General features: G+C 47.6%; 7 protein-coding genes and 1 pseudogene across 21 annotated transcripts in view; 5 read left to right on the top strand and 3 right to left on the bottom strand.

Moving 5' to 3' along the window:
• Positions 1-35,370: 35,370 nt before the first annotated feature.
• LOC142432586 (NACHT, LRR and PYD domains-containing protein 11-like) lies at positions 35,371-44,427 on the bottom strand. The gene is made up of 5 exons (XM_075537812.1): positions 44,369-44,427; positions 40,682-40,852; positions 39,550-39,720; positions 37,350-37,520; positions 35,371-35,395 (listed from the first exon to the last, which is right to left on the bottom strand). Exons 1-5 carry the CDS (start codon positions 44,425-44,427, stop codon positions 35,371-35,373), a joined length of 597 nt encoding a protein of 198 aa, XP_075393927.1.
• Positions 44,428-50,160: 5,733 nt separating this feature from the next.
• Positions 50,161-55,693, bottom strand: NLRP11 (NLR family pyrin domain containing 11). The gene is made up of 2 exons (XM_075537811.1): positions 55,411-55,693; positions 50,161-51,614 (listed from the first exon to the last, which is right to left on the bottom strand). The coding sequence occupies exons 1-2, from the start codon at positions 55,691-55,693 to the stop codon at positions 50,161-50,163; spliced, it is 1,737 nt and encodes a 578-aa protein (XP_075393926.1).
• Positions 55,694-76,658: 20,965 nt separating this feature from the next.
• LOC142432584 (NACHT, LRR and PYD domains-containing protein 4-like) lies at positions 76,659-97,509 on the top strand. Its single transcript, XM_075537809.1, has 9 exons — positions 76,659-76,938; positions 78,078-79,638; positions 81,592-81,753; positions 82,370-82,537; positions 87,990-88,157; positions 91,146-91,316; positions 93,258-93,430; positions 95,841-96,009; positions 97,416-97,509. Exons 1-9 carry the CDS (start codon positions 76,659-76,661, stop codon positions 97,507-97,509), a joined length of 2,946 nt encoding a protein of 981 aa, XP_075393924.1.
• Positions 97,510-113,134: 15,625 nt separating this feature from the next.
• On the bottom strand, positions 113,135-125,669 carry ZNF787 (zinc finger protein 787). Of its 3 annotated transcripts, none has more exons than XM_075537689.1 (3): positions 125,511-125,669; positions 116,952-117,040; positions 113,135-114,790 (listed from the first exon to the last, which is right to left on the bottom strand). In XM_075537689.1, exons 2-3 carry the CDS (start codon positions 117,028-117,030, stop codon positions 113,727-113,729), a joined length of 1,143 nt encoding a protein of 380 aa, XP_075393804.1. In that variant the 5' UTR covers positions 117,031-117,040; positions 125,511-125,669; the 3' UTR covers positions 113,135-113,726. The 3 variants fall into 3 exon arrangements, with proteins under 3 accessions (XP_075393804.1, XP_075393803.1, XP_075393805.1); XM_075537688.1 differs by lacking the exon at positions 125,511-125,669 and adding an exon at positions 125,246-125,367; XM_075537690.1 differs by lacking the exon at positions 125,511-125,669 and adding an exon at positions 125,240-125,339.
• Positions 125,242-194,736, top strand: ZNF444 (zinc finger protein 444). Of its 13 annotated transcripts, none has more exons than XM_075537669.1 (7): positions 125,288-126,279; positions 149,500-149,588; positions 151,975-152,341; positions 155,568-155,676; positions 187,264-187,769; positions 190,933-191,074; positions 191,867-194,736. In XM_075537669.1, exons 3-7 carry the CDS (start codon positions 152,003-152,005, stop codon positions 192,775-192,777), a joined length of 2,007 nt encoding a protein of 668 aa, XP_075393784.1. In that variant the 5' UTR covers positions 125,288-126,279; positions 149,500-149,588; positions 151,975-152,002; the 3' UTR covers positions 192,778-194,736. The 13 variants fall into 13 exon arrangements, with proteins under 13 accessions (XP_075393791.1, XP_075393786.1, XP_075393784.1 ...); XM_075537674.1 differs by lacking the exon at positions 125,288-126,279 and adding an exon at positions 147,560-147,674 and having other exon boundaries at positions 152,027-152,341; XM_075537666.1 differs by lacking the exon at positions 125,288-126,279 and adding an exon at positions 147,564-147,674.
• A 10,797-nt stretch (positions 194,737-205,533) lies between these two features.
• On the top strand, positions 205,534-217,529 carry LOC142432583 (sulfotransferase 2A1-like; annotated as a pseudogene).
• A 20,482-nt stretch (positions 217,530-238,011) lies between these two features.
• LOC142432581 (sulfotransferase 2A1-like) lies at positions 238,012-262,518 on the top strand. The gene is made up of 6 exons (XM_075537807.1): positions 238,012-238,147; positions 239,530-239,738; positions 251,590-251,716; positions 253,052-253,146; positions 259,591-259,771; positions 262,403-262,518. The coding sequence occupies exons 1-6, from the start codon at positions 238,012-238,014 to the stop codon at positions 262,516-262,518; spliced, it is 864 nt and encodes a 287-aa protein (XP_075393922.1).
• A 20,619-nt stretch (positions 262,519-283,137) lies between these two features.
• Positions 283,138-287,119, top strand: part of LOC142432580 (sulfotransferase 2A1-like) — a 21,773-nt gene continuing 17,791 nt past the window's right edge. The window contains exons 1-2 of the mRNA XM_075537806.1: positions 283,138-283,273; positions 284,663-284,871. Of these exons, the coding sequence (XP_075393921.1) occupies positions 283,138-283,273; positions 284,663-284,871 (345 nt within the window). The remainder of the gene's footprint in view (positions 283,274-284,662; positions 284,872-287,119) is intronic.

Here is a 287,119-nt window from a genome sequence, read left to right as displayed (position 1 = left end):
GCCAGTCCCACCACTGCCTCAGTCCCCACAGGGTAGCCCCCACCAGCAGGCCTGCCCATTAGAATCTTGAGCTGTGGGCAACCTAGCCTGTGCACACGTACAGCGGCCTGCTAGGGGGCGCATGTTCGTTTCCCAGCAGGAGCCCCTTGACCTCGAGCCCCCAAATTGGCGGTTGTAATCCACCTGCAGGACCTGGTAGGAGCTTTTGGGGCACAGTCCTGCTGCACCTGGGACACCCTGCTCCCGGAGTGAGAGCCTGTCAACAAGGGCCACACCTCTGGATGCACAAACCTCGCACTCAGGGGCACATGCCTCAGCCCGAGTGTTGGGCAGGAGTTGGACTTCGTGGGCAGGTCCCGGGGAGGAGGGGGATGACCGGACGGCCAGGTGAGTCTCACCTGCGCCCATTTCTGTTACCCAGGTGGGGCTGGGGAAGGCCCCTGGGCACTGCCAAGGGTTTGTTCTGAGCTACTCCCTGAAACATGGTTCCAACCCACCCTGTGCAGCGAAGAGAGGTGGTCTGATCAAACAAAGCCCTGCATCAGACCACGAAGGGCTGGGCTTGAGGGGCTTCCTGGAGGAAATGGGTGGCTATCAGGGTACTGGGGGATGTGGACCTCAGCACCCTACAGCTAGGTGTTTGGGGGGTGGCAGGGTGAAGGCATCTGGGGGAGAGGGAGGGGATGAAATCTGAAGCAGGGGAGATGGGGGCGTTGAAGACCGCTGAGGATATCTGGGGGTAACCGAGGGGGGACGCAGTTGACACCTGAGGATGGGTAGGGGCTGATAGTATCTGGGGGAGAAGGTAGAGGTGGGGCGGCTTGTGAGGAGTCACCCGGCCAAAATGAGAGCCGCAGACCCTCTTTCCGGCTTGGCCCCAGCTCTCCCTGTGCGGAAGGCAGAGCATGGGTCCGGGGAGCTGAGCAGCCTGCGGCTATGCGTGCGCTCAGACGACCCGGACCAGGCAGGGGGTCCCTCTTGCCGCTGTGCACCCACGGGGTGGCAATGAGGCGGAACCAACTCCACGACCCGGCCCCCAGCCCCCCACCGCCGGCAAGTGAGTTTGGAACAGAGTTCTCCAGCGGTGCCAACCGGCAGGGCGGGGTTGGGGCTCCTACCCTGGCTTCCACGCGTGGTCTTCGCAGGTGGTCTGGTGAGGTCTTGACCAAAGCACTTTTGTTCCAGGGGGACCTAAAGGTTGTGACTGCCCTTTCTGCGGACGTTCGGTGGGCCAGGCCTGGCCACAACTGGCCCCCCTCCCCCCTTGGCTGGGATGTGGGGTACATTCTCGGGAGGCAAAAGGGCCCCAAGACACAGGTTATCACAATGGAAAACATGTCGATTCTGAGTCAGAGGCCCTACAGGACGTGGCAGAACTGCTTTGGTGGGTTTCCAAGACTCTTATTTTTTAAGAAATCCTTTTGTTGGGGGCTCTTAGACCTCTTAAAACAATCCATGCATCCATTGTGTCAAGCACATATGTACCTATGTTGCCATCATCCTTTTCAAAACTTTCTTTCTCCTTGAGCCCTTGGTCTCAGCTCCTCATTTTTCCCCTCCCTCCATGAAACTACAAAGCCTTACCTTTCTCCTGTGGATCATGCTGCTTTTGAACTGTCAACTTCACAGTGACCCTGTAAGAGAGAGTAGAACCCAGCCCCGCCCCGTGGGCTTCTGAGACTCAATCGTCAAAGAAGCAGAAAGTCTCGTCCACTTCCCTCAACAGCTGGTGGGTTCGAACCACTGATCTTGTGGTCAGCAGCTCGTTGAGTAACCCAGCATACCACCAAGCACCTTTACCAGGATGGAAACCAAAAGCCAGCCAACCGACTAACCAAACTCCCCGTCGTCCAGTTAACTCTCTAGGCCAGGGTAGAACTGCCCCCGTGGGTTTCCGAGGTGACAGGAGTAGAAAGTTCTCCTGTCCGGACAGAAAGTGGTTAATTGTGGGCCATAAGTGTGTGTGTGTGTGTGTGTGTGTGTGTGTACGTACTCCAGCACCTTGTGGGAACACCTGTGTAGCCCAGTGCTGAGGGGGCTGGGGAGGGTCCCCTCCCCATCCTGCATCACGACTCTCTCGGTGGGCTACTTCACTCATTGTCACCTATCGGATCAAGGAATGAAGGCTGCAAGTCCATAATCCACACACCGGCTCCTTTCTTTGCAAGGAAGCCGCGGACGATGGGCAGTGCAAAGAAGATAATCCGATTTCCATAGTGCGATGGAGGAGTTTCCTCAGTTCTCAGGATGGAAGTGGCTGCCCAAGTCGGCCTCCTAAACAGAAGGGGTGGGGTCCCCAGTATGCTGGGGGCCTGGGAAGGGCCTAGACCTGCCTGCACCCTTCCTCACGGTGTCCAAGGGATCCATCTGTAGCGCTGCCAGACCATGTGGTTTCTGGCTTGCTCCTCTCTGGAGTATCCCAGCCAGCACCCCAGGGGTTGACATTTGAGGACTGCTGCCCTCTGTGGGAGCCGTGGCATGATGAGTTGCTTACAAGTGAAGGGGTGGAGTCTAGCTTGTCAATCAGGTCATAGCCAATGAGGCCTCTGTGTGGGCCTGGCCTTCTCCTGGGGATTCTGGGAAATCTGGTACTTCTTCAGACACCTCTCTCTGCCATCCCCGGGGAGTCACTGCAGCTGACAAGACACATGGAGCTACACTAGCACCCTGAGCTGGAGAAGCCACATGGACCTACCCTGATGCAACCACGCCTCTGAAGCCGGAGAAGCCACGTAGAGACCCCTGCCAGTGCTCAGATGCTCACAATGCCACTGGATCCAAAGATTTCTACCCACTGGCCTGGGATCGCCCTGCATTTGGCTTCACTGCATGTCTTCAGTGTCTGAAGAGGACTTTATAGATTGGTGTCAGACATATGGGCTAATATCAGACTTTGGACTGGACTGGGATGCTTTCTCAATGTCCAGTTCCTCTTGTATATGAACTTCTCCCTTACGTACATGTGGGTGTGTCCAGCAGTTTGAGACTCCTAGCTGCTCCATGGGAGAAAGACAGCAGGGCTATCTGTCCCCCTGAAGTCTCTCAGCCTTGGAAATCCTCTGGGGCGGTAGAAGGTCACACTGAGCCGGGATCCACTGGAAGGCTCCTTTGTACAGCACAGTGGTAAAGCACTTGCCTGATATCCTTAAAAGTTTGAACCCCGCAGGCAGCCCTCAAGAGGAAGAAGAGGCAGCTGGCTTCCATGATAGATTCACAGCACAGGGAACCCTACGGGGCAGTGTGACTGTCCAAGGAAGGGTCACGATGACTCTGGGTTAGCGGTCCCTCTGCAATGGGGGGAAACACTGCACCCCCCCAAACAAACAAACAAACAAACAAACAAGCAAAACCACACCAAACTAACTCACCACCACCGCCAGTTCTCTACAGGACCGCGTGGAACTGCTGCTGTGGGTTGCTGAGACTCGACTTGCCGCCCGTAGAAATTCTCATCTCTCTGCCACAGACGCCGCTGGCAGTTTCCAACTGCTGACCCTGTTCTTAAGCCCCCTTTTGGGTTTTAAAAATGCGAACACCTCCTGGTTTGTAGTGAACCCTCTGAAATTGGGAACACCCTTTCCCTCCACCAAAAAAAACACCTCACCAAGATCACTGCCACGGACTCAATGGTGACTCATGGAGACCCTATAGGACAGGGTAGAACTGCCCCTGAGGGGTTTTGAGGCTGTAACTCGACGGGACTAGAAAGTGCATCTGTCTAACCTGGGAGCTGCTGGTGTTTTCAAACTACTGACCTTTTGGTGAGCAGCCCAACGCATGACCTGTGCGCCCCCGGAGCGCCTGTGGGGAGCCCGCCGGTGGTGCAGACTGCTAACGGACCGGACGGCTGCCCACAAGCTTAGTGTTGGGTCCACACAGAGGCTGTCTGAAGGTCGATCCTCTCGGGGGAGGGAATTCTCACCTGGCCCACGCTAGGCTGAGCAGACGCAGCTGCAGATGGTTTGTGGGGAGGGTGGTTGGGTGGGACTCTCACCTGGGCCGGTGTGTGAAGGAGCGTGGGGTGGCTGGGCCGGGGAGGGGAAGAGCTGCTGGGTTTGGGGCCAGGGGTTGAAGTCTAAGGTGCGTCTGCGTCCAGCCCGGGGAGTTTCAGTCGCCTCATCTGCCTGGGAAGGCCGGAGAATTCACGCCTTGGAAACGGCTCTGGCCAAGAATAGCGAAGGGCCGCGCATCCCGAGAAACGACAGATTCCGTCCCGGAAAAGGCCCAGCCGGAGAGCTCCTTGGGAGGGAGGATGGAGAGACGGCATCTCATGTCCCGTTGATTTTTCTTCCCCAACAGTTTGGCACGCAACCCGCATGCTATCCGAGTCAGTGGTTCAGTCACATCAGGACGAGTTGGGCAGTCATCACCACAGCCAGTTTTTGCTTTTTCAATAGGTCAACTTGATAGGCCAGAGCATCCCAGACTGAGCCTACAGGAACGCCACGCGATGCGCCTTTTCTCATGTCTCACTCCGCGGCCTGCTGAACGCCTCCTTTTTATGAAACATACCATCCCCCATTTTAAAATCATTTTATTGGGGACTCATCCATCCATCCATCCATCCTTGTCAAGCACATTTGTACATAGGTCGCCATTATCCTTTCCAAAATTTTTTCTTTCTACTTGAGCCCTTGGTATCAGCCCCTTCTTTTTCCCCTCCCTCCCTCATGAGCTCCTTGATCATTGATAAATTATTTTTATTCTCACTTCTTACGCCGTCTGCTGTCTCCTTTCAGCCTCGTTTCTGTTGTTCGCCCTGAGTGGGGTGGGTGAGTTGTAGGTAATCATTTCAATTGGTTCCAGATACCTTGTTTTTAATGGCGGCGGCTTGCTGAATCAAAGCAGCTGAATTGGAACACGCTCCACGTCGTGTTGCTTCAAGAATCGACCCAGCCTGCTGGGCGGAAGAAGTGGGACAAGCCACAGCTGTCCTCGTGCAAACCCTCTGGGTGTATTTTTCACCCAGGAAGCTACAGATTTTAACCGGCGACCCATTCTTCTGAAGGACCATGTGGATGGGGAAGTGGGCACCCACAGACCTCATCTGGTACCGGCAGCCCAGTGTCAGGCCCTTGGGTCATGTTCTGCGCTTGCTTGGCTGCATAGTGCAGGCTGATGCCAGCTCCTGTTTGTTTCTCCACCACCCGTCCTCTTGGAGTGACTTCCACCCCTTCCCAAGGAGACCCGGTTCTCCATTGATGTGACTGAAGTCCCTCTGCAGTTCTAGGGGGCCCTTCAGGGAAACGTGCAGATTGCCTGGAAGGTTGACAGCCTGGTTGCTGAGAATGGTCTTCATTCTTGCAGTAGAGACGTGGCAAAAAGGCCACACTCTGCTTTAGAACATCACAATTCACTTCCACCATCCCTCGCCACACCCCCAAGGAATCATGAATCCAGCCACTGTCCCCATAGATTCACCTATCTTGGATTTCATGTACAGAAAGCATTGGCAAACACACACACAAAAGCTAACGAGAATAGAGAAGTAAAACTGATAAAACACCCCACTATCATGACCCCAGTTCTATCTTACAAATCTGGCTAGACCCGAGCATGTACACGGGTACAGAGAAGAGCTCTCGACACACAGAATCCAGGACAGGTAAACCCCTTAGGTAGTGTAATGGGAGTAGCAATACCATGAAGGTAGGATGGTGAGGGGAGAAAGGGGAAATTGAATGTAATGATCTATGTATAACTGCCCCCCACCCCCCACCCCAGGGTGACAAACCACAGAAAACATGGATGAAGGGAGACCGGACGGTGTAAGATACGAAAATAATTTATCAAGGGTTCATGAGGGTTGGAGGATGGCAGAGGTAGGGGAAAAAAGCTGATTCCAAAGGCTCAAGTAGAAAGCAAATGTTTTGAAATAGATGGTGGCAACCTATGTACCAAATGTGCTTGCCCCGATGGATGGATTGTTCTAAGAGGTGTGAGACTCCAAAAAAAATGATTAAAAGCAAAAAAAGAAGGTAGAAGGATGAAAATAGGAAAAGTATGAGACGTGCCAGGGAGTTAACGAATAAGAATATAACGGAGATGCATCGGGAGATCAATTACAATATTGTTCAAACAAAAGACAAGAAAGCAGAGACTATGAAACACCAGAGCACACTGGAATGTCATGTACTGTGGACGTTGCCTGGAGAGACCAGTTCCTGAGAAGTTATCATGCTCAGCAAAGGATCAGTCCAAAAAGAGGGGGAGCCTGGGCGCGAGGGTGGGCAGTGGGGACCATAGCACCTCAAGCAGGGTCATGAGGAGGAGGAGGAGAGGGCAGGATGGGACCAAATTCTGTTCTGTGGTACACCAGGCCACTAGGAGTGGGGCTCTGGGGAAAACAATGGGATACAGAGGAATCCTCGACACTCATGTATCAGCAGTTCTCAACCTGTGGGTCACAACCCTTTTGGGGCTTGAATGACCCTTGGGGTTCACCGCAACATGAGGAACTGTATTAAAGGGTCGCAGCATTAGGAAGGTTGAGAACCACTGTCCCATAGGAAGGAGCCGGGCAGGCAGGTTTCTGGGGTGGAGGGAGGCCTTCACCCTGGTGAGCTGGAGATGAGTCCCAATCACATCATTAATACTGTTCCCCAGTGTGGTAGTTACACAGTCTGGGGTCAATTTGGGACTTGAGAGGATTAAGAGTGAAGGGGTGGAGTCTAGTCTGTCAATCGGGTCATAGTCAATGAGGCCTCTGGGTGGGTATGGCCTTCTGAGGATTCTGGGAAATCTGACTTTTCCTCCTAGGAGGTAGAAGACACAATCTCTCTGCTCGCTCCCTGAGAGACACCCCACTGACAAGACACATGGAACTACGCTCAACCTCTGGAGCCGGAGGAGTCACATGGAGACCCTGCCAGCGGTGCTGAGATGCTTCCACTGCCACTGGATCCACAAGACTTCCCACCCACTGGCCTGTGATCTTCCTGCATTCGGCGTCAATGCATGTATTTCATGAGTCAGAAGAGGACTGTATAGATTGGTATTGGAACATATGGGCTAATATCGGACTTATGGACTTGCTCTGGACTGGGCTGGGATGTTTTCTCTATATTCAATTGCTCTTGTATATGAACCTCTTTCTTATACACATGTGAGTCTCCCTGGATTTGTTTATCTATCTACCCAGACTAGCACACCCACTATAGTCTCCCATAATAGAGCTGCCTTAAGGTTACCTCGGACAAGCACATGGCTGATTACTACCCATTTGGCAGCTTTAACTACAGGAGCAGACGTGTGCTATGGCTCTCTAGGCCCTGAAGACAGCCACTCACTCTTAGCTGCCTCTGGGACTGGTGTTAGGTTACTCAGGGACCTTTAGGGTTGGGGTACAGCCCACTTTGTTAAGTATGTGGCTACCTGTAATTAAGGGAGCTTGCATGTGACACCCATCCCTCCACCCCCCAGAGTACATAAGCCTTGGTTGGAAATGTATTTTCTCTCTCTGTTCAGACCTGGCTCCTGAAGTCATGGGGGCCCCGGAGGTGAAACTTTGCATGTCTGATGTCTCTTTAATTTCAACCCTCCGTGACACAATCGCACGTTGGCTGCCCCATCCGATTGTGGGCGCTGGTACCCTACAGAAGCCACCCACTGGCACCTAACAACCAGGGCCGGGGCTTGAGCCATGGGGGAGTTTAAGGATGGAGCCCTGGTGGGGGAGTGGGTTACACATTAGGCTGCTAACCCCATGGTCCTCAGTTCAAGCCCACCAGCCGCTCTGCAGGAGAACAAGGAGGTTTTGTACTCCTCACAGAGCTACAGTTTCAGAAGCCCACCTGGGCAGGTCTACCTTGTCCTATCGGGATTGGACTCAGGGCAGGGAGGGTTTTTTTTTTGGGTTTTGTTGTCTGTGGCCCTACCCACCAGCAGATGGCGCCAGACATCCAGGCCAGGCATCTTGTTTTGGAGCGCTCGTCCACCCACTGCTCCCCCAAAACCATTTTATTGGGAGCCTTAGCAGACTCCATACTATTCCATAGTTCGATCGCATCCAGCAGGATATTGAACAATTGCTATCACGACCAATTTCAAAACATTTTCGATTGCCGCACTGGCTGCAACCTTTGGATCAAACAAAGCAACAATTTTGAGGGTCACCCAGGACTAGCTGAGGTGTTATTCCGCTAACTATGGTGTCTCGATGGGCTGGAAAGGCTCAGCGGCACCTAATAACAATAGAGTAAATAATGGGAAAAAACAAAACATTTTCTTCCTTCTGTAACTCCTTGATATAAGTTCCCCTTTATCTGTCCCCTCTCCCTACCTGACTCCTCCCCCTACCTGACCCCACTCCCACCCTAGGAACCTTTACTTATTGTCTCTGTAGCTTCACCAGTCCTGGGTTTCGTATACCGAAAATCATAGAAAAATACCTTTAAAAGATTCAAGACAATGACAAAAATACATCAGAGATAAACCTCACTGTGGAAACACACACACACACACACACACACACACACACACACACACACACACACACACTTTTAAACCACATCAGGCCCAAAGTGTATCTGAGGCGGGGGATTCAAGTGACAACTTTTAACAGCTCAAGTTAGGTGTGTTAGTTTGGGTACATTAGAGAAGCAAACCCACAGAAACTCACGAATAAGAGAATTTTATATAAAAGGTAAGTGCACATCAAGAAAACATCCTAAACCCAGTGCTGCCCAAGCCCACAAGTCCAACATTAACCCATTAATCCATATGTCCAACACTAATCCACAAAGTCCTCCTCCATCTCACAAAACACACACTATGACACCGACTGTAGGAGGGAAGTCAAAACCGTGAATGTGTAAGCATTTCAGCACTGGTAGGGGTCTCCACACGGCTGCTCCAGCACCCAGGGCTGCATTGGGGCAGGTCCATGTGGCTTCCCCTCAGGGAAGTCTTGCAGGAAGTAAGCCTTGTCAGCTAAAGCAGGGAACTGGCTAAGGCAGCTGCACCCTAGTCCGACCATCAGAAAGCAAGAGACCCGAGAACTAGAAAGGCGAGGCTCACTAAGCCATTTCTCCCTCTGCCCTTCAATTAACCCCACATGCGTTTATCGGCCAGGTTGGCACAATAAACTAACTACCTCATTAGGTTTATCATTTTATCTCCTGTAGTGTTCTCTCCAGTCTGGGAGGCTCTTTCTGGTTAACTCACAAGCTCGGGGTTCCTCAGGAGCACCGAACTCTTATTTACACTTCTCATTTTATTTACACACAACATTCTCATCTTATTTACACTGAATTGTCGAATTATGTGACACGTGCTAGTAAAGCCATAGAAACACACAACGAAACAAAGCTTTAGTCATTCTGGAATAAAATGTATCCCGACCAACCTTGAATTTTCACCGATGTGGGTCAGGCATTAGCCAGATCTACACTGAGAAAAGGTTTCAGGAAGCCATTTATGAGGATATTCTTGGAAAGAAAGAAATTTCTACATATTGGCACTGGTAGAGGGGGAATCTAATTATTCCTTTTTTTTTTTTACAAACACGAAAAACAACAAAAAAATAGTTGCTGTGGAACTGATTCTGAATCAAAGGACTTCGTGTTGGTTGCATTAAACTTCATAGAGTTTTTTCTTTATAACAGCTGTATTGGTGCCTAATTCACATATCCTACACTTCAATAGTTCAGTCATACCAAGAGGAATTGCTCACCTTGTGTTTTGGATTCTTATGCGCTCACGACTGCATCCATAGACTGTTGGGCCCCACGATGATGTATCAGGATGAGGTTGACATTCTAAGGTCCCTGTGGAAATGTAAGTTAAAATTTGGTCTTCAATAAATGATTGCTGAATAGAGGAACCGTGGATATTACGGAAACTGCCTTCTGTGGATTTTCTCTTCAAGAGAGATTTTCAATTCCAGAACTCTAGGGTCTGACTGGCAGTAGTGGTAGTTACGTGATCTGTTGTCAGTTTGAGACGTAAGAGTGAAGGGGTGGAGTTTAGCCTGTCAATCAGGTCTCAGCTTGATGATCTCATTTGGAGGCGCTAAGGGGATAAATAGCTCGCTAGAGGCGGACACAGACACTCCCTGTGAGACATCCCTATTGACAAGACACATGGAGCTACGCTAGAGCCCTGGAGGCGAAGGAGCCAGGTGGGGATCCCTGTCAGTGCTGAGATGCTTCCACCGCCACTGGTTCCACAAGATTTTCCACCCACTGGCCTGTGATCTTTTTCCTGCATTCGGCATCATTGCATGTGCTGTGTGAGTCTGAAGAAGAATTTGTAGACAAATAACAGACATATGGGGTAATATCAGATTTATGGACTTACCTGGACTGGCTGGGATGCTTTCTTAATGTACAATTGCTCTGGTATATAAGATCGCTCTTAGACACATATGAGTGTCTATGAACTTGTTTCTCTGGTCCACCCAGACTAACACAGGGACTGAGAGTTGGAAAACCACAGACGAGTGTTAAAGAAAGTGTTCATGTAAAAACCAAATTCAGAATCGAGTGTGTAAAAGTTGACAAAAACCACCACCAGCATGAGGATCGGGCTCAGAGCAGCCCCACAGGGCAGAGTAGAGCTATAACTCCCATGGGAGTAGGAAGCCTCAAGTAGTGGCTGGTGGTTTCGAACTGCTGACCTTTTGGTTAGCTGCCCAACACATAACCGGTAGGAGTATAAAGAGACTTTTCCCCACCTTTGTCTCCCCCAAAGACATGCCAAACATTAGAGGTTATTTGCCAGCATATGGTGGAAGTTCAGATGCTCAGAGATATCCTCCCTGAAGGCAGTCTGTTGCCAGACTACTGTCTGGTCCCACCAAGGTAGGGCCTGCTCGTTGCTGTTAAGGACAATGGGCTACTTCTCCCTAAAGGCTTGCGGTCATGGTTAGGTTCCTGTAGATGGGGTTCGCACCCTACTGATAATAGTTTCTATAGTGAGCCAGAGAGCAGGTCAAACTGGCTCAGTGACATCCAAAACTAAGCCGCCTCCCTGAATCTAGAATCTGCCTATCTTGTCACATGTATATGCCCAACACCTCCCTTCCTATTGCGTGGATACCTCTAGATCACCCCCCTCCCATTATTGCATCACCTGTAGCACAACCCTGTCCTGTGACGTATGTCTTCACCTGTAATTAGGGGCTTACACATCCCCAGAGAATATATAAGCCTTGGTTAGCAATAAATCTCTTTCTGTCCATGTGGACCACCAAGTGAGGCTGAGGTGAGCATGCCACCATGAAATGTGTCTGGCTCCATTAATTCAATCTCTCTTCTATCTCTCATGCTCTCTATAACTTGACTATAATCTTTAGTTATTATCGCTGCACAATTGTGCCTACCGGACCAGTGGTGATGTGTTAGGGGCTGGTGTCCCACACACACGAAGAGGAGTAGAAATGCCCCGTAGGTTTCCTAGGCTGCCATCTCTACCAGAAGAGCCTACTGGGATTGTGATCTGCTGACCACAACGTCAGTCGTTCAAACCCACCAGCCACTCCTTGGGAGAAAGTTGAAGCTCTTTGCTCCTGTAAAGAATTACAACCTCTGAAACCCTAAGGGGGCAGCTCTCTGTGCCCTGTCGGGTCACTATAAGCCAGAATTGCCTCGATTGCAGTGAACTGAGTTTAATCTTTGCTGGAGCAGACCACCCAGTGTTTTATATTGTAGATGCTGGTAGGTTTGAACGGCAAACATTTCTGCTACATGTTGAACACTTCACTCTTTGGCATCGGGGTTGTTTAGTTTAAAAATACGAGCCAGTAATGCCAAGGTTACTTTCTAGGGCTTGTGTAGCCAGTAGCAGTTCCTTCCTGTGCTGAAAGGTAAATGGCAATTCAGAAAAAGGAAGGGAAGGGACTCTGGTGTCGAGAGCCTAGTGAACGTCTTTCTCTAGGCTCACGCTGGGTTACCGAGCCCCGACTGATGAGGTTCGCTCAGCGACTCACTCACGGGGAAGAAGCAACAGAACAGTTCATCTCCCCACTCCCCCACTTTGCTTTCCACCCTTCCCTTTATTCCCGACCCCTCCCTTTGACACTCTGCCCCTTCATCTTACTCACTTCATCCCAGTGGCCTGGGTAGAAGCAGTCAGGCAGCAACACACATTTTCCCTCTTAATTCCAGCTCCCAGTAGCACCATGTGCTTCAAAGGATGACTGCAGAGTCTTTTTGGCTGTAATGTTGATAGAAGATGGCTTCTCTTCCATGGCACCTCTGCATGTTTGGAATCATTTAAACACCCGAGGATCTTATGAAAGCAGGGAAGGGACAATGTGTATAAATTTCAGGATGTGGGAGTGTTAGATTCCTCCGGTGGGAAATACCTTGATTCTTGGCTTCGCACGAGAAAGGAATTCATTCCTGACCAAGGCTTTTATATTCTCTCTCCACGTGGACCACCAAGTGAGGCTGAGGTGAGCATGCTACCATGAAATGTGTCTGACTCCATTATTTCACTCTCTCTCCTGCTCTTTATGACTTTACCATCATCTTTGCTTATTATTGGGGTACAATTGCGCCTGCCGGGCCTGTGATGATGTGTTAGGCCCTGGTTCCCTCACAATAACCCACTGTGCCCCCAGGGTCGACTTGATGGCAGTGGGTTTTGCACGAGCGTGAGACTGATGTGTGCGCCTGGTCTCAGGGGGACTGCAACCCATAGTGACCCTACGCTCAACAGAACGCCATACCGCCCGTCCTGTGCCATCCTCACCATTGTTCCCAGGCTCGAGCCCATTGTTGCAGCCGCTGTGTCGATCCATGTCGCCGAGTGCCTTCCTCTTTTTCCTTGTCCCTGCCCTTTACCCAAAGTGAACAGGTTCCAGTGGAACTTTCAGACCATGAACAGACTTCCAAGAATGACTGCTCGACCCATTTTGGAGGAAGGAGCCACTGAAAACCTCCTTCACAGCCTCAGGACTTCGTCAAGGGCACATTGGTGGGAGGGCCGGGGGGGGGTCAGAATATACCACACTCTCTCCTGGTGCCTCCTCAGGAGAAGCACTGTGGACCAAGGAGTCCATGAACACGCTGCCCGAGGCTGACCACTCTAGGCATCTGAGGACCTGGGAGGCAGTGGACATGGTCTCATCTCTACAACGCGTGCCGACAGGGCTTGGAAAACTGACACTCGTGTTTAGAGAAGCGGTTCTCAACCTGTGGGTCGCGACCCCTTTGGGGATCGAATGACCCTTTCATAGAGGTCACCTAGGACCATCGGACAACACATATTTCCCATGGTCTTAGGAACCGAGACATGGCTCCCCTAATCCATCTCCAGGTGGGTCCGCCCACAGGCAGATACTCCCACCTACGAGTACCTGCCGTGGACTGTTACCCATTCAACACCATGCTTCAAGACACGATGTCATTGATTGTCATTAGAGATAAATATTTCACACTATATGACACATTGTGTTTGTGATGAATCACTGTGCTTTAATTATGTTTCAATTGTAACAATGAAAATGCATCCGATCAGATATTTACATGATGATTCATAATAGTAGCAAAATGACAGTGATGAAGTAGCAACGAAATAATTGTATGGTTGGGGGTCAGCACCACATGAGGAATGGTCTGAAAGGGCCACAGCATGAGGAAGGTTGAGAACCGCTGCTCTAGAGGAAGCCTACCACAGTCCCGGGAGAACAGACGGAGCCAAAGGCACGGATTCTCCAGGATGGTTCTTCACATCCACCCTCCATAAAGTGATAGGCTGCCTCCTACCCTCGCCTGGCCCTCACGTGCGCGGTTACAGGGTCCCTATCTCTGGAGCATTCACTGCCTGCTGTCTTGTATTCGTTCAGAGTGATTGACACCATTGGTCTCTCGCCGGCCAGACACTTCCGTTGAAGTCCCCCTAGAGGGCTCAGGCCATTCGAGATGAACACACTGCCCATTCCATTGTGTGCTAACAGGAGGTTTGCACGCCCCGTTACTGTAAAGCTTCATTGTTGAGTAAGTCAAGGCTGCTTGTCTCCCGATACTGGAGACAGTCCCCTGTGCCCTGTTCTGCTGGCTCCTTTCTGTAGTTTAATAATTGTGCCGCTGTCTCCTCAGGACCCTGTTTGCTCGTGGGGCTGGACCCCACGGACCACAGGATGACAAGGCCTGCCCTGGAATGTGAGTGGCGTTGTCTTGGGTGCATCATTGTGTGTGTCATGTGGGCCAGTGACCATCAAAGGAGCAGAGAGATATTTTCGGAGATGCTGAACAATCAGAAGGTGCAACAAGAAAGCCCAATGACCTCAGGGACCCTTCCTTGGCCTGTCGCCGACCCTGCTTCCGTACAGTAGTGTGATGGTTGTCTAGGTGCTCAAGGCACAGGCGGACCATCGGTTGGTTCTGTGAGATGCTCGGCAGATGTAAGAGACATGCTTATGTCCAATTGTGGGCAGGGGGATTGTGATAGGTTTATTGTACCAACCAGGCTCCCATAGGTACATGTGGGCAGAGTTTAATCAGGTCGCAGCTTGATTGAAGGACGACTGAGAGAAATGGCTCCCTGAGGCTGGCTCCTTCCTGTCTTCTCCATGGTGATGGGACCAGAGCACCGCTGCCCCTGTTAGTCCTTGGCCTCAAGCATGTGCTGCACTACCTGTGAGCTGAGCCAACCCAGGGATCATGTCACCTTGTTGCACATTGAATTGCTAGAGCTTGTGGCTCCACTGGGACCTGCTTCAATACACTCCCATGCTACTGGCCTCTGCTACACCTTGGCGTCTCTGATGTTGCTGACCAGCCCACACTGCCATGTCTGCTGCCTGCAGGCTGACTCTGCTCATCTTTCCTGAGGGCAGATTCCACTGTCTGCTTAGTTGACCTTGGACTAGCTGCAGGCGTGAGTTGAAGGACCTTTAGTATATGAACTGTCCCATGAAAGTGAGTTGAACTGACTTCTCTGTACTGCTGTGTGGACTAATTAGCTGTGGTATTCCTTCTCACTATATAAACTGGATATATATGTATATATATCACTGTTGTCCTCATTTTGTTTCTATAGAGAACTCTGCCTAACACAGGTGTGGTAGTTATATAATCTTTTGTCAATTTGAGACTTATTAAGAGTGAAGGGGTGGAGTTTAGCCTGTCAATCAGGTTGCAGCTTGATGACCTCATTTGGAGGCGCTAAGGAGATCAATAGCTCATTAGAGGCAAAACACACACTCACTCCCTGGGAGACATTTCCATTGACAAGGCACATGGAGCTATGTTAGTGCCCTGATGTGGAGGAGCCACATGGAGACTCCTGCCAGCACTGAGATGTTTCCACCGCCACTGGATCCACAAGATTTTCCACCAACTGTCCTGTGATCTTCTTGCATTCAGTGTCATTGCATGTGTTTCGTGAGTCTGAAGAGGAATTTATAGATTGGTATCAAACATATGGGCTAATATCGGACTTATGGACTTGATCTGGGGCATTTTCTCAATATTCAGTTGCTCTTGTACATAAAGCTCTTTCTTATACACATGTGAGTGTCTCTCTGGATTTGGTTCTCTAGTCCACCCGGACTAACACAGCAGGGATCTTAAGGCCCAAAGCTGCCCTTATGTGTGAAATCCCCGAGGGGAGAAGTACCGAGCAGTGGGGGATGACCATGTGGGTGAGAATCACTTGTGTGGGCTTGTGTCCAGTCAGGATTGGAGGAGCATGATGGAGGGAATGAAGTGCTTTGGCCAGAGCCAATCACGACCTGGGGAACAATGTGGTTTTCAGAGCCCCCCCAGCCAGTGGTCCTTAAGCCCGGCTCTAAAAAGACATCGGGAGAATGAACATCGTGCAGACATCAATGTGGAGTCAGGCTGGGTTGTTGGGAGCAAAGACTCTTGAGACCGGTGGTCATGACCTCATTGGGGGAGAGGCAGGTCACATAACGGAACGTGGGCTGGGGGGGGTCGCAAAAAAATTTGACAGGAGTAAAAGCTGTCTGGATGCACCACCACCAAAAATGACATCAAAATGAAATGTGTAATGACTCCAGGGTGTTCCTGGCAGTGCTCGCCTGTGCTACATCACGGGACTTCATTGCAACCGTGGGTGTGGACACGGACACACAACACGCACACCTTGCAGGGTGCATGTCCTGATGCCGCCCAACGCTGACCAAGGTTGCCAGAAACCCCTCGGTTCCGATTCGAGCCTCCTGCAGAGGACGAACTGCAGTGCTTCCATTGTGCACACGAACCACTCTGTTCGTCCAGAAACATAACCGCTCAGTCACAGGAAACACAGACTTTACGTACTCGACGATGGTCATTCCTCAACATGTCATGGCTTTGGCCCGTCTTGTGTGAGACTGTTTGATTCTAATAAACGGTCAAGTTACATGTGTACCAAAGGATTGTTTTGAAATGAATTTCCTTATGATGTATGGTCAGTAAACTTTGATTGATATCCGTGTTTCATGTATCTGTATACTTGGGGTTGTGCATACATTTCTCAGGTGAAAAGGGGTACAGAAAGGGAAGTGGAAGAATTCCTGGTCTAGGAGACGAAACCAGCCCTCCTCCAGCAGTCTGTGTGTGTGTCGTGAAACCAAAACCAGATTGTTTCCGTCACTCAGCGGTATAATCTGTTTTGAAGTTAAGAAGAAAGTGGGAGGCCATCTCCTTTCTTCGTCTTGGCTTCTCATGTTCTTTTTCGTGGGTTGGTATCGATGCAGCCACGGCAGGTGTTGATCCCAGAGTTGCAGACGAGCACACAGATGTGTGAGTGTATAACGGATCCACATACACAGGCTCTCCATCTTAGGATTAGTTGAGTCTTGAGGACCCATTGTTACAACTTCTTTCCCTGCCCCCCATCCTCTTGCTAGGCATACATACTTCATGCAATGCTGTAGCATTTAATTTGCTGATGTCGTTATTCTCAGATGTTTCCAACCACCAAAGACACCGAGATAGGATGTTATAAAGAGACTGCACTACCAAAAAGAGTCCGTAAGTAAAAATTGAGAAAGATACTTGCCTTCTGCCCAAACTGACTGGTGATGGAGTTGGCGGAAATGAACACTACTGTCCGTCAGGCGCTACCTGTAAACTAGATAAGGTGTCAGACTATATTACCAAAGAATATGTCGTGTTAGTGAATAAGATTTCCTTTGCATTTAATCGATGTCTCTCATTAAGGAAGAGAAAGGAACCCTAATAAGGACCATATCAGAATTTCATTAACCTACCAGAAATTAAGAAGAAAAAAAAGACAAGTTTTCCCTCTGTCTGCTGACGCAGACCAGAATCAACAGTAAAGTGATAGCAACAATCACAGCTCATACGAAATCTTGCAGCTCATACTAGATGCTGCTGTCTACACTGTTGGTAAGTAGAGTCAGCTCTATCTCATTACAACACAACACAACAGTGCCCAGTTGCTCAATTTACTCAAAAAGCAATCGGTCCTTTCTTTGTGAAACAGAGGATACCATGTCCGCACCTTCCAGGGCACAAGATGATCTTGGAACCACGTCTCCTTGTGTGGGAGTCACGACACAACAGACTCAGCGATGCACTCAAACATACCACTGGAGCTGAAGGAAGAGCAGGGCTGGAAGACGTTTCTTTCCGTCAGAGGTAAAGTCACTGTGAGTGGGAGGGATCTCGCTGGCAAGCAGAAGAGCACCTTCTTCAACAGCAGAAGCTCACATATTGATGACCACACAGCATGATGGCTCGAAAAAGCATCAATAGGAAGTACGTATCACGTCTTTGAACAGAAAAAATATGGACTATACCAGACTCTTTCTCCTCAAGAGTAAAAGCAGAAAGAGGGAGACCAAGACAAACAGAACAAAGGAACAATCACATCCCAGAGTACAACTTTTCAATGAGGAACAGTAACATTCTAAGGGACTGCTCCAGAGAGGACAGTTTGTACACGAACCTTAACATTTTTTCATCCACCTATCTAATTAACACTACACGGGGCCAGTCATTCTAAGATAATCTACAAACGTCTCAGGTAAAGGACTCCACCAGACACCACTGTTGGAAATGCACTCTTTTGGGAAAAATCAAAGGGAGTGAAATAATATCATACAATACTGTTTCAAAACATTTTTTCTTTTATACGACATTTTGAATGTCTAATTTATTCTTTAACAGCTGTCTTGGCACTTCATCCACATGTCACACAATTCAACAGTTCAGTCATAACAAGAAGAGTGGTACAATCATTGCATGAATCAATTTGAGAACAGCTTCGTTGTCCTTGTGCTCATTGTTATTCATGTAATTATTATTTTTTAATTGCGGCAAAGATAGACACAACACAACATGCTCCAATTCGACAACGTCAACACATGTAAGTTAGTGCCCTGGATTATACTCTTTGTGCTGGTCAACCATTACTCACCTCCTTTTCCAAAGGATTCCACCGCCATGAACATAAACTGACTCTCCCCTCAGCTAATACCCTTCCTCTAGCACCTCTGGTAAACATCAGTCAAGTTGGGGTGGTTTCTTTCTTTCTTGTATTAGTGTTCTTCATCTAATATTCACATATCATACACTGCTGCTCTTTAAAAAGAGTTGTGTATATATCCTCACAATTAGTTCTGGTGCTTCCTCCCCACACTTTTTCCTTCTTTCTGGTTTCTTTTCTTCACTTGTTTCATAATAAAATATTATCTGGTCCAATGTTATACTCTGTAACGCAGGTCAGCAAATAGTCATATCCACGCTGCGATAAACTTTAGAGAAACGCTTTCCATATTTTCATAGAAAGGACATTTCTTTCACACAGTAGCATGAATAGAGAGGGAAACCAGTTTTCCTCCACGATGTTCTAATTTCTGAGACCTCAAACTTCATAAACAACTTGCTAGATACCACAGTACAAGACCCTATCCAACTGACCTGTTAAGGTCTCTGTAGAATTGTAAGTTAAAAATTGATGCTGATATGTTGTAATTCCTACTCCAAGAGGCATATCTATTTACTTTGACCACCCCCAAGACATGCCCCCAGCTTCCCATTAAAATCATACCCATAAAGAATTAATGCTGAGATAAAAATCGATACTGAGCAAAATGATTGATGAGCTGAGTGACGAAGGACAGTAGGCATTTCATTATTTATTTATTTTCTCTCGAATACAGACTTTCAACAGATCCACAGGAGACCTTGGAAGACCTGACGATCATTAAGGAGGGACTGAAGATGGGAAAACATGAAGCCAATATATGAGCGATGTGCATCAACCAAAGATTAGGGTCGACAAAAAAGCTCGAGTAGCGTGTTGTGCAAAGTGTCTTTCCAACAAGTCGGGCCTGAGAGGCTGGCGGGGGTCGTCCTCAGGGCTGGAACCCTTACATGACAGGGCTGGGGAGCCTGGTTCGGGAAAGGAAGGGTGGAGTGGAAATGAGAGGACGGCGTGACTGGGAGGGAAGATGCCCACTGAGGAAGGGTTGTTGGGCTCTTATTGTTGGGTGTTGGCCAGTAGGTTCTCCCTTAGAATGAAACACCGTCCTGAGCCCTCCCTGGAATCGTTTGCAATGTTTCGATCCATTGTTGCGGCCACTGTCAAGCCATAGAGTTGAGGGTCCTCGTTATTTTTTCTGCTGATTCTCTCCCAGGCATGATGGTCCCTCATGATAAGACGAGACAAAGTTGTGCCACCCTGGCTTCTAAGGAGGATTCTGGTTGTACTCATTCCAAGACATTTAATATTTTTTGCCAACACCATAACTCAAAGGCATCAGTTCTTTGGTCTTCCTTAGTTTTTGTCTTACTTGAGGCAAAAGGTGTTTGGAGTTGAAGGAGAGATGGGATTCCCCGGTCTTAGAGTTTTCAAATAAAGGCGACAGAATGTTTCCTACATGGAAGAAAAAAAAAAAAGCTCGAGTAAAATATAAAGGCAGAACGCAGTGTACAGAAGATGACATACATTGCCATGGGCACCAGGATGGTGTGGGCGGCTCTGATCTCAGGGGGAGATCTATGGTAGAAATTGGAGGCATGGAGATGCTGCAGTTTCTTGTGATGTCTCCACAAGAGAAGCATCCTGGAGCCACTGGCCCACACCATGAGGCCCATATCGACCACATCGCTGGCTGACCACAAGATAACCAAGCCTGTAAGGGGAGGTGAGGGTGAACAGTACCATGTGTCTTGGGTGTGAGTATCATTGAAGGTATCCTGTGGACTACTAACAATCAAAGGAGTATAGATATTTATCAAGATGCGGAGCAACCAGCAGATGCAACAAGAAGGACCGGCAGCACTGGGAGCTTCCTCTTGGATCTTTGTCTACCCCGTCCCCCTGGGGCTGAGAGTGATGTCTTAGCAGATACTCAGGAGAGTGGTGGAGCAGAGGCTGGTGCTTCGAGGCACTCGGCGGGTGTAGTAGGTGAACTTACATCCAAGAGTAGACAAGAAGAACCAGGAGTAAAAACTTGAAGGATGTGGGGAATCCCCAAAGAGAACAGACCCGTGGAGTTGGTCACGTGTGTGAGAATCAAGGATGTGGATCTAATTTGTGTCCAGTTAAGACTGGAGTGATGTTTTGGAAACAGACTATTGGCCAGGGTCCCAGTCACCCGCTGGAAAAGTGAGACGGTGTCAGAACCACTTGCCCAGTGGTTCTCAGGGTGGTGCCAGAGTGGCCTAGAGAGAAAAACAAAGCTATCCCAGCGGGAACATTAGCAGTCTTCTTGGTTATTCAACCTTGGAAAAGGAGTCAAGAATCCTTCTCTTCCTGAAAATGAGATGCAGTCATACCCCCCAGGAGAACTCAACCTGGAGACCGTACTTCCAAGTTAACGCCAAAGGAACGATTATAATTTTGTGTTCATATTGATTTCCTTTGAACATTCTCTCTCCCTACCAGAATGTGAGGCGTCTGAGCCTCGCTAGTGTGATTCAATGGAGTGTACACACGATAGTTCAGAACAAACAAACATCAAGTCATTGAGTAAATGTTAGACTGAAATACAAGAAGGCAGCGTCCACCATACAGGCTCTGATCGTCCATCTGGTTATAATCTTACATTAGCCAAAGAAAATGAAACGGGAAATGCCTAAATATGTGCAAGTGGGAAAAACATGTAATTTACAACACATTGGAAGAGAATCAGTGTTGTTGAAACCCTACCAGGCTCAAAACACACGTTTACTTTGAGGACCCATCACCCCTCTGTAGGCACAGGGTAACCGTGTGATATCCTCTGATGTTCTACTTAGTACAGACAAGGTCTTCAGGGCTTAAACTGCTATCAGTCTACCACCATTTAAAGTAATTTCCCAGAACTCACCATTTCACGCTGAGAAGTTCGACCCTGGGCAGCTTTTCTTGAGTGGTCTGCTGCCTACACCATCAACTGAACTCCTTATTACTAGACCCAGGACACAATCCGATTGTATTCATGCTTCCTTGGGTTTTTAATACCTACATGTCATCTGACTCTTTGATTGGTTCTAGATTTGACAAATGAGCATCAAGCTAGGTGCAGGAGCTGTCATATGTCTTTAAGATAATATTTGACCAGGTTGATATGAGTGAGTATCATAGCGGGTAGAACAAAAGGTTGACTTCCTCTGATTAGAAGTGTGGAATTTTCTTAATAAATATTCGTGGCTCCAGATGGTTTGGTCAGCTGCAGAAGAGAGAAGTCAATTCATAAGCAGAGTGCAGTTACCAGAACACCGTGTTCTTTAGGAAAAGTGGGGCTACCTTAGGGGAGCCCTATGCAGCACCACTGTAACTGCAGCAGGTTTCCCCTCAGCAGATCTTGCCCCCAGCCCTGGCTGCCATGTCTTGTTGCTGAGACTGGTGAATGGGCGTCTTATCTCTCCTCCCCTCACTTGTCATCTCAGGATACTAGCAGGACTTGGGTGGGAGGCGTGAGAGCAGCATGTTCAGACTAAGCCATCGGAGGCTTCATGTGATCAGATCATCCCCCTTTTAAGTGACTGAATCCTAAAGAGTGTCATTAACCACTTTGTGCCTCTGTTTATCATAAGGAAGTAGAATTGGATAGACTGCAAGCCATGCTGGTTTCAGCACTAGGCTGCTCATTGTGAAGTTGGCAGTTTAAGCCCATCAGTGCCTCTGCTTAAGCTCGCCAGTTCCACTTCACTAACCTCAAAGTGGGAGCTTTAGGCTTACCCACTAGACTGTGTGCTCCGTAGGGATTGACGCTTTTGGGACTCTTTTTAGGATCCTGAGTCAGAATACCAGTAGACATATTTAAAGCCAACAAGCGATTTCGACACACGATGGGGTGGGTGTGGGAGAATAATGGAGTGTGAGACTGCAGGAGCAGAGCAGCCCTATGCCAGCAGTGACACTGTTATTGTCAGACGAGACAGGGAGAGTGAATCAGCGCCCATCTGACTTACTCTGCTTCAGGTTGAAGAAGGAGAGAGGAGCCCAGAACGAGGCACACGCGTGAGCAGCACACACTCAGAAAAGGCAGCCAACACTGAGGGCGACCCAGACATGGCTTGGAGGAGTGCTGAGAAAATCCTTGCACAGCAGTCAGACTGGTGGCGTTTGAGAACGGAGACCCAGGCGTACCCTGAGATGGTAGCCCTACTCTCTGTAACGGAAACCCAATGTGTGCCCTCAGATGGTAGCCCTACTCTCTGTGTAGCTCCGTTTGCACAGGGGTGAGTGTTTCAATGGTCTCATTCTCTATCGGGATGTTTGAGTCCTCCCCGAAGCAAAGCACGTCCAATTCTTCCCCTTATATTCACCCTCAGGTCTTGATCTATTTCTTCTGAGACGAATGCAGCACCTAGTGATGATGGCATGTTAGCCAGTCCACAGTGTCATTATAACCACCCCCCACCCCAGGTCTAGGGCAGAGGGAATTGTACAGGGCCCCCAAAGTAGGTCCCACCTTGACAGCCTTCCCAGGACACACACTCCTCTACCACGGACCATTCAGGACATGGATAGAGCTGTGCATGTTGAGACAGATCAACTTCTGTTCTGCTCAAGGATCTGTCCAAGCTCCACTCTGCAGCCCTCCCCTCTTGGACATTCCTCTGTCCTTCTCTCGTCTTGACTTAACATCAGGGAAACACTCACCTGGCTGCTCTTTGTTCCAGAGTTCCGTGCAGTGGGCTGTTACTCACTATAAGCCCAGTGTATTTGGGGCCGTCTTTTTAGGAACAAGATTCCTGCATATTATGACCCCACAGAGAGCTCATTATCATGTCACCTGTAGGGCCAAAGGCATCTCCAAGGAGGCATAAGTTTTATGTCTGGTCAAAGTAGCATGAGCCGACACTTCTGATGGACTTCAACTCTTGGCCATTAATGCGACTTAATGAGCAGCCCAACAGCTGGGACAGAAGGTTGTCTGTGTTCCCAGTGGAAGAATCCAAGTTGTCGTCGAGTAGAAGGGAATCTCAAAGATGACTCCAGTGCCCCTACTTTACTTCCAGTGACATGTTGTCCTTGAAGCTTTTCATCTTTCAGATACCACTGTGTCCCCGTGATTGATTGATACTGATGATCACCATTCTATCAGGAGCCTGACCTCTCCCATGACTGTAAGTCCACAATTCCCTGCTTGCATGATTCCATGATGGGAAGAAGTTCTGGAGTTGAAGTCTGTACACACCACTTCAGCCTCCTTCAATTACTTAATGTTTTCTTGGTCACAGTGGTACTCTGGTTCATTTGCCAAATATTCTGTACCCCTGCCTTTTCTTGCATCTTTGCATGCAGCCCCAGGCTCTCCCACCGTTATCTGCAGAATTTCTAGTGGGTAGCAGTATTCCTGGATATACGGACACAGATGAGAGAAGAGAAAATATATGACCGAGACAAACACTAGAATTGTCTGTAATAGAACAAGAAGACAACTCAATGTAGCAATGACGGAATCTTGAATAGGCATTTCTTCAAGGGGGACATAACAATGAAGAATAAATACCGCATATACTCGAGTATAAGCTGACCCGAATATCAGTTGAGGCACCTAATTTTACCACAAAAACTGCATAAGCAATGTGCTGAAAAACTCTGGCTTATACACAAGTATATAGCTAGATGAAATAAATCTCAACAGTTTTAGTTCCAGAAAACAGGAATTCAAATGACCATGAGACAGTTCACATTCATTGGAATGGCTTTGTTTAGAACGCTGAAAATAATAAATATTGTTAAGGATGTGGAGGAAATGGAACAAATTACGCGTCGCTGGTGGAAACTGCTGTAGAGAGAAGTTTGGCAAAGCCTGACAAGATAAAACGTAGAGTACCGGAGACTTCCACGCAAGATGGTGACAGTAACACACAGCAGAGGGACGGACTCCAGAGAAATCAGCGCAGGAGACCAACTCGGGGGGAAATTCCACGCTGCCGGGTCCCAGGTGGAGCACTCTAAGGATAAGAAGCACAGATGCAGGAGGTTTTGAGGAGCTGCGGGCTTTGGGCTTATCACTGTGGTGGTCAGCTAAGCCTTTACCTTAGCCCTGCCACAGTCTTGGCCAGAGCCGGGTTGCTTTGGCCGGCCCAAAGCATTTCCTTCAAAACAGCCAGTTTCATTTCTGTCCAGGACTCCGACTTTCGTCCTTGTTTTCCCTTCTGTACTTCTGAACCAAGTGTGCATCAAGAGAACCCTTTTAAAGTCTGAGTATAAATAACCTTTGAGAAGTGTTTTTGAGGTCACAGCCTAGAAAGTCAAACTCTGAAGACAGAACAGTCCCTTGCTGACTAAAACACCTAGATCCCCCCTTTTGCTTGTTTCCATGGCTACCTCTCAGTAATGGTGACCAGAGGCGCACTGAGGGAAGTCTAGGACATAGATGAATAATTGAATCTCTAAGTTGTATATGATTATGTTCAAAATACCCACATTTAAAAATAATGTCCATTCATAAATTCTGCAGATAGAAAATATCTCTACCACAGAATTCCCAACAGAGTTAAGTCGATATTTATTCCTCAAGGATTCAAAAGCCCAGGTTTTCGTCTTTGAGTGGCTAGACGTGTTGTCTGGAGAGATGAGTCCTTAGAAAAGGACACCATGTTTGTGAAAGGAGAGGGTCAGCGGAAAGGACGAAGAGCCCCCATGGGGTAGGTTGGCACAGTAGCTGCAACAATGGGTACAAACAGCAACACTTGGGAGGGTGGCCCAGGACCAGGCAGTGTTTCTGTCTATTGTCCATGGGGTCTCGGTGCGTCCAAATGGACTCCCTGGTATCCGGCAGCAACAGCATTGGAGACATTGGTCGATATTTTATGGAAATAGAACTGCCTTGGGTCTTCTCAGAGTCCATCCACCCACAGGGCGCTCTGTCCACCTTTTTGACTGTCTGATCTGGGATATCCAGTTTCCACTTTCCTGCCTGAGAGTCCCAGCTCAAAAGTCATTAAAATATGGAGAGATGAAAGGATATAGTATTTACCCATGCAGTTAACCTTTATGGACGGAAGCAGAACTTGCCACGTAGAAAGAGAACCCGAAGTGCCCCCTTAAACCAAGTCCAATGAGGCTTTAAGGGGAGAGGAGGAAATTGAGTAGAGAACTGACCATTCAATAATCTTACCCTGATGATGGAATTGCACCACCATATCTGAGATCTTCTCAAATCAGGTTCCTAGGTAGTTTTAAAATGACAAAGGTGCTACAAGTACTCGGGAAATTCTGAAGCTTTAGAACGATCTTTTAGAAGCAACAGACATAACCCAGAGTTAACTTTTTTTTGACGAGTTCCCGGTCAGATGAGTTCGTGGCTGGCAAGGGTGTTGTCACAAAGGGGGCTTGTAGGAGTTTACGACCATCTCAGCTCCACCGTGTTTCCTTTTTCTTCTCTTCTCTTGAGTGGCTTGCACAGATGTTAGGGATCCTTGTAAAATGTTGCATGCTTTCAGAAAAATCTGACCCTCTGAGTCTCAATCCCCATATTATTAATAGCCTCTATCTTCTAGGCATCATTGAAAATAATATATTATCATCGAATACAGGTATGCACCGTTCCATGTCCGTGACAAGCTCTGTGAAACAGGGCATTGTGTGATTTAGACACCCTGCAGACACCATGTCAAACCTTACGGGAACATGGTACTGGTCATCCCAGTTGTTGCCGCCACTCCCACTGCTGCTGCGGCTGGAGACAGAAGGACTAGGCTGCAGCTGAGAGGGCTGTGGTGAGAGTGGAGTGAAGTGAAGCGAGTTGGCACTGAGTGGAGATCACATCTCTGTCCGCTGCTCTATCCACTTGCTTGCCCATGACACTAAATCCCAGAGCCTGCACCTACAGCAATGCCCACTGCTACTCGATCACTGGCGTCCTCCTGGTCCACTGCTGCACCTGTCTGATTTTGGGGTCTTTAAACCGCCAGGAAGGTCCGCTGTCATCCTTTCCATTCTGACTTACTGCGGCACTCTGTAGGATTTCCGAGACTTGGAATCCCCTTTTTTCACAACAGGTTCGTGGGCCTACAATTCGCACATCGCACAATTCAAGAGGCCAGTCACATTAAGAAGAGATGTGCACTGTGTAAGGAAGTCGAGAGGCTCCAGAGACCAAATCAGTCAAGTTAGAGCAAACAGGCTTTATTAGGGAGAAAAAGAAACCCAGCCTGGGCAAAGTCCCACAGTCCACAATGTCCGGGCTGGGGGAGTCGCACTGCAGGCTACAGGGGTGATGTTTATATATGGACAGGTATGTCTGGGTTTCTGGAATGTCAGGTGTCTTCCTGGTTCCAGATGTGTTCGTGCCGGGTGCAGAGTGGAGGGTGAAGAGCAAAGCGGGCACTGAGCCAAACGGGCCGTGCACAAAACGGGCCTTGAGTAAAAGAAGGAACAAAACTTGCAAAGCCGCTGCTGACAGGTTACATAGCCAGCTCTGGTCAGCTCCGCAGGTGTGTGTCTGAGATTCAAGGCCCCTTGCTGCTAGAAGCCGGCCTGGCATTGATCCGGCCATATACACTCATCACCGTAACCAGTTTTACATCACTTTCTTCATCCTTGTTCTCACTGTTATCGGCTCCCCAGCTCCCCCCACTTCCCTGCCATGCCCTGAAGGAAGAATAAATTTATAGACATAACTTTGCAGCCTCAGAACCAGTGATTTGATTTTCCAGTCTATCTCATGGGAAATATGTTCAGTTCTCAAACTTTTTGATGTTCAGACATGAATGTGGAACAAACTGAGCTCAACCACTAAGGCATCGCTGTATATTTTCACAGCTTTCCCGATATAATTTAGAAAAGTACATAGTCTGTTGGATGAAGCCAATTAGTCTATAATCTCTATCTCAAATTAAAATGGTGTCTCAGCAAAGAAGAAAGGAAATACTTGGAAATTGAACGGAAAGTTGAGGAACTCTTTATGGAACAGAAACATAAGCGTAAAGACCAAAGAATGCAGAATGATTGTTACTTCTTCTAATTCATCTTTGCTATTTCTGTTCAAGGAACTTGCACATTGCATGTTTCCCCCCCGGTAGCTCTGTTCTAAGTATGTTCCAAGAGAAACCTCTTCAGGTTTGAGAATTGAATTTTTTTTTTTTTAGAAATGTTTGTTGTGTTCGGAGCTTGTTTGCCTGGTTCAGCATTCACTGCAGGGCTGGCATGGAAGCTTCCTAACTGCTGTGATGCCTCCTGTCCTCTCCGTGGCATCTTGGTGCAGCCACGAGGAATGGTAGGAAGGTGGGAATATGTGGGAGTAGTTGACTCTGTTAGGTGGTGCAGGAGTGGGGTCGTAGACAGTTTATTTAAGTATCTGGGGGAGAGTGTTAGATTAAATGTGAGATAAAAAGTGGAAAAGGAAGTGTTAGAGAAGGGAGAAAGGAACAGGGAAGCAAAGTAGGGAGGGAGCAAGTCGTACTCATTGGAAAGCTAAAAGAAAGCATGCCAACGGATGGGGAAGTAGTCATGGTTAAAGCTGAATTCTAAGAGAGGCGCACAGCTTTGTTTTAAAGAGTGGGAGGGTTTAGGAGGGTTAGAACACAGAGAAACAACAATACCAACAAAAGAATGTCTGGGGTCTGGACCTTGTGTGGTGGGGTGGGGGGGTGAGGTAATCAGGACTGTGGGTAGCAGGGGTCTTTTGAGGAGTTAGGGACAGCGTCTGGTAATCTGTTGTTTTACCACCATGTGGTCTTGTAGGATATCAGGGTAGGGTTGAGGTTGAGGTTAGGACAATGATTTTGCTGTCTGGTATGGTTGAGAGTACCGTGTCCTTATGATTTAGTATTATCTTAAAGGAACAGACCTCTGGTGGACCAGGTCAGAGGGGTTGGGGTTCACTCTTGTCCAGTGATGGAGGTGACCAAGTTGGAGTGAGGGAATGAGGTCTATACCTGTCATGCACCTCGGGTGTCTAGGAGGAGGGATGAAGCAATCGCCTACTCAGAGGGCAGGTTGCTTATCTGAGCAGATTGGGGTGAGGACCAGAGGCTGGAGTAATGGGAAAGCAAGCTGGTGAGTAGCTAGGTATGTTGCCTCTGGGCCCTAAGACCTTTTTAGTCCTTGTCTCAAGGCTAAACATCCTGCCTCTGCTTTGCAAATCCCACCCCAGCCCACCCCCTTTGCACTTTGTACTTGTATTATTATGCTAATTCCTGGTTAATGGACCAGATGTGTGTGTGTGTGTGTTATCCCTTAACCCCAAAAGTTCCACCCCCCAGATCCATTTTATTTGGAGCCTAGACATTTGTCTTGCCATACCATAGTTCTATCACATCAAGCAGTATTATCCACTTGCTACTACAGTCAGTTTCACAATACTTCTTTCCTTCGTCAGCGCCTTGATATCGACTGCACTTTACCCTGTCCTCTCACTGCCCTTCCCAGGAACCTTTTCTTCTTGTCTCTATAGGTTCATTCATCATGGGTTTCATATAAAAAAAAACAGACAAATATATAATAATTCAATAGGGCTATCCCCAATGACAAAATATATCAATGATAAACCCAAATATGAAAAAAAATAAAACACCAACAGGGGCCTGCCGAAGATCCACGCTTCATGTCTATCTGCTATGATGCCTCCAGCACCATTGGATCAGCTGGATCACAGGGTACAAGTAGCAGAGTGGCTTGCATGGTAGGCAGCCTGAACCCACTGCAGACTCTTCTCTTTTTCTGGGCTGCACTCAAAGCTGACAGGGTTTCAAATCACTGGATAAATAGCTCAGGGTTACACACCCAAATGAGGGACATGTTGCCTCCAAAATTGAAAGAGGAACACTAGGTATTGTGGTTAGTTTTGCCTGTGTGTAGGACGAGGGCAGATGCATTAGCTTACCCTTCACTTTAGTAGGAATATATTGACATGCCCCTAGAAATTTCACTGAGGTGGAATGTACCTGGACTTTTGTTGAGTTGATTTCTCACCGTCTTGCAAGCAGATGCTGTACCAATGAATCTAAAGCCCTGATACCTCTTCCTCAGTGGGTCCAATCAGCATAATGGCATCAATTTAATGGACCAGTGTGACAGTCTGTGGAAGAGACAGGTGATCTCTTCCAGACTAAATTATGGCACAGGGCGGAAGAATTGATGTATCCTTGGGGGAGAGTTGTGAAAGTGTACTGTTGCCCCTGCCTGGTGAAAGCAAACTACTTCTGGTGGTCCTTCAAAAATGAAATTGAGAAAAAGGCACTGGCATGATCAATAGGTGCATACCAGGTACCAAGAGATATATTACTTTGCTCAAGCAGTGAAACCACATCTTGAACGGCAGCTGCGATTGGAGTCACCACCTGGTTAAGTTTAAGATGATCCACTGTCATTCTTCAAGATCCATCTGATTTTTGCACAGGCGAAACAGGCGAGTGAAATGGAGGTGTGGTAGGAGTCATCTGCCTGCATTTTTCAAGCTCTCAATGGTAGCACCAGGCTCTGCAGTTCCTCCAGGAATACTATAGGAAGTTCTAGGCAACAGCACTTTTAATGGTGTCCACTTGGTCTTTCTTCTCATAATAGGCTTTATTCCGCATTTCATTGATCCAATTGGCAGTTTTGCCAGTCATTGAATATGTCTATTCCAATTATGCATTCTGGAACTGGGAAGATGACAACAGAATGGGCACAGAGACCCACTGTGAGATGTACCTGAGCTAAAACTCCATTAATAACTTGACCTTCAGATGCCTCAATTCTGACTTGTGGGCCTTCAAAACACTTTGTGTCTCCTGAAATTAGTGTTAATTCAGAGTCAGTGTCCAGTAATCCCCGAAGAGTCTTATTATGTCCTTTCTCCTAGTGAACAGTCACTCTTGTACAAGACGTCAGATCCATTTGGGGGAGCCTGGAAGAAAGGCTAACTGTATAAACCTTTGGCAATGTTGTGGGGTCCTTGCTCAAGGGTATTTAGACGCCCCTTCATTCAAGGGGCAGTGGACTGTAAACTGGCTCAACTCTGCGAATTGATTGACGGGGTTGTGACCCTCTATGCTGGTGAATTGAGTACGGCCGAGAGAAGAGACTCAATCCAGTCACAAGGTCAGGTGGGTTACAAAGAGCAAAGCTTATATCTTGCCTGGGTGCAGATGGGACGAGGCAGAACATCGCACAAGCCCAGACTGTGGCTGTACCATGCAGGGTCTCGTGCCCTCATATACTATATAGGAAGGAGGAGCGGGCTTGGCCCCCCTGGCATGGCAAATACAGGCGGAGGTCTTCTTGATCTATCTGCATCAGGAGAGCACCAGAGAGTCACTTTGGGTCATCATCACTCACGGTTTACTGATGCCTTTGTGGTCGTCACTGTGTTTGGTTTGCTGGTCTCTGACTAAGGCACATTCTTTCCTGTCTGTGCAGAACTTTTTATAGGCTCAGCCTTGGGGCAGAACTTTATAGGAGGGTGATCAGGGGAAAACATGGAGGAACTTTGGTTCTTAGTAGATTTTATTAGGTGTTACATTTTGAGTTGGATTGCTCTTCACCTGATCTAGAATTCTTCTGCTTGTATATTCAGTAGGTGCCCTATGTATTTCAGTCCCAGGGACACTGTGGCTAAGTTGCCAATGCTGTAAGACCATCAGAGACGGTTCACTCTGAGTACCACTTAGACCAGTGGTTCTCAACCTTTCTAATGCCGCAACCCTTGATTACAGTTCCTCATGTTGTGGTGATCCTCCAATCATAAAATTATTTTTGTGGCTACTTAATAACTGTAATTTTGCTACTGTTATGAATCAGGAGACCCCTTTGAAAGGGACGTTCAACCCCCTCAAAGAGGTTGTGACCCACAGGTTGAAAACAGCTGACATAGACCATGCTGTCCAGTATGATAACCGTGCCCACCTCGTCTGTGCTGATTAAGTGCTGGTACCTGCCCCCTACCACCATGGGGGCTCAATCAGCCCCATTCTCAACATGTGTTTTAATTTAATTAGGGCAATTCCTACTGTCAAACCTGTGTACATAAACCAGCAATCAGAGTCTTCAGAGATGCTGGGACTCCCTTCAAAAACTTGTTCCTCCGGTTCTGGTAAAACATCCTCAGAGCGCTGCTTTTGTGGGCCTCTGAGGTTATCTGATAAATCCATTCTAACACACCAATTTCTCCAAGTCCTTGGATACCTTCTTCTACAATGTACTCAGGGAGGTTTGGTACTTCAAGTGGGCTTAATGTAGGCCATCTGGCAGCCCATGCTTCAGTGAACCAACCAAATAAGCTATTAGATTGGGCACTTCAAGTTGGATTAATGAAATAACTTCCTTAACAAGCCCTTTCCTCGTGAATATTGTTTGATTTCTGTGCGGCAATTGCAGTGAATATTAGAACTCAGATATAGAGAGCATACACCAGGGCTCTTTGAAGAACGGGACAAGGGAGGGCAAAAATAAGCCTCACAGTCAAGGCTTGGTTGAGTTCGATGTGCATGCCAAGCATGTGAAAAACATTGGGCATGAGTTTGAGAACACAGACCAACAGCGATTGGTGAAGGAGGGATAGGACTGGTGTAAAGGTCCCTGGGGGTGTAATTGTTAAGTACATCGCTGTTAACCGAAAGGTTGGCAGTTTTAACCCACTCCCATAAAAATTACTGCCTAGGAATCCTATGAAGTGATTCTATCATATAGGTTCACCGTCAGTCATAAACGACTCAACAGCACATCAGGGCTGGCACACTACTGAGACCGATTAGCACCAGGTACTGTAATGCCATCTTGTTGACTGATGAATGACCTGCCTCCTTCCCCTTCCCATCTCGGAAAGTTCTACTAGTGATTGATTTTAGAGTGTATGCTCATGTTCTAGAGATCAGAACATTATAATTAATAATACTGCTCCTTTTGCTGTTGTAACCAGGATATTACTATTCTTATTTTATTAACCAGGATGCTATCATCAATGCTGTACCGTGTAAGGCTCACTAACTCTGAAGAACAATAACATTAATTTTGCTCTCTGCTTTTGTCATACCTGCTCGCTCTATAGGAAAGTCCATAATAAATGAGTTTTTGGCTTTATAAACTCACTGAAATGTCCAGTTGGGACTGCAATCAAAGAGTCGCTTTATGGCCAATCACACGGAGGTTGGTCAGAGGCCTTTGTTCAGGGAGAGAAGAAGGGGAAGTGGGGAAATTTAGAGAAGGCACTGCGGAGTCACAGACGCAGAACACACAAACAGGTAGAAAAGGCCCAAGGGTGTAGTCCAATTTGAAGGCACGGTGACTGCCAATCCCAGGGACAACAGTCCCGCTACTGGCAAAAAGCCTAGGACGTAAATACAGAGACAAAGGGCTGGGGGCCACATGGGATTGGGACCACACCAACAGGCACGAGGAACTGACCCTGTCGTAGCACCTTTTTCAGGGAAAGGCAGTTATTTCCAGCTCCTCTTACTACTAGGGTGGAAGTATAAACCCCTTCCACGGCACCCCTTTTGGGGACCCTGTGTTCCCAGGTGAGTTTGCTGGTCGTGCTTGAAGTGGATCTGATGCAGGCGAGACAAGACCCAACACAGACACAGGGCAGGTGACGGAGTACTAACCAGAGTACAGGTGTGTCAGGATTTGATGGCAGAGGTTCAGGGAGGAGAGGGGGATAGTGTTGCACCCGTCCAGGACAAAGTGCAAAGTGAAGGCATGTCAGGTCCCCCTACTCTCCTCTCGGGTTTTAGCACCAAATGTAAGGTAAACTGAGGCACGGAGTGAGACCAGAGTCAGATCGAAGGAAAGTAAATTCAAGGATAGCTTTATTGTAGCAAAAAGAGCTCCAGGCGAGATTCCCCAACCTAGTGAGGCAGGTCAGGGAAGTTGCGCTGGTGGTCAGGGGATTGGGTTTTTAAAAAGGTTCCAAGGGTGGGGAAACCGCCTGAGGCAGCAGGGGTTGCTAGCCATCCCGAGAACAGTTTGCCAGCTTCTTGCAGTGCTCTGTGTCCCAGAACTCGAGGTTTCACTCCCTGAGCCTGGTTGCTCCGTCTTGGCTCCATCTGGCCTGGCCAGTTTTCAGCTTTGAAGAGGGCCCTTCAATTTGCGTGCCTGACCCCGTCCAGACAAGAGTGTGCAGAGGTTTATAAAAAAACTGGTAGAGTTCACCAAAGTCACAAGCCAATGCAGAGATTAAAAACAACGAGGGAGAGAGAAAAATATGCCATAACGTTTGTTCCCGTCACCTTGAGTGGTAATTGTTTGTATTGAACGCATTTATGGTCAAGGTGATGTTTAGGAAGTTGCAGTCGATTCTCCCTTGGTCGTATACATTTTAGGCATCTGCAAAGACATGAGCTGCCACTTGACGTTACGTTTACGTTTCTCATTTGGGTGCGGATATCGTTGACCAATCTTCTCAGGGACTTTAGTGCTTTCCTTATTTTGAGTCCAAGACTTATCCACGAAGACCAGGTGAGCGTTCTTATTTTTCACGGTTCTTAGCAACTCTTGGGTCTTCTTACTCAATGTACTTGTTTGAAGCCTGCAGAGAGGGAAAAAAATCCTATTAATTGTAGATGTTACATCTCCACTGTATCGTACCGATGGCTCTGTTCGAATGCACTCTTGCTTCTTTGGCATTTCTAAGAGTCTCTTGGTCTTTCCCTCAAACACAAGGGATACGGGCTCTAGACGAATATCTTCATTCGAGAGACAGAGCTCCCCATAGCGTGGTTCATAAAGAACTCCCCTCAGAGCACGGTAGCTATAGAACTCCTCGTACAGCCTTATAGCTATCTAGGTCCCCAGAGAACCCTGCAGATACAGAGCTCAGCACCGAGCACTGTGGATATAGAATTCTCTATACCGCACTGGCACAGAAGCCAAAACTTCTGCTCACAGAACTGTTTGAACAGTGCATTCAATACTTGTTGTATATGCAATACTTTACACCCATGCATCATTAGATCCTTATCAACAGGTACAATGCATGTCGTGACTTTATAGAACACATCACTTGGCATCAGAGTTTAGCACAGATATGTTTATGTGGCTGAAGAACAGAAGACCACTCTAGGCAGAGCCTGTGTTCGTCTCATTTGCGCAGCTTTTGCAAAGCAGCTAGGGAAGTTCATAGTCACGTTGCTTTCTTATGCCTTCTCTGGATCTGAGGTAAACATTTAGATCAAAAATACCTTTAACATCAGAAATGAATTTACTTTTAAAAAGCTATATTTACTGAGCACTTTAGTACTAGTACAGAGCATGGGAAAGGAAAGGTGGGATGTTTTATAGTATGAAAGAAAGCAGTGTTAACTGGACATCCCTTACAGAAGGGTCGCAGGGAGGAAACGAGCCAGTCAGGGTGCAGTATAGCAATGATGAAACATTCAACTTTCCTCTAGTTCTTAAATGCTTTCTCTCCCTTCCCCCCAACTATCATGATCCCAATTCTACCTTACAAATCTGTCTAGATCAGAGGATGTACACTGGTACAGTTAGGAACTGGAAACACAGGGAATCCAGGATAGATGATCCCTTCAGGTCCAGTGGTGAGAGTGGAGATACCAAGTGTGGAGGGAGGGTGGGGTAGTAGGGGAGAACTGATCACACGGATCTCCATATAACCCCCTCCCTGGGGGACGGACAACAGAAAAGTGGGTGAAAGGAGATGTCAGACGGTGTGAGACATGACAAAATCATAATAATTTATAAATTACCAAGGGTTCATGAGGGGGGAAATGAGGAGCCGATGCCAAGGGCTCAAGTAGAAAGAAAATGTGTTGAGGTTGATGGCAAAAAGGTACAAATGTGCTTGACACAATGGATGATGGCTATATGGATTGTGATAAGAGTTGTACAAGCCCCCAATAAAATTATTTTTTTTAAAAAAAGAAAAGTGTCAACAAGGTGAAGAGACTCCAGCCCTCATCATGCATTGTTGTTGGATAGGGACTGGAACGGCCACTTGGGAGACGGCTCCTCAAAAAGGTGAACCTAGAACTATCATATGGACTAGCAATCCCACCTTAGGTAGGTGGGCCCAGAGTAAGTGAGGACGGGAAGGCAATCACAAAACCTGTCCACCAACGTTCACTGCAGCATCTGTTCCAGTCGTCTAAAAGGTGGCAATAGAAACGTCCACCAACAGATGAACAGGCCCACAAAATGTGGGCTTTACACACAACGGACTGCTCCTCAACCACAAAAAGGAAAGCAGGCGATAGGAAGAACACAATGCTACCTGAGAACCAGGAAGTGAGTGTATGAGGACAATTTCTACGTTCACAGTTAAGAAGCCTCAGAGCCCAGGATTCCCATGGAAGAAAGCCCTCACATCGTGGGTTGGAGAGGCATCCCACTCACATTCTCTGAAGTAACAGTTATTCCCCACGATGCCCTCCCCCCATCATAATGCCAGTTTTAACGTGCTGTTTGCAAATGCATGGTTGCTTACTATACCCTTGAAGGTCACCTGCTCGAAGGATACCCGCCTAAAGCTTATCTACCTAGTTATCTGCCATCAAAAGCAGTCAGACCATCTAACCCTAAGTATAGCCCAGGCCTGCTGATAAGGACCATAGATTGTTCCCCTGGGGAAGAGCTAGGGGACACGTAAGGTCAAGTCAGCTTGAAGAAGACCAAGGCCGACTGCCATCCTAGCTTTAGAACCTGCCCATCTTATTGCATATGTACCTTGCTGTATGCCTCTAGTCCCTCCCCTTCCTATTGTGTATACACCCCTAGCTCATCCCCCGCCGATTACATGTATGCCTTTAATATAGCGCTTCTCAACCTGTGGCTCACGACCCCTTTGGGGGGTCGAACCACCCTTTCACAGGGTTGACCCGATTCACAACAGTAGCAAAATTACAGTTATGAAGTAGCAATGAAAATAATATTATGGTTGGGGGGGGGTCCCTACAATATGAGGAACTATATTAAAGGGTCCCGGCATTAGGAAGGTTGCGAACCACTGCTCTAATACAAGTCCTTCCTGTTACATATGTGCTTACCGTGGCTTGCATGTCTGGATTACACAGGCTTGTGAGAGAATACACCACTCGCTCACTCTGGTTCTCGTCTCCGTTGGAGGAGGTGAGCCTTTGCATGCCTTGTCTGTTGCTCTTTAATTTACTCTTCAATTACACAACTGCCCCCTTGGACCCATTCAGTTGTGGGGAGGCTGGTCCCCCACGATTGATAATATATAATATATACAAAGTCCCCATTTACTCAGCATTGACTATGTATTCTGTTTTAAGCTCTCTATAGACATTTCCAGCAAGAGAGAGTGTTTTCATCTTCCAAAGGAGTTCAGCCAGCCATGGGGTGCATCATCATCTTGCACACCCTAGTTCCTACCCCAGAATTTCACTTTACCTGATGAAGTCAACACTTTACCTGACCAAGTCAATTCTGGCTCTGATGATCCTATGTGTTTCACAATAGAACTATGCTCCATGGGGTTCTCAGTGACCTTTCAGAGGTATATCTTTACCAGATTTCTCTTCCGAGGCAACTCTTAGTGTATTTAAGTGGTCAACCTTTCGGTTAGTACCCAAGCCCTTTGCTTTATGCACCGAAGGACTCATCATCATGCAAAATAGCACCCAACTTACCCAATTGTCTGAAGTAAACAATCGGGGTGTCCCAAGGCCTCAAGGATTCGCACAATTCCCTCCTCACCCAGTTCATTTCTGATCAGATTGAGCTTTATTAGGGTTCTGTTGCGTATGAGAGCAGAGGCAAGAATTGGACAACTGGTTTCAGTCAGCTTACACTCTTCTAGCCTGCAACAAGGATATGCAAACGTGAGGTAGGACCCTTTCCTTGGGGAAAATGGAAAGCAGACCAGATGGGCATAAACTAGATGGATTTCAGATGCCTGCCTCATCAGTAGTTCTGGATGAAGTAGTTTACGGCCCAAGGAAGAAGCCTTGGACAGGCAGACCATTGTGCCGAAGGCACAACCCACTTTCAGTGTGCACATGTCCCATTCCAAAGCCTTCCCAACCTCCAAAACAAAACAGAAGAAAACCTAGTCCTGCCTCCCCAAATCAAATACCTACCCAAGATTTTGCAACTTGCAATTTGGGTGTGTCAAGGCATCACACAGCAGTAACAGTCCTGCATCCCCTATATGGTTGCTTCCGAGTTCCAGGCTCCTCAGGTTTACACTGGTCATAATGACCTTGGAAAGTTGTGGACAGATGTAAGTGTTGAAAAAACAGCCACACAGCCTGTAAAAGATGGACGTGAGCAGCAATCAGGACCGCCTGGCTCAAATGGCTCAGATTGTGACGGGATGCAAGATCTTGGATCTCTCTTCCCATGATGCTCATGAGGAAGAAAGACAAAGGCAGGATTATTAGCATTATAGCTAACAGTATACCAGACACCATTCTAGGCTTTTGTTTGTTTTCAGGTGCTATTGATTACATCCATCATGCTATGCAACCAACACTCAGCATCATTGCCAAATCTCCCATCGCCATGAGTCCCACCACTTCCTAGTCAGTGACTCCCCACTTTTCCCTTCATCCTGTCCCTGATAACCGCTAATGAACGTCACACATCTGCCTATTCTTGCTTCATGTAAGTGAAATCATACAGAATTGCCATCTTATGATTGATTCACTCAGCATGATTTCTAGGTCTGTCCACGTCATGCTAAGAAGTGCCAAGGTTTCATTTCTCTTTGTGGGTGGGTACCAATTCATGTAGGTACCCTATTTTATTCATTGAGTATTCTGTACATGGGCATTTAGATCTCCCCTTTTTAAAGACACTGGGCAGTGCTGGAGTAAGCCTAAGTGTACACGTGTATTCTAGGCTCTTTGTGTGTATGGCCTCTCACACACAATGATCCCAAGGTTGGTTATTGTCCTCGTTTTACCTACTTCCATCTAGAATGTTGATCAAGGGCCATCCCATCCTGATTACACTAGTCAACAGAGGAGCATAGGACGAAGGCCCATACAGGTAGGGTGTCTTTGATAAGGCAACCTTCCTCTTGCCACAGTTAGAAAAAAATTACATAAATAACAATGATTACAAAGAAGAATAAAATGCTCTATAGCTGAATGTGGGGGATAAGTGTACAACTCTTCTTGATTATGACTGAATTATTGGACTGTGTGGCATGCGGATGAAATGCTAAGAAAACTGTTAAAAAAAAGAAGGCTACCCCCCTGAACTGTGCTAACTTTCCCAACAAGACCAGTTTCTGAGAAAGATGCCAATCTCTGGGGATGTCCCATCCTCAACACACATGCAATCCAGGTCAGTGTGGAATCTCTGGGGTCGCCTCTTCAGAACTTTTCTGTAGTCTGTCCAGTCTGGACAGGCGTAGGCATACTTCCCTGTGCTATAGTGAGGGTCTGAGGGACTTTGTAAACTTGCTGGTTTTCTGTTAGAACATCTACCCTCTCCCCCCCCCCCAAAAAAAAAAAGCTTAGCCTACTTTTATGCTGGGAGTCTCAGGCACAAACCATTAAGGGTTCAGTTGGATGATTCAAATTCACCTAAAGATGCCTCAGAAGACCTATAAATCTACTTCTGAAAATATGACCCCCCAAAAAAAGTGTGGTAGTTACATAATGTCAACTTGACAAGGTGTAGGGGTGGAGTCTAGCCTGTAAGTCAGGTCACAGCCTGATGGTACCTCCTTGTGGGCATGGTCTACTTATAAGGAAGGTCCTGGGAACCTCCCCTCTCTCTTTCTGCCTGCACCTTCCTTTGACAAGCCATGCTGAGACCTGCCATTGCTCTGTGATGCATCCACTGCCACTGGATCCACAAGACTTTGCCCCCACGGGCCTGGGATATTGCTGCATTCTGCATCATTGTATGTGGCTGTGTGAGTCTGAAGAGGGATTTCTGGACTAGTATCAGACTTATGGACTTGATCTAGACTGGGCTGGGATGTGTGCTTGATATATAATTTCTTCTTGATATAAAGCTCTCTCTTAAACATATATGAGTGTCTCTGGATTTTGGTTCTCTAGTCAATTTGGGCTAACACAAATCGAAGACCTTATGGAGCATAGTTCTACTCTACCTTACGTAGGGGGGGGTTTCCATGAGTTGGAATCAGTCTGACGGCAACTGGTTCTGGTGATGATGTTGTAGGCACCTGTGTTTACACCCTTGGCACACCACTTACGCGTATCTGGACATCCTGGAAGTATATTTTCATCTCTGTTGTCAACTCCACTATCCCGACCCCGTGAAGAGATGGTCACCCATGAATATAATGGCAAGACTCACTCCAGCTCCTGTAACTGACAAGTGTGTGTCAACAGGGAAATAATTAAGGTCAGCACTCCACTGTTTTGTAGGTAATTCACACTCAAATCCAGGTGTTTTAAGGTTCTGCTGAGCAAAAGAACTCTCCCGATGGCGTTGCAATAGGCTTTAGTGAGACCACAGTAGGGTAACCTGCACAGGATCACAAATACAGAAAGTCCCAAGTCAGTAACACAATTCACTCACTCACCTTCAATCTGCCATGTTTTCTAAGACTTCTGTCAATGTCCAGACCCTCTCCCTATGACGTCCTAGCTACATGCCAGGATTCTGACTCAAGGAGACCAATCCGTCCTTATTCTCCACAACATCCAGCATGGCTGCTAGTTTTTCAAATGATTGCTTGGGAAGTTCCTTGTTGCTAGTTGAAGAGCCCTGGTAGTGTAAGTTATGCACTGGGGTGTGAACCACAAGGCCAGTAGTTCAAAACCACTGGCTACTCTACAGGAGGAAGACAAGGCTTTCTACTCCTGTAAAGCGTTACAGTCTCAGGAGACCACAGGGGCAGTTCTACCCTGTCCTAGCGGGTCTCTGTGCACGAGAATCAACTTCACTGCAGTGAGTTTGCGGTTAGTGTCTAATTGGTGTCCTCCTGCGTCAGACTCATCGCCTGTGTCAGAGTAGAACTGGGCTCCATTGGGCCTTCAAGATTGTGGCCTTTTGGAAACAGATCTCTAAGCCCCCTTCTCCCTTTTTTGAATCACTTCTAGGTGGATTCCAACAACCTACCCTTCCGCAAATGGTCAAGTACTTAACCATTTGCACTCCCCAGGAACTCCATAGACCCTTCCAAATTCTGTCTTTCATTCTCTTCAAACCCACGATGCTGGTCTTGGGATGACCCCATTCTCTAGAGTGTGAACTAGAAGCTAAGAAAACCTAACTGTATTTTGTCAACACTATGCTGCTGGCTGTCACTCAATCTTAACTCAGACCAGGTTCGAAACACAGTGTCTTCACATGGTATGCTTTGTGGTCATCTCACCCCCACCCCACCCCTCACCTGCAAGCCTCATTTCTTTATGGCTGTATGACTAAGGTGTTCCAACTGTCCCCCAGTGTCTATAGGGTTGGTTTGCCCACTTCAACTTACACCAGTGACTCAAGAGCACAGTCCGATTGGAGCAAAGCGTCACATAGGATATCTACCACCTGGGTACTCAGTTGGTGGTTGGATAATGTCAGTTTTTTCAGGCTCTTGGTGCTGATGAGGAGGGAGGAGATTCCTCTCCACCCACTCAAGTTCATCTCACATTTTATCAAGCTATAAGACAAATAAATTCAGATGAAGTTGACTTGTACATTCTCCTTTATAAAAAAAACAAACCCTTGTGTGCTGGAATATACGCAGCAGAACATAGACCAACTCAGCAAATTTCTAGATGAACAATATTCAGTGTCATTTGTTACAATCTTCAGATTTGGCACACATGCTCACGCTTTCCCTAATCGTTCCTCCCCCGTTGACAAACTCATTGTTCTCCACGTTTCCCGTCTAGCTGTGATGGTCAACTTGATCCCAGAAAGACAGTTCTTCAAAGAGCCCAGTGTTCAAGGCAGATGTTCTTTGTTTAAAAAGCTAAACTATTGTTTGATCAAAGTAGACTTATGAATAAAATCGGCCCCAACCAAGTAAGTTCACGTAGCACTTCAGATGGAAAAGGATTTTTAAAAAATCTTGTCCTATACACCAAAACCAAACCAAGCCAGTAGCTGTCCAGTTGATTCACGCTCATGACAACTCCATGTGTGTGGAGTAAGAAAACCACAGGATTTTCAAGGCCGGGACCTTGTGAACCAAGTCGCCAGATTTACCTTCCAAAGCACTTCTGAATGGGCTTGAACCATCAATCTTTGAGCAAGTGGTTGAGCAAGTGACTCTTTGTGCCACCCAGAGACTTCTTGACAAGACATAGAGCCTCGCTGTCCAGCATGGAAGCCAATAACCACGAGTGTCCATTGAGTACTTGAAAAACAACTAGTGTGACTGAATTCAATTGTAGTTGATTTTCATTTACTCAAAGAATGGATTTGATTTGGTTGCTAGAAACCCCGAAGTACATGTTTAACATTTTGGTTTGACTTTCAATTGTAAAATTCACGAAACCAAGAGACTGGTAGAATTTCCGAAGTTAGCTTTGTGAAGGAGATGTGCTATAACTGAAAAATGCACGCTGCGTCTTCAGTACCGAAAGGGGTGGGGTGGGGCTATGAAATCTCAATGAAGAGCAAAGCCAATTGCCTGCAGATCAACTCAGGCTCATGGCAATCCTTTGTGACAGCCTAGAGCTGCCGTATGATTGGGTTTTGAATGGCCTGCTTTTCAGAAGAGGACTACCAGTCTTTCTCCGAGTTCCTCTGGCTGGGCTAGAATACCCACTGTTGTGGCAAGCAGAAAAGCACATGGGACATTTTTACAGCCTAAGAGAATTCTAAATGTCATTAGTAGTTAAACTTAAAATATAAACTACATATAGATGGGTTTTTGTTAAAGGGGCTAAGCAAGTGACTTAAGGGCTAAGCCAAGTTAAATATAATGATTGAATTAAGCTATACTAAGGTGAATTGCACCTGATTCCTTTGCTTTTTTTTTTAATGTGGCTACTGGACAGTTTTAAATGATAGTCTCCCCCACCATACAAAGGGACTTCAAAAAGTTTGTGGGAAAATCAAATGAAAACACAGTTGACCTTTCCCAACAAAAATAATCAACCTTACATTCTTTTTTTTTCAACCTTACATTCTTTTAACTCTGAAGACCCACTGCCATGCTCACTGCCAATTCAGACTCATAGTGACCCTGTCTATATAGCAGTGTTTCCCGGAGTGGGCAATACCTGCACTGAGGGGAGAGGGGCCACTGGAATGATGGTGGCAGTGGGCGGAGCTGCAAAAACAGATAGCTACACTTGATCCTGGATTGTGGGTCATAGCATCAAAGTTTGTTTGTTTGTTTTGATTCCCAGGGGGTGTCAAGTAAATGATTTTTTTTCCTGCAAAGGGGATGGTAGGTCAAATAGGTTTGGGAATCTATGCCATATAGGGTTTCCAATGCTGTACATTTCTGTGGGAGCAAATAAACTCATCTTACTCCCTTGGAGTGACTAGTGAGTTTGAACTACTGACCTTGTGGTTAGCAGCCCCACACGTACTCAACAACGCTACCAGGACTTCTTAAATGGCCAATACGATATGTAAATTTTAAGAGATTGTAAATGAAATGCATTAAAGTGGAACATGAAGGGTAACCTGTTATTCTAATAACAGGGAGCCGTGGTGGTGTAGTGGTTAAGTGTTTGGCTGCTATCTATATGGTATGTAGTTAAAAACCACCTGACTCAATGGCAGTGAGTTTTCTCATTTGTCTGTTTTTGTTTGGTTATTCTAATAGAATAAATTCTCTTTGCAATGATATATTGTGTCAGTCCGGTTGACTTGGAAAACAAATTCATAGACAGTCATATCTGTGTAAGGGAGAATTTTATATCAAAATAATTTTGTATTATGACAGCATCCCAACCCAGTCCAGATCAAGTCCGTAAGTCCAAGATAAGCCCATCTGTCCAATATCAATCTATAAAGTCTTCTTCAGACTCACGCAACACATGCAATGACGCCAAATGCAGGAAGATCACAGGCCAATGGGTAGAAAGTCTTGTGCATCCAGTGGTGGTGGAACCATCTCAGCACTGGCAGGGGTCTCCACGTGGCTCCTCCAGCTCCAGGGCCCTGGCTGCCATCAGTGTGTCTCCATGTGGCTTGTCAACAGGAATGACAAGCAGAGAGAGTGTGTCCCGCCTCCAGGGAAGGAGATAGGAGTACCCAGAATCCTCAGGGAGAAGGTCATGTCCACACAGACGCCTAATTGGCTGTGACCTGATTGACAGGCTAGACTCCACCCCTCTGCAAGTTGACAGATTATGTCACTACCATATATATGTGTGTATATATATGTGTATATATGTATATATGTGTGCGTATATGTATATATATATTCTCTTTAAAATTACATAAAACATCACACAAGGAGTCCCTGAGTGGTACAAATGGCTAAGTGCTGGACCACGAGTCAAAAAGTTGACCTTCAAAGTTACCCAGTGCCCTTCAAAGGAAGACCTGGCGATCTATTCCCAAAGATCACAAGCTTGCAAACCTCACGGAGCAATCAATATACATGGCATAGCCACAATACGGGGAGTGGTGGGCGGGGAATCATGGGATCTCCCCACGAAGCTCCCTCATCTTTTATTAGGCAGTGTTCTGCTACAGTTTGAGAAGGGGAGTCTGACGCCTGACGAGGAGCAGAGGGGCTAGATCATCCAGGGATTATAGTTCAAGGAAATAAGACACATTATAGGAAGGAGTTTCCCTATTAAAAAGAAAGGCAACCATAGAAAACAACAGGACTAATGCTGGAGAGAGAAATAAGTGATGTGCTCAACATCTGCCAAGAAATGAGGGGCACAGCTGGGGGAGTAACAGACATTGTTATCTACAAGGGCGTCTCTATATAGCAATTGGATCCCTGGGGGGATCAACAGTAATGCACTTGCCTAAGCCAAAAGTTGGAGGCGTAGTCCTCTGAGAAGTGCCTTGACAAGAGACCTGGCTTCCACTTTAAAGGAGCCAGTCACTGAGCATCCTATGGAGCAGGCTTCTGCCGTGAGGCACCGGGCCCCCACGCACTGGAATGGACTGCATGGTACCGAATCAGTGGTGTATCCACCAATACCCAGCCTTTCCCGCAGGCCCACTCCACACTCAGACAGCATTCACCTACCTCAGGTGTTGTATTGTGCTCGTTGGATGGGCCAGGACCTCCTGCAGAAGTGAAACCATCTTTGGGGAAATAAGCATGTAAGTCAGGATCAAGTGTTTTAGATTCTTGTTATGAGCGGTGGCCTTGAGCAAGTCTTCACATAAGACATTGGGAGCCAGATACGCCAGCCTGCAACACACAAAATCGGTTGCTAGTTGCTGGTCAGTCCATTCCGATTCAACAAGAGCCTTGTGGGCACAGTAGAACTGAGCACAGGCTCTAGTCAAGGCTGTGAGCTTTCAAAGGCTGATCACTGGCCCTGGTTTCTGGGGGAAGTTCTGGGGGTTTGAACCCTCAATCTTACTCACCCACTTGTGTTGCCCAGCGGTTCCAAACATAAAGTGGAGGCAAATTTAGACATGAAAATCACATGAGAGGGCAAACATCTTGTTTGCAATTTCACGTTCACCGCAGGCTAGGTTGGCAGAGTTTTGGTTTGATCTCATCCTCCCACCCTGGGGAAGAGTACCGTCACCATTTCTCTAGTTCTGCTGGCCTTCCCTGGTGAGTGATCTGTACACCGTGGTGTAAGCGGTCTTTCTCGCGTGTGCGTGCTTGCCTAATCTGTTCGTTTCTATCTCAAATGTGATGGGTTAGCGTGCACTGGGAGAAATGTAAGCCATATCACTGAAAACTTGGAGAAAAAGCAGTGAGCGGAAACCTACCAGCGATGGATGAACCTCCACCAGACTCAGTTTTGTTACATTTTCCCAAGTGCCTGGCTTCAGACACAGCCAACACTGGATCCAACCTGAATCTGCATCACAGAGAAAATGCTTGTTCCCAAAGGGGATTGCTCCACAGGTGTAGGGTTAGGATTTACAAGACTTTGTATCCGATTGAAGGCATGACAGTGGGTCGTTACCATATGTATATGCATTGGCCTCCCTTTAAAGAGCTCCTGTGAGGGACCTTGCTCTGGTCTCACCTGAGATCAGGCAGGAAGATTCTACAGACAGGACATGGAGACTTAGGTCACATCAGTAATGGATCAGAACAAGAGTAAAGTGGTTAAGGCTTGGGGCGTTTTCCAGAATCAGGAGTTACTCAGTCAATTGGCACAATCGAACTCCTAAAGTTCACATTCGACATCCTAGTGTCTGGGGCCCCAGAGGCTATGCAAACAGCCACCGCGAACACACAAACCATTGGCCTCTGGGCATATGGAACCAAAGAGTAAGGATGAAGTCAGATTCGCAAGAAAGTCATCTCCAGGGCTATTTGCAGGAACCACGGCCCTACTGCCTCACCTGCCCCAAGACCAGACGGATCCTTCTGGTTAGGACTATAGTGAATGAAGCCTTCTAGCATGGGAAGGCGGGAAACGTGGATCAGGACTGCAAATTCTTCAAAAGTCCACACTGGCTTGACTGGTTATGGCTGTAAGACGAAAACTGTTCTTCCAAGATACTCTTTAAACCTTGAACCGGAACGAGCCCCTGTGGTCACCTAAATAAAAGACGGGCTCACAAAATAACGAGTCGCCTGTGTGTACCGCGCCCCTTAAGATAAAAATGTCAAACATCTATAGGAGACCAAGCAATTCCGTTTCAAGTGACATGAGTCTGTAAGTGGGCAGGGAAGCTAGAGGAACGGTAGTAGAACCACCAGGATGGAAATGAGGAGGAGGAGGAGGAGGAGGTGCAAACACGGCGAAGAACACAGTCCACATCATTGAACAATTTGGGGAGAAATGGGAACCGAAACTGTGATGTAAACCTTCAATGAAAACTTTTTTTTTTTAATTAGGAGTTTCCAATAGTCTGCGTGTGGGGTGTAAAAAAAACGGGGATAAAAAATAATGCCCAGAGATTTTCATTATTCCCTGTGAAGTTCAAGGGAAGCATCAAAGCAATAGCTTTCGCCATGGCCTCCATTTGGGAAAGATAACTGGGAGTCCATGAAGGATGGCCGAGCAGAAGGTCAGGAGGGACCCAGGTCCCTGATAACCTAAGTATATGTGCACCAAGCTTCTCTATAAATGGAGAGGCCTGGGAGTGCATTACGTAAAGCACTCGACTGCTAATCAAAAGGTTGGCAGTTCAAACCCACTAGGCACTCCTTGGGAGAAATATGTGGCAGTCTGACTCTCCTCTAGACACGGGAGTGGAAAATTAAGCTGTAGGGGCTTAGACCACCCTTGGAACATGGGAGAGTATTCCGTTGTGCCCAGTTCTACTGTATCCTATAGAGTCACCATCCACTGGAAAGGACACGACAGTATTCAGTGACTAATTTCCCCAAAGAGACAGCAAGGTATTCCTTCATTTAACTTTTATAATACACATTAGCTTTATTTAATACAAGGAGGCTTCACCATTTTACGAAAAAATCCCTCATATTTAAATGTTGTTGGCCCATGTACGTTTGAAGCCCCTTGTATATTAAACGGGTAAAGCCCCTGGCCACTTCCAGCGTAGGATCTCCCTGTTCTAGAACAGTTTCTCATTCGATAAACCCATTGCCATAAGCCTGTTCCAACTCACGGTGACCCCTCTCAGACGGAGTCGTTTCCAAACCCACGGGGGCAACTCTGCTCTGTCCTAGGGGATCACTAGGAGTCACAATTGACTCGGTGACAGTTGAGCTTGAGGTTTTTATAGAGTTTCTAAGCCTGTAATCTTTCCAGAGCTGGTTGCTACATTTGCCCTCCTGAGGAACAGCTAGTGGGTTTGAACTACCAGGCTATCAAAAGCTTAATCATTGTACCCCTAGATTTTTTATAAACCCCATTAACACTGACCTTAGTAACCAAGAGGAGCCCTGGTGGTGTAGTGGATTGGGCTCCTAATGGCAAGATCAACGGAACCTCAGGACAACGAGGCTTTCTGCTCCACTAAAGAGTGACCGTCTCAGAAACCCACAGGGGCAGCTCTACTCTGTCCTGCAGGGTCACTATGAGTTGGCATCCACTCGTCTACTGCAATCCCTTCAATCCCATCGCTTATACTATTCTTCCCTCTGTTTCCCATTTCCATTTCTCCTTCTTGCCTAAACCTTTCTACTTCAGCCTTGGGTAGATACTATCCTTGTGGTCTCAAATGGCCGATCATTCTAACATGGAATGGGGGTTGTGAGTTCAAGTCCAGATGGATCTGCTTTCTTTTCTGGGAAACATTAACAAGGATATTAGTATTCTCTTTTCCCTCTACGTTTTAGATAGTCACCTATTTAATTCCTGTATATCGTATTCCTTTTATCCTGTGGGGACACTGTCTTGTATGCTGTCCCCAGCGGAGGAGATGGAGGGGAGTACCGCTGCACCCAGGGATCCCTTTGAGGAGGAGAGAGACACTGATACCTGCCTGAGTGTTTGAAGTTGACAGTTGGGATGCATCAGTGCTTTACTGAGAATCCTTTCAAAGACATCATCGAGACAGCTGTTAGAAATTTCCAGCTCCCGGAGGACTGTGGTGTGGAGCAGAGAGCAAAAGTCTTTCCAGTAGAGAAGGCTCCTTATCTGCCTACATGGAGGAAGCAAACGGTAATGAGCCAGTGGGCATTTACATTTGACTAGCCATGTTCATACTGAGAAGTATACTCTATCAAAGTCTTTTTTCAAGAGCAACTGTTATGGAATCAAACTTTATGCAAAACCAATCAAACAAACAAAACGTCGAATCCAGATCAATCGCCGTCAACCATGGCAGCCTCATGTGTGTTGGCACATGAGTGATCTTTTTAAAAGAAAACCACCAGGACTTTCTTATGAGGTACCGCTGGGTGGTTTGAAACCACCAACCTTTTGGTTAGTAATTGATCACTTAACTGTTTACCCCACCCAAGAGCTCGGGACTGGGCGGTGTTCATTCTGTTGTTGTACATGGGACGGCTAGGGGTTGGAACTGAGCTGATGGCTTCTACAACAACAAAAACAACCAGAGCTCCTAGACTTAGTACCAAGTAGGAAAAGATAAACTAGGGTCAGGTAGGGGGAGGAAGAGAGAGTGGAGCACATCCTGGCCCATCAGGCCTGGAGGACGATATCCCCGCTCTGAGCAGCCAAAGGACACAGTGGACGATGTGGCTGATCCCACTACGAGACACACAGTCCCTTGATGGCCCAGAGCCCTAAGGGGGACAACACTAGAGACTCGGTGTCGGGACTGGCCCAGACTGACGTTGTGACACCAAGGCAAACCACTAAAAGCATGCGGCAGAGCAATCGTGGGAGCAGAGCAGGGAGCCCCTGAGGGAGTACCAGGGACAGACTCTGGGGCCAGAGCGTGGCACCCCATCGGACCTGACTGAAGGACACACCTAGAGATCAAAAATCAGACCTTGATCTATTTACAGGTTTTTCTTTCTTTAAAAAAAAAAGTGTTTTTTCCTTTAATGAATTTATTCTTCTATGGGTAAAAAAAAAAAGAAAAAGAAAGAAAAAGAGAATCTTTCCTTGACATCTGCTTACCGAAGGGTCTGGGGAGGAGACGAGATAGTCAGGGTGCAGGGTAACAACAATGAAACATACAACTTTCCTCTAGTTCTTAAAGGCTTCCTCCCCACCACTATCATGATCCTAATTCTACCTTACAAATCTGGCTAGAACAGAGGATGTACACTGGTACAGATTGGAACTGGAAACACAGGGAATCCAGGGCGGATGTTCCCTTCAGGACCAATGGTAAGAGAGGTGATACTGGGAGGGTGGAGGAACGGTTGGGTAGAAATGGGGAACCGATTAAAAGGACCTACATATAACTTCCTCCCTGTGGAATGGACAACAGAAAAGTGGGTGAAGGGAGACGTTGGACAGTGTAAGATATGACAAAATAATATTAAGTTATAAATTATAAAGGGTTCATGAGGGAGGGAGGGAGGAGCAGGGAGAGGGGGAAATGAGGAGCTGATATTAAGGGCTCAAGTAGAAAGCAAATGTTTTGAGAATGATGACAACAAATACACAAATGTGCTTGACACATGACTGTATGTAAGGATTGTGATAAGAGTTGTACGAGGCCCCAATAAAATGATTTAAAAAATATGGTCAGGTATAAAGAGCAACACCCAAAGCCATGAAACTGGAGATGATTCTTTCATCAGGCAAGAAACCATCGATTATGTGAGAGACTCTTAGGATGAAGATTTGACACAAACATTACACGTTCTGTGTGACAACATCTTAATTTTTAAGAAACATATCAGTTCGCCTACACCACAAGTCTGAGGAGATTAGATTAGACCAGTGGTTCTCAACAGGGAGAACCTTTGGCCTCCCATAGACTGTTGAGTTTTCATGGTCAGAACCAAAGGCAGGTGAGGTGCTATTGGCTGCTAGCAGTGGAGGCTGGCAATGCCACCGCACATGCTAGGACACATAGTGCAATCCTCCCAACACCAAAGAACAATCTGACTCCCAATGTCGATAATGATTTGCTCGAACTCCTAAACTCCGGATCAAATGGAAACAGATCTTTTAAATCTCCGGTCCAGGTCAAGATTAGATGAAATAAAATTCAACTCATTTTCCCTTGCTGTCTTGTTATGGGGAGGTTTTAGGCACATGGGGAAAACAGAATTTAAGAAATAAAAACTCACTCATTCACTCACTCATTCACTCACTCACTCACTCACTCATTCACTACTCACTCACTCATTAACTCACTCATTCACTCACCCATTCACTCATTCATTCACTCACCCACTCACTCACTCACTCATTCACTCACTCATTCACTCATTCACTCACTCACTCACTCACTCACTACTCACTCATTCACTCACCACTAAAAAGAAAAAAACGAAATAAAACCTCACCGAGACTTTGACATCACCTTGATTTGTTCTGAAAAGAGATAACAAATACGAAACCTAAGTGTCTCTAGTGCACAGCAGTGCTTGAGACAATACGCTGAAGCCACCAGGTCTTTGTTTTTTTCAATCAACACGGCGGCTTCTACAAAAGGCTTCATGACGTGTTTCACAAAGTCTTCCTCCTGGTTTTCTAAGAGACAATGAAACAAAGGGAGATGGGAGTCCATTGCTGTTGGGTTAGTACCCAAGAATTTTATTTTCTCTACGAAGTACCTCCGGTGTTTTGCTGGACATATTTGACACCCAAAAGTTGTCTCAAGAATGTCTCTCGTCTTCTCATTAAGAAGACCAAAAATGTACCGCATGACTGGACTAAAATCATTGTATTCTGTCCTGTTGCCCAATTCTCTGTGAACCGAGGCAAGCGGAACAATCGTCAATGGCATCATGTAGGCCATGGCTGCGCAGAACTCCTGGACCTGCAGGTGTGTGAACATGCAACAGTCTGCCCGTTTACTGCTCTGCACCAAGATCTTCCCGGCCTTCAGCACAGAAATATCAGCTTTGGTAAATCCAACACTTTGGAGGTCTTCATTGCTAAAGTCAAATATGTTGTAAAGCAGTCCTTCTAAAGCCAGCAAACACACCCGCTCCAGTAGGATGCGGCAATGCTCAGTGGCAGCCACACCAGGGTACGAGGTCAATTCATTGCTGAGAAAATGGGCGTATATGTCCGTCGATGTTTGGAATGCAAATTTGACATCATTCTTCACGTCCATGTGCCGACTCAGAGTTGTGCAAGTGATACAGCACAAGACGGGAACCTTGCACAAATCCACAAACATTTCATTCTCCTGGACAAGTTTGAAGGCTGCCATAGCCCTCGCCTCATTTTTATAGAATAACTCAAAATACTTCTGCCTGTGGTCATCAGCAATATTCAGACTTAGATAGTATTCACGTATCCCCACTGTGGCCAGGTTGGCAAAAGGCCTGCTTCTGCTGGAGATGAGGAATGAGGATCCGGACACCACTGTCCTCTTCAGCAGACTGAGCACAAGTACCGCGACTGGCACCTTCTTCCTGATGTCACTACACAGAGTCACTTTAGCCATGTTCAAGGGAAACTTGATATTGTCCAAATCCTCGAGGACAAATAAGAGCTTCTTGGGATCAGATAGGACATCCACCACAGGTGCCTGGCCATCCGGCCAGGCCTTGGAGAGCAGCTCAACAAAACTGGTGTCGCCCATCTGGTTTATATCATGCGAACTGAGTAAAACAAGATGTGAAAACACTTGCGTCCACAGGTGCCCTTCGCTCCACATCAGCATCATCCTTTTGATAAGCAGGGTTTTCCCAGCTGCTTGATCTCCTATCAGGAATACATTTGAATTGCCATCGCCGTCAAAGATTTTTTCAAAAAGGCAGAAAAAGGATGGGTTAATTTCACCTAAGAATGCATGGTGAACCATTGAATAAAACTTGTCTTTCCATTGTGTCATGAATTGTATGTAGGTGATCATTTTGTGCGTCTCTGCGTTACCTATGCAGATGAGAACAGAAGAAGGGCAAAACACAGATAAATGTCCAAACGGTATAAACAATTTCCCTCCATTTCCACTTCCAACCAATCACCAGAAAGACAGAACCACAGTTGCTTCAAAAGTAGATTACATAAAGCTTAACGCACGGACTCACAATGTGTCGGAATCAACAGGATGACAACCGACAACAACCCCTAGATTATTCACTTAAATCCTAGCCAGGGATCAAGAAGTCACTCAGTAGTGGTACATCAAACAACAACTCAGGTCATCACCATTTGCCCGTCAGTTTGTCGTTCCGTGGTGGCTTGTGGGCTGATGTGGTGCTGGAAGTTATATCCCTGGTGTTTCAAACACAAGGAGGGTCACTCAAATGAACATGTTCCAGCTGAGATTCCACACTAAGAGCAACAAACAAGTGGCGAGAAGAACTCTGAGGAAAATCGCCATTGAAAACCTGATACATGCCATCTAAACATTGTCAGATACTGGAGTCCTAATGAATGGAAGTGGAACATTGTCCTAGGTGGTGCCAGAGGGCGGGCCCCTGAGGTCAGAAAGCACCCAGCATATGACTGAGGAGGAGCTGCTTTCTCAAAGTAGAGTCGACCTGGTGACTGGGATGGAGGGAAGCCTGTGAGAGTACAGCTTCCAGTACCTCCTTTTTCGGATGGGGCTCAACTCAAGGAAAGAAGAAACAGCTGGGAAAATCTAACCATCAGAACTTGGAATGTACATTGGAAGGTAGGGAGAATGAATCTAGGAAACTTGGAAGTCGTCAAATATGAAATGGAATGCTTAAAGATCAACATCTTTTGTATTTTTGAGCTGAAATCGATGGATATTGGCCATTTTCGATCAGAAAATCATATGATTTGTTATGCATGGAACGACACAATCAAGAATGATGCAGCATGTGTTGGCCAAAAAGACATTTCAAGATCTTGAAGCCCAATGATGTCTGTATTTGGATTTCCCTAGAAGTGCATAAATATAATCCTATGAAAACAACTATCATTCACATTTATGCACCAGCCTACAAAGCCGGTGATGAAATAATTGAAGAATTACACCAACATCTTCCACTGGAAATTGATCAAATGTGGACTCAAGATGCCTTGATTGATAATTGGAATGCAAAAGTTGAAAGCACAGATGAGCAGTAGTTGGAAAATATGGTCTTGGTGATAGAAACGAAGCTGAAGATCGCTCGATAGACTTTTGCCAGACCTACAACTTGTTCATAGCAAATACTTTTTCAATAAGCCAACGGCAACTATACACATGGACTTCCCCAGATGGAATACACAGAAATCAAAGGGACTACATCTGTGGGAAGAAAAGATGGAGAAGCTCAATTATTAGCAGCTAAAACCAGGCCAGGGGCTGACTGTGGAACAGACCATCAATTGCTCAGATGTAAGGTCAGGTTGAAGGTGAAGGAAATGAAAACAAGCTCAACAGAGCCAAAATAAGTCCTTGAGCCTATCCTACCTTGAGATGTTTGGGAACGTCTCAGGAACAGAGGTGACATATTAAACACTAATGACATGAACTGTGGGAGAACACCAAGAAGAACATTCAGAAAGAATGTGAAAGTTGTTAAAAAGACAGGTGAGAAAAAAAAAAGACAGGTAAGAAAGAAAAGATCAAAGTGGATGTCAGAAGAGACCCTGAAACTTGCTCTTAATAGTACAATAACTAAGGAAATGGAAGAACTGATGAAGTCAAATAACTGAATAGACAAAGGGCAGCTCAAGGAGACAAAGTCAAACATTATAATGAAATATTCAAAGACCTAGAGTTAGAAATCCAAAAAGGAAGAACAAACTCAGCTTACCTTAAAGTGAAAGAACGCAAGAAAAACTCAAGTGTTGGGTTGTAATATCGGAAGATTCTATGGACAAAATATTGAATGATGCAGGAAACATGAAAAGAAGATGGAAAAATATATACAGAATCATTGTACCAATAAGAACCAAGTGGACATCCCACCATTTCAGGAGGTAACATCTGAGCAAGAACCAATGGCGCTGAAGGAAGAAGTTCAAGCTTCACTGAAAGCATCACCCAAAACAGGGGCCCAGGACTTGAGAGAACACCCATTGAAATGGATTCAACAAGCTGATGAAGTACTGGGCACACTGACTTCTCTGTACTAGGAACTTTGAAAGACAACTAGTTGGCCAACTGACAGAAGACATCCCTATTTGCACCCATTTCAAAGAAAGGTGGCTCAAATTATAGAGCGATATCATTGATATCATATGCAAGTAAAAGTTTGCTGAAGATCATTCAACAACAGTTGCTGAAGTACATGGACAGGGAACTGCCAGAGGTTCCGTTTAGATTCAGAAGAGGACGTGGAACAAGGGATATCATTGATGATGTCACATGGATGTTGGCTGAAAGCAGAGATAACCAGAAAGATGTTAACTTGAGAAGGCAGCCGACTGTGTTGATCTTAACAAACTATGGATAAACTTGAGAGGCAAGGGAATTCCAGAACAATTCATTGTGCTCATGTGAAACTTGTACATGGATCAAGAGGGAGTTATGCAGACGGGACAGTGGAATGCTACATGGCTTCAGGTCAGGAAAGGTGTGCATCATCAGGGTTGTATCCTTTTGCCGTACTTATTCAATCTGTATCCTGAGCAAGCCAGAGAAGGTGGATTATGGAACGACTCATGTGGCATCAGGATTGGACGAAGGCTTATTAACAAGCTGTGGTATGCATAGGACACAACCTCGCTTGTTGAAAAGGAGAACTTGAAGTTCTTGCTGACGAAGATTGAGGGTTTCAGCTGTCAGTATCGACTCCAACTCATTGAAAAGAAAGCCCCAGATCTCACAACGGTAACGTCATGATAAACGGAGGAAAGAATGAAGTTGTCAAGGGCGTTGCCTTGCTTGGATCCACACAGCTTACAGAAGTAGCTGTCAAGAGATCACAGGACGAGTTTTATTGGCTCCATCTGCTGAGCAGAACCTCGTTGGAGTCTTGAGAAGCAGGGCGGTGACTTTGAGGACTATCGTGCCTGTCCCGAGGCATGGTTTCTCAGTTTCCTCACAAGCACAGGAAAGGTGGACATTGAAGAGGGAACGCCAAAGAAGAGTCGATGCATGTGAATTGTGGTGCGTGCTGGCACCCGATCTCGAAAGTGCCGTGGACTGCCAAAAGAACAACAACAACATACTCTGTCTGGAAGAAGTACGGCCAGAGTGCTCCTTGCAGGCAAGGATGGCAAACCTTCATCTTACATACTTTGGACATGTTATCAGGAGAGACCAGTTCCTGGAGAAAGACCTTGTAGTTGGTGAACACAGTGAAGGGGCAATGTTTCTCACTGACCTTCAGCAACATAGAGTGACACAGTGGCTGCAATGACAGGCGTAAGCCTAGGAACTATTGTGAGGCCAGTGCAGGACCGGGCAGTGTCTTATTCTGTTGTGCATCAGGTTGCTGTGGGTTGGAATGGTCTCAATGGCACCCAACAACAACAAATAACAAACAACAACAACAGCATGAATCAGCAAGTCACATGACAGGATACCCATCACATCCAAACCACCACCACTGGCGACATCCTGGATTGAATACTAGCCCTTTCCCGATGGAGGATTCCTTATCAAAGCAATTGCAATTCCTGCAAACCATCCGTTGGCCACACCCACCGACCTCTTAAAGAGCCCACTCACGTGTCCGCCTGTTTTCCATAATCTTGCAGAGATCCTGACGACTGATCTTCTGAAAGATGCAGAACATGATCTTCCAGGTGACCTGTGGCTCATAACTGGTTGTCAATATCGCATCGAGATCCTCTGGCGTGGCTTTCTTTAGCTGAAACCATGGGATCTCTGTCAGTCCAGCATCCAAAAGTTCCTTGTTAAGGCCATCCTTAACGGTCTGAAATTCGTCGGCTCGGAGTCTCTCCAGCTGCCACAGGAGGTTGGAGTTGGCCTTGGGACTCAAGGCTGCCATCTTGCTTCCGACTTCCAGAGGGAAAAGATCTCGGGAGCAAGCAATGAAGGATCTGGAATATAGACGGTAGATGTCTCACCCGCTACTTTGTGCAATGTTCCTGCCTCAAGCTATTAAGGCAGGCGTAAGAGTGATCACGGGTCCCTGGTTAAGAAGGAATACGGAATCAATCTAACAAGACGGAACCGGGGAACTGAACGAGGCGGCGGTGTCCCCTCATTCATAATTCACAGAATAGAAAACACACCGAATCTCACTGGAGTCCAGGTCACCTGTGGGGTTACGTTTGCTGGCCTGGAAAGATGCGTATGACCCACTGTCATGAAATGAAGGAAAGCAATGAGTGGGAATGATGCCTCCACTTACGGGAGCTGTTAGCTCAGTGTGTCAGTGTTTCAGGACATGTGTCATGGAATTAACATGGCAGGCCCGGCTTCTCTCGAGAGGTTGGCCGTGGTCTAGCATTGGGGGACCCGGACTAGGTAGGGGTGTGGGGGGATTTCACCATCCCTTAAGAGCCTAACGGAGGCTAAGTTGCTTGTGCAAACAAAGTGGATTGTGTCGAACACTTAACTTTCCTTATGGGAATAAGTTCGGTTTGTGTTAGGCAGAGGGTGTCTAGGTGACCCTTCCCCACCCCGGAAAGGACCCTCAGAACCCGCCTCGAGTTTCTACCAGCTTCCTCGGTAGACACCATTTCATCTTCATTCTCACAAGTTGAGACTAAAGGAATGAAGTATGTCCCGGGAGAGAGCTTTTACATTTCATTTTCTCTGGACTTAAGGGACTTTTCCCTTTCCCAGTTGCAATGTGCATCCCTCTAGGGCAGTGGTCCTCCACCTTCCTCACGCCACGGCCCTTTCATACAGTTCCTCATGTGGTGGTGCCCCCCCCCCAACCATAACATTATTTTCGTTGCTACTTCATCACTGTCATTTTGCTCCTGGTATGAATCGGGCGAGCCCTGCGACAGGGTCCCTCAACCCCTAGAGGGGTCACCAGCCACAGGCTGAGAACCACCGCTCTAGGGTAATACATCACTCTGTGAGTCTCCCCTGAAAACTGTCACAGGTAAAAGCTGGTGCTCTTCGAACCCCGCCACACAAGCCAGTCCCCAACCAGTTGACCACAACTCGCGGTGACCCCGTGTGCTCTGCGGGGCGTTTAATAGCTGTGGAGGCTTAATCGGTTTTTAATGGATTTTCAGGGCCAGATCACCAGTCTCTTTTCCGAGGTGACTTGGGGGTGGGGGGAGGGTGGGTTGGGTCAGACCTCCAAACTCTCCGTGAACAGGCAAGCACAGAAACCCTTGACATCACCCAAAGACTTCCCCTGGCATAGAGGGAAGGAAGCAAGAACGAACTCCATGGCCCGGCTTCTAACCCACACAGGCATCCGAGCTACCTTCTTGTTCTTCACAGCAGGTGGCATCACTGTGAAAACTCCCCAAGCCACAACGAACAAGAAGGAAGGGGATAATGTTCACACAGGTCAAAGAACGTCACCGAACCGGATGGAGACACGTGAATTGGTATTCTGTTCCGTTGTGTATATTCTCAGCCAGGCACAGGACAAAGTCATTGTTGAACCAAAGAAGCATGGCAGGATTGTGTGGCTAAGCACCCAAAGACATGTTAAAAGCAGGAGTTGAGAGCACGACCAGAATCCAAAAGTCGTTATTGCCTTAATTAAAAGTCACCTGCCTCTGTTAATGAAGAACATTTGTTGCCAACAAATAGCTCTCCACCCCTCGCCCCCAAAAGGCGGCAACTGACATTGCGCATGCGCCAGCTGAGACCCGTGACACAAATAGCATCACCCGTCCCAGCTGAACACAAAGGGATCGGGTGACTGGAAACTTCTCTAAAGTTGATACGTATTTCCAAATCCATTAAAACACTTAATGCATTTTTAAATAGGATGGAACATTACGGCAACATTAGGGCATTGATAGTCACATTTTAGAAATGATACTGAGCTGTTTGCCATAGCAAGAAGATAGAAACAAATGTCCATCAGTAATGTCCTAAATGTCCATCAGTAAAAGAATGGATAAAGAAACCCTGCTACATCCACACAACAGAATAGTAAGAACTGGTTTAAAAAAACAAAACAAAGAAACAATGGCAAGTCATGAAGAACCTCATGACATCCATGGACCTGGAGTGGATGATGCTGGGGAGAAATTAGTCAAGCACAAAAGGATACATATCGTGTGAGACCACGGATATAAGGGTGGGAGGACAAGATAAAGATTTTCAGACTAGAAGGAACAGAGGTAGGAGATTGCCGAAGGGAAGAGTCCGAGAGAGGAAAGAGACGCAATGGGGTAGAGTGTTGATGGGTAGTCACTTGGGTGAAACAGAAGATAGTCCACAAGAAAAGGTGACTCTAGAAGAGTAGTCAAGGGCTGGGGGAAGGGTAAACTACTGGGGGATTTGCTTAATACTTTAAACTATTGAATACAAATTTCATCATCTGAAATGTAAAGCCCCCCAACCCCACCTGAGGCACATGCGTTTTTGTTTTTAATGACACCGAGAAAAATGGACTAACAGCTAAGATGTGAGGGAAGCACAAGACCTCACTTCACTCCGCATACATACAAACTCCAGGGAGGGCGACAGTTGTATTTTTAAAGGAAATATGATTGGGACTTAGTAAAGACATAACATCATGCATATGATGTTTACATAAATCTGATGTTATGTCTATATATCGGCAGTCCTCAACGTGTGGGTCGCGACCCCTTTAGGGGTTGAATGACCCTTTCACAGGGGTCACCTGAGACTGTTACCCACACTACACCATGATTCAAGACAAAATTTCATTGATTTGTCATTAGAATTATTCCACAATATATAATTATATAGTATTTTTATGATTCATTACTATGCTTTAGTTATGTTCAATTTGTAACAGTGAACATATATCCTACCTACCAGATATTTACATGATGATTCATACCAGTAGCAAAGTGACAGTGATGAAGTAGGAACAAAATTAATTTGATGGTTGGGGGGGGTGGCCACCACAACATGAGGAGCTGTATATTAAAGGGTCGTGGCATTAGGAAGGCTGAAAAGCACTGATGTGTGTATATCACACACACACACATCAGTATACACAGTACACACACACCTCTGATCTTAGGGGGGAAAGTGGAGATAGAATAAACAGGAAAAATTGAATGAGAGCCTGATTAACAATCAGTCTTAAAGTGAGGAGTTTTGCTCAGCGGTCCTTGAATCTGTGTGAGGGGAGGCACACTTTGGAAGGGGAGGGTGAGAACAGCTGCCCAGCTTTGAGGATATAATGTCATGAATTGTACACGTAGAAATTGTTGAGATGGGGTATAGTTTGCTATATTTCCCCACAACAAGTCTCCATGATAAACTTCGTTAATAACTGAGCAAATGTGAACAACTCAATAGCCATCGAAGTTGAAAAGACGAGAAATGATAAATGACTAAAACATGCACGTACAACTAGGCAGACGCAAGGCGGGGTGCAAGAAGTTGGTGGGGGGAAATCCCATGTTCTTTTCATGTCACTTTCCCACCAACTTTTGGAAGCCCCACGTCCTACTCCACATAGTTCAGAAATTCCAAGTACTCACTGATAAAAACAACAACCAAGCATTGCAGGAAGGACATTTCCTTCTTAGGACTCCCTGAAGGGAAATCACTAGGGGTGAAGCTTTTGGAATACTCATACAATGTCATTTAAAGCATCCTATGTGGCAGTGCCATGGCTTAAGGACTCGGCTGCTAACAGAAAGTGCCGAGGTTCAAAACCTCCAGACACCAGCAGAATGATTTGGTGGCCAGTGTTCATCGATTGTTGTTGCTGGTGTTAGGTGCTGTCAAGTCAGTTCTGACTCACGGGACTCTGTACAACCGAACAACAGAATGCAACACTGCTGACCTCACAACTGTTCCCTAAAAGACGACCACCTTGGAGGTAATCTGGTGATCCCCCCCACCCATGCCATCTCGTTGGCACTCTGAGTCAGCAACGACCACCGTGTGTCCTCTGTAACAGTGTGGAGTCCTTGGGTGATGGATGTCAAGAGTTAAGGAGCTTGACTTTGAGACCAAAGTTTGGAAGTTCCAACCCACCCAGAGACGCCCTGGGAGAGAAGACCCGATGATCTACATCTGCATAATGAACTTTTGAAAACCCTCTGGGAGGAAGTTCTAGCTGGTCACACTCAAGGTTGCCATGAGTTGGAAGTGATTCAAGCACAACCCCATTAAAAACAAAAACGGGCAGAAACGGGTGCCGAAAACATATGTGTGTGTATAATTTTTTAAGAAATAAAAACAAACAAAAAAGCAAGGGGTGGGGTTCTACACCTGATCATGGAAAGATCCTTCTATTGCTAACATTTTGCACATCAAAGATAAAGCGCATGGCCCACTGTGAGGCCATAGTGAGAGTTTCCGCATTCAGGGGGAAAAATAAAGGAAAAAAAATAACACACAAAAGTCAGAGAGCTGAATAACGTAGATAAAAGGATCTTAGCAAATTGCTAAGAAAGGTAACTTACCCACCCAGCCTAGCTGCAGGCGTCCTGCCCCCGTTCCTAAAGCACACAGCCAGAAAATGATAAGAAATAGACCTTTCTCACGCAGTGATTGGCTGTAACGTCCTCGCTCTTCATCATTGGTGAAAGCAGGCTCTTGATGACCAAGACTGTGAAGGAAGGGAAACGGCTTCCCTTGAGTGTTTCTGCCTGAGCTGAGCCGGCCCAGCTACCCACAGCCCTTTCTGGGGTCTGCTGATTGGAAGATGGCTCAGCCCTACCTTCTGATGTTGGCGCTCTTGAGCCACCTGTCTTGGATCATCCTATCTCGCTGCTATCAGTTGCCTTCGAGGAGCTCCCGTCACAACCAATCGCTGCATCCGAGAAGGAAGCGTGGCTCACTCCGACACCGTCTTCTTGATCTTCGACGGGTGGACTCCATGGTTGTGGCTACTATGTTAAGCCATCTCATTTTCATAAACCCTCTACCTGACCAAACATGGTGTCCTATGCTAGTGATGGGCCTTTCCTGACGATGCCTTCAGAGTAAGCATGGGCCATTCTTGCTTCTCAGGGAGCAGTCTCGTTTTATTTCTTCTCGGACAGATTGGCGCCTTCGCCTGGAAGTTGACAGTGTGTTTAAAAGCCCTCTTCCCTCCCATCGCCGTCCAAACACTTCCATTCTTCTTCCATCTTCCTTCTTATTGGTCCAGCTTTCATATGCTCCTGGGGTGGTAAAACCTCTGAGAGACTCATCAAAACCACTAAGTTGGTCAGTGCCCGAGGAAGAGAGCTTGTTCACCCACACTGGACTGCAGACAACCATCTCTACCACAAATTCAGAAGGAAAATCCTACACAAATTGACATAAACCCCCAACACAGGGCCATCCTCCTCGGAAGGATGGGATAAAGATGGGCGAGACGAATGAAAGCATATCTGTGTGGAACAGGTAACAGAATGCCATACTTCCTTAACCCAGGTTGGTTTTGCCACACATTGGAATCACCTGGGGGAGTCGTTACCCGACGCTGATCCCCACCTGCCAGCTCTCTGCTGGAACTGGTTTGGAAGGCGATCTGGATAGGAAGCATCTTTGTAACACCTCACACATTTAACCGATTAGAAAAAAAAAAGATTGCCTCAATAGATGAAGAAAGAGAAATCTAGAAGGTCATGGTCTGTTCAAGTCCCCAAGTGTAACTTTGTTCACTAGGGAGGAAAGTCCCTTCCTCCACCCAATGTCGCCAAAGCGCCACACCTGTTGTCTTAAGGCAAAGCCTGGTGATGTGATTGAATGAGAAATAAACACTCTTAAGCGAAGGACCTATAGAAGCCAAACCAACCAAACACACTGCCATCAAATCGACTTTAATTCATCATGATCCTGTAGAGCAGAGTAGAATTGCCCCCTTTGGATTTCCAAGACTAAATCTGCTTAGGAGCAGAAAGCCTCCTCTTTCCCCTTCAGAGTACCTAGTGCAGGCGGCCTCAAACTATGGTCTTCGGGCCATATACGGCCCACCGAGGACATTTATCTGGCCCACCGGGGGGTTTTGCCTTCGCTGCCTGCCCTGCTTAGCAGTCGACTCATCCAGTATGCATAGGAATTTGTTCATAGATTTTTTAAAAAAAACTATAGTCCGGCCCTCCAACGGTCTGAGGGACAGTGAACTGGCCCCCTGTTTAAAAAGTTGGAGGGCCCCTGAAGTGGGTTCGAACTGCAGAACTTGCAGTTAGCAACCCAACGCTCAACAAACGAAACTGGCTGAAGCTCTACATGCGTCGTACACAAACGACAAAAGCAACGACAGCCGGGGTTCAGAAGCCACGAAGATCTCCAACACACGAAAGCAACACGCCTGACAAGAATGGGAGCAATGAGAGGACAGTTCACAAAAGAGGGAAAGGACCCCTTCGTACGCATATTAACAAAATTCGACATTATGGATAATCTTGTAAAAGGCTAATGAAAGCAATCATGAGATTACCACTTATCCAATATCTGGCGAGCATGTTTTATCGTGTTGGTAGTGGTCCTTGAGGTGCAGCAAGGGGCACATTCAGATGCCTGTAAGGGTCATATAATTTGGTAAAACCCCTCAGAAGTAGATACGTCATTACCTGATGCTCTTTGCTGTCACCGGGGTTCCAATGCCTAGTACAACAAAGGACCATCCTGCCCATGCCATCGTCTCAATCGCTTCTCTGCTGGGTCCCTTGATGGCGCCGCTGTGTTAATTCATCTCATTGAAGACGACCCTCTCTATCACGTGGAAGCCGACCCTCCGCTTCACCGAGCATAATGTCCTTCTCCAGAGACTTGTCTATCTTGATAACAGGTCCAAGGTGAGAGTGAGGCAACGTCTCCTCAACCTTCCTTCGAAGGAACATTCCGGCTGTACTTCTTCCCAGGTTTGTTCGTTCACCAACCCCATCATGAAAGGGCTTCCATTTGTTCTTCTTTATTCATTGTCCAGCTTCCACATTCATGCGAGGCAGCTGGGGAAAACACACACACACACACACACACACACACAACTAGGGCTTAGATCACCTGCACTTTAGTCCTCTCTGACCCAACAAGTCCATCCTTTTTACCCAGCATCTCGGGCATATAAACTAGGGGACCATGTATAAGGATGTTCTAAACAGCGGTTCCGATTAGTCCAAATGGAGAATGAGGCATCCATGCACCGGTGGTAAGAGGGATATACTCATACATGGAAACACTGTAGGGCAGTAAGAACGCATGGAATGCAGCTAAAGCCAACTGACATCGATAAAGCTCTAAAACATGACGGCGACTGAACGGAGCAAGCCACCGAAGCATAGATACGCTAAGCCACTCTCCAGAAACAATCCAAACTCCACACATCTCTTCCAGGAGGCAGTTGCCATGGAGGCAACTCTGACTCACGATGACCCAGTGGGTATCAGAGGAAACTGCCCAGGAGGTTGCCTGCTGACTGGGTTTTCAGCAGTAGAGCTCCAGGTCTTTTTTCCACGGTGCCTCTGGGTGAACTTCAACCGCCAGCCTTCGGGTAAGAACTTCAGCCAGGAACATCATGCTGTTCTGCTTGCTAGTTGCTGCTGAAGCACATACAACCCCTAGCGACTGTGCATATAACAGAGTGAAATATTGCCCGGTTTGGTTTCCTTCCGTTTGTTTTATTTTGCTTTTACCAGCTCCACGATCCTTGGTATGTTTGAGCTCATTGTGATGTATGCCCTACCAGCCAACCTCATTGAGGGTTACCTCACCGACCAGCCAACTCATTGCCAACGCTGACTCACGGTGACCCTGTAGGACAGGGTAGACCTGCCCCTGTGAATTCCCGAGACTGTAACTCTTTTTGTTCCCCCATAATTAATTTTTTTGTTGTTTTTGAAAACCTACCCAGCAAACCAAGGGCCAATTCGACAATTTCCACCTCCTATAATTCAATGGCGCAGATTACATGCTTCAAGTTGTTCACTCATTCTCAGCCTCCTTTTATTCTTAAATTCTTCTTTCCCTATTTACATCAACTTGCTGGCCCTTAAGACTATTAACTCTTTTTTAAAAAAATTAATAAATCACTTTATTGGGGGCTTTCACAGTTCTTGTAACAATCCATAGATCAATTGTATCAAACACATTTGTCTATACATTGTCATCATCGTTTTCAAAACAGATTTTTTTTCCTGCTTGAGCCCTTGGTATCAGCCCCTCTTTTTTCCCTCCTTCCTCCAACCTCCCACCCTCATGGACCCCTGATTAATGATAAATTATTATTATTTTCATATCTTACACCGTCTGTTGTCTCCCTTCGCCCACGTTTCTGTTGTTCATTGACCCCGGGGTGGTGGGGTGATGGTATACGTCGATCATTACAGTCAGTTCTCTGTTTCTCCCCCTTCGCCCCCTACCTTCCTCCGACCCTCATGGTATCATTTCTCCCATTACTAAGACTGTAACTCTCAATGGGAGTAGAAAACCCTGTCTTTCTCCCATGGAGCGGCTGCTGGCTTCAAACTGCTGACCTTTTGAATCACAGCTTAGTGCATAACCACTACCTTAGGGGAACATATATCGATGGGAGACATAAAAGGCAAGTGAAAAGAATTAAGGAACATAAAACTCACTCCAGCAACAACCACCGAGAGCACAACAAGCATGAGATGGTGCCGGGCTAGAGGGAGCCTGCCAAGGTGCTGGTTGTTGGGATTGTTCAGATGCGTTCTGATCAGAGCGGTTTCCGTTGAGACTATAGATAATCCTGAAATGTTTCATTCCACTGTCTACGCCCCTTCCAATGCATTGCCTATCTCACGAGGAGAAACGAAAATCATGTCACTTAATTAAAAGAAGATTCTTTAAAGAAGACACAAGATCGTGCTTCTGGAAGTCCGATTCTTGGTACATTTTTAGCTTTCAATGAACTTCAGGGATTACTTTAATAGCTATGAGGAAGCAGGGGCAGCGTGAAGGCCATGCTCAACAATGAAACATGGACCTCAAGCCTGAAAACCCAACACCTGTCTACCTACTCAGAAACACATCACTAGTATTCATTGGGCTCCTCTTAAATACCAGGTGGAATGCCACCTCTTCAGGAAAGACCAGTCACTACAAAAGGACATCATGTTTGGTAAAATATATTGTCAATAAAAACGAAGTAATCACTGGGACCACTTAATTCTAGCCCCAATCCAAGAACAGTTGGGTCTTATAACATGGCCTGCTTGGTCCTTGCCTTCATGAAGAGATCCCTGAAGATAAGGGTGCTACAGCAAAGCGGCGAAGAAAGCCGATAGTGCCCGGCTATCAACTGGAATCGAGTCTGGGGTCTATCTAAGTGAGGTGTCAACTAAGTCCATACGGAAGAAGCACACCAGCCTGTGCGGTCCAGAGACGAGAATAACAAAATCCAAATCTGATGAAGGAAAAGGTATCAGAGCTTAAATTGTGAACACTCAATTTGTACAAGACTATACAGGACAGAGGGAGCCCAAAGTCCACCTGCAGAGTATTTAAACAGATTGAGCCGCTGGCTGATCTCCTCTAGCCACAAGCAAGCAATGCAAACAGCTTCACTATCAGACAGAGACTATTGTAAACTTGTAAGCTTTTGTAAATTATGGTGGATGGAACTCCAATATAATATGATAGTCACTTGACCTCCTTCTTGACCCAACCAGAATTTGCTCTAGACTTAAATATTCCTTTTTTTCCACCACAGAAATTTCTTCTCAGAAGGAAGAACCCATCACAAAGTTGGATAAGTAGCCCACCCTCCCCAGGGGGACGGATAACAGAAAGGTGGATGAAAGGAGACAACGGAGAGTGTAAGACACTAAATAACAATAATAATATATAACATCAAGGATTCATGAGGATGACAGGGCCAGGGGCGGGAAGAGGAGCTGATACTAAGGGCTCACGTAGAAAGAAACGGTTTTGGAAATGTTGATGGTAACATATGTACAAGTGTGCTTAATACTATTGAATGATGGGTTGTTATAAGATGTGTAAGAGCCCGGAAAACATAAGGAAATAGAGGAAAGGAGTAGGAAGCAAAGGGCATACATAGAAGCCTAAATACAGACATGTACATATGCAAATATATTTATGAATATGGGGAAAAAAGACATATGCGCATATATTTATAGGTTTAGTAGTAGGGTAGCAGGTGGACATTGGGCCTCCTCGTGTACATTTCCTTGATACAAGAGCACCTTGCTCAGCTAAACGGTTATTTCATGATACCCACCTTCCTGACATGATCCCTGAAGACAAACGTGTGCATAAGCAAACGTGGTGAAGAAAGTTGATGGTGCCTGGCTATCAAAAGATATAGTGCCTGGGGTCTTAAAGACTTGAAGGCAAATAAGCGGCCATCTAGCTCAGAAGCAACAAAGTCCACAGAGAAGAAGCACACAAGCCTGTGTGATCACGAGGTGTTGAACGGATCAGGTAGCAGATACCAAAGAACAAAAACCATCATTGTGTGATCACCTTCCCACATAAACGCTGAAGACAATTGTGTGCATAAGTAAGTGTGGTGAAGAAGGCTGATGGTGCCTGGCTATTGAGAGATATAGCGTCTGGGGACTTAAAGGCTTGAAAGTAAACGAGCGGCCATCTAGCCCAGAGGCAACAAAGCCCACATGGAAGCAGCACACCAACATGTGTGATCATGAAGGGCCGAAGGGACCAGACTTCAAGCACCAAAGGTGGAGGGGGAAAAAAATCATATCATTGTGAATGAGGGGAGTGCATGATGGAGACCCAATGCCCATCTGTAGACAACTGGACATCCCTTGCAGAGGGGTAGTGGGGAGGTGAGGAGTCACTCAGGGCTCAGTGTAGCAATAATGAAACTCACAACCTTCCTCTAGTTCTTAAACGCCTCCTCCCCGCAACTATCATGATCCCAATTCTACCTTGCAAACCTGGTTAGAGCAGAGGATGCACAGTGGTACAAGATGGGATCTGGAAACACAGGGAATCCAGGACAGGTGAACCCCTCAGGACCAGTGGTGAGAGTGGCAATACCAGGAGGGAAGTGGGGGTAGCAAGGGGGAACCAATCACAAGGATCTACATATAACCTCTTCCCTGGGGAATGGGCAACAGAAAAGTAGGTGAAGGGAGACTCCGGGCAGTGTGAAAAAAGATAAAATAATAATTTATAAATTATCAAGGGTTCATGAGGGAGGGGAACGGGGAGGGAGGGGGAGAGAAAAAAGGAAAATGAGCTGATTCTAGGAACCCAAGGGGAAAGTGAGTTTTGAGAATGATGAAGGCAACGAATGTATAAGTGTGCTTTACACAATTGATGTATGTGTGGATTGTGACAAGAGTTGTATGAGCCCCAATAAAATGATTAAAATATATATATAAAATAAAAATTTGGGGGAGGGAGGAGGAGGGGGAATAAAAAGGAAACCGAGCTGATTCCAGGAACCCAAGTGGAAGGCGAATTTTGAGAATGACGAGTGCAACGAATGTATAAGGGTGCTTTGCTCAATTGATATATGTATGGATTGTGATAAGAGTTGTATGAACTCCAATAAAAAGATTTATTTAAAAATAATAAAATAAGAATTTTTTCTATGGCTTTTGAAATATTGCTGGTGGTCTTTTCTTACTCTTTATTTTTTACTTCTCTATTTTTTTCTTTCCGCTTCATTTCGGTTTTGTTATTTATTACTTCTGTTAGGTTTCCCAGTTTCCGAAGCACAGGAGTGCACACATGGAGACAATAACTGATCTAAGAGCTTATGGGAAACAGGAGGGGAGGGGAATTGGGGAGCAAACAGTGAATGTGGGAGGGGGTGGGGGCACTGGAGCGGATCGAGATGCAATATAGATACCTCTTTAACAGCAACTTAACTATGGAAGCGTATGACATGTGAATATTACATAAATGAAAGAATTAAAAGAATTTTTAGCGAGGGATCCTGTCGAGATAGATGGGAGCTACCAGAACAGAGCCACACAGACACCGATGGCTGCCACGACGGTGCAGGGCCGGGCCATATTCTGTTCTGCTCCACAGGGGTTTTCCTGAGTCTGATCCACTGTGATGGCACCTGGCACTACTATTGGGCGCGGTGACAGAAAGCTGCCGGTGACCATCTAATACTCCTCCAGGAGCTGAGAAGCTCAGAAAGGAACGGAGACTGTGGAGGATGAATCGACTCCCTAAATTTGTCACTGGGGGAAGACTGGAGGAGCCGTAAAGAACCTCTCAGGGTGCATGGGTAAGCGCTTGGCTGCTGACTGAAAGGTCAGTGGGTTGAGCCCACCCAGCCACTCTGAGGGAGAGAATACGTGACCATCCGATCTTGTAAGGATTCCTCATGGCCACTGAATCGTTTCGACTCACAGTGAACCTATAGGACAGGGTAGAGCTGCACCCTGGATCTCCAACACTGTAACCCTTTATGGGAGTAGAAAGCCTCCTCTTTCTCCCACAGAGTGGCTGGTGGTTTCAAACCGCTGGCCTTGGGCTTAGCACCCGAGTACACCATGGGGGCCTAGAAAACACTGTGGGCCAATTCTACTCTGTCCCACGGGGTCAGTATGAGTTGGAGTGGGCACTACAAGGTGGCAAGGGGGAAGAGGGGGAGGGGGAGGACGGGAAGGGGAAGAGGGAGGGGGAGGAGGAAGAGGAGAAGTAAAGCTTTGTTCTCCATGAGTTCTGGTCTGTTCATCAAAGACAAGGCCCAGGTGATCCAATGAGAAAAGAGGAATCGTTGACCAATCACAGGGCACTGTAGCCTTTTTCCTCCCAGTCCCAAGCACCATCCCTGAGAACCAACAAGGGGAACCTGGCGTGGTGAGTCAGTCAGTCTTCCACTGGCACCCTTCTCCTTCCTATCTACTCAAGGGCTGTTTGGGCTCTTTGGGTCCCCTCCTGTCTCTTTCCTCAACCTGCCAGAAAGGGTTCTGTGCGTCCTTGCTCTGAGGCCCTGAATTTTTATTCTTCAACATTGCCAACGCTAGTCAAGAGGTTAGACCGGGGGTCGGCCAACTTTTGAGACAAAAGGGCCAATCCCGTTCCTCCCAACAATCTGAAAATTATTCGCGAGCCTTACAGGTATGTTGCGGACAAATGAAACCGCCGTTATCTGAAGTACAGCCTTTCAAGTTTTCGATTTTACATTAGAGCCCACGTGTGTGTCCCAGGAGCGTTGCATGTGACTCTCGAGCTGTGGTTTGCCGACCCTTGAGTAGCGGGAGGGAATGGTAAAGTGGGGTGGGAGACAGTGTGTGTGTGTGGAAAAGACAGAAAATTTAAACATGTCACAAGGACCACTTTATTAAGCCTTAAACAAGACAAAAAAAACCCCATTTGGATGCGGTGGCCTGTCGTGGAGTCTGTCCGAAGGATTCACAGGCATGTGGCTAATTAGGCACGATCGAAGCCCAGGGAAATCCAGAATCATGATTGCTGGCGAGTCAACTCATTGCTGTCGAGAGCAGGCAGGAAGAAGACCAGAGTTCGGAGAGTATCCCAGTTGCACGCTAGATACGCTCCCAGGCTTGGTCCTGTGGGCCTGCAGCCGCCCAGTGGTTCATTATCGTGGCATGACTGGTGCCATGCGCCCCGGGACCCCCGCTTCCTGGTGACTTGCATCTGTAAATCATTAAGGACGCACTCAGGCAAACTTACTGCGGACAACGCTGCCCTTGCCCTGGCTGGCCCGCGAGTTGTAGTCTACTTTCAAACAGAGGGCACCCCGAGGCTAAGCTACCCACCCCCCCACCCCCCCAGTGCTGGTGAGTGGTCAGAATGAACTCAGGTGGAGCTGGAATTTGTGTCAAGACTCCACACGGAGGTAGGACTCTCACTGTGACCCACGGCTCTTTCCTGACCAATTACTTTGTAATGGGAGCTCTTCTATGACACAAGGGTGGTTTCTAACACCTGTGTCTGCTGTTGGCACGCGCTGTTAAATTCCCAGGTGGATGCCCTTAGCTGCTAAGTGAAAGGTTGGAGACTGGCATTCACCCAGCGGCATCTCAGTAAGAAAGCCTGGCGACCCACGTTGGAAGGAATCCGAGACTTCTAACCTCCACCGAGGATGGTTTACTCGGACACAGGCCGCCGTGAACCTGAGTAGGCTCGATGGCGGCTAGTTTTGGTTTCAATAACGAGGAGCCCTGGGGGTGGAGTGGTTCCGCGATGGGCTGCGACCTGCATGGTCTGTAGTTCGAAACCACCAGCAGCTCCTCTGGCAAACGACTGGGCTCTCTACTCCGGTCCCCAGTGCCAGTCCCAGAAACCCACAGGGCGTCACTGTGAGTCAGCGTTGACTCCATGGCAGAGAGTGAGAAGATCCTGAAATGGCAGATGCTCCCTGCCTCGCCCCTGCTTGTTCCGCAGCCAGGCTAATTCCACTCAGTTCACCTGGTCTGCCCTGCTTCACAGGTAGTGGAGCAGGTGAACCGTTGCTGCTCATCAGTTCCCTGTTCCCCGAGACTTGTGAAAAGTACAGAGTATGCTGGGGTATTATCACAGGGACCCTATAGAACAGGGGGGAAATGCCCCCCTGTGAGTTTCTCAGACTGTAACCCGTTGTTGCTGCTGGTCGGTGGCGTGGAGTCGGTCGGGACCCACATCGACACAATGCACAACAGAAAGAAATTGCTCAGTCCTGCGCTGTCCTCACAACTGACCCTGTCGCCGCCCCTGTGCCATCCATCTCATTGAAGGTCCTCTCTTTCAGGCCTAGCTCTTGGTGGGAGTGGGAAGCCTGGTCCTTCTCCGTGAGCGCTATACCGCCAGGGCTCCTCTGAATTTGGTTTGAGTTTTCTGGGGCCCCACGGAGTCCAAGGTAGGGCCCCCTACCTTCCCTTTGGGAAACCCAGGTTCGAATGCCCAGCCAGTGTTCTCCCTGCCCAGTCACCACCATTTGTCAATGTGTCGTGCCGTAGCAACCTGTTAGGAGCCCACGCCGTGCTGTGGGGTACGTGAACACTGGACCACAAGGGCAGTGGTTCAAAACCACTAGCTGCTCCGTGGAAGAAAGACGAGGCTGCCTGCTCCCGTAACTATGTACAGCCTCAGAGCCTGTGTAGGCTGGATTCCAGTGAGTGGAGGGTGTGGCACTTGAGTGCTAGAAGTCATGGCACCAGAATTTCAAATACCAGCCGGGCCACGCACGGGGTCATGGTTCAGTGGCCTAAGGACGTGTTTCCACCAATCAGCCGGCGTAAGCGCTAAGGCCCAAACAGAGCATCACTAAGCTCACTTGCGGTAGTCACCGTGTTGGGGGGTGGGTGCCAAGAGGGCCCACGTTGCCTGGTCACAGACACCCTGTGGCTTAGAAAGATTGCTTTGTTGTCACATGCATGGGAATGGAGAGCAAGAGGGGTCCTTTCTCCAAATGTCTGTCTCCCCGTCTGTTTGTCCTCACAGGATGAAGCAGTTTGTTTGTTTTTAAACAGACACAAGTGTTGGAAGGAGGGGCTCAAACTACAATGTTTGTCTTTAATAAAGATCTAGGTACAGTGTGTCCATCACGACACGAAACAAACCCCGCGTAAATCTTCCCGCCATCAAGTCGGTGCTGACGCAGAGGGCCCTGCAGGACAGGGTAGAACTGCCCCTGTGAGTTTCTGGAACTGTAGCACTGTTTCCCCTTCAAAGCCATTTTATTAGGAGCTAATCCAGACATACATTCCCGTAGTCTGATCCCATGAAGCAGAGTTGTATTGTTGCTTCCACCATCGATTCCAAAGCATTTTTCTTCCTCCTTGAGCTCGATATCAGACCCCCTTTATCCCCACACCTCCCCCGAGTGTGTCCCCCCAGGAACCCTGATTCTAATTGTTGTCTGGAGAAAAACAAGTCCTGCCTTTCTCTGATGCTGGAGGATTGTAACTCTTGAGTCAGGCCAGGTGTGCGGGTCCTGGTGTCCGTGAGAAGGGAGAGACGTCTGGGGAAGATTCCTGACACTCGGAGAAGAACTGAGCTCTTGACTTAGTGTCCTTGAGACCCAACCACGGGATCTCCGTGGGACCGGTTGGAGGGGTTCGGCGTAGGGTCGCAGCGATGGGGGATTTCTAGCCGTGTGTCAACAAATGGTCTGGGTCTCTTCACGAAGATTCCTCTACTCTGTTACGTCTCCATCATAAAATAATAGGGAAGTAGAGTCTTCCAGGCCCCGCAGCAAGCGCTTCGGGAGGGATCAAGCTCTAGGAGAGGACACCACTTTGGGGAAGTCGGGAGCGGGGCGGGCGGCTAGCAGGGGAGACCGGGCATGCTGGGTTGATGCAGCAGCCACAGCGATGAGGGTGGCAACTGTGAGGAGCATGGCACAAGACTGGGCAGCGTTTGTCCCTGGTTTGTGGGTTACCAGTGATCGGCATTCAACGCCCCGGCAACAAACAAGAGTAGGAAGGGGCTCCGGAGGGCGCATTTCAAGCAAGTTGCCAGGTGCTGCCAATCTTCTTCAGGCCCCTGTTGGAGAGCCTCCTGCCTCTTTAGGATCTGTTCTTCCCCCCCCCACCCCCTTCCCCAGTGGTTCTCGAGAAGATACAGGTGTTTGCCCCATGACTCAAGATTTCCCAAGCGGCCACTTGAAAACTATTGGTAAAAGCCCTCAGGCAGGAGCCACTAAGGATCTTGTTAGGTGCCATCCACTCAATTCGGGCCTGTAGCGACCCCACGCACAGCCAAACAAAATGCTGCCCGGCCCTGCGCCATCCTCCATTGTTCCCGTGTTTGAGCCCAAGAGGGTCGTTGAGTCATGTGTATGTCACTATATTCTTAGTCTGTTGGCTTGAGGCTGCTAGGAACTAGCTCATCAATGCCCCCACGCATTTCCCACTCAGTTCGACTCAATGTGGAGTTGGGGCTCTCGCTGTGACTCCCCCCACAACCCAGTGCTTTAAGAACGGAAGCTCTTCTAGGACACAAGGGTGGTCTCTCTCCCCTTGGCTCTGCTGTTAGGAACGCACTGTTCGCGAGGCTGTCAATCTTCACTGTCATCGACCAGCTTTCTCCTGTGGAGCCCCTGGTGGGTCCCAAGAGCCAACATTTCAGTCAGCTGAATGTTGGACCATCCCGTCCCCTTAGCATAGTGGTTCTCAACCTTCCTCATGCCGCAACCCTTTAACACAGTTCCTCACGTGGTGGTGACCCCCCAACCATAACATTATTTTGCTTGCTACTTCGTCACTGTCATTTTGCTACTGGGATGCATCGGGCGACCCCTGTGACAGGGTCATTCAACCCCCAAAGGGGTCGCGACCCACAGGTTGAGAACCACAGCGAAAGCGCTTTCCTACTGACTACAGCTGTCTGTCCGTTTCTCTATTTTCTAAGGTTTGTTTTTCCCTTTACTCCAACTCAGTCTGCGGGGAGTCTCACGGTAATTTCTCCGGAGAATCAAGTGTCTGATACTGGAAGCATGCTGAAGAAAATCTGTCTCACATGTCTGTCTTCTTTTCTTTTCTTTTTTTAACTCAATTGCTAAGAGTTCACAGAACTTCGGGAGAATCCCAGCGAATGACCAAGTGGATACACTGACACCAAGCAATGTGTTTGTATTGGGGGGGGATGGGGGATGGGACAAGCGTGTTCTCTCTCTCTCTCTCTCTCTCTCTTTCTTACACACACACACACACACACACACACACACACACACACACACATCCCTTGACTTGTGGAGGGCAGACGCCCCTCCTGGCACGGTAGTATTTGAAGAAAAAACAGCCTTCCTTTGGAAAGCTTGGCCCCATCTGTTGGGTTCCTTCTTCATGAGCCACTGCGCTCCTCCGTGTTTCCTTTGCTCCCCTTCTCCACTGTCCCCGCAGCCTCGAGACTTCTGCTGGCCAGGCGGCCTCCTCTTCCTCCTCTTCTTTTCTGTAAAATTTTAATAAATCATTTTATTGGGGACTCATACAGCTCTTACCACAATCCATGCATCCATGGTGTCAAGCACATTTGTACCCAGGTTGCCATCATCCTTTCCAAAACATTTTCTCCTTGAGCCCTTGGGATCAGCTCCTCTTTGTTCCCCTCCCATCCTTGTGAAGTCTTGATAATTTATAAATGGTTTTTGTCTTCGTATCTTACACCATCCTCTGTCTCCCTTCACCTGCGTTTCTGTTGTTTGTCCCCCTGGGAGGGGGTATGTTGATCATTGGGATGGGTTCCCCCTTTCTCCTTCTTCCTGATGGGTTTCCCCTTCTTCATTCCACACATTGGTATTTTCTTGCCAGGGATCTACCGTATATACTTGAGTATAAGTCGACTCGAATATCAGCGGAGGCACCTAATTTTACCACAAAAAACGGCATTAAAAATGTGCTGAAAAAAATTGGCTTATCCACGAGTATATATGGTACATCTCCTAATTCAGGAGGCTGGCGAGTGACAGTCCCCTCTTGTGCAGCTGCTAATCTGCTGGAGAAACCTGTACTGCCATCCTCGGGGCCAAAATCGAATGGTTCCCTCTTCTTAAGAAGGGGTTTTCTGGGCTTAAGTGTGGTGTCACGTCCTTCAATGTCAGGTTCCAGCTGTTCTGAAGCCTTTCCATTTTATATGACACGTTCCCAGTCCCTCCCTCCCTCCCTCCATCTGCACACCTGTGGGGCATCCTCCTCCCAGGAAGACCACTCTTCAACAGCTGTCTCTTGAGGAACTGGGCTTGGAAAAGTCATTTCATCACCATGTATGTCATTTCTGTCCTCCCCCCCGCTCTGCAGATTGATCTTTTTAGGAGTGAGAGCACTGTTGCTGGCAGATGGAAACGTTCCACAAAGGGAATTGTGTGATGGCCGTGGCAGGAATCAAAGCTTAACTTTCTCCCCTCCCGCCCGCCTGGTAAGAATGTCAAGATGTCCTAAACATCCAACTTTTCCAAGATGCTATGCTCCATTCTCCATACACACTCACACCCACACCCACACCCACACCCACACCCACACACAATCTCTCTCTCTCTCCCTCCCTCCCTCCCTCCCTCCCTCTCTCTCTCCCTCTCTCTCTCCCTCCCTCCCTCTCTCCCTCCCTCCCTCTTTCTCTCTCTCTCTCTCTCCCTCCCTCCCTCTTTCTCTCTCTCTCCCTCCCTCCCTCTCTCTCTCCCTCCCTCTCTCTCTCTCCCTCCCTCCCTCCTTCCCTCCCTCCCTTTCTCCCCCCTCCCTCCTTGAGTCTACTCCCCCCATGTCCTTGGGTTCTGTAATTTGTAGCAATGTGCTACACAAACTCACAAAACTTCAAGGAAATGTCTCACGTGGTGCTGGTGCTGTTCAGTCCAAAATCTGAGTGTTGGGCAGAGGTGACCCCAGGGCAGAAGGACCAGAGCCAGGGGCCAAAAAATACCCCAACAACCGCAGCAGGTCTTCTTGCTTCTACCAATGCTCAGTGAGGAGGCCTGCCTTTTCGGTGAGGCGATGGATGTGTGTATCCGCCAAATGGCAGCATCCTTGCACTCCCAAGGAACCCAAGAGTGCGGCCTGATCCCACTCTCTACTTAGGTCAAGTGTTAGATTCCATCCTATTCCTGTTTGTTGTTAGACAACACCTTCCAGAAAGTGACTATATCCAAGGGTGTATCAAAATCAGATATCACAGAAGGAACCGTGGCTAAGAGAGATCCGTTCATTGACTATAATTCACCTTTTCAGAATGCTTCCACTCAACATTCTGAGCTGTTGAGTTGATGCCAACCCAGAGCGAGTCTACGACAGAGTGGAATTTCCCCTTGGGGATTCCTACCTAGGTGATCGTCTTTGTGGTCAGTGGTTCAAACCTACCAACCATCCCAGGGGAGAAAGATGTGACTGTCTGCTTCCATAAAGATTACATCCTAGGAAATCCTCTAAGGCCATTCTCTATTTGGTCCTGTAGGATTGCTGAGGGTCAGAACTGAGTCAATGGCAATGAGAGTCTTTATGGAGGCAAATCACCAGGCCCTTCCTTTTGAGAAGCCACGGGTGTGTTTGAACTGCTGACTCTGAAAAGTTCTAGGGCAACTGAAAGTCTCGGTGTCAACTAAGCCCACGCAGAAGCACCCCAGCATCCATGCTCCAAAGACTAAATTATGTGATCCGAATCCAAAGAAGGGCATGGTATCAGAGCTTAAGTTGTGGGATTCTGGTGTGCGGAAGCTCTGGGGGAACAGAGGAAGTCCAAAATGCATTCGAAGGATCTACCCAGGGAAGCAGCCTCCTGTCATTTCCCTCTAACCATGACTGAGGGATGGGCATAGCCTGGCGATCAGACGAGGATTATTGGAGACACGCCTATAGTGGATTAAAATGATAAATCTGACTTGAAAGGTTAAAGTCTTGTCATGCGATCTCCCTTTGGACACACTTGGTGCTCGATCTGGTTTTCAATATTTTGTGGGTTTTTTCCCCTTCCATATTGGGGTTTATCTCTCTTGTGTTTTGTCATTGCTGGTAGCCTTCTTGACTCTGTTATGCAGTTTTACATGCTTTTCAGTCTATAAAACACAGGATGGGTGAATCTATAGCGACAAAAAACTACATTAAGGATTCCTGAGGGGGTACGGTGGGGGTGGGGGTGCAACGGGGAGCTGATAACAGGAGCACGAGAAGGAAGAAAATGTTTGAAACTGATTGTGGAAGCGAATGTACAACACTGCGTGATACGATTGAACTGTGGAATGGTATGATGTCTGGATTCAGTCCTAATGAAATGGCTTGAAAGAAATGAAAGTCTCAGACGATACATTGGAAAGTAAGGACAAATAAAGCCACATTATCCCTGGGGGGCAAGAGTTTTCCTCTCAATAGACTAGGTGATTTGGAGGAAAACTAACAAATAAGCCTTAACTGCTGGGCACTCCGCGAGGGTCCCTGGAGTGATTTGATATTCATGTAAATTGGATCACCTGTCCACAGGTTCCAGTCATTTCTTCTCCCTGCGTTCTCTCAGAACACTGACCCCCCCTGGTCTGGAACAGGATGGCATCCTCTTTCTTTTCTGATTTTGGCCTGATGTGGTACCTGGGGGAGCTTAAAAAGGAGGAGTTCAAAAGATTCAAGATGCTCCTGAGAAAAGAGGCTATAGATCTTGGACTTGAGCCAATCCCCTGGACGGAGGTAAGGAAGGCCACTCGGGAAGATCTGGCCAATCTGCTGATAAAGTGTTATAAGGAGGCGCACGCCTGGGACGTGACCTTCAGTATCTTCCACCGGATCGAGAGAAAGGATCTCTGTGAGAAGGCCAAGAGGGAGAGTGCTGGTGAGTGATCCTGGGGTGGCCAGGAGGCCTCTCTCTTTAAAAAAATCATTTTATTGGGGCACATACAACTCTCATCACAATCCATACATACATCAGTTGTGTCAAGCACATTTGTACATTCGTTGCCCTCTTCATTCTCAAAATACTTGCTCTTCACTTAAGTCCTTGGTATCAGTTCCTCATTTTCTCCCTCCCTCCCTGCTCCCCCTCCCTCAGGGACCCTTGGTAATTTATAAATTATTATTTTGTCATGTCTTAACACTGTCTGACGTGTCTCTTCACCCACGTTTCTGTTGTCTGTTTCCCAGGGAGGAGGTTATATGTAGATCTTTATAATCGGTTCCCCCTTTACCACCCCACTTCCCTCCACCCTCCTGATATCGCCTCTCTCACCACTGGTCCTGAAGGGATCATCTGTCCTGGATTCCCTGTGTTTCTGTTCCTATCTGTACCAGTGTACATCCTCTGGTCTAGCTGGGTTTGTAAGGTAGAATTGGGATCACGATAGTGGGGGGAAGAAGCATTTAGGAACTAGAGGAAAGTTGTATGTTTCATTGTTGCTACCCTGCACCCTAACTGGCTCGTCTCCTCCCCAAGACCGTTCTGTAAGGGGGTGCCCTGTTACCTACAGATGGGCTTTGGGTCTCCTCTATGCACTCCCCTGACCAACCCAGGGACAAGGGAACAACAAGTGATCCAAACTAGTGGCAAGGAGGGTGAGAGAGGCCTGGTAGGGATTCATCAGAAGGCCTCTTTTGATGAGGACTGTGTGTCCAGACCTGTGCTAACGTGCGTGTGTGTTGAGATGTGCTGTGCTTATGTATCTACAACCAGGAAGGGCAAACTTTCCCTGTGTCTGATCAGAGTGATAGTTTAGACTTGACAGACCACAGAGTCTCTGTCGCAGCTACTCAACGCTGCCTCTGTAATGGCCAAGCAATGGCAGCCACTAGGTAAATGAAGGGCATAGCTGCGTCCCAGGGAAGCTTGATTGACAACACCAGGCTGTGGACCGGCTTTGGCTCCTGGCCGGTGTGCTGACCTCTGAGAAGTACAATGTTAAGGCCGAAAAGCAGATGTGTGAGTGTTTGACTCTGGTGCGTTCTGTCATTTTCCTTCTCCCCTCCTCGCTGACGCAGGATATACGAAGTTGTATAAAAATCACGTAAAGAAAAACTTAATCAGCAGGTGGTCCCAAGAGCTCTACACCAAGATTTACGAGCACTTTGAGCCGAAGGAACGGGACTATTTGGAGCTCCTCTTTGCGCCTACGTCAACCGGGGAACAGCCACGGACTGTGGTCGTTATGGGCACCCCTAAATTTGGGAAGACGACCTTCCTGCTCAAGTTGATCATGGCCTGGGCAGTGGACGCCGTCTATCGCGACAAATTCCTGTACGTTTTCTACTTCTGCTGCCGGGAAGTGAAGGACATGGCAGCCACGAGCCTGGCGGACTTGATTTCCAGAGACTGGCCCAGCTCTTCGGTACCAATAGCAGAAATCGTATCCCAACCAGAGAGGCTCTTGTTCATCGTGGACAGTTTGGAGCAGATGACGTGTGCTCTGAGTGAACTCGAGTCAGACCTATGCAGTGACTGGACGTGCCAGCAGCCGGGAGAGGTGGTCCTGGGTAGTTTGCTGAAAAAGAAGATGCTCCCAGAGGCCTCGGTGCTCATTGCCACCACAGGCTCGAGGCAACAGGACGTCCAGGATCAACTGGAGCGCCCAGAAGTTATAAAGCTCATGGGATTCGATGAGAGCGACAGAAAGCTGTTCTTCGCCTGTTTCTTTCAAGACCGGAAGCGAACCGCGGAGGCCTTCCGGCTTATTAGAGAAAACAAGCAGCTCTTTAGCATGTGCAAAATCCCCATCCTCTGCTGGCTGGTGTGCTCTTGCCTGAAGCAGGAAATGGAGAGGGGCAGGGATCCAGCGCTCGCCTGTCACAGCGTCACCTCTGTGTACACGTCCTTCCTCTTGAACTCGTTTGCGCCCAAGGGAGCCCCCTGGCCACATCTGCCCAGCCAGGCCAGAATAAAGGGCCTGTGCTCGCTCGCTGCGGAAGGCATGTGGACCAACACGACCGAGTTCAGTGATGAGGATCTTGGGCGGAACGGATTGGGAGAAAGTGACATCTCCGCCTTGCTGGACTTGAAACTGCTTCAGAAGTGCCGGGGCGCTACGCGTTTGTACGCGTTCATCCACTATTGCTTGCAGGAGTTCTGCGCCGCCATGTTCTATATGATAACGGACCCCCGGGATCACCCCAACCCAGCTGTGGGGAGCATCGAGTCGCTGCTCCTGCTCTTCCTGACGAGAGACAGGGAGCACTGGGTGTTTCTGGGGTGCTTTCTGTTTGGCCTTTTACATCCAGAGGATAGAAAAAAACTGGAGGCCTTCTTCGGCCACCAGCTCTCCCAGAACGTACTGCAGCACATCTACCAGGGCCTGAAGAGTTTAGGCAAACATGAACTTCGGGAGGCCGAGGTGGACTTCCTGACGTTGTTTTACAGTCTGTTTGAGATGCAGGACGATGTCTTCGTGAGAAAGGCGATGGTCTGCTTCCCAGAAATTCAGATCTGCATCACGGACGACGCGGACCTGATGGTTTCTGCCTACTGCCTACAACTCACCACTGATGCAAAGAAACTCTTTCTCTCCATCCAGAATGTCTTCGACGAGACGAATGGAAACCAATTTACGTGAGTCCACCCGACAACTGTCTTCCTAGCTCCTCCCCAGCATCCGAGGTGTGGCTGACAGAGAGGCTCGTATGTAGTATCGTGGGGAGGGTCTCCCCTTTATGCCTTCACCTCTTGACTTAACTCTGCTTGGCGTGCGTGACCTTGTGCAGGAGACTCGCCCTTTCTTATGCCACAGTTGCCTCATTGTACGGGGCTAGTAGTAGGCTACCGTAAACCACATTGGAGGTGGACTTATCTGACCGCCCCGGGCTTCCCTATTGCCATGAGGAAAGGCTCAGGCGCGCCTCCATGGTCCATCCTTCTTTACCTATTCTGACACCAACCGTTCCTCCCACGCCACTCTACGTCTCTGCCGGGCCTGGTGATTCGTTGCCATGGTCACTCAGAAGTCACAATACTCACGGTGGCGGGGACTCAGTAGGGAAGCTCACAGGTCACCACAAGTCAGGATCAGCAAACAGGAAGGACACAGGCATCGGTCTCCGCAACAACAGCCAAGTCTCTCTCTGTTCTCAGCCTCTCAGCCGTGTGATAGCCACGTCTCTCCGTGGTGCTGATCTGTTGGGCTTTGCCGCCATGGGCTGGGAAGCCAGTCCACCTGGCGCTCTGTTCTACAGTTCTGCAGTCGCAGGCCAGATTAGAAGACACACCAGCGTTTCTGTGCCGCTGCCCGTCTCTGACCCTCTCCTTACTTCCGGCAGAGATCTTGGACATGCTCTTCCATGCTCTTCTGGGTTTCTCTTCTCTCTTCGAAGATGGCTCGGGCCTTATAGCCAGGGGGCTGGTAATGAAAACGAACCAGTCCCCCGGATTAGGGTGACACGCCCTGTGCACACAGTCCCAACCAATCATTTGATGGGAAGGTAAAAGTCACTCTCAGAAATTTCACTCCATCACATGTGGATCCCACATCCCGTGGTAATGCGAAGACTGGGCTGAGAACATGTGGGTGGGTTCTGAAATGCGGCTGTCTGGTGGTGGTGGTGGGGTCCCAGAGTTGATTCCAGCTTACTGCAACCCTACGTGACAGAACAGACCTGCCCACAGGGTGTTTCTAGGCTGTAATCTTTTATTTTTCCAGTCATTTTATTGGGGGCTCATACAACTCATCACCATCCATCCATCCATCCATCCATCATCCATCCATCATCCATTGTGTCAAGCACATTTGTACATTCGTTGGCTAGGCTGTAATCTTGACAAAAACAGATCACCAAATGTTTCTCAGAATTGCTCAGGAGGTCAGGAATGCCAGCCTTTCCCTCGTCACTTGGCCAACGTGCCCCAAGGCTACTTTCTTATTAGCTAATCGGTATTTACAATGAATGAATGCATCATCCAGAGAGATGAAGCTCTGGAACCTGGAATTTGATCAAGACGTCCTTTGACCTCATAACCCGAAATTATCATATATACTTGAATATAAGCCAAGATTTTTCAGCACTTAAAAAAAGTTTTTTTCCAGCACATTTTTTATACTGAAAAAGCCCCCCAGTTTTTTTGTGGCAAAATTAGGTGCCTCAACTTATACTCAAGTATATAAGGTATCTTTTAAAATTTATCCTCGGATGCTTATAAATTATAATTCATTCGGCATTCAGATGCCTGGTGTCCAGGAAGATGACTGATTCTGCTGAGATTGTTGAGAGTAAGTCCTTGGGGGGCACAGAGGGTTTGCGGAAGACGAAAGCCTGAAGATGGGAGAGTCGAGCCCACCCAGCAGCAGCACAGCAGAAAGAGCTGGCGTTCTGTGTCCGTTGCTATCTGAGTGAGGTGACACGGTGACGCCGTGGAGCACAACTCTCCTCTGATTTGGGCACACGAGGTTGCCAGGAACTGGAGCCTGCGAGAGCGCAGTGGGTCCGGTTTTTCCGGTTCGATGTCCCGCGAATGGCTTGGGCTGACTCTTGAGCCTTGAAGAGCCAAGCCTCTCCTCCTCCTTTCCCACAGGTCGAGTTGCAACCTTGTCCACTGGCTTTGCATCTGCTCTGTGCTCATCACCAACAAAAACCTCAGGACCCTTCAGATCACGGAGAGCACCTTCGATGAGTCGTCCTGTGTGGCTTTGTGTAAACAGCTGAGAGACCCCAAGTGTCGAATTCAAAATCTTGAGTAAGTTGGAGATCAATCCAGGCGTGAGGGTATCCTAGAAACAACAAGTTAGCCTGAGTGTTCAGGTGAGTCCAATGGGTATAAAAGAATTACAATGGAGAGCAGGCCTCCTCGGTCCCCAACTTACTTGAGCATTCTTGGGTGTGTGTGGGGGGGACCAGCTTGTGCACTGTAGGATGCTTACAAAGCAGCATCCCTGGCCTCTACACACCAGATGCCACTGGAAACCCCAACCCATTGTGACAACCCAAAGGCCTCCAGGCGTCAAATGTCCCCTTGAGGGCATCTCTTCCCCCATTCTAGAGCCATTGTCCTGGGGTGGCTCACAGAGTGAGGTGTGCACTCAGTGACGCCTTACCTCTTTACAAGGGCATTCCTAGGGGCGGATTGGGGGAGAAGCAGTATGAAACCGCATTCTTTCTCCGATATTCACACAACCTCCCTGGAGAGGCGGGCTCGCCCGGGTGGAGAAGCACTGAGCCCACTGGGCTGGTAGGTAAACCATGCCTTCATCACAGGACAGGAAAGAGACCGTGTGATGTGAGCATCTCGGTGACTGTCACAGGCTGCTTTGGATGACACTGACACTGACCCCGACCTGTCTTTGTTGTTGCAGAATGCATTCGGTCTCCTTCTCGGGCAAGAACTGGATTTTCTTTGAGGCTTTCCCCAACAGCCTGCAACTAACATACGCGGACATCCGCAATATACAGGCGAGCCATAGTGACATACGGTTGCTCAGTAACGCTTTGAGGGAACCGCTGTGCAATTTGGAGGATCTGCTGTAAGTCTCTGTTTTTTCCCTCTGATGGGTTGACTTCAGGAGAGAGCTGTGTGTGTGTTTTAAAAAATTTAAATTAAGATTCCTAAGTCGGTACAACCACTTTAGTAAACAACCGGCCTGTTCCCAGCTATCCTATTGTGTCATCCAGAGATTTCACTCTCCGGGGTGCACTCGTACTGTTGCTAGGGGCCCCCTAGTGGGTTCCAACTCGTAGTGACTCAAGCGCAGCCAACGAACTCCTACCCGAGCCTGTGCCGTCTCCACGGTGGCTCTCCTGTGTGAGCTTATTGCTGCAGCTGTCTTGGTAAAGGAATTCCTCTTTGTTTTTTCTTTTTCTTTTTCTTTCTGCCCCTCTACTTCACCAAGCACGATGCCCTTCTCCAGGGTCTGGTCTCCCTGGAAACGTGTCCAAAGTAGGTGAGACAAAGTCTCGCTGTCCTTGCCTCTAAGGAGCATGCGGCTATACTTCTTCCAAGACAGATGTGTTTGTTCTTTCGGCAGACTGTGGTACTTGCAGTAGAAAGTATGCTCAAGTTGCATATTGAAGTTTGCGGAAAACCCAAGTCACTGTGGAGATGACTCTGACTCACAATGGCCTCATGAGTGTTGGAGGAACCATGCTCCATGGGCTTTTTATTTCAATAGCTGATGTTGTGGAAGGAGATCTCCAGGCCTTTATTCCAAGGCACCTGTGGGTTAACTGGAGCCACCAGCCTTTCCGTTCGCAGCTGAGCCTTAGCCATTTACGCCACTTGGGAACTCCAGGTTTGCTGAGACCGGTATTAAAACATTCGTGGCAACTTTATTCATAACACCTGAAAAGTTGAAGCCTGGCGTTTGGCAGGTTGATCCGTGTTGTAGAATAAGTCCGTAAGGAATCCTGGTGGTGCAAAAGTTAAGCACTCAGCTACTGACCTAAAGGTTGGTGGTTCAAGCCCACTAGCAGCCCCACAGGAGAAGGAAAGAGCCCTCTACTTCCATGGAGATGCTTGCTGTTGGGTGCAATGAAGTCTGTTCAACCCACAGCGACTTTGCACAACAGGGTGAAACCCTGCCCGGTCCTGCACCAGCCTCACAAGGGTCCCTGTGCCTGAGCCCATTGCTGCAGCCCTGGCGTCCGTCCATCTCCTTGAGGGCCTGCCTCTTTTTCTGCTGGCTCTCGACTTTGCCCAACACGACGTCCTTCTTCAGGGTCTGCTCTCCTGACAACGTGTCCAAAGTCTGCAAAATGAAGTCTTGCCGTCCTTGCCTCTAAGGAGCTCTCTGGCTGTCCTCCTTCCACAACAGATCGGTTTGTCCTTTCAGCCGTCCAGGGCACTTTCAGTGTTCTCCAACACCATGATTCGAATGCGCTAGTGCTTCTTCAGTCTTTTTTCTTTCTTTTTTTTTTTTTTTAACAATTTATTGGGGCTGAGACAATTCTTTTCACAGTCCATACATATACATACATCAATTGTATAAAGCACATCTGTACAGTCTTTGCCCTAATCATTTTTTTCTCTTTTCTTCTTTTACATTTTATTAGGGACTCCAACAACTCTTACCACAATCCATACATATACATACATTAATTGTATAAAGCACACCCATACATTCCCTGTCCCAATCATTCTCAAGGCATTTGCTCTCCACTTAAGCCCCTTGCATCAGGTCCTCTTTTTTTTCCCCCCCTCCCTCCCTTTTCCCCCCTCCCTCATATGCCCTTGGTAATTTATACCTCGTTATTTTGTCATATCTTGCCCTATTCGGGGTCTCCCTTCCCCCCTTCTCTGCTGTCCCTCTCCCAGGGAAGAGGTCACATGTGGCTCCTTGTAATCAGTTCCCCCTTTCCAACCCACTCACCCTCCACTCTCCCAGCATCGTCCCTCGCGCTCTTGGTCCTGGAGGTATCATCCACCCTGGATTCCCTGTATCTCCAACCCTCATATGTACCAGTGTACAGCCTCTGTCATATCCAGCCCTGCAAGGTAGAATTCGGATCATGGTAGTTGGGGGGAGGAAGCATCCAGGATCTGGGGGAAAGCTGTGTTCTTCATCGATACTACCTCACACCCTAATTAACCCATCTCCTCTCCTAAGCCCCTCTATGAGGGGATCTCCATTGGCCGACACTTGGGCCTTGGGTCTCCACTCTGCACTTCCCCCTTCATTTAATATAATATATATATACACATACATATATACATATACACATAAATACACATATATACACACACATATCTTTTTTTTTTTTGCATGATGCCTTATATCTGGTCCCTTGGGCACCTCGTGATCGCACTGGCCGGTGTGCTTCTTCCATGTGGGCTTATTTGTTTCTGAGCGAGATGGCCGCTTGTTCACCAGTCTTTTTTCTTTAAATCATTTTATTGGGGCATCTTAACAGCTCTTATCACAATCCATCCATCCATGGTGTCAAGCACAATTGTACATTCGTTGCCATCATCAGTCTCAAAGCATTTTCTTCTTCAGTCTTCCTTATTCAATGTCCAACTCTCACATGCAGAGGAGGCCACTGGAAACAGCTTGTCTTGGGTCAGGCGCACCTGAGCCCTCAAAGTGACACTCTTACTTCTCAGTCCTCTACAGAGGTCTCGTCCCGCAGATTGACTTAAAGCAGTGCGCCTTTTGATCTCTTGATGGCTGCTTCCGTGAACATGATGGTGGACCCAAGCAAGACTACATCCTTGAGAAGGTCAACTTTTTCCTCTGTTTACCATCATGCTACCTAGTTGATTACCTGATTGATTACAGCCTTGGAAACCTTATGGGGCAGTTCCACTCTGTCCCATGGGATCAGTTGGAGTCAGAACAGACTCAGAAGTACTCAACAATAGCAGCAACAAGGAGACAACAGCTTCAGTCATTCCTTTTCATGGCTATGTAGTTTTCCCTCATATCGACCTACTGTATTTTGTTTATCCATTTATCATTTCCTGGACACTGGGTTATTTCTACACTTTGACTACAGAATTGCCTGTTTTCTCAGGTCTTGAAACTTGTTCAGTCTCTGACCAAGTCTTTCAGACTTTCTGTCCTCCATTAAGATTCCTACAAACCCATCTGGTCTGAACATTGGCCCGAGGGATTAGAAAAGGAGGAAAAGTGAAAGTGGGAAAAAAAGAAAAGATCCAACTTCACTGCTTCCGCCCAGTGAGTTTTCTTCCTCTTCGTTTCTGTCTCTACGGCGAACTCCAGCTTTCTCAGCCTTCACTGCCCTTTAGAAACGATTGCCTCATCTGACCTCATGGAGCCTGGCTCCCAGATGAACTGCCAAGAGCTTTCCAGCTTTGGGTCGTATAGGTAGGCCTGGGATGCATTTTCACTTGGTTTTGCCCAGTTCTGAAGCAAACGGAACCCAATGCTGACTCTTTGAAAATAGTATCCTAACATCAGAAACCTCATTAACGCCATGCATTGCCTCAGAGTCAGCCTGGAGAGAAGGCGTTTGGAGCCTTGAAATGGTGGTTTTCCAGTTACGCTTTTCTTTCTTGACAGTCAGTCGTGATATCTGCACTCCACTGTCTCCATGTATTGCTCATATTTTGCGTGGAAACTAAGCCGCGGGGAGAGTGATCGAGATCCTAGAAACCCACGGTTTCTGGCAGCCCGAACCAGCTCACCGCCAGCAAGTCTATACTGACTCACAGCGACCCTATAGGAGAGGGTAGACCATCCCTGTGGGTTTCCGAGACGAATTCTTCATGAGAGTAGAAAGCCCGTCTTTCTCCCACTGACCGGCTGGTGGTTTCGAAGTGCTAACTGCAGATTGCAGCTCATTGCATCGCCACTAGGCCGCCAGCACTCCCAAGCCCAGTCCAGCAAGCCCCCGATATAGAGCCTTTTGGTTCACAGTCCCAGACTTCATTTCTGGAACAGTCTCTAAGGAGGCTCCACATAAGCAGTGGCCCCTCTAACCAAATGCCGGGAAGAAGAGTCAACACATGCAAGGACCCTGAGTTTGGGGCTGGCATCAAGATGACTCCAGCTCATGATGACTTCAGGGGTTACAGAGCAGAAGGACTCCATGAGGTTTGTCCTGGCTGCAATCTTTACAGATGGGTCTTTGGTGGCATAGTGGTTAAACACTAAGCTGCTCCCTGAAAGGTCACCAGTTCTAATCCACCAACCACACCATAGGAGAAAAGACTGGTTGTTCCTGCAAAGATCAAAACCTAGGAAAACCCTACAGGGCAGTACCAGTCTGTCACACGGGTCGCTTTGAGTCAGAATTGCCTATGACATATAACTTCAACAACAAACCTTTATGGAGGCAGGTCAACAGGTCTTCTGTGGTATCATGTCACGGGTTCTAACCACCAGTCCTTCAGTTGGCAGCCAAGTACAAGCAGCTTGTGACTTGGGTCAGTAGGGAAAAAAAGGGGTGGGGGCAAGAAGGCATAGCTGTTGAGTTGATTCCGTCTCCTAGCAATGCTATAGGACAGAGTAGAACCGCCCAGGGGTTTCCAAGGCTGAAATCTTTACAGAAAAAGATCACCATATCTTTTCTCCCATGGAGTCGATTGGTTAGCAGATGAGTGTTTTACCACCGTGCTGCCAGGACCCAGTCACAAAGCCCCTGAGTCATGTAGAGGTGCTGAGGAGATGCATTTGGGGAGCCAGCAAGCAGGTGGGATAGTCAAGCAACAGGAGAGGACCAGAGTGTCTGGGAGACAGGAATGGAGGAACAGGCAAGTGGCTTCTAGAAAACTCAATGGGCTTGATGGTTCCACTTAATGATGATGGAAAGTTACTGGGGCATCGAAGTCAAGGATGGATGTGAGTGGAGTCCCAGGGTGGTGTGCCAAAAGATTGGTGGGTTGAGCTTGCCAAGAGATGCTTTGGAAGATAGACCTGAAGTCCACTTAGGTAAGGTCTCAGCCCTTGACACCTGGGGGCACAGGTCTAGTCCAGGACACACGGGGTCACCAGGAGTCGTAACTGACCCAACAGGAGCTGATTTTCTTGGGGTTTAGTGGATAGAAGTGGAGCTGCATCTCTGGGAGACCGGCTGGCATAGTGGGTGGACATTGGGCAGCCAATGGCAAGCAGTTCGAAATCACCAGCCACTCCTTGGGAGACAAGAGGCGGCTTTTCATCCCTGTAAAGAGTTAGTCTCAGAAATCCATGGGGACTGTGAAGTGTACGTCCTGCAAACACGTGTGCTTCCAGGCCTTTGTGTCACCAGCATTGTTGGGGTTGAGTGCCTTCAAGTCATTTCCAACCCACGGGGACCCCAGTGTGTCACGGGAGGACAGTACTCCATCGAGTTTCTGTGGCCGTGTTCTTTCAGAAATGGACTCCCACGGCTTCCCCCTACCAAGGAGAGGCTTCAGGAGCTCTGGCTGCCAACCTTTCCGTTAGCCGTTGAGCTCTTCTCGGGTCAGAAAGAAGAGAAAAGAAATTCGAGGGGGCTAGAAAGCAAATGAAACGTGATGTTTTCTTCCTCTTGCAGGCTGATAAATTGTAATCTCTCAATCATCGATGGTGAAATTTTTGCCTCAGTTCTAAAAACCAATAAGAAGCTGAAGTACCTGAACCTGTCCTACAACGACCTGGGCGAGAGTCTGCGCGTGCTGTTTAAGACCCTGTGCCTGCCGGACTGCAGGCTGGAGGCCCTGGCGTAAGTGAGCCCTGGAGGGGTCTGTTTGGGAAACTGTGGCAGCAGGCTGAACTTGGACAAGCTGACTCCCATCCATCCATTCATGGGGAGAACAGAACAATCAAGCCTCTAAGAATCAGCCACCCTCGAGTCTACTCCTAGACGTCTTAAGGAAACTGAGCGTATTCATAAAGGGCATGTACTAAATTCCCAAAGGGGTTACAGCAGCTGCTGCAGTAGCCGTTGCCTGCTGCTAAAATGACAAGTGAACTCTCAAAGCTAAGTAGTTACTAAGAACAGCAGAGCAAAATACCTATGGGCCAGACGACCAATTTAATACGAACTGCACTACTCTTAAGACACTCTGGTGGCGCAGTGGTTAAGGTGCTCAACTACGCACTCAAAGTTTGGTTGGTTAAACTCACCGGCTAATCCATGGGGTTGGAGCAAAGCAGTTGGGGGCCAGGGGAAATAGGAGAGGGAAAGAGGAGAGAGAGAAGTCCACTTCCATAAAGATTTAGAGCCTCGGAAACCCTGTGGGGCAGTTGTATTCTGTCCCATAAGGTGTCTATGAATCGGTATCAACTCACAGGCAAAGAGTTTGTCTTGAGTTTGTGCTGCTCTCGAAAAGGAGTTACAACAGTGTAGTGATTAAGCACTCGGCCACCAACAGAAAGGTTGGTGGTTCAAACCCAGCAACCACTCCACAGGGGAAAGAGGTGCCACCTGCTTCCCCGCCCCGCCCCCCCTCAAAAAAAAATCCACAGCCTTGGAAACCCTGGGCAGCAGTTCTAGTCTGTCCCACAGGATTCCCACGAGTTGGAGCGGAGTCTACAGCAGTGAGCTTGGCTGATGTTTTCATTTCCATCTTTATGGGAACAGGTCGCCAGGTCTTATTTGCCATGGAGTCATTTGTGGGTTCTGTCAACTAGACCTGACCACAGCAGTCCAACTTTTAGCCCTTGCTAAGAGCTCCATTGGGGCTCTTTGTGGTCTAGAAAACCCTGTGGGGTAGTAGTTCTGCATCACTCTTTGCTGGCGAGTTGATGCGCATTCATAGAGACCTTGAGGTCAAACCCGACTAGACAGTGCCTTCCAGCAACAGGGTCTTTTTAGCTACTCAAATATCCCCTGGAGGAGCTGTCAGGAAGATCATGAAGACTGCCTGTGGGTGAGAGGACTGGGAGGCAAGGAGATGGTGTGGAAGATCTTTTCCCTGTTTAGACTCCTGGGTTTTTCTAACTATTGGAATGAAAGGATATCCTGGGAATGAATGAATTAATGAGGGGATTTGTGCAACCAAGACTGCACAGCCCACAAAACCCAACTTATACCCGGACCTTTGCACATGCTGAGACCTCTGGTTCAAACAGTACGTCGTCGTCCTGCGGCTCAAAGTCGGCAGTTCAAAACCACCAGAGGCTCCACAGGAGAAAAACAGGCTTTCTCTTCGTGTCTAGAGTTAGTCTCTGAAACCCTGTCCTGCAGGGTGGCTATGAATCAGCATCAACTTGACAGTGAGTTTGCTTGAGTATGGCATGATGAGATGTCTAACACACAAAAGTAAAATGCCAAGTACAAAGGCCAAGAGAGAAGACACGGAAACATACAACCTTAAGGGTCTTCTATAAATGAAATGGCCTAATGCCGCTTGATGAGAGACGGTAGAGCGTTCAAGGTGTATGTCCATTATAAAGCATAAGCCCTCCGTTAAAATCGTGTAATAGATAACAGCTGACAGAAAGCGAAAACAACACCATAAAAAATTCCCAGCCCAAAAGGCAGCAGAAAAAGAAGTAAAACAGAACCAAGAAGCATTGGCTCCGATAGAAAGGTTGATTTCATCTTAGCTGTGTCAGGAATCGCATGAAATCGTCAGGGCAGGATAGCCGAGCATAGTCAGAGATGGTCCCATCAGATTCAGAAAAGCGAGACTCGATATGTGACGGCAGTGAGTGAGTGACTTCATATGCCCCTTCTCAGTGCTCTTTCAACCCCGCCAAGACGATGGGTGGCAGTGAGGTGGCATCAGGTCCCTTCAGACCAATGTCCAACAGAAGGGAGCGCTGCCTGGTCTGCACACAGTCATGTTGGGACCCCGTGTTGCGGCCACGGCAGTCAGTCCGTCCGTCGTTCTGAGAGTCTATTTCCCGTTGCCCTTCTGAGACTACGCAACTAAGATGCTGTCCACTAAGGGGATCGGACAGCTTGCTAATCATGCGAATAGGGTGGAATGGGGCCATGCAAATTAGTACATGAAGTCGAATGAAGGGGACCGGTCAGGTTTATCATTCCATTAGGCTAAAAACGAGCCACCTCAAAGGCAGAGAATAGGGCACCTGACTACTCTCGAGAAAGAATGGGCAGGAGTGGAGTGCATGATTTGGACCCCACATCCCGGTGCTGGGGGTCCAGACTTTAGGAGAAAGAACTGTAACACTAGAGAGGGGAAGTAGCAAACAAAACAGAGAAACAGTGGCAGCAGAACTGGCGGGGAGGGGTGCAGCAAGAGAGAGCTCAGTGGGCTTGGCCTCACAGGAAGTAAGAGAGCTGAGCAGCATCAGGCAGGGGGTGCCTCTGGGCATTTGGCAGAGCAAGGCTTGCCAACTCATGGAATGAAAGAACTGAGATGTTGGGGGCCAGGCTTACTAGGGTTGGGTGTCTGAGCACGTGTAGAACTAGAGAGATTTATAACAATTTCCTGAGCAGGGCAGGGACTCTGCTGATGGGCCAAGAGCCAGTGAGAGGCATGGCTAAGAAAATGCAGTCCTAACTGAAGAACTGTATCCTTAGCAGTTTTGAGCCTGATTTGGAACCTGTTGCCTCCCGAATGAGCCCTATCGTTTTGAGTCTCTCATTGCAATGAATGCGCAAACCCAGCAGAGACGTAGTGCGGAGGGAGGCGCGGTGGTGGTAGAATCGGTGATGAGTTTGACAAGAGGAGGTATGTCTCAAGCATCCTCTCTCTCCTTCCCTTGTGCTCATTTTCTCACGTGTTTGTCCTCCCAGGGTGGCTGGCTGCAACGTCCGTGAACCTTTCTGGGAGAACCTCTGCGAAGTATTCCTGTGCAGTAAAAAGCTGGTGCATATAGATGTCAGTGCAAACATCTTGAAAGACCATGATTTGAAGCAGCTCTGCGAGGCCATAAGACACCCAAACTGCATCCTGGAGTCACTGTGGTAGGTGGTTGGTTGGTCCGTTCATTTGTAGCCTGGGCCTCCTTGTAAGTGCTACGGACAGATAGAGGCCACCGAGAAGACACTTGACTTGGATGAAGTATCTGCACCTAAGAACGGAAAGGCGAGAATACGCTTCGTCTGGGTTTTTGGTGCTCTAGGTTCGGGTGAACAAATGTGTATGTTGGTTTTGACGTCACACGTTAAATGGATTGGAAAATGGAGCCCCGCTGGTACCAATAGTCAGTTGTCCAACGGCTACCTAGGAGGTTGGTGGTTCTCACGCTACGGAGCTGGTGATTTGCTCTGCCGTGAACATTGCAGCCTGGAATACCCTTGTGAGGCAGCTCTACCCTGTGACACCATATGATGTCACTATTAGTTGGAATTGACACGGTGGCCACCAGTAGCAACAGCGATTGACATCAGGGAAGACCAATCACTGGAAAGGAACATACGGATTGGTAAAACCCCCAAGCCCACTGCCATTGAGTAGATTTAGACTTAGAGAAATCCTTTAAGAACAGGATAGAACTGCTCCTGTGGATTTCCAGGAGTGTAACTCTTTACATCAGTAGAAAGTCCCATCTTTACCCAGCTGGTGGCTTTGAACTACTGACCCAATAACCATGATGCCACTGTGACTCTCTAACTGCCTGTTATTCCTTTCAGAAGTGCCATTGTTTTTCCACACTGATCCCCACTTTAGGTCCCTGTCCTCTTGGTTTACTCTTTCCTTTGGAATTTCAGCCCTCTTTTTCTACCTGGTGTAATTTATCCATGTCCTGGAATGTGTAAGACAGATCCTACTAGTCATAAAATCTCCCCTCAGCCCCAAGTAATACAACTCTCAATCTCTGTCCTCCTCTCTCCCCCCCTCTCTCCCCCCCTCTTTCCCCCCTCTCTTCCCCCCTCTCTCCCCCCCCCACTTTCCCCCCCCACTCTCCCCCCCCCACTCTCCCTCCCCCACTCTCCCCCCCCACTCTCCCTCCCCCACTCTCCCTCCCCCACTCTCCCTCCCCCACTCTCCCTCCCCCACTCTCCCTCCCCCACTCTCCCTCCCCCACTCTCCCTCCCCCACTCTCCCTCCCCCACTCTCCCTCCCCCACTCTCCCTCCCCCTATCTTCCCCCCTCTCTGACTCCTTTATTCATAGCCAACAAACTAGTAATTTTACTGTTAGTTGCCACTGAGTTGACTCAAGTATTAGTAGATTTATATACAGTGTTGTACAGTCCTGCACCATCTTCATGATCGCTGGTGTGTTTGAATACACCCTGGTAGTTTAGTGACCCGTTAACCACAAGGTCAGCAGTTCGAAACTACCGTCTGCTCTGAGGGAGAAAAATCAGGCTCTCTACTTCCATCAAGAGTTACCATCTTGTAAATCCACAGGGGGAAGTTCCACCCTGTTCTATAGGGTCCTTCTGAGTTGGCATCAACTCAATGGCTGTGAGGGTTGGTTGGTTGGCTGCAGCTATTGTGTCAACCCATCTCATGGAATGTTTTCCTTCCTTTTTGTTGATCCTGCATTTTCCCAATCCATGATGTCCTCTTCTCAGGATTGGTCTTCCCTGAGGATGTTCCCTGTTTGCTCTTGTGTGCTATCAGGTCGGTGCCGATGGATCTCGACACCGCCAGCAGTGCTCCTTTTTCTGTCCTGTAGGGTCCCTCTGAGTCGGAATCAACTCATTGGCAGTGACTGACACAGAGCAGTAGCGTGTTCTCAGGTTTTCTAGACTGAAATATGTACAGCAACAAATTATTGGCATTTCTTCCACAGAACAAGCAGGTGGGATCACATTGCCAAGGTTTAGACTCGTGTTGGAGTGTGCATAATGTGTCCACCCCCGCCCCCCGGGACCTCATCTTTTCCTATGACCACATCCAATGGTTGTACATGCTTGAGCATCACATCCGGGCTTCATTTTGCTTTGCTTTGCAGTCTGTCAAAATGTCTCCTCACCAGCGAGCACTGTCGGAGCATTGCTGCGGTCCTCGTCAGCAAACCAACCATGATCAGTCTGGATATTGGGGAAAACGACATACAAGATGAGGGTATGAAGGTGCTATGCGAAGCTCTGGCCAATCCCAACTGCCGCTTGGAGAATCTTGGGTGTGTATTCTCAGGGGCATGGTGGAGTCTTTGTGGATGGTAGGAGATGGGGCACAGATGGGCAGAGAGAGAGAATATAAGATACACTGGGCATCCAACTCCCCAAATAAGGGCAGCATGGTTGGGCGTAATCCAAAAAAACAAACAAAACCAATTGTCATGGAGTCTACTGTAACTCAGTGGGGATGCTAGATCTCTTGAGACAAAGCTGTGCTCCACACAGTTTTTCCATGGCTGTTGTCTTGGTTTGGTTTGTTTTCAGCAGGTCACCTGATTCATAGAAGAGCACCTTTGTTGATTTGCATCTTCCCAGGATTCCTTGTTGCATAATTCTCTCTCACACTGTCATCGAGTCCATGCTGACTCATAGCGACTCTGTGGCTTTCCTAGTCTGTCACTGTTTATGGGCCTAGAAAGCCCAGTCTTTCTCCCTTGGAGCTGCTATTGGCTTTGAACTGCTGACTGTGGAGATCGCAGCCCAATGCATAACCACTACACCACCAGGACTCCATGATTGCATAATTAGTTTACTCCAAAACATATGCCCCTGGGCATGCAGGCAATTCCAGCTCACAGCAACACCGTGGCAATGGAGACCTTCCCTGTGGGGTTTCGAAGGCTGTATGCTTTATGGTAGAAGATGGCCACGTTTTTCCTGCCCAGCAGCTGGTGGGCTTGATCCTGTGACCTTTGGTTAGCAGCTGAACCCTTGAGCACAATGCTACTAAGGCTCCTACTAAGGCATTCCACCAAAGCCAACCCACTACCAGGGATCCAACTCTGACTCCTAGTGACCCTAAAGCACAGCCTGGAGTCCCCATAGGCTTCCCAAGGCTTTGTGGTGCACACTGCTGCGTCTTCCTTCCGCAGAGAGACCGCTGGGTTTAAACCATCAACCCTGAGGTTAAGGGGGTGCTTTAAGCACCAGGACTCCTAAGTTAAAAAAGGGGAATGCTCTCTTAATGGAATGAACTGTGGAGTCACAGTAGGAAGTCTGTGGACTCAGAGAGGAAGGGATGGCTGTGACAGCTCTAAAGCCTCCCCAGCGTGATATTGACGTGTCACCAGCACCGGAGGACACGATGCCGAGGGGCCCGCGTGATGCGGCTGGTTCTCAGTCGGCTGCTAACCCTGAGGATTGGTCCAAACCCACCCAGTGGTCTGCTTCCGAGAGCAGAGAAGCAAGGGAAATGCCGTGAAACCGTTCTGCTCCGTCCTGCGGGGTCGCTAGGATGTGCTGGTGGCCCACTCAATGACAACTGATAACAAGACTAGGATTGGGTACTCGGCGGACATTAATATTAATATTATCAAATGGCTCACATTTTGCATTTTCAAGAACTATCCATATTGGGAAGAGCCCTGTTGCCGTCATGATTACACGGTGGGCTGCTAATCACAAGGTCAGCAGTTCAAAACTACCCGTCACTCTGTGGGAGAAAGGTCAGGCTTTCTACTCCCGTAAAAAGGGACAGTCTCAGAAGCCTTACAGGGGCAGTTTGACCCTGCCCTGTAGGGTAGCCACGAGTCAGAATTGACTCAATGGCAGTGAGTTGGGTTGGGGTTTGGTATCCATATGGGACCTAATGGACAAAAACAGCTCCAAAGGTTAGATGGAAAACTTGGGAAGTGGGGCAGGCAGTATGTTGGTTGATGCAAGAGGAAGAGTTTGGGAAAGGGAGGTGGGTATGGCTGCAAGACTTGAAGGCTACCGCCAATGTCACTGAACTGCACACGCAGAACTTGTTGACTGGGTCTGTTGTGTAGGCTAACAACCACCACAAACACAATTTACACAATTCTCTGTTTTTCTTCTTTCTATTCTCTTCCCCCCACCTCCTCAAACTCATCTATTTATGTATGTATCTTATCAATTTGTTGTCTGGCTCACATCCAATCTATCAATGTCTCTATCTCTATCTCTATACACCCGTATTGTTATCCACCCACCCACCTACTCATCCACCTATCCATCCATCCATCCACCCACCCATCTATACATCCATCCATCCATCCATCCACTTATCCACCTACTCATCCACCTATCCATCCATCCATCCATCCATCCATCCATCCATCCACCCACCCACATACTCATCCACCCATCCATCCATCCATCCATCCATCCATCCATCCATCCATCCATCCATCCATCCATCCATCCACCCATCCATCCATCCATCCATCCATCCATCCATCTACTTATCCACCCATTCATCCACCCATCCATCCATCCATCCATCCACCCATCCATCCATCCATCCATCCATCCATCCATCCATCCATCCATCCATCCATCCATCCATCCATCCATCCATCCTTTTTGTTGTCTGGCTCACAGCCCAGCCCTCTGCCTCCTCCTTCCCCCGGAGGGCAAAGTCATCTCCCACGGTGTGTCTTGTCATTGCAGAGTGGAACAGTGCAAGCTGACCAGCGCCTGTTGTGAGCACCTCGCCTCTGCTCTTGCCCACAATACAGCTCTGTGGAGGGTAAACATGGTTGGGAATGCCTTGGGCCACAATGGATTGGAGGTGCTGTTTGAGGCCTCGAGGCACGCTCAGTGTCCCCTGAAGGTGCTTGGGTACGCTTGTGCTTGTTCTTTTCCTTGCTGGGGAGGCTAAGAATAAAGAGGCTGATGGGGTCCTGGAATGCTTAGACATGCAGTCCAATCTCATTGTGTTTAAAACCTGGATAATGTTTTCTGTCTCAGCGTTGCTGCAGGAATAAGACGGTGAGATAAGATACTTGTCCAGCGAGTAACTAGTGGGTAGGTGGCTGATAAATGGTAGTGCTTACTATTATCGTTTAACATAGTTATGGTGAGGAGCCCTGTGGCACAACAGTTAAGCACTCAGCCACTGACGGGAAGGTTGGTGGTTCAACCCCAACCAGTGTCGCTGCAGAAGGATGTATGGTGGGCTGCTTCTGTAAAAAGTCTAGCCAAGAAAACGCTCCTATCACAAGAGTCTGCTCTGAGCTGAAGTGGACTCAACCACATGCATGACCCAACAACACGGCTGTTATAATACAAGTCTGATGCCAGTCATAGGCTGACATAATGATCGAGCTGGGAGTTTTTATTATTTGAAGCGAACGCATAAAACACATACTAGCAGCTTGGGGTTCTCTCCACAACGTCTTCCGCTGAGTTCCTTCCCCAGTCTTGATGTTTAGGTGAAATTTAGGTGCTTTCTGTCGGGACCTTTACTCTGTCAAGTTAATGTTGACCCCTAGGGTCGTTCCCCCCCCCTACTCCCCCCCTACCCCCCACCCCCCGTAGGGTTTGCAAAGCTGTAATCTTTTGTATGAGCAGCCTGGCGAATTCAAACTGCTGACCTTTCAGGGAATGGTCAGGGGCTTTCACCATTGGCCCCCAGGGCTACTTCTCCATAGGTAATGGCCTCTAATTGGCAGCTTGGCAATGGCTACCATGTTTGGATCATTTACACGACAGAAATGGAGAAATGCTACGTATTGGAGCCGTGGCTGGGTCGGTTAAGGGCTGGGCTCCTCGCTGAAGGATCCGTGGTCCAAATTGGCCAGCAACTGCAGGCAAACAATGAGGCAGCCGGGGCCCATCAAGACTTGCAGCCCCAGGACGCCTACAGGGCACTTCTACCTCGCCTTCTGTCCCTTCAGAACCGGCGGTTTCCACGCTTATCGGCACATGATGCACACGAAGGGAGGGCGTCCAGAGCATCACGGAATTGTTTAATTTCATTCCACTCTTTGCCTTGCCTTTGGAGTGCCCTCCTTGTTTCCCATAGAAGCAGCACTAGATTCTCCTAGATGTTGAGAGAGAGAGAATGTAGAAAGACATGAGAGGGATTAAAATAATCTTTTATTGGGCGCTCTTACAGATATAACCATCCATAATTCAATTAGACCAGCCATCATCGTGCAATTACTGCAAGCACCATTTTCAAAACATTTTCTATTTTTCTGTTTAAGTGGCGAATGACCCTCACCCCCCTTATATTTCGCCAGCCTGAAAAAATCTGACTTTGACGAGGAGACTTGGGTCTTTGTGGAAGCTGAAAAGGAGCGAAACCCTTCCCTGACCATCACAGAGTTCATCTGAGACCGAGGTGGAGCCACACGTGGACAGATCATGGCACAAACTGCCCGACTCCTCCCAACTGGAGCACGGACTGGCTTCGAGTGGGAGCCGAGGGCCTTCTGTGTACCTATTTTGCATTAAAAATCCCTGGCACTGATGTGGGCTGCAGTTCTTCCAATGTGTTTTTATTTTTGTTTTGTTTTTCTTTCCTTGAGATGTGTTTATGTCGCGTGTGATTGTGTGGTTCTTTGCTTTGTGGCCTCAGACCAGCCGTTGAAATGTCCTACCCGAGACCTTTCTCCTCTGTCTCACCACAATATTTTAAGCGCTGAATAAAGTAATAGATTTAAGCAACTCAGAAAACAGAGAAAGGGGGGTGGTGGATGGGAATGAGCCAGGCTTGTTCCCAGAAGGCATAGTGTAGGTTGAAGGAACGGTGAGCCTTTCTCCGTGTTGACGGAAAAAGATGCTGGAAACACTGGAAATGCGAGGACAACATGGTCGTTCATATACTCCCTCCTTTGCTTGTCTCCTAGTGTTGTAGTTCAGACTCGCTCTCTCTTGACTGATGAAATGTAGAGACAGGAAGAAGCCCACTGACCGTGAGTAGAGTGGCTCATAGTCATCACAGTGATGAAGTGGCAGCCATTTTTATGGCTGGGGGAGTCACCACCACATGAACTGTACTAAAGGGTCACGGCACGAGGAAGGGTGAGAACCACTGCTTTGGGGCATGGAGGAACAGCCCCAGAGAGTTCCCAAGGCTTCAGTCTTTATAAGAGTGCAGCCTCATCTCTCCCATAAAACAGCTAGTGGGATTTGAACCCCTGGCCTGAAGTTAGCAGCCCCATAGCCAACCTGTGTTACCAAGGTCCTCTGGTAAAAGTTTAGAAATATATTTTTTAATTCCAAAGTACAGAATACCCATTCCTTTTTCCTTACCTGACATTACAAATAAAGGTAAAGATCCTTTCCACCACCAACCTTGGCTCATTTCCTTTCCCAGAAACCCCAGGAGTGACCTGATCATGAGACTCCTATATAACCTTCCACTGGCATTCAAGTTAGAACAGGGACCAGGGTGTCCACCAGGCATGTGTCAATTCAGGCCCCGAGGTGGGGTGGGGGGAATGTACACCTAGGTGATAAAACTAGGTTGCTGATAATTTTATATATATAAAGATATATAACAAGAAATGAACAGTTAAATTATAAACAGATATATAATACAAGAAATGAACAGTTAAATTATAAAGCATTACAAATGACTCAGTGTGACTCACTCTTGTGAGACAGTTGTGAGACACTGGCAGTCCTTCAAGTCTTGAGGGCCACCAGGTAGTCCTCTGTAGAGAGAGCTAGGCTATCCCAGCACAGGCAGCAAACAGCAAGGCAGGTCACCAACTGTCAGTCCTCAGCTCCGGAGATGTAAATTTCATTCGTGTGGTCTTAAAGGGACCTAAACTTACAGCGACACAGTGCACAGGCTAGGCATCCCACAGGTAGTGTGCCCTTTAAATTGAGGAAAAGACCAAGCAAAGCAGTTGCACACTGGTCCGGTAATTAAAGAGCGAGAGACAAAAAAGGCGAGGCTCTTATCTCTCTGCCCTTCAATTAATCCCACTTGTGTTTATCGGCCAGGCTGACACAATAAACTATCTCAGGAAGACATTGTGGAGCACATCCTGGCCCACCAAGACATGAGGATGATATTCCTGCTCAGAGCAGCCAATCCACAGAGAAGGCCATATGGCTGGTCCCACTATGAGACACGACATCCCTCACTGACCCATCTCCCTACAGGGGACAACACTAGAGACACAGTGTGGGAATTGAGACCAAATTGATTCCACCACACTGAGGCAAAACACTAAGGGCGTGCAACAGAACAGCAAGGGGAACAGAGCAATGAAGTACCCAGGGAATACCAAAAATAGACCTTGGAACCAGGGCTTGGCGCCCCATCAGACTCGACTGGAAAACACTCCTAAAGGCCAACAAATAGTTCTTGAACTTACTACAAGCTTTACTTTTTTGTTGATGTTGTGTTTTTTTTTGTCATTGGCTTTTTGTTGTTTTGTTTTATTTGATTGCTTGATTTTGCTCTGTTTTGTTTTTGTGCATGCTATTATCTCCACAGGTCTGTCTAAATAAGATAGGCTGGATGAACACTCTGGAGGAGAAAACAATGGACCAACAGTTCCAGGGGGACGTGGGAGAGGGGAGGAGGTGGGGGGAAAGGTAGTGGTATTAACAAACCCAGGGACAAGGGAACAACAAGTGATCTAAAATCAATGGCAAGGAGGGCATGGGATGCCTGGTAGGGTGTGATCAAGGGTAATGTAACTGAGAGGAATTACTGAAACCCAAATGAAGGCTGGACATAATAGCTGGACAAGAGGAAAGTCAAAGGAAACAGAGGAAAGAACGAGGAGGCAAAGGGCATTTACGGAGGTCTAAATACAGGCATGTACATATGTAAATATATTCATATATGAGGATGGGGAAATAGATTTATGTGCATATATTTATAGGTTTAGTATTAAGGTAGCAGATGGACATTGGGCCTCCACTCAAGTATTCCCTCAATGGAAGAATATTTTCTTCTATTGGCATTCTATGATGCTCACCTTCAAGAACAAAAAAATCATATCATTGTATGCTAACCTCCCCAATACAATCACTTAAGACAAATGGGTGCATAATCAAATGTGGTGAAGAAAGCTGATGGTGCCCAGCTATCAAAATATATAGCGTCTGGGGTCTTAAAGACTTTGAAGGTAAACAAGCGGCCATCTAGCTCAGAAGCAACAAAGCCCACGTGGAAGAAACACACGAGCCTGTGTGATCATGAGGTGCCGAAGGGATGAGGTATCAGGAATTAAAGAACAAAAAATCATATCATAGTGAATGAGGGGGGGAGTGCAGAGAGGAAACCCAAAGGCCATCTGTAGGTAACTGGACATCCCTTTATGGAAAGGTCGTGGGGAGGAGAGGAGCCAGTCAGGGTGCAGTGTAGCAATGATGAAACATACAACTTTCCTCTAGTTCCTAAATGCTTCCCCACCCCACCCACTATCATGATCCCAATTCTATCTTACAAATCTGTCTAGACTAGAGGATGTACACTGGTACAGATAGGAACTGGAAACACAGGATGGATGATACCTTCAGGACCAGTGGTGAGAGTGGCAATATTTGGAGGGGGAACTGATTATAAGGATCTACATATAACCTGCTCCCTGGGGGGTGCACAACAGAAAAGGCAAAGGGAGAAGGGAGTGAAGGGAGACTTCAAGCAGAGTAAGATATGACAAAATAATAATTTATAAATTATCAATGGTACATGAGGGAGGGAGGAGCAGGGGAGGGAGGGGGTAAAAATGAGGAGCTGATGCCAGGGACTTACGTGGAGAGCAGATGTTTTGAGAATGATGAGTGTAACGAATGTACAAATGTGCTTTATACAGTTGATGTATGTATGGACTGTGATAAAAAGTTGTATGAGTCCCCAATAAAATGATTTTAAAAAAAGAGGAAGACAGACCTAAAACTATTTAAAGGCCTTCCCCTTCCCCCCTTGTCCATGTCTATCTATATAAGATATAGGGAGGATAAACAATCTCAAGGAGAAAATGGGACCAATGGTTCCAGGAGGACATGGGAGAGGGGTAGGTGGGGGAAAAGAAGAGGAGACTAGCAAACCCAGGGACAAGGGAACAACAAGTGATCTAAAATTGATTTCAAGGAGGGCATTGAATGCCTGGTGGGGTTTGATCAAGTACAATGTTTCCCAGAGGAAATACTGAGAGGTGAAAGAAGGTTGAACATGATACTGGGACAGGAGGAAAGAAAAAATAATAAAGGGAAGAACTAGGAGGCAAAAGACATTCATAGAGGTATAAATATAGGTATGCACATTTATAAATATATTAATATATAATGATAGGGATATAGGTTTTTCTACATATATTTAAATGCTAAGCATTAAGGTAGCAGATGGGCATTGGGTCTCTATTCAAGTCCTCCCTCAACGCAAGAACACTTTGTTCTAATAGCCTGGCATTCTGTGATGCTCACCTTCCCTACACGCTTGCTGAAGTCAAACGGTGTAGAAGGAAATGTGGTGAAGACAGTGGATGGTGCTTGGGAAGCAACAAAGCCCACATGTAAGAAGCACAGCAGCTTGTGTGGTCACAGGGTGTTGACAGGATCAGGTATCAGAAGACCCAAGACAAGCAATCATATCGATGCAAACGAGGCAGGCTGCAGTGGAGACCAAAGTCCATTTGTAGACAATAGGACATCCTATCACAGAAAGGTCATGAGGAAGGGACGAGTCAGCCAGGGTGCAGTATGGCACCAACAAAACACACAACATTCCTCTAGTTCTTTAATGCTTCCTCCTCACCTCTATCATGACCCCAGTTCTACCTTACAAATCCGGCTAGAGCAGAGCATGTACGCTGGTACAGAGAAGAGCTCTCAACACACAGAATCCAGGACAGATAACCCCCTAAGAAATAGTAATGGGAGTAGCGATACCATGAGGGTAGGGGGAACATGGGGGGGGGGGAGAAAGGAGAGAAAGGTGAAATCGATTGCAATGGTGGACATTTAACTCCACCCCACTCCCAGGGGGACAAACAACAGAAACCTTGGTGAAGGGAGACAGCAGAGGGTGTAAGATATGAAAATAGTAATCATTTATCATTTATCAAGAGCTCACAACGGTGTGAGGGTGGGGGAGGGAGGGATAAAAAGAGGAACTGATCCAAGGGCTCAAGTAGAAAGAAAATGTATTGAAAATGTTTGACCTAATGGAACTATGGGTTGTAATAATATAGGTAAGAGCGCTGAGTAAAATGTTAAACATAAAGTTAAAAAGAGAGAGCGCTGTAAGAGCCCTCGATAAAATGATTTATTTTATAAAGGGAAGGAGAACGGAGTGTTCGTTCTGCGTGGCCCGGTGTGTGTGGTCTGTGAAGGGCTGTCCGTTCAAACCCACCCCATGGCCTCTCTGGACAAAGGCCCGGAGATCTGCTTCTGTCCAGATTGCAGCCAGGAAAATCCTCTGGAACCCGTTCTACCCTCAATTACGTGACATCACCATGCTCCAGAATCGACCTCGTGACAACAGGATTGCTAGGTTTGCTGCTTAATCATAAGAGAATCTGATGCCCGGAAGAACTGTTGTGGGTTGGATTGTGTACCCAGATGATACATCAACGTTCTAATCCCTGGAAACGATGAATGTGACCTTATTTTGAAATAGAACCCTTGCCCACGTGATGTGCAAAGTTTAATGTGATGTCATACCGGAGTACAGCGATCCCCAATTCAATGTGACTGGAGTCCTGATGAGCAGAGGAAGAGAGGCGCAGACCGACATGGAGGGCAGACAGCCGGTGGACACAGCGGCAAAGACTGGAGGGATTGATGTTGCCACAAGCCGAGGAACCCCTGGGGCGTCCGGCAACTGGAAGAAGCAAGGAAAGCTCTTCCTCAAACTGTCTTCTGAGAGGGTGTGGTCCTGAGCCTTGAGTCTAGACTCTGCCTTCCAGAAATCCGGGAGAAGACATTTCTGTTACTTGAAGCCACGCAGCTGTGGCGCTTGGGGAGGAGAGCCCCAGGAAACAATACAAGGGCCCCCGCGTTCAACTCATTGGGAGAAACCATTGGTGTCCCAGAGTGTTGGCTCTTCTGTTGACCCAGAAGAGTTTGGTTCAAAGGCCAGGACGAATATCGCAGTAACCTGTTGGGAAGTTTAAAAAAAAAAAGGTTCTCATATGAAGCCAGTGGCTGAACAATTCACCACTAGGGGGTAGGTTGCCTGCTTGATCTGAACCCTCTAGAAAGACAGACCTGGCAACCCACTTCTAAAAGGGTCATGGCCTTCAAATTCCCATGGAGCACAGGGCTACTGTGCACACAGGAGTGGGACTCATCTCGACAGGAGATAGAAACAACCACAAAGAGCTGTTTTTATTTTTCAGTCAGTCAGAAAGAAGTGGTACTCCCTTGCAAGGATTCGATGAAGGCTGAGTAACAGCAGAAATGTGCTTTGTACGTGAGAAAATGCTAAAGCAGCCAGCTCTATTTACCCCAGGACTACTGTGAACAGCGGTTGCGGTGTCTGAGGAGGGAAAATGAACAAAGAACAAAAGACACACACACAGAGATGGCACAAAACACACACTCAGAGACGGTACAAGGCTGCAGCCTCGAAGGACCACGGCGTTTAAATACTGGCAGTGTTCCTAGATATGCTCCCTGTTCCTGCGCTTGACTTTCACATAACCTTGACCGAGTTCCCTATCTCAGCACGTACTGCTCTTGTTTACTGCTCCCAGGGAACACTGTGTGCAGCAGTTCCCCACATTCCTTACTGTCTGCAGTGGAAGGACATCTGCGCCCGTGTGCACGCTGCCAGGGAGAAAAGGAAGCCGTTTACAAGAACAAGCTAGGACAGACGTTTGAGAACTGTCCTAAACAGCTATGTGACAGGAGACACGGTCCTCCTTTCATGGCTCCTTCAACAGTTCTTCAAAATAAAGTCAAACTCATCGCCTCTAGCCAACTCGGATTTAAGACCATGTGGTAGGACAGACTAGAACTGCCCCACGGGGTTTCCAAGGCTGTGATCAAAAGCAGGCAGCCAGTCACCTCTTTTTTCCACTAGCAGCACCTAGTGGCTTTGACCTTCAGGCCACTGCATTGCCAGAGTTCCTAGAAACGTGTGTAGGGGAGGCAAAGGTGATAGGAGTTTCAAGTTTCCCGTCGAATGAGAAAGGAGGTACTTTTAACCTCTCTACTGTACAGATAGATGTGCTGGTTTCCCAAGGGCACAGTGGAACGCTCCCATTGAAGGTGGGAGCTGGGAATAAAGTCAGAGAGGGGGCAGACCGTGACGGATATGAGGGTGGTTGGGAGGAGTGCACTGGGGAGCTAACTTCAGTGGAAATAAGGGAATCTTAATAACCGTTCTGGATAAACACCGAGACAAAGGCAGCCTTTTATTCGCAGGTCATGCAAACGTCTCATTTGGTGTCCTGAGGAACGAGTTAGTGAGCCTGCTTAGTGTCCGTGAACCATCCATCACCCCGTTATTTGTACATCTTCGAAACCACTCCGAGAGAGAGCGAGACGGCGTCTCACCTCAGCTGGGGCCAGATCTTCAGGCAAAGGGAGGGGGAGAAGATCAATCGCTTCCTGCCATATCACATTGCTCTACAGTCATCCCCAATCAATAGACATTTCTGCAAGCGTGATTAACAAACTGTGTTAGTCTGGGTAATCCAAAGAAGCAAACCCAGAGACACTCATACATGTGTAAGAGAGAGCTTTATATCAAAGAGCAATTGTACATTGAGAAAACATCCCAGCCCAGTCCAGATCAAGTCTATACGTCCAATATTACCCCATATGCCTGATACTAGTGCATAAATTCCTCTTTAGACTCACGCAGCAATGATGCCGAATGCAGGAAGATCACAGACCAGTGGGTCTTGTGGATCCAGTGGTGGTGGAAGCATCTCAGCGCTGGTGTGGGTCTCCACGTGGCTCCTCCAGCTCCAGGGCTCTGGCTCCATCAGAGTAGCTCCATGTGGCTTGTCAACAGGAATGGCTCGCAGGGGAGTGTGTGCCCCGCCTCCAGGGAGGAATCCTCAGGAGAAGGCCATGCCCACAGCGAGGCCACACTGGCTGTGACCTGATCGGCAAGCTAGACTCCACCCCTTCACTCAAGTTGACAGGAGATGATGTAACTGCCACACAAACCCTGCTGAGAATTCAAGTCAAGAGATGGAAGCTGGGGAGGGGGGGGGAAGGGGAAGGGGAGGTGGCTCTTTGAAAGAAGGCAATGATAGGGGGGGGGAACTGGGCGGGGCAACAGGTATTGAAAAATACTCATCATTACTTACATAGACCCCAAGGGGAGAGTACGCCTGACACTTGGGTCCTAATCGGACACTTCTGACCTAGTTTCTGTGCAGCCCTTAGTGACCCAGTCCTCGTGCTGTAGACTGGTGGGACTTTAGACTCTGTCCTTTCGAGGCCCACAACATCCTCCACAGACCACATCAGAAGGGATCAAGGTGGAAACCCCACAGAGCAAACAGGGCTTCACCTCAGACTCACCTGTAGCAGGTTATGGAACAGACACACCCACCCCCAGGGACTCAAGGCTGAAGCGCCCTCGTGTGAGAAGAAGCAGGCGACTAGGGCCAGGAAGCTGGTTGTCCTTGAACTTCGGTTCAGACCTCTTGCTCTGAGAGTGCCCGGTGTATGGGGGCCCTGGGATACCACACGATGGCTGTTTGAATGCTCCCTTGACTTCCTGGTGACATGTGTTTGGTCTAGCGGGGATGGCGCTGCCTTTATGGATGAGTGCGATCGAAAGCTTCGCCTGATCCCCAACCCTCACTGTCTGCAAATAGTGTCTGCTCACAGATATTCACAGTTCACGTGCTGTGGGCTAGACATTTGGCCCATACACGTATCACAACAGTTCTCAACCTGTGGGTTACGACCCCCTTGGGAGGGGGTCCAGCGACCCTTTTACAGGGGTCGCCCGATTCATCACAGTAACAAAACGACAGTGATGAAGTAGCAATGAAAATAATTCTATGGTTGGGGAGGGGGGGGTCACCACCACGTGAGGAACTGTCTGAAAGGGTTTCAGCATGAGGAAGGTTCAGAACCACGGATGTATCATTTCTTTTCCTCAACGGTGTTTCAGATTCTATCCCATCGGCTAACGTGATGAAACTATCAACAGACTTGAGCCCCACGGGGACACTTTATAAAGGGTCTCCACTATAAAAGGATAATGGCGTCTCTAAAGTGAACCTGGGGTACGTATAATTCATAAGTCTGTGAATGGATTTGGGGCTCAGACTGTGTCCCAGAGCTGATCTAAGAGCAGCGAGTTCTTACGGCACGCCCCGACTCCATGTTCACCATCATGCAAACACCGAAGAGACGCCGTGTCAACGTGTGGTGAAGAAGTCTGACGGCACCCGATCATCGGAAAGAATAGCGTCTGGTGTCTTAGAGGCTTGTCATCAAACAAACAGCCATCGAAATGAGGCATCAATGAAGAAGCACACCAGCTGGTGTGATCCAAGGATTGTCAATAACAAAACCCGAATCCAAAGGAGGGACTGGTACCAGCGCTTAAATGGTGAACACCCGGGTTTGCAGAAGGCTGCGTGTGACAACGAGACCCCCCCCCCATCCATTTGCAGGGTCCTCAGGTGGATTAAGCCTCAGGTGAGTCGCTTTGAAGCTAGCCCAGAGATGTGACCCGCCTTGCTGTCAGAGCGTTGGAAAGTCAACCGTGGCAACTAGAGTTATATTAAAGTGGAAACACCTGGTCACTTGATTGCCCTTTGGCCCCCTTTTATTTATTTATTTTACCCATTTTTAATTTGTTCCAGGTTTGAATATTTTCTGCTTTATCTTTAAAATAGTTTTATTGGCCCGTATTCCGCATACCATACGATGTAACCGTTCGATCACATTAAGATTTATGAAAACATTACCACAATCCATCTCAAGAGACTGTCTTCTCCTATTCGTTGTGATCAGCTTCCCCCATCGTCCCCATGCCATGCCCTGGGAAATTATCAATCCAGTGTCTGTCTCGGTCGATCTGCCTGTCCTGGATATACAGAAAAGCATAAAACAGGAACAAGAAACAGTAGCTTTTTTATTTAGGTTTTCTGCCAGACAGGCCAGCAGAGCTGAGTTAGGCGTGACTTTCCTGACATCTAGTGGCAAAAACTTGTCATCACATCTCTTTTCTGCCTGCGGGATGATTTAGGGAACACACTGGCTGTTGCGAATTAAGACCCACGTGTTGCTTGCTAAACGGGAGGAATGCCCCATCTAACGAACACCTCCGGCATCCACCGAGTACCCCAACCGCTTACATCTGCGGAGCATCAGAACCCGCTCGCTGTCTCCTACAGATTTGGCAAGGCTGAAATGAGGACGTTCTCATCTGGACAAACTGGTCTTGTCTCACAGAAAATTAGATGCTAAGGGCTTGCGCGTAAAGCAGGCACATAGGATGCGTTTCATGTTTGGTCTTTTGAAGCTGAAAAAAAGCAAAACCCAAAATTCCGAAGCCCCAGGGGGACAAACAACAGAAACTGTGGGGGAAGGGAGACACCGGTCAGTGTAACATATGTAAATAATAATAATTTATCAAGTGCTCACGAGGGGGGGGGGAAGGGAGGGACAAAAGAGGAGCTGATACCCAGGGCTCAAGGGAAAGTAAATGCCTAGGAAAGGATGATGGCAACATAGGTGCAAATATGCTTATTACCATCGATGTAAGAATTGTTTTAAGAGCTGTAAGATCCCCCATAAAATAATCTTTTGATTAAAAAATTTTTAAAAACCCACAATAAAACAGGCCAGCCTTCAAATGAGCCATCAACGACCTCAGGTGTCTGTGGGTGGGGCAGATGACTCACCTCTCAGCTGCAAACCTGCAAGATTGGGATGAATCCGCCCCTTCGAAAGGTCCCTGGGTAAGAAAGACCCAGAGAACCACTGCACCAGCCATGGAAACCCCGCGGCGGCCCAGCTGGGTTGGGGCTGACTGACAGCGCTGCTGGAAGCTGTGTCCCTGGAATTTCCAATGCCAGCAGGGGAACAGGTTTCAGAGGTGCTTGCAGACCACAGAGAAGGACTAGGCCATCCCCGGGGGAGGACATGACCCCGAGGACCTCCTGGGCAGCCACGGGACACTGTCAGAAGAGCACTGGGAGGATGGTCAGTGACCAGGTGGCCTTTTGTTCTCTGGTGCCTAGAGAGTCAGTGTGGGTCAGAACCCAGCCCAGGGCCACCTCGCAACGACGAACACGTCCCTGCTCTTGCCGTGATGGTCTCATCATGCCCTGGAGAAGGGCGTCATGCTTGGTAAAGGGGGCATGAATGGGGCAAAGAGAGGAGGGCCCTCCAAGAGCTGGATGGACACAGCGGCCGCATCATGAGCTCAGTGGTGAGGAGGGACCAGGACCGGGAGTGTTTCCTTCCACTGTGCGTCAGGTTGCTATGACAACTGGTGTGTGTCATGCATGTCCCTGCGTGGAAGGACTCGAGGGAAGAGAAACAGCCATAGAAGTGCGTGTGGGAGGTCACTTCCCTGTGGGCTCGGGGACTAGACGTCCCCTCCCCTGCCTCGGCCAGCGGTTCCACATGGGCGTTCTGGATCCTTCCAGATGGCTCGAGGCTCCGGGTCGGCAAAGTGCGGCTCTCGAGCGGTGAGCAGCTCTCTGCTGTAAAGGCTAGTATTCAGGTACTGGCCGTCTCGTTTGTTTGCAAGAATACGTTGACGCCTCTCAAGTAAGTTTTGCTTTGTTGGGAGGGGGCGGGATCGGCAGTTCCTGTCTTAAAAGTTTAACTGGGCCCCAGCTTTGGGAAGAGCGGTTTGACCAGCTCCTTCAAGGCCCGCCCCTGCAGAGCCCTAGGGGGCTCCGCCCTGCTGAGCTCCCACTGGTGCCCCCAGCACGGATGGAGCCCATTTGAGAGCAACTGGGGTGGTTATTCTTTGACAGAGCCGGGCAGGGCTTGGCTGGGGTAGAGCAGGGAGCAGGCCGAGTGATGGAAGCAGATGACTGTTTGAACTATATAGTTATACAAGGACCTTCAGAACGAACGCTCCTGGAAGAGGTAACGAAAAGACAACGGGATGTTCCCAGGAATGTTTTGAAGACCCCTCCGAGTCCGTGGCAAACTTCTCAAGGGGATCGATGGAGTTAGACACGGTTATTCTGTGTCTCTTAAAGTGTGTAAGCCCATGGCCTTTTTATGTTTTAGTCATCATTTTATTGGGGCTCATACAACTCTTATCACAATCTGCACATACTTCAACTATATAAAGCACATTTGTACATTCGTTACCCTCATCATTCTCAAAACATTTGCACTCCACCTAAGCCCCTGGCCTCAGTTCCTCATTCCCCCGCTCCCTCATGGACTCATGCTAATTTATAAATTATTATTCTGTCATATCTTACACTGTCCGATGTCTCCCTTCACCCATTTTTTATGTTGTCCATTCCCCCAGGGAGGTTATATGTAGATCCTTGTAATCAATTCCCCCTTTCTATCCCACCCTCCGTCCACCCTCCCAGTATTGCCACTCTCAGCACTGGTCCTGAAGGGGTCATCCGCCCTGGATTCCCTGTGTTCCCAGTTCCTATCTGTCCCAGTGTACATCCTCTGTCTAGCTGGATTTGTAAGGCAGAATTGGGATCATGATAGTGGGGGAGCCATGTGCTTTTTATTTGGACTGTAATTTCGTTCTGGAAGGTTGTTCATCTCGGCAATCATCGGCAGACTATGTCTTCTATTACTGGAGCTCGGGAGAGACCAGACGGTAAGACAAGACTGCTACAGTCCCCGAAACCCGCCGGGGACGCCCACCCTGCCCTGTAGGTTTGCTCAGTCGGCATGGACTCGTGTGTGTGTGTGTGTGTGTGTGTGTGTGTGTGTGTGTGTTCTTTTGGCAGCAGGTGCCGATTGTTCCTTGTTGTAGGAGTCTGCTGTCTGCAGAAAGATCATTCCCACCTGAGGGGGTGTGTGTGTGTGGGGGGGTGGAGACAAAACAAAGTAGTGACTTCTCGTCTGTCACTGTCAGAGGAAACTGGCCTTCAACAACCAAAGGGCCAGGGGCAAAAGCGTATGGCGATAATATACAGAGGTAATAGTAAGGCCCAGAGGATAAGGCAGAGAGGAGAGAGTAGAATAAAGGAGTCAGACACATTGTATCACATTGTATGATGGCGTGCTCACCTCAGCCCCTCTTGATGGACCACGTGGAACTGGGAGAAGTGAGACAGAGCCTTTACTGTCTTGGGACATTTGCAGGTAGCCGAAGACATGCATCTTCAGTGGTTACATGCATCACAAGGTGGGTGGTGTCTACAGTAAGGTCCCTGAGCTCGCAGGTGAGGAAACCTAATACCTGCATTGGGGGAAGGTACGTGGGGGGCTGGGTGTCATGGAGGGAAGGATCATGTCTGCTTCTACAGGGAGATAGAATCAACCATGTGCTCACTTAAAGGCTGTTAGGGCAGAATCTGTGGGAATGATATTTAAAGCAGGATCATGTACTTGGACTTCACCTCTCACTTAGCAAAGTGGAGGCTTTCCCACCATGGACTACCAGCTCTCCAGATTCCCTCTGTTTTAAGTTAGGGAATAGAGTCATCGCCCTATTTCCCTCAGTGTTCCTTTCCCACAAGTCTGCTGCTTAGTCACGAAGCGACCTTGGCAGCCTGCGGAAAGGAAGGTGCGGTTGCAGGGGCCAGTGGACGGCAGGCAGGACCCCGTTTCCTCTGTTGGCTACCCGCCAGAAGGCCCCGAGGACAGATGGGGTGGGAGGTCTGAGTGACCCTTGCAGTCTCTGCTTCTCCATCTGGCCCGCAGAGGGTGTGGGCGCACAGAGAACAGGGAACTAGACAAGCGGAAGCCAACTCCGGTCTCCACGCACGGGTTAAGCTTTTTAGCGCTCGGTGTTTCCCAGCTCTGGACTCGGTGCCGGGGCGGGACGCCCCCAGACTAAGCTTTTGTGGCGGAGACCCTGGTATCGCAAGAGCTAAGCCTTCTTGCAACCCATCAAAACCGGGCGGGTTGAATCTTCTCCAAGCCAGAAAAGACCCGTCGGCTGCACCCGGAAAGGTTCCCCAAACAAACTCACTCCCTGCCGTCGAGTCGATGGCGACTTATAGGGCCCCCACAGGGAAGGGTAGACCTGTCTGTCCCCGTGGGTCTCCCAGACGTCTGTGACTCTGCAGGGAGCAGAGGGAGCGGCAGGTGGTTTCCCACTGACTGCTGGCCTCGTGATTGGCAGCTCGGTGTAAAACGCGCTTCTCAAAAACTCCGCATGGTGGCAGCACCGAGCCGCCAGGGACCAACCTTGTGCCAAACACGAAACCCACGCGGTTCTGCCGCCGCCCCGACCGGACTCCCGGGCTCCCCTGAGTCGGGGGAACTGGCTCCGCTGCGTTCTCAGCGGCCCGCCGGGTCTCCGTGACTGCCCGCCTCCCTGGCCTAGGTTGCCAGTTCTCCTTCCCAGGGGTCGCCGGGTGCACTCCCTGCTGCGGCCAGCCTTTCTGGTTCGCGGCTGAGGGTCTTAAGCCTTTGTACCACTACCACGAGCTGCCAGCAAGTTCCAGAGGAGCGGGGAGAGCATCGGATGCCTTGCTGGGCTGCTCTCCTTATGGAAATAGATCGCCAGGACTTTCTCCCGCAGCCCCCGCGTGGGTTCAGCCAGCCAGCGTCAGGCGTCCAGGGCTTAAGCACTGAGCCACCACCTGCACGGCTCCCGGGGTCTCTAGTTCACAGGGTGTGGGTTTATGACGAGCAAAATGCTCTAGACCCTGCCTCTGCGATGAGTGGGTGGCTGCAGACCAGTTTGCTCAGTAGTGCGTCGTGGTCCCTTAGGGGTTAGTGACCACCCCATACACAGAAGGAAACACTGCCAGGTGGGGTGGGGAGCGTGCCACCTCACAAATTTATTCCTATGCCTGAGGCTAGTTGTTGCAGCCACTGTCTGTCTATCTCTGTGAGGGCCCTCCTTTCTCACTGCCCCTGTGTTACTTAGTCTTGCTAGGGCGCCCTCAAAAAAATGACTCAATCGAACCGAGCAGCGGGGCCAGTTTAAAGTGGAGGGGTCAGCTCAGAAGGATGTGGTCACTTGGTGGATTTTATCAGACACAGGATGCTCACAAGGGCTTATGAAGTTTGACCAACGCTGAAAACAGCTTTGGTGAAAACAAGGTTGGGAGAGCTTCAATTCTGTGTGCACACATCATTTCCAAAGGGACACGCTAGCTGTGGTGGTGCTGCTCGGGCCAAGAGCTCAGCTGCTACCTGAAAGGTCAGCAGTTCCACCCCACCAGTGGCTCAGGGGAGAAATACTGGGGGTTGCTTCCTGGACTCGCAGTCAGTAGGCAGTTCGAGAGGTCAGCAGTTCAAAACCAACAAACACACCATAGGGGAAGAGACGTGGCTCTCTAATCGCAGAGTTCATCCCCGAACAGAGTTCTACCCTGCCCTATACGGTTGCCATGAGCCTGTGTGTGTGTGTGTGTGTGTGTGTGTGAGAGAGAGAGAAGAGACAGAGAGAGAGAGAGAGAGAGAGAGAGACAGAGACAGACAGACACTGACTGAGAGATTTACTAGCGAGGAAAGCCAGAAGGCAGGGGTCAGGAAGAAAGTCTTCCCTGGTGGAACTGAGATAAAGTGCTAGACTGAAAACCAGTCAGCAGTTCAAACCTACCAGCCACTGCTCTGTGGAAGAAACACGTGACTGCTTCTGGAGATTACGGCCTTGGAAACCTTACGGGGCAGCTGTCTCTGAGGGTGGCTGTGGGCTGGAACACACAGCTCTCAGGGCTCTGTCCTCGATGCTGAAGGAACATAAGCAGCTTTAGGTCAATGCTCCAGTCCCCAGGCTAACAAGAGGCTCCCCTGGACTAGGAGCCTGAGAGCCCGTGGTCAGGCTGGGACAAGGGGCCTGTGACCCAACTGCTGTTGCTGTTCCGGGCCAGGTTCCCCGGCAGTCTCTTGGGCAGGGGCTCCAGTTCACCTTTTACATCCTCCCAAACTCAAGAACCACACAGAATGGGGACAAGTAGATAGTGCCATTTATTGCCCGCAGCCCTTCTCCCGATCCACACGGCCCCCCTCTGCAGGGCTGGTTCTGTTGCTGTGTCTGTCCCTTGGCCACCCCAATCCAGGAGTGGGCGCGGGGAAGGGCATGAAGGACGGGGGACTTGGAGTTGGGGCAGAGAGGACTCACAGGGGAGAAAACATAGGGGGATGGAGTTAGGGGTGGGCATGATTAAAACAAAGTCTAAAAGAGCACAGGGGCCCTGCCAGGGGACGGCTCCACACAGAAAAGTCAGGCTCTCTCCAGGCCAGTGGCGCAGGGAGGGCTGTGCGCCCTGCTCGGGGTGTCCGTTGTCCCTTGGTCTCCAGGTCTCTCAGGCTGAGCACCCAGGGAGAGGGTGGGCCAGGCGGAGGGGCAGGGCTTGGAGAGGGTGGGCGCAGTCCAAGGGGAGCGCTAAGTGGGCCTCGGGCCCCTCCCCTCACAAGGGGCAGTGTGAGGGTGCCGGGAGGGTGCCAAGACCCTCTGCCCGTCTCCCCTAGGTCTCTGGATCCCTGCCCAGCCAAGGGAGCCCGAGGGGCCTGCCCATGCCCCCGGGCCACCGCCCCTACCGGGCCTCTCCTCGGCATTCGCTGCACCTGGCACCCTCCTCCTCCTCCTGGTCACCCTCCTCACCGCCCTCGCGGTAGAAGCTCTGTCCGCAGCTGCTGCAGACGGCGGGCGCCCCTACGGCATGGACCAGCTTGTGTCTCCGCAGCGCGGCGCCCTGCACGAAGCCCTCCCCGCACTCAACGCAGATGTGGGCAGGCTCCTCGCCCCCAACCGCCCCGGGCCCGTCCGCGTGCTGTGCACGCTGGTGCGCCAGGAGCGCCGCGCCGTGCCCAAAGCCCTGGCCGCACTCCAGGCACACATAGGGTTTTGGGGCTGGGGCACGCCGCGATCGGGGTCCTGGCGCCCGGGGCCCCGCCTCCAACTCCATGGCTGCAGCCGCCGCGCCCTCTCCCGCCGCTCCCACCACGATGATGCCCTCGCCATCGCCCACGGGAATGGCCAGCTCGCCGTCCGCTGCCGTGGCCTCGTCGGGAGTGTTGGCGATGCGCACGCTGGCCGCCAGCACCTTGGCCGCCACCCCAGGCCCGGCCAGCTCCGGGTGCAGGCGCAGGTGGCGCGCCAGACTCTTGGGCTGGCTGAAGCTGCGGCCGCAGCGCGGGCACACGAAAGGCTTGAGGCCGGTATGCGAGCGCCGGTGCTTGGCCAGGCTCTTGCTCTGCGTGAAGCTGCGGCCGCAGTCGGGGCAGGCGTAGGGCTTCTCGCCCGTGTGGATGCGCTGGTGCTGCATGAGGTTGGAGCTCCAGCTGAAGCGCTTGCCGCACTCGGAGCAGGCGTAGGGCTTCTCGCCTGTGTGGATGCGCCGGTGCTGCACCAGGTGCGAGCTCTGCGAGAAGGTCTTGCCGCAGTCAGCGCAGGCGTTGGGCCGCTCGCCCGTGTGCGTGCGCTGGTGCCGCGTCAGCTTGGACCAGTGGCTGAAGCTCTTGCCGCACTCATTGCAGATGTAGGGCGCTGGTGGGCGCGAGCGCGGTGGGGGGCCGGCAGGGGGTGCCGCTGGGGGTGAGGACAGCTTTGTCGGGGGCCAGCTGGGAACGTCGTCATCATCCATGATGAGAATATCCACTGCAGGGTAAGGTGAGAGGGGAGGCGACTCAGAAGTGGGGCTTGAGAAGGGCAGGCCTGGAGGCTCCATGCGCACCCAGAACACAGGATCGGCCTGTACCCCAAAACTCACAGGCCAGTGGGACCTCTGGGTTCGCAACCACCGCTGGGCACCTGAGGCCCCAAACCCTAATTGAACCAAAGGCTCCAGCATGGGTTTCCAGGGCCATAAGCCTTTCCTCTGGAGCAGCTGGTGAGTTTGAACCGCCAACCTTGTGGCTAGCAGCCAATGCCAGATAAACTGCGCTGTACCCCTGAGTCTGCTGGCTCTTGGGGCTGAGACACCTAACCTGACACCAGTGGTGGCTATGGCGGCTGGGCCCACAAAGGGTTTGGATGGCTTATATTCTCACTGTGGGAGGAGGGGGCAGGAAGTCCTGCCTGACACACGCCGGGATGGGACTTCTGTGGAGTAGTGGGGGCCTAGGTATCCCTTGGCGTCACCTAAGACGGGGGCAGAAGCAGACCACTCAGCAGGGTGGATAGAGGCGGAAAAGTGGGTAATGCAGGTTTTTTATTGGGGGGGGGGTTAAGCAGGATTTTTATCGCCCAATCTGCTGTATAAAAGGCACGTCACGGTGATGCCACAGCAGGGTGTGGAAAAGAAAAGGGCTGTCTGCAGGGCCAGGCGGGCCTCGGACCCCAGGAACGAGCCTTGAGGAGCCGGCCTGGGGTGTCTGCTCAGTCTTGTCCTAGCAGGTGGAGCTCAGGCACCGGGCTTAGCGAACGTGCCAAGCTCGTGCTGTGGCCTTTGGTGTGGGGTTTCAGTCACACACGCCTGTGAGAGTTCTGACGACCACGTGCAAGAACACAGAGGCTGGTTTGTTACAGCGGAAGCTGCAGGGACCCAGAGAGCCGGGCACGTGCCCTGGATAGATGGACAGGCGGAAGCGGGCAGACACAGCACAAGCTCACTCTCAGCATCGCCCTCCCCCCATCGGTAGGAGTGGCAGACTGAGCCCTCCAGGCCGCCAACACTGAGTTTTCTAAGAGGAGATGCACACTCCCCTCTGCCTGAGAAGGGCATGCCCTGGGTCTGGGGTGGCGGTGAGCAGCTCGGGCACAGCCCCTCACCCCCAGGGTGGCTACTGACCACTGGGAGCATGATGTCCAACGGGGGGTGGGGGTGGGGGGTGGGGGGGCAGGGGAAGAGTGCTCGTGCCCAAGGCCTGCGTGCATTTTGGGAACATCTTGGAACGGACAATGGCCTAGGAGAAAAGGGGCCAATGTCCACGTGGTTCTGCACTCAACGCGGAGGAGGAGCGACCAGACCTTCTGCTCTGACAGAACCCGCCGAGGCTCTTCGATTGTCCCGTCGGCGCTCTGCGTCAGCATGCACTGGCAGCGAGGGCGAGCTGCTGCTTGGGGAAACAGTGGGTAGTTCTACCCTGAACTACAGGGTCACTGGGCACGACTGGGGGGCAGTGAGCTAGGGTTGGAAGACCGTTACCAGGGACAGTGGGGCAAAGACTTGTCTGTTTTTGCAGCTCGGCTGGGTCTGCCTGGAAACCCCCAGCTGTGGCCCATGCCCAGGTGAAAGGGCATGTGGTCTGGGAGTGTCCTGGGCATTCCAGGAGGGACCTGGTGAAGACCAGGCAGCTGCATGCGGTTAGCACCTGACTGATAATCGAGTCAAATTTGGGGGTGGGAGCCAGAAGAAAGGCCAGGCCACCCGCCCCTGTGGCAGTAGCCCTGGAAGCCCTGACAGCTCTGTTCTGTGCACTGGGTGCTGGGGCCCCGACTTGCAGGTGGTCTAGTCCAGGGGTTCTGTCAGAAGGGCATATACACTGTGCAGGGCTGCATTGTTTCTGAGCACGGAGGCAGCTATCCACGAGTGGCATGTCAGCGTGGCCCTCTCGGTGGTTTCCCATGTACAAATGTTAGGTGTCCTTGCAGGCTTGTGCCTCCTGCAGACATCTCAGGATGGGTCCCCTGCCCTGAGGTTTCCTACTGGGGGGAAGGGGGGTGGCCACCCAGGATGGTGGGGTGGCTGTGCTGCCTCTGGGCTCCCAGAGGGAGCTGTATGGCTGACCAGGAGTAGCCCGAGGCCTGTCCTGAAGCAGGACACATGGTGGACACATGCAACCATAGTCCACAGGGGGGGGACGGAACAGTCACTCACCCGGGTTCTCGTGGCTGGCCATCTGCTGGTCTTCAGAGTCCAGCGGCCCCGGAGACCAGGCCTCCTCCCGCAGCTCCATGTCAGGGTCCCTGTCAGGAGAGTGGGGGCTGGGTGACGGCACTTGGAAGGCAAGGATGTTACCACCGAACCCATTTCTATACCCTGCAGCTGTGTCTGCTTCCCCCTCAGCCTCCCATCACCTGGGCTTGAGGCCTATACCCGGGCCACAGAGAGCTTTACATGTGTCACGTGTTATCAGACGGGTCTCCAGGGCACAAACCCTTCACCCAGGGCTAGGAGCCAAAAGGCTGGCTCACCCCCGCTGGGAAGTGCCTCGGCAGAAGAAAGGCGGGGCGACCTGGTCCCAGTACAACTGCAGCCAAGACAACCCACGGCTCAGTCCTGCTCTGCACCACACAGGTACCAACATCCGCCATGACCTTCATGCGTGCTACTGAGAACAACCCCTGCCACCAAGTCATTTTGACTCGTGCAGCCCTGCGGGACAGAGGCGGCCTGCCCCTGGGGGTGTCGGAGGCTGCTGTAGTGCTTCATGGGCCCAGGAAGCTTCCTTTTTTCCTGCGCGCACCCCGGCTGGTGGTTGCAAGCTGCCAGCCTCCCAGCGAGCAACCCACCGGGAAAGCATGCCGGCACCGGAGTGTCCACAGTGGTTGGTTGGTCACCTGGCACCACATACTCCTGCCCTGGAATGTGTTCAAGGCCGTACTAGCTTGCCCCCACCCCAACTGACATTTCAGAAATTCATTTCCAAGCCTTTCTGCTGAGGTACCACCTCTGGGTGCGCACAAGCCCCAGCCTGTAGGTTAGCAGGGGCACAGCGACCATGGGCATTGCTAGGAGCACTGAGGAAGGGTGCCACAGTGCTCTCGGGACCAGAAGCCAGCAGGCCCGCTCAGGACGGAGGTGGGGAAGCAGCAGGAGTAGAGACGGTGCTCAGCTAATTACAGGGCTGCACTGCCTGCCGCCCGCCCTCCAGCACCCTCACTCGCAGGCCCATCTTTATTGTAGCCTAATGAGCACACTGCCCGTTATTGCCCACGCCCGCTCCCTCCTGGACTGCACGGGCACCGAGACACCTGGCTGAACAAGTAAGTCCTTCCTGGAGGAGGCCCTGGCCAAACAAGAGTGGCACAGGGCCAGAAAGATAGGGGGGAGGGGCAGAACACAGGACCCTGGCCCTAGGGAAGGAAGCAGGTGGATGGCTGTGTGGATGGAGGGGCACAGGTCATGTGCGCAGTGTCCCTGCTGAGAGGCAGGAGGAGGATATGAACCACACTCTCTGGGGCTCTGCACCCACCTGTCGCTTGGCTCAGCAGGGGAAAGGTGCAGCAAAGGGGGGCCTGGGAAACCCAGTTTGAGGCGGTTCCACTCAGTGCCACAGGGTCACAGAGGCAGAGTCCCCAGACGGTTATGGGGTGTGTGTGTTGCGGGATGGGGGTGCAGCAATACAGCTGCAGAGTCACAGGCAAAGGCTCCTCCTCCAAAGGGCATCGGGGAGCTGCTGGAAAACACTGGGGGCCTGCTGAACCTTGCTCAGGGACTACGCTGCTGCCAGCAATGGGAGTGACTGCCCAGTCAGGGGTGGCCAGCAACCTGACTGTCCCATCTTCATTTCCTTGTGGTGACCCCCAGAGCCTCCTGTACAGTCACCCTCGTGGGGTTGACTGCCAGGTGTCCCCCCATGGGGGCACTGGGGTGGGGTCCGGTCACCCTCTTTCTTGGTAGCAGCTAGCTACACACTTCACTGGTCACACTCTACCATCACACCCAAGAGCCCAACTCACTGCCACCAAGTGGATTCCGACTCTCAGGACCCTACAGAGCACAACGGAACTGCCCTGTGGGTTTCTGAGACTGGCTCTTACTGAAGTTGAAGGCCCGTCTTTCTTCTGTGGAGTGGCCAGTGAGTTCAAACTGCTGGCCTAGCAGTGCGCAGTCCAGCGCATAGTCACAATGCCACCAGGATGCCTGAATCTGAAGGTTCTCGCGACAGTGGACAATGACTTTGGGGAAGCTGAAGTTGACAAGGGTGTCATGGCAGCTGGGTCAACTACGAGCCCCCAGGGCAGAAGCAGCCCAGCAGTCAGGCACGATTCTGCACGCGCAAACACCAACCAATCACAGCCCGTCCAGCCGAGGCCAACTCGGAGCGAGTGCACAGGACACGGTGGGCCTGCCTGTGAGCTCCTGTGCGTTTAACTCTCCACAGAAGTGGGATGCCTCATCTGTCTCCCAAGGAGCTGCCAGTCGTGTGGGTAGCAGCCCTTAGAGTAACCCCAGGCTATGAAGTAACCAGGGCTCCTTCAAGACTCCTTCCAGCTTGTCCCTGCACTGGGGACGCCCAGCGGATGCCACCATGCATGCAGCCTGCACAGGGGAGTCGTGGGCTCCCTGAAGCTATCCATTCAGAAGGGGGCTCACTCGCCACTGTTCTCTCAGAGCTACTGCTGAGTCTGAACTGCTGACCCTACAGTTAGCAACCAACACATAGGCCACACACCGCCTTCAGAGCCGGGCTGAACTAGAGCCACACGCGCCCAGCACACTCACCCACACATTCTCAAGGACAGAAATGACCCGCAAACTTGGGGGTGGGGGGTGGGGAGGGGCTGTGCTTGGGACACATCACCAGGAGCTGCCAATCACTGGCAAAGAGTGCTAGCGGCCTTAAGGGGCCTCCTGAGATTCGCAGATATGGGCTGCAGCAAAGGGCTCAAGCACAGGGCAGGCTGGGTGCCGCAGGGCCAGCAAGGCTTGTTGCATGGGAGCCACTTCAAGGCAGGGGAGGAGGAGGGTTCCTTGAACTTTCTCAAACCCGAGTGTGGGGAGCAGCAAGGTGAGGATGCCTGGCGAGGCCTGCGGAATGCGCGATAAGCCCTCCCAGGACCTGACCCTGCAACCCCACCCCCAGTACACAGGGCAGGGTATTCACAGCATCCCCTAGGGGACACGACCAGGACACAAAGTGTGCACCAGCCAGGAATGGGCCAGCTCCTGGTGGAGGACTGGCCCGTGGGATGGCCAGCCCAGGAAGGCCTGGGGAGCAGCGGGCTAAGCCCTGGGCTGCTGCTCCCACAAAGGGTCAGCACTGCCCAGGGTCTCTGTGGGTGAAGCCCAGGCCTGGGTGGTGGGAGCCCACAGGGACAACACACCCTGCAGTGCACAGGGGCGCGTGCGCTCAAAGGGGTGCTTCACGGGATGTACATTACAGCCCAGTTAAAGAAGAACTCAAAAGCAGTGTGGGCCATCTAATTACACTAGAGAAGCTGCATGGGGGTGTGCTGCGGGCTGGAGGAATGGCCGGGCCTGCGTCGAACTGGCACCCTGGACGGCACTGCAGCCTCCTCTGCTGTGAGCTGTGTGCCCAGTGACTAGTGTTTCACCCACACAATGCACCGAGGCTGAAGGGGAAAAGTGGGTGGGTGTGACGTCCTGCCCTGCTGCCAACTAACCTGAGTACTCGCTGCTGTCCCACTGGCCTGCCGTGAGCTCAGGACCATGTCCTGGAACCAAGGCTCTGAAGGAAACCAACATCAAAGGTAAGCCCACCGCGGTGCCGGCAGGCGGTGCAGCTCAGGCAGAGCTGGGAGTGTGCGGAACTGCAGCTCAGGGTCTGTGCTGTCAGCCTCGCTTTCTCCCTGGGAGCGGCTAGAGGGTCTGAAGTGTTGACCACTAGACCTCTTTGGTTGGGCCACACCTTACCTGAGTGGCAGCCCCGGTCCCCCACCTCCTGGAGAGCACACAGAGCCCTGGTCATAGGCACCAGGGGTTGGCACAGGCTCAACAGAATCCATGGGCAGCAGCCTCACAGGTCAGCGCCGTACAGTGGGGGCAGTGGTGCCGGGATTGGAGTCCTGCAGGCCTGCTCAGCACCAGAGTTTCTGGTTCCCCACCACCTGCTCAGGCCCCTGCTAGGGACTCCACTCCTGCAGGGACACCCGGTTCCCACTGGGGCTTCCAGGGGACCCTGAGCATCTTCTCCCAAGTGCTAGGTGTGAGGGGCCCTCAGGAAGCTCCAGCCAGGCCCAGGATGCCCCCCTCCATCCCCTTGCCTGGGCTTCCCTCTCTTCAGCAGGCTCAGATGCGGGCCTACAGGAGGGGATGCCCCGCCCCGCCCCGAGCAGCCCAATTAGCACACACACCTGACAGCGAGGTTCAGCTGGTTATTAAGCTGGAAACAAATTATTGTTATTGTTGTTATTAGGGCCCCACCCACCCCATGGAAGCCAGCCACCAATTACCCCCTTTCTTCTGTTGCCAGTTCGCCTGCCTCTTCTCTCAGAGGCTGGGCTCAGCAGGCCCCACCCATCCCTGCCCCACCATGTCCACCCAGAGTCCCTGCATGGCCCCACTCAGCCCTGTCACTCACAATCCTCTCTGCCAGCCAAGACTTCAGTTCTGGCCCCACCTCCTCCCTCACCTACCCCATCGATCACTCAGTCAGGAAGGTCTACAACAATCCCCGCAGCACACCCAGTGGTCACTTAACCCGCCATCTGCCACTTGCAATCAGCAAGCACACGTGAGAGGGGCTTTGAACAGGTCACGGGAAAACTCCATTATCTTTTCATTCCACTTTGAAGCCCCCTCATACACCTGTGCACACATGTGGCCCCGCCAGGCACCCCTGCCCCCCTCACTTCTGATGGGCATCCTCTGCCCAGTCCACTGACCTATGGCCACCCTGCTTCTCCCAATGAACACAACCATCTCTCTCAAGGTCTAGCCACGGCTGAGAGACACAGGCAAAGATGCCCCATGCCCTCACCTGCACCAGGGAGACGCACAACAAATGATGCACTCACTGCACCACAGCACCCTCGCCAAGGTCGGCTGTGCTAACTCCTCCACCCCCCCAAGAGAGAAAGAGCAGGCAGTTGGCGTCTGTCTGTCTGTATGCAGCACAGGAGGCCGGCCCTCCAGGACAGAGCCCGGGGCCTGTCCATCAGCCTGCACCTTCACCTCTGCCCGTTTTTCCGTGGGGAGCCCAGTCATGTTTCAGCAGTTTCCCAACCCACACACACCAGGAAGGCCTGGCGATCAACCCCAGGAACCACCCCATGAAAACCCTGGGCAAGTGTGTAACCCATCACGGGGTGGCCCAGGGTTGGGGTTTGCTCTGCCGGGTGAGGGAGGCAGATAGTGGCTAACTCCATCCAGTCACCACTGCTGCTCTGCAGAGCTTCCAGGCAGTAAATCCTGATGGGAGTGGCTGGGGGACGCACACCCAGATCTCCGAGAGATGAGCCCCTGCACCAGCAACACACCCAGAGAGCCTCAGGCTCCTGCAAACGGCTGCTAGTGGCCTTGAGGGTCCTCGGGATGAGGAGTGTGCTTTCGACTGCCGGTGGTGGGAGCCGCGGCTGAGTGCACACTGCACACTTCCAGCCGTGACTAAAACTCTCTGCCACTGAGTCCATGACGACTCCCAGCGAGCCCGCAGGCCAAGAACAGCTGCATCTGTGGGTCTCTGACACTGTGACTCCTCAAGGACGCAGAAAACCCTACTTTCTCCCTCGGAGCGGCTGGTGGCTTTGAACTGCTGACCTTGTGGTTAGCAGCCCAAAGTATAACCCACTACATTGCCAGAATCTCAATGAAGCTGCTACGAAAATAAGCTGGCTCAGGCCCCTTCACTTCCCTGAGACCCCAGTCTAGCCCCACCATGCCGGCTCCCTGCAGCTTATTTAAATCCAAGCCCAGCAGGCGGTACCCCTCTCCAGCTCACTTCCCTCAGTCCACCCCACCCCTAGCTCACTCTCACCTTTCAAGGACCTGCTCAAATGTCACCTGCCTGCTTGATGACCAGGAGTCACCCTCCCGTCCCCCTGCCTCAAGCCCACTCCTTGGGGCCCTGATGTCACTGAGAGACAGTGCTCAGCTGCGTGGGGGGAACCAGTGGTTTGTTCGGGTGGAGCCCACCAACCTGCTGTGGGAGAAAGATGAGTCAGCTGTCTCCCTCAGGCGCCCTAGGGGCCGCTGTCACATGGGGTCGCCTGAGTCAGACCCTACCAGCCAGCACACAACAGAGCCATGGCATGAGGATGCCAGTGTCCATGTGCAGCTCTGAACTCAGACATGGGATGGGGAAGCGGTCTGCGTGGGACATGGAGTGGGCACAGGGCTGCCTGGAGAGAGTCTCTGGATACTGGATGGCTGGGGGTGCGGCCTCTGGCCACAGCCGGATTGACTCTGGCTCCCAGACTACATACAGCTTGGCTTGCCACCCAGTCAGGCGAGCACCTGGACCAGCACCCGTCGTTAGTATACTGCCCACTGTCTGCAAGTCCACGCCCCCTCCCGACAGGCAGAAGAGCTGCCGCACAGGGTGTCCAAAGCCACAGGTCTCCACTGGGGAGGGAAAGGGTTGCCTCACCTCCTCGCAGTGGCTGATGGGCTCCTGCCGCCCCCCCCCACTCCTGGTTAGCGCTATAGCCAGTGCGCCACCAGGGCTTATCAGACAAGGAGTCAAACACTGCTTTCAAGACTCAGCTCTGACCGGTGGTTTGAACCCACTGTACATCTCTACAGAGCCAACCATCCTTCCTCCCACTGAGAGCCGGCCTGTTAATAGTCCTCCGCTGCAGCGGCTGCATGGAGGCTAGAGCTGACCACCTGCGGCCTCAGCGACAAATCCATAGCTAGGGCTTGACCCGGGTCTCTCTGGTCCCGAGTCCCTGCTCCACTAACCACTGCGGCCACCTCCCTGCCAGGCCACCAGCATCCCCTCATGAGTGTGGGGCAGTGGGAGGGGGTGTCTAGCAGAAAAAGGGACTGCCTTAAGAGTGGCTAGAACCAGGTCTGAAGGTCCACTTGCCGAGGGAGCAGGAGAGCTAAGGGGGCCCCAGCAGTGGGAGATGAGGACTCAGGTGTTTCAGCAAGAATAAGACTCCAACCAGAGAGAGAGAGAGAGAGAGAGAGAGAGAGATCTAACCACCAAAGGGGGTGGGGATCTAACAAGAGAGAGAGAGAGATCGAGATCTAATGAGAGAGGGGGTACTAACTAGAGCGAGATTAAGAGAACGAGATAGGTCTAACCAGAGAGGGTTGCCTAACCAGAGAGGAGTCTAACCAGAGAAACGGAGATGGATCTACCCAGAGAGAGAGAGAGAGTGGGGTCTAACCGGTGGGGGGGGGGGCGGGGAAGGGTCTAAGCAGAGTGGGTGGGAATCTAACCAGAGAGGAGCCTAACCAGTGAGAGTGTGAGTGGGAGGGGTGTCTAACTAAAGACAGTGAAGGGTCTAAGGCTTAGACTCTAAGCAGAGAGATAAGGGTTCTCAGCGCAGAGAGGGAAGAAACATTTAAAGGGGCTGGAGGGGGGCGGGGGGCGCTGTTTAAACAGAGGCTCACTGCGAGTTAAGCCCGCATCCCAGCCACCTAGGACCCGACTCTCCATTGGCTTCACAGTAGCGCCCAGACAGCGTGCAGTCAGTCACCCCGGAACCTAACCAGGACCGTCCTGGACACTGGCCTAGGTCTGCAGCCTCTTCGCCGCTGGCCACCGCAGGCAGTGACAGTGTGCGGGTGGACGCCTCGGTCCCAGCTGGAAGCCGACCTAGGATAAACCCTGTCCACTCCTGCTGCGGGGCTCCCGTGCCCTCTGCTCTCACCGCCCTGAGCCCCCAAACCAGGGCTGGGACATGGACACTAGACGGATGCATAGGGCTGACCTTGGCCCGGTCCCTTCGCTCCCGGGGCCGCCCAGCGGGCATGAATGCGACCCCGTCGGGTCAAAGGTCGCGCGGCTGGGAAGGCCACGCGCGGCGGGTCCATTTGAAAAGAAAGGGGAAGCCCGGGAGCCCAGGCTGTCTCCCGAGACCGCAGCATCCGGTCAGGTCCCACGAGGGCCGCCACTTCCCTCGGGGAGTCGCCTCCACTTCCGGCCACGGCCGGTGGACCGAGTGTGAGTAACGGAGGGGTGGCGCGCACGCGCACTGGGCATCCCGAGCGCGCCCCCACTCCCCCCCCCCCCGCCCCGTGCCGCGCACGCGCGGTCGCGCCGCACACTCGCCGCTCCGCGCACCGGCCCGTCCCCCGCCCACCCAGCACCACACGCCGCTCACTGGTGACCTCGAGCGTGTGCGCGCTGCGGCCGGGCCGCGCACCCCCCCATCCCCGCCCCCCCTCACCGGCGACGCGCACGCGCACTACTACACCCGCCCCGCCGCGCTTGCTCTCCCGCCGCCCCCCCCCTCCAGTCCGGAGCCCGAGGCCCGAGGCACGCGTCCCCCGCCGCCCGAAGGCGCACGTCCCCTCCCCCGCTCGACCTTCACCTCCGCAGGCCCGGAGCCGCCGCGCCGCGCTCCTCCTCCTCTCTCCTCCCTCGCGGATGGTGGCAGCGGAGCAGCGGCGACTCAGACCCTGGGGTCAGGGGGACGGGCGCCCAGGCCGGAAGTGACCTTCCCGGCCGCTTCCGCCCGCGCCGCTCCCCCCACCCCCACCCCGGCCTCCACCCCGGTCTCTCCGCTCTAGGAAGGCAAGCCCGGCGACCCCGGCCTGGCCGTCCCCTTTCCCGGCTCTATGGTCCCGAGTGGGCACCTTGAGGATCCACTTCCGGACGCATCTAGGACCCGGGTCCTCCGTCCGGGCTCTATGGCGCCTCGCGCCGAGGGGCGCCGGGCCCCTCCCCCTTCCAGGACAGCAGGCGCGAGCTCGGCCCGTTAGGCGGCGACTTCCGGGTGTTGAGGGAGTTGCCCCCCTCGTCCCGGTGCGCTGCGCGCCTGCGCCTGCGCGGGTGGCTCCGAGCCCCCGGTTGGAGGGGTGGGGGACGACAAGGGCCGCTCGTGCCACCCCGGATCCTCCGGTCGTCTCTATCATTGTAACCCCTTCCCTGCCGGGTCGCTTCCCTAGCTAGGTACCTAGAAGGCTTCTTCCCACGTCTACGGCGCCCTGCGTCTCCATCTGCCCCCACTTTCCCTTTCCCGGCCCCGTTCCCTCCTTGCTGAAGCCAGAATCCCCGTCGAACGCATCCTCTGCTTCGGGAAGGGTTATGTCTGAATGGCCCTGCAGGGCAGCGGATTGCTGAATCTAGCGCTTTTGTAGCAAAACTTTCGTGGGGGCTATGCGGGCGAGGTGTTTGTGGCCCACCAAAGGGGGGTGTGTAGTCTGCTTCTCATATAAATAAGGAGCTTCGCGCAGCCTTGGAGACATGAGACCATGCAAATGTGTCTGGGACCCGATGGAGGGACTTGATCTGCCGTCACTGAGGCAGAAAGGGGGACCTCGCCGCCACGGAGAAAGAAGAGCCATGGGGCGTTGACCACAAGCAGCGGCAGAGAAACTGAAGCAGGAGACCAGGACGGGGAAGGTGAGCCACTTTTGCTGGGTCCTAATCAATAACGGTAAGAATGGCTCTGTGGGGGGGGGGTCTGTGTGAGGTTTGGCCTCCTCTAAGTGACAAGGAGGTAAGAGAATCAAGATGGACAGCCCAAGGCTGATTGCTATGAGGCAGCGCTCGTAGACGCGCCTCCTCTCACCATCCATTTTACCAATCATCTCTCCCGCTGCACTGTCTCCTGGGTTCCAGGATTCATTGGCCACCCCGAACTCACAGACTATGGAGTTTACTTTATTAGGGAGCTAACAGCTTACAATTCAGGTTCACGAATGCTCAGGAGACAGTGCTTCATCTTGGACCATCCCTTGTTAGCCCAAAGACAGATCTCAGTGGTTCTCAGCCTTCCTACAATAGGAAGTTCCTCTGATACAGTCCCTTATGTTGCGGTGATCCCTCCAAACCTTAAAGTTGTTTTCGTTGCTACTTCATCACTGTCATTTTGCTACTGTTATGAACCGGACAATCCTTGTAGGAACGTTGTTAGGTCCCCCAAAGGGGTCGCGACCCACTGTTTGAGAACCACTGTTCTAAGTGGTCTTCGGAACCTTCAGCCTTTCAGCCTGACTTCTGCCCAGCAAGAGTCACAGAACTCTCTTGGCTCAGCTAATTAGGGTCTGGAGCACCCCCACTCCATTCATGAACCTGAGCCCAGAGGCACTCAGCTCTAGGTTGATGGGCTGGAAAGACCATCAAGACATCTGTCGGCCTCTTGGTTCAGTCTCTGCTTCTCACATCTGTGGGGCTACAGCTTTCTGTCTCCTGGATGGAGGACGTTCTCAGTACAAAGATCCCAGGTACCCTTCCCCCCTGTCCCCCTCTGTTCTTTCTCGGTGGTCATGAGAACCCTGTCCACTTCTTGGATGGCTCATTGTAAGCCTGGTTGCATGACCAAAAAAAACTGAACAATCCCCTTATTAGGGTTCCAAACGCCTATTGGCATAACCTCAAGCCGTGGTATATTCGATTGCCTCCTCTGCACGGGGAAGTTGGACATTGGATAAGGAGGACGGAAGAAGAATCGATGCCTTGGTGTCAGAACAAGCAGCCTCAGCCAGCCTCGCGGGGTCCGTAGGCATGATTGTACGGCGATAATGTGATAGTACAGGCACAGAGAATAGGAAAGGTAGGGGAGAAGATAAAATAAAGGAGTCAGACATTTCATTGTAGCATGCTACCTCAGCCCCTCTTGGTGGTCCACGTGGAGATGCGTGACAAGAGGAGAGAACAAATATATTTCTAACCAAGGCTTATGTATACTCGGGTGTGCAAGCCCCCCTGATTACAGGTAGCCACACACGTCACAGGAAGGGGTTGTGCCATAGGCGATACAGCAACGGGAGGGGAGATGATCTAGGAGTGTACACGCAATAGGAAGAGGAGGGGTTAGGGGCATATGTGTGACAAGATGGGCGATCCTAGATTCAGCATGGGCGTCCTTGAACTGGCTAGACCTATTCTGAGCTCTCCTTCGGGAAAACAATCTCAATCCTTATCAGCTGGGAGTGAGCCCCACCTGCGGTGGGACAGACAGTAGTCTGATTGCTCTGGGTGGCTGATGCCTTCAGGGGCTAACTTCTAGGCAATGTGCTTCCCAGTGTACTACAACCATTTACCACATGTTGTCAGCAGTTGTCCTAGGTCTGTCATCTATCGGGGGGGGACAAGCTGGGGGAGAACCTTTTTGTATCCCACACCTTTGAATTGGGGCACTGATGAACCTGAAAGTCCCGGGGGCTGCCCAAAGAATACAGAAATCTGCCTTGACAGACGTGCAGCCACAGTGCACCTCAGAAGCCAGGAGCGCAAGACTTGGTCTCACGGACTGGGGACATGTTATCAGGAGCACCCAGTCCCCGGAGAAGGGCATCCTGGTTGGAAAAGTAGTGAGTGAGGCAGCGAAAAAGAGGACAATCTTCATCTGTGGGGTACCATCCACCATCGAATGGGGCCAAGGGGGTGGTTGTGTCATTGAGGGGTACAATTAGACATCAGATAAGATAAAGCATGTGATTGCTCACCTCTAGGACCCCCATGACTTGAGGAACTGCTAGATCCTTGCAGAGAGAGAAAATGTATTTCCAACCAAGGCTTATATACACTCAGGGGGTGTGCAAGCCCACCTAGTTATGGGTAGCCACATACATAACAAAGTGGGCTGTACCCTAACCCTAGAGGTCCCTGAGTACATGGAGGAGTAGCCTAACACCAGTGCCCAGGCAGGTAAGTTGGGGTGGGGGGGCCAGGGGAGTGCTGCCTTCAGAGTCTAGAGAGCACTGATAACTAAAGCTGCCGGCTACATAGCAATCAGCCCTGTTCTTGTGCGAGGCAACTGTGAGGTAGCACTATGATGGGAGGCTATAGTGGGGAACAGTATTAATGATGGGAATGTGATTGGGACTCACCTCCAGCTCACAAGGGTGCAGGCTTCCCTCCACCCCCAGAAACCCAGCCTGCCAGGCTCCCTGATACCCAGGATTCCTCCGCACTCTTCCCGCGCTCTGCTCCCCACATCCAACAAGGGGAATGGACACCGTGGTCCCTCCCCACTTCAACCCCTCTGCGTTTCCCTCATCCAAATCTCCTCAGTTGTAGCTGATTGATCATCACTACTATTTATAGCAATTAGATTTGGTGCCAACGCGATGGTAGCTAGGTGGAGGTAGGGAGTTTGAAATAAACATACCAAAAAAAAAAACCCCAAACACCCCAAACTGAGAAAGTAATGTTTCGGAAAAATCAAACGCAGTGTCGAAGGGTCCTTCCTGCCTGCTACATCCAGGTTGGGCGAGTAGCCACTGCTGAATGAAGGGCTATATAAAAAGCCAGCAGCCACCTAAGGCGTAACCGTGGCCTCGCTCACCCGGAAGAAAGAATGACGGAACCGAAAGACATCGGGAACCAGCCCAGTGAGCTGCTGGACATGTCACTATCATGTGCAAACTCCAAGACCGGGACTGGGCGGTGCCGGCGCCCACTTCCCCATGTTCTGCACAGGACCCCGTGGAAAGCGCCTGGAGAGAGTAGGGGAAAGCCTCTCCTTGTGGAGTCCAGCCTGCCAAGTCACTGGCAGCCTCCTTGTGGGTGTGGCCTCAGGAATTCTCCCGGTGCTTGCTTGGATTCGCTGCTGGCTTCCCGGGGCGGCCCCTTGGGGGCCAGCAACCTGGGGCCTGGGGCCCTGCCCTGTCACTACTGACCTTGAGTCCATGTGACTCTGCGCCCAGTGGCCTGCGATCTCCCTCCACCTCCCCACTTTGCCTTTCTGCACCTGAAGCTACATGGATCTGGAAGAGGGCGCCGGCTACCGTGGATGGGACCAATGGACATGAGCTGTACCAGGCTGGGACGCCTTCTTGATATAAAATTAGTTCTTGATATGGATGAGTGTCCTGATTTTGTCTCTGGGCAACCCAGCCTAACACGATCATCTTATTATCGCTATCATTGAACCGTAACCCCCAAACCAAACCCACTGCCATCCAGTCACTTCTGACTCACAGTGACTCCAACAGGGCACGGTAGAATTGCCCCTGTGAGTTTCTGAGACTCACTCTTTACAGGAGTAGAGAGCCCTGTCTTTCCGCACCCTTGGGGCGGCCGGTGGTTTCCAACTGCTGACCTTGGGGTCAGCATGAGGAAGAAAAGTAACCAACGTTCTTGAACCGCATGGGTAAAACTCGCTGACTAGGCGCTGAACCTTCTAGGCAACCTGTAACTGAATGCTGAAACGAGAGGATGGAAGGCAGGCTGGATTTCTGAACCTCGCTCTCTCCTCCGGGAAATGGGAATGAATAAGATCCTATGTTCAGGAGCTGTCCCTGAAAACAGTAGATGTGGTTAAGACTCATGAGCCACGATGGTGTCTGTGCCAGGAGTGCACGTGCGCCCTCCAGTGGCATCATCAGTCATAACGTGTGTTACTGATCTTGTAACATCTTGAGGGGGTGGGTATATTTAGTGCGCATGCTGATAGTAACCCGTGCCCGTGTCCCACCTTCAGGAATATTGAAAAATCCGAGTAACCTACCTGTCTCCTATGGGCTCAAGGTATTGGCACCTTAGCATGGTGTTCCTAGAAGCAAAGGACCCAGGAAACCGACTTTTAAATAGTGACTTGATCAGTATAGGTGGAAGGAGCCCACGTGGTGTAGTGGTTATGCGTTGGGCTGCGATCTCCATGGTTCTCAGTTCGAAACCACCAGCAGCCCCACCCAAGAATGACTGGGCTTTCTACTTCTACTTTCTACTGTAAACAGTTACAGTCTCGGAAACCCAGAGGGGACATTGACTCCATGGCAACGGGTTTGGTTGGCAGGGTGTGAAAACATCTTAGAACAGAAAGAACGAATGTACCTGTTCCTCCTCCTGCATCAGCACCATAATCCCCCTACCGAAATTCTCCTAGTACTCGCTATACATCTACTCCTCACTTCACCCCTGTGGTAGTTACATGATCTTGTGTCAACTTGAGGGTATTAAGAGTGAAGAGGTTGAGTCTAGCCTGTAAATCAGGTCGCTGCTTGATGATGCCTCTTTGTGGGCGTGACCGTCTCATGAGGATTCTGGAAGCATCCTCTGCTTCACCTTCCTAGTGAAGAGCCACACTTAGGGAGTTGGAGGCCTGCCACTGGATCCACAAGACTTTTCACCCACCGGCCTGGGATCTTCCTGCATTTGACATCATTGCATGTGACTGCATGAGACTGAAGAGGGATCTCTGGACTAGTATTGGACTTACAGGCTAATAGCAGATTTCTGGACTTGATCTGGGCTGGGGTGTTTTCTTGATACATTCTTTGATATGAAGCTCTTTCTTTTTCGTAACTCTACAGTCTATTTTATTGGCAACTTAAAATGCGGAGCACTTTGTAAACCTAACATCTGAGAATGAGAGCCTGGGTTAAATAATAAGTTTGCTGCAGCTGAAGGCTTGCACTGCACAGAAAAACAAACACTTGCGACAACTCCCCGTGGGCGGGACACCGCAGCCCTGAGGGCCTGTGGTTAGACATGATCTGATCGATCCCGGAGGCTAACGTCTCTTTTCTTCCCCTCCCCTCAGTAACGGTGACAATTCTGGAGGAGATGGTTTTGCTGGTCTTAGGCAGCGGCTTCATGCCAAATGTCTCCTGGGAGGCAGAGACCTTGTACAGGAAGCCTTGTACACCTTGGAAATGGGCGTGGACACGCTCCCAGTGCTGTGGCCGCTGACCCAGCAGTAAGGCTTGGTTGGAGTTCGCTGCAGGTGCCTTTGTGTGATTTTGATGAGCTTGCTCGTGTGGACATGATTGGGGCCGAGGAACTTGCTTTTATCCAGTACAGGAAGCTGTATCTTTCTATTCTCACTGGGATTTTGGTAGGATACTGTTCTCAGACATCTTCCACTCTTTGTTCAAATGAGCGATGCTGCTTGAAGGTCTCAGAGGGACATGGGGGCAGTGGCATAGGCGGTCACTCAGACTAGGGTGAGAGGGATGTCCCTTGTCTAAAGCTCTGTCTTATACATAGATAAATGTCCCTGGATTTGTTTCTCTAGTCAACATGGCCTAACTCAACGACTATCTCATGTCCTGACAACTTGTATTTAAAATAATAAACAATCCAACCCGTTGGTACTTTGACAATGGACATCTGGCAGCCAGGAATGCCGAGGTGAACAAAGCACTCATTGTCCTGTGATTGGTTTTATGTGTCAACTTGGCTCAGGCATGATTCCCTGTGATGGAATGATGTCACTGGGCAGTATGAGAATGACATCACTGATGTAGTCATCGTCTATTTCATGATCCAATACACGTAATCATTCTCTTTTCACATCACGTCGTTTTCCTGGCCAGCATTCTGGTCTTTTGGAGAAAGACAAGCTCTCTACTCCCGTAGAGTTATAGTCTCAGACACCGACAGGGGCACTTCCACCCTGGCCTCTAGGGTCACTCTGAGTTGGCATCGACTCCATGACTGTGAGTTTGCTTTGTCAAACCCGCAAAGTCCAGAAGCCGTGGATGGCAGAGGAAGAAAACCCGGGTGTGTCCCAGTCGCCGACATCGACAGAGTAGTGGTGTCTAAGGTGGGACCCTGAGAGACAAGGCAGGCCCATGGAGTTCTAAATCCTTCAGGTTTTTACCTGTATTTCCACCAAACAAATGACCCCAAACCTTAAAGGTCGAACACAACAGGAACTTAGCATTCCACAGTCTTTGCTGGTAAGGGAATGTGGGATACGGGCCAGGTCTTTCGGAGGTCACTGTTAGGTGCCTTTGTGTTGTCTAAATGTTTGCCTGGGGCAAGGCAGGGGGACCTTGATGGCCAAGTGAGTGAGGTGTTGGGCTGCGGGCCAAAAGGTTAGTGGTTTGAGCTCACCAGCTAGCTGCTCCTTAGAAGATGAGGTTGTCTATTCCTGGAAGGGCTGATCGTCCTGGACACGCTGGGTGTAGTTCTGCGCTGTCCTATAGGGTCGCTAAGCATCCAAGTTACCTGTGGGGCTTAGGGAGCACCCTGGCCCCAAACCACTGCTGGCCTGAGGCCTCAGATGATTGTCATGCGCTGCTTGCCCAGTGGAGATGGCCACAGTCCAGGGGACAGAGATGGAAAGGGCCATACTCTCTGTGGCCCCACCTCAGAGGTCAGCCTCGGCAAGCCCAGGACATCCCACTTGGTCACACCACACAGTCTACTGTTGTGGATGGCCAGTTGAGTTTTTACCGTCCTAAGCCAACAGGAGGTACAGGTGGGGAGTGTGGGTGGTGGGTGGGGCTTTGGGGCTGGACTTAAGGGACACTTGAGGTTGGGTTTGGACACACTAGGTGGGTGATGGGTGGGGGTTGGACACAGTGGCTTGTAGGGGTTGGCCAGGGAGGTGTGGCTGGGGCTTGAAGATGTGAGGTGGGTGATGGGTGGGGTTTGGGTACAACAGTGGGGTGGTGGGTGGGGCTAATGGACGTGGCTGGCTTCCGTGTGGGTTCTGCGTAGAAAACTCAGTGCAGGGGCCATGGATCACGTAGGTCCTGGGCTGGCTGCACCCCTTCCTCAACCCTTTACCCGGCCCTCCCCTCCCTTGTTCCTAGTGCTAGCTCTTCAGCCCAGGGTCACCGAGCAGCTGCAGTGGGCAGGCAGACAGAGAAAGACCCATCACAGGTGTGCACGTGCAGGTGAGCCAGTCTCCTGGTCAACCGGAAATCAAACAAGTCCGGACCGTAGTTGTCCCGTGCGTCCCGGCTGGGGCGACCCCGTGTGCGTCCCTGCTCCACTGCGTTCGCTTCCCCGCGAGCCCCGGTGCGTCCACGCCGGGCAGTTCATCCACAGGTTGGTAGTTGGAAGGCGAGAGCTGCCGCTGGGTTGCTAAAGAGCGCTTCCATAAACATTTACAGTTGTCCCAGCCCTAGGGCCGCTCCCAGTCACGCTCCAGCCTCGGAGGCCGTGCTTTAGCCCTTGTTCCAGGAGCCGTGGCCGAGGGGCTTGGGCGCACACCAAGTCCACAAGGCGAGCGGCTCGAATGTTTCCCAGCCGCGACGCGGCCAGCCACGAAATGACAGCCCCACCCTGACCTGCCCCTTCTGGATTAGGATCAGCTCCGCCCCGACCCTCACCGCCAGGAGTGGATTCGGACTCACAGCGGCTGCAGGACGGGGTAGAGCCGCCCCTGTGCATTTCCGAGACGGTAACTCCCGATGGGGAGCAGACAGCCTCCTCTCTCCCTTGGAGGCGGTGGCTGGCTTTCGAACTGCTGACCTTGGCAGCCCAGTGCCAAAGGCGCCTCACCACCCCGATGGCAAGGAGCACTCTTTAGGGGGCAGCGTCTCGGGCCTTTCTCCCCAGGGCCTCACTGTGGGGCCCCCCAACCTACCTTCCTATTAACCGGCGAGGGATGAGCATGGGGCTCCTGGATGCACCGTGTGCCTCAAAGCCCACGGGGTCATCCCGGACGCTCAGCGAGACAGTGGGGTGTCCCAGACATTCGCTCTTCACAGGAGCGGACAGCCCCTTCTTGTGTCCTCGGAGGCGGGGGGGGGGGGGGGGGGGGGCGGATTTGGCTGGTAGACTTAACAGCAAACCCCATCTGGACTGGACAGGGCACTGCAGGCTCTCAGGGAGGAATACTGCGGGCCCTCAAGGTAGAGGAGGAGGAGGATGAGCCAGCCCCGAGACGGGACTAGGGCCGGTGACCCCCTTTGGAGCAGGCATCGGTGTCCAGGGAAAGCTGTCTCTGCCATCTCACGCCCTGCCTGCAGCAGCAGACAGCAAAGGGGAGACTGCAGTAATTGGAATTGGCTGCTGTAAATAAACAAACCGTAAAATCTGCGAAGTCCTGTTCACAGACCTGTAAAACAACGTTCAGTTCCGTACACACCTGGGGGTGATGGAGCTGGAGCAAACACCTCCACCCTCCTCGCCCTGCGGCTTCTCCAGGTTCCCCTGGCATCACTAACACAAACTGTGGTTAGGGGGCAGGTGTGGAGCTGCCCTAGGGGGATTAAAGATTTGTTGTTGGTGCCTATCTGTTGCCACCCTCTGCACCACAGAACGAAACCCTGCCCAGTCCTGCGCAGTCCTCACAATTGTTTCTTGCCTGAGCCCACTGCCGCAGCCACTGGGTCCACCCATCTCGTAGGAGGCCTGCCTCTTTTTGGCTGCCCCTCCGCTTTACCAAGCACGACACACCACCACCACCACCCCCTCTCCCCGCTTCTCTGCCACCTCAGAGTGGTGGTCTTCACATTGTCATCTTGTAAGACTTTCAGGATCAAGAGGTCCCTTGTCCAGGCACAGAAGCAGTGGATTCGAAGACATTAACGAAGAACCGAGCAGGGTCTGTAAAATTTTAAGACTTTTGCCACTGGTATTGGCAAATAATCGGGTTTCTTCCTTGTTTTTTTTTTTTTTTTAACGCTTCCTTGTCGAGAGTTTAACAATAAATAACCCAAGGCCCTTGGTTTGAAAACAAAACAACACGTCCTTCACCAGGGACTGGGCTCTCCTGACAGTGTGTCCAAAGTACATAAGAGCAAGCCTTGCCACCCGTACGTCTAAGGAGCACTCTGGCCTTACTTCGTCCAAGACAGATGTTTGTCCTTTTAGCAGTCCATGGGACTTCCAATATTCGTCTCTGGCACCACAATTGGAAGGAATCTGTCCTTCCTTGGTCTTTCTTATCCAGTGTGAAACTTCCACATGCACATGCGGCAATGGGGAATACCGTGGTTTGGCTCAGGCGCACCTCAGTCCTCAAACTAACATCTTTGCTCGTCAATGCTCTTTTAAAGAGGTCTTCTGCAGTGGATTTGCCTAATGCTGTATGTCTTTTGAGTTCTTGACTGCTGCTTCCCTGAGCGTTGATTGTGGATTCAAGCAAGACGAAATCTTTGACAAACTTGAATGTCGTCTCCATCTCTCACGATGCTGTCCATGGGTCAAGTTATGAGGGTTGGATCTTCCTTATGTTGAGGTGTAACACATAATGGAAGGCTACAATCCTCCATCTTCATCAGCAAGTGCTTCAAGTCCTCCCTTTCACGAAGCAAGGCTGTGTCATCTGTCTGCTGCGGGCTGCTCACAAGCTCTCCCCCAATTCTGATGCTGGACTCTTTTTCAGAGAACCCAGCTTCTCCGATGATGTGCTCGGTGTACAGACTGAATAAGTGCAGCAAGAGGATAGGACCCTGACACACACCTTTCCTGATCTTAAACTACGCAGTAGTCCTTTGTTCTGCTCGCACAACTGCCTCTTGGTCCAGATGTAAGTTCTGAATGAGGGCAATGAAGTGTCCCAGAATTCCCACTCTTCTCAGTGTTACCCACAGTTTATTATGGTCCACACAGTCCAACGCCTTTGCATTGTCAAGAAACACAAGGAAACATCTTCCTGGTATTCTCTGCTTTGAGCCAAGATCCATCTGACACCAACAATGATATCCCTTGTTCCACATCCTCGTCTGAGTCCGGCCTGAGCTGGCAGCTCCATGCCAATGTGCTGCTACATCCGCTGTTGGGTGACCTTACAGGAAACCTTACTTGCGTGTGATGTCAATGCGATGGTTCTATAGTTGGAGCATTCTTTGGGGCCACCTGTTTTTGAAATGGGCACCAATATGGATCTCTTCCAGTCAGTTAGCCAAGTAGCTGTCTTCCAAATGTCCTGGCCTAGAGGAGTGAGTGCTTCCAGTGCTCCTTCAGCTTTCTGAAACATCCAATGGGGATTCCACTAATGCCTGGTGGGTAAAAAAATCCAAGATCAGAGGAGGGAATTGCATTGGAACTTCACATCTGAATCCTTGGCTTGCAGAAAGGCGCCCTGGTGGCATAGTGGTTATGCTAGATCTCTCTCTCTCTCTCTCATGGGAGAGAGATACCTTGGACCTTGGCTTCATGTGAGAAAGAATTCACGCCAAAGCCTGGTTTGTGATCCAAGTGAGTTTTACGAAAGTTAGAAGCAGTTTCAGGTTTTACAGTAAATGGAACACGAGCCAGAGTTGGTGGCACGTTTGTGGGACCTCCGTCTGGTTGCTCCTGGGGTGACAGCTTGGCTGTGCTACATTGTTTAGCAGCTGCTGGGAGAGAACCCAGAGCAAAGCCTTTGGCTTTTTCAGGGACACCCCCCCACATACACACACACCATTGGGAAGCATGGTCGCAATACTGGTCGACCCTATAGGCTGAATCAAATTCACCTGGGCAAATGGGCCAATCCAGGTATAATGCCCACCCCTTCCTGGCCAGGGGCTCAAACCTCACATTTGCCCACCGAAGAGATGTGGACCCAAATCGTTGGGGTACTCGGCGACGAGATCTCTAGCTGCGTCCTGCTGGCGAAAGGGGCAGGAAGTGGGGCTTTGGGTCCACACCCTTCCTACTCTGTGTGAAGGGGTTGTCCGTCCGCTCAGGGCCCAGGTTGGATAAGGTTGAGGTGATCCAAGAGCTGGTGGTCCTGGAGGTGGCACACTTGGTTTCGAGACATTGGTACCCTGGGAACTTCTGGAAGAAACAATACAGGTGGACAGTTTAGGTGAGGCAGGGCTAAGGTTATGAGATGGCAGTGCCCTTGGAGGTGGGTTTAGTGTCACAATCAATCAATCAGGATGGACAGGCATGGGTGTTTGTTCACTATAGACCCAGGAACAGGGTACACGAATTCACTAGCTTAAAGACTGTGCTGGACCTGAGGTAGGCTTCCTGTGGAACCCTTCTCTGTCCTGGGGTGGCAGAGAAACACCCCCACCCCCAACAGCTCTCAGGGGTGCTTGTCTGTGCGCTCCGCTTCTGAGCAGTCTGGGTGCAACAGCTTCCACAGTTTCGCCTGTGACTGGTGCCCAGGGTCCAGGGAAGAGGTGAGGACAGGCCAGGCAGCCCAGTTTCTAGGAGGACCTCCGCTGATCTTGCCGACTGATTGCTCACCTGAGGTCCCAGACCTGCTACAGCTCTCCTGCTGCATTGCCGGCGGGCAGGGCCAGTCTTCAATGAGCAGATGCTCACCTGGCCTGTGGGTGTCCTCCCTTCTGCCTGCCACAGGACAAGGGGCACCCTGGTGGCGAGCTTGCTTGCCGGGGTGGCATGACCCTCAGAGGGGCCTGTTCCAGCTAGGGCAGTTCTATGCCCAGTGGCCTGGTTGCCAACACACATAGCACTTGGCACTTTGGTCACAGGTCTGGGAAACCTGGGAGGCAGTTGACAGGCAGCAAGTGCGGCCTGACGTCCTGCCTTCTCTCCTCCTGACTTGCACCTCCTGTTCCCTCTTCCCTGTGTCTCTGACTGCCGATCCCCATCTAGAAAACACAACAAAGAAAGTTACTGGGAGCTTGATGTCTCAAGGTCAGCGATGCAGTTTCAGCGCGCACCTCGATGGTGCCATGAAACTGGGGCCAGTTTGAGGGAGAGGTTGGGGACCCCAGACTTTGCTGGCAAACTGGGCCCGAGTGTTCTCTAGACAGCAAGCGTTGGCCTCCGGCTTGGGTGACCTTACAGGGCCGATGGAGGGCACGAGTAATTCACCAACCTCCGAAGGCGAGACCGCTGCTTGGAGTGGCCTCCCAATAGCCTCCAAAGGCACCTGCTGGCAGGAGGGGGCTCTCGGACCTATGACAGGGAATGATTGGTCAGTAGTTCAGGGAACATTTTCGGGAAATTGGAATCTTAGCTGGACCCAACAATGCTCATGTTGCAGCGGAGCTGTATTAAGAACTGGCCCAAAAGGTGCTGAAAGCAGTATTGCTAAATGGCCTTTGGAGACGAAAATTGGCAGTTACCCAGGGGCTGGCTCCTGAATGCCTTTGGCCTGGGCCTGGGCACCGGGAAACCAGCCGGTAAGAAAAGGACAAACCCCGCGCTGGCAGAACACTTAAGCAGCTTGTTTGTAAAACCAGAAGTAAGTTAAAGGGAATGGAGTGGGGTAAAGGGAAGTGTTTGGCTCCAGCACTAGGCGGGGCTCACTTCCCGGGTCCAAACAACCAGTGGGGCACCGTCTCACGCCCACGTGTTTGGAATGGTGGATGGCATCTTGCCATCATCACGTACTCAGGTTTCCTACAGCAAAATGGCACATGCAGCGGGCAGTGCCATCTTGTCGGGGAGAGGGGCAGGGAAAACGGTGGCCTCTACACGCAGTTTAGTTGACTGGCGGGGGCAAGCCTCTGAATCCAGAGTCCTGCAGAGACCAACTGGGTTCACAAGTACACTGGCGGCTGTCTAGCTGGCTGGGATGCCAAGCAGACCACTGAAAATCAAAGAGGCACAGAGTTCCTGTCCCATCCCAGGAATCCAGGCTGAGGAGTGCATGCAGGCCCTTGGAAACAGAGAAAGGCAGACCCGCCTCTCCTAAAAATAGGGAGCAGAGATAGAAATACAGACACAAGGGATGGGGCCTCCACAATACTTTATGAGCAGTGACTTACATGACAGGATAAATCAAGGCTGGCATCCTTTCCAAATTGTGCACAGTACAGGTTTTAAAGTCCAGCTGCCGTTTCCCCAACCTTATATATCTGAGTCATGGCACCATATGCTAGGTATCTCTCTTGTGGAAGAGACACACCTTGGCCCTTCACGCTCAAGCCTGGTTTGTGATCCAAGTGAGTTTGATGAAAGTTAGAAGCAGTTTCAGGTTTTACAGTAACTGGAACACCAGCCAGAGAGGGTCTGTGGCATAGTTGTGGGACCGCAGCCTGGCCTTGCTGCATTGTGTAGCAGCTGCTGGGGTTGAGAGCGCCAGAGCAAAACCTCTGGCTTTTCAGGCCTCTTCCCACCATCACCCCCACCCCCCCGTTGCCTGGAGGCATGGTGGACAGTACTGGTCAACCCCATTGGCTGATCAAATTCACCTGGCCTAGATGGGCCAGTCCAGGTGTAATGCCCACCTAGCTGTACCACCCCTTCCTGGCTGGGAGCTTGAACCTGACAGGTACATGTTGGGGTGCTATCCTCAAGGTCATTAGTTCGAAACTACCAGCCACTCCTTGGGAGGAAGTTGAGGCTTTCTCCTCCCGTGAACAGTGACAGTCTTGGAAACACACGGGGGCAGGTCTACCCAGCCCTGTCGGGTCGCTCCGAGTCAGCATGGATTCCATGGTGGTTTGTTTTGCAGGACATGAGAGAAGACAGTGAAAGCCCAGTCCGTTTGCCGAGTGCCGACGGGGATTAGCCTCCACTGCATTCCTCGGACCACTGACCGGGATGTGAACAGTCTTACCCTCAGACAGTGAATTAATGCAGAGTTCACGTTAAGTTTTAATAACTTATCATTTCTTTTCCCTTTTGATGTTTTCCATTAGTTCTCATTAATAATACTTTCGGCTTTCTTTTGGATTGAGGCTTTTTTCTGTTTTTTGGCTTTTTTGTGTATTTCGTTCTATATATTAAATCCAAACCAAAGAAAAAAAAAAACAACACAAAACAAACTCACTGCCATCAAGTCAATGATTCCTCTTCTTGGGAGCAGACCCCGCCTCCGTTCTCCGTGTGGGAACCACTAACCTCGCCTGACCCACAGCACCACCACGCACCCTTAAGGGGCCACTGAACTATGCCACACAGGAAGTACGGGGGGGGGGGGCGTAGGGTAGGGAATCATCAGTGGTAGTGAGTGTGGTTTGGGGGCCAGATCTGAAATGTGGGCTTCAAAGTGGGGGCACAGGCAGCCACGCCCCTCACCCTTCAGCAGCCTGACCCCCTCCGTGCCCCCTGGGAGGGTCAGGTATGCAGTGGGTGGTGGTCCTTGTCTTGTCTCTCCAGCTGGATAGAGGAAGAACCTGCCCTGGAGGCCCTGTGCTTTCAAGCAGCACACAGAGAGAACCATTAATTAGGGTTTTGAGTGATAATTATGGTGGAGGCAGCATGCTTGGGTGGGAGGGAGGGAGGCTGCTGCCAGAGGAATTACCCCTCTAGGGCCTGGGGGGGCGTACGGGGGAGGAGCCACTTTCCTGGCACTCTGCTGACCCTAGCACCCAGGCAGTGCCCCCCACCCGAGGTCAGAGCTGGGGGTCCCCAGGGATGGCTGGTGGGGTGGAGGCCGGGGCAGGTGGGGCCATCCAGGAAAGAGAGTGGCAGTCTGAGGGAGGTGGAGGTGGTCCACCCATGGCTTTCTTGGTTGGGGTGACCCCGGAAGGCTTCCTGGAGGAGGTGACATGGACCCCGAGAGGTAGCTGTCATTACCGAGGCCAGGAGGGCCTTTGCCCAGAGTTTAGAGTTACTGGGAGGCTCCTTTCACAGAGCCTCGAGACTCTGAAGATGGAGCAGGACCTGACGGGGCTTCCCTCTGTTGCAGGAGGGGCACTGAGCCCCGCGGTCTCCAGGGCGCCTGGCAGTGACAACAGGCTGAAGCTGAGGGAGCCCTGCAGGTTATGTGCTGCGCTGCCAGTCGAGGGGCCGGGTGCACACCCACCAGCCGCTCATGGAGAGGGAAAACAGGAATACATACTCGAGTCAGACCCCTAGCCACCCCCCAGGACGGGGTAGAGCAGTCCCTATGGGTTTCCTAGGCTGTGACTAATTTTAAAATTATATAATAGTTTTGACTCAGTCTTGCACCATCCAATAGATCTTCTCACAGTCAATTCTGCTATTCAATCCCATCCAGTGAGGTGATAGCATCATCCATGCTGTCAGCTCCCTCTTCTCTTCCCTCCTGCCTTCCCACACCCTCAGGGAACCATTACTCCTGGCACGATCTCTGAGGCTTGCCTTTCCTGTACTGAATGCTCTTAAATATACAAAGGAACACATGCAAATCTAACCACTCATGAGGCAGAACAAGTGCAAGCCTCAATAGTAAGAGGGGGAATAGTTTTGCACTACAGCAGCAGGTCTCAACCTGTGGGTTGCGACCTCTTTTGGGGTCGAACGACCCTTTCACAGGGGCCGCTTGATTCGTAGCAGTAGCAAAATGACTGATGAAGTAGCAACGAAAATCATTTTATGGTTGGGGGAGTCACCACCACATGGGGAACTGTATGAAAGGGTCACGGCGTGAGGAAGGTCGAGAACCACTGAACTAGAGGGTCCACACACGACTATACCCTGAGTTTATCATCCATTCCTGTGGCCCCTCTGAGAGGGACGACCCAACTATCTTGTGTGTGGGTTTGGGGTCTCTACTACAGCCACGCCCCCTCATCAATTTGGTTGTGTTTTCCGACTTCTGATACCTCTTCCTGCAGATTTTAACTCTTTAGCTCCCTGGAAAAACAAAAATAAACAAACACAATTCACGGCTGTGGAGTCAATTCTGAACTTGTGGCTAGCAACAGCCTAACTCGAAATCCCCAGAACTGCCTCGCTGCCACCACGTGGCTCCCGACTCACCGTCATAGTGACAGTGACCATGCGGGACGGGGTTGACCTGCCCCTGTGGGTTTGGTAGACTGAAAATCTCTATGGGAGTAGAAATCCCCAACTCTCCCTCAGAGTGGCTGGTGGTTTCAAATCTCCGACCTCGTGGTCTGGGGTACAGCGAGACAACCATTGTGCCACCAAGACTCCTTCGAAGAAAGCCACCCTCACTGCCATCGATTCCAGGCCAAGTCATAGCGACCCTATAGGACAGGGTAGACCTGCCCCTGGAGGTTCTGTCAGATTCCTCGGGTGGGAAGTACCTCGACATTCACGTTGAAGCCTGGTTTATGAGCCAAGTGAGTTTTTCTAAACGATAGAAGTTTCAGGTTTTACGGTGAATTGAACACAGGACTACACCTCCACACATGGTGACCGGATGCCTGAAAGAGAGGCCGTGGCACAGCTGAGTGGAAGGCCGAGGAGCATGGGCAACAAGAGGGCCGGGGTCTCCAGCTTCCAGTTTTCAGGGCCTTCCGCTGGGAGGCGTGGTCGATGGTACTGGTCAACCCCACTGACTGAATTAAACCCACCTGGCCTAGTTTGGGGCCCACCCAGGTGTACTGGCTCAGGGGCCTGAATTGGGGCATGCCCTTTAGCCTGCGTTGGCTTCCAACTCTGCAAGGAGGCCCCTAGGCATGGTGAGGAACAATCCCCTCTCTTGCTGCCTAACAGTTTCAGCGACTGTGTGTCTTGGCAGGAGTAGAAAGCCTCACCTTTGGTTTCAAACTGCTCATCTTGTGGTGAGCAACGCAGTAAGTAACCTAGGTTTGTGTTCCATTACTAACTTGAAGGCTGAGGGTTCAAACCCACCCAGCTGCCGCATGTGGAAGGCCCTACCAACCACCATGGAGTGGATCCTGATTCTCAGGGGTCTCCTAGGACCAGTGGTTCTCAACCTTCCTAATGCCACGGCCCTTTCATACAGTTCCTCATGTGGTGGTGACCCCCCCAACCATAAAATTATTTTCATTGCTACATCATAACTTTAATTTTGCTATTGGCACAGGTCGAGAACCGCTGCCCTTGAGCCTCTCAGCTCACTGACTTGGTGGCATGGGGGGTGTTTCAAGCTTGTGTTAGTCCGGGTTGACTAGGGAAACAAATCCAGAGACACTCATATATGCATAAGAGCTTTATATCAAAGAGTAATTGTATACGAAGAAAACACCCCAGCCTGGTCCAGATCAAGTCCATTAATCTGATATTAGCCTATAAGTCCAACACTAGTCCATCAATCTCTCTCCAGACTCACACAGTCACATGCAATGATGCAGACTGCAGGAAGATCACAGGCCCGCGGTAGGTGCAAAGTCTTGTGGATCCAATGGCATCTCAGTGCTGGTGCAGTCTCCGTGTGTCTCCTCCAGTTCTCTCAGTGTCTCTGCCAGGCGGGCGGCGGCAGTGGTGGTGGTGGGGAGTTCCCAGATCCTCATTAGAAAGCCACGCTCACAGGGAGGCATCAGGAGGAGGCTGTGACCTGATTGACAGGCTAGACTCCACCCTTTCACTTATTTATCAAGTGGACACGAAATGATGTACCTACCGTAGAACCCGAGTACTCAACCGCATCAGTACTGGACACAGTAATTGGAATTTGAAACTTTTTTTGCATCAGAGCTCGAACAAAACATCGGAATCCGACAGGATGCTCATTAGGGTCCCTCGGTGTTAGTTGGTGTTGTTAGTACGCATTGTTTAAACCTTTTGCAGCTGTGTTCCAAGTGTTTTTGCTATAATTTTCTTAGTTTTTCTGGCTTTTTGTAGTTTTTGGATAAAAATGATGGGTCCTACGAACGTTTTTAAAAAAGAATCATCGTGATAAGGAACTGGTTAACCGTGTTATCGAAATTGTTGATGATAAATTAGTAAACCCTTTTAGAAATCACTTAAGGAAATGCCAACAGCAGACCACGTTAGACAGATTTTTTTTTTTTTAAGAGAAAGCAAGCCAGGTCCTAGTGGAAAAAAAAAAAGGCAAAGAAGGGGGAAAACTCCTGAAACGCAGCTTCCACTTGATTTTATGGAAGGGAATTCCCCTTCCAAACACTGACTCTCCACACCTCTCCACATCCGGGTCCACAGATCCAGATCCTCATCAGTCTCAAGGTATGGGCCATACTGTAGTTGTTAAAAACAATTTTGATGTTGTGTTTCTTATTTATTTTTAAAAAAATTTGCGTGTGTTTCTTAGTTAAATTATAGTATTTAACTCTGAACTTATTTACTTTGAAATTTCTGCGTAATGTTTTGTATACAAAGGCAGGGTTAGGGTAGCAACTTGGTGGTCGAGAACGGATTAGTCCGGTTTCAGTTATTTCTTATGGGAAAAATTGATTCGGAATCCGACGGCATTGCATCTCCATGATCCTTCTAGAATGGATCAACGTTTGGATCTGGGGTTCCACTGTACCACAAAGCTGTTGACCTTGGGGGTGGGGGGTGGGGTAGCTGCAGCCTGAGGTGAGATCCATGACTTGAAGAAAGGCTGGTGCCCTGCCTCCTTACAGCCCCTGTGACCCTGGTGCCACCAGAGTGGGCGTCGCATCAATGACCGGGGGTCCCCTTAGACCTTCGTATGGACCCCATATAACCCACGAGTCCCGAAGGCAACCAGGAAGGAACCTGTGCTCAGCTCATGGGTGACCCACACGCCACCATCAGGTTGTCCCACAGTCCACCTGGTACTCTGCCCCAGGAGCCCAAAAGCGGTGGGCACAGTCCCTGCGGAACACGCTTGCTTGTATGGCTCCCACCTAAACGGCTGAAGGCCCGAGTCCAACCAGGGGTGTGCCGGAAGAAAGGTCTGACAACCTGTTTCTGGGGTGGTTGGGTGCAGGAAGTCACTGTGAACCCCACGGAGCACATTCTACTCTGACACTCATGGGGGTGCCCGAGAGCCTAGAATGAATTTAAGGGGCTCAGGGATTATTTTGGCTGCAGATGATGCTAAGGAGCTACACTGCTGGAGTAGAGAGTTATTAAAGGCAGAGCTGGTCCCTGCAAGGTCAGTGGTTTGAATCCACCAGCCAGTCATTCCACCGGAGAAAAATGGCTTTCTGCTCCCCAAACGATTGACAAATCTCAGAAAACCCCCAGGGACAGTGCTACTCTGTCCTAGAGGGTCATTAGGAATCAGAACCAACTCGGTGGCAGCGAGTCTACAAGCCCTGGTGGCAGACTAGTTTATGTATCGAGTTTCTAACCACAAGGTCAGTGGTTTGAATCCACCAGTCACTCCAAGGGAGGAAGAAGAGGCACTTGTGAAGGTGTACAGTCTCAGAAACCCACAGGGGCAGTGCTCCTCTGTCCTGTCCAGTTGTTATGGGTCAGAATCGACTCTGTGGCAGAGGGCTTGATTTGGGTTTGGTTATGGGGTGGGCCCTGTCTGGGAGTTCTTGGGTGGGGCAGCCAGTTGGGCATGTTGCCATTGGCTGGAAGGCTGGTGGTTCCAGCCCATGCAGAGGCACTTCAAAAGGAGGGCAAGCAGACCCTACAGGACAGGGTAGAACTGCCGTTGCGGGTCGCCCCGACTGTACCTCTTCACAGGAGTGCAAAGCCTCATGTTCTTGCCTTTTGTTTTTTTTGAAAAGGTAACATTTGTCTAATTTTGTCTTGTTGAGAGCACACAGAGGAAAACATAGTTTCTGTATGTGTAACCGAGTGATATTGATGACGTGTGTGCAACCATTTGCCCCCTCCTGAACAAACTGCTTATCCCATAAAAATCACCAACTAATCTTAAAAGTATGTACGGTAAATCTGATCCCACTTCCCTCGGTGTTAAATTAGCATCATGCTCAGGCAGGCAGGCTAACTTTAAGGGTTATTTTTGAGTGAAGAAACATATTTACTATCATTCCAGGTAATTGAGTATTCATCCTGATGCAACACCCAAACTTGACAAATGGTTTCAGCAATACTTAACACACACACACACACACACACACACACACGACATTAAGATAGATCGGACGCTTCCATTTATACTGGATTTTTAGTAACAACACATGGAAGATGTTGGTTCTCCAAGGAATGTATTACTCATGACTTCCAAAGGTTGGCATATGACATTCTTCAAAAAGTTCATGTGTGAATGTCACCGTTTATCTCAACTGAAGAGAAGCTGGTGGCTGAAAGGTATCTTCCATAATCCTAATTTCTACACGCTAAATTATATTTTGTCATGGCGATGGACACTGCCTGTTTATTTGAAGGAACCAGGCGCTTGTTTCAGAAAACATCTGCCAAAGGACTACGTTTAAATGGCTATCACCGGTCTGCTACTCTTTTTTCCCCAACGAAAATGAGACTCATTTTTGTCTGACGGAGCAGGTGGCGTTTTCAAACTGCTGACCTTGGGAATGGCAGCCTGATGCATAACCCACCACACTACCAGGACTCCTTAGGTGACCTTGTAGGACGGAAGAATCCCTGCTTGATCGGGTTTCAACGACTATATATTTATGGGAACAGCCTGCCTCATCTTTCTCCTGGTGGATTTGAACTGCTGACCTTGTGGTTGGCTGCCCAACGCCTTAATCACAGGACCACCACGGTTCCATGAGGCAGAAAGTCCTCGCTTCTGTTCACAGAAGGGGAAGTTGAGGCCAGAGGGCGGTGCTCCGTGCAAGTCCACACGGACTGAGGGAATCAGGGTGTCTACTGCCTTTGCATCCCCAGATTTAGCCCTTTCCCCCAAGGGCGAGGCAGAGAAAAGCGACCCGTTATCAAAATGGCTGAGAATTCTGGTTCGATCCCCCTTCCTTTAGCAAGGCCGCTCCAGGGTCCAGAGCTTCCATTTTCTGGGTGCCAGGCACAGTCCAGCCTCCTCCTGTTTCCATGGCAACCCCGCCACAGTTCTCCTCTCGGCCACTCATTCACACGCCTGCGTAAGTGCGGGATCAATGCGCGGGCCAATGAGGAATCGTCCTTGTCGCGACGCTTCCTGGGAAACGTAGTCCGTACGCTGGCGATGGATATAAGCCCGGGCGGCGCGAAACCGTTTGGGTCAGCCAGGGCCAATGGGAATCCGCTCTTGCCGAAATGCTTCCTGGGAGATATAGTAAACCAAAGTAAGGTAGCGGGCAGTGCAGCCGGACGCCGCTGAGGAAGGTTCTGACCTTTGCTCAGGCTAGGAACAATAGGCCTCGGTCCGCGTTTTCCGCCTTGGTAAGAGTCTGCGGCGGAGCCATTTGGGGGACAAGCGCACCTAGACGGCGACAGCGATGGCCAATGGGAAACCGTTTCTGCCGCGGTGTTTCTTGGGAAATGTAGTCCCTGGCGACAGACAGGGCGGTGCTGCGAGAGGACTCGCCATTTGTGCCGGGGAAGGCCAATGGGAAGTCGTTTGGAGTGCGATGCTTTCTGGGAAATATAGTTCTAAACCAGGCGAGAGGAGGACTGGTGGGCGGAGCTCCGCCTCTCTCTGCGTGTTAGGGGGCGTGGCCTGGAGGAGTTTGGCGCTAGGCCTGCCGGGGCATGGAGTCCCGGTGAGCTTTGTGCGCATGTGCGAGGAGCCTAGGGGGCTCGGGGGCCTCGCCTGGGAGCGTGAGGTGAGCGAGGGAGGAAAGGAGGGAGGGGTTGGAGGGAGTTGGGTGAGGGAGGGGCGAGAGAGGGGGGTTGGGGAGATGGGGCTGGGGGGCCAGGAGGAAGGAGGGTTGGCGGAATTGGGAGGAGAGGGTAGAGAGAGGCTGGGGTGCAGGGGGGATGGGGCCTGGAGAGAAGGGGGAGGGGGAGGGGCACGGGAGGGGGAGGGTCAGGAAGTGGGGGGAGGGCTGAGGATCCTGAGGGTAGAGAATGCAAGAGCCAAGTGGGGGAGGGGGAGGAGGGCGTAGGAAGTGGGAGAGGAGGGGAGAAGGGGACGTTGGGGGAGGGGGACTTCAGCAGGGGGTGGGGCAGGGGATTAAAGCCCGATGTGGTGAGAAACTGGATGGTCCTTGGGATCTGGGGGAGCCCGGCTACGACCCCTTCCGAGAATCTTGCACGAAGGGGCTTGGGACCGCCAGAGGTAAGGGGTCCTGGTCGCGCAGTGGGTCAGGACGCTCGGCTTCTCACAGGAAGGTTGGCGGTTCGAACCCACCAGCCGCCCTGCACGGGAAAGAGCGCGTCTGCTCCGGAAAAGACTTTGTAACAGCTTCGAACCCGCATCGAGGCTCTTGTACTTTGTCCCGTGGGCCCGATGTGAGGGGGGCAGACTTGATGGTCCTGGGTGGGCGTCTAGCGGAAAGGCCGGCAGTTGGGAAGAGACCCGGTGAAGAGATGCTTCAGTAAAGATTTCGGCCTCGAAACCCCACCGGGGCAGCCGTGCTGTGGGGTCGCTATGAGTCGGCGCGGACTCGGGACGGCGGTGGGCTTTATTGTGTGGGGCGCGCAGCCTGCCCCTGACCTACGCGGCCGCACTTTCTAGACTTCTTTGTTGCTGGCGTGCACAGTAATGCTTCAGGCATGAAGCGCGGTGGTGAAGGATTTGGTCGCTAAGCGGAAGGTCAGGAAGCCCTGGTGGCAATAATGGTTACAAATTGGGCAGCGATTCGCATGCTCGGCAGTTCGAAACCACCAGCAGCTCCACCCGAGAAAGACTGGGCTTTCCACTCCTGTAAACAGTTACAGTCGTGGAAACCCCACAGGAGCTCGCTGTGAGTCAGAACGGCCTCCATGGCACGGGTTTGAGGGTAATGGTAAGGTCAGCAGTTTGAGCCCCGCGGCCTCCCTGCAGGGAGAAGGATGAGGCGCTGGCTTAAAGATTTCTGGCCTTGGCAACAACCCCAAGGGACAGGGGCAGCCGACTCGTAAACACTCGCGTTGCTTCGACATCCAACTCTGCACCTGAGACCCAGAACAATGCTGGGAAAGCCTGTGGCTGGATGAGCACTTCCTGGTTGGGGGGAACCGCCCTCTGCGTGCTTGGTTGGGTTTCTGCCTTTTGATTACTGTAATTGTTGGTGGCCGGGGCATCAGTACACACTAGGGCAACCAGAGCAGAAGTGTGCTGCCTGGTTCCCAGAGGAGCACACTGCCTAGCCGCGTCGTGGCTACTGATTGGATTGCTGAACCGCAAGGCCCACAGTTTGAACCCACTCGCAGTTCCTTGGGAGGAAGAGGAGGCTGGCTGCTCTCTAAGGACCCACAGTCTCACAAACCCACGGGGGCAGCTCCACCACTTCCTGTTGGGTTGCTGTGAGTTGGAATCCAGAATCGATTTGTTGGCAGGGGGTTTGGCTTGGTTTGGTTTGGGGTGGGTTCCGGCCCCCACTCTTCCCGCAGGTGGTTCAGCGCTTAGCTGAGCCGTGTCCTCAAGGTTCTCAAGTGGAGGAAACCGAGAGAACCTGGTGCTGGCCAGCAGATTGCGACTCCCAGGTGTGCTTGTCCCTTTTCCAGGGAGGCCTCCTCACCGGGAAGTGCTGAGTTGAGCTGAGCTTTGCTCCGGAGCCTTGGTGCGCTGGATAAATATTTGCCAAAGGAGAAAGGTGAATTAACCCCCCATCCCCAACCCCCCACTCCCAGCAGGCCACGTGGCCACGAGTGGGTGAAGGCCAGGGCGGCTGTAAGAGTCCTGACCTAGCGCGCGATGGCCCGCTCCACCTCCGTGTGCGCCCAGGCTGTGAGTGTGCAGGAGCAGACACTCCGGTCTCCTTCCCACTCTTCCCTGGGCCCCAAGCCCAAACCCCAAACCAAACTCAAACGCAGTGCAATCGAGTCAACGCCGACTCTCAGTGACCCTGTAGGACAAGGTAGAATTGCCCCTGCCTGTGTCTGAGACTAAATCTTCAGGGGTGTAGAAAGCCCATCTTGCTCCAATGGAGTGGTCGGTGGTTTCAAACTGTCAACCTTGTGCTTAGTAGCCCAACGTATAACCACTGTGCCACCGCCTGGCCTTGTCTAATTCCCCTTCACAGCTGTGGGATGGGGTGGGGCAAACCCCAACAGACCGCCAGCCCAGGTGAGCAGGCCAGTTGGGCTCAGTGATCCTTAAAGGGCAGAGTGGAACTGCCCCAAAACATTTCCAGGGCTGACAGTCTTCCTGGAAGCCTGTAAGCCTGTCTCTCTCCCCCACAGTGGGTTTGAACTGCTGCCCTTGGTGCTAGCAGCCCCCTGTTCAGCCCGGGCCCCTTCCCTGCAGTCGGGAACTGGCAGGATCCCTGTAGAGCCCTGGTGCCCTCGAGGTTAAAGCCCTTTGGCTTCTGAGACATTGCTTCGGGGTTCGAATGCCCCAGCCTCTCCTTGAGGGAAAGACGTGGCAGCTTGTTTGTGCGGAGACTTTACAAGCTGAGGCCAGCAGGCCAGTTCCCACACCCGGGCCCCAAGGGCAGAGGGTGGGTCTCCAAGGCTGTGACCCAAGTGGGAGCAGACAGCCTCACCTTCCTCCGGCTGCACAGTCTCCGAAACCACCCACTTCTGGTCAGCAGGCATGTGCTTCACCGTTGAGGCCATGCTGTAGAGATGACAGCCTGGGAAAACCCTGTGGGTCAGGTGGGCTGGTTCCCGAGGGCGACAGGACATGTTTTTACCCGGTGTGTACAAAACACAGCGACCCTCCAGCCGACTTCAACTCCCGGCGCCCCCGACAGGCAGCAGAATGGAACTGCGCTTCCAGGCGGCTTCAGCTGTTGGAGCCCCGGTGGCGGCGTGGTTTTGTGCCTTGGGCTGGAACCCCAAGTTCAGCAGCTCGAAACCTCTATCTGCTGCTCAGAAGAAAGACGGGGCTTTCTACCCCATTAAGAATGACAGTCGCTCGGAAACCCACAGGGCAGTTGGACCCTGTCGTGTAGGGTCGCTGTGAATGGGAATCGATCTGATGGCAGTGAGACATGTTTCTCTAACAGTGCCTTTTTTTTTCTTAAACGATTTTATTGGCACATAGTTTACATAGCATACACTTCAAGGGTTCAGTCATTTCAAGGAGAATTGTACAATCATTACCATATCCGTTTTAGGACATGCCCCGCTGCCCCATGGCTAATTTGCCATTAAAATGGGTTGTGCACTCAGTTCTAGTGTTCCCTCCCCTCTCCCGTCTTCTTTTTCCCACTCCCCAAGTCCCCCTGCCCCCCCCTATTTCCCACTTCCCACCCCTCCACCCTCTGTCAGCCCCTGTATCGGTTATCACTATGCACCCACCCCTCCTGCGCTTCACAAACTGGGAAACCCAACGGCAAAACACAATCGAAATAAGGTGGTAAGGATAAAATAGTGATATAAAGACGGAAATACAGCTGATGAGTCAGGGAGACAAGGCCCTCATGAACATTCTGAAAGCCAGGGAACACATGTCTGCCCTGGGACAAGCGAGAGATACTCGCACCCAGAACCGACTCGGGTCGGGTCTCGAGGGAGGCCATCCGGCCAAGTGTCGAGTTTGATTCTTCGTGTTCAAGATTCCTGGCTGTAAATCGTTATGGGGCAGGTTGACTTGCCTGTCCCCCGCAGGGCCGCTTAGAGTCTGATTTTTCAGTGACATCACAAGCTCCCTGCCATCGAGTCGACGCCACAGGACAGGGTGGGACTGCCCCCTGTGCGTTTCCCAGACTGTCCCGCCTTGTGGGAGCGGGAAGCCTCGTCTTTCTCCTGCAGAGCGGCTGGTGGTTTTGAACTGCTGACCTTAACAGCAGCTAATGTGCCGGCCTCGTCTTTCTCCCTAGGAGGCGCTGCTTTCTGGCTGGCGGTTTCCAGCTGCTGAGCTTGCGGTTAGCACCCCAGACCGGCTGATTGCCTGGATTGCCTCTGGCTCTTGGCGGTGTGCAGACAGTTAAGGGGTTCCCAGTGTAGCCCCCGATCCCATCCTGTCTAGTCCACTGCGGGCCGCAGCGGGGATGTACTAGAGACCTAGGTAACTTCTTTCCCACGCGCTCACAGGTGCCGCCGTATCCCCACACCAGCCCCCATGGAGGCCGCTTCCCCCCAGCAGATCCTGGCGTCCCTGCCCGTGAAGCAGGAGGAACCGGCCACCACCTCAGCGGAGGGCCTGGCCCTGGACCCCCCCTGGCGCCGCTTCCGCCACTTCCACCTGGGCGACGCGCCGGGCCCCCGCGAGGCGCTGGGCCTGCTGCGCGTCCTGTGCCGGCAGTGGCTGCGGCCCGAGGTGCACACCAAGGAGCAGATGCTGGAGCTGCTGGTGCTGGAGCAGTTCCTGGGCGCCCTGCCCGCCGACGTGCAGGCCTGGGTGCGCAGCCGGCGGCCCCGCAGCGGGGAGGAGGCCGTGGCCCTGCTGGAGGAGCTATGGGTGAGCCTGGGGTGTGTGCACGCATGCGCGCACTGGTGGTGAGGGGAGGGCATGTCTCCTCCTCCCGACAGCGTCCCGGGTGAATGCAGTCCACAACCACAGCTCTGCTCATGGTGGCCCTACAGAACAGGGTGGAGCTGCTGCAGTGAGTGGGTTCCGGGGACTATTCAGGGGAGGAGATGGCCTCCTCTTTCCCCCTCGGAGCGGAGAGTGGGTTTGAACTGCCGACCTGGTGGATCACAGCCCAGCATTGAGCTCGCCCGCACGTAGTCCCTGCTTTCTCAGCATCTACTTGTCCTTTAGGAACTAAGAACAGATGAGGATTTTGCTTTTCACATGCATGTCTGGCACACACTCATGGCAGGAATCGCATGGACGGCCAGGAGAACAAACATGTGTCTTGGAAGCAGTACGGCCAGAGCGCTCCCTAGAGGCCAGGATGGGGAGACCTCTCTCGCCTCCTTTGGACTCGTTGTCAGGAGAGACCAGTCGCTGGAGAAGGACATCAGGCTTGTAGAGTAGAGGGGCAGCGAAGGAGAAGCCGACCTAGACAGGATGGACAGGCACAGCGGCTGCATGGATGGGCTCAGGCGTAAGAACAGTTGTGCACAGGGTCGCTATGAGTTGGAACTAGCTCACAGACCCCTAACGGCCACAGATAAAATGAAACCCCTTCCAACGGGGGGAGGGGAGGCTGGTAGTAGGGGCCAGGCAGGTGGGGCTCTAGAGGCTGGTTTCCTGGATGGCCAAGCTGACTCATTGCCATGGAGTCAGTTCTGACCGTAGGTCAGAGTAGAACTGCCCCTGTGGGCTTCTCACATGGTAACTGGTTACGGGAATAGAAAGCCTCTTCCTTCTCCCGTTGGGTGGCTGCTGGTTTGGAACTGCTGACCTTGCGGTGAGCGGCCCCATGTGTAATCACGAGGCCATCCCAGCCCAGGAAGCAGGTGAGCACTGGGCGTGTGAGTGAAAGGTTGGAGGCTGAAAGAACTCAACTGCCACCAGCTTGTTGTCTTCCATTGGCTCAGCAGGGGCCCTGATGGCCTGGTGGGTTCCACAGGGGCAAGGAACAGGAGTAACCTACCCTCTGGGCTGAAGGAGAAGGATGAACAGCGAACGCGTGAACAGCCTGGGACACCCAGTGGGTGTCCCCCATGAGATGGACTTACCTGAGGGCAGCAGCTCAGGTCTACCTGCATGCTAAGTGCTTAGTCGGTCATTGCCACCAGCAGGCTAGCTGCCCGGGCCTGCTCTCCCCTTAACCTGGGAGTGCAGGGGGCCGGCCCAAGCTATAGTCTATAGTCTGGATTCTGGTCTGCTGGCAGGTGAGGGAAGGAGGAGAGAGAGAGGACCGCTGAGAGGGGTTACCTGAGAGAGAGCTATGGGGGCGGGCGGGGGGGGGGGACTGGGAGGGGGAGAGAGAGAGAGAGAGAGAGAGAGAGAGAGAGAGAGAGAGAGAGAGAATGAGAATAGCTGAGAGCTAGCTATTGGGTGAATAGGGGTGATGGAGATAGCTATTGGGTGACTGGGAGAGAGAGATGATAGCTGGGAGGGGGAGAGAGGGATGGAGATGATAGCTGAGAGATAGCTATCCATGACTGGGACAGATCATTGTGACTGGATACAGAGAGATATTAGCTGAGAGAGAGCTCTGGGGGGTGGGGGAGAGAGAGAGATGGAGATGATAGCTGAGAGATGATAGCTATCATCTTGACTGGGTCAGATTAGATGAGAGATAGCTATGGGGTAATTGGGAGAGAGAGATGGAGATGATAGCTGAGAGATAGCTATCATTGGGACTGGGACAGATCATCCTGACTGGACAGAGAGAGAGATTATCTGAGAGATAGCTATGGGGTGACTGGGGGTGGGGGGGAGAGAGATGGAGATGATAGCTGAGAGATGATAGCTATCATCATGACTGGACAGAGAGAGATTAGCTGAGAGATAGATCTGGGGGGTGGGGGGAGAGAGAGATGGAGATGATATCTGAGAGATAGCTATCATCATGACTGGACAGAGAGAGATTAGCTGAGAGATAAATCTGGGGTGTGTGTGGGGGGTAGAGAGATGGAGATGAAAGCCTAGAGATGATAGCCTAGAGATGATAGCAGAGAGATAGCTATGGGGTGACTGGGGGATGGGTGGGGAGAGAGATGGAGATGATAGCTGAGAGACAGCTATCATGACTGGACAGAGAGATTAGCTGAGAGATAGATCTGGGGGGTGGGGGGCAGAGAGAGATGGAGATGACAACTGAGAGATAGCTATCATGACTGGACAGAGATTAGCTGAGAGATAGCTCTGGGGGGATGGGGGGAGAGATGGAGATGATAGCTGAGATAGCTATTGGGTGAGAGAGATAGAGAGATGATAGAGATAGCTATCGGGTGACTGGGTTGTGGGGGGTGGGAAGAGATGGAGATAACAGCTGACAGATAGCTATCAGGTGACAGAGTGAGTGAGAGAGATAGAGATGGCTGAGAGAGCTATTGGGTGACCGAGAGAGAAAGAGAGATGATAGCTATTGGGTAATTGGGTGGTGTGTGTGTGTGTGTGTGTGTGTGTGTGTGTGTGTGTGAGAGAGAGAGAGAGAGAGAGAGAGAGAGAGAGAGAGAGAGAGAGAATGAATAACGGAGAGACAGCTATTGCGTGACTGGGCGGGGTGTGTGTGTGTGTGTGTGTGTGTGTATAACGGAGAGACAGCTATTGCATGACTGGGCTGTGTGTGTGTGTGTGTGTGTGTGTGTGTGTGTGTACACACACAGCTGTTGTGTGACTGGACTGCTCAGCCTCTAGGCCCGGGGCGGACCTGAAGGGACAGTGGAGTCAGGACAGGTTCCAGTCCTGGGAAGCCGGAGGGAGGGACTGGGTTGGGAGGGTGCTGGGGAGGCAGGGGTGAGGCGGGCCGGGCTGTGGGGACAGGCCGGTGGCCCTGGGGGTGTGAGGGGTGAGGGGCAGCAGGACCCCTGCAGTAGGATACGGTGACGACATGGGATAAGCATTGGGCGCTAACCACAAGGTTAAGCCCACCATCCCTCCTCGGGAGGAAGACAAGGCCGGCTGTGACCCCTAGAGAAGGAAGCCCCGAGAATGAACAGGGTGGGCTGGGCTTGACGGCAAGCGTTTGGGTTTTCGTTGTGAAGTCTGGAGGGTGGGGGGCAGGAGGGGGTGCGGAGATGGGAAAGGCTCTGGTTGATCAATCCACAATGCGGCCTCTTCTCAGGGACCCACAAGCTCCCCAGATCGGACGTCAGAGACAGGCGCAGCCCAGGATGCAGCGGAACGCCCAGGGCTCTGCGTGGGGAAAGAAGACAGTGAGATGCTTTCTCTGGGTGAGCAGCGGGCACCTTGCCCCACCCCACCCTGTCCTCCCGCCCCACACCACCCTGGGGTTGCCCTCTGCCCCTCTGGAGGGGTGGCCTTGCTGTCTGTGTGTTACACTTGTGGAAAGTGAGCCTCGGAGATCAAGTGTGAGCAGAGTTGGCTCCAAACTGGGCCCTCTGCCCCCTAGGCCTCTGCTCTGCCCCTCAGTGCCCCACCCCACCCGCCACCCTCGCTCATTGGCTTCAGTGGGTCACATGCCCGTCCCGAGCCCCTGGCTGTGGGCCCAGGGTGTGGCCTTGCGGTTGGCTTCCTCCAAACCAGAGGAGCGCGGGTGAGGGAGGACAGCCCGACGGCCATCTGGGAGACTAAACCCCAAGCCCAGCCCCCACTGCTTCTGGCCTCTCAGCACCCTGTGGGGTCGGGCAGAGTAGAAGCACCCTGAGGGCCGAGGTGTTGATGCCGGTCTTCACAGAGTGGCCTTGGCGCCCGGGAAGGGAAGTGCACAGCCCACTAGAGGCTTCACGGTGATTTGCATGGGAGGGTCCACCCAGTGGGCAATTGAGCTGACGCAGGATGATAAGGGTCGAAGTGTCATGCTTGATGTGACCGCGTGGTCATCGCACCCGGACTCAGAATGGACTCACTGCTGCTCTGTAGGAGGGGCCAGACATGCATGGGGTTTTGTCTTTCTCCTACGGAGCAACTGGTGGTTATGAACTGCTGACCTTGTGGTTAGCAGCCCAGCATGTAATCCACGACATCACCAGGGCTTTTTTAAAATTAATTTTTTTAAAAAGACCCAACCCAGCTTCCCTACCATCATTCCATGCTGATTCACAGCGACCCCACAGGACTGGGTAGAGCTGCCCCTGTGGGTTTCCGAGATTGTCACTCTTGATGGGATTAGAAAGCCCCCTCTTTCTCCTGCATAGCACCCCGAGGTTCTCCAAATTAAAGATGAGATGAAAATCAGGCCTCCCTAGTACACCCAAGACTTCCTCTTGGTTCAAAGGGAGACCATTGATTGGTGGGGTCAGTGGGCAGGCCTTGACTCCAAACCAGCAAGAAGCTGCCCGTGGGAACCCCCTCAGTGGCAGCCCCCCAGAAGAAAGGCCCTACAGCGGTTCACTGTGCACCGGGGGCTGCCCCGAGTCGGATTCGGTACCGACTCAGACGTGTATTTACAGGACAGATGGGTGCAGACAGCGAAGAGCACATCCGCCGCTAAGGCCAGAGGCAGAGGTGGTTCTGGTGGCTGGTGTGGAACCCCAAGGCTGGGAGACTAGGGCCCCAGGAAGGGGTGGGGGCAGCTGTTCCAGCACCCAGCAGGACAGCGGCAGAGGTCCTCAGCTGTTGTGTCGTCACGGCCTTTTAAACGTAGCTAAGCTTGTGTTGCCGCGATGACCGGCGGCCAGACGCTTGCACTGGCTCAGCAGTTTCTCCACGGGCCCTCAGCACTCACTCACTGCCCACTCACAGGGATCCCCTCCGAGGACGGGGCAGAACCGCCCCCGGGGGTCTCCGAGACAACTCTTTACCCCTCTTTCTTATTTAGTTTTATTAAAAGATCATTTTATTGGGTTCTTACAACTCTTACTGTAATCCATACATCAGTTGTATCAGGCATATTTCTACATAGGGTGCCATCATTTCCTAGACATTTACTTTCTATTGAGCCCTTGGTATCAGCTCTTTTTCCCCTGGTCCCCCCCCCCCCCCCCCGTGGTCCTTTGATAGATTATAAATTACTGTTATTTTAACATCGCACACTGACTGCTGTCTCCCTTCCCCCATGGGTCTGTTGTCCTTCCCACTGGAGGGGTGTGTGTGTGTGGTTGTGTGTCGATCATTGCAACCTGTTTCCCCTTCCTCCCCTCCTTCTCTTTTCCCCTTCCCCCTGCCCTTCTGGGATCGCTGTTCCCATTGCTGTTCCTGGATTCTGCGTGTCGTGAGCTTTTATCTCTTACCTGTTCCTGTGCACATGCTCCAGTCTCGTGCCTTTAGAGAGGCAGCACTGGGGTCATGGTAGTGGGGGATGGGGAGGCCTCAGGAAACCAGAGGGATATTGTGTGGTCCGTCAGTGCTCTACTGCACCCTTACCTGCGACCCCTCTGGGGGGGATGGGATGTTCCTTTGTCTCTGCCCCAACCCCCTTCACCCCTCTTTCTTTGGAGCGCCTGGTGGTTTCAAACTGCTGACCTTGTGGATTGTAGCCCAGTGCATAACCCCTGCGCCACCAGGGCTCCTTTGCTGTGTACATGGGTGCCACTTAAGACGTTCCTGCTTAAAGTGGACGGGCAATTTGGACCCACTGGTGAGCCCAGGGGAGACCAGACGGGACACTCTGCCCTGGGAGGATAGATGGCCATCTCGGGACCCGGGGCAGGCCAGTGTCCGCCACACGGGGCTGTTGGGAGTCAAAACTGCTCAGGTGGCAACATGTAGGCCAGAGCTGAGGGCCCCACCGAGCCACGGCCAGGCTTGGACGGGAGTGGAGGGACTGGGAGCCCAGCCCCTGCTACGATTTTACCATTGAGAAATGCCACACCAGGGAGTTTCTCCCCGCTGGGAAAGGGCTGGCTTTCAAGTGCGGTACATACTGGAGTAGAAGCCGAGCTTGTCAGCACACTTTCAATGCAGATTTTATGTAAAGTGAGGTGCCTCGGCTGATACTGGGCTCAGCTCATCCTCGAGTCTAAACGGTGTCTTCGGTTTGGCAAACACCCTTAGGGTAGGCCAGCGATGGTGTCTTATGTGTTTTGGCCTCCAGAGGGCACACATTCCCAGCTTCGAGGATGGAAAAGGGGCCCTGAGGATTCAGGCAGCTTGCCTAGGGGGTGGTCACCCAGGGGGTGGGGGTGTGGTGTGTGTGTGTGTGTGTTGGGGGGGTGCAGTTCAAACTCCGGTAGTACTGGGGACCTCCTTGTTAAATTACACCATCAATGGAAGCTCTTGATGTAAAGCAGGTGCTTTTTAAACAGGTTGCTTAGGTCCCTAGACTTGCAGGGGGCAGCTTGGAAACCAGCGGAGACAGGAAATACGTGGTTCATCTGTCTGTCACACGTGCCCACCCACTGGGTGTGTCTGCCCACATCTCCACTCGGACCCTTGCTTGGTCATTCTGACACTGTCCTACCCGTCCATCGCTCTAACCTCCTGCTGTCCACTCATAGCTATCTGTCTACCACGTGTCTTCACAGACGTGAGCCCATCCTTCCTTCCATTCATCCACCTGCCACCCATCCAACCAACCATGCACCTACCATTTACCCATCCTTCACCTTTCTGACCATCTTGATCTGCCCACATACCCCTCACCCATCTACATATCAGTCTACCCACACATCCATCCGTCCACTCATTCACCCATCCCTCCAAGCCCTGCCGTCTGATCTGCCCACTCACCCTTCCTCCACTCACCCACGCCCCTGCCATTCCTACTACACTGCAAGCCTTGGCCTGGCAGCTCTATGTCAGCAGTCCGAAAGCAGCGGCCGCCCCATGGAAGAAACAGGCTTTCTACTCACACTAAGAGTCTGGGAAAGTCAACAGGGGCAGCTCCGCCCTGCCCTATACCAGGGGTGTCACACTGGCTCGCAAGGGCTGCATGTGGCCCCGAGGTCATTTTTTGTGGCCCACCATGCTCTGAAATACAATGTAACTAGAGAATTGTGTGTACGGTGTTGCCTCGATCTCCCCTAAGCGCTATTTTCTCCATAACAGGTTTTTCTGTTTTCATTTTATTTCAGAGCATCATGGGCCACAAAAAATTACCTCGGGGGCTGCATGCGGCCCGCGGGCCGCCAGTTTGACACCCCTGCCCTATACGGTCACCCCGAGTCGGCATCGACTCAATGGCAGTGAGTCCATCGACCCCCACCCCCGGCCCGGCACTTCCCCGTGTGCCCCAGGCTCTGGGTTGACGAGGACGCCCGTGTGCCGGGCTCCCCTCCGTGGCGCGCCCGACCTCCTGTGGGTCTCCTCCCCTGCCCCACCTGACTCTCTGCCTTTGCTCAGCAGGAGACTCGGCGCCGGGTCCTGAGGGGCCAGGGACCGGGGACACGCAGGCCACCCGGGCCTACAAGCAGGAGCCCGGCAGCCCCCCGCTGGTGCCCCTGGTGCCCGGGCTGCCCGGCTTCCCGCCGGCGCCGGGCGCCGTGTCCTGCCCCGAGTGTGGCAAGACGGCGGCCAAGCCGGCGCACCTGCTGCGCCACCGGCAGAGCCACGCGGCCGAGAAGCCGCACGCGTGCCCGGAGTGCGGCAAGGCCTTCCGGCGCAAGGAGCACCTGCGGCGCCACCGCGGCACGCACCCCGGCGGGCTGGGCCCCGCGCTGCGCCAGCTGCCCGCGCGCGAGCGCCCGCACGCCTGCTGCGAGTGCGGCAAGACCTTCTACTGGCGCGAGCACCTGGTGCGCCACCGCAAGACGCACTCGGGCGCGCGGCCCTTCGCCTGCTGGCAGTGCGGCAAGGGCTTCGGGCGCCGCGAGCACGTGCTGCGCCACCAGCGCATCCACGGGCGCGCCGCCGCCTCCGCCGCCACGGGCGCCCCCGGCCCGGGCCCCGACGCCGCGGGCGCGTTCCCTGCCTGGCCCCTGGGCCCCCTGGGCTAGCGGCCGCACTGACTGCCCCGGCTGCGCCCTAACTTCCTCCAGTCTCCCCCGCTGGGCTCCCCCTTCCCTGACGCCGCCCCACCCTCTCTGTGAAGGCACCTCCTGCGCACCCCTGGTCCCTGCGGCTGGGCTCCCCTGTCCCTTTCCACCCGCACCATGCAAGGGGGTGGCTGGGGGCTGAGCCGCGTCCTGCAGACTCGATGGGCATTCCAGACCCCACACCCCTCTTGACCACGAGGGGGCTGAAGACAAAGGGCTGGATTGTCCCGTGGGCCCCCGCCCCCTCCTCCCGGGGGAGAAGTCAGGGGCGGATAATCTGACCAGATGCACACGAGGTCTGGTGGGGGTGGGAAGGGTACCCTGAGGGAGGGGGGGACTGACAGAAGTGCTCGCTCTCGGACACCATCCTCGCCAGCATCGGCAGAGGAGCGAGGCCACTGGCCTGGTCAGGCCTGCGGAGCCCGGGTTGTGCCCGCCGACTCCACTGCTGGGCAGCCCCGCTCAGCAAGGCGGGTTTCCTGCTCGCCACCTGGGACCAGCCCGGTGTGAGGGAAGTCCTCGTATCTTTTTTTTTTTTTTGAGGTGTGTATGTGTGTGTGTTTGTGTGCGCGTGCGTATACTTGACAAATTGAATTAACTAAATATTTTCCAGCTACTTTTAAGAAATGCGCTCTACAAAGTCAGAAAATGTTTTAAACTGAACATACGCTCTTGGATCTTTGGCCTCTTGGTCCTTCCTTGTTTAATCAGTACACCCACAGGGATTTTTTTGTTTTTGTTTTTAAATTTCAATAAAGTACTCTAAAGTCAGGTGATCCTTTGTCCCTTCCCACCAGCACTGGTCAGATTAAATGCTGGCCTGCGGCCTCCTGGATCACACGCTGCGGCCTTAAATCACGTTCCGTCTCCGCTTGTTCTGCGTGTGAGTGCGAGCGTGAGCTCCTGGTGCAATGTCAGAGCAAATTTTTCCCTTTAAAAGAAAAAAAGTGGCAGACATATTCACAAACCCTGTGCCACTTTATTTTCTGCACGGGTGATTTGATACTCATGTACGCAGCCATTTGGGTTTACAGGAAAAAACAGGGTGTGTGTCTAAGATGACTCATGGCAGGGTGGGGGTGGGAGTGTGTGTGTTGTGTCTGTGCGTCTCTCCCCTGTCGATGTCCACTTAAGACCTCGTGGGTTTTACTAGGATTAACCCCCGGGTTATTGGCTGTGGCCCTTCTGAGATTCCTCTGGTTAAGATTCAAACCACCCACTCAGAGCAACCTGTGCATTGTGCCGCCCAGGGCCCCGAGAATTCGGGGAAACCCTCTCCCAGCCGTGTCTTTAGCACAAACCATGTCCTGGGGTCCCAGATGCTAGCTCTGCACCTCCAAAGAGCTCCAGCTCCCAGAACAAGGCGGCTGGAGGACAGTTGTCCAGCTCTGGAGGGCAGGCAAGGACAACTCTGACACCTCCCTCAGGTGGACTTCCCACCAGCCCTCTCGGGCTTCCAGCCTTTGCCATCTGAGCCTGCAAGGCATTCTTCCACCCATACCCCCCTCCCCTGCTGCATCCTAGGGCTCGGCTGTGAAGAACCACTTTGGGCGGCCCTCAGGAAAGTCAAAGACCTGATGACTCAACCCCACTGCCTGTCGTCTGGGTTCTGACCACTAGCAGCCCTAACGGACAGAGTAGAAGGCCCTACGGATTTAGAAACCCACCTGCTTTACAGACACAAGGCTTCATGTTTGTTGCCCTCAGTACCGCTGGGGGGCTCACTCGGGGGCTTTTCTCTCACCCTGGAATTCAATTAGTTCGGAAACAGCCACAGGGCAGTTCTCTGCGGGGTCTTCCCAGCCCAGCATTTGAACACTCCGCCAATCTGTCCTCGTTGGGATGCTAAGGAAACACTAGCTGCCATCAAGGGTACACGACAGTTCACACCACTTAAGGATTTTTAACAACAACGTCCAGGTGAACTGGGAATAAATGTTAAGAGACGGCGCTTGTTAGTTGCTATCAAATCGAAAGCCAATCCAGGTGCTCCCATCTATGTGCTGGTAGAGTAGAACTGCTTTGCAGGGTGGGCAGGGAGGGGTGATGCGCACAGGGGATGGGAGCAAAGAGACAGGTGTTAGAGAGCAGAATGAGATAATTAGATGGTCCTGTTCCCCGCAATTCACCAGCTTAGAAGAAATACACGGCGTGGGTCGGTAATTAAAGCGAGAGCACAAACAGGCGTGTAAGTCATTTTTCTTTCTGTCATAAAGATGGGTGTTCAGAGCCTCCATTCCTCTTAGAAAGCTGGGAAAGAGTACCCACCCACGTGGTGCACACTTGTGCCTGCCCATCATTCCTGGGCTCCCCTTGGCCATGAAGCCAAAGCAAAGATCTAAGATCCGGTGGGGGTGGGGGGTGGCGGGGAACCGATGGATTCCCATGCAGAGGTGGGCCTGGCATTGGTCCCGCTTAGACCGACGTCAACACAGCCACCAACGTTCTAAAGAGTTCAAGTGCCCTGCGGGAAACCGGCACGAGGCCCCGATGTTATGTATCACAGTACATAAGGCCGGGCCCAGCCTGATGGAACTTGGCGTTCCCCAATTTACTAGGGAACAGCACCTGGTTCTGGGGACGCAACAACCTTGAGGAACCTTAATTAATGGCGCAGATTCGAGGACGGGGTAGAACCAGCCCCGTGGGTTTCTAAGGCTGCAAATATTTATAGGAGCCGAGATCCTCATTTTTCTACCACCAGGTGGCTGGTGGGTTTGAACTGCTGCCCAACAAACTCAGAGCTCCAAATTTTCCCACCAAGAAAAGACCACAACGTCCGGCTGTCATGACAAATGACGGCCACTAGATGTCAGTAAGGTCTAGCTTAACTCCGTTTTGCCAGGAGCGGCTGCCTTGGAAAAGTAAGAACAAAAAAAGACTTTACATCTTTAAAAGATCATCAAGTGCTGCAGTGGGAGCGGCTGGGGAAACCTAGAAATGCCTGAGAGACACGGTGGTGGATGTTTATGCACCAAGTTCATTAACACCAATGTGTTGGCGTCCTGCCAACTACTCCGCAGAAACGCCCTGCAGCGGGCGCTCGTACAATCGCTGAAGACTAAATGATGGGATGAAAGTCCAGGGATGCTATTTGATTCCTTTAAACTTTGTTCTAGTTTCTACTACTTGCTTTCTTTTCGATTGAGGCTTTTCTCTTTTACTTTGGTGCGTTTTACTGTATAAAAAATCAGGGAGCGAGAAATCTATAGAGACAGTAATTGGATTGATGGTTTCCGGCAGGGGAGGTTGGGGAGAAATGGGGATATAATGACAGTGATCCCAAGAAAGAACATGTTTTATATTGCGAGGATTGTACCATTCTTAATATGATGGAACTATTGATTTGTGTGGTATGTGGATTCTATGCCAATAAAACTGTTAGAAAGTTCAGAGGTAGTTTGACCAGGAGAATGTCTACATTTTCAAGTGAAAATGCCCACTCTGGATGTAATAAAGAACCAAGCTTTCTTACACAGTTGCAGGAGGATAATTGGCTGAAAGACAAAGAATTAAACCATGACACGTGCGGACAGGGACTTAGTGGATGTGATCGTTGGGTTTATTGTGCCAACTAGGCCTATAGGAACAAGCGGGCAGAGTTTGGTCGGTGGCAGCAGAATTGGAGGGCGACGGAAATAAAGACAGCTGGCATCCCATCTCCCTGGTGATTGGACCATAGTGCTGTTGCCTTAGCTAGTTCGCTGCCTCAACCTCTTGAGCTACACCACCTGTGGACCTAGCCCACCTGTGGATCATCACTAGAGCTTGAGGCTCCTTCCAGACCTGCTCTCCATGCTGCTGGTGTCTACATGGCTTGAGCCTGAGGCTAGTAGATCCCATCTCCCTGTACTTGAGTTGGAATTTCCATCAGGGCTTGCTTTGCTAAGCTCCCAAGCTACTAAATATTGCTGACCCACCCTGGTACTTGTGGGCACACTCTGCCTGCCTTGCCTGAAGGAGGATTCTGCTGTCTTTCCTTGACCTTGGACCTGGCAGCCCAAGTGAGTTGAAGGACTCCCAGTATATTAGCTGTTGCATTAAAGTGAGTTGAACTGAGCCCTCTGTTCTGCTGTGTGGACTAATTAGCTGTTATATTCCTTCTTGCTGTATAAATCTATCTAAAATCATGTGTCCTGATTTTGTTTCCCTAGAGAAATCTGCTTACCACAGTGGATTTAAAAACTTACAGTCTTGTCGACATATAACTCACATATCATACACTTCCATAATTCAGTCATATTAAAACATTGTATAATTATTACCATCAGTTCTAGAATATTTTTTCCTTCTTGAACTTATTATTAGCTGTCTTTCCCTTCAACCTCCCCTCTCATATCCCTCAAAAACCTAATTGCTACTGTCTATAGAGTTACAAATCTTGGATTTCATATACTGAAAAACACCCCCCCAATTTTTAAAAATTTAAATTAAAAAAGAACAACAATAATAATGAAATAAACCAGAGAAGTAACCTCACTTGAGGCAAAAGCAAGGGATATTGAAAACTAGAACACATTTAAAGTGGGTTGAAATGGAAATAAAATGATCAGGCATTGATTACATTTTAACCTAATTATATCTGCCACAATTGAGGTTACAGTGCTAATACCAACCCTACTAACATCTTTTGACTATGGTCAGAGGGTTTGCATTGAAGGTTTATTCTATGTGGGGACCCTGCCAATGGGTTGGGGCTCCCACCGTCATCTATAGCTCTCTACCAACCAGGTGTTCACAATTTCAGCACTGGCACTATGCTCTTCTTCGGATTAGAGTTTTCTTATTGACGATCCTTGGATCATACAGGTGGTATGTTTCTTCTACACTTGATTGTGGTGGTGATTACACAACTCGTTTTAATATGGTTGAACGATTGCATCTTACAGTCTGTGAATTACATGCCAATAAAACTGTTAAAAACTAAAGTGGTGGGCACCAAAGTGGAAACCTCCAAATCCAACAAGACCCAATCCCAGCCAGGCTCACCACGATGGTTCAGAAGTTGAGGCCTGCTGGATGCCACACCCTGCCGCCTGTTCTCAATCTTCCATCCGTTTCTGCTCCAAGTTTTGCTCAGGTCTTAGAGTCTCCAGCTCACTAGTCGCAGAAACGGTCCCTGGAAAAAGTTTCTACCCTGCAAATGGAGATCTCAATGTGTGGATCACTTTGTGGAGTCTAGATCTCAGTGAGGAAAGCCCTTTCCCCATCTCCCCGTGTCTGGATCTGACACTCTGTCTTATCTCATCAGAGTTTTGGATATCCATCCTATGGGCCACCTGTAAATCCCAAAGAAGTATCCATACTGAATTTCTGAGTTTGCCATTAAGCTCCATCCCTCTCACACCTTCAGGTTCCGATCTTACAGCTCTTCTTCTGTATAGTTGAATGAAGGAATCCTGGTGGCACCGTAAAGAGCTCTGGTTTTGTAGTGAGTTACGCGTTGGATCAACATCTGGAACCCACTAGTGACTCTGATGGAGAAACAGGAGTCTTTCTGCTCCTGTGAAGGTGTACAGCCTCAAATACCCAAAGAGGCAGTTCTGCTTTGTTCTTGAGGTCGCTGTGAGCGGAACTCAACTCAATGGCAGGGATTTTGTTTGGGTGGAGCAGCGGGTTAAGCATGGGCTGGTCAGGCAAAGGGCAGTGGTTCACCCCTCTCTACGCCACAACGTGGGAGAAAGCTGAGGTCGTCTGCTTCTGTACTGCCAGTGAGGAAGTTCTACCCTATCCTCTAGGGATACAATATATTGTTCAGAATCAAGGGACTGGCAGTGGGTTTGGTTCTTACTCAAGATCCCTGGTGTCACCATTGCCAAAGGCTGGCAGTTCAAACCCACCTGCCCCTTCGAAGGAAGAAAAGAATGAGCAACCCGCTCCTGTAAGTATTGCAGTGAAGGGCACCCTATGGGGCTGTTCTACTCTCGTCCTATAGGGTTGCCGTGCATTTGAATCTACTCAAAGGCACCTAAGAACACCTGGAGATACAAACCAGGGATGGTGGTGGGAGTCACGGGGAAAGCTCATGCAGCTGCATTTAGCCCATTGGCTCAGAAAGCTCTAGAAACATAGTATATCCTTGGAAATCTCTCAGAAAAATGGGTCTAACTCTGTCCCATGCGAAATCTGCCGATATTCTGGTAGCTTCACCCACCACTGGCTCTTCTCCCTCATCCCACTTTTCCCCAGTGATAAGTCAGTTCCCTCTGACCTGATGCCCCCTTGATGCTTCATCAAGTCGTGGGGCATTCTGGTACTCTTGACTGCCCTTCCGTTTCTTCACCGGTTGTGTCTCCCTCATACAGGAGGAGGGAGCCCTGGATAAGACACGCCCACCATCCATGCCTCCTGACTCACATAGTCAAGTTCAGATTCCCTAAGAGCCTGCATGCATTGGATCAAAGAGTCTATAGAAGGACCTATGGAATCTATGTCGAAAGAAGGGAAATGCCCAAAGCAATTTCAAATCAAGATGTGCTAGAGGATGGGTGGCTTGATGAACCTCCAAATTATCTCCCTGGCATAATCTTGAAATCCCCCCCCCCCCAATGCCTTTGATTTCTAAGCACTTTAAGAAAATATCCTCTCTCTATACACAAGTACCCTGAACAAAGCACATTAAGTCCTACTTTACCAACTTCCAAACCGAGCATACTTTACAACTCTAATTTCTTTGTGTTAACAAGCATGAAAATTACCAATTTAAAATACTGTGCTAGACTGGGTTGACTAGAGAAACAAATCCAGGGACATTCATATATGTGTAAGAGAGACCTTTATATAACAAATCAAATTGTATATTGAGAAAACACCCCAGCCCAGTCCAGAACAAGTCCATAAATCCGATACTAGCCCATATGTCCGATACTTCTGCTTCATACAATCCAGCTTCTCTGATGATTTGCTCAGCATACAGATTGAGTAAGTATGGGGAGATGATTCAACTTTGATACACATCTTTCCTGAAAGAATCTTTCAATATCGCAACTCAAGGTGTGAAATTTTTCTCCTGTTCTTGCAACGTGATAGATACTGAGTGTCGTCTTCACGTCTGGTTTTGTAACTCCAGGTGTTTGTCTGTTCACTAGCATACTTCACTTTCTCTTGTTTAGCGGCCCTCTGAAACTTTCTGTTCAGCACTTTTACTTGACCATTTCTTCCATTTCCTTTAGCTAAAGGAAGAGCTAGTTCCTACATTCAAGAGCAGTTTCACTCTCTTCTGACACCCGCTGTGATCTTTTTCTATCTTTCCTGCTATTTACAGACCTTACCTTCCTTTCTCTATGCATGCTGTTCTTCTTGTCATCCCAGAGCGCACCATATCTTCTATTATCAGCGTTAATTTAGTTAAACCTATTCTTGAGATATTATGGAAATCCAGACGGGGCACTCTCAAGGCCGTCTTATGGACTTATTTTATTTTTTAATTAAGTACTTTTATTGGGGACTCTTACAGCTCTTATCACAATCCATACATCCATCCATTGTGTCAAGCATATTTGTACATTTGTTGCCATCATCATTCTCAAAATATTGGCTTTTTACTTGAGCCTGTGGTATCAGCTCCTCATTTTCCCCCTCCCTCCCTGCTCCCTCATGAACACTTGATCATTTATAAATTATTATTTTGTCATATCTTACACTGTCCGACGTCTCTCTTCATCCACTTTTCTGTTGTCCATCCCCCAGTGGAGGAGGTTATGTATAGATCCTTGTACATATCGGCTCCCCCTTTCTATCCCACCTTCCCCATTCCCTCCTGGTATCGCCATTCTCACCACTGGCCCTGAAGGGATCATCTGCCCTAGATTCCCTGTGTTTCCAGTTCCTATCTGTACCAGTGTACATCCTCTGGTCTAGCCAGATTTGTAAGGTAGAATTGGGATCATGATAGTGACGGGGGCATGGGGGCAGGGAGGAAACATTTAAGAACTAAAGGAAAGTTGTATTTTTCATTGTTGCTACACTTCACCCTGACTGGCTTGTTTTCTTCCCGTGACCCTTCTGTAAGGGGATGTCCAGCTGCCTACAGATGGACTTTGGGCCCCCAATCTGCACTCCCTCTCATTCACAATGATATGATTTTTTTTGTTCTTTGATACCTGATACCTGATCCCTTCAACACCTCTTGGTCACACAGGTTGGTGTGCTTCTTCCATGTGGGCTTTGTTGCTTCTGAGCTAGATGGCTGCTTATTTACCTTCAAGCCTTTAAGACCCCAGGTGCTATATCTTTTGATAGCTGGGAACCATCACCTTTCTTTACCACATTTGCTTATGCACATTCTTTGTCTTCAGCGATCATATCGGGGAGGTGAGCATCATGGAGTGTCAGTTTAATAGAACAAAGTGTTCTTGCATTGGAGTGTATTGGTGGATCTCACCCCATTTTTATGTTGTTTTGAGCACAGTTTTCCTTGTCTTGGCTTCCAGGTGGTGGTGTCATGTATGGGTGCTCTCTGGCTTGTCTTCGGTTATTGATTAATTTTCCCATTAGTTTTTTTTGGGGGTAATACTGGTCTTGTTTTTATAATTTTCTTAGTCTGGAAATACCTTTATTTCTTCCTAGTATTTGAGGGATAATTTGATGGATATAGAACTCTATATTGGCAGTTTTTTCTTACAGGATTTTATATACAGCTCTCCTTTGTCTTCTTGACTGCATTTTCCCCCTGGAAATCTTCACTTATTCTTAGGAGTTTTCCCAAGATGAAACGCAAAGGGGTTTCAAAAACATAATTGAAAAAATAAAGATAATGGAACTTTTCTATAAAATGTTGATGTCAATATAGACTCTATTCATCTATCTGTCTGTCTGTCTGTCTATCTACAGTTTGTCACACACCACTGCTCTGTCAGTTCATTAGGGTCATCAGGCAACATTGTAGGTCCACGAACCAGGTGTAGGGTCTGGGCGAGTGAGAATGGGAGAAGTCTTCCCACGGTGTCTGCTTAAACAGGGGTAGGCCCCACCTCTGAGGGAAATTCCTTCCAAATGTATCATGGCTGGGACCTGATTAAGGGGGTAGGACTACCCTCCAATATTCTCACAACTCCTTGGCTGCTCAAAGAAGACCTCATTATGGAGTTGACCCTGACTGTGTTAGGTCACATCATGGGGGAGGTTTCAGCTGCCAAGCCATTGAGAATGTTGACTCAGCCAAGTTGACACAAACTCTAACTATGGCAGTCCAGGACCAGATGATGTGCTTTTCTTGTTGTTCATGGGGTCAATGTGAGATGGAATGGACTCAATAGCACCTAACAATATCTAGCTATCAACAATAGCAATATCTATCTATCTATCTAGTAGCTCTCTTGCTATGTTTATCTCTGTATCTCTCCAGTTATTCTTCATTTACAACAGACAGTAAAGTTGAAACAAAAATAACAAATACTGAAGAGGATGTGCAGAAATTGGAACTCTCATACACTTCTGGGCTTATACTACTGTGCAACCACGGAGCAAAACAGTATGATGTTTACTTATGCAAAAGGCAATGAGAATAGCATGTGATGTAGCAATCCCTCCACTCCATATACACCCTAATGAAACACAGAGGAAAATACAAGTTTATCACAGCGATATCACCAGTAGCAAGAAGCGTGCATTGGTGTGAGAATGGATAATTGATTTTGGTACATACATACAATGGGATATTGTGCATCATTAAAGAACAATGATGAAACCGTCAACCACCTCATGATGTGGCGAGTTTGGAAGACATCATGCTGAGTGATGTCAGTCAATCCCATAAAAACAAATACTGTGTGTGATCATTATTATGAAAGGAAAACAATGCACATTTATTTTCCATAGTAACAATTTCCCATAATATCAAAAATGTGAAATCAACAAAAAAACACCTTGTTATATAGGGATGGATAAACAAACTCTGATATATTCATTCAATGGACTATTATACCTCAATAAAAAACAATGATAGCTCAAACACTGCACAACATGGACAGAGAAAGACAACGTTAGCCTTAGCAAACGTATTCAATCTTACAAAGATAAATATTTATTTACTTATTTACAGTTCTTTTTCCTTTCTCTTTTTTCCCTAATTCTAACCCTAGTTATTTCCAGTTTTATTGGAACTTCTTCCACATATCATTCAATCCAATAGTTCAATCCTATCAAGGAGAGATGTACAGTCATTATAATAGTCAATTTTAGCACATTTTCTTCTTCCTTGTACTCATCGCTAGTGTAAGTACTATTTTTTAACCTATGGAAAAATATACACAACAAAACATTCTCCAATTGAACACCTTCTACATGTACATTTCAGTGCCATTGACTATATTCGGTTAATCAACCATTATTGATATCCTTTTCCCAGAATTTCCACCATCATTAATATACATTCAATGCCTCGTAAGCAAAAACTCCTGCTCCTTTGCCTATGGGAGCCACTGGTCAACGTTACTTTCTTGCCTTTTCAGATGTTTCTTGATATAAAATTTACATAACACACACTGCCATTGCTAAACCACTTAAAAATAGCTCTTTGTCCACCATCACAATCAGTTCGAGTGTTCCCTCCTCCCCTCTTACATTCATTGTTTCCTCCTCCATCCCCTCCCCTCCCCACCCTGTCTCCAGTAAACCCTGGCATCCATTATTTTCTCTATGAACCCATTCCTTCCATCTTTCCTAAACTGGGAAGCACAACAGAAATATTCAGACACAGAAACAAAATGAAGAAGAAGAAAGTACCCTAATAAAATGTAAAAAAAGAAAAGAGGAGAAAAAAATGATTAGGGCAGGGACTGTACAGATGTGCTTTATACAATTGATGTATGTATATGTATGGACTGTGATAAGAATTGTATCAGCCCCTAATAAATTGTTAAAATTTTAAAAAATAAATAAATAAAAAATAAAAAAGTTAAAAAAAAGTAATAAAAGTGAAGAGCAAAAGAGAAAAGACCACCAAAATATTCAAAGAACAAGAGAAGAAATTTGTATCATGAAACAAGTGAAAAATATTTAAGTCTAGATCAAATTTACGTTGGGTCAGAGTATCATGTTATACCATTGTTAATGCTACCATAATCAAGTTTACATTAATCTCAGTCTGACAGCAAAGTTATTACAGTCCCTTGCCTGTGACTGGGGGGAATCTGTCAGAGACTTAATCTGACAAAATGATCTGCAGATTATTGGGTTTCCACTGACCTCCATAGTCTTCTACAAATTGTGTGTTCACAATTTAAGCTCTGATACATTTCCCTTTGTCATATTTGGATTTTGTTATTGCCATTTTTGGATCACGCAGGCAGGTGTGCTACTTCAATGTGGCCTTAGTTGATGCCTCACTGAGATGGCTGCTTGTTTGAACACAAGTCTTTAAGATCCCAGACACTATTCTAGTTGATTGCTGGGCGCCATCTGCTTTCTTCCCCACACTTTGCTGTAGCACCGTGTGTTAGTCTGGGTAGACTACAGAGAACTTTATATCAAAGAACAATTGTGCATTAGGAAAACATCCCAGCCCAGTCCAGGTCAAGTCCATAAATCTGATATGAGCCCACGTGTCCATTACCAGTCTATAAATTCTTCTTCAGATTCACGCAAGTCATGCAATGACGCCAAGTGCAGAAAGTTCACAGGCCAGCAGGTGGAAAGTATTGTGGATCAAGTGGTGGTGGAAGCGTCTCAGCACTGGCGTGGGTCTCCAGGTGACTTCTCCAGCTCCAGGGCTGTAGCATAGCTCCATGTGTCTGGTCAGCAGGAAGGAGGAAGCAGAGAGAGTCTGTGTGTATCTGACCTCCAATGAGCTTTTTATCTCCATGGCGCCTCCAAATGAGGTCATCAAGCCCATGCTTGTTTGATAGGCTAGACTCCACCCCTCTGCAAGTTGACACCAGATTATGTAACTACCACATACCCCTGTGGCAGTCATCTCTTCTTGAAGGCAGGTCTCAAGCAGGACTGTGTTATCGGAACTAATTGTTCTTGGAATGAAGAACCGTTAATTCTGATAACATGGCCCTACTTGATCCCCACCTTCATGAAAAGATCAGGGAAGATAAATGAGGGAGCTACAGCAAAATGTGACGAGGAAAGCAGATGGTGATCGGCTATCCATAGGAGTAGTGTCTGGGGTCATAAAGGCTTGTGTTTAAAAAAGCAACCAGCTAAGTGTGGAGTCAAATAAGCCCACGTGGAAGAAGCACACCAGCTTGTGTGATGCAAAGACAACAATAGCACAATTCAGTGGAAGCCCAGCACCCATCTGCAGAGTATCTAGCCCGATTAAGCTGCTGGCAGATTCCCAGGAGCTTCTTCTAAGTGTATTTCTTTCACGTCCCATGACAAAAATTTTTTCCCTGGCCTCTTCAATACACACTGCGGTCTTTCCCTTCTTACCCACTGTCTGTATTTCTATCTCTGCATTAGTATTTCTTTCTCCTTGTCATTTTATTTTCCTCTGTTCTTACAGTTTCTGTGGGGTGTGGCAGCAGGAGAAGCACAGAAGGCATAGAGGCACAGAGATAAGAGCTGAGGCAAGGGCTCCTAGGGGAGTGGGACTGATGCATGTCAAACAACTCAATTTAAAAGGATTTAACCATGGGGTGGGGTAAAGAAAATGTTCTAAAATGGATTGTGGTAATGATTGTACAACTCTTCTCGTCATGATCGAGCTATTGAAATGCATGAAATGTGGATTAAATGTGTGTAAAACAGGTTGAACAGGATATAGTTGTTGATTTCATTTCTCGAGATGGGCTGTGTCGATAAATATATGCAGTATACTTATTTGAAAAATAAAAACCCAATCCTTCCAGAGTCCTTATCCCTCAATCCTAAATATTGGTCTTGGGGTGGGAGTGCGGGGTCGCTAAAAAAAAAAAAAGGAGGAAAAGTAAAACGGAACTGGAATCAGAATCTTTAGTGACAAATAAATTCGCTTCAAACAAACAAGCAAAAAAATAAAATTTAAGGGAAACCAGTGTTTTTCACATCAAAAGGAGCAGACTTTATCTCAAGATACTCTTTGATCCTTAAATGAAGACCAGAGACTAAGGGAATACTGTGTTGGACAGGGTTCTCTAGCGAGACAAACCAGATTGCTAGTAATTATATATAAATATATTTATAAAGATAGATATATAATTCAAGAGGTAATACAAGAAATTAACAGTTAAATTATAAAGCAGTGAGACACTAGCAGTCCTTCAAGGCTTGAGAGCTGCCAGTTGCCAGTCCCCTTCTGTAGAGAGAGCTGGGCTAGATATACCCAGGCAGCAAACAGCAAGGCAGGTCCCCAACTGTCATCTACTGTCAGTCCCCAGCTCCAGAGATGAACATTCCAATCGTGTGGGCTTAAAGGGACCTCACCTTACAGTGACACAGTCCACAGGCTAGGCATCCCACAGGTAGTGTACCCCTTTAAACTGAGGCACAAACAACCAAGGTGAGGCTCACCGAGCCATTTATCCCTCTGCCCTTCAGTTAATCCTACTTGTGTTTATCGGCCAGGCTGGCACAATAAACTAGAGCAAATACGCTGAGGTGACTTTTAAGCTAAATAACAGACTTTTAAGCTCATAACTTAGGAAATCTCACCTGTAGGTACCCTGTGCTTATAAAAACAAATCACCCATGTGACATGAAACCACCTGTGTTAGTCTGGGTTGACTCGAGAAACAAATCTAGAGACATTAATTTGCATACAAGAAAGATCTTTATATAAAGAGTAATTGTATATTGAGAAAACAGCTCTGATTTTCCAGATCAAGTCCATAAGTCTGATTTTAGCCCACATGTCCAATATCAGTCTATAAATTCCTGTTCAAACTCACACAACACATCCAATGATGTCAAATGCAGGAAGATCACAGGTCAGTGGGTGGAAAGTCTTGTGGATCCAGCTCCAGGGCTCTGGCTCCATCAGCGTAGCTCCATGTTGGCTTGTCAGCTGGAATGTCAAGCAGAGTGTGTCCTGCCTCCAGGGAGGAAGATAGGAGTTCCCAGGATCCTCAGGGGAAGGCCATGCCCACAAGGAGGCATTATTGGCTGTGACCTGATTGACAGGCTCGACTCCACCCCTTCTCCCAAGTTGACAGATTATGTAACTGCCACACTGTGAAAATAAAGAGGAGCCCATAAAGGGTAAGAGAACGAGATGAATGGAAACAGAACCATTGGAAGAAAAACAATGAGAAGATTCATACATTGTGTAGAATGTAACCAATGCCATTGAACACTGTATAGAAATCTTTGACTGTTAACCTTCACCAGAACACGGAGTAAAATAAACTTAAAAGCCCACAGCTATGCTGCGGTGCACCGTGTTGTGTTGGCACCCGTGGTTTGTCATAAGCTGCCATCTACGTGATGCCAACCGGTTTTAAGAAACCAAGAACCCTTCTGTCTTGTCTGGACGTAAGCCAATGATACACTCAGGGCCAAGGGTTAGATTTAAAATGTATGTATTGCTCCAAGTGTTGTTTTGTGGTATTCAGAACACCAGTCAGGTCGCCCTGATAGAGAATTGTCAACTCAGTTCTTGACGGGACAGCTAAGTAGATGGCCCTTTCCATAGTTTAGGAACCCTGGTGGCAGAGTCGTTACACGCCGGGCTGCAGTCTGCGTGATCGGCAGTTCGAAACTATTGGTTAGACCAGAGAAGCATGAAGATTCCTTGATGTATCATCTTTTGGTTTCCTCTCCTAGGTTTCAGTAATTTGTCTTTAGTAACAGTTCAATGAGTATACAAAAGGCGGGACATATCCACATGCTACTTAGCCAGAAAGAGACATTAACTGGGATTTTATAAAAGAGAAATTAAAATCCAATACAGAAATCATCAGAAGATCGTTGGAAATATTATATGCTGTATGAAATAAGTCCTCCACAAGGGACAAATATTGTGTGATTTCTCTGATGTGGCATAAACAGAATCCCAAAGACTATTGATAGCTATCATGACCCGGAAGGAGGGGATTAAGGGAGAGCTTTTCTAGTGCATGTTGTGCTTATGCTAATGGTGGCGGATTGATTTGGAAATATGTGGAGAAGGCTTGCACTACTTGAAGAACGTAATGAGGAAAATGTGCACTGAGAAGTTGTTGGCAAAAGATTTTGTGGCAGTAAAATTAACAACCACTAAAAATAGCCCGTGTTTATTATCGTAACATTCAGCAACAGAAAACAACGTCAGAGGACTGTGGTAGCCATGTGATGTGGTTGAATCAAGTAAACGCGGCCTCCCCTGTAGTTAAAGCAAATACAGGTACGCCCCATGCAATCATCCCATCTTAGAGAGTTCACTGTGTGGGACTCAGAACCTCCCCTTTGTTGGGTGTTTCTCGTTAGGCCTCCTGCTCACGCATTGATCTGACATTGCTTTCTCTATTAATTTACAAGTACGGTTCGTTTCTTTGTCCGATTCATTTTTTTACAATGTCTATATTAAATGGTGTTGAGTTTTTTTTTTGGGGGGGGAGCGGAATGCGGCATTGCGTTTTGCGAGTGAATATAATGCATTCTTATGTCATTTATGAGCATCACTTTTTTTCCCCCTCTTGTATCTTTTAAGTATCCTTAGGTATTTTATCTGATTCCCTTGCTTGGTCTGTACCTTAAATGATGGCCCAACTCATAAATGGAAGATAAGAACTGATTTGGGGAAGGAAACCTTCTTCGAAGCAGAGGGTCCAGAGAGACTCATGTCCCCCACAGGTCAGAATTCAGCATTCCTGCTTCCTCCATGGTGAACTGTGTTAGGACGGGATGGCTGGAGATACAAATCCAGTGACACTCATGTTTGTGTAAGAAAGAGCTTTCTATTAAGAAGTAATTCTATATCACGAAAACATCCGAGTCCAGTCCAATGGAGGCCCATAAGTCCCTCTTCAGACTCACACAATCACATGCAATGATGCAGAATGCAGGAAGATTGCAGGTCAGCGACTGGAAAGTCCTGTGGACCCAAGGTCGGAGGAAACGTGACAGCTGTCTGCTTGTAGCAAGTAGGAGAGTGAAGGCAGAGAGAGTGAGGCTCCTGCGCCCTGCTTTTGAGAAGGCCACGCCTGTCCACATGGAGGCACTCTCGGGCTGTGCCCTGTGTGTTACTCCCACCGTACCCTGTTTCCATCCAGCATCCTAGACAAGAAAGAGCCTCGCCCAAAGTCTTCCATGGTCTCGCTCTGGAGATTTGAACTAGACTTGTCATTGGTTTTGGTAATTAGCAACTGAGATAACCTTTCCCAGAGAGGTTCTCATCTCCTCCAGCCTGCATGGTCTGAGGCACAGCAGGCGAAATGGTAATTGCTGCTCCTTGGGGAAGAGAGGACTCAGAGGCAAATGCCTGCGCCTCAGCATCTGGGAACCTCCCCTAGACTCCTGCCCTGGACGCCATGACCGGCACTGGAGTGCACTGTCTTGGCAGCAGGAAGGACTCAGGTGGGTGTTTTCTGTTTCACACTGAGAGATGGGGTCTCTGAGGAAAGGAGACATATCTGGGCCTGTGTAAAGAATCGTATTGGAATGAGGAGATCTGGGTTCCAGCCAATAAAACTCTTGTTTCTTTGAAAAGGGAATACAATAAGATGTTGTTCCCATGAGGGGAAAATAAGAACTAACTGTTCATGGACTGGGGCTAGAATTAAGTCTGAGCCCAGAACCCACCTGCTGGGCCACGGGTTAGGAATAACTGGTTTACTCCGGCAGTCACGTTATGACAAAGCCCCAAACCAACAAGAACAAACAAAGAAAGACAAATGAAAAGGAAAACAAACAAACAATCAGAAAAAAACGTTGTCAATAATCCCCCTGGGGTTTAAGGCAATCTGATTGCATTGATAACATCAATAATTTAGCAAGGAGTTAAATTGGCTAAATTAGCCCATTTAGCCATCCAGTTTAAGCTACTGTGGATGAGGAGTTTATGTGAGTCTCTTCCTCCTGTAAATTGCGAGCTCTATCTCTGTACAGACTAATTTCTTAACCCCTTCAGCTCTGTTTACATTGAGCACAAGGGTTGGTGCTAGGGGAAAATGTACTGTCTCATTTCTTACAAGTCGAGGCCCTTGCCTCAAATGCGACTTTTGACTAACACCACGACTATAAGGAAACACAGAGAAGAATAAACGTGGTTTATATACGAAAAGACAATACCTAGATGACTATGAACAGGGAGAGGTGAGGGATAGGCTATTGAGGAGGGACAGAGGAAGGATGGTGGGAGGGGGGAGAAAAAGAAAGGATTGAACAGGATATAGTTATTGGTTTCATTTTTTGAGATGGGCTGTACACAGTATACTTATTTTAAAAAATTTAAAAAAACTCCCTCCAGAGTCCTCATCCTTCAAACCTAAATATTGGTCTGGGTGACTAAAAATAGAAAAAGGAAAAGTAAAATCGAAATGGAACCATTGGGATCTTTAGTGACAAGTAAATTCATTTCAAACAAGCAATAAAATTAAAAGGAAAGCAATGGATTTCACATCAAAAGGAGCAGACTATATCTCAAGATACTCTTTGATTCTTACATGAAGACCAGACAAGACCAAGTGAATACGCTGAGGTGACTTTTAAGTTAAATAACAGATTGCTCATAACTTAGGATATATCACCTGTAGGTACCGTGCGCTTATAAACACAATGTCCCATGTGACATACAACCATAAAAAATCCCGTGAAAGAGGAGAGTAGAAAGGGCAAGGAAACCAGATGAATGAAAACAAAACCAACAGAAGAAAACTAATGACAAGATTCATACATGTTGCAGAATGTAACCAATGTCACTGAGCTATTTGTAAGGAAATCTTTGACTAGCAACCGTCACCAAAACCTGGAGGAAAAGAATTTTTTAAAACCCACAACCGTGCTAGTTTTATGCTGGCTCCCATGGTTGGTCACAAGCTGGATTCAACTTGATGCCAACTGGTTTTAAGAAATCCAGAGCTCTTCTGTCTTGTCTAGACTTAAGCCACTGATACACCCAGAGTAAAGGGTTAGGCTTAGAATGTGCATATGGAGTCAAGTGTTATTTTGATGTACACGTTGTGGTGTGCAGCACATCAGTCAAGTCCCCCTGCTAGAAAATTGTCAATTCTGTTCCTGATTGGACTAATAAATGGACGGCCCTTGAGATAGTTAGAAACCCTGGTGGTGTAGTGGCTACACTTTGGACTGCAATCGGCATGGTGGGCAGTTCGGAACCACCAGCTGCTCTGAGAGAGTGAAGCTGTTTTCTACTACTTGGTGTTAGACCGGGTTGACTAGAGAATCAATCCAGGGACCCTCATATGCGTATATGTGTAAGAGTAATTTTACACATATATCCAAGAGTAATTGTCTATCAAGAAAACATCCCAGCCCAGTCCAAATCAAGTCCGTAAGTCTGATATTAGCGCATAAGTCCGATACTAGTCCATAAATCTCTCTTCAGACTCACGCAGCCACATGCAATGATGCAGAATGCAGGAAGCTCAAAGGCTGGTGGTGAGAAGTCTTATGGATCCAATTGTGGGGTGCCAGAAGCATCTCAGCACTGGCATAAATCTCCACGTGGCTCCTCCAGCTTTCCAAGTACCTCAACAGCAAGAAAGTGAAACAGAGATAGAGAGAAAGTTCCCAGAATCCTCATGAGAAGGCCATACTCACAAGAAGGCATCATCAGGCTGTGACCTGATTGACAGGCTAGACTTCACCCCTACACTTGTTTTATGAGGTTGACATGAAATTTTGTTAACTGCCACCTACCATAAGAGAGTTACAGTGGCGGAAGCACACAGGGGCATTCCTACCTTGCCCTACAGGGTCAGATATGAATTGGCCTTGATTAGGTGGCAGTGAGTTTTTTTTAAGTTTTGGTTTATGGAATACACAAATAGACGTCACTGGTATTGTTTTTCTAGAGAACCCAGCCTGACACAGCCCTACATGGAAAATGTGGTTTATAGCTGAGAATAAATTCAAACACAGTTTGAACATCTGCCTGTTGAAGCTTCCAGTGTTAATACCACTGGGGTTGCCTGTGTCCCCTTGTGTTAGGACATGGAACAGTCATCCCCTAAACCTGACTACTTATTTATTGACTGCTTCACTCCTGAATAGTCAAGTCTCTCGAAGGCAGAAGACTGATAAAAGTTGCTGCTAAGGTGACTTATGGCAACCCCATATGCAGTAGAGTAGAACTTTGACTTCCTAGCTTTTCAGTTTTAGAAAACAAGTCGAAAGGCTTTACCAATGGATTTTGATGGGGTAACCCACCAATCTTTTGTTTAGTAGTTTGAGGATACAAAAGAGACCCCCCCCCCCCAATCTCAAACTTAAATCACTTAGTTGTGATGGGACAAAGAAGACAAAGACGTCATTCAGAGGAGAGAAGGTTCAGACCAGGTTGTAGTGTCCTAGGAGAACTCACCATCAGGTGACTCCTGCAATAAGATGTGTAAACAAAGGACACTTCCCACAAAGCCACGATTAGGGGCAGATCAATACATCACAGTTACAGAGGACTTCAGAAGCTTGTAGGCTGGAGACGGGGCCCAGCTCCCTCTTGGCACTTTCTCAGGGCGCTCTTTTAGGACGTCCCCCCTCTGGGTCCTTGCGATTTCCTATATCGTGAATTCTTTCAGTGTTGGGAAGCAAGAACCAAGGCACCCCAATCCAGACACCAAACTGCTTCAGAGGAGTGCGAACAACCACAGGCAAAAGGAGGCCACAGAACCAAAAAGGAGTGCCCGAACCAAAAGAGGAAGCAGAGAGAGCAACTGCCCTCAGTCTGCTTGTCATCCCCTCCTACCTCCACTTGGGGTGTGGTGGAGGTATTGGCCTGCTTTAGTGGCTGGTTTGGGGGCGCATGCCCAGGTTGGCCTTCATCATGCTGCCTAGGCGACCTTGGTGTGCACACGCTCAGCTTTGGATCTTGCCCTGTAGGTTTGTAACGGGTGCCTGATTTCTTTCAAACCTCTGTCTTGTGGCATGGCCAGCTCCTTTTCATTTAACGTAGGCATTTGGTGGATACAGCTCCATTTTATCTCTAGTCTTCTTACCTATCAGTTTCAAGCTGCTGACCTTTCACATGGAAGGCCAATGCTTAACCACTCCATCACCAGGGCTCCTTAGAAGAATTTGTAAGAGTGAACCAGGAGCTTCTGGCCCAGGAAGTCAGGGCATGACTGACTGGACATGACTAAAGGCTGAGAGAGTCCAACATGGAGATCTCCGCCAAGGACACATGGAGCCCTGGTGATGTGGTGGTTAAGCCTTGGGTGGCTACGGGTTGCTACAGACATGGTCGGCAGTTCCAAACCACCAGCAGCTCGGGGGGAGAAAGGCTTGACTTTCTACTCTAGTAAAAAGTTAACAGGCTCTGACACCCACAGCAATGACTAGGAGTCCGCACTGGATGACAGTGAGGTTTTTTTTTTGTTTTTCAGTATGGAACCCACACCCAGGGAAGTCCCCGAGGGAGACTTCCCCTCCTGGCCTGGCCTGGCTGAGGGTGAATGGAAGCCATCCAATTTCCCAGACACTTAGCCCGAGGGCAAAACGATTTTGGTCCACAGACAGAAGGCATTCAAAGGAGGCTTAATCCACTTGAGGACTTTGCGAATCTTTTTTTGGCTTTCACCATCACCCACACCAGAAAAGCAAGAAGCAAAACTCACAGCCATTGGGTTGGTGCTGGTTCCTATTGACCCCACAGGACAGGGTAGAACTGCCCTGCCAGTTTTCTAGACTGGAACGGGAGTAGAAAGCCCTGTGTTTCTCCTGCGGAGCAGCTGCCGGTGGTTTTACCAACGGCTGACCTTCTGCATCGCAGCCGGACGCATAAGCACTAGGCCACCAGGGCCCCTGTAACCCGACCGAACGCAATGTAATTGTGGTAGTTAGCGCTTTCTCCTTTTTCAGTGTCCTGCCATCGGACCTGCCAAGCCAAGATTCGTCCGTCTCTGTAGTCTCTCCATCCGAGTAGCCCCTGCAGCCTCACAAGCTGGGGAAGACAGCTGTCCTAAGGTCTGACCAACAGACTTCGAACTGCTCGCCCTGGGTCTTCCCCACTTCTACAAGTGCGTGAGCCCCAGCTGTCAGGGAGCCAGTATGGGAGGAAGGGGAGTTGTCTCTCCAGGGCTGCCATGGGTCACCACAAAGGGCTTGGAAAGGAATCAGGTCCACGGGGAGACACCTGTGGAAAGATCCACACTGATCATGCAAGGACTAGTCCCAGCCACATGGCTTCACCCAGGTGGGCTTCCACTCAGCCAGTGAGGCCGGCCAATACCCTCAACCATGCCTCCCGGCCAGAGGAGATGAAAGCCCGTCCCGGGAAGGCCAGGCCTCTTTTTGGTCTATTTGGTTCCCGTGTGCTCTGTAGGCAGCGGGTGGGAGTCCGGAGTCCCTCCCATGGGCGGGTGCGCATGTGCCTGCCCCCCACCCCCCACCCCTCCAGGGGCTGCTGGGGCCAGCCCGCTCTCTTGGCCCCTGGCATTTCCTGGTTCCACAAGCATTGTTTTGGGTCTTTTTTCCATGTGGGTTTTCCGCATTCAGCCAGGAGCTCCCAAGAGACTCCCATGCGGCCTTGGGTGCTTTCCAGAAACAATGTGTGCTTGATTGAGATTGCCACACCTGACACATCCCTTTTCCTCCTCAAAATCACCTGGATTACAAAGGGGCTTCTGCTGCGTGAATTCTTTCAGCGTTGCCAAGTGAGAATCCAATCTAAGCCTAACTAACGCCATCTCACGGCTTTATGGAAGCCTGACTAATGCTATTCCATTTCTGTAAACGGTCACATGCGTTAGGCAGCCTGTCAATTACCAGATGAGAGGCAAGTCTTGCTACCAAAGAGAGCCCTTCAGCAGCAGGACACCTGACACCCTGCACAGCTCCCCACCTCCTGAGATGACTGCAGGGGGGCGCTGAAGAAGGTGGAGACGTGAACTCCATGGAGACTGGTGCTGGAGTTGCTTAATTAAGCCTGCTTAAAAATTGTAGAGTGATTAATTGCCTTTGTGTGGAATTGTGAAGGTATAAGGACCCAACTATGGGGGTTGGGGGGTGGACAGGGGCTGCCCTCTCAAGCGCCTGCGTTGGGCTGAGGCAGACTCTGGACAGAAAAATAAAAGGACTCTTAATTTGAACTCCAAGCTCACATTTAGTATCAATTAAGATCCCCAAAGAGGGTCTTACAGAAGCAAGACCAGAGACCTAACACAGCCATTTCACAGATGCCAGCTTTTGTCTGTGGATGTACATGTGCGTATACAGGGCTTTGGTTTCTCTTGAGATCCTAGCCTGACACAATGTTGCTATAATTCACAATCGACCTGTGGAAGGCAGGGAGTTTTTGTTGATAGGACACAGAGTTGGCGAGTCAAGCCCACTAACTGCTGTGCTGGAGACAGATAGGACAGAGAACTTCCATAAAGACCGAAAGCCTTGGAAACCGTAGGAAACAGGCTCACCCTGTCCCGTAGGGCCACGGTGGGCAGAGTAGACAGCTTGATGGACTTGGCTGAGGGGGTTTATTTGATAGGGCAGAACTGCCCCAACGAATTTCCAGGGTGAATTTTCTTTTTTATGGAAACCCACTGATTAATTTTACTCTTGTGGAGTTCCGGATGAGCTCAACCCAAATGCCCCTAGATTATCAGCTAAGCATTGAACCAGGGCAGGACCAGGGATCTTTGCAGTAAAGAATATTGCCCTTACTCTGTCCTGTGGGGTCTTCCAATAACCAGAATCCACACTATAGCAAGGAATGAATTCAAGCACGTCAGGCCTGCGATACAAAATCCAGTCCAACATCCAATCGACTGTGGTTTGTTTCTCGAATGAGGCTGTTTCCCCTTGGTCACATTTTAAAAGGACATGCATTGACCACGACTCTTGAAGCCAACCTGTGCGGCTGATGAAGTTTCTCTAAAGCAGAGAGGGCTGGTGGTGGCATGGTTACACGTTGGGCAAGTCAGCCAGTTCCAAAGCAAAAGTCACTCTCCAGGAGAAAGATGGGGGTTTCCACTCCTGCAGCACCGCAGAAACTCAGGGCAGTTCTACCCTGTCCTACAGGCTCACTGTGAATCAGCACCAACTCAATGGCAGGGGGTTTGGTCTCTTGCTTTTTTGGTGCGGATTGTAGTGAAAGCAAAAATCTGCTGACAAAGCCCTCAAGAGGACGGAACCTCTACTGAATTCCTTTGAATTCCTTCTATTGACTAGAATTGTTTTGCACTTAGGCTTGGCATCTGTCTGGAAAGTGGATTTCTTCCATCCATTTTTGGCAGGGCCACGATGGGGAAAGTCTTAGGGGCTTACCTGGGTGTGTCCTTGATACTGTCAATGCTGACTCCTAGTGACTTCTGTGGATTTCTGAGAAGGCAAGCTCTTCGAAACCACCCGCTGCCCCCTTGGCAGAAAACTGGGGCTTTCTCTTCCTGTAAAGAGTTGAGTCTCTGACACCCACAGAGGCAGTTCTACCCTGTGCTTTCCGGTGGCTCTGAGCCTGCATCAGCTAGATGACAGTGAGTGCTTTTGGTTCAGTCAGTAGAGGACCTTGTGACTCAAATCACACCCCTTGTTTCCTTGAGTGCATCTGTAGACTCCAGGTCAAGAGAGGCAGTGGTCCTAGCCCTGTCCTTTTGCCTTGGGGGCATCTCCAGGTAAGTAGAGGGTGTGTCTTCAGACCCCACCCTTTGATTACTTTGGAGAGGCTATATAAACTGGTCTCACCATGCAGTTCTAACACACCTCACCTGGAAAGCCAGACCTCTCTTTCCTGCCTGAGCTGGGTAGAAGAAGCAAGACCAGCTGTAACTTTTGGACTTTGTGTCTGGCTCGGGATCCTGCCTGCATTTGCCTCCCCTCTGCCCGACTGTTGGATTTCAGACTGAACAGTGCCTACCACCAGGTGAGACGTTTCTTCAGAATTTTGTGTTTCCGTGGGGCATGGCAGCAAGCCGCTGACTCAGGGACGTGAGTGAGCATACCCAAGGGAGGAGTGTGGGGGAAGGGGAATGGATGCGAATTGCATCTTGGAAGAGTCGGATATTTGGGCCATCTTTCATTTCCAACCCCTTGGGATTCGTCTGGTAAGGTTTTTTTCCTGAAAGAAACGATGATCACATGGTTTTGAACCACTTGTCTGGCTTTTAATAGTCCAGCGATTACCCAACAGCCCCACCAGGGCTTCTTCCTAAATATAGATCTACATCTCACTGGTGTTGCTTCCCTTAGGATCTGGCTTAAGCACCTTTCATCTTTGACTTAGAGTAATTCTTCACCGTTGTGTTTCATCTGGACTCTTTTCCAAGGTTTATTGACATGTGGTTCACATACTGTACAATTCAGTGGTTTACATATATTAACTTACAGGGGCCAGTTTTACCCTGTTCTGAAGGGTCACTAGGAGCTGCGTGATAACAGAAGAGCATGCATTTCTCCCAGGACAGGAAGGAAACAAAACAGAAAGGAAGTGGGCCTCTACCGGCATTTGGAAACTAGTATGGAGAGTTTTTTAGGAGTATTAAAGTTGTGTGTCTACTTGACAAGACCATGCTGCTCAGTGTTATTAAGGTGACCAGATTTTAACATTGGTAAAGCGGGACACCAGCGGGACACCATTGATAAAACTCATATCCTGGCGAAATAGCCACATGGCAGCCGAAAACCGTATACCCTAGCTTGTCGTGCATTCTTTCCAAGAATCAGGACTTTTAAAAACTGCCGCGGGATGCGGGACAAATTGTTAAAAATCAGGACTGTCCCGCCAAAAGCGGGACATCTGGTCACTTTATTTTAGAGTCAAGATGGCAGCTTAATCTTGGTCTGTCTCTGAGCTGGTTTGACCTTAGGTGTCTTTGAACTCTTCCAGGGAATAATCTACGATCCTTATCAGAAGGGTGTGGGTCCTCCTTAGGGTGGGGCAGGCATTAGTGTCTGATGCCTCTCAAGGACAGACAACCTTCAGGCAAGTAGCCTTCAAGCACCATAGTAGGAACCATGTGCTTGCAAGTAGCCCCTTAAGATTGGCATTACTACAGGGGGGGGCATCGTGGGAAATAACTTTTACTTAGAAGAATGTGAGTGGGATGCACCTCCAACCCACAAAGGTGGAGGTTCCCTCTTTCTACTTGTCTCTTGTTGGGGTGTGTTCTTGCAGGTTGGAGCCTGGGGGCGCACATGTGCGGGGTGGGGAGCGGGGGCATGCTTTGGGCCCAGTTCCCTCTCAGGCCTTTCTCAGGGCACTGTTTTGGGACTTCTGCTCTGGGCCCCTGGGCTTTCCTGTGAATACCTGAATCCTTCATTTTCCTAATGAAAGTCACTTGGATTACAAACGCACTTCTGCCTCGTGAATGCTCTCAGTCCTGGCCCCCCCCAGACTCCTTAACGCAGGGGTGCTCACACTTGGTCCGCATGTGAGCTACTTATAAGGTGATCAAGTCAAAATGATCTACCAACTACAAACATGCAAAACATATATTGATTTATTTATTACATTTATTCATAAATGCATTGAGAATTCTTTATATGTACAATGTATGTTTATGTGCCTTACATAACTACGAGTCCATATTGCACAACACAACACAACACAATTAACTAGGTACATTTTTTGTCATGACCTGAGTTTACGCTGCTGACTTGCACTGAATGGAATGAGCCAGGGATGCATCGTCCGGACTGCAGCTGCTGACCGCCAGCCTCAAGCACACTTCCAAATGCTCATCACTCATGGTGGAAGGGTACTTGCACTTAAAGATCTTTATGTGGGAAAAGGCTGACTCATAAATAAGTAGAGCTGAATAATGCAGTTAAGGAAGTAGCACATTTTCTCATGTTTGACTACTTTCCCTCTGTGAGTAAGTGCCAGAACTGTTCATGCGCATGGACTTCAGCTGAAGGTCGCCTTGTAGTGTCAACATCTCTCATTCCGTATGAAAGTGATAGGTTTTTGTCTTCTTACTTGGTCCAGCTCCCCCTCATTTTAATACCCTTTCTTACGTTTAAGAGAAAAAAACCAAGGTCTAAAAATTGGTGATAACTTAGCTTGTCAGTTTTGCCGCACTTAGCACGGTTGTTTGCGCATGCGTTTGACGCCTAAGATTGCATCTGATTGGCTGCGCTGTGTATAAGTTAAATGACGGGATTGGTGATAGGCTTACGTCTGTTTTTTTAATGCCATGGGATCTACCCACACTCCATTTGCGAGCGATTAGTAGATGGCGATCGACGTAAGCACCCCTGCCTTAACGCATGAATGGTGAGAGCTTGTCCGCCGCATACACTCTCTTCCTGGTTCTGTTTCCCACAGCACATTAAATCCCAAAGGATTTACTCCCACAGGCTTTACTCCATTCATGCATTGTAATGGACTATTTTGAGAGGGCAGCTCCTCCTCAGCCATATTTTGAGTGCTTCCTGACCCGAGGGTCATCTTCTGCTCCATCACTGGCAAGGTTCTTCTTCCGTGCATTCTTAGGCCTTCAGTGTCTGATGATGCTTTGATGCTACGCATAAAGACCAGTAGCTACCTCCTCCGAATTGGACAGCCGGCTCCTTTGTAGTCTGTTCGTTAGTCTGGAAGCTCTGCTGACATCTGTTCACTCTGGGCGATCCTACCGGAATTTGAAATAGCAGCGACATAGCTTCCGGCATCACGGCGACACACAAATCACCACAGGACAACACCAGATGTCAGAGAATTGCCCCACAGCATTGTCAAGGCTATCATCTACACGGAACCCCAAATCAGGTCTACTTCCCAGGAAGCCCTGGGATAAATTTCATAGGCCAACTATTAGCTCATCAACCAAGTGCTTCAGCATTGCACTACGAGGGCTACTTGTAAGGAATAAGATGCTAGATTAATTCCTACTGTAGGCAATACACTGCACTGAGGAAATTTCCTCTTATTGGAATGAGGAATTGAGAGGAAAGCGAACTAAACTGATTCGTTCTTCTTTTTTTAATCTCCAGATTTCTGCACTCAAACAGTGATTTCTTTTTGGCTGAAGAAAACCAATGTAGACTCCATCGAATCGCTCTCAGTTACTGACTTCCAGGAGAGCTCACCCATATTAATTTCCTTGTTAGAAAATATGGCTGTTGACCTGACCCCTTACTGGAGCCATGGGAATCCTGGTGGAAAACCTGGATCAGAGCTTCCACAGTTTGGGGGCTCCCTAGAAACGGATGCTGGCGGGCAAGACTGGGATTCGGGTACATGGTATGTGATCTTCAGATCCTTTACAAGCTCCGAGGAGGCTGACCCCATTACCGAGCTGAAGCAGCTTCATAAGCTCTGCCATCTGTGGCTGAGGCCAGACCTTCACACCAAAGAGCAGATTCTGGACAAGCTGGTGCTGGAGCAGTTCTTGATCTCCATGCCTACCCACCTCCAGTTCCTCGTCCTGAAAAATGGAGTGGATAATTGCAAAGCCCTGGAGATGTTGCTGAGAAATAACGGGAGACCCAAGGTGTCGGTAAGTAGAACCTTGATGATTTGTGTGGGAATTGGGAAACTGAGGTGAAGCCACCAGGAAGAGTTGCATTAGGAAGGACCAAACAACCCCCCATCTCCCCAAATCCATTTATTCCAGGACCGTGGTTTTCAACCAGAGATTAAAAAAAAATCCTAGAGGTATTGTGTTAGTGCAGGTAGTCCAGAGAAACCAACTCATAGACACTCATATGTCTATAAGAAAGAGCTTTATATACAAGAGCAGTTGAATATTGAGAAAACATCTCAGCCCAGTACAGATCAAGTCAATAAGTCTGATATTAGCCCATATTTCCAATGCCAGTCTATAAAGTTCTCTTCAGAAACATGTGATGGTGCTGACAGAGTAGAACTGCCTCATAGGATTTCTGAGACAGTACAGAAATAGATGACTTCATCTTTCTCCAACGGAGCGGCCAGTGGTTTGCACCACTTATTGGCTAGCAGCCAAATACTTAATCCATTGTACCACCCATCTAAAAGTCACTGCCATTGAGTTGATTTTAATTCATAGCAATCCTACAGGATGGTGTAGAATCTGTGGGGTTTTGTTCTGGAAGTTTTCACGGGATCTGAAACCCTGCTTCTCATCAGAGTGGCTGGGGGGTTGCAATTGCTGCCTTGCAGCTCACTGTCCAGTGAGTAACCTGGACTCCTGCCGGCTTCACCAAGAGCCTTAAACCCCCAAACAGCTTTATTAGCACTTAAGCCACATGTCACACAATTCAATAATTCAGTCATAGCAAGAAGAGTTGTACAATCTCCACCACATTCAATTCTGGAACATAGTCCTCTTCCTTGTAGTCATTGTTCTTCATGTAATTTCCCCCCTCATTGTGGCAAGGTACACAACAAAGCAATTTCCAATTTCTACATGGATAATTCAGTGCCATTGATTGTACTCTTTCTGTTGTACAACCATCATTGATATCCTTTCCCAAATTATCCCACTAACGTAAACTCAATGCACACCAAGCAACAACTCTTTCCCTTCACCCATGGTAACCATTGGTCAAGTTTGGCTTCTTTTTTCAGTCGTTTTCTTGATATAATATTCATATATCAGACACTTCCATGGTTAAATGGCTTTTTAAAAAAGTATCTTCGAGGGATATCCCCTTTTAATATTAATATTAAAAAAATTAAATGTAATATTAAAAAAATTAATATTAAATTTTAATATTTTTAATTTTAATATTAAAAAATTAAATGTAAAATATTCAGATTTTTTCAAAGCTATGTATTTAATTAAAAAAAATTATAAACAACCCTATTGCCCTAAAAGCACTCTCCGTTACACTTAATACATTTGTCAACTCTGTGAACCCATTCTTGGAAGCATTTTTTAAACTCATCTGTTTGGGTGGCTGACAGCATCTTCCTTGTTTTTTTCTTCACCTCTTTCAGTGTCACCAAACCCCAGTTCTTTCATGTCCCCTTTTCATTCTCTGAAACAAAAAGAAGTTGCACAGAGCAAGGTCAGGGGAGTAAGGTGCCTGGGACAAGAGAGACGTGCTGGTTTTTGCCAGAAACTGGTGCACTGCGATGGCTGCCTGAGCAGGTGCATTGTCGTAGTGGCAAAACCACTCCCCCTACCTGCCACAAGTCAGGCCTTCTTTGTCGCACACTGTCACACAATCTTTTCAGAACCTCTAAACAGAAAGCTTGATTAACAGTCTGACCTGGTGGAATGAACACCAAATGCACTAACCCCCTTAGATAAAAAAATGAATGAGCATCGTTTTTTGGGGGGTACCCCCCTCATACAGCATCACAATCAGTTCTGGTGCTCCCTGCCCCCTCCTGCATTTATTGTTTGCTCTCCATGCCCCTTCACACTCCCCACCCTGCAAGCCCCCTCGACATAAAAACCAAAACAAAATGGCAAGTAGAAAATAATAATGCAAAGATAAAAAGTACAAATAAAGCATGATAAAGAAAAGACCACTACCAACATTTAAAAAGTCAAAGAAGGAATTCCTTTCCTGAAACAGGTGAGAATTACTTCACCCTAAAACAATTTGAGGTTGGGTCAAGAGGGAGGGCAACTGATTAAATATATCATACCGTGGTTTGATCTACTATAATCAAGTTTATAATAATCTCTGTCAGATAGTACAACTGTGACAGTCCCTTGCCTGTGGCTAGAGGGGATCAGTCAGAGGCTTAATCTGGCAAGATACTTTGCAGATGGATTTGGGGTTCCCACCATCCTCCACAGTCGCTACAAAGTGGGTGCTCACAATTTAAGCTCTGATGCTTTTCCCTTCATATTTGGATTTTGATGTAGCCATTTTTGGATCACCAATATCCTCTCCAGCATTTTTTTTTTGGTATGGTTGAGCTAGGATTGTGGGTGTAAAGTGGTATCTTATTGTGGTTTCAATTTGCATCGTCCTCATGGCTATTGATGATGAACATTTTTTTCATGTGTTTGTTAGCCATTTGTATTTCATTTTTGGTGAACTGTGTGTTGATGTCTTTTTTCCTTTTTTTTGTGGCTATTGGTCATTTCTATTCTTTTTAAAATAATCATTTTATTGGGGGCTCATACAACTCTTATCACAATCCATACACACATCAATTGTGAAAAGCACATTTGTACATTCGTTGCCCTCATTCTCAAAACATTTGCTCTCCACTTAAGCTCTTGGTATCAGCTCCTCATTTCCCCCCCTACCTCCCCCCTCCCCACTCCCGCATGAACCCTTGATAATTTATAAATTATTACTTTGTCATATCTTACACTGTCTGACGTCTTTCCTTTCTTCCATTTCTTAATGGGTGGTTTGTTAATTTCTTATTGAGGTGTTGTAGATTTCTGTATATTATGGTCATTACATCTTTGTCTGATGTGGCATGGTTCACAAAACGCTTCTCTATTCACTGTATGGAATAAAAATCATAAGGTTGAAACTCATACCTATGAGAGGTATAGATTAATGACAAACTCAGAAATGAGGTATTGATATTTCTTGGGTAATGAGATAGCTCATAGAACATAACCCCAAACTCTTATTAGGGAAGATGTGTCCTCTCAAGGTGTGTGTAGACTGGGTTGGGGATGAGGGAAGGGAGGGAACTTCCTTTCCTAAAATCTAGATACTAAATAATCATCACACTGGGCTTTCCATTTTCCGGGACAGAAACTTTCTCCAGGGACCTTTTCTGTGACTGATAAGCTGGAGATTCTGAGACCTGAGCAAACGTTGGAGGAGAAACCGATGGGAGACAGAGAGCAGTCAATAGTATGTGACATCCAGACGCCTCAGCTTCTGAGCCATCCCGGTGAGTGTGGAGCCTGGTTAAAAACAGTTGAGGAGTCCTTTTCTTTACTCAGAATGGAATTGGGTCTTGTCGAATTTGTAGTTACATCTTGTCCTCTAGCGCTGAAAAATTTGCATTTCCTGTGATGTGCTTGGTATGCTGCTGCTGCTAAAGATGCGTTTGAACCACCAACCATGGGTTCAGAGGACATTTCAAAATATATGAAAAAAATGTGTGGTCTTTCTCTCTCTCTCTTTCTGACTTTTATTTCTTCTAAAAACTCCCAAGTTATCTCTGTACAAAACAAAACTGAGACTATTCTGCAAATATTTTTTTAAAAACTTAACACTAAACTCCCAGAGAGTCAATGCCAACTCATAGCAACCCCAGAAGACAGGGTATGACTGCTCTGTGTGTTTCTGAGACTGTAACCTTTTAGTGGAGTAGGAAGCCTCATCTTTGTCCTGTAGAACTGGGAGGCGGTTTTGAACTGCTGGCCTTGTGGTTAGCAGCTAAAAGCGTAACCACTACTTCACCAGAGCTCCTATAATCTTTAAAAACTCTATAAAATTTACTTTTCCAAAGTTTTTTTTCTGTTAACAGTATCTGAAATTGCAATATCATAGGTCAAGTTTGCTTTCAAATATACCCAGTCTTCTTCGTCATGGTCTGAGTACACAGTGACCACTTAGGCATGTGAGCCTGATGGGAGAATCCCCCTCAAGCAACATCAAGATTTGGCTAAATGAGTTCAGATCCCTTGGAAATGTGCTCTTTACTGAATTTCATGAGTTGAATCCCGTCTCTCAGCAGATTCCATGAGGGCCAACGATGGACAGAATACTTACACCCCAACTGCGATGGTTTTGAAGAGAGCAATTTCTACTCCAGATGGAAACAGGAAAGAGCCTGAGGACAATCCGAGTCATTCTAAAAGCAGGCTACCAGACAGCAACTCCATTTCCCCAGGAGGAACTCGTGAGAGAGCTGCCCATTTAGACGAAAGAGAATTCATGACACGAATTGGCCTGTGCCAAGTTGATTCGCCAACGATCAAGATAGCAACTGACCGTGATTCACCGAGGACTGTGGGGCCACCTGAACACGATTCACCAAGTAGCAGTGGGCCAATTGATCCTACTGTTGCTCAAGTTCAAGAGTCCACAGGCTGCTCCTCCTCTCAGAGTGGGTTTTGTGACAAAAGACCCTGCTCTAACTCCCATTGTGTCGTTCATTCAAGGACAGACACAAGAGAGAGGCCCTTTAGAGGTAACATCTGTGGCAGAGGGTTCAAGAAGCGCTCAAGTGTCTACTCCCAGCAGCAAGAACATAACGGGGAGAAGCCTTTCAAGTGTGAGTTCTGCCACAGAGGGTTCGGATACAAGAACAACCTGAAAGACCACAGGAGGATACACACAAATGAGAGACCATTCCACTGCACACAGTGTGGGAAATGCTTCCTCCAGAAGAGGCACCTCACCAATCACCTGCGCATACACACTGGAGAGAAGCCATTCCAGTGTGAGGTTTGCCACAGAGAGTTCACCCAGGAGTCCACCCTGGAGTCCCACAGACGAGTACACACAGATGACAGGCCATACCACTGTGCAGAATGTGGGAATCGCTTCAAGTACAAGAAGAATCTCTACTGTCATCTGCGAACACATACAAAGGAAACCCATTTCTCTGCACACAGCATCGTGAACACTGAAACCAGAAGATGAACGTCAACACGTATCAACAAGGACACACCAGAGAATCCATTCTAATGTGACTTCTCCACAGGGAGTTCATGGCGGAATACGTGCTGAAAGGACACACAAGAGCACACACAGTGTAAGACATGACAACATAATAATTTGTAAATTATCAAGGGTTCATGGGGTGGGCAGGGAGGAAGGGGAAAAATGAGGAGCTGATACCAGGGGCTCGAGTAGAAAGCAAATGTTTTGAGAATGATGAGGGCAACAAATGCACAAATGTGCTTGACACAATGGATGTATGTATGGATTGTGAAAAGAGTTGAATGAGCCCCCAATAAAATGATTTAAAAAAAGAGAGCACACACAAAGGAGAGTCCATTCTAGCATCCAGAGGGTGTGGGTGCTTCAAGAAAAGGAAGGATCACTACAATCACGCTAGAAAACACTGCAATGAAACTTTGTATCTGTCCAGAGCGTGGGCACACATTTAGTCAGCAAGAAACTTTCAGATGCCACCAACACGTGGAAAAATGACAACCCAATGATTCTGTATCAGATTCCAGGTTCCTTGCCTTCTAATTGAGATTTGCCACTTCAAAGCCACCCAGTGGTTCTGAGAGGGGGAATACCCAATAGCCTGCTCCAATATAAATAATAATTTAGAAAAACCCACAGGGCTTCTCTGATCTGTACCATGAGATTTCTATGAGTCTGTATTGACTGGACAGCATCCAACAACGATGGTTTTGCAATAATGCCTAAATCTTCTGGGCCAAGAGTGAAGTCCATGATTCGTCATCTACATTCTAAAGGAGAGATATGATTAGAAACACAGGGGACCCTGACACACAATAGGAGCTTCAGAAATAATTGTTACCCGAATCCTTGGTTAGTTCTCCTTTGTTGTCTGTTTCGCTGGTTTTGGTTATTTGCCTTCTCACAGGACACCTGTCGGAGCTATTGGGTAAGCATCGGCCCGCTAATCAGAATGCTGCGTGTCGTAATTCGATTACACATCCTTTCTTCTTAAAATAGGGCGATTTAGTGAGGTGGCTAGATTGCAACATAGAGTAGTAAATAAAAATACAGGACACCCAGTGAAATTTCCCCACCCATCTGTTACTACGTCATAGTGTGGTTTGTGCGTTACTGTGATGATGTAAGCTATACTCCCCGCATTTCAAAGACCCACCAGGTCACCCCGGGTGAACAAGTTCCAGGACTTCAGACAAAAAGCACATCAGGAGGAGGCAACATGCATCCCACTTCTGTGGGATTAGCCACTGAAGACACGATGACTAGCACCTGAATGTTGTCTGCTGTGGTGCTGGAAGATGGGCTCCCTCAGTTGGAAGACCCTTCAAATATGACTGGAGAAGAGCTACCTTCTCAAACTAGTGTGGTCCGTAATGACAGGACTGGGTCAAAGCTTTTGGGACCTTAATTTCATGATGTGGCACGATTCAAATATGCAGAAACATAATCTGAACATTTCTTGTTCACAGCCTTGACATAGGAACTATTGAAACGATCAAAATGAAATGTAATGCAAAACGACCAGCACTAGGTATTCTTGAGCTGAAATAGACTGGTGCTGACATTTTGGTGTGGTTGACCATGTCAGGCATAACAGATTCAAGAGGAATGGGGTCCCATACTTTATCTTCGCTACCCCAAAGTTTGAGATCGATTAGGAAGACTGGTTAAGAAGGCTCGCATTTCAATTTAACGATCAAATGGATGCTGTGTCCTGTATCCCATATCCATTATCCTATCAGGATTTTAAAGTTCTATTATAATAGGAAATGAGGGCGTATATGAGGTCAGATGCTGCCTGAGTAGACATTATGCGGCACATGGTTCCTAAATAGAATGGATGTGCATGCCCACAGCGGCTCTTTTGTAATCTCGTAATTGCATGTTTGCTTGTATTCGGTGTGATGAATGAACAAACCATGAAACCATCTGCAAAGGCATACAACTGGGTAATTCTGATAAGACGGGGGGTGGGGTGGGGGAGGGGGAGGTGTTGTGTCTTCGTTATCCAGATGAAAGCAGAGTCTGGGGACACTAGAGTCATGGCCCATGAGTACCAAAGGGCTGGGTGACATGAAGAAGTTAGTATCAAGTTCATTACCCAACTGGGTTGATAAAAATCAGCGATTAAAACTTGAAAGATACTGGAGAGAGTCTAGAAAGAAGCAAAGATGCTCACCTGGACAAGGGTGTTGAGGTGAATCTGGTGTTAGGGGAAGGTCTGGAGGAGACAAATTCCTCTGAATGTGTCACATCTTCTGCGTGTGTCTGTGCAGTGGCAGCTGGCCCAGATCATGAGCCCCAAACACACAACATCATGGAGTGGTAACAAAACCACAGTGCATCACGCTGTTAGAAGGCAAGACTCAAGGAAGAAAATAATCCACAGCAATGGGAGTCTACAGCAGAGCTTCCCACAGTGGAGATACCGCCCCCTGGAGGCACATCGGTGTTTCCCACAGTTGATGATACTACCCCCTGGGGGGTCTGGGCCAATTCAAGGGAGTGCAAGAGCAGAAACCTACACTTTATCCTGTATGAGGGGCTATAGCACAAACGGTTTTAATTGACGTGTGGGGCAATGAGAATCTTTTTTTTCTGAAAAGGGGCAATAGGGAACATAAGTTTGGGAACCTGTTCACATAAACCATACCAACATCTACCTTGACACTGGAAGACCTAAATGGTGCCGTTACCACACCCAACCATTCTGATCAGGGCCACAGTAGATAAACCTTGATAGGATGGGAGAAAAATGTGGAACAGAAATTAAAATGTCTAAAGAAAAACAAACAGGCTGAGTGCCAGTTTAGAGCAGAGGATGCCTAAACTAATACCCTGAGATACTCTTGAAGCCCTGAACCCATACTAGCCCTTTGGGTGACCTTCTGCCTAATGGACAGAAGGCTCATAAAGTCCAGATTATCTCCTGTGGATGTGGTCTCTTTAAAAATCACCCATATGAGATCAAGTAGTGACTAATTACGTGAAAACAAAGGATAAGCAGGCGGGCCGGAAAACTAAGTTAATGGAAGCAGAACCAGAAAAGACGGAAAGACAGTGTCCGTATGCTGTGAAAAGTGCTGCCAATATCATTGAACCATGTGTGGACATGTTTTTGAACGATGCCTTAAGGTGCAATGTACACTGCCGCCCCCAAACCCCAACAATCCACCAACAAACCCAAACCAGCCCACTATAGTATCATTTTAAAAATATCACAAGCCTATGGAGCACATCTTTTATATTGACATGGACCAGAAACCCTGATTTCGAATCAATCTGAGGACAAGTGGTAGGAAGAAACTCTCACCTCTCCATGGAAGAAGAAACCATTCTAGAAATGATGGTGGTTATGATTGTGCAAAGTACTTCTTTTAAAAATTTTATTAAAAAAATTTTTTTGCAAAGTACTTCTTGATGTGATTGAAATATTGAGTCGTCTGACAGGTGTAGTAGGTGCCAATAAAACTGTTAAATGAGACTGGCACCTCTCTCGTTTGGTCCAGACGTCAACCAGCTGCATGTAACCAGGCTCCTGGGTGAGAGTAGGAAAGCCTCCATTGAACCACATGCTATTTTAATGATTTTGGCTCAGTACCCTTTTCCCAGAGTGGAGGTCATGGTTACTGTGAAGTTCATTGCCCTGGGGAAAGTAGCAAGCTCTAAATCTGTGTGGTCTTTTCGATTCCAGAGAAAAGCCAAGCGCCCTCTCTCTCTCTCTCTCTCTCTCTCTCTCTCTCTCTCTCTCTCTCTCTCACACACACACACACACACCAGCAAAGAGTAAGCTACAGTTTTATTAAAGCATAGAGTCACCTCAAAAGAAATGGAATGGATCACTCTCATGAGTTGAGATGAAGACCTTAAGCCTAGATAACTAGATAGCCAGATCTCTCTAGGGGTGAAGTGGGTTGTCCTCATGAAGTGAGGTGAGGATGCTGTTTAGGGGAACTCTTCTAGTTCTTACCTGGCACTTTCAAAGGGGAGGGGGTTGCCAAGCTGTAGATGGTCAAGCAACTCTCTAGTTACCCAGTCAGTCCTTGGGTCCCATGCATCATTTCAATTTATCTGGGATACTGCTCTAGTTCAGTGTTAGACCGGGTTGACTAGAGAAACAAATCTAGAAACACTCATATGTGTGCAAGGGAGAGCGTTATATTAAAGAGCAATTGTACATTGAGGAAACATCCAAGCTCAGTCCATATCAAGCCCATAAGTCTGACATTAACCCATATGTCTGATACTAGTCTATAAATTCCTCATCAGACTCATGCAGCACATGCAATGATGTCAAATACAGGAAGATCATGGGCCGGTGGGTGAAAAGTCTTGTGGATCCAGTGGTGGTGGAAGCATCTCAGGACTGGGGATGGTCTCTAGGTGGCTCTTCAACAGGAAGGTGAAGCAGAGAGAGTGTGTGGCCCACCTCCAAGGAGAAAAAGAGGAAGTTCCAGAAACCTTATGCTCCCCACAAGGAGGTGTCATCAAGCTAGACTCCACCCCTAGACTTATCAAGTTGACATGAAATTATGACCTGCCACAGTCAGTATGACTCTGAGTGCCACAGGACTGTCTCTGAGTAGAGTCCTGTGTCAGGATTTTCACTGGGGTCTGGCTTCAAGGTTAAGGTGTCTGCCAAGCCATCTCTCACAGAGTCCTTTGCTGATTACTTGTTTCACAGGGTCCTTTGTTCATTCCATTAGCACAGTGGTTCTCAACCTTGCTAATGCCGCATCCTTTTAATACAGCTCCTCAGGTGTGGTGACTCCCAACCATAAAATTATTTTCGTTGCTGCTTCATAACTGTCACTTTGCTACTGTTATGAATGATAATGTAAATATCTGATCTGCAGGATGTATTTTCCTTATTGTAAATTGAACATAATTAAAGCATAATGATTAATCACAAAACCATATGCAATTATATATTGTGAAATATTTATTTCTAATGACAAATAAATGAAATTTTGTCTTGAAGCATGGTGTGGGATGGGTAACAGTCTTCATGCCGGCTACTTGTATGTGGGCGGACCCACCTGAATAGAGGAGGGGTGTCTTGGAAACATATTTCCGATGGTCTTAGGTAACCCTGTAAAAGGGTCATTCTACCCCCAAAGGGGGCGTGACTCACAGGTTGAAAACCACTGCTTTAGCAGAGAAGCAAAACCCATGATGCTTGTATGTGCTTGTGTACAGAAAGAGATTTATTTCAAGAAATAGCCTACACACATGTAAATCCAGTCTACTTCTGAAGAAAGCTGATGGTGCCCAGCTATCAAAAGATATAGCATCTGGGGTTTTAAAGACTTGAAGATAAACAAGTGGCCATCTAGCTCAGAAGCAACAAAGCCCACATGGAAGAAACATACCAGCCTGTGTGACCACGAGCTGTCGAAGGGATCAGGTATCAAGCATCAAGGGACAAAAAATCATATCATTGAAAATGTGGGTGAGTGCAGAGTGGAGACTCAAAGCCCATCAGCAGCCAACTGGACACCCCTTACTGAAGGGTTGTGGGGAGGAGATGAACCAGTCAGGGTGCAGAGTAGCAATGATGAAACATATAACTTTCCTCTAGTTCTTAAATGCTTCTCCCCCGCCCCACATCATGATCCCAATTCTATCTTACAAATATGGATAGACTAGAGGATGTACACTGGTACAGATAGCAACTGGAAACACAGGGAAACCAGGACAGATGACTCCTCCAGGACCAGTGGTGAGAGTGGGATGCCTGGAGGGTGGAGAGAATGTGGGGTAGAAAGGGGGAAACTGATTACAGGAATCTACATATAGCCTCCTCCCTGGGGGAGGGACAGCAGAGAAGGTGGGGGGAGACGTCAGACAGTGTCATATATGACAAAATAATAATTTATGAATGATGAAGGGTTCATGAGGTAGAAGGAAGTGGGGAGGGAGGGGGAAAATGAGCCGCAGATATTAAGGGCTCAAGCATAAGGCAAATGTTTTGAGAATGATGATGGCAACAAATGTACATATGTTCCTGGCACAATGGATGTATTTATGGATTGTGATAAGAATTGTACGAGCCCCCAATAAAATGATTTTAAAAACAGAATAAAGAAAAGAAAAAAAAAATCCAGTCCACTTCAAGTCAGCTACTCCTGACTCATGGGAGCTGCTGTCCAGGAAGCAGGGTTATGAAGTAGAGGTGGTAGATACAGTGTTAATAAATCTGAAATCAGCTGAATGACTTCATCTTCTGTAGTCCACTAATGACTCCTGCCATCAGCAGCGGACACACAGAATATGGAGGAACCAGACACAAGATCCACCTCTAGCAGAAAGCACAGGGCCAAAGGGGAATCAACTCTGTTTTGGTCTCACTCACACAACCTTGTTTGCTGAAAATGAGCAGGGCTTGAGGCTCTTGCTGATGAACATGCGATTGCAGCCTTCTGTATGGATTACAATCCAATGTGAACAAATATAACATCCTCACAACTGGAGTGCATCAGTCCAAATGGAGAAAAGATGGTGTCGTTTAGGACTTCATTTTGTTTGGGTCCACAATCCAATCAACACGCATGCAAGCAGGAGCCAGTCAAGAGGTCAAGCCAGAGATTTTCCAATCCCTTCATATGCACGTTTTGTCCGGGCAATGAATTATTACACCCCAAAGGAAATAATGCGTTGGTGGAGAATATTAAAAGTACCGTGGACTGTCAGAATTAGCTTTAGAAGCGAGGATGGCATTACTTAGTCTTACATACTTTGGACATGCTATCAGGAAAGACCAGCCCCAGGAAAAAGACCCCACCACTAGTCAAGCAGAAGGTCAGTAAAAACCAGGAAGACCTCCAGTTAGATGGATTGACGCAGTGGTTGCAAAAGGGGGTTCAAACCCATCCCTGGCGATGGTAACACGTGGCTGGACAGTGTTTCACTCTTTGTACGGAGGGTTGTTCTGAGGGGGAACCAAGGGAAGACACCTCCCAACAAGAGCATCCAGCCGAGGTAAGAATGGAGACTACAGTTTATTAATGGTAACTGAGGATGAGTGGGAGCTGTGAGAAAAAGGAGACACAATGCTTAGGGGACACCACGCTTCTGAAATCGCAGTGGGAAGATTTGGGGATGGGTTGTGGTGACGAACAACAACCACAGTCACATATTATGTCACTGAACTATGCATCTGAAGATGGTTGAATGGCCGGTGTCATATTGACGAAACTGATAAAAACAAACAAAAGGAGTTCATACCAAATAAATTCATTCTATAGAACGCACAAGAATTGAAATTGACCTAAGCTGTGAGATACGACCAACTTGGTACCTTTCAGATTAGTGCTTGAGGTGCGGTACAAGAAGGCAAATTTAATGGATCTTTACTATTTTGTTAATATATCTTTATATTCAATATACAGATTTTAATGTAAATACTTTTTATGTTGAGGAAGTAAATAGGTTGATATTATGTCCACATATTGTCCTTATATGCTCAAGGTGGACATTATAGACATCCAATATACTGACACTGTGATCAGTTTTTGAAATATACTTTAAAATATCTAGGTTAAAATCAAAGAAAAATTTAACATTCAATGTCCAGAGAAAATATAGTTACTCAGAAAATATCCAAATGAAAACATAAAATTCAGCACATACTGTGAAGTGCATTAAAACAAGGGTTCATAAATCCAGTCCCAATTATACCCATCATACACAAAAACACAACTCGCCTCTCAACAGCTTCTACTGAGACTTGTGCGTTTCTGTGATGCTCAAATCTCCGTCACTGGGATTTCAAGTACCCGTGGGGCCACCCAACGTGAACAGATTTCAGCAGAGCGTCCGGACTAAGAACAGACCATGAAGAAGGCATAGGCTGTCCACTGTGGAGAAATTAGCCCCGAAAACGATACGCTTAGCAGCAGGGCATTGTCACCTACCGAAAACCTCACGAAGAGCAGCAGAGCATCGTCAGAGACAACGTAAGAGGCTGCATCAGCCCTTGAAGTCAGACGGCAGTCAAAATACGACTGGGGAAGAGCTGCCTTCTCAAATGTACCATTTACAATAATGACGAAGATGGAGTAGAGTCGTTGGGACCCTCATTTGCTGATGGGGCATGACGATAAATGGGAAGGAATAGCTAGGACGAAGTACGAATCCAGGAAAATTGGAAGTTATCACAAATAAAATGGAACGCATGAAGATTGATCTCCCAGGTTTTCATGATCTGAAATGAACTGGTAGCGCCCATTTTGAATCAGAAAATCAGCTGATATATGCCAGGAACGTCAGATTCAAGAGAAATGGTGTCATAGTGAAGAATGTCATTCATCATGGAGTCAGTTCTGACCCATAGCAACCCTATGCACAACAGAACAAAACACTGCCCAGACCAGCCCATCCTCGCAATTCTTCCTACGCCGGAGGCCATTGTGGCAGTCACAGTGGCACAGGGTAAGACTCAAGCCTAGTTGTCCCCCAGTACTGTGGTCTCCATCAAGGACACACCCAGCCAGTCCACTGAGGGAGACTGTCTTGTCCCCCTCCCCAGGCTGAGTGTGTGTGTGGAGGTAATCAATTTCCCAATGTTCCACCAGAAGTCTTTATAAAGGAGAATATACTAGATCAATTTCTCTTGTAATAAACATGCCAGTTAAGAATTTTATCTCTCTACCTTCAGGACCAGGGGTGTGAGGGGCGATGCTGGGCGGGTAGAGGGTGAGTGGGTTGGAAAAAGGGAACCGATTACAAGGATCTACATGTGACCTCCTCCCTGGGGGACGGACAACAGAAAAGGGGGTGAAGGGAGACGTTGGACAGGGCAAGATATGACAAAATAATAATTTATAAATTATCAAGGGCTCATGAGGGAGGGGGGAGTGGGAGGGAGGGAAAAAAAGAGGACCTGATGCAAAGGGCTTTAAAAATGATGAGGGTAAAGAATGTACAGATGTGCTTTACACAATTGATGTATGTATGGATTGTGATAAGAGTTGTATGAATCCCTAATCAAATGTTTTTTTTTTAAAAAAAGAATTTTATCTCTTACTGAGTTGAGGAATTTAGAGGAGAGCAGTGATCAAGAGTTGGGCTGCTAACCAGAAAGTCAGCAGTTTGAAACCACCAGCCTCTTCTCGGGAGAAAGATCAGACTTCCTTGTCCTGTAAAGAATTACAATCTTGGAAATCAGCAAAGGTAGTTCTACCCTGTCTTCGGGGGACATTCCGAGTCAGCATGGACTCAATGGCAGGGAGGTTTTGTTTGTGTGTGGGTTTTTTTTTTTTTTTTGAGAAATAGAGAAGTAATTTAAATGAATCTGTCTCTTCCTTTTCTAAATCTCCAGACTTCTGATGGCAAACTGAGTTTATTGCTGAAGGAAACCCAAGTCAATTCCTTCTGGTGGCTGTGGGTTAATTACTGGCTTACAGGAGAGCTCAAAGCAAACCAAACTCACTGCCGTGCAGTCCGTGCCAACTCCTACCACGCCTGAAGGACAGGGTAGAACTGTCCCTGTGGGTTTCCAAGACTCTCCCGCTGGACGGGAGTGTCAAGCCCCATCATTCTGCCCCGGTACAGCTGGTGCTTTCCAACAGCTGACCGTGAGGTTAGCAGCCAATGCAACCACTACTTTGACACCAGGGCTGTGCAGGAGAGCTCACCGGAACAGAAAGAACGAGAGTGTGCATGCACTGTGGAGAATGTAAACAACATCATCGAATCGTTTGCGTTGAAATCTGGAGGGACCTAAGCCGCACTCTCATACTTGCCCCAAACAGTGTAAAATGCCTTTGGAAAGTCCACAGCCTCATGGAGCACAGCGCTATGCTGGCACCCTTGGGTCATCATGAGTGGGAACCAACTAGAGCAGCGGTTCTCAACCTTCCGGATGCCAGGACCCTTTAATATAGTTCCCTCATGTCGAGGTGACCCCCCCCCAACCATAAATTATTTTTATTGCTACTTCATCACTGTCCTTTTGCTACTGTTATGAATCAGGGGACCCCTGTGAAAGGGTCATTTGACCCCCAAAGGGGCCGCGACCCACAGGTGGAGAACCGCTGAACTAGATGCTAAGAAACTCAGAGTTCTTCTGCTTGTCTACACTTACACCCTTGGCGCACAATCAAGGCCAAGGCTTAGATTAGGAAGGTAGCTGCTGGGCGCATGTGATTCTGATGTATTAATTAAGGCGTAGGACTGCACCTCAATCTGTGAGCAGCCAAGTAATTGTGGGAAGTTTTGATGAACACGTTGTGGTATTTAGCACATCAACCAAGGTCACGGGGCTCTCTGATGGGAAAGTCCTTGATCAGAACACTGCAATGATGGCCCTTGTGAGACAGATGTTATGTCCACTGTTGGGCCCCTAACTTGTAAGGTCAACAGTCTGAAACCACAGACAGCTGTTTGGAATGAAGAATGACATTTCTCTTCCCATAAAGCCTTTTAGTTTTGTAAACCAGTGGTTTCAACCCTCCTAATGCTGCAACCCTTTCATACAGTTCCTCATGCTATAGTGACCCCCCCAAACCATAAAATTATTTTTGTTGCTACTCCATAACTGTAATTTTGCTACTGTTATGAATTGGGCAGCCCCTGTGAAAGGGTTGTTCAACCCCCAAAGGGGTCACGACCCACAGGTTGAGAACCACTGTTGTAAACTCACAGGGGCAGCTCTACGCTGTCCTTTAGATAGCAGTGAGTTTTGTTTTTTAGGGTGTGTGTGTGTGTGTAGTCCAGGATTCTCCCATGATCTAACAGTGTGACCAATTCTGTGATGGGATCTTCTGTGGCAAGCACCTGTGGGCATTGAAGGTGGAATGCATCTAGTAACTTAATGGTTACTCCTGGGTCTGTTAATTGCAAAGTCCGTAGTTGAAAATCTCCTTATTAAAAAACTGAAAAACCAAATGCACAGGATTCCTGCTCTTAACAACCCCACGAGGGTCAAAGTCTGTAACTCTCACGCTTCTTGAAGAGACTTTCAGTGGCACATGGTCCACATATGTCACAATCCAGTAAATTAAATTTGCAACAGGAAGACTGTACCATCACCATAACAAGTCGTTTTAGAACCTTTTCTTTATGAACTAATTTCTCTTAGCTCCCCATTTCCCCCAACCATCCTTGCCAGAACCCCAAGTAACTAATAATTCAGTTACTGTCTCTATAGATTTACCTTTCCTGGATTTTACGTACAGGAAAACGTGCAAACAAAACTAAACTACACAATCAAAAATTACAAAGCAGATGAAAACTTCAATTGAAATAAAGCCAGAAACGTAACAAAAAATTAAACAGATGGAGCTCATAATTATAAAGTTTATTTAGGAAGAGGTTGCAATTGTTCGGGATAGAATTATTTGGACAGGAGGGTATCTTCTGCCAGCAGAAAGATCTCTCTGGTTTTCGGCTTCTCTGTCACAGGGCTCACTGGCTTCTGTCCTGCGTGTGCATGCAATGTTACAAAGCTCTTTTGAGAGCTGCTAATAATTGTCCAGAGGCTAATCCACCTTTCCATTTGCCTCATTTCTAAAGGACCCAATAGAGAGATTGCAGTTTCCAGCCAGTTTTAAGCCCCTGCTATTTGTTTACAAACAAATCCGCTGCTCTCTGTCTCATTTGCGCCACGGAGAGGCAAAAGGACTTATTGGAAGCCTGCAGATGTGAGTGTCTGCCCAGGGGCGCCTAAGGCTCTAATCAGAAAAATGCATAGAAACCCTCCTAAGAGAGTTACAGACATTCCGAGGTCTTAAAGACCTGAAATCCCTCTTTGTTCTTGCTTAGCTCTCTAATTAGTCTTACTGCTCTTGCTACACTCTTCTTCTCTCTATTACCGCACCCGGAGATTCTTAGTTCGCCCCCCTGCTGCTCTGGCCTCTCTTGCCTCTCACACCTGCTGGCTAACTAAAAGCGGCCCTCTCTCCCGCTGGGACTCTTTCTGTGGGGTCTGCAGTGGACAAGAGAGCCCTTTAACCCTTTCCTCGCCCGACTCTGTTGTAGCTTGTTACTGGGTCTGTATTAAAACCCGTTTCTCTCTTTTTCTGTGCAACTGAGGTTCTTGTGGCTTCGATACCTTACAGGCGAGGTAACCTCCCTCATCTACTCATATCCCTTTGATTTCCGGAACCCCCAGTATCCCTAAACAAAACGTGTTAACTCATACTCGTTTTGTCTTCCATCTCTCGTCCCTTGCCTCTAAATTTAGAGTCTAAAACCTTACACCCTCAAAGGTGCTCAGCTCGGGCCCTACATGCCCTAGGAGACAAGTCAGTCAGCTTCCCAGCAGAAAGCACTCAGCTGGACTTCCTTCGTGAGGAAGTGGATGGCAAGGTCACGACTTTGTCTCAGGCGCTGATTCTTGGTGCTGATGCTGCCTCTCCTCTGCCACTTGTGCTTGTCCTGCGGCATCCAAACTGTCTCCTGGATCAAGGCTGTCCAGTGTACAGAAATCTCAGGGCACCCTGCGGCATCAAAACTGTCTCCTGGATCAAGGCTGTCCAGTGTACAGAAATCTCAGGGCACAAAGGACATGCCCCCCACCCCCTTTTCTCTCGTTTGGAATGTCTCAGCATCCCCACCTCGCTTAAGTAGCCTCAAGGACGCAAATAATGTGTGCTCTTATGCCAAGACTCGCATTAATTAGAGCACCCCTTGTGGACTGGTGCCTTTCACAAACCAAGTCCTTTAGAATTGGAATGCTCATAGAATTGTTCTGATGTTTAATTGATTTTCTCAGTCAGCCCTCCTCTGCAATTACGTATGCGTAACAGTTCCCTGCTAGTTAATGCTTACACAACTAAATCCACCCTCCCGTATCCCCTGTGCTCTCCTGGTTCAGTAAGCTGGACACGGTTCTATTGCAGTATCTCTAATCGATGTACCCCAGTCCTGCTTTATTACAACAGTTCCTTTCTCAATACCATCCAGCAGAGTCCATACCTTGAAGGTCTTGGATATTGGAGCGTTCAGGCCAGGCTTGAAAGAAAACTTTTGGGGTGGCTTCTGATTATTTGAGTGTTGAAGGCATTCCTTTCCTCAAACTTGGATATGGACTTGAAGATCTGAAATCCATCAAAAATGAATTTGTAGTGAGAGATGGAGATGTCATTACTCTTTCTTTCCCAAAGTCGGGTAAGGAGACAGGATGTGAAAATGGCAAGACTGTGGGAATGAGGTTATAAATGGAGTAATTTTGTGTGCCTCACAATTCTCTGTTTTGGGGATTAAAATGGTGTCCTATTGGATTTGGCTGGCTGAAGTGGGGTGTTTTTGTGGACCAGTGAGTATATCCTTAATTGCTTTCTGTGCCTGGCTTTTGCCAACCCATCCATTTCCCTAATGAGTCTTCTTCCCTTGTAAGTATTGTCTTTGAACTGTGTGCGGTCATTGCAGAGGATTATCCAGCCCAGCAGAGAGCCAAAGTGCTGTGGAATGCTGGACCAGATTAAGAGAAGAAAGGAAGGGGGAGAGGCATGTCTGACCACCACCTGTGGCAACCAGTAGCACTGGAGGATTCCATCCACGATCTCAAACTACAAAACTGAGCAATATCGACCAGGCAAGAACTTGTAGGAAGCAAGCTAAATGAGGTCTCGTAAGACAAAGATTCATAATAGAAAGCAACCAAATGAATGGTCTGTTAGTCCAAGTTCGTTTCTTACCCTGCCTCTGGGTGTGAATTCCGTGTGTCAGGAAACACAGACATGGATGGTGGTAGCACTCCTTAGAATCATGGTGTTTGAATTTTTGTGGGAATTTTCTGCCTTCGTTATTCTCGCTTCACATTGCATCATGGAATGCAAGAGAGCCATGGTGTATTTATGGGCTATGATAAATATTTAGGGGATCAATATAGAATAGTAGATGGAGAGAGAAAAGCTTGAGCAGCAGAAACAGGTCTGCAGGAAATCAAAATAAATTTCTATTCACAGAAATAAAAAGCCCACTGTGCTTTGAGAATAAAGAATGGCTTGAATGGAGAAATGGTGTCAGATCAGCATGGAAATGTAATGGGGTTCCAGTCATGGATATAGTGGGTGAATTAGTAAGTGTTGTAAGATAGGGTTGTGTTGACAAAAGTCAGGTGAAGGAGGTTACCCTCTTTTTTCCTCCCTTGTTTCAGGAACCAATTGGTTGAAAGAGATCATCAATCTTATCTACTCCAAGGGAGATCCCAACTGGGTTCAAACTGTTCCCCTGTGGGATCATTCACCATGCTTAGAAACCATAAAAGTTCAAGCATCTCTACAAAAATGGGTCGACCCACGCATATACAGCAGCCACCTGCCCATTCAATTATTTCCTAAAGCTTTGGTACATTCCAAGATCAATGTAAGTTAATAACGACAACATAACAGTGGCACATTTCTGTTTGAATGCCTGTTTCTTAGGGACAGAGCTCAAACGTGATTCATGGAAGCAAGCATAACAGGAAATCTTGATCCACAGGGCGTTTTCCTGTACTCATTCATCTCCTTGGTGTTACTTGAGAGAATAATCAGACTACATTAGTTAAGTACATTCTCGCCTCAACTCAATCGGAAGCACTGTGTAAATTTCTCAATTATAAATCAATGTTTACAATTCCAAGGAATTTTGACTTTTGAGCTCATGTCAGAAACCCAAGTGGGTTTTTCTAATCAGTATATGCCCTCGGGATGGGCTGTCTTGGCCAATGACTCCAGTTTGTATCTGATGAATACTTTCAATCTCTACATGGAAGGTCACCAGGGTAACAATGTGAACTTGTACTCTTCTTAGATGATACTTTTAAATCCGAGGACACCAAACACATCATCCCAATTGTATCAGATCCCTCAATGCATCATATCTGGCGGTAGAAGCATGATCAGAATGTCCTAGGATTGTTGTTTGCTATTAAGTGCTGTTGAGGCATTTCCAGTTCATGCCGACCCTATGTACAACCGATTGAAACACTGCCTGAGAGAATGACTCATTTGTTTTCTGAGAATCAACACAAATATGGCATTAAGGATGCCATACCGCTGTACCACTCCCTCATCTCTGACATCAACTACTACTCGTCGCCTCAGCATTCTCTCATCCCACACTATGTTCCATAATGCATTGCCATGTCTGACAGAACACACCGATTTTCAAGGAAATGGCTCACGTGGCAGTGAAAGATGGCAAGTCCCCAATCTGCTAGTCAGACACCAGGCTGGGGGATTCTTCTAACTCACACGGTTACAGGGACTGACAAACCCAAATAGGCAGGTCTGCCCACGTGCTCCTGGTTCCATATCCAAGAATGGCGGGGTGAGATGATCATCAGTTACTATGGGATCCAGAGCAGGAGAGAGTACCGTGCCCAAATATCAATATACTACACAAGTACAATGACATGGGCCAACATTCTGAAACCCTCTTATGGAAGTCCAGATCCTCAAGACAATGTCCCTTACTTGAACCAGGCAATGCAAGGGTTAGAGGTGTGACGACTGGGGTAAGGGCGATGACCTAAGGCAGACTTTCTAGTCAGGTCGGTGACTCCAGCTACCACACATCCTGATTCTACCTCCTTAACACCAAGGAAAACACATTCCAAAGGGGACCATCACCACAGGTGGGGTGCTGTTGGTGATATGTGTCAGGTGGGTTTGGCCTCACAGCAGGCCTATGGCCAACAGAGCAGCATACAACAGTCCTGTGCCATCCTCACGATGGTTGTCATGTTTGCGTTTATTGACGCAGCCTCTGCACCAACTCATTTCATGGAGGGGCTTTGGCTTTCCCTCCAAACTTCTGCTTTGGGACGTCCTTTCCCAGGGACTGGCCTCTCCTGTTAACACGACCAAAGCGCTTGAGCTGAAGTCTTGCCAGTCTCACTCCCAAGGAGTGTGCTGGCTGTACTTCTTCAAAGACAGATCTGCTTGCTCTTCTGGAAGTTAATGGGACTTTCAGTACAATTCACCAAACACAATGATTCAAATGTGTTCATTTTCCTTCGATCTTCCTCGTTCATGGTCCAACTTTCAGAAATAGTTTCTTTTATTTAAAATTTAATAAATCATTTTATTGGGGCTCATACAACTCTTATCACAATCCATACATACATCAATCGAGTAAAGCACCCTTATACATTTGTTGCCCTTGTCATTCTCAAAATTCGCCTTCCACTTGGATTCCTGGAATCAGCTCATTTTCCTTTTTTTCCCTCCCCTTCCTTCCGCCCTCCCCCATGAACCCTTAATAGTTTATAAATTATTGTTTTATCTTATTTTACACTGTCGCTGTCCAACTTTCAAAAGCCTTTGAGGTGATTGTAAGCACTACGCCACTAAGGTCAAGTCTACTCGGAGCCATTCTCAAAGTTCATGGAGTCCATGGTGACCCATCGTGACGCCTTGTGACTTTCTGACACGGTCACGGTTTGTGGGAGTAGAAAGCCCGGTCTTTCTCCTGCAGGGCGGCTGGTGGCTTCCAGCCGCCTGCTGCGTGGATCACAGCCCAGGGAGTAAGTCCTACACTAGCAGGGCTCCATTCTTTGAGGGGCATAGAAGATACGATCTACAACACATCGCAATGAGATCAGAGCACCACAGGGAGGACGACATGATGAACTTGACTGGTAGAGAATGGCTGCAACAGTGGGCTCACACAGAACAATTGTGAGGAGGGTCCCAGGACGGCTGGTGCTTTGCTCGGTGTACATAAGGCCGCTGTGGGAAGGAGCCGACTTGACAGCACATCCAGCAGCAACTTGACGATGCTGTAACGGAGTCCCTCGTATGGATTTTATGAAGAAACTTCATGCTAGCATGAAATCTGTCTGGTAAGTGCTAAGAATGTGTTGCTCTAGTAGGGGTGCTGAGGTAAAGAAACTGAGACTTGGAGTGTGGGTGCCTGGCATGTCAGTGAGGCACCCCCTCTTAAAATACAGACCCCCTGATACACCTATTTTTAAAATTGGTGTTAAAAACTTTTTATTGCGATTTAGATGAAGGTTTACAGAGCAGATCCTGAGCTTTACATTAAAATAATGTTCACATATTTCAGCCCAACTCACCTATTTCTTCTCAAGGTGGCACAGCAGCGCATCCCACTTCCTCCCAGTGTTTCCTATTTCCATTCCTCCTTCTTTCCCAACCCCCTGTCCTTGGGTAAACGGCGCTCTTTTGACATCAAATGGCTCATTATTCCAAAACGATGGAGCACAGAGTGTGCAAAATCATGAAACAAAGATTTATGCCCAACCAAGCACCTTGAGGTGTGAGCCCTTGCTCCCGGGGAAGCATCACCACAGCTATGGGGACATCAAGGACAATTGGCATAACGTCGTTCACAAAGACCACGTGCTATGTCCTACTTTGATGAGTAGCAACCGGTGGGTCTTAAAAGCTCGTGAGCTGACTCGGTGGTGCGAGTGTTAGTGTCTCCCCATTGAGAGCAAAGGAGAGTAATGACAGCAAGAAGACACGTGGAAACAATTAGTCCAACATACGAACGACAGTGAACAAGGCAAACCACAGGCCGGAGATTAGAAGAAGTAGATGGCGCCGGTCTATCCCCACCAGCTGCTCTGAAAAGGACCACTTTCCATGGTCCTGGAGAGAGTAGGCAAAAAACGTGGAACCTAAGTATTTTTTTTTAATCTAAATTTTGTGATTGGAGTGAATGTTACAGAGCTAGTTTATTTTTCCATTTGATGAGTTTGACACATTTTTGTCTCCTGATATAAATGGCAGGTCCTAACACGTAACAGCACCCCTCACACATTCTATTTTCATCCTTCCATGCTCTCATTCATTCCTGCCTTCCGAGCTTTATATCTAGACGCATGATCTCATGTGATCGATTGTTCTAAGGCCTGTGCACTTTCTGGTGTTACTGCTCACCGTCGTGTTAGGCTGAGTTTTCTAGAGAAACAAAAGCAGTGACACTCAATATATATAAGCAAAACCCTTCATATCAATCAATCAATTTATATCAAAGCAATGGGCCATGACATTACGCTTAGCGAAGTAGAGGGGAAGTGGAAATGAGCAAAGTCTTCGACAAGCTGGATTGACATAGGGGTTGTAACAATGGACTCAAACATAAGAACGATTGTAATAAAGAAACAGGACCAGACAGTGTGCCATTCTGGGGTGTATAGGGTGGCTATGAATTGGTAACCAACTAGACCACATGCAACAATAACAAGACAATGTGAAAAGTAATGAGGTAAACTTCCCTGACAAATCCTTAGAGAACGTCCCTTTGCCATGTGTCCTGAGATCCACGGACACAGAAGTGATCTTTGTCTTCACCACTTTGTCAGTGTCTAAGACAATGTCTGCCATTTTGGGTTTTTGCAATGAATTAATGGAATAAAACCAAAAGGCAGCTAAACATTGTAATGGAAAGTGACTTTTCCTCCATATGCAAAAATCCAGAAGCAAGGGAAAATAATGAAATTTTTTCTCATTTTTTCCCTGTTCAATTTCAGGTTATCTACCTACTCAGAAATCCCAGAGATGTTATTACGTCTGGTTTTTATTTTTAGAGAGTGCTAAAGTTTGCGAAATACCCACAGACATTTGACCAATATTTTGAATGGTTTCTTCAGGGAAATGGCAAGTCTGAGTTAATTTTGGAATCTGGATGGAGCAGTGGAATTCCAGTTCTTCCCCTCCAGGAGGAACAATCCCGTGGTTTAAACAACGCTGTTGTCACCCAAACCTTTTTTCGCTGTTGTAATACATTTCCACATACATAGTGGAAATAAGATACAAATTTGATAAATCTGGAGGTCTCAAATCCAAATAGTTCTCTTTATATTTATTTTCAAGACCGTTTTCTTGGCATCGAATTCAAGTACAGTTTAAGTCAGCGGTTGTATGAGATTAAAAAGAGTTGTGCAGCCACTACCAAAATGAATTGTAGGACGTTTTCTTCACCAAATGGTTCTTATTGGCCCAAACCAAGGTGTTGGCCGGGTTTCGTTTCTTTCTGGAGGTTTTGGAGAATCTTCTGTTTCTTTTTGGTTTCCTTTGACCAACGCTGGATTACGTGAATAGAAAGAATACAGCATCACACTGGGAAGAATACTCAGTAACAATCTCACTTGTACACATAACACAACCTAACTTGCTGAGGTGAAGATAACTTGAAGCACTTACTTAGGAAGTGCAAAAGCTATGCACCATCTTCAGGATGGAGTATACAGTTTTGTAATGTAACAAACTTAAATGTGTATTTACAATTGGGTGCATCAATTTTCTATATATTTACAATTCACTGGCAATGATAAAGGTATATATAGGGAGATCGTTGATAAATTGAGAGATAGATAGATGTAGGTAATAGATGTAAAAGACTATTCAATTCAGCCTAATTTATAATAACAAAATGATAAACGAAGACTCAAATAGTACACAAGCAATATTATGTAAAAGTTCAAGAACACTGCTGTACGATCAAGAGTGACCTTCACCATTTGTTTCAGAGGCAAACAGAAAGATGTGGAGAAAAGTGTATAGACTATCATACCCATGAACTGAGATGGGTAACAGCCCCAGGAAGAACTCGAACAGTAACGATCAGACAACCAGAACCGGAAGTGGAGAAGTGTCCGTGGTGGTAGGGTGGGGTGGCTCTCTGGAAAAAATTGCAAAATACATTGAGTTCAAGCTTATCTGATCCATTTGATAATTCTATTGCCCTCCAACCCCCAAATATCATTTCTCATCCACATACATGTGAAACTGTTCTTAAATACCTTATCTTATATCATACCAAATTATTTGGCACTGAAGTGGTGATTGCATAAACCTATTTTGTCATGATCTGGGTGAAGTGGTGATTGCATAAACCTATTTGTCATGATCTGGGTGAAAGAAACAAGACTCTCCATGACTTTATTCTTCAAGTGTTTATGACATGCACACGTGGGCAAGAAATAGCCGTGCAACTTAGCATACACACATGACCCTTTTCTGCCAACTTCTCGTTCAGTTCTTTATGGATCATGGTTTGACCATTGTCAAGGCTGGCTGCAAATGACAGGGAAAGAGACTTTCTTGATAATAACATACAAGGAGCTGCATCGGGTATGTAAAATAATTCCCTTTCCCTCAACCAATTTCACCACAACATAATTTCCTTCTTTATTTATTCCTCCAAGGTTTTTATTATTGACCTGAAAATATACACAATAAAACGGTGACCAGTTCGATAATGTTCACATCCGACTTCATTGTTCTTGATTACATTTTTCAAATTGTGCAACCTTTCTCACTGTCCAAACTCAATGCCTGTAAAGAAAACCTCCCCCTCCCCCCCTCTGTTCCACTCCTTGTAAGGAGCCCTGGTGTCGCTGTGGGTTGCACACTGGGATCCGAACCGAGAGCTGGTTCAGACCCACCACCTGCTCCACAGGAGGAGTGTCTGTTTCCATAAGATGTAGAGTTCACCTTTTGTAAGCATGAATACTCTTTGGTTTCTTTTTGTTTTTTTCCCATATATTTGTTTATTTAACATAGTTGATGATGTTATATTATTGCTGTGAACAGGGAAACCATTGTAAACCTGACCCAGTTAATTTATAAAACAAAGCACACACATTAAACTTTATCACAACAACCCTATCTTTGGGTTTTTAAACGATACATTTTGAAGGGAACACAATGTCTCATATTTCTTCTGTGGATTGGTTGGCGCTTAACTCCCGACTTTGTGGGGAGCAGCCAGTGTTAACTACATGGCAGGAGGTGTGAGGGTGGTTTTAATTCTTACGTGCTTGACTTTCATGTTACAGCTCACTACGGAGCATCCTCTCCGCAGATGTCGATGGAGTACACTAAATTCCTAAAATCCACGGGCAGTGTCCCCCAAGAGTCAACATCCATTTCATCCGTTCCATTGACTTGAGTGGTTTTTCCATCTGGCAGAGTGCATTGAACAGTGGATTACTTCCTCTTAATTGCAGCCCCTCGATAACCAAGATCATTCGTGAAATGGAAGCCCCTGACCTTCTTGTAAATCTTTCATCAGATATACATGTGGTCTAACATGGATCCATTTCTGATTCTGTAGTCCCACCTGTCACGGTAAGGTACGTCTCTGCCTTCCATCGTGGATTGGTGACAAGTTTCCTTTGTTCCCTGCCATATTTAGGTAGCAGCTAGTCTGTAAATCCTCACGTGCCATTACGAGCTCATCCACATGATGAGTCGGTCTGTCTTTTCTTTCCTTTCAAGAGGGCGTAACTGTACTCCTGGAATCATGTTTGAGATATGGGGTCTCTTTTGTACCACCGAAAACTAGTGAAAATTTTTACCTTAAACACACCAGATGTGCACTGGAGGTAGTAGTCTTGCAACCTGATTAAAAGAAATTCAGTTACTGAAAACTTTTGCAGTCATGGTTCTACTCTAATGAATACGGGGTCTCCATAAGTCACCGTAGCAACAACTTTCGGCTCTTCTGTCTTAGACTGTTGAATATTCAGGAATGAAAACTAGAAAACTCACTGAGTCAATTCTGCCTCATAGTGACCCTACAAGGCAGGGTAGAACTGTTCCTGTGGGAATGTTAATTGTAAGGTGGTAACGGCAAGCACATGGCTGCTACTATATATGCTTGAAGGTCAACTGTTTGAAAGCTATCTGCCTGAAGTTGTCTGCCATCAAAAGCAATCAGACCCTATTGTCTGTCCAACCAGAAGTAGGGTCCACACCCTTCCAGAAAGGACCATAGATTGTTGCCTTAGAGAAGAGCTCAAAGACAACCAAGGTCAAGCCAACTCTGAAGCGACCAAGGTTAGGCTGCTATGTTGACTCCAAAGACCGCCCATCTTGGTACTTATAGATGTACAACCCTAGTTCCTCCCCCTCCTGTCATGTGTATGCCTCTCGTACAACCCCTTCCTGTTACACATGTGCTTACCATGGCCTGCGTGCCTGAGATTATATCAACTGGAGACATTACGTTACAGCTTCTCTGATCCGACCTGCTTCCTGAGGCAATCGTAGAGGTGAGTCCTTGCATGCTTTATCACAGAGCTATTTACCTTCATCCTCTTAGTGACCTATGTGGAAACCCTACTCATGACCCCTGACTCTGCATGCAGTGGAGGTATGCTCTTCCATTGAAGCAGCCAAGCTGACAATGGACCCGCACTCTGACATTGGTAAGTCAGACACCATTCAGATTCAGATAAGCTCCCACCTCCACCCATTTTGTATTGGACACACAAAGGTGCACACTTCCTTGCCAGGGTGAGTCACTAGGGGAATGCAAATGCTGACAGATGACCTCAAAGGGCACCTCCTCCTCTTACTCTCCAGAAGGCCCACCATCAAAATCTACATAAAAACGGAGCTACCCTGTTGTGCCGTACAAATGCAGCTAGACGGGAGTATGCACACTGGTACAGATATGATCTCTCAACACAGGGATTCCTAACAGATAAGTGCCCTTCACCATGAGGATAGGGGCAAGGTAGGGGCGTGGGGGGAGAGAGGGATAAAGGGGCAATCAATCAGAAGGACCGACTGTATAACACCGCCTCCCCCCCCCCCCACTGAAGGGGATGAACACAACAGAAACGTGTTTGAATGGAGACAGCGGATTATCAAGGGTTCTTGAGGGTGGGAGTAATGGGGAGGAAGGGAGGAAAAAAGAGCAGCTGATACCAAAGGTTCAAATAGAAAGAAAATGTTTTGGAAATGAGGATGGCAACATATGTACAAATGTGCTTGATACAATTGATGTCCAGATTGTTATAAGAGGTGTAAGACCCGGTGAACAAGCGGCCATCTAGCTGAGAAGCAAAAAAGCCCACATGGAAGAAGCACGCCGGCCAGTGTGATCACGAGGTGCCAAAGGGACCAGGTATAAGGCATCATGCAAAAAAAAAAAAGATATATGTGTGTATGTATGTATATGTATGTGTATATGTGTGTGTGTGTGTGTGTATGCCATATTGAATGAAGGGGGAAGTGCAGAGTGGAGACCCAAGGCCCAAGTGTCGGCCAATGGAGATCCCCTCATAGAGGGGTTTAGGAGAGGAGATGGGTTAATTAGGGTGCGAGGTAGTACTGATGAAGAACACAGCTTTCCCCCAGATCCTGGATGCCTCCTCCCCCCAACTACCATGATCTGAATTCTACCTTGCAGGGCTGGATAGGGCAGAGGTTGTACACTGGTACATATGGGGGCTGGAGGCACAGGGAATCCAGGGTGGATGATACCTTCAGGACCAAGGGTGTGAGGGACGATGCTGGGAGAGTGTAGGGTGAGTGGGTTGGAAAGGGGGAACTGATTACAGGGATCCACATGTGACCTCCTCCGTGGGAGAGGGACGGCAGAGAAGGGGGGGGAAGGGAGACTCCGGATAGAGCAAGATATGACAAAATTACGATGTATAAATTACAAAGGGCACATGAGGGAGGGGGGAGCGGGGAGGAAAGGGAAAAAAAAGAGGACCTGATGCAAAGGGCTTAAGTGGAGAGCAAATGCTTTGAGAATGATTGGGGCAGGGCATGTATGGATGTGCTTTATACAATCGATGTATGTATATGTATGGATTGTGATAAGAGTTGTATGAGTCCCTAATAAAATGTAAAAAAAGGAAAGAGGAGAAAAAAAAAGAAAATGATTAGGGCAAAGAATGTACAGATGTGCTTTATACAATTGATGTATGTATATGTATGGACTGTGATAAGAGTTGTATGAGCCCCTAATAAATTGTTAAAAAAGAGGTGTAAGAGCCCTAATAAAATGATTTATAAAAATGAAAAGACACCCCAAAAACAGTGCAGCCAACCTAAGGCATAGTTAATATCTGACCTGGGCTCAAGCCAGACAGACTCTCAGGGAATGCATTCATTGTCAACAAACATCATTTTGGGATCAGTCCAATGCACTCTGGTAGATGGACGTCACTCGCATAGCCTCACTAGGATGCTTTCAAGCTGTGCCTGTTATTATGGAAACTTTCTCAGGATTTTTGTGGGCATCGGCCATGACTGGAAAGCCACAAAGCACCTCCTTAGCCATGTGCCGTTCTGTTTCACTGCAATAGGAACTCCAAATCCACATGAAAACAGACACTGGCCCCACAAGTAGTTTTGCAAAATTGTCAAACATTGTCAGAGACATAGAAAGAGGATGAGCCGGCCCTTTCAAGTTAGAAGGCCCTCAAAATGCCATGGTGGAAGAGCTGCTTTCTGTAATGAGAGTTGACAATAATGACGAGGAGGATAGTCTTTCTTGGGGCACGACAATACATGTGAAGGAACAGCTACAAAGTTCTCTTACGAATTAGAACTTGGAATGGATGCAGTATGAATTCAGGAAAATTGTAAATTGTCATATAAATGAAATGGAAAGCATCAAGTTTGCTATCCTAGGTGTTCCTGATCTGGAATGGACTGATATTCCCATTTGCGATATCAGAAAATCATACGGGTTCCTCTGCCAGGACTGATGGATTCAGGAGAAATGGTGCCCCATTCCACAGTGTCACAGTCCTCATTGCGTCTCAGCACCCCATGCACAGCAGAAGACAAGCCTGGCCAGTCCTACGCACCCTCACAATGCCTCCTAAGCCTCAGCCGATTGTTGGAGCCCCAGTGACACCAACTATGACTCATGGCTAGCCAGCCCCCAGTACTGTGGTCCCCATCAAGGACACACTCATCACGGCCCCTGACCGAGACTGTCCTGTCCCCCAGCCCACGTCCCTGGGTTGGCTGAATGTGAGTGAGGTCAGCATCTTCCCTATGTACCACCAGAAGTCCTTGTAGAGAACAATATTGTAGAGTAACTTCCTTTGTAATAAATAGAGTATCAGTTAAGACTTTTAACTCGTATTGGACTGAGGAATTTAGAAGGTATCAGTGGTTAGGAGTTGGGCTGCTAACCACAGAGTCAGAAGTTCGAAACCACCAGTCTTTTCTCGGGAGGAAGTTCAGAGGTTCTTCTCCCGTAAAGCATTACAGCCTCGGAAACCAGGAGAGACAGTTCTACTCTGTCCTAAGGGGTCGTTCTCAGCCAGAAAGGACTCAATGGCAATGAGGGTTTTTTTGGTTTTTCTTTATGATATACAGAGAACTAATTGAAACCAATCTTAATCCTCCTTTTCTAAATCTCCAGACATCTGAGGAAAACCTGTGAGTCTGTGGCTGAAGACAATCACAGTAGATTCCTTCAGATAGCTCTGAGTTAGTTACTGGCTTTGCGGAGAGCTCAAACCAAACCAAGCTCACTGCCATCCACTCCATGCTGACTCATAGCAACCCCACAGGAAAGGGTAGAACTGTCCTGTGAGTTTCTGAGATGTGGACTCTTTACCTGAGGATAAAGTCTGGTCATTTTCCCTCTGAGCAGTTGATGATTTCAAACTGCTGACCTTGAGGTTCTGAGCTAATGTGTACCCACCACAATGATTTGGAACGTACCTGCTGATCCCAGTGTGTATTGTGCCGTGAGCAGCCACGCAGTTGTGGAACATTTTGCTGTGCTCATTGTGGTATTTAGCATATCAGCCTGGGCCACAGGGCTCTCTGATGTAAATGTCTGTGATCCGAAGACTAACGTGAAGGCCTTTGTGAGAGTTAGATTTTATGTCCCCTGTTGGGCTGATAGCCTGTAAAGTCAGCAGTTTGAAACCACAGTCAGCTGGTTGGGAGAAAGGTTGGGTGGTCTACTCCTGTAAAGAGTTCATCTTGGAAACTCACACAAGCAACCCTACCTGTCTTTTAGCATCCCATGAGTTTGAATTGACTTTATAGGTGTGCGTTTAACCTTTTAGGGAGTGGGTGGGTGGGGAGTGCAGGTGTCTCCCATGATCTAGCAGTGTGACCAACTCCATGACGGGATCTTATTGAAGCAGCCAAGTTCTTGTGGAAAGAATAGGGTGAAATGCTTCTGGTTGCTTGGTGCTTAATTCTTGGTCTGTTAATTGCAAGATCAGTAGTTCAAAACCACCATTCACCCTCCAAGGAGAAAGATGGGACTTTCTACACCCTAAAAATTTAGTACCTCTGAGGTACTGACAGTGAGTTTCTTAGCTTGCGTTGAATGTCCTTATTTAAAAACCTGAAAAACTGAAGGCACAGCCATTGAGTTGAATCCTACTTCAAAACTACCATCTAGGGTAGGGGAGAAATGACCCTATGAATGTCAACGGCTGTAACACACTCTCTTCCTTTAAAAAATGTTTTTTTTGGCATATAATCCACATATCGTACATCAGTAATTAAATCACAGAAAGAAGAGTTGTACGATCACCACCACAATTATTTTCAAAACATTGTTTCATTTGTGTACTAATCTCTCTTTATTCCTCATTTTCTCCCCTCACCCGACCTCCCCGCTTGCCTGCCATAGCGCCAAGGAACCATTGATACTGTCACTGTCTCTAGATTTACCTATTCTAGATTTCAGATACAGGAATATGGGGGAAACAGAACAAAATAAACAAGTTAAAGTAGATTAAAACCTCAATTGAAAACACAACAGAAAATGTGAACAAATTATAAACCAACAGTACTCACATTTACAAAGTTTATTGAGGAAGTGACCAGGTTATAATTGCAGTGCTGGTGGGAGGAGAGGCTTTCTGTCCACCTAGCGTTCAGTATCATGCACATATCATGTGTTTGTGGTGATGGTTTTAAAAGACGTTGACCATATTTTATGTCAGTAACTGTATATTTGAAGATGGTTGAATGGTCAACGTTTCATTGGCCAAACTTTTACCACATTTTAAAAATGTTATATATATGTATATATTTACAAACATATACTCTAGAAATACATGGCATTAATAACTAGAAAGAAAAAAGGCTCCATAACAAATTATTTCAATCTCGAAAGACAAGTGAATTAAAATTGACTTACACCACTAGTTCTCAACCTTCCAAATGCTGTGACCCTTTAATACAGTTCCTCACGTTGTGGTGATCACCCCCAACCATAAAATTGTTTTCATTTCTACATCATCACTGTAATTTTGCTACTGTTACGAATCAGTCAACCCCTGTGAAAGGATCATTCGACCCCCAAAGACGTCTAGATCCACAGGGTGAGAATTGCTGACCTACACTGTTAGACAGGGCAATATTGGTTCTTTTCAGAAGAGTGAGGGGCAAGTAGGCAAATTTAATGGATCTTTACTATTTTGTTAATATGTCTTTAAATTTTAACATATATGTTAATCAATTAAAATAACAGATTTTTTAGGGTGGATGGTCAATAAATTGCTATTTTAATATTTTCATTATATAGTCAAGGTGGATCTTAAAGACATCCAATCCTTTGATGCTCTGATCAGTTCTGGGGAATGAATTTTAATTTCTAGGTTAAATCCAAAGAGAAAATTAATACTCAAACTTCACAGAATGAGAAAATATAGAATTATTTAGAAAATGTTCAGACGGAAAAATAAATTTAGCACCTACTATAATGAGCACTAAGACAAGTGTCCATCAATCCGTCCCCAATTATATCCATTATACATTAAACTGCAACTTGTCTGTCAATTCGTTGTGCTATGACCTGTGTGTTTCTCCAAACTATGTCACCGTGATTTCGGATACCAGCAGGGAACTCAAAGTGAACAGATTTCAGTAGCTCTTCCAGACTAAGAGCAGAATCCAAAGAGGCAGTCAGTTGTCCATCTAGGCTCTGGTGGCACAGTTACTAAGGACAACAGACATTTCTTCTGTTTACAAGGCTTACTCTGCCCATCCATCCCCATCTGCCCAAATGAAGTGATGTCAGCCAGTCCAAGCTGGCACCTGGCACATTGGAGTCATCCACTTCAACCAGAAAGATGCCCAGACATCCTCCTGTCTAAAAGAGGTGTAGACATTCCAAAGACTTAAAGTACCTGAATTGATCCTTTGTTCTCTCTCTGCTGTCAGAAGAGTCAGCCCCCCCGCCCCCGACCACCTCTCAGACACTTTTCCACTGGTTCCCACAGTGGTATAGTTGAAAATCTAAAGCAGATGAAACTCTAAAAATTTATCTAGAAATCCATTGGGTGATAGAGATCAACAGTTTCATAGCCTCCAGTGGAGACTGGCTGAGCCCAATTTATTTTCCTCTGGGATTGTTCACCTTAAATAGAACTTTGTTTAGGTGTGAACTTGTAAGAAAACTTCAGGATTAATAGGTAAAAGTTACATAATATAAATGTGATTACTGAAGTTTTATAGACATGGTTTGTACATTACCTAACATAGCATCTGATCCTAGTGTATAGTTAACATGCAATTCCTAGTATAAGGAATATTATAAATTCACTAAGAGAATGAGACAAAATTTCAGGGAAAGCCAGGACCGGGGTTTACTTTTGAAGACATGGAGAACCTGTTGATTCTACCACAGATGAGTATGGAAAAAAATGTAGAGTTTCACACGAGTTCCTAAGGACGAGAAATCCCACTTCATGGTGTCCTGGAGAGAGACTTCTGATCAAATGTATGAAGAGAAGAGGATGAGGCTTCCTGTAGGAATTGTCCTGTGGGAATCATGACCTAATATCTCTGCATCTGAGATGAATGCTGACTCCCTTCATGTTCTGATGTGTGAACCTCGTAAGATACATCAGAATCGTTGTCATGTTTTCTTTAGTCCGACAGTGCAGTTACCACTTGATCCTCAAAACCTTGCAGGTTATAATTGTCACCTTACAGTAATAGACTGACAGTCTAATTCCCACTTGTTCCTTGAGAACTTCCTGGTACATCATTAAAATCAGCTTCAAAATGTGACAGAATATTTTGCATATACAGAAAATACATTTTGAAACTCATGTAAAAATTTCCCAGGTTAAATAAAAGCTAACACTTTGCCATCCTTGTGACTGATTTATTCAGGCATGGAATGTGACTATATATAAGTACCACTTCTGTGCCCATATCCAATCATATTTCTGTTTACATTTTCCATAATGGCTATTCTGAATTCAAGAAGTATATTTCCATCGTGGATGTGCTAGGCCAACATCATCAAACTAGCGTACCTAACATGCCTTGGTGCAATGGTTGAGCGAATGAACATAACTAAAAGATTGATGGTTCAAGCCCACCTAAAGTGCCTTGTTAGACAAGCCTAGTCGTCTTCCAGAAAGTTAATGACCCTGAAAACCCTATGGACCACAGTCCCGTTCTTCACACATGGGATTGCCCAAGTTGGCACTGACTTGACAGCAGCTAAACATGATGCACCTCAGCGGATGCATGAGGGTGACAAATAGCCACAATGGCCTCTTTTACAGACTATTAGCTGAGCACAGCAGGAGCATTTGTCTAGAATGGTCATGCCTTCTCCCAGGCATCCGGAGGCCAATGAATGACTTACATTGAGATGTAAAAGACTACCGTCTCCCATTTGTCAGTTTGCCATTTGTAGTGACTTGTGCTGCTGTGGTGCAAGAATTGTGCGACTTGTATTCATTTCCCAACCAGCAGTGTCGTCAACGGTGGGCAGATATTAGGGAAACATCCAGACCAGGAGATACTAAAAGGAAGACCCTGACCCTGACGATCTTCTATAGAACATTAGCCAATAAAGATTTTAAGAATCACAAAGGAATATTGCCAGATTTTGTCCTACAAGATGAAGCCCTCATGTTGGAAAGCACTCAAAATATGCATGCTGCCTCACAGTGATCTTGTAATGACACCATCGTGAAACAGCTCTTGGGATCTGTGACTGCTGATGAGGCCTGACTCTGAAGGAGAAGGAACAGCAGCAAGCACTCGTTAGGAATCAGAAGATGGAGAGCACAGCCTGACCGGGGACATTGTGCTGTGTCCCGATGCATATTAGGTGCCTTGAGGCAGAGCCGACTGGATGGCCGCTAACAACACAAAGTTCAGGAGAGTGGGTCTGAATCTGGTCCATTGTTAAGTAGTCGTTGTGACTCAGGACAGTCTGCGGGAAGGATGAAAACTGGATCTGGTCACAGTGACCATTGTGGATACATGAACCACGTCTAGGGAGGACTATTGTGATTTGAGATCTGCACAGTGTTTGAGCTTGACACCAGACTATAGAAAGGGAATTCAGAAGCAGAATCATTACAGATGAGGCAGGATCTGCTAGTGAGACTCTTTTTGCAATTTCATTGGCCCAGATAGAGATCAAAATCCACTCTTTAAGAAGGATGAGAATCTCAGCACCACAGCCACTGCCAGAAACCCTCAGACCCCGCTGTAATGATTGGACTGAATTTTGTCCCTAGTGGTTAAGTACCTGACTTCTAACAAAACTGGGTGCTTCAAACCGCCCAGTGACTCCACCGGAGGCAAACCTTGGGATCTGCTTCTGTGAAGATTATAACCCAAGAAGCCCTATGGTGCAGTTCTACTCCGTCATTTGAGGTTGTTGTCAGTTGGAATTGAGCCAATGCCACGTAACAAAATGACCATTGACAAACGTTGTGTTGGAGTCCTGACCTGTTGATGTGCTGCTGTTTTTGTTTTTGCTCTTTGCTCGCTATACCAGTGAGGCCTTATCAGTGTAAGGTGTGTCCCCAACTTAATCACTTCTGAGTGATACAAAGTTCAATATGGCCACATAGCAGTCTACAGCTGGTGCAGACAGAGTGCATGCAACCTTTGTGCTTTAAATCCAACCTCAGAAGATAGATCTGAGAGCCTGCTTCCTTTAGGATCACAGCCCGGGAAACCCTATGGAGAAGTTGTACTCTGTCACATGGGTTACCAAGAGATGATACGAATCTGCAGGAACTAACAATCATAAAAATTGATGCAGAGACACAGAAGAATGAAAGGGGGAAAATAGATGGCCTATGAAGCTGAGACAAAGATCTTCCTCCAGAGCCAACAGAGAAAGAGAGCCTTCCTGGAGGCCATATGCCCTGGATTCAGACTTCTGGCATCTTGAATCAGGGAAAATAAATTTCCATTCTTTAAAGACACGCATTTGTGGTATTTCGGTTACAGCAGCACGAGGTGACTAACACACCCTGACGACTCTGTTGTGCTCCCTAGTCCCGAGAGAGAAGACACACGGAGTCTTCACAACAGACAATATGGCATCACTTGACTGACTGACGGAGTCCCCACAATAAGCTTTGCTGGAGACTAAATTGGAGTCCAGAGTCCAGATCTTCACCAGTACTAGTTCTGCAGCTTAAACTGGCTCAAAACAAAAACCCTGGGATAACCTGTTTTGTAACTAAAAACAACAAAAACAACAACTCAGTGTCATTGAGTCAATTCCAACTCATGGCAACCCACGTGTTACAGAGCAAGACTGTGCTTTCTAGGGCTTCCTTGGCTGTACTGTGTGCCACAAATGGTTAAGTAATTGACTAATTGCCAGAATATCAGTCGCTCAAACTCACATGTAAACGTCTGGAAATAAAAGTCCTGGCAACTTGCTTCCGAAATGTGACAGCCTTAAGCACCTTAGACACCCTACAGAGTGATTTCACTCTGCATCTCTGTGGTTGCCATGAGACACAGTGTCTCAACAGCAAGTATCAACAAACAAATGCAACTCTATTGTAGTCATAACACAGTCTTCTATATGTACACATAGTAGCAAACTAAAATGTTGATTTCTCAGTTCTAAATCAACTTTTCACCATGTGTGTTTTGAAAAAAATTGTTTTGTTTTTCTTTTTTCATTGGATGTGTTAGGCCAGGTTGACTAGAAAAACAAATCCAGGGACTAATATATGTATGAGAGAGCTTTATATCAAGAAGCTTTTATATCAGGAAAACATCCTAATCAAGTCCAACTCAAGTCCTTAAGTCTGCATAAGTCCCTCTTTGAACTCACACAGCCACATACAATGATGCAAAATGCAGGATGGTCACAGGCTGGTGGATCCAAAGTCCTGTGGATCCAATCATGGTGGATGCAATTTCCTGCATTCTGGCTGGTCCCAGCGTGGCTCACCAGCAGGAAGGTGCAAGCAGAGAGAGTGGGGATTCAGCGGAGGAGGTGGTTTCCCAGGACTCTGTTTATGAGAATGTGGAGCCCACAAGGAGGCACCACCAGGCTGTGACCTGATTGGTCGGCTAGATTCTACCCCTACCCTTTTATGTCTTCAAGTTGACATGAAATTATGTAATTACCACAGACCACCTCTTGTCAACTTGACACATTTACACAACTCTTTCACCATACATAGTTTTAAAAACAAAGACAATAGAATCATATTTGTACTTAACAGGATAAAACTAAAATGCACACAACTCAAAATGTGCCAGCATTATTTAAACATAATATTCAATAAGTGAACAAAAATATTCTATTCCTAAGAATTAGAGTGTTGTGAATACCTGCACCATAATTCTATGAAGTTACGTGAATACCTACACCTAATACCTACACCATGATGGTTTGTAAACCAGCCACTTCATGCCTTTATGACCCCAATTTTGAGTATCCAATTTCTACACTCCCCATTTATATCAGCCCAGTGCTTTGAGGAGACAAGCATGTTCTTTAATGAGGAGAATCTTCATTCCAGTTGGAACCTTGTGAGTTCACATCAATAAGCAAAGTCAAATCAGCCCAGGCCATCCATAAATTCGGCAGCAATATGCACTAATTCACAGGCTCAAAAATCCTATCTTCATCAGGGGTTCTTGCCAACTTAATGTGGGTTCCCTCACTTAGGCTAACCAGGGTACCCACTGGCCACCTCGCCTTTTTACCATGGGCCCCTTCACAGATTCTCAACAACCCTAACCCCCTTGGGCTAGGTCATGCCATAGGCTCAGGTTCCTCACAGCCCTTTACACTTCAGACCAGCCACTTCCTTTGTCTCCTCCTGCAGTCCCTGTGAACCAGATCCCCAGGTTCCAGTTGTCAGACTGGACTGTCTCGCTATTGCTGCTTTTCTCCCACTTCCACTGAACAAATGGATCAAGGTGGTCACCTAGCAAGCCACAGGCTGCCTGCTGGCATCTTTGAACTTTCAGTGCAAGGGAGAAGAGTTTCTTCAGGGCTCCAAATTTTTTCCAGTTTCAGGTGAGGCAGACTAGCAAAAGAATCTCCATTTTCTAGCTGCTTAATGACCTGCCTACTTACCCCTCCTTTCTCTGAAATTCCCACTAGTGATTGACTTTAGAATGTTCTCTCACATACCCAGGTTCTAGACAATACAATTATTTTAGACTCTTCTCCAATATATAATTTGTTTTAATATTGTTCCTTTTGATGTTGTAATCTGAATCATGTAGTGAATCTTGCTATGGTAACCAGGATGTTATAGTCAATTTTGGTATTGCGTCTTTCATGATAAGGAATGTACCTTGAAATGCATGCTTATTCTTCTTGATGTTACCAGAAGGTTATAATCAATGATGTCCTCCCAACGCTCCCCAACCCTAAAGCATAATAATCTTAATTTTGCTTTCTGCTTCTGTCCTTGCTTGCATAAGTCTTAGACAAAGGATAAATGAGTTTTTCACGTTTAAAGATGAACTGAAATGTATACTTGAGACTGCAATCAAAGAATCACTTTTAGATTCTACCTGTCTGCGTATCACTGAATACAGACTCTTCTAAATTATTAAGACAATCTAGTGGCTGTCATTTATTCAAACTTGCAACACATGCATAAACTAATAGTTCCAAATTCAAAAAGATAAAATTCCCTTTTTATGTCTTCAGTCTGCCAACAGCTCTCTTAGCAAATCTTTTAGAATGCAAATGTTCTGATCACTTAAGACACTGGGTTGGGTTGATATTTTCAGAGCTTTCTTTGCAGGCATATCCTATACCCATTTTAAGATCCAATTTAATGGCTGAAGGCAGTTGATTCACAAACAATTTTCATATTTTCCTACAATCATTTTAAACACACATTATATCAATAACAATAAGTAGAAGAAATCAGTATAAAGCTAGTACAACCTGATCCTAAACTCAAATCTTCAAACACTAACCTTCAATCCTCTCTTAGCTAACCGACCTCATTCATATGCAATATGGTCATGGCCTCTGGGTGCATCAAGTCAGGGAGGGGCTTTTTGTCAACCATTTTGACTTTCTAGCAGCCATTTTAACCAACAGCATGGTCTCAGAGGAGAAGTTCAAGGGCCATTTTGCTCAAAATTTACATTAATCACATTCATTTTCACCATTTCCAACAGGAATAACCAAAAACTACAAAGTAAGAGAAGAACCCAAACTCAAATGTCCCACATGCTTCCTGTTACAATTGAGTAACAGTGTGGTCCTATCTGACCTCTAGCTAGCCAAAGAAGAAGGGAAATGACCCTAAGGCAGAGGTCAGGTACGCATCCACTCTCCATTTTCAAGATCTGTTTCTCTAGTACCTCACTCCCAAGTTACCATAATATGTTAGGCCAGGTTGCATAGAGAAACAAATTCAGAGACACTCGTGTGATAAGACAGAGCTTTATATCAAGCAGCCTTACATATCAGGAAAACATTCCACTCCAATCCAATTCATGTCCATAAGTCTGATATTCGTCCATAAGCCCCCCTTCAGACTCACACAGCCACATATAAGGGTTCAGGATGCAGGGAGGTCACAGGCTGGTGGGTGCAAAGTCCTGTGGATCCAATAGTGGTGGATGCATCTCCAGGGCTCTGGCAGGTCCCAGCTTGGCTCACCATCAAGAAGGTGAAGGCAGAGACACCTGGGGAGGTTCTCAAGGCCCTCATTATAAGAAGGTTGAAACTGCAAGGAGGCACAACCAGTCAGTCTATGACCTGGTTTACAGGCTAGACTCCACCCCTTCACTCTCACATCTTCAAGTAGATATGGAATTATGTAACTACCACAAAGGATGATGGTGTGCTTTTCATTTCATCAAATGGAAATTTCTGATGGCTGCTTAATTTACCAAAAGAACCACAGGTATAGCATTTATTTAGAGAATTCCTGATATGTTTGAAAGTGATCGGCACAAATCAGGTAAATATACAAAACCTAGCACTTTTGTCGACTCCTACTCCTCAGTTCCTACCCACTACCAATCCATTCCATTCATCCCATAGCTCTTATAATTAGAATATTTGTGAATACATATTCTGTAGGGCTATGTACCACAGGTCACCACAAGGTCAATAGTTCCAACCCAGGAGACTCTATGAGAGAAAAATGAGATTGTCTACTCTCTTAATGATTTACAGGGTAGCAGGGGCAGGTGTTATTTTTCATTATAATTGAAAATATGCACAGCAGACCAAGCACCTAGTCAACTGTTTCCACATGTGAAATTGAGTGAGGTTGACTACAGTCATCTCACCCTCCTTTTCTGAGTCATCCCCCATCCCCACCCCACCATTAACCTAAACTCACTGCCTATTAACATCGCTGTCTGTAATAAGACTGTATGACATGAGGGTGTCGTCATTCAATCTCTAACTTCATAAGGTGAAAGGAAAGTCAAACTCAATAATGGGGGACTCCAGGAAGATGGCCGCCAGACAGGTAGCTCACGCCCAGAGCTCCGAGGAGATCAGTGAGTGGGGAGAGTTGGGGGTGGAGTAGGGGTATAAAATCTGTCTGTTCGATTCCCAAGACCACTCTGAGCATCTCTTGGCCACAGAGGTGGACCCCCACCTGATCGCAGGGCTTTGTGCAGACACCCAGGGTCTCTGGTGTGGCGCTTGGGGCACCCGCTTTGCCGGTACCGGCACCAAAGGGCAGCCAGGTGCACCGCAGAGGCTGCACCTGCCTCGGTGCTCCGTGCAAAACCGCCATTCAGTAACCCCACCCCGTCTCAGCGTGTCCGGGGTCTGTTTGTGTGCTCCAGCTGGCATACCCCCACCCCATGCAGATTCGAACCCCAACCGGACACCCCTCACGGTCCAGCGGGCCAGACCCTCTCCCCTTCTACTGGAGACGCAAGCCCGGTGCCACAGCCAGGTGGAAGGTAGAGGCCTCGGTCCTGCCTTAGTGCTCCATGCAAACCGCCAATCAGACCTGCCCCACGCTCAGAGGTCTCAGCTCAGAGGTGCCCGCCCCATCACTGCGCTCCTTGCAGATCGGCCAGCCAGCCCCCTCCTTGGTCCTTCCCGCAACCTGACCCCCTATACATGCGCATGCTCATGCCCGAGCGGGAAAACACACACACACACACACACACACACACACACACACACACACACACACACACACACACATACACGCGCAGAGATTCTCCTCCTGCCACACCGCGTTAGGCCTGCCAGGCAGAGGACCCAAGTCTGGTAGAATTTTCTGCAGTTGAAGCATTGGGGCTTGATCACTGCATTTGCCCTTCTCCCTGCTCACTCTCTCTCACCCTTTGGGCTCCAAACGTTGCATCTGCACACCAGCATGGGTCCCCTCCCACCTGCCTACCTGAGGGAAGTGCCCCTAGCCAGAAACAGATCACCCACTCCACAACCCATCCCCTAAATACGCTCCCCTGCACTGGGGCCAATACTTTCTGTCAGATCGCAGCATGCACAGCTGCAAACAGCCCCTAAGGGGACCTAAAGGTGACTGCAGCACAAACCATAGGCCAAGGCGAGAGGGAATCCTCAGCAGGACAAAGGTGAAACTCAACCCCACGAGACAGTGGGCTAAAGGCAACCAGCTGAAACACCAAAACGAACCTTCCAAAGAGAGAGCCCAGGGCTCTGAGACACCAGGGAAAATGACACCAATTTTCAACAAATCGACCAAAAAAAAACCAGCGAGCGCTTCCACAGTTTCAACAAGAAAAGAGAAACAAAATCCAATGCCAGAGGAACACTTGGACCTAACAGCAGTCATAGAAAAGGCAGGGGTTGATCTCCCACAGAAAGAAATCTTCAGAATGCTGCTTGGAACCATACAGGACATGAGGGAAGCATTACAGGAAAAGGATGAAATGGTAGAGGAAACAAAGACCCTGCACCAAAGGGAAATAGTGGAGTTAAAGGGCGAGATAACAAAAACTAATAGCAAACGCATGAACTTTGCCCAGAGAATGGAGGAGGCAGAGAACCGCACCAGTGACCTAGAGGACTCGCAAGCAGAAATTAATAAATGTGAGAAAAAGTACAACAAGTCCATCAGAGAATCTGAAGAAAACCTCAGAGATATGTCTGATGTTATGAGAAGGAACAACATCAGAATTATCGGCCTGCCGGAGGAATGCACATCAAGGAGACCAGCATCCAAAATAGTGATGGAATGCTTGGAGGAAAACTTCCCTAACTTAATGAATGAAAACCAGGAGGCCAAAAGAACACCAGTTAGATTGAATCTGCATAAGAAGTCATCAAGGCATATAGTTGTTAAACTATCCAACTTTGAGGAAAAGGAGAAAATTATGAGAGCAGTTAGGGATAAATGGGTAACTACATATAAAGGCAAGCAGATAAGGATATGCTCAGACCTGTCAGCAGACACTATGAAGAAGAGGAGACAGTGGAGCTGCATATTCTGAAAATTGCAGGAAAATAACGCAAACCCAAGAATACTCTATCTGGCCAAATTATCTATCAAAATTGATGGACAAGTGAGAGTCTTCCCGGACAAAGAAAGCTTCAAGGAATATGTTAAAAGGAACCCAGCCCTACAAACGATTCTCACTGACCCAGTATGGGCAGAAGAACAACACTCACCAAGCACATACAAGAGACCACTACACAGAACAACTCCACCCCGAGACCATCAAAGGGAAAACAGCCCCCAAGATAGAACTGGCTCAACGATGGAAAGAAGGCAAGAATGAACCACAAACACACAAATGCACAACCCACAGAAAAGAAAGGGAGGTAGGAAAACACCCAACACAAGAGAGATAAAATGACATCACAAGGTCCATAGATAGATGCAATAACCCTGAATATTAATGATTTCAACTCCGGCCTTAAGAGACAGAGGCTAATAGACTGGCTTGGAAAACACAAACCCTCGATCTGCTGCCTACAGGAGACACATCTCAACATTACAGATAAAAACAGGCTGAGAATCAAAGGTTGGAGACAATATCAGGTAAACTCTGATTCAAAAAAGGCGGAGGTTGCAATCCTAATCTCAGATAAAATTGACCTCAAAGTGCAAACCATAAAAAGAGATAAGGATGGACACTGCATAATGCTCAAGGGAGCATTACATAAAGAACCAATAAGCATTCTAAACATATCCTCGCCAAACAAGCATCCAGCAGAATATGTCAAGCAAACACTGCAAAGGATGAAAAAAAGAAGCCACAGCCTCAATAATTATAGTAGGTGACTTCCATACACTGCTCCCTGAGAAAGATAGATCACCCGGAAAGAAACTCAACAAGAAGACTAAAGAGCTAAACACTACAATTAGACAACTTGACCTGACAGATATCTACAGAGCTCTCCACCCAAACAAAAAAGAATTCACATTCTATTCAAACCCACATGGTACATTTACGAAAATAGACCACATGCTGGGGCATAAGTCGAGTCTACATAAAGTCAAGCACATTTATGTCGTACAGACCTCTTTCTCTGACCACTGTGCCATAAGATTGGAAATAAGCAAAAGAGTAAAGACATGAATGGCAAACCATTGGCGAATGAATAACTCTCTATTGCAAATGGAGAGCGTACTGGCTTAGATCCGAGATGAGATTAGGAAATTTCCAGAAACCAACGAGAATGAAAACACGACATACCGAAACTTATGGGACACAGCAAAGGCAGTCATCAGAGGAAGTCTCATAGCATTACATACACACATACAGAAGGAAGAGAGGCTTATGACTGATACACTGACACAAAATTTACAGCGACTAGAGCAGAGTCAGCAAGAAAATCCAACTAACAGAAAAAGAAAATAAATAATAAGAATTAGATCTGAGATTCGAGAGAGAGAAAATAAGAAAACTATGGAAAAAATCAATTCTGCTAAAAGTTGGTTCTTCGAATGGATAAACCAAATCCACAAACCTCTTGCGAATTTGACCAAAGAAAGGAAGGAACACATTTCAATAACAAGGATGAGGGATGAAAGAGGGAATATTACAACAGACCAAAGAAAAATCAAAAGGATACTTACACAATACTATGAAGGACTGTACTCCAATGAATTAAAAAAACTTGGAAGACATGGATGAATTCTTGGAAAAGCAATCCCTCTCTGCATTATCCCCAATGGCCATCAAGAACCTCAACAGACCCATATCAGTAGAAGAAATAGACAAGGCAATCAAAGAATTACCAACCAAGAAGACACTGGGATCAGATGGATTCACTGGTGAATTCTATCAAGCATTCTGGGAAGAACTGACACCAATCCTACACAAACTCTTCCAGAACATAGAAAAAGATGGCAAACTCCCAAATTCCTTCTATGAAGCTAGTATAACTCTGATACCTAAACCAGGCAAGAATCCCACAAGAATTGAGAGCTACAGACCAATTTCCCTAATGAATATCGATGCAAAAATCCTTAACAAAATACTAGCCAAGAAAATACAAAAATATATAAAACAAATAATTCACCATGACCAAGTGGGATTCATACCAGGGGTGGTTCAACATACGAAAGACCATTAGTATTATTCATCACATTGAAATGAAGAAATATAAGAACCACAGGATAATACCAATAAATGCAGAAAAAAGCATTCAACAACATCCAATACCAATTCATGTTTAAGACACTCAAGAAGATAGGGTTGGAAGGAAATTTTCTCAATATAATACAAACTACATATGAAAAATCAACAGCCAACGTGGTAGTCGCTGGGAAAAGATGAGATCAATTCTTCTGAAAAAGGGGACTAGACAAGGATGTCCCTTGTCCCCACTTCTATTTAACATCGTACTGGATGTCCTAGCTAACTATGTAAGGCAAAGAAAGGACATCAAAGGTATTTGTCTGGGGAATAAAGAAGTGAAACTATTGTTATTCACAGATGATATGATTTTATATATGGAAAATCCAAAAGTTCCACAAGAGTAGTATTGGAAGCAATAGAGGAATATAGCAGAGTAGCAGGCTACAAGATCAACAAACAGAAGTCTATTGCACTACTATACACATCGGACAAGAACACAGAAGAGGGGATCAAAAAGGGGGTACCTTTCACAATAGACAAATACAAATTGAAATATCTAGGGATATGTCTGACTCAAAAAAAAAAAGCAAAAGATCTGTATGAGGAAAACTACAAAACACTATGAAAAGAAACCAAGGATGACCTCAACAAATGGAAGGAGATCCCATGCTCGTGGATTGGCACACTCAATATTGTAAAGATGTCAATTCTACCCAAGGCACTCTATAAGTTCAATGCTATCCTGATCCAAATTCCAGCAGCTTTCTTCAAAGAATTGGGAAAAAAGATTACCAACTTCATATGGAGAGGGAAGAAACCGAGAATTAGCAGAGAACTCAAGAAGAAGAACAAAGTCGGAAGGCTTGCTTTACCCGACTTTAGCACTTACTACACAGCCACAGTGGTCAAAACAGCGTGGTACTGTTATAACGATAGATATTCAGACCAATGGAGAAGGACTGAAAACCCAGAAATAAAAGCATCAGCCTACAGACAACTGATCTTTGATAAGGGGCCCAAAAATATCAAATGGGAAGTGGATGTCCTCTTCAATTCATGGTGCTAGAAAAAAATGGATATGTAGCCGCAGAAAAATGAATCAAGACATTTAACTCACTCCATGCACAAGAATAAACTGAAGGTGAACCGCAGACCTTGAGGTAAAACCCCAATGAGGGAAATGGGACAAACTTGAGAACCTTGGCACAGGGATATCGGGAAGGGCACCAACATGGAGGAGGCACAAATTGACCAATGGGACATACTAAAATTAAAACACTTATGTACATTGAAAGAATTCACCAAGAGAGTAATGAGAGACTACAGGATGGGAAAACATCTTTAGCAATGACACATCAGACAAAGGCCTTATTCCTAAAATCTATAATACACTGCTAAACTACAGCAAGAAAAAAACCCAATTGTCCACTCAGGAGGTGGGCAAAGGACCTGAAATGGAGTTTCTCAAGGGCAGAAATCCAAATGGCCAATAAATATACAAGCAAATGGTCCAGCTCTCTAGCCATAAGAGAAATGCAAATTAAAACAACTACGAGATACCACTTAGCACCCTCAAAGATAGCCCAACACAAGAAATCAGAAAGTAACAAATGTTGGAGGGGATGCGGAGAGATAGGGACTCTTGTCCACTGCTGGTGGACCTGTAGGTATGTACAACCATTATGGAAATCGATTTGACGATATCTAAAACAGTTGAAAATTGAGCTGTCTTATGATCCAGCAATCCCCCTACTGGATATATACCCAGAAGAGACAAAAAACAAAGCACAGCCATCCATCTGTGCCCCAATGTTCATCGTGGCACAGTTCACAAATGCAAGGAGTTGGAAGCAGTCCAAATTCCCATGAATGGATTACAAAACTCTGGTACATACATACAATGGAGTATTACGCATCCCTAAAAAGCAATGATGAACGCATGAAGCACATTGCCACGTGGGAAGAACTGGAGGAAATTATGCTAAATGAAGTAAGCCAAGCACAAAAGGACAAGTACTACATGAGTTCGCTGAGGTCAACTCAAAAAAAAAATTCAAAAGGGCCATAGGCAAGAAGATGCTGTATACATACGTCCCTGGGGTGAGGCCCAGGCAATATGGCAGTGGCCAGACTAAACCCAGGGATACATATGGTAGCCCATTAAAAGGGAGGCTGGAAAAAGGCATGGGTAGCCAGGGGAGCAGGGCACTAACCCACACAGGGGGAGGGTGTTGATTGTGTCTCCACAGGGAAAGAGAGATAAGACTTCAACCCGGAGCTCCAAGACAAGAATGCAACACACTGACATGAAGCAGGGAAGCGATAGAGAGGTCTGAGGGGCCGGCCCCATTACCAACTAAGTGTACAGCACCACCCTCCCCCCCAAGAAGAATTCACCACCCCCCCCAAGGAGAATTCACTTCAGAGGACAGCACTGATGCCACAGCTCAAGAAGAGTGGAAGAGTGACTGGTCTGGTCAGAGCACACAGGAGCCAACGAGGGGGCATAGGGGAAAAAAAAGAAAAGAGTGATGCACATCCTGGCTCACCAAGCCCTGAGGACAATGTTCCTGCTCAGAAAAGCAATGCACAGAGTTGACACCACAGGGCCGGCCCTACCATGGGACACCGTGTTCCTCATTGACGCATAGCACTATTGGGGCCAACACTAGAGACACACAGTGGGAATTGTGCCCGCCATGAGCTCACCACGCCAAAGCCAACCTCTGGGGGTATGCATCAGGAGCAGTGGGGGAAGCAGAGCAATGAAGTCCCCAGGGATAGAGGCGGTTGCAGGGCATGCCATCCCATCAGACTTGACTGGAAAGCACCCGTGAAGAAAAACAGACTCTGAACTATTTATATGTTTATGTGTGTATGCGTGTGTTGTTGTTGTGGCTATTGTTTTATTTTCTGTTGTTGCTTTGTGGAACTCAGTCTTGTGATAGTACATAGCATGTCTACCTGGCAGGGAGAGGTGGAAAAAACAAGCCAGAAGAGAGAACAACGGGATGACAGTTCCGGGGGGACAAGAGGGTAGGGGAGGCGGGGGAAAGGAAGTGGGTGTTAACAAGCCTAGGGACAAGGGAACAACAAGGGATCCAAAATCAATGTCAAGGAGGGTGAGGGAGGTCTGGCAGGGCTGGATCAAGGGCAATGTAACTGAGAGGAATGCCTAAAACCCAAATGAAGGCATAACATGATAGTGGGACAAGAGGACAGTACAAAGAAACAGAGGGAAGAACTAGGAGGCAAAGGGTAGTCATATAGATTTAAATACAATCATATAAAGATGTAAATATATTTATATACGATGAGGGGGAAATAGATCTATGTGCATATATTTATAGGTTAGTATTAAGGGAACAGAGATGCTCACCTGCCTGGCACAATCGCCGATGACAATGGGTGCATAAGCAAATGTGGTGAAGAAAGCTGATGGTGCCCAGCTACCAAAAGATATAGCATCTGAAGTCTTAAAAACCTGAAGATAAACAAGCAGCCATCTAGCTGAGAAACAACAAAACCTACATGGAAGAAGCACACCGGCCTGCCCCGACTCGATAGCTGAAGACAAAGTGGGTGCATAAGCAAAAGTTGTGAAGAAAGCTGATGGTGCCCGGCTATCAAATGATATAGGATCTGTGGTCTTAAAGGCTTGAAGACAATCAGGCGGCCATCTAGCTAAGAAACAACAAAGCCCACACGGAAGAAGCACCAGCCTACTCCGACACGAACACTGAAGACAAAGCGGGTGCATAGGCAAATGTGGTGAAGAAAGCTGATGGTGCCCAATTGTCAATATATATAGAATCTGGGGTCCCATACGCTGGAAGATAAACAAGGGGCCATCTAACTGAGAAACAACAAAGCCCACATGGAAAATGCACACCAGCCTGTGAGATGACAAGGCATCGAAGAGATCAAAGACCCCCCCCCCGCCAAAAATCATAGCATTGTGAATGAGGGGGAGTGCAGAGTGGGGACCCAGGGTCCATCTGGGGGAAATTGGACATCCTCTTGCAGAGGGCTGTGGGGAGGTGACGAGCCAGACAGAGTGCAGTGTAGCAACGATGAAACATACAACATTCCTCTAGTTCTTAAATGCTTCCTCAACCTCACTATCATGATCCCATCCATGCCTTACATGTCTGACTGGACCAGAGGATATACACTGGCACAGATAGGAACTGGAAATACAGGGAATCCAGGACAGATGAACCCCACAGGATCAGTGTTGAGAGTGGCGATATCGGGTGGCTGGAGGGAGGGTGAGGGAGAAAGGGGGAATAGATGACAAGGTCTACATATAACCTCCTCCCCGGAGGACAGACAGCGGAGAACTGGGTGAGAGAGACATCAGATGGTGTAAGATATGATAAAATAATAATTATTTATAAATTATCAAGGGGGAGGAGGGAGGAGGGAGCAGGGAGGGAGGAGAAAAATGAGGAGCTGATACCAAGGGCTCAAGTAGAAAGCAGGTGTTTTGAGAATGATGATGGCAATGTACGTATGACTGTGCTGGACACAAATGATGTACGTACGGATTGTGAAAAGAGTTGTATGAGCCCATAGTAAAATTATTATTAAAAAACAAACAAACAAAATAAACTCCATATCAACATCTCTCCAGGCTCAATCCCCAGACTGAGGTCAGACCTATCCCACCCTCCAATATTCCAGCCAGTCCTCACACCAACTCTCCCCCTCGACAGCTCTCTTTCTTGCTCAGTGGGGTTTGATAATCCATGGCCATGGTCACACACTACTCACAGATAGTACCACATGGTTAAGGTTTATTGCGGAAGGTAAGGGGTTACTATTGCTCAGGATACAATTTGGACAGGACCGTCTCTTCTCAATGGGGCCAGCAGACAGGTATCTCTTTGTCTCTTGGATTCCCAGTCACAGGCCTCTTGGGCTTCTGCCCTGCGTGTGCAATGTTACAAAGCTCTGTTTAGAGCGGCCAGTAATTGTCCACAGCCAATCCATCTTTCCATATGCATCATCTCAAAGGTGCTCAGGTCCAGCTCCTAGGGTTAGCACCCAGGTCTCCCAATTAAGCACCTGGAGATATCCTACTTCACAAGCCTACCTCCCACTAGAAAGCACTCGGCTTGACTTGCTTTGTGGGCTGGGAAGGCCATCACTCTGTCTCATGCTCTGGTTCTTGGTTCTGGTTCTGAGGCTACTGCTCCTCTGTCATTGTGCTAATGTTGTGGCATCAAAACTGTCTTCTGAATCAAGGTGGTCCAAGGAACAGCAATCTTGGTGTTCAAAGGACAATCTCTCCTCCTGGTTCTTCCCTCTTGCAGGACTTGTCTAAGCATGCTCACCTTGTTGAAGCAACAAGGACTAAGCTAGTGTGTGGACTGATGCCAAGACTCAAATGTAATTAGAGCTCCTTTTGTGGACTTCCGTCTTTCAAGATCCAAGTACATTAGAGTTGGCACTCCAAAATCATCGCTCTGTTTTTCAATTGATCTTCGGAGTCGTCCCTCCCCTGAAGTTGCACACAGGTAACAGAATTCTCTGCTACTTAATGCTGACACAACTAAATCCAACCTCCAACATATACTGTGATCTCTGTAGGCTGGAAATGATTCGGTTGCAATTTCTCTAACACTTGGACCTTGATCCTGGACCTTGATCCTGCTTTATAAAAATGGTTCCTTTCTCAATACTATGCAGCATAGTCAACACCTTGAAGGTTTGAATATTGGAATCATCAGTCCACGCTTGACAGCAAATTCTTGGGATGGCTTCGGATTATTTGTGGTTTGAAGGCATTCCTTTTCCCTCAGTTGGATATCGACTTGAAGATCTGAAATCTATCAAAAATGAATTTGTAGTGAGAGATGAAGATTTCATTACACTTTCCTATCCAAAGTCAGGTAAGGAGACAGGATCTGAATTTAGAAAGGCTGTTGAATCATCTTATTACTGAGTAGTTTTCTGTGCCCCACACGTCTCTCTGTTCTGGGGACTACAGTGGTGTCCTTTTGGATTTTATCTGGCTGAAGTGGGGTGTTTCTGTGGACTAGTGACTATATCCTGAATGTTTTCTGATCCTGGCTTATTCCAACCTGTTAATTTTCCTAAGAAGCCTCACTAAGTCGTTAAGTATTGTCTTTGACTTGTGTGCAGCCATTGCAAAGGATTATGAAACCGAGCAGAGAAATAGTGTGTTGTAGAAGGAAGAGGACATGATAGACTATATAACGGGAAACATGGAAAGTGGAGGCATGTCTGACCCCTGCCTGTGGCACTCAGACTTCAGCTAGTAATTCCCTTCTCCCTTGTGTACTTAGCCAGAAAAGGTCATATGTGGTCTCCTCACTGTGTTCTCACATACCAAGAAAATCTCAAGCGTTCCTGGTTACTCTGGTTGGGAAGGAAAAGTCTGGAAGGGTAAACAATAGGCAAGAGGGTATACCTGTTAACTGGGTGAAATGGAAGATAATGATTGACAGGATGAAGAAGAATTAAAACATCAGGAGCAACAGAGAAAGTGCTTCAGATTTTTGGTAGAGTTAAAATTGCTGAAATCATACACGATGATCTGTATGCACAATAAAAACATTAACTAAACCAATGAAACTCTATCTACTTTAGGCTCTGAAGGAGTACTTAATATTTCAGGATTTCTACTATGGAAAACCATAAAACTGAGCACTATCTATCAGGTAACAACTTGTAGGAAGCAAGCTAGGTGAGGTCGTGTGAGACAAAGTTTCATAACTGAAAGCAACCAAAAGAACGATCTTTTAGCCCGAACTCCTCTCTGACTCTGTCTCTGGGTATGACTTCTGTGGGTCAGGAGACACAGTCATCGATGATGGTAGCACTCCAATGAATGATGGAGTTTGCATTTTTGTGGATATTTTCTGCCTTAATTATTCTCTCTTTACATTACGTCATGTAATGCAAGAGAGTTATGGTGGGTTTATGGGGTATGACAAAGGATTAAATTATCAAATATTGAATATTGGATGGAGAGAGAAAATTTTGAGCAACAGAAACTAGCGTTGTAGGAAATCAAAATAATTTTCTATTCACAGAAATGAAAATAACAGTGTGTTTCAAGGATAGAGAATGACTTGGAAGGAGAAATCATCTTAAGATGAGAATGGAAATGTAATGGGGTCCCAGTCATGGGTATTGTGGGTGAATTAGTAAGTGTTGTAGGATAGGATTGTAAAAAAAAAAAAGGTCGGGTTGCATTACCATAGATCAGTTGAAAGAGGTGACCCTCCTTTTACTCTCTTCATTTCAGGCACCCATTGGCTGCTGGAGATCATCAGTCTTATTTACTCCAAGGGAGACCCCAACTGGGTTCAATCTGTTCCCATGTGGGAGCGTTCACCATGGATAGAAACTGAAGAAGCTTATGAACAATTACTAAAAAAGGAAGGCCCACGCATATACACCAGCCACCTGCCCATTCAATTATTTCCCAAATCATTCTTCCATTCCAAGGCCAAGGTAAGTTAATAATGACAACATCACAGTTGTATATTTCAGTTGAATGCCCGTGTCTTAGAGGCAGAGCTAACATGTGATTCATGAGAGAGAGAGCATAATAGAAAATCTTGAACAACTCCACATTTCCATATCCTAGATAATCTCCTTGTTGTTGCTTCAGAGAATAATCAGACTACATTAGTTAAATAAATGTTTGCCTCAACTCAGTCTTAAACACTGTCGACCTGTCTCCTCATGTAAATTTCCTCAGTTTCAAATCAACTCTTAAAATTCCAAGAAATTTTGAGTTGTAAGCTCATGATGGGAACCCAATTTTAATTCTCCAAGCATTATATCGTCCATGGATAACATGTCTTATCCTATCAAGGATTCCACCTTGTCTCTGATGAATTATTGCAAGCTCTAACATGGAGGGTCACCAGGGATATAATGTGAATTTGTACTCTTAGATTATATTTTTACATCAAATTACAGCAACAGCATTATTTACATTGCAAAAATATTTCTTAACCCATCATATCTGGTAGTAGAAGCATTATAAGAATATCGTAGGAGTGTTGATTGCTGTCGAGTACTGTCAAGTCATTTCCAGTTCGTACCAATCTTATGTACCACAGAATGAAGCACTGCCTGATTTAATGGCTAATATCTTTTATGAGCACAAATGCAAATATGGTATTAAGGAATCCCCAAATATCCACCGCTTCAAGACTGCTGCAACACTCTCTCGTGTCCTCTTCCCCACTGTATCCTTCTCCACAAGTTTAGGCTCCACAATTCACTGCAACTTTTCACAGAGCTCACCGATCTTCAAGGAAACGGCTCATGTAGCAGTGAAAGGTGGCGAGTCCCCTATCTGTTAGTCAGACATCGGGCTGGGGGATTCTTCTTTTTCACATGGTTACAGGGACTGACAAACCCAAATAGGCAGGTCTGACCACATGCTACTGAGTCCATTTCCAAGAACAGTGGGGTGAGATGATAATCAGCTAGATCCAGAGCAAGAGGTAGAACTTTGCCAGGACATCAATATCCTAGTCAAATACAATGACATGTTTCTTGACAATCTGAAAGCCCCTCATATAATGACCATGCCCTCAAAGAACCTTCCCCTACTTGAACCAAGCAAGGCAAGGGTTGGAGGCGTGATCACTGGGGTAAAGGTGATGACCTGAGGCACACTGCAGAGTAAGGGTAGTGACTCAAGCATCAACCCATCCTTCCTCTACCTCATTAACATCATGGACAATCATTCTCAAATGGGACCATAACTACAGGTATTTTGTTGTTAGCTATCAAGTAGATGCAGACTCATAGCAAAGCTATGGCCAACAAAGCAGCATACAGCCCAGTCCTGTGTCATCCTCACAATTGTTTTTATGTTTAAGCTAATTGTCATAGCTTCTGCATCAATGCATTTCATTGTGTGGCTTCACTTTCCCTCTGAACTTCTACATTGCCAACTTGTCCAAGTTGCTTGACACTATGTATTGTCATCGTAACTCCCAAGGAACTTTCTGGATGTACTTCTTCAAAACAGATCTCTTTGTTCTTCTGGCAATCCATGGTCCTTTCAACATTCTTCACCAAACACCACAATTCAAATATGTCATTTTTCTTCTGTCTTCCATCTTCATTGTCCAGCTGTCACAAGCATTCGAAGTGATGGAAAATGCTATGCCATTAAGTTCAAATCTACTTTGAGGCATTCTCAAGCTGACTGCCAATGAGTCAAGGCTGACGTACAGTGAACCCCAGAGTTTCCGAGACTGTAGCTGTCTACTGAAGTAGAAAGTATAGTCTTTCTCCTGCAGAGCCTCTGGACCATGTGAATTTCAGCCCAGCCAGTAACCACTACACCAGTGGTTCTCAACCTTCCTAATGCTGTGACCTTTTAATATAGTTCCTTATGCTGTGGTGACCCCAGCCATAAAATTGTTTTCATTGCTTCTTCATCACTGTAATTTTGCTACTGTTATGAATCGCAATGTAAATATCTGATATGCAGGATGTATTTTCTTCATTATTACAAATTTAACATAATTAAACATAAAGCATAGTGATTAATCACTAAACAATATGTAATAATATATTGTGAAATATCTATGCATTTCCCGATGGTCTTAGGCGACCCCTGTGAAAAGGTTATTTGACCTCCAAAGGGGTCGAGACCCACAGATTGAGAACTGCTGCACTATGACATCAGGTCTCCATTCTTTGAGGCATAGAAGATAGGTTTACAATGCATCACAAAACGGAGGACAGTTAAGTCAGAGCATTATACGGAGGATGACATGATGACATTGATTGACAGAGTGAGTGGTTGTAACAATGGGCTCAAAGATAACATTTGAGAGGATGGACCCTGACCAACCGGTGTTTGTTCTGTTATACAGAAGGTCATTATGAGTAGGAACTGACTCTACAGCACATCACAGCAGCAACATTACAATGTGTAATTCAGTCTATTCTTTGGATTTCATTATGAAACCTCTACATTATTAACCCTATACATCTGTCTGGCAAGTGCTTGGAAAGTGTTGCTCTAGTAGGGGTTCTGAGGGAACGACACTGAGACTTGGGGTATTATATGCCTGGAATGTCAGTGAAGGTCTCCCAACAGAATGCAGATCTCTCTCCTGATACACCTATTTTTTTGTGGTACAGGCCCTTAAAAGTTGAATGGTTCCTCAGGAGTACCCTTGCAATTGGGTGGGGGGAGAAAGATAATGGGGCACAGGGGCTCCTTGTTCCAATGTCAGGAACAAGAGAGTGATTGTATTTTCCAATGGTTATATATACTGGGGCGTACAGATCTTTGGAAAGGCATACATATCTTACAGCAAAGATATTACAGTCAATGGGTAATCTTCTTCACTTAGTGCTTATTGACCTCGGAAGCCCCTGCGCCCTCCCCAGGACATCAATCTATATCCTTACCAGCCAGAGACATCAGAAGAGGGTTTGCTACACTTTATGGTGTATGGGGTTATAGAACCTGATTGCTCTTACCTACAGATAAACTTCTGGCACAGTGACTAGCCAGAGGCAGGAATGAGCCATCTTTTATCATAGCTCCCATATGACTTCTTACTGGAGGGCTATTGGGCAAGGCACATTCTGGGCCCGGAGAACATGAATTTGAATGCATTTCTATCTCAGAACAATGGAGATCTTTCTCCTCAAAGGGCCAGTTTTCCAGACCCATGGTTCCGAGGGTAGAAAAAAGGCCAAATACAATCAACTAAGTCCTCAATTCACCACAATTCCCTCTTATGATTTAAGTTTTCAATTGGAAAGGGCCACAAAATGGTCTAACATTCTTCCAGGGGTTAATGGACATTCCCTAGTCCTATGCTAGACTACCTAACATTCCTCCCTGAAGGTATATGGACCCAAATCTTAGGGGTCCTGAGCAACCACATCTCTAGCTACTTCCTGCTGTCAAAGGGGTGAAGTGGGGTTTTGGGTCCATACACTTCCTACTCTGTTAGAAGGGGTTGTTAATTTAGGACCCAGGATAGATAAGGTCGAGGTGGGTTTAGGAGACGGTGGTCCTGGAGCTGGCACACATGGTTTAGAGGCCTTGGTAACCTGAGAACTGGAAAAACAAACAGACAACAGGTGAACAGTTTAAGGGAGACAAAGGTAAGATTGTAAGGTGGCAGTGTCCTTGAAGTTAGGTTAGTGTAACAGGAAATCAATAGAAATTTTGGGATTAACAGGCCTGAGAGTTTGGTCACTGTAAACACAACAACGGGGTAAAGGCGTTCACTGGCCTAAAGGCTGTGAGGGGTATGAGATAGAATTATCTGTGTATCCCTCATCTGTCCTGGGGTGGCGACGAAATACCATCCTAAGACCGTCCAGTGGCTCACAGGAGTATTCGTCTGCAGCCTCTGCCTCAGAGGGGTCAGATAGTGAGGGTTTCCAGGGTTTCACCCATGTTTGGTGGATCCAAGCACTCTGCCCTGGAACTTTGACAGCAGTGGGCATAGAGAGAATTACTGGCAAAGGTCCTTTCCAGACTGGCTGGATCTGGGAATTAGGGGACCCATCCTAGATCTCCTGGCTGGCACAAGGGTGGTAACTTCTCCTCCCTTTGGGTCTGAGTGAGGCCAAACTGATGGAATGCCTCCTGACACTGGGCTACTTGGGTGGCATATTGCTGTATTAAGGCTACCTCAGAGTCTATAGCTGGCTCTCTTATAAGAAAAGGCTGCCTGTATAAAACTTCATAGGGGCTCAAACACGTAGATGGCCGTGGGGCAATCCTAAGATGCAGCTGAGCTAAACCCTTTACAGGGGTAGCACACTTAGCTTTGCCAGGGACTTTTGTGCCCCAAACTTCAGGAGTTATGTTCTGTTTCCATGGTTTCTGTGGGGGAATCTGAGGCTCCTCCACTGTGAAGAACAATTAGAAAGCTGTAGAGGGACGAGGATGAAGCCCGATGACTATGCAGGTGTGCAGCTTGGACAGTATGTCTTGGCCTAGGAGAGGAGCTGGACATTCAGGGATTACTAGGAAGCTATGAGAAAAATAGAAGTTATCCCTAAGACATCTGAGAGGTTCAGTAAAATGTTTAACTGCAGGTTTTCCTGACACTCCCAGGATGGAGCAGGAGTGGGGTGCCAGGGGTCCAGGGAAGGAAATAAGGACAAAGAAGGTGGCCCCAGTGTCTAAAAGGAAGTTCACCGATCTTTCTGCCACGTCGATGCTCACCCTAAGTTCCAGACCAGTAACAGCTATCTCTTGCTGCTGGGCTGTCCTGACCGGGAGCCTTTAATCCTCCTCCTCTATTATCAGCTGCACATTGGCCAATGGGCACCTCCCCTTCAGGTTTTGGGCCTTAGGACAGAGGCCAGCCCAGTGGCCAGTCTGCTCACAATGGACGCATGGCGTCCGAGGAGGCTTTTTCCAGTCAGGGCAGTTTCTAGCCCAATGACCTGGTCGCTGGCAAATGTAGCACTTGGTACCTGGTTCAAAGGTCTGGGAAACCTGGGAGGCATTCGACAGGCATCTGTTATTGAGTGCAATTTTCTCCTTCTCCCGGGCTCGAGCCTCCCCTTCCTGCTCTCTGTTATAAAAGGTCGTAATAGCTTAATCAACCTTCTCCTCTGGGGTAGCTCCTTCAGGCTTTTGCACTAGTTTGTCGAGTTTCTTGCGAATGTCCTGTGCAGACTGTGTGAGAAACTTGTCCCTGAGCAAGACTTGCAACTGATAGGATTCAGTATCTACAGCAGTGTGATTCTTTAGGGCCTCCTTTAGCCGCTCTAAAAAGCTTACAGGAGACTCTGTAGGTCCCTGGTGAATCGCTGTCAACTTGGCATAATTAATGGCCTTTTGCCTACCTGCCTTTAGTCCACTTGTGATGCACATCAGGAAATGTTCCCGTGCCCACTTGTCCTGAGGCTCACTATGATTCCAAGCAGGGTCTGTTAAAGGTACAGCAGTTTCCCCTACAGGGTACCTTTCATTCATCACATGTAACTCCTCTGCAAACTTCCTAGCACCTTTGAGCACCCGCTCTTTCTCAAAGCCTGTCACAGTCTGTCCCAGTATGACCATTACATCTTTCCAGGTTAGATCACAGGCTAGGGTGAGGTGCTGGAAGTGTTCTATGCACTGTTCGGGTTTGTTAGAGTAACTGCCCAAGTCATTTTTACTTTGCTTGAGTTCAATTAGAGTAAAAGACTTGTAAATTGCTTGGGGGCCAAATTCCCCTGCTGCCTCTACTACAGGTAGAATATTTAGGACTTTTTCAGGGTTGGGGTAATAGTTCCCCTCGAGTTCAGGGTCCCTTAGGGGGTTCTGGGTGCCCTGGGAATGAAGATCTTTGTTCTTCCGCAAAAGAAAGAATGCTCTAACATACGGCATCTCCGACCACCTCTCCATCATTCCACAAAAATGTTCTAGCTGTTGCAGGGTTGGAAGGGAAAGTGTACCATTGGCTGGCCACGATTCCCCTTTCTCTAAAACATACTGTGGCCAAGTGGAATTGCAAAGCATAATCAGTTTCTGTTTTTCCAGCTTTTCCAGATCAAATCTATCTAATTCGATAGTACACATCCGAGGGGGCAATTTCTGGGTATCGAGCTGGTAAGTCCCATCTAGAAAACACAAAACAAGGAAGGCTATTGAGAGCTTGATGCCGCAAGGTCAATAACCGCAGATTCAGTGCTCACCTGTGGGGTGCCATGAATCTGAGGCCTCAGGGAGGTACCCCCACCTGAGGGAAGGGGTTGAAGACCAGTTGCTGCAGCCAACATTTTGGTCTGACCGTTTACTAGACCACAAGCTAGGAGGGCCACTGCGTGGTGTGGCCCCATGGCCTTCAGAGACACCTTCCGGCAGGAGCAGACTCTCAGATCTCTGAAGGGAAGGGACATCTATCCGGCAGCTCGGGGAACCTTTAAGGAATCAGAATTTCTGTCTGGAACATCCTGGCGGCAGAGCTGTATTAAGAACTGTCCCAGAAAGTTCCTGAGGTAGCATCACTGGAAGGCGAAAGTTAACGTTGCTTGGGCTCAGCTTCCCTATGTCTTTGGCCTAGGCACGGGCAACGGAAAGCCAGCCAATAGCAAGGAACAAACCCACCCTGGTAGAATACTAAAGCAGCTTGTTTGAAAAACCAGGAGAAAGCTAAAGGGAATGGAGGGGGAAAGGGCAGGGGCTAGCTCCTGGGCCTAAGCAACCAGCTACCTAGGCACCGCCCCTCCATGTGTTTGGAGCAGTGGGCGCCATCTTGGCAGGGTCACGTACTCCATTGCCCTGTAGCCAAAATGGCGGACACCTGGTGGTGCCATGCTGCCAGGGCGTGGTGACTCATGTGATCCAGAAAATGGAGGCCGCAGCTTGCAGCCTAGAGGAAAGCCCACATGGGGCCAGCCACCTGAGCCAGAGTCCTGCAAGAACCAACAGAGTTTACGCAGTCGCACGCAGCCATCTAGCTGGCCAGAGCACAAAACAGGCAATTGAGATACAACGAGGTTTTGAAAATGGCAATTCTCCCAGCCTGCAGACCACAGCATCCTAGCCCCCTCCCAGGAATCCAGCCTGGGGAAGGCATGCAAGCTCCGGGGAAGGCAAGCACAGAAAGGCAGATGTAAAAATACTGACCACTAGCAAGAGCAGGCAAGAAGACAGACACAAAAGGATGGGGCTGCAGCAATACATTACGAGTGTCCCCATGAGTCGCTTCGCGGAACCATCACCTACCAGATGTTGCCGGAGCAGTTCTTGCTTGCTTCCCAGCTACTCGCCATCTTATATATCCGAGTCATGGTACCACGTATGTTAGATCTCCCGGAGCTAGATCTATACCTCGGTCCTTGGCTCCGCTCGAGAAAGAATTCACGCCGAAGCCTGGTTCGTGATCCAAGTGAGTTTTTATGAGAGTTAGAAGAAGTTTCAGGTTTACACGGCACCCATAGGACTCCTCCCGAACATGCAGCCTGGTGCAAGCTGCTCGGCGTCATGCAGAAAAGTGTCGTTCTACTTTGGGCTCCTGTCTTTTCAAGTATTCCATGGGGACACATGGTGGATGACCCCTGATTGACCCCATTGGCTGAATTGAATTCACCTGGCCTATGGGGGCCAATCCAGGTGGCCTAGGTGGGCCAATCCAGGTTTAGCGCCCACCCTACCGGCAGGAAACCTGAACTTCTGAGCATGTGCAGTGCGCCACTCCTTTGTTTCTGTGGCTTGATTCTCTGGGCATGCGTTAATGGATATTCCCTAGTCCTATGCTAGCCTACCTAAGTTTCCCTTAAATCCCCGCAGAGTGTTTCCAGTTAAAGACCTATCATGTAAGGTTTCCTTATATGGATGATGGGTTACACATGAAACAGTAATTTCCCAGTCACATTTCAGCATCATTTGTGCCGCAAGTCCATTATTTGAAAACGGGGTTGTAGCTCAGACATTTTCTCTTCCAGCCCATTGTCCACATGGGCTTGAGTGGCCTAGAGTGGATGAGAGTCTGCATAAGATGTTGTGTTGATAGAGCCCTGGAGTGTCTGTGTGGGGACAGTAGCAGTGGCAGAAGTTGTTGAAAGTCTAAGAAAGACAACGAGTGCCATTCTTACTTATCAGCGGAATGGTTCTGATGCTCGTGGTAACGCCTGTGAAAGCAGGCGAGCTGGTGCTGAGGTTGCTGATAACGTCTGAAAAAGTAAGAAATCCCGTGTTGTCTTCCCAATCCCACAGGCCTCTCCATGCACTGTCTCCTCCTTCCCAGGCTGCCCGCTGCAGAGGACTTCGCTTTCCCCGGAAAACACATAAAATAATGGTCTGTGGGTTGTTAGGACCTGGGTGCAGAGTGGTTGTTGAGGGGATGGTGATGCTCCATCTTCCTTGGTGGCATTGGCTGGAGAGGCCTGTCTGCACTCTCCTTCCCCTTCAGAATCAGCCCCTCCCTCTGAGCTGTTCGGAAACCTGGACCCCAAATGAGGTTTTCTTCCTTCCTCTAAGTCAGTGCTTCTCAGCCTATGGGTCACGACCCCTTTGGGGATCCAACAGCCCTTTAACAGATGTTGCCCGACATGACAGTAGCAAAATTACAGTTATGAAGTAGCAATGAGAATAACTTTATGGTTGGGGGGAGGGTCACCACAACATGAGGAACTGTATTAATGGGTCACGACATGAGAACCACTGCTCTAAATCTTTTCCAGGTCTCGGGTTTCTCGGGAAGGGTCGGAAGGTATCCTTTTGCTCTAGGTATTTTGTAAGTTTTTGCTGGAGAGAGGAAAGTGGGGTTAAGATAGCTGAATGAAATTTGGCATATATAGGATTTCCTTTTGGCTTCCATTGCGTCTTCCCCTTCCATTTTAGTAACTGAGATTTTAAAATGCCGTCAGTAGCTGCCAAGGGATTGTTTGCGGTGAAACCAGTTGAATTGCTTGGACCATGTACATTCTTATATGAATCAAGAAGCTCTGCCCGCCGAGCAATGACCGAGTACAGTGCCCATGGAGTCGGTTCATAAACACCGGGCATCAAATGCCTTGCTGAACTTTCCTGACACACAAAGGAAACATCCAAAGCGAGAGCATCTTTTTTAGAATGGCTCTTTTTCTCCTTTTTCTGAATTACTTTATGTAGCCTCTCTCTTTCCCGAAGGTTGGGATGTTTAACTGTGACTACAGCCTTAATTAAATTGTGCTGCTTTTTAGGAATTATACACTGTAGAATTTTTCCACTTTGCTGTATCTTTTTCTGGCTAGATTTATTCCCTCCACATGGGAACCAGGAGCAGCTAGAGTCTTTTCCTTGGGCCATTGTTGAGGACTAGTGATGCTAACTCCTGAAATTTTAGAATCATTCTTTTTCTGCTTTTTCTGAATTAATTTGTGTAACAGATCTCTTTCCCATAAGTTGAGAGATTTAACGGTGACTACAGGCTTAATTAAATTGTGCTGCTTCTTAGGCATAACACACTGTAGAATTTTCTCCCTTTGCCGTATTTTTCCTGCCTAGATATTTTATTCCCTCCACGTGGAAATCAAGAGCAGCTAGAGTCTTTTCCTTGGGCCATTGTTGAGGACTAGTGATGCTAACTCCTGAATTTAAAAGATCTAGGACCTTTTTCCTTCAGTTTTAATTCCACATAGAGGCATTTGTGCTTATCCGTAACAGCATTCCCAAACCCACTCCATTTCCTAAATGTGGGTCCGAACCTTCAAGCATCTTTTTTGCATGTGCTGTGAGTGCTCTCAATAGGAACTAAAGGAAGCAAGCATTTGGCTTATGCAAGCTCCCATTTGTATACTCCAAGTTCTCCTTCATAATCTTCATTACCAAACTCCAGTAACAATTGGAGCACCTAAAGCATTCACGTTAGATTTTTCTCACAACAGACCCACTGTGCCCTCTGGTCGGGGTTCCCAGACACTGCTCTGAACCACTGCTGGGGTCCCCCTGTGCCCAGGTAACCTCTTCTTGGCTAGGCGAATCTACTGTTGCATTGTCTCTGGTGGTGGGACCGCGTTGTAAGGCTGATTAAAAAGACTGTGTGTTGGGCTGGACTGGAACTGCTGTCATTGGGCTCCACTAGGTTGGTCTCTGAGCAAGGCCTGTTCTGTTTCCCACTGGGCCGTGTCCACTAAGGGAACGACTTGGCTGCTGACTTTAGAAGGGCACTGGCTTGCCCGGTGCTTCCCCTTTGGCAGCTCGGGCAGAGTCCACGTTCTCCTCCACTCGGCGTGCCTGGGCCATTTCCAGTGTGCGCTGTGGAAATTTCTGACTTTCCTGCACTTAAGACATCTTCCCTTTGGTTCCGTTTCTAATTTTTCCTTATTCTATTGTTTCTCTACTCTTGAAAGCAAAGGTGCCCTTTGGCTATGTTCCCCAGGCTGATTCTTAACTTAAGGATAATCCTCTTCTAAAGTCTCATGGCCTCTGTGTTCCCCAGTGCTGCACTCTCCTGGGACATGGAGGCTTTGGTCATGAAGTTTTGTTTTGGGTCGGAACCTGCTTCTGGTTTCTTCTAACAGGTCACCATACTCATTCAAAAAGACTTTCATCTGCTTTTGTAAATGGGACAGCTTACACAAGACTTTGCATTAAGCTCACTTTTATTTCTTCCTCTAACTGAAGGGATTCTAAGACTTTTAACTGGAGCCCACAGAGATAGGTCTTAGTGGGGATAATCTCCCCTCTCTTTAAATTGGAAGCAACCTTTCCTCAGGTCCATAGATCTAAGGTCCCTTTCTCAGCAGTGTATATTTTTCATTGTTTGTAGGAAATATTCATGTTTATTTTCATTATTGCTCCATCCTGTTGTGTCAAGAAATAGGTGAGCACAATGCAATAACTTTTAGATTTAGACGTACTTTTACCTTACCCCATAACACTGTTATATACTACAAGCCACCTACAGAATTCTCACTTCAAAATAATTTCCTGATTCTAACCTATCCTCAGTGGAGTGGTGAAGCCATTGTGCTGGGAGTCTGCTCTGCTCCTCATAAAGTCTTTCCTTGGGGCCCTATGTTGAACACCATTTGCTGTCCCATGTTGGGCACCAGTTTTGGAGACACAGGTCCCCAACAGTTAAAAGGGTCCTTGGGAGTGTGAAAAATTAAGCAGACCGCCACAGGGGCTCCCTGTCCCTGTATCAGGACCAAGAGAGTGAATATATTTTGATTGTGTATTTATCATGTGGCTTAGACGTCTTTCAAAAAGCTTACATGTTATGTAGTGAACATATTACACACTCAAGGGGTAATGTCATAAGCGGGTAATATAATAAGCAGGCAAGGAAATGAATTATCTTCTTCACCTAGTGAAAGTTGACCTTGATCACCCCTAAGTCCTCTCCAGGACAGCAATCTATCATCCATACCAGCAAGAGAACTCAGAAGAGGGTTGTTACATGTTCGTTACATGTTATGGTGGGTTGGGCTATAGAACCGGATTACTCGTATCTACACATAACCTTCAGGCATAATGACTAGCCGACATGGGAATAAGACTTCTTTTATAGTAACCTTTCTAAGATGTCTCCTTAATAGAGGGCTTAATATGGGGCCCATTTTCAGCCTAGAGAATGTGTATTTGAAGGTATTTTTTTCTCTGAACAGTGAAGATTGTTCATCAAATACAGCCACTTTCCTAGGCCCATGGCTGGGAGTTTACAAATAAGACCAAATACACTCTACTAAATCTTCAGGTTACCACAAAGCAATGTCCGACATTTGGGGTTTCTGAAAACAATTAATGGAATAAAACCATATGGCAGCCAAACATTTTGATGAAAAATGATGTCTCCTCCATTTTCAAAAATCCCAAAGCAAGGGGAAAATGATGCATTCTTTCTCATTGCCTTGCTTTCTTGTTCAATTTCAGATGATTTACCTACTCCGAAATCCCAGAGATGTTCTTACTTCCAACTTTTACTTTTTTAGACTACTAAGTGGAGTGAAACATCCAGAGACATTTGACCAATGTTTTGAATGGTTTCTTCAGGGAAATGGTGAGTTTGACTCGATTGTGGAATCTGAATGGAAGAATGAATTTCCAGATCTTCCCCGCCAGGATGAACAATCCCATAGCTTAGACAACCATATTATCATTGAAACTTACTTTTGTATATACTTCTGGATGTCCAAAGTTCAAGTAATTGTTTAATACTTATCCTAGAAACAATTTTATTGACACATAATTCACGTGCCATATAATTCAATGGTTTGAATATATTTTTTAAAAGTTGTGCCACTATTACCACAAGAATTTGTAGAATATTTTCATCACCAAATGGTTCTTACTGGCCAAAATGAAGCTGTTGGCAGGGTCTCCTTTCTTTCTGGATGTTTTGGAGACATTTCTGGGTTTTTAAAATTTTTTCCGTTTTCACTTTACCAACACTAGAGTATGGGTATAGCAAGAACACAGCATCAGAATTGGAAGAATACACAGAAGCAATCTCAGTTGTATAGATAACAGAAGCTAGCTTGCCGAGGTAAAGATAACTTGAAGCACGTACTGATGAAGTTCCAGGGAAACACGCAACCTTCAGGATGGAGTACAGTTTTTGGTAATATAACAAACTTAACTGTGCATTTAAACTTGGTGCACCCATTTTCTATGTAATTTCAGTTTACTGGAAAAGATCCAGGCATATAGAGATAGATCAATGATGATAGATAGATAGAAGATGTAGGTTGGTGATAGATGCAAAGGACTGTTCAATTTAGCATTACTTGTAATAGCAAAGAGATAATAAAAATCCACATAGTACACAAGCAATCCAATGAAATATTCTCCAACTGAAAATTTAAAGAACACTGCTATACTGTGAAGACTGATCTCCACCATTCTTTTAAGAGGCAGAGATAAAAACATGGAGGAAATTGTGTAAGTTATTAGTTCCATGCACTTAGATGGATGACAACCACAGGAAACTGAGTACTAAAGATGAGACAACAAGACCATGCAGTAGAGGACAGTTGGTTGTTGATGGAGGTGGGGTGGCTCTCCAGACGAAATTGCAAAATACAGTGAGTTCAAGCTTGTCCTATCCATTTGCTAACTTTATTGCCCCTCAACCTCCAAATATCATTTCTCATCCACATAAGTATGAAACAGTTCTAAAATACCTTATTTTACATGATATCAAGTGATTTCCCACTGAAGTGGTGATTGCAAAACCTATTTGTCATGCTTTTGGTGAAAGAAACGAGACTCTCCATGACTTCACTCCTTTATTCTTCCAGTGCTTCTGACTTGCACACGTGGGCAAGGAATAGCCGTGCAACTGAGCACACACAGATGCCCCAAAGAGCCTCCTTTCTCCCAACCTCTCTTTCAGTTCCGTATGGATCATGGTTTGACCACTGTCAAGGCTGGCTGCAAATGAGAGGCAAAGAGAATTTCTTGGTGGTCACATACGAGGAGCTGCATCAGGTAAATAAAAGAATTCGCTCTCCCTCAACCAATTTCACTACAGTATAATTTCCCTCTTTTGTTTATCTTTATTTCTTCAGCATTTTTATTATTGCCCTGAACATAAACACACTAAAATGCTGACCCATTTGAGAATTCTCACATCCTCATTCATTGCTCTGGATTACATTTTTGAAATTAGGCAACTTTTCTCACTGTCCAGATGCTATGCCCTCTGTAACACGACTTGTGTGGCGCCCTGGTAGCGCTGGACTCCTAACCAAAAGGTGGTTTAGAACCTCCTGCTGCTCTCCGTAAAGATGTACCGTTCACTTCTTGTAAGCATGAATAATCTTTTATCTTTGCTCATTTGATACAACTGAAATACTCTTATATTCTTGCTTGTGATCTGACTTTTACACTCTGCATACTGTGAAGGTTGTTCATCCTTGTGGGGCCATCATTCAGGCCTTCATTGCTCCTCATGGTCCAGTAGTGTTGTCCTGGTACATGTATGTTTCACGCCATGTTTATCCACGAATTCTTATTCCATTATTCAATGTTTCTCTCCTACCCTTTGAACCAGAGGTTCTCTCAAGGAAAGCTACGCCCCATCCTGCCTTTACTCTCAAACTTGCGTAGTCAGGACTTATTTGTTCAATATCTGCACATTTCCCTTTTTCAATGTCTGCCCCATGCACTAAGGAAGGGATCAATTGCAAACCCATTGTGTAGGAGCAGTGACCATGAAGACAAACAAAGCATCTACACAAACAGCCTGTTGCCATGCAGTTGAATCTAACTTATGGCAGACTCGTATGTTGTGATGCAGATGTACTCTCATACGGTTTTCTTAGGGGTACTCTTTAAGACATTGGGTCTTCATGATTCTTGCCTGTGATCTCCTCTCTAGGGGAGTTGCACCTGCTAACCTTTTGATTAGTAGCTGAACACAAACCTAATGGACCACTCAGTGTCTGCGATCTCTTTCAAGGGTCTAGGTCTTTGCAAATCATAGGCCCTTTGATATGATTTTGAACTTTAAAATGTGATCATCTGAGAATGTGCTCTTTATGATTTCAATGTTTTCAACATATTAAGGCTTGCTTTGCGACCTAACAAATGGCGTACTGTAGAGCATGACCCGCATGCAGTGGAGAATAACGTGTAATGTGTTGTTGGATGAGGTGTGCTGTACATGCCGCTGAGTCCAAGTTGGCTGAGTGTGCAGCTCACATCTTCTGTTTCTCGGTTGAGTTTCTTGTTATGTCCCCCATCAAGAGTGGTTAGTGTCTTCTATTGTCACATTGTTTTTTTTCCTTCCATGCTAAAAGCTGCTTTATGTATTCTGTGGATATTTTCTTTGCTGCATGGATAACATTACTGCTGTGTCCTCTTGTTAAATTAACCTTTCCATTATTATATCACATGACTGTCTCTTTTCCCAGTTTCTGCCTCAGTATTTTGTCATTAATGAAAATTGCCACTCCTACTCTTCCCCACCCCATTTTGGTTGCCATTTGTTTGGTAAATGCTTTACTACCCTTTGATTTGTAACTTATGTACGTGTTTCCCTTATAGTTGAGTCTACAGTGTAATTTTTTTTCAGACAGGAAGTTTCCTTATCCAGTCTGCTAGTCTGTCTCTTAAGTGGCACATCTAATCCTGTCCACTGAGTGTAATTATCACGAGGTATAAAGTCATTATGGCCATTTGTGTGTGTGGTCCCGGTGATTTCTCTGTTTTTGTTTTTAAAAATAATTTTATTGGGGGTTCATACAACTCTTATTACAATTCATACATCTTATTACAATCCATCCATTGTGACAAAGACTTTTGTACATTTGTTTCCCTCATCATTCTCAAAACATTTGTTTTATACTTGAGCCCTTGGTGTCAGCTCCTCATTTCCCCCCTCCCTCCTGCTCTCCCCTCCCCAATGAACCCTTGATAATTTATGAATTATTATTATCTTGTCATATCTTACACCGCCCGATGTCTCCCTTCACCCACTTCTCCACTGTCCACCCCCCAGGGACGTGGTTATATGTTGGTCCTTGTAATCTGTTCCCCCTTCTCCCCACCATCCCGGTATCACCACTCTCACCACTGGTACTGAAGGGATCATCCTTCCTGGATTCTCTGTGTTTCCAGTTCCTATCTGGACCAGTGTACATCCTCCAGTCCAGTCGGATTTGTAAGGTAGAAGCGGGATCATGATAGGGGCTGGGGGGGGGGGAAGAAGCATTCAAGAACTACAGAACAACAAAGCCCACATGGAAGAAGCACATCAGCCTATACCAACATGATCGCTGAAGGCAAAGCGGGTGCACAGCAAATGTGGTGAAGAAAGCTGATGGCGCCCAGCTATCAAAAGATATAGAGCCTGGGGTCCTATAGGCTTGAAGATAGACAAACGGCCATCTTACTAAGAGACAACAAAGCTCACATGGAAGAATTACACCAGCCTGTGAGATCACAAGGCATCAAAGGGATCAGGCATCAGGCATCAAAGACCAAAAAAATCATAGCATTGTGAATGAGGGGGAGTGCAGAGTGGGGACGCAGGGCCCATTAGGCAATTGGACATCCCCTTGCAGAAGGGTTGTGGAGAGATGAACCAGTCAGAATGCAGGGTGCAGTGTAGCAATGATTTCTTTGTTTTATATTTTTTCTGAGTTTAGTTGAATCTATTTATGAGTTTGTTTTCATTTCTTTCATTGATATGGTTTGTGTGCTTACTGAGTCCTTATGCATTTCCTCATTTTTAATTTGGTGAGAAGTTTTATTCAATTTCTTTGTGGTCATCTCATAATTTATTATTTTCTTCCTATTTTTAAAGCAGTCTGTTCTTTCTTTATCTCGTCGTGATTTCCTCTTTATGTAGAAATTCTGTAACTACACCACTTATGTTCTCTCTCTGTTTTGTCCTTTGCAGATTGACATCTGTAGTTCCCTGTTTTCAGTCTTGTAGACTCTTCTGTCTTCAGAATTCTTTACTGAGTTTCGACTTGGAACCATGTTGTCATGTGTCCTGTAGACGTATTTTCATCTGACATCGTTGATTTTTATCTAAAGAACTCCTTTAATCTAGCTTTAAAGGCTCGTGTCACTTAAACATTTTCCTTATTTTGTGTTTGTCTGGATATGACTTAAGTTTGATATCATACTTGAGGAATCATTTGCTTGGTAACTACCTTCTTATACATTTTCTAGTATAGTTTTGTATGTATCATCCCATTGCCCCTTGCCTGCATGACTTCTGCCAAGAAATTAGAGATTGATCTTACTGGTTCACCTTTATGCCTAATATTTAATTTCTCCCCATATTCTGTGCAGGGTTTTGGAAAGTTTACTTACAGGTCATGGTGATTTTTCTTTAAGGGTTCTATCCTATTTGAAGCTCATTGAGCTAATTGAGAGTCTACCTTCTCACATTTAAATTTTATATGAGGGATGTTTTCTGCCAACAAATATTCACCTTTTATTTCTTAATTAATTAATGATTTTTATCTCATCATTTTGAGGAATTCCAATAAAATTAAGTAATTCTTTTTATGATATTCCGCATAATTTTGACTTTTTAAATATTGATTTTCTGATTGTTCTTCTAACATGTATAGACATATTTAGTTAATTCTGTCTTGAATTGGGGAGAAAGATGAGGCTTTTTACTCCAATAAAGAGTTACCATCTGAGAAAACCACAGATTTAATTCTAGCCTCTCTTATAAAGTCTCTATGAGTTTGAATCTACTTGATGACCGTGAGTTTTCTTTGGTTTTGTCTTGAATTGGTTTAATGATACTTTGCTCTTATATTATCTATTAATAAAATCTTAATTTTAATTCTCTGGACTTGTAGTTGCTGTTTTCTTGTGTGAATTTAAAAATTGTCTGTGTATTTTTTTTAACAAGTTTAAAAATTGTAGTGTTTGCCTGAATTATTCTAGCGTCTTGTCCTACATCAATTTCTGAACTTGCTGGATGGTGCTAAATAGAATTTAAAAAAATCATTTTATTGGGGACTTGTACAACTCTTATCACACTCCATCCATCCATCCATCCATCCATCCATCCATCCATCCATCCATCCATCCATCCATTGTGTCCAGCACATTTGTACATTTGTTGCCTTCATCATTTTCAAAACATTTTCTTTCTACTTGAGCCCTTGGAATCAGCTCATCACCCCCCCTTTCTTCATCCCCCACCCTCCCTCATGAACACTTGATAATTAATAAGTTATTCTTAATTTTTCATGTCTTATACTGACCGATGTCTCCCTTCACACACTTTTCTGTTGTCCGTCCCCCAGGGAAGGGGTTACATATAGATCATTGTTATTGGTTCCCTCTCTCTCCTCACACCTTTCCCTTACTCTTCTGGTATCGTTATTGGTCTTGAGAGGTTTATCTGTTCTGGATTCCCTGTGTTTCCAGCTATTATCTGTACCAGTATACTTCCTCTGGTCTATCTGGATTTGTAAGGTAGAATTTGGATCATGATAGTGGGGGTAGGGGGATTGGGTGGAGGAAGAATTAAAGAACTAGAGGAAAATTGTATGTTTCATTGGTGCTATACTACACTCTGACTAACTTGTCTCCTCCCTGAGACAGTTCTGTGAAGGGATGTCCAGTTGCCTACAGATGGGCTTTGGGTCTCCAGTCTGCACTCCCCCTCATTCACAATGATGATATGATTTTTTGTTCTTTGATGCCTGATAACTGATCCCTTCGGCACCTCGTGATGACACAGGCTGGTGTGCTTCTTCTATGTGGGCTTCGTTGCTTCTCAGTTAGATGGCTGCTTGTTTATATTCAAGCCTTTAAGACCTCAGATGCTATATCTTTTGATAGCTGGGCACCATCAGCTTTCTTCACCATATTTACTATGTACCTGCTTTGTCTTCAGCAATCATGTTGGGGAGGTGCGCATTATGGAATGCTAGGTTAATAGAAGAAAGTGTTCTTGTGTTGAGAGAGTACTGGAGTGGAAGCCCAATGTCCATCTGCTACCTTAATCCTAAACCTATACATATATGCATATATGCACATATATTTCCACATTCTCATGTATAAATGTATTTGTTATATACATGCCTCTATTTAGACCTCTATAAATGCCCTTTGCCTCCTAGCTCTTTCCTTTATTTCCTTTTACTTTTCTCTTGTCCCATTATCATGTTCAGCCTTCATTTGGGTTTCAGTAATTCCTCTTGGTTACATTGCCCTTGGTAACGCCCGCCCAGGCCTCCTACACCCTCCTCACTACTGATTTGGAACATTTGTTATTCCTTTTTCCCTGGATTTGTTAACATCACTTTCGTTTCCTCCACCCCCTCTTCCTGTGTCCCCCCCCCCGCCCCGGAACTGTTGATCCTGTTGTTTTTCTCCTCAGATTTTATATTCAGCCTATCTTATTTAGACAGACCTGTGAAGATAATAACATGCACAAAAACAAGACAGAGAAAAACCATGCAACAAGATACAACAAACCAACAACAACAACAAGTCAATGACAAAAAAAAAACCCAAAGCAAAACACAACAACAAGAAAGAAAAGCTTGCAGTTAGCTCAAGGACTGTTTGTTGACTTTTAGGAGTGTTTTCTGGTCGAGTCTGATGGGGCGCCAAGCCTTGGCCCCAAAGTCTATTTTTGGTATTCCCTGAGGACATCGTTGCTCTGTTCCCCTTGCTGATCTATTCCCCACCCTTAGTGCTTTGCCTCAGTGTAGTGGGATCACATTGGGCAGAATTCCCACAGTGTGTCTCCAGTTTTGTCCCCTGTAGTGCTATGGGTCAGTGAGGGATGTTCTGTCTCATAGTGGGGCCAGCCATATGGTATTCTCCATGAATTGGCTGCTCTGAGGGGGAATATCGTCCTCAAAGCTTGATGGGCCAGGATGTGCTCCACTCTCTATTCCTCTCCTTTCATTTGCTCCCGTGTGCTCTGATAAGACATGTTGTTCTCCCAGAGCTGCAAATTCAGTGCTGTCCTCTGAAATAAATTCTTCTGGGGCACAGGAGGTTTATTGAGCAGTACAGTCAGGATACATAGGGAACAAGGCCCCTGTAGGTGTATACTACCTAAACATGAAAGTATTGAGCCCCTGCCCAGAGCAGGCAGGCCCTTCCTGTTGTCAGTGCTCAGGATTCCACAACTGATTTCTACTCCTGATTCACTTGTTTTCTCAGGTCATTGTTGTTAGAGGGATGTCATGATGAATGGTATTGTCCCACCACTTAGTCCCAGCTCCCCTTTCCTCCTGTTCTACATATTTCTACACTCCTAAACTTCTTTGTATCCAATTTGGATAATATTGCAGATTAGTACAACCAACTTATCCTCTCTCTGTTCCTAGTAGTTTTCATCCTATCCATCTTCACTCTTTATCATGTCTCTTTGTTCTTTTTAGCCTATTGTATTTAACTTTCACATTGTCTTTCATATTTTTTTAATCCTAGGACCTAAGAGCCACTGTAGAGAAGATCATTCAGTTCTTGGGGAAAAAGCTTGGCCCTGAAGAAGTCAACTCAGTGCTGAAGCATGCATCCTTTAAGGCCATGAGAGAGAACAAAATGAGCAATTTCACCCTAGTACCAGATAACATTATGAATCATAGCCAAGGGAAATTACTCAGAAAAGGTAAGAAATAGTATTCTGAATACAGAACACGAAAAAGTGGATAATAGTAACTTTGCTTTTTTTTAAATTTTAAACATTTTATTAGGGGCTCATACAACTCTTATCACAATCCATACATATGCATACATCAATTGTATAAAGCACATCCGCACATTCCCTGCCCCAATCATTCTCAAAGCATTTGCTCTCCACTTAAGCCCTTTGCATCAGGTGTAACTCTGCTTCTATAGGTGTCTAAAGTATTGGGAAAGGGAAGGATTTGAGGCATATAAATCACTCAAAGGTCTTGAAAATACTGAAAGCTCAAGGAACGAATTGGGGAATTCAGAGCTGAAAAAGAAAACTTAGTAAAACAGAGTCTGATGGATGAGTATAGCTTCTGGGGTCATTATGGAGCCTCTGACTGATTTCCTGAGTGTCACACATGGTTACACACTCATCTACTAACCAAAGTTTGTTGATTGGAATCAATCGCGAGTCACGTGATTAATACAGGCCTTAAGATATTCTTCTGAAAGTAAACAGCATTGAGAATTATGTGAAGTGCAGTCTTACCTGACACCCCCCCTGGTTGCCACGAGTTATAGCCATTCAATGGCTACCACTAATGAAAGCAACAATTTTCTAGATACTTTTCATCTTGTAGAGTCTTCTCTGATCTTCTTTTTGTATGTATGCCATGTGTTCTGTTAAATATGTAGTTAGCAGAATAAAAGGAAGCGTGTGTAGGTAGAAAGAATAACAACTATCAGTGAAGGGCTACAATAAAGCTGCTCCCATCATGCAGGTGTGGCCCCTAGCCCTGTAGAAGGAGGGGCGCCTCTCTTCACATTTTGATAATGGGATGTTCGCTCTTCAAAACAAACCCTGAATATGTGAAAAAGCAGAAGAGATGATGTGATTTTCCCCAAACTCCCGCCAACTCACTCACTGTCATGGAGTCAACACTAACTCATAGTGACCCTTTAGTACAAAGTACACTGTCCCCTGTCAGGTTCTGGGATTGTAAAGTGAGAGTAGAAAGTTTTATCTTTCTCCCATAGTGATTGGTGGCTTTTAACTGCCCAGTTTTTGGTTAGCAACCTTTCTTGATCCCACAGTGCCATCAGTACTCCACTCTTGTCCTCATTTATGTTACCATCCTGGTGGTTCTGTTGAGTAAGAGTCTAACTTCTAGTCATAGGTCAGTGGTTCAAACCCAGCAGCTGCTCATCAGGAGAAACATGAGGCCACCTGGTTTAGTAAATAGCTCCATCCTCAGAAACCCTGTATAAGTTTCATTTGAGCAGGACTTGGCCTTTTGGCAGGGGGGCTTTGGTTCCAATGCTGCTATTCTTTCTACCAAACCGATTTCGATGGTGCTGAGGATAGTGGTGAGAGCAAAGTTGCCATTTCTGCAATCCTAAACATTTACTCTTCAGTGACATCAATCAAGTTCTTTATATTCCTCAACCACTACCCCAGCCACTCCCCAATTTTTACATCACATGTAGTAGAAGGTAACTTACCCCTAACATTGTGCCTTTCGTCGCCCCTTCTTCTCATCCACCCGTGTTGTTGTTCTTCGGATACATCGAGTCTGTTCTGAGCCTTAGCAAACCTACACACAACTGAAAAAATCACTGCCCAGTCCTGTGTCATCCTGACAAGTGTTCCCATGCTTGAGCCTACTTTTACAGACTCCGTGTCAATCCATCCTTTTCACTGCTGCTGTGCTTTACCAGGCAGATGTTCTTCTCCAGGGATTGGTCTCTCTGACAACATGTTCATAGTACAGGACATCCTTGCCTCTTAGGACCACTTTGGCCTTATTTCTTCCAAGACAGACTTGTTTTTCTTTTAAGCAACCCTGGCTACTTTCAAAGTTCTTCACCGGTACCACAGTTCAATGCATCAGTTCTTCTTCAGGGGCCAAGTTTCACAAGCTTATGAAGCAATGGAAAAGACCATGGCTTCAGTCAGATACACCTTAATAACGCCCTGCTCTTCAATACTCTAGAGAGAGCTTGTGCAACAGATCCACCCCTGCTAACCATTAATCTATTTTGTTCACTTGAGCAGTGCCTATTCTAGATAATGCATCTAGTTATTGCTATAAAATGGTATTTTATTATTATTCAGTCATCACAATATAATTAGGAGTCAAGCACCAGGAAAAGCACTTTAATACAGATAGCAACTTAAGGATCAAATAGGTGAGGCGACATAAAATCTGAGATTAGAACCATTGGTAATCTGACTCCAGACAGGAGACGTGTATTTCTTCAGTGATGCTGTGGTTGTTGGCTCTGACTTATGGTGAGCTCTTGTCCAAGAGAATGAAATGCTCGCTGGTCCTGCACCACCTTTATCATCCTGGCTATACTGACTCACATTGTTTACCCCATTGGGTCAAGGCACTTCATGGAAGATTTCCTTTCTTTCCCCTGGCCCTCTATTTCACTAAACACAATGCCCTGTTCTGCTGCTCTGTGATTGCATGTTCAAAGTAAGCGAGACAGTGTTCCTGCAACTCCCAGTCAGTGTTTGGGAAACATGGTACGAAGGACAGTGACAGAAGTTTAAAGTAGGTCGTCGGAGACTAGTTATGAATGTGATCTTGACCCATTTCTTGTGTTTTTTTTCCCCCAGGAGTTACCGGGGACTGGAAACATCACTTCAAGGTGGCTCAAAGTGAAGCCTTTGATAAGATGTATCAAGAGAAGATGGTGGGGTTTCCTCCAGGACTTTTCCCCTGGGATTCGTGACTTCTTCCTTTTCAGTCTGAGATGCAGATGGGTTTACTTCACACCCTCTATATAGCCATTTTTAGATGCAACACAACCCTTGTTCTTGAATCCTGGAGAATAAGGCCAGTAGTGATTTATCATATACTTGATCATTGATTACTGCTAGGTACTTTATTAGATTCATGCTTTTTCTGCTCCCCAAAAGATTCGTGCGATATTTTATAAGTATAGAAAATAATATTTGAAGCTCATGCAAACAGTTCCCGTCTTTAGAAATAGAGGAAAATGCTTTGCCACGTATGTGATCAGTTCATAGAAGGCATGAAGCAAGAAACTCCACCCAGAGGTCCAAAGGTGCCATTCTCTCATCAATTGAAAGCCCCAGGCTGAGTCTTCTGCAAAGCTGGAGTGCTTGTAACCTTTGAGTGTAAGCCCAATTAGCTCATTATGTCACAAAATAAGATATCGCATGGCTTTGTTACCACCACAGTAAGAGACTTTCTTTACGTTTATTGAGCCTAGAGAATCGTACAAAATCGACACTTCCCTGTATATGCGCAATCTCTGCATCATGGAATAGCTGATTCAGGACACTATCATTTCTGTGCTCCCTCTCTCCATTCTTCTCTGTTTCCAAAACAGTGCTCACGAGTCTCACTTCTGAAAGAAGAAGTGTGCCTAAAAGACCTGCCTGGTTCATTTCCCCCGGGAGCTGTCAGAAGGGGATGAGGTCAGGAGGGTTGGGATGTATTTAATATGGATCATGGATTCTGGATATAACCTGGAAAAATACCACACGCAAAACTAGTGCCATGATACTAGTTATTCTTGAGGACAAGAGTGACGAGTGTGTTCTAAACTGATGATGGCGAGATACTTGTACACCTCTTCTTGAAGGGACTGACTATTGAATTGTGTGATATGTGAATTTATGACAATACGATTGTTAATCAATGGAAGAAAAGCAAATCTCCATGCATTGGTACCACTTCTTCTGTAACCTTGTGCGGTTATATTACCATCTGTATTTTTCATAATAAAGGACTATTATGAATTCAGTGTGTCCACTGCTCTAGTGGAAATGCCGGCACATGGTTGGGATCATCACAGTAGTGCCGGGTGGTTAAGCACTTTACCACTAAATGAAGGGTTGTTCATTGGACCACATGCAGGGGACTAACGGGGGACTGGGCTGCCCATTAGCTTCTGAAATGAGCTGGCCTTGAAACCCTTACTGGGTACAATAGGTGTCACCAAGAGTCAGAATGTCTCTGGGGCAATCTCAAAAACAATGTGCCTCTTGCAGTAAAACCACACCCTGGACCAAAGAGCACATCATAAGACATATGCATGTACACTCTCCCCAAATTTAATCAAGATCAACTTTTTACTCTGTACATTTCAATGTCAACATTCCTATGAAGTTATCTCTTTTAAACCTTGGGTAAAAGGTAGACTAGACGTCATCTGTAATTTTCTCTATTTCTTTACTTGCCTGACAAAAGTTTAATTCCTTCAGATAGAGAAACAATGACTTAAAATCACTCCATTGGTCACCTGCCAGTGTCATGTAGGTCAATTCACTGATGCTATGAAATGCATGTCATTTATAATGTTTCTGCCCTGCGGACAGTCCTGTCTTCAGTTTATCCTTACGAAGTCCAGGTAACTTATGTCCTATGTATTTGGTGCACAAAGCATCTTTATTCAAATCCTTTATCAGTTGTTTCAGGGCTTTCTACTCCCATGAAGAGTTACAGTCTCAGAAAATCACAGGGGCAGTTCGACCCTGTCCTACAGGATCGCTGTGAGTTGGCATTGACTTTGGCAGTGAATCTGAGAGTGAAGTGTTAGGTTTTCTTGGGTAGCCAGAGTAGGAACAGTGGGTTGTCCCTCCCAGGCCAGAGAAGGCCCCCATAAAGGAAGTTGGGAAGGAATCAAGAGATCACGAAACACCTATGAGGACCTTTTACCTTGGCATGGTGCAATTCAGGCCCCAAGCCTTGTGGGTGGTACACCGTGGTAGCCCAAACTAGGCCAAGACCCATCACATCATTCAGGTGGACCCAAATCAGCCAATGGTGTCAACTGATGCCTTCATGCATATCCCCCAGCCTAAGGTTTGAAGCACCCTGGTGGTGGAAAGGCCAGCCTTGTTTTGCCCTGCTCGAATGCTTGCTCATGCTGTGCCCCACTTCCTCTGGCCACTGTTCCGAATGTGGGGGTGCTGCTCCATGAGGTTGCTCTTGTCCAGTTGTGAGCTCTAGCCCAACTCCCGTGTGATTGTCAAGATTTCCCGAAATAGTGTGCATTCTTTCAAGACTGTAAAACTTGAAACGTCTCCCATCCTTCATAAAAACTCACTTGAGTTACAAAACTGGCTTTGGTGTGAATCTTTCTCATGTGAAGCCAAGAACCGAGGTATTACCCACTGGAGAACCCTCACAGTTTGAACCCAGGAGCAGCTGTGGAGGAGGATGTGTCTGTGTGATTCCATAAAGTGGTAAAGATTACAGCCTTGGGAATGCATTGGAGGAATATTACCCTGCCCTATATCCCACTAAAACCCACTGTCATGCAGTCTAATCTACTTACAGTGATTCTATAGGACACGGTAAAGCTGTTCCCTAAGGTTGAAAAGCCTGTAAATCTGTGTGGAAGAAGACCGTCCCACCTTCTCCTTTAGAGCACGTAGGGGCTTTGAATGGGGCTCTTTTTGTCTCAATTCTTAAGCCATTGTGATAACAGAACACCTCTTCTGTCCTATAAACCCAAACCCACCACATTAGGTCTATTGTGATTTACAGCAAATGTGTTAGGCTGGATTAGCAAAAGACACAGACCCAGTGTTTGTTCGAGGGGCACATATAGAAAGAAATGTGTATTGCTCAAGTGGGAATGACTTCCACAGATGTCAACGTTGGCAAGACCAAGTGTCAGAAGTTCCAAATCTGACTGCTCCATGCTGTTGTTGTTGTTGATGTTATGTGCCCTACAATTGGCTGCAACCCACAGCAACCTAACACACAGTGGAATGAAACTGCCTGCTTTTGGGCCTTCCTCACAATTGTTCCTGTGCCAGAGTCCATTGATGCCACCACAGTGTCCATCCAGCTTGGGGAGCACCTTCCTCTAATTTGGCCTCTCCCCTCTACTATACCAATGTCCCTCTGTGGGGGCTGGCCTCTCCTAATAACATGTGCAAAGCATGTAAGAGAAGTCTTGCCATCCTTGCCTCGAAGGAGTATGCTGGTTTTCCTTCTTCATTTTTCAGCAGTCCCTGGTTTTCAATATTCATCCCCAGCACCACAAGTCAGATGCATCACTTGTCTGTCAGCTTCTCCTACAGGAATAGCTGTGTGTTGCTGTAATGCTGGAAACGATGTCCATGGTATTTCACATTCCAGCAGGGTCAACCAAATTGAATGGTTTCTGGTGAAGCTTCCGGACAACTGAGATCAGCCAACTCAGGTCCCCATTTTGGATGAAGAAGTCTCTGAAAGCCTCATGCATAACTTAGACGCACTTTCAACTGCCGAATGCCTAAAGAATAGTCCGATGTTATTATGGGGTTTTCTCCTGAATTGTGAATCTTCAAGGGCTAGGAATACAAGTTTGGCAGGACGATCACACAGGCTGGTGACTGCACAGGAAAACAAATGCAAGGTTAGTCACCTGGCTGACCAGAGGAATGAATCTTTGCTCAGCGGTCAATTGGCAGGACTCCAAAAGTGAAACAACAGCTTCCTATCACAATTGCATTGTGTTAGGGGAGGTCACAGAGAACCCCCAAAAACTCACAAAAAAACTGCTGGGGTAGATTCCAACTCAGACGTTTTATGACGAGAGCTCTATGAGATTGGAGATCCTCATTTTTCTGCAGCAGAACATCTGGAGGTTTCAAACTTCTGACCTTGTGGTTATGGGCCCAAGGCACATGCATTGCACCATGAGGGATGAAAAGGGGTGAACAGGGAAGCCATTGGAAACCTGACCCAGTTAATATATAAAACAAAACACACACATTAAAATTAGTTATCACAACAACCCTACTGTGTATAGTAAAACTATATCTTTGGGGTTTTTAAAAATTAATTAATTTATTTTTTTTGAGACAAAATTTCATTTATTTGTCATTAGAAATAAATATTTTGCAATAAATATTTTTTTAACATTTTATTGGGGCTGATACAATTCTTTTCACAATTCATACATATAATACATCAATTGTATAAAGCACATCTGTACAGTCTTTGCCCTAATCATTTTTTTTCTCTTTTCTTCTTTTACATTTTATTAGGGACTCAAACAACTCTTACCACAATCCATACATATACATACATCAATTGTATAAAGCACATCCATACATTCCCTGCCCCAATCATTCTCAAGGGATTTGCTCTCCACTTAAGCCCCTTGCATCAGGTCCTCTTTTTTTTTTTTTAAACAATACATTTTGATGGGAATAGAATGCCTCATATTTCTTCTGTGGATTGGTTGGTGCTTAACTCCTGACTTTGTGGGGAGCAGCCAGTGTTAACTACATGGCAGGAGGTGTGAGGGTGGTTTTAATTCTTACGTGCTTGACTTCCATGTTACAGTTCACTACTGAGCAGATGTCGATGGAGTACACTGAATGCCTAAAATCCATGGGCAGTGTCCCCCAAAAGATTAAACATCCATTTCATCCTTTCCATTGACCTGAGTAGTTTTTCCCTCTTGCAGAATGCATTGAAAAGCAGATACTTCCTCTTAGTTTCAGCCCCTCAATAGCCAAGATCATGCTTGAAATGGAAGCCCCTGACCTTTTAAATTCTTCCATCTGACATACATGTGGCCCAACATGGATCCATTCCAGCTTCTGTAGTCTCATCTGTCACTGTGAGGTAATTCTCTGCCTTCCATCGTGGATTTGTGACAAGTTTGCTTTGTTCCCTGCCCTATTTAGGTAGTAACTTGTCTGTAAATCCTCACATGCCATTACGAGCTCATCCACATGATGAGTCGGTCTGTCTTCTCTTTCCTGCCAAGAGGGCGTAACTGTGCTCCTGGAATTATGTTTGAGATGTTGGGTCTCTTTTGTACTACCAAACATTAATAAAAATTTTCACCTTAAACACACTAGATGTACACTTGAGGCAGTAGACTTGCAACTTGATTAAAAAATATCAGTTACTGAAAACGTTTGCAGTCATGGTTCTACTTCTCTAATGAATACGGGGTCTCCATAAGTCACCTTAGCAACAACTTTCAGCACTTCTGACTTAAGCTGTTAAATATTCCGTGATGAAACCTAAGAACTCACTGTCACTGAGTCAATTCTGCCTCATAGTGACCCTATAGGGCAGGGTAGAACTGCTCCTGTGGGAATTCCAATTTTAAGGTGCTAACTACAAGCACATGGCTGCTACTATATGTGCTTGAAGGTCAGCTTCTTGAAAGCAATCTGCCTGAAGTTGTCTGCCATCAAAAGCAACCAGACCCTATTGTCTGTCCAATCAGAAGTAGGGTCCACACCCTTCCAGAAAGGATCATAGATTGTTGCCTTAGAGAAGAGCTCAAAGGCACTTAAGGTCAAGCCAACTCAGAGGTGACCAAGGTTAGGCTGCTGTCTTGACTCCAAAGCCCGCCCATCTTGGTACTTATGGATGTACACGCCTAGCTCCTCCCCCTCCTGTCATGTGTATGCCTTTCGTACAACCCCTTCCTGTTACATATGTGCTTACCATGGCCTGCATGCCTGAGATTATATCAACTGGTGACATTACGCTACAGCCTCTCTGATCCGACCTGGTTTCTGCAGGTGAAAGAGAATGTGAGTGGATTTTTCTTCAGTGAGTGTGGCTTAAGAAGGAAGGGACAACTGACACGTTGGCATGGGGGTGGGAAGACCAACCAGAGACCCCCTTCCAATTGCCTACATAATCAGAAACACCAAAAAGACCTTGCTGATTCTTGAGAATAGCAATTGTTGCCTTTCTGAGACTTATAACAATTTCCACCATGGTTGCCATTAGATACTGAAATGTGACTGGAACATGACAAAGTTTTGTGTAAGCCCTTATTGTATAATGAAGTCTTCCATTAGAAACCATTAGCAGAGAACATCTCAATAGATATCAAGGAGCTAAAATAAGATTTCCATACATATAGGGATGGGTTGAAAACAAACCCCAACCCTCCAGCTCTGGCGTAATGAAATAATTGTTGGGTGATCCAGAGGGACTTGACACCCAAGACTGCGTACAAAACGTAGCTATAGCAAGAGATCTGGTCTGATTGTGTTACTCATTGTCATTGTGTTTGTCGTTGCAGATGCCTACCCTTTCTACGGAAGGATCTGGTGTACAGAGAGCAGTCATGTTGCATCCGTAGCACTTTTGAATTAAAAACATAAAACCAAAGGTGGATTGAGGAAAATTGAGGACCTGGAAGGGAGTGCATGCAGCCTAATGTCTACCCTCATAAGCACAGGACTGGACATAGTGGCCCTGGTGTTAGAGGAAGATCGCCACAGTCCTGAGATAGAGAGAACCTCAAATATACATTCTCCAAATATAATCATGTCCCCACAATATCCCTCCATGAAAGTGCTACTTCAAGGATGTCTCCTAGAAACACCTGGTGGCTCACTAAGACGCTGAAGAGAACCTACATTTAAAATCAATCAGATTCTTTGGTCCTTCCTGCTCAAGGAGCTTGTCTTTCCCACTGAAGGAGCAGTCCACTCTCTTTGATGCCTTTTGGTATTTATCATAGGGTGTGAGAGATTGGAGACAGAGGTGAGGAACAGATAGAATTTATCCAGGAATGTGAAGTTGAGAAAGATTTTGACGCAGGGAAAGAACTCCCAGGAGGGAAGAGCAGAGAAAGGGATAAAGGGATGGGGACATCTTGAGCCCCCGGGGTGGATTCAACGAGTTAGGTCAGGGAAGTCTCGCCTGGCAGTGAGGCGGTGGGACATATACAGGGCTTGAGCCAAGGACGTATGTACTGATGAGGGGAAGGAAGACTGTCTGGTGCTGCAGTTGCAGGGTCTGAGTCAGGATGTGGTCTGTGAGTAAATAATCTCGGAATGTTGAGGGAAGAGGCTGTACAGACCCGGCCTGGATAGATAAGCTCCTCGGAACGCTGGAGGCAGGGACCGCACAGTCCAGCTCTGGCCTTGAGAGGCCTGGGCGAAGGGACTGCACAGTCCAGCAGGCTATCATAGAGGGAGAGCTGGGGGAGGCGGCTGCATGGTTCAGACCTGGCTCAAACAGGGTGTTACCCTGGTGAGCTCGGGGGACATCCAAGGTTAAGGCATTTCCCGTGCTATTGTGTATGTGCTGGAGGCTTGCCTGCCTGCCACTTGCAGTTAAATAAAATTTCTCTTTCTCGCATGGATTCCATCGTCGGAGATGAGCCACTGTGCCCCGCCTTTATACCTTCTTTATTTCCCACCACTGCACACACTGCTCCTGAGGACCTGTGTGACTATGGGGCTGGCTTCCACATTCTGTCAGTTTTTTTTGATACTGTGACTTGTGTGTTACTGTGGTGTTCAAAGCTATGTTCCTGGTTCTTCAAACACCAGCGGGGTCACCCAAAGTGTACAAGTTCCTTCAGAGCTCCCAAACGAAGAACAGACTTAGAAGAAGGAAGAGTTTGTCCATTTGGAGGAATTAGTCCCTAAAACATTATGATCAGCAGAGGAACACTGTCACACAGTGAAAACCGCATGGATAGCCGGAGAACATAGTCAGAGGACAAGCCAGCTCTTCATGTCAGAAGGCCCTCAAAATGCCAGGGAGGAGGAGCTGCTTTCTCTCACGGACAGTTGACAATAATGACAAGGAGGATAGTCTTCCTGGGGCACGACGATATGTGTGAAGGAGCAGCTACAAAGTTCTCTTCAGAATTGGAACGTGGAATGGATGCAGCATGAATGCAGGACAATTGGAGGTTCTCGTCAATGCAATGGAAAGCATCAAGATCGCTAGCCCAGGTGTTCCTGATCTGGGATGGACTGATGTCCCCATTTGTGCTCTCAGGAAATCATACGGGTTCCTCTGCCAGGACTGACGGATTCAGGAGAAATGGTGCCCCATTCCACAGTGTCACAGTTCTCATTACGTCTCAGCACCCCATGCACAGCAGAAGACAAGCCTGGCCAGTCCTACGCACCCTCACAATGCCTCCTAAGCCTCAGCCGATTGTTGGAGCCCCAGTGACACCAACTATGACTCATGGCTAGCCAGCCCCCAGTACTGTGGTCCCATCAAGGACACACTCATCACGGCCCCTGACCGAGACTGTCCTGTCCCCCAGCCCACGTCCCTGGGTTGGCTGAATGTGAGTGAGGTCAGCATCTTCCCTATGTACCGCCAGAAGTCCTTCTAGAGAACAATACCATAGGTAAATTTCCCTTGTGATAAATAGGGTACCAGTTAAGACTTTTAACTCGTATTGGGCTGAGGAATTTAGAAGGTATCAGTGGTTAGGAGTTGGGCTGCTAACCGCAAAGTCAGAAGTTCGAAACCACCAGTCTTTTCTCGGGAGGAAGTTCAGAGGTTCTTCTCCCGTAAAGCATCACAGCCTCGGAAACCAGGAGAGACAGTTCTACTCTGTCCTAAGGGGTCGTTCTCAGCCAGAAAGGACTCAATGGCAATGAGGGTTTTTTTTGGTTTTTCTTTATGATATACAGAGAACTAATTGAAACCAATCTTAATCCTCCTTTTCTAAATCTCTAGACATCTGATGAAAACCTGTGAGTCTGTGGCTGAAGACAATCACAGTAGATTCCTTCAGATAGCTCTGAGTTAGTTACTGGCTTTGCGGAGAGCTCAAACCAAACCAAGCTCACTGCCATCCACTCCATGCTGACTCATAGCAACCCCACAGGAAAGGGTAGAACTGTCCTGTGAGTTTCTGAGATGTGAACTCTCCACCAGGGAATAAAGTCCGGTCATTTTCCCTCTGAGCAGTTGATGAAATCAAACTGCTGTCCTTGAGATTCTGAGCTAATGTGTAACCACTACAATGATTTGGGATGTACCTGGTGAACCCAGTGTGATTCTGCTGTATTTATTACGGTGTAGGACTGCACCTTCATCTGTGAGCAGCCACGCGGTTGTGGAAAATTTTGCTGTAAACATCATGGTATTTAGCACATCAGCCTGGGCCACAGGGCTCTCTGATGGAAAAGTTCACGATCAGAAGTCTAACGTGAAGGCCCTTGTGAGAGTTAGATTTTATGTCCCCTGTTGGGCTGATAGCCTGTAAAGTCAGCAGTTTGAAACCACAGTCAGCTGGTTGGGAGAAAGGTTGGGTGGTCTACTCCTGTAAAGAGTTCATCTTGGAAACTCACACAGGCAACCCTACCTGTCTTTTAGCATCCCATGAGTTTGAATTGACTTTATAGGTGTGCGTTTAACCTTTTAGGGAGTGGGTGGGTGGGGAGTGCAGGTGTCTCCCATGATCTAACTGTGTGACCAACTCCATGACGGGATCTTATTGAAGCAGCCAAGTTCTTGTGGAAAGAATAGGGTGAAATGCATCTGGTTGCTGGGTGGTTAATTCTTGGTCTGTTAATTCTAAGGTCAGTAGTTCAAAACTACCATTCAACACCCAAGGGGAAAGATGGGACTTTCTACAACCTAACAATTTAATACCTCTGAGGTACTGACAGTGAGTTTCTTAGTTTGCGTTGAAGCTCCTTATTTAAAAACCTGAAAAACCAAAGGCACAGCCATTGAGTTGAATCTTACTTCAAAACTACCACCTAGGAGAGGGCAGAAATGACCCTATGAATGTCAAAGGCTGCAATACTCTCTCTTCCTGTTAAAAAAATTTTGGTGGGGCATATACTCCACATATCACACAATTCAGTAATTAAATCACAGAAAGAAGAGTTGTACCATCACCTCCACAATTACTTTTAGGACATTTTCTTCATTTGTGTACGAATTTCTCTCACTTCCCATTCCCTCCCCTCCCCTTGCCTGCCACAGCCCCAAGGAACCATTGATACTGTTGCTGTCTCTAGATTTACCTATCCTGGATTTCATGTACAGGAAAATGGGAAAACACAGCAAAATTAACAAGGTAAAGCAGATAAAAACCTCAATTGAATACAAAGCAGAAAATGTGAAGAAATTATAGACCGAACGTGCTCACAATTACAAAGTTTATTGAGGAGGTGACCAGGTTATAATTGCAGTGCTGGTGAGGGGAGAGGCTGTCTGTCCACCTAGGGACCAGTATCAAATACATATCATGTGTTTGTGGTGATTGTTTTACAACACGTTGACCATATTTTATGTCAGTAACTGTACATTTGAAGATGATTGAATGGTCAATGTTCCATTGTTCAAAATTTTACCTCATTAAAATGTTATATATATTTCATTCTCGAAAGACAAGTGAATTAAAATTGACTTACACCACTGGTTCTCGGCCTTCCTGTTGGCCTACACTGTTGACCTACATCGCTGACCTACACTGTTCCGAATGCTGTGACCCTTTAATACAGTTCCTCATGTTGTGGTGATCACCCCAACCATAAAATTATTTTCATTCCTGCGTCATCACTGTAATTTTGCTACTGTTACGAATCAGGCAACCCCTGTGAAAGGGTCATTCAACCCGCAAAGTGGTCGTGACCCACAGGTTGAGAACCGCTGACCTACACTGTAGGCAGGGCAATATTGGTCCTTTTCAGAAGAATGGGGGACAAGTAGGCAAATTTAATGGATCTTTACTATTTGGTTAATATGACTTTAAAATTTAACATATATGTTAATAAATTAAAATAACAGAATTTTTATGTTGGAAGGTCAAGATATTGCTATTTTAATATTTTCCTCATATAGTCAAGGTGGATCTTAAAAACATCCAATCCTTTGACACTGTGATCAGTTCTGGGGAATGCATTTTTATTTCTATTTTAAATCCAAAGAGAAAATTAATACTCAACCTCAACAGAAATGAGAAAATATAGAATTATTTAGAATATAATCAGAAAAATAAATTCAGCACCTACTACGAAGAGCACTAAGACAAGTGTCCATCAATCTGTCCCCAAATATATCCATTATACATCAAACTGCAACTTGTTTGTCAATTCGTTGTGCTGTGACTTGCATGTTTCTCCAAACTATGTCACTGTAATTTTGGATACCAACAGGGAACTCAAAGTGAACAGATTTCAGTAGAGTTTTCAGACTAAGAGCAGAATCCAAAGAAGCAGTCGGTTGTCCATCTAGGCAGGCTCTGGTGGCACAGTTACTAAGGACAGCAGACATTTCATCTGTTTACAATGCTTCCTCCGCCCATCCATCCTTATCCGCCCAAAGTAAGTGACCTCAGCCCGCTGAAGTTGGCACCTGGCCCATTGGAGTTATCCACTTCAACCAGAAAGATGCCCAGACATCCTCCTGTCTAAAAGAGTTATAAACATCCCAAAGACTTAAAATTGATCCCATGTTCGCTCTTTGCTGTCAGAAGAGCTAGTTCTCTCTCTCTCCTCTCTCTCTCTCTCTCTCTCTCTCTCTCTCTCTCTCTCTCTCTCTCTCTCTCTCTCTCTCTCTCTCACACACACACACACACAGTTAGACTGGTTCCCACAGTGGTATAGGTGAAAATCTGTAGTAGATCAAAGTTTTAAAATTTATCTAGAAATCCATTGGGTGATAGAGATCAACAGTCTCGTAGCCTCCAGTGGAGACCGGATGAGCTCAATTTATTTTCCTCTGGGATTGTTCACCATAAATAGAACTTTGTTTGTGTGTGAACTTGTAAGAAAACTTCAGGATTAATAGGTAAAAGTTACATAATATAAATGTGATTACTGAAGTTTTATAGTCATGGTTTGTACATTACCTAACATAGCATCTGATCCAAGTGTATAGTTAACATGCAATTCCTAGTATAAGGAATATTATAAATACACTAAGAGAATGAGACAAATTTCAGGGAAAACCAGGACCGGGGTTTACTTTTGGAGACAAGGAGAGCCTGTTGATTCTACCACAGATGAGTATGGAAAAAGTGTGGAGTTTCACAAGAGTTCCTAAGGACGAGAAATCCCACTTCATGGTGTCCTAGAGAGAGACTTCTGATCAAATGTACGAAGAGAAGAGGATGAGGCTTCCTGTAGGAATTGTCCTGTGGGAATCATGACCTAATATCTCTGCATCTGAGATGAATGCTGACTCCCTTCATGTTCTGATGAGTGAACCTCATAAGATACATCAGAATCGTTGTCATGTTTTCTTTAGCCCGACAGTGCAGTTACCACTTGATCCTCAAAACCTTGCAGGTTATAATTGCCACCTTACAGTAATAGACAGGCCAATTCTCACCTGTTCCTTGAGAACTTCCAGGTACTTCATTAAATTAGTGATAAACAAGCTTCAAAAAGTTAGGCAATATTTTGTATATACAGAAAATACACTATAAAACTCATGTAAAAATTTCCCAGGTTAAATAAAAGCTAACACTTTGCCATCCTTGTGACTGATGTATTCAAGCATGGGATGTGACTCTATATAAGTACCACTTCTGTGCCCATATCCAAATATATTTCAGTTTATATTTTCCATAATGGCTATTCTGAATTCAAGAAGTATATTTCCATCGTGGATGTACTTGGCCAACATCATGAAACCAGTGTACCTAACACTCCTTGGCGCAATGGTTGAGCAAATGACTCTAACTAAAAGGTTGATGGTTCAAGCCCACCTAAAGTGCCTTGTAAGACAAGCCTAGTCATCTTCCAGAAAGGCAATGGCCTTGAAAACTCTATGGACCACAGTCCCGTTCTCCACACATGGGATTGCCCTAGGTTGGCACTGACTCAATAGCAGCTAATCATGATGCACCTCAGCGGATGCATGAGGGTGACGAATAGCCACAATGGCCTCTTTTCTGGACAATGAGCTGAGCACAGCAGGAGCATTTGTCTAGAATGGTCATACCTTCTCCAAGGCATCCAGAGGCCAATGAATGACTTACATTGAGACGTAAAAGAGTACCGTCTCCCATTTGTCAGTTTGCATTTGTAGTGACTTGTGCTGCTGTGGTGCAAGAATTGTGCGACTTGTATTCCTTTCCCAACCAGCAGTGTCGCCAATGGTGGGCAGATATTAGGGAAACATCCAGACCAGGAGATTCTAAAAGGAAGACCCTGACACTGACGATCTTGTATAGAACATTAGCCCATGAAGATTTTAAGAATCACAAAGGAATATTGTCAAACTGCTGAAATATGAAGTCCTCATGTTGGAAAGCACTCAAAATATGCATGCTGCCTCACAGTGATCTTGTAATGACACCATCGTGAAACAGCTCTTGGGATCTGTGACTGCTGATGAGGCCTGACTCCGAAGGAGAAGGAACAGCAGCAAGCACTCGTTAGGAATCAGAAGATGGAGAGCACAGCCTGGCCGGAGACATCGTGCTGTGTCCCGATGCATATTAGGTGCCGTGAGGCAGAGTCGACTGAGTGGCCGCTAACAATGCAAAGTTCAGCAGAGTGGGTCTGAATCTGGTCCATTGTTAAGTAGTCGTTGTGACTCAGGACAGTCTGCGGGAAGGATGAAAACTGGATCTGGTCACAGTGACCATTGTGGATACATGAGCCCCGTCTAGGGAGGACTATTGTGGTTTGAGATCTGCACCGTGTTTGAGTCTTAACACCAGACTATAGAAAGGGAATTCAGAAGCAGAATCGTTACAGATGAGGCAGGATCTGCTAGTGAGACTCTTTTGCAATTTCATTGGCCCAGATAGAGATCAAAATCCACTCTTTAAGAAGGATGAGAATCTCAGCACTATAGCCACTGCCAGAAACCCTCAGGCCCTGCTGTAATGATTGGATTAAATTTTGTCCCTAGTGTTTAAGTACTTTTAAATTTTCTTCCTTCCCCTCTCCTCCAGCATGTTTAAATACTTGACTTCTAACAAAACAGTGCTTCAAAACCGCCCAGTGACTCCACCAGAGGCAAACCTTGGGACCTGCTTCTGTGAAGATTATAACCCAAGAAGCCCCATGGTGCAGTTTTACTCCATCATTTGAGGTTGTTATGAGTTGGAATTGAGCCAATGCCACATAATAAAACGACTATCGACAAACGTTGTGTTGGAATCCTGACCTGTTGGTGTGCTGCTGCTTGAACAGGGTTCTCTGATTGCTATACCAGTGAGGCTTTATCAATGGAGGGTGTGTCCTCAAATTAATCACTTGTGAGTGATACAAAGTCCGATATGACCATGGAGCAGTCTACAGCTGGTGCAGACAGAGCACAAGTAACTTTTGTTCTTTGAACCCAACCTCGGAAGAAAGATCTGAGCACCTGCATCCTTTAGGATCACAGCCAAGAAAACTCTATGGAGAAGTTGTACTCTGTCACACGGGTTACCAGAAGGCGACATGACTCTACAACAGCTAACACTCATAAAAATTGGTGCAGAGACACACAAGAATGAAAGGGGAAACAGATGGCCTATGGCAATAACTAGGAACTGAAGAACACTGAGAAGAATGCCAGCGAAGCTGAGACAAAGATCTTCCTGCAGCGCCAGCAGAGAAAGAGAGCCTTCCTGGAGGCTTGCATTCAGACTTCCGGCATCCTGAGTTAGGTACGATAAGTTTCCATTCTTTAAAGACACGCATTTGTGGTATTTCGGTTACAGCAGCACGAAGTGACTAACACACCCTGACGACCCTGGTGTGCTCCCTAGTCCCGCGAGAGAAGACACACGGAGTCTTCACAACAGACAGTATGGCATCACTTGACTGACTGACTGAGTCCCCGCAATCTGCTTTGCTGGAGACTAAATTGGAGACCAGAGTCCAGACCTTCAAAAATACTAGTTCTGAAGCTTGAACGGTCTCAAAACAAAAATCCTGGACTAACCTGTCTTATACTGAAAAACAACAACAACAACTCCATGTCATGGAGTCGATTCCAACTCATGGCAACCCACGTGTTACAGCATAAGACTGTAACACATACAGCATAGGACTTCCTTGGCTGTCCTGTGTGCCACAAATGATTAAGTATTTGACTTATTGCCAGAATATTAGTTGCTCAAACTCACATGGAAAGGCAGAGAAAGTCCTGGAAACTTGCTTCCGAAATGTGACAGGCTTAAGCACCTTAGACACCCTAGAGAGTGATTTTACTCTGCATCTCTGTGGTTGCCACGAGTCACCATTGACTCAACAGCAAGTATCACCAAGCAAACGTAACCCTATTGTAGTCATAACACACTATTCTATATGTACACATAATAACAGACTGAGATGGTGATTTCTCAGTTCTTAATCAACTTTGCACTCTGTGTTTAAAAAAACTGTTTTGTTTTTCTTTTTTCATAGGATGTGTTAGGCCAGGTTAACTAGAGAAACACATCCAGAGACTCTCATATATGTATCTGAGAGCTTTCTATAAAGACTCTTGTATATCAGGAAAACATCCTAACCCAGACAACTCAAGTCCATAAGCCTGCATAAGCCCCTCTTCAGACTCACAGAGCCACATGAAATGATGCAAAATGCAGGATGGTCATAGGCTAGTCAGTGTAAAGTCCTGTGAATCCAATCGTGATAGATGCAATTTCCTGGACTCTGGCAGGTCCCAGCGTGGCTTGCCAGCAGGAAGGTGAAGGCAGAGAGAGTGGGGGTTGGGCGGGGGAGGTGGTTTCCCAGGACCCTCCTTATGAGAAGGTGGAGACCACAAGGAGGCACCACCAGGCTGTGACCTGATTGGCAGGCTCATCTCTACCCCTACACTTTTATGTCTTCAAGTTGACATGAAATTATGTAACGACCACAGACCACCCCTTGTCAACTTGACACTTACACAACTCTTCCGTCATACATAATTTTAAAAACAAAGACAACAGTAAATTCATATTTGTAGCTCACAGGGTAAAACTAAAATGCGTATAACTCAAAATGTGCCAACCTTGTTTAAACATAATATTCAATAAGTGAATAAAAAATATCCTATTCCTAACCATTAGAGTTATGTGAACCCTACACCATAATCCTATGAAGGTATTCCCACCCATGATAGTTTGTAAGCCAACCACGTCATGCCTTTACGACCCCAATTTTCAGTATCCAATTTCTACACTGCCCATTTATATCAGCCCAGTGCTTTGAGGAGACAAGCAAGTTCTATGATGAGAAAAGTCTTCATTCCAGTTGGAACCTTGTGAGTTCACATTCATAAGCAAAATCAAATCAGCCCAGGTCATCCATAAATTGAGCAGCAATATGAAATAAATCACAGGCTCAAAAAGCTTATCTTCATCAGGTCGGGTTCTGGTCAAGTTAATGTGGGTCCCTTCACTTAGGCTAACCAGGGTGCCCACTGGCCACCTCGCCTTTTGACCATGGGTCCCTTCACAGATTATCAAGAACCTTAACCCCCTTGGGCTAGGTCATGCCATAGGCTCAGGTACCTCACAGCTCTTTAATCTTCACAAAAGCCAACCTGCTTTGTTTCCTCCTCCTGGCCCTGTGAATCAGGTCCACGCCGGTCAGTGGTCAGACGGGACCATCTCTCTATTGCTGCTTTTTTCCCACTTCCACTGAACAAGTGGATCAAGGTGGTCACCTAGCGAGCTGCAGGCTGCCTGCTGGCTTCTTTGAACATTCAGTCCAAGGGAGCAAAATTTCTTGAATGACTTGTCTCCTTCCCCCTCCCATCTCCGAAATCCCAACTAATGATTGACTTTAGAATGTTCTCTCACATACCCAGGTTCTGCATACTACACTTTGTTTAGATGATTTGTCAATATATAGTTTGTTTTAATATTGTTCCTTTTGATGTTGTAATCTGAATGGTATAGTGAATCATGGTATGGTAACCAGGATGTTATAGTCAATTTTTGGCATTGTTTCTTTCATGATAAGGAATGTACCTTGAAATGCATGCTTGCTGTTCTTGAAATTGCCAGAATGTTATAATCAATGCTGTCCTCTATAACGCTCTCTAACCCTAAAGAATAGTAACATTAATTTTGCTTTCTCCTCTGTCCATGCTTCCTTAAGCCTTAGACAAAGGATAAACGAGTTTTTCACTTTTAAAGATGAAATGAAATGTGTCCTCGAGACTGCAATCAAATAATCACTTTTAGATTCCAGTTGTCTGGTTATAACTGAATAAAGGCTCTTCTAAATTATCAAGACATTCTAGAGGCTATTATTTATTTGAACTCACAACACAGGCATAAACCACTAGTTCAAAATTCAAAAAGATCAAATTCCTTTTTTATGTTTTCAGTCTGCCAACAGCACTTTCAGCAAGTCTTTTAGAATGCAAATATTCTTATCACTCAAAGCACTGGGTTGAGTTGATCTTCTCAGTGTTTTCTTTGCAGGCATATCCTATATCCATTTTAAGATGCAATTGAATGACTGAAGGCAGTTGACTCACAAACTCTCTATTTTCATACTTTCCAATAGTCATTTCTAACACCAGTACAAATCTAGTACAGCCTGACCCTAAACTCAAATCTTCAAACACTCACCTTCAATCCTCTCTTAGCTAACTGACCTCATTCATATACAATATGGCCATGGCATCTGGCTGCATCAAGTCAGGGAGGGGCTTCCTGTCAACCATTTTGACTAACAGCATGTTCTCAGAGGAGCAGTTCAAGGAGCCATTTTGTTCCACATTCACATGAATCACATTCATTTTCACCATTTCAGACAGTAATAACCAAAGACTACAAAGAAAGGAAAGAATCAAAACTCTAACTGCCCACAGTCTTTCCAGAAAATAATTGAGTAAACAGTGTGGTTCTATCAGACCTCTAGCTAGCCAAAGAAGAAGAAAAACTACCATAAGGCAGAGGTCAGGTATGCATCCATGCTCCATTTTCATGATCTGTTTCTCTAGTACTCCACTCCATAGGTGTACCATAATATGTTAGGTCAGGTTGGATAGAGAAACAAATCCAGAGATACTCATATATGTATAAGAGAGAGCTTTATATCAAGAAGCTTTACATATTAGGAAAACATTTTAGCCCAGTCTAACTCAAGTTCGTAAGTCTTATATTTATCCATAAGTCCCCCTTCAGATTCACACAGCCACATACAAGAATTCAGAATGTAGGGAGGTCACAGGCTGGTGGGTGCAAATTCCTGTGGATCCAACGGTGGTGAATGCATCTCCAGGACTCTAGCAGGTCCCAGCATAGCTCACTATCAGGAAGGTGAAGGCAGAGACACATGGGGAGTGAGTTAGTTTATTGTGCCAACCTGGCCGATAAACACATGTGGGATTAATTGAAGGGTGGAGGGATAAATGGCTCAGTGAGTCTTGCCTTTCTAGTTCTTGGGTCTCTTGCTTTGTGATGATTGCACCAGGGTGCAGCTGCCTTAGCCAGTTCTCTGCTTCAGCTGGCAAGGCTCACTTCCTGCAAGACATCCCCAAGGAGAAGCCACATGGACCTTCCCCGATGCAGCCCTGGGTGCTGGAGCAGCAATGTGGAGATCTCTGCTAGTGCTGAGATGCTTACACATTCACTCACTCAGCTTCCCTCCTGCTGTCAGCATCATTGCATCTGCTTTGTGAGATGGAGGAGGACTTTCTGAATTGATGTTGGACATATGGGTTAATGTTGGACTTGTGGGCTTGGGCAGCACTGGGTTGGGATATTTTCTTGATATGTACTTAACCTTTACATAAAACTCTCTATTACACATGAGTTTCTGTGGATTTGTTTATCTAAAGTACCTAGACTAATACGGGGAGGTTCCCAAGGCCCTCTTTATAAGAAGGTTGAACCTACTAGGAGACACTATCAGGTTGTGACCTGATTTTCAGGCTAGACTCCACCCCTTCACTTCTATATCTTCAAATTGACATAGAATTATGTAACTACCACATAGGATAATTGGGTGCTTTTCATTTCATCCAATGGAAATTTCTGATGATTTCTTAATTTGCCAAAAGAACCACAAGTATCATATTTATTTTGTGAATTCCCAAGACGTTTGAAAGTGATCAGTGTAAATCAGGTAAATGTACAAAAAGTAGTACTTTTTGTCAAGACTTCTGCTCCTCAGTTCCTACCCACTACAAATCCATTCCATTCGTTTAATCAAATAGATAATAGAATATTTGTGAATACATACCCTGTAGGGTTATGCACTGAGCTGCTAACCACAAGATCAATAGTTCAAACCCAGGAGACTCTGTGAGACAAAACTGGGATTGTCTACTCTCTTAATGATTTACAGTCTAGCAGGGGAAGTTTTATTTCATCTTGATTGAAAATATGCACAGCACACCAAGCACCTAGTCAACTGTTTCCAAATGTGAAATTGAGTGAGGTTGACTACAGCCATCTCACCCTCCTTTTCCGAGTCATCCCCCATCCCCACCCTGCCATTAACCTAAACTCACTGCCTACTAACATCGCTGTCTGTAATAAGACTGTATGACATGAAAGTGTCGTCATTCAACCTCTAACTTCATAAGTGGAAAGGAAAGTCAAACTCCATATCAACATCTCTCCAGGCTCAATCCCCAGACTGAGGTCAGACCTATCCCACCCTCCAATATTCCAGCCAGTCCTCACACCAGTTCTCCCCCTCGACAGCTCTCTTTCTTGCTCAGTGGGGTTTGATAATCCATGGTCATGGTCACACAGAACTCACAGATAGTACCACATGGTTAAGGTTTATTGCAGAAGGTAAGGGGTTACTATTGCTCAGGATACAATTATTTGCACAGAACCATCTCTTCTCAGTGGGGCTGGCAGACAGGTATCTCTTGGATTCCCAGTCACAGGCCTCTTGGGCTTCTGCCCTGCGTGTGCAATGTTACAAAGCTCTGTTTAGAGCGGCCAGTAATTGTCCACAGGCCAATCCATCTTTCCATATGCGTCATCTCAAAGGTGCTCAGGTCCAGCTCCTAGGGCTAGCACCCAGGTCTCCCAATTAAGCACCTGGAGATATCCTACTTCACAAGCCTACCTCCCACCAGAAAGCACTCGGCTTGACTTGCTTTGTGGACTGGGAAGGCCATCACTCTGTCTCATGCTCTGGTTCTTGGTTCTGGTTCTGAGGCTACTGCTCCTCTGCCATTGTGCTAATGTTGTGGCATCAAAACTGTCTCCTGAATCAAGGTGGTCCAAGGAACAGGAATCTTGGGGTGTAAAGGACATGCTGTCCTCCTGGTTCTTCCCTCTTGCAGGCCCTGTCTAAGCATGCTCACCTTGTTGAAGCAACAAAAAGGACTAAGATAGTGTGTGAACTGATGCCAAGACTCAAATATAATTAGATCTCCTTTTGTGGACTTCTGTCTTTCAAGATCCAAGTACATTAGAATTGAAACTCCAAAATTATTGCTCTGCTTTTGAATTGATCTGAGTCGTCCCTCCCCTGAAGTTACACACAGGTAACAGAGTTCTCTGCTACTTAATGCTTACACAACGAAATCCACCCTCCAATATATACTGTGATCTATCCAGGCTGGAAATCATTCTGTTGCAATTTCTCTAACCTTTGCACCTTGATCCTGCTTTATAAAAACGGTTCCTTTCTCAATACTATGCAGCATAGTCAACTCCACGAAGGTTTGAATATTGGAATTATCAGTCCACGCTTGTCAGTGATCTCTTGGGATGGCTTCAGATTATTTGTGGTTTGAAGGCATTCCTTTCCCCTCAGTTGGAATTAGAATTGAAGATCTGAAATCTGTCAAAAATGAATTTGTAGTGAGAGATGAAGATTTCATTACACTTTCCTATCCAAAGTCAGGTAAGGAGACAGGATCTGAATTTAGAAAGGCTGTTGAATCATGTTATTACTGAGTAGTTTTCTGTGCCCCACACGTCTCTCTGTTCTGGGGACTACAGTGGTGTCTTGTTGGATTTTGTCTGGCTGAAGTGGGGTGTTTCTGTGGACTAGTGACTATATCCTGAATGTTTTCTGATCCTGGCTTATTCCAACCTGTTATTTTTCCTAAGGAGCCTCACTAAGTCGTTAAGTATTGTCTTTGACTTGTGTGCAGCCATTGCAAAGGATTATGAAACCGAGCAGAGAAATAGTGTGTTGTAGAAGGAAGAGGACACGATAGAATGTATTATGGGAAACATGGAAGGTGGAGGCACGTGTGACCCCTGCCTCAGACTTCAGCTAGTGAGGAAATGAATTCCCTTCTCCCTTGTGTACTTCGCCAGAAAAGGTCATATGTGGTCTCCTCACTGTGTTCTCACATACCAAGAAAATCTCAAGCGTTCCTGGTTTCTCGGGTTGGGAAGGAAAAGTCAGGAAGGGTAAACAATAGGCTAGAGGTTAGGCTTTTTAACTGGATGAAGGGGAAGATCATGTTCGACACGATTAGAGGAAGACAAAGATCGGAAGCACCAAAGAAAGCTCTTCAGAGGTTTGATAGTGTTAAAATGATTGAATAAAAAAAACGGAGATCTCCATGCACCATAAAAACACAAACCAAACCAAGGAAACGCTATTTACTTTAGGCCACGAAGAAGTAGTTAGTTTTACAGGATTTCCTCTACCATGGAAATCTATAAAACTGAGCAATATCTATCAGGCAACAGCTTGTAGGAAGCAAGCTAGGTGAGGTCTTGTGAGACTAATATTCATAACTGAAAGCAACCAAAAGAACGATCTTTTAGCCCGAACTCCTCTCTGACTCTGTCTCTGGGTATGACTTCTATGGGTCCGGAGACAGTCGTTGACGATGGTAGTACTCCCATGAGTGATGGAGTTTGAGTTTTTTGTGGGGATTTTCTGCCTTAATTATTCTCTCTTGACTTTATCTCATGTAATGCAAGAGAGCTATGGTGGGTTTATGGGGTATGACAAATGGTTAAAGTATCAAATAGTGAATATTGGATGGAGAGAGAGAGAAAATTTTGAGCAGCAGAAACTCGCATTGTAGGAAATCAAAAAAATAATTTTCTATTCACAGAAATGAAAATAGCAGTGTGTTTTAAGACTAAAGAATGACTTGATTGGGGGAATCATCTTAAGATGAGAATGCAAATGTAGTGGGGTCCCAGTCATGGGTATTGTGGGTATATTAGTAAGTGTTGTAAGATAGGGTTGTAAAAAACAATGTCGGGTTGCATTACCAAAGATCATGTGAAAGAGGTGACCCTCTTTTTACCCTATCCATTTCAGGCACCCATTGGTTGCTGGAGATCATCAGTCTTATCTCCTCCAAGGGAGATCCCAACTGGGTTCAATCTGTTCCCATGTGGGAGCGTTCACCATGGATAGAAACGGAAAAGGGTCATGGACAATTACAAAAAAAGGAAGGCCCACGCATATACACCAGCCACCTGCCCATTCAATTATTTCCCAAATCATTCTTCAATTCCAAGACCAAGGTAAGTTAATAATGACAACATCACAGTTGTATGTTTCAGTTGAATGCCCGTGTCTTAGAGGCAGAGCTAACGCGTGATTCATGAAAATGAGCATTATAGACAATCTTGATTAACACATCATTTTCATTTTCTAGTTGATATCCTTTTTGTTGCTTCAGAGAATAATCAGACTACATCAGTTAAATACATATTTGCCTCACTCAGTTTGAAACACCGTAGACCTGCTTCCTCCTGTTAGCTTCCTCAATTGTAAATCAACTCTTAAAATACCAAGGAATTTTGAGTTGTGAGCTCATGTTAGGAACCCTATTTTATTTCTCCAAGCAGTGTATCGTCCATGGATAGCATGTCTTATCCTATCAAGGATTCCACCTTGTCTCTGATGGATAACTGCAAGCTCTAACATGGAGGGTCACCAGGGATGTAATGTGAATTTGTACTCTTCTTAGATTATATATTTAAATCAAATGACACCAACAATAGCAATCCCTCATCCCATCATATGGGGTAGTAGAGCATTATCAGAATATCCTGGGATTGTTGTTTACTGTTAAATACTGCCAAGTCATTTCCAGCTCATTCCAATCTTATGTACAACAGAATGAAACGCTGCTCAATTTAATGGCCAATATCTTTTATGAGCATGAATCCAAATATGGTATTAAAGAAGCCCCAAATATCCACATTTTCAGAACTGCTGTAACACTCTCTCATCTCCTCTTCCCCACAGTATTCTCCCTCCCATGTTTATGCCCCACAATTCATTGTAACTAGTAACAGAGCTCACCGATCTTCAAGGAAATGGCTCATGTAGCAGTGAAAGATGGCAAGTCCCCTATCAGTTAGTCAGACAGAGGGCTGGGGATTCTTCTATTTCGCATGGTTACAGGGACTGACAAACCCAAATAGGCAGGTCCGACCACGTGCTGCTGGGTCCATTTCCAAGAACAGTGGGGTGAGATGATAATCAGCTAACATGGGTTTCAGAGCAAGAGAGAGGACTGTGCCAGAACATCAATATACTAGTCAAATACAACGACGTGTGTCTTAACATTCTGCACCCCCTCATACGAAGACTTCAAAGAAACTTCCCTTACTTGAACCAAGCAAGGCAAGGGTTGGAGGCGTGATCACTGGGGTAAAGATTATGACCTGAGACACACTGCAGAGTAAGGGCAGTGACTCAAGCTTCAACACATCCTTACTCTACCTCGGTAACAGCATGGACAGCCACTCCCAAATGGGACCATATACACAGGTATTTTGTTGTTAGGTCTCAAGTAGATTCGGACTCATAGCAAACCTATGGTCAACAAGGCAACATGCAGCCCAGGCCTCTGCCATCCTCTCAAGTGTTATGTTTGTTATGTTAGGCAGTCTTGGATAGGGAAGACAAAATGGAGAACTTATGCTAACAATTTTTAAATTTAAATGTTGTGATTTGGGTGAAAGTTTTCAGATCTTATTATTTTTTCATTTGGTGATTTTTACACATTTTATTTCCAGAAATGAATAATATTCCCTAATATTGAACAACATTCTTTACACATTTTTCATTTCCATTTTCCCAGCTTTGCTATTTATTCCTGCCTTCTGAGTTTTATGTCTACACACATGATCTGATGTGTTTGATTGTTGTAAGGAGTGTGCTCTTTCTTGCGTTATTATTCATCCTTGTGTTAGACTGGGTTTTCTGAGAAACAAAACCAGTGACACTCAAGATATATACTAAAGAAATCTACAACAATAAGTAACTTTAGATTCAGGACATGGGCCATGACATCACGATTAGTAATGTAGAAGGGCAGTGAAAAAGAGAAAAGTCCTGGACAAGAGGATTGAAATAGAGCTTGCAACAATGAGCTCAACCATAACACCCATTATGATATTGGAAGAGGACCACCAGGCAGTGTTTCATCCTGTTGTACATGGGGTGAGTGTGAGTTGGGAACCAGCCAGATGGCCCCCAATAACTACAACATTAAGACAGTGTGAAAAGTAATGAGGTAAACTTCCTTGACCAATCCTTGGAGAACATCCTTTTGCCATGTATTCTAGTAGCCATGAACCCAGAAATGATCTTCGTCTTGTTTATCACTCTACGCAGAGTTTCAGAAGATGTCATGTAACAGGTCCTCAAAATTTGAATGAGTCCTCAGGAGGCACCTTCCAATTTTGGGAGGAAAAAAAGACCTACGGGGTGGGGCGCAGGGGCTCCTTGTTCCTGTGTCAGGAGGAAGAGAGTGAT

This window comes from Tenrec ecaudatus, chromosome 18 (genome assembly GCF_050624435.1).
Source record: "Tenrec ecaudatus isolate mTenEca1 chromosome 18, mTenEca1.hap1, whole genome shotgun sequence".
Lineage (NCBI taxonomy): Eukaryota > Metazoa > Chordata > Mammalia > Afrosoricida > Tenrecidae > Tenrec > Tenrec ecaudatus.
The sequence above is the reverse complement of the archived record's forward strand: the minus strand, read 5'-3'. Positions and strand labels throughout refer to the sequence as shown.

Excerpts from the sequence above, each read along its gene's own strand:
- LOC142432584 (XM_075537809.1), top strand. The coding sequence starts at position 76,659 with ATGGCATCCTCTTTCTTTTCTGATTTTGGCCTGATGTGGTACCTGGGG. Across the intron at positions 79,639-81,591 it reads ACGAATGGAAACCAATTTAC|GTCGAGTTGCAACCTTGTCC; the intron begins GTGAGTCCACCC and ends CCTTTCCCACAG. Across the intron at positions 91,317-93,257 it reads TGCATCCTGGAGTCACTGTG|TCTGTCAAAATGTCTCCTCA; the intron begins GTAGGTGGTTGG and ends TTTGCTTTGCAG.
- LOC142432581 (XM_075537807.1), top strand. The coding sequence starts at position 238,012 with ATGGCTTCGGATTATTTGTGGTTTGAAGGCATTCCTTTTCCCTCAGTT. Across the intron at positions 238,148-239,529 it reads ACTTTCCTATCCAAAGTCAG|GCACCCATTGGCTGCTGGAG; the intron begins GTAAGGAGACAG and ends TCTTCATTTCAG. Across the intron at positions 259,772-262,402 it reads AGGGAAATTACTCAGAAAAG|GAGTTACCGGGGACTGGAAA; the intron begins GTAAGAAATAGT and ends TTTTTCCCCCAG.
- LOC142432586 (XM_075537812.1), bottom strand. The coding sequence starts at position 44,427 with ATGGTTTCACTTCTGCAGGAGGTCCTGGCCCATCCAACGAGCACAATA. Across the intron at positions 37,521-39,549 it reads TGTCAGTTACAGGAGCTGGA|GCTGTGTGGCTGTTTTTTCA; the intron begins GTGAGTCTTGCC and ends CATCTTTTACAG. Across the intron at positions 35,396-37,349 it reads TGCAAGTTGCAAAATCTTGG|ACGACTGGAACAGATGCTGC; the intron begins GTAGGTATTTGA and ends GCCACCTTTTAG.
- ZNF444 (XM_075537671.1), top strand. The coding sequence starts at position 152,003 with ATGGAGGCCGCTTCCCCCCAGCAGATCCTGGCGTCCCTGCCCGTGAAG. Across the intron at positions 152,342-155,567 it reads CCCTGCTGGAGGAGCTATGG|GGACCCACAAGCTCCCCAGA; the intron begins GTGAGCCTGGGG and ends GCCTCTTCTCAG. Across the intron at positions 155,677-187,263 it reads CAGTGAGATGCTTTCTCTGG|ATTTCTGCACTCAAACAGTG; the intron begins GTGAGCAGCGGG and ends TTTAATCTCCAG.
- NLRP11 (XM_075537811.1), bottom strand. The coding sequence starts at position 55,693 with ATGGCAGCCTTGAGTCCCAAGGCCAACTCCAACCTCCTGTGGCAGCTG. Across the intron at positions 51,615-55,410 it reads TATGGAAAACAGGCGGACAC|GTGAAATTAACCCATCCTTT; the intron begins GTGAGTGGGCTC and ends ATGCATTCTTAG.
- ZNF787 (XM_075537689.1), bottom strand. The coding sequence starts at position 117,030 with ATGGAGCTGCGGGAGGAGGCCTGGTCTCCGGGGCCGCTGGACTCTGAA. Across the intron at positions 114,791-116,951 it reads GGCCAGCCACGAGAACCCGG|TGGATATTCTCATCATGGAT; the intron begins GTGAGTGACTGT and ends CTTACCCTGCAG.